General features: G+C 46.4%; 1 protein-coding gene and 1 long non-coding RNA gene across 3 annotated transcripts; both read right to left on the bottom strand.

Moving 5' to 3' along the window:
• Positions 1 to 27,744: 27,744 nt before the first annotated feature.
• LOC147092608 (uncharacterized) lies at positions 27,745 to 54,757 on the bottom strand. Of its 2 annotated transcripts, none has more exons than XR_015075057.1 (4): positions 54,465 to 54,757; positions 37,800 to 37,895; positions 35,942 to 36,108; positions 27,745 to 31,451 (listed from the first exon to the last, which is right to left on the bottom strand). It is a non-coding gene; the product is annotated as an uncharacterized LOC147092608 (long non-coding RNA). The 2 variants fall into 2 exon arrangements; XR_015075058.1 differs by having other exon boundaries at positions 27,745 to 29,690.
• Positions 54,758 to 142,049: 87,292 nt separating this feature from the next.
• LOC147092607 (putative G protein-coupled receptor 139) lies at positions 142,050 to 268,920 on the bottom strand. The gene is made up of 6 exons (XM_085975649.1): positions 268,857 to 268,920; positions 264,167 to 264,262; positions 261,561 to 261,727; positions 155,402 to 155,534; positions 143,413 to 143,538; positions 142,050 to 142,980 (listed from the first exon to the last, which is right to left on the bottom strand). The coding sequence occupies exons 1-6, from the start codon at positions 268,918 to 268,920 to the stop codon at positions 142,076 to 142,078; spliced, it is 1,491 nt and encodes a 496-aa protein (XP_085831775.1). The 3' UTR covers positions 142,050 to 142,075.
• Positions 268,921 to 288,358: the final 19,438 nt, after the last annotated feature.

Genomic DNA, 288,358 nt, shown 5'->3' with positions numbered 1-288,358 from the left:
ACAACAAACACTGTTGCTTAGCAACAGCTTGTAAACACTCGGGCCCTGCCTTGGAAGCGTCTCTGAAGCTGTTGCTAAGCTACAGAGACTCTTTCCACAGCCTGACTGTTTAAGAAACTGCTAGGGGGAAGAAAAAAAATGCTAGGGGAAGAAAAAAAACCTAACAAAACGGCTGCTGATTTCTGCCGTTAGATCGAGGTTTCCGGCTCCCCCTGCTCCATATCTGAATTCCTTGACTTAGCGGGGGTCTGGGGCTCGACTGCCGCCGCCAATTGTGGGAAAGCCGGATATCGGCTGACTCCTACACTAAGCTGGTCCGCAAATCAGGTGGGGGGGTGGGGGAAGAAAAGACTATCGGACGGGCCGCTGCAACTATCGGACGGGCCGCTGTCTTCTTGGGTTCACTCTCCCGGTACCACCTTCACACTGCCCGGCTCGGCCTGCAATCTCCTACCCAGGAGGGAACTCTGTGACCCTCTGCCCTGCTCACAGGGAAAGGCAGGGCTCCCAGACCACTCCTGTCATGATTGGCGCCACTCGGGTCATGTCGTGCGCACGACTTACGCTCCACAAAAAAACTTTCGGTTTTTAGAGGTTTTCGGAAGTGTGGATAAAGGATAGTCTACCTGTAATATGTTTCTGATAATCAGTAAATTGGGATTAAAAATCCTGCTAATAAAATGACGTTTCTTTCAGTACACGTTCCCTGTGCCTAGTTTGTCTGGTTTCTGCCACTGGGAATCGGTCCAATCAATTTCTAATCACCCAAAACATTGATTTACGTCGTGTTCGTACCTCGGTTAATATTTTACTGTGTGAACATCTGTACACCTTCTCAGATTGGATCGAGAACAACCAGACGATTCATGAAGTGATGTATAACGGTAATACTTAACAGTTTAATAATTCCCAACCACTTTTCCTCCAGTTTCTGCTGGAATAGAGGCCCAGTGGCACAGTATCTTCCAAGTCAGGCTCAAGGACCTTCGTTCCACAGTGTATAACGATGTTATCAGATGTGTATGGAAGGTCAGGTGTGTATGAGGTATCAAAGTGTATCAGGGTCCTGCCAGGTGTGTATGGGGTTTCACAGTGTATCAGGGTCCTGCCAGATGGGTATGGGGTTTCACAGTTTATCAGGGTCCTGCCAGGTGTGTATGGGGTTTCACAGTGTATGAGGGTCCTGCCAGGTGTGTATGGGGTTTCACAGTTTATCAGAATCCTGCCAGGTGTGTATGGGGTTTCAGTGTATCAGGATCCTGCCAGGTGTGTATGGGGTTTCACAGTGCATCAGGATCCTGCCAGGTGTGTATGGGGTTTCACAGTATATCAGGATCCTGCCAGGTGTGTATGGGGTAACACAGTGTATCAGGGTCCTGCCAGGTGTGTATGGGGTAACATAGTGTATCAGGATCCTGCCAGGTGTGTATGGGGTTTCACAGTGTATCAGAATCCTGCCAGGTGTGTATGGGGTTTCAGTGTATCAGGATCCTGCCAGGTGTGTATGGGGTTTCACAGTATATCAGGATCCTGCCAGGTGTGTATGGGGTAACACAGTGTATCAGGATCCTGCCAGGAGTGTATGGGGTAACACAGTGTATCAGGATTCTGCCAGGTGTGTATGGGGTTTAACAGCATATCAGGATCCTGCCAGGTGTGTATGGGGTTTCAGTGTATCAGGATCCTGCCAGGTGTGTATGGGGTTTCACAGTATATCAGGATCCTGCCAGGTGTGTATGGGGTTTCACAGTATATCAGGATCCTGCCAGGTGTGTATGGGGTTTCAGTGTATCAGGATCCTGCCAGGTGTGTATGGGGTAACACAGTGTATCAAGGTCCTGCCAGGTGTGTATAGGGTTTCAGTGTATCAGGATCCTGCCAGGTGTGAATGGGGTTTCACAGTGTATCAGGATCCTGCCAGGTGTGTATGGGGTAACACAGTGTATCAGGATCCTGCCAGGTGTGTATGGGGTTTCACAGTGTATCAGGATCCTGCCAGGTGTGTATGGGGTTTCAGTGTATCAGGATACTGCCAGGTGTGTATGGGGTAACACAGTTTGTCAGGGTCCTGCCAGGTGTGTATAGGGTTTCAGTGTATCAGGATCCTGCCAGGTGTGAATGGGGTTTCACAGTGTATCAGGATCCTGCCAGGTGTGTTTGGGGTTCCACAGTGTTTAAGGATCCTGCCAGGTATGTATGGGGTTTCACAGTGTATCGTGATCCTGCCAGGTGTGTATGGGGTTTCACAGTGTATCAGGATCCTGCCAGGTGTGTATGGGGTTTCACAGTGTATCAGGATCCTGCCAGGTGTGTATGGGGTTTCACAGTGTATCTAGATCCTGCCAGGTGTGTTTGGGGTTTCACAGTGTATCAGGATCCTGCCAGGTGTGTATGGGGTTTCACAGTGTATCTAGATCCTGCCGGGTGTGTATGGGGTAACACAGTGTATCAGGATCCTGCCAGGTGTGTATGGGGTTTCACAGTGTATCAGGATCCTGCCAGGTGTGTATGGGGTTTCAGTGTATCAGGATCCTGCCAGGTGTGTATGGGGTAACACAGTGTATCAGGGTCCTGCCAGGTGTGCATAGGGTTTCAGTGTATCAGGATCCTGCCAGGTGTGAATGGGGTTTCACAGTGTATCAGGATCCTGCCAGGTGTGTTTGGGGTTCCACAGTGTTTAAGGATCCTGCCAGGTGTGTATGGGGTTTCACAGTGTATCGGGACCTTGCCAGGTGTGTATGGGGTTTCACAGTGTATCAGGATCCTGCCAGGTGTGTATGGGGTTTCACAGTGTGTCAGGATCCTGCCAGGTGTGTATGGGGTTTCACAGTGTATCTAGATCCTGCCAGGTGTGTATGGGATTTCACAGTGTATCAGGATCCTGCCAGGTGTGTATGGGATTTCACTGTGTATCTAGGTCCTGCCAGGTGTGTATGGGGTTTCACAGTGTATCAGGATCCTGCCAGGTGTGTATGGGGTTTCACAGTGTATCAGGAGCCTGCCAGGTGTGTATGGGGTTTCACAGTGTATCAGGATCCTGCCAGGTGTGTATGTGGTTTCACAGTGTATCAGGATCCTGCCAGGTGTGTATGGGGTTTCACAGTGTATCAGGATCCTGCCAGGTGTGTATGGGGTTTCACAGTGTATCAGAATCCTGCCAGGTGTGTATGGGGTTTCAGTGTATCAGGATCCTGCCAGCTGTGTATGGGGTTTCAACGTGTATCAGGGTACTGCCAGGTGTGTATGGGTTAACACAGTGTATCAGGATCCTGCCAGGTGTGTATGGGGTAACACAGTGTATCAGGATCCTGCCAGGTGTGTATGGGGTTTCACAGTGTATCAGGATCCTGCCAGGTGTGTATGGGGTTTCACAATGTATCAGGATCCTGCCAGGTGTGTATGGGGTTTCACAGTGTATCAGGATCCTGCCAGGTGTGTATGGGGGTAACACAGTGTATCAGGAGCCTGCCAGGTGTGAATGGGGTTTCGCAGTGTATCAGGATCCTGCCAGGTGTGTATGGGGTTTCTCAATGTATCAGGATCCTGCCGGGTGTGTATGGGGTTTCACAGTGTATCAGGATCCTGCCAGGTGTGTATGGGGTAACACAGTGTATCAGGATCCTGCCAGTTGTGTATGGGGTTTCACAGTGTATCAGGATCCTGCCAGGTGTGTATGGGGTTTCACAGTGTATCAGGATCCTGCCAGGTGTGTATGGGGTTTCACAATGTATCAGGATCCTGCCAGGTGTGTATGGGATTTCACAGTGTATCAGGATGCTGCCAGGTGTGTATGGGGTAACAGTGTATCAGGATCCTGCCAGGTGTGTATGGGGTTTCACAGTGTATCAGGATCGTGCCAGGTGTGTATGGTGTTTCACTGTGTATCAGGATCCTGTCAAGTGTGTATGGGGTTTCAGAGTGTATCTGGATCCTGCCAGGTGTGTATGGGGTTTCACAGTGTATCAGGATCCTGCCAGGTGTGTATGGGGTTTCAGAGTGTATCAGGATCCTGCCAAGTGTGTATGGGGTTTCAGAGTGTATCTGGATCCTGCCAGGTGTGTATGGGGTTTCACAGTGTATCAGGATCCTGCCAGGTGTGTATGGGGTTTCACAGTGTATCAGGATGCTGACAGGTTTTTATGGGGTTTTACAGTGTTTCAGGATCCTGCCAGGTGTGTATGGCGTTTCACAGTGTATCTGGATCCTGCCAGGTGTATATGGAGTTTCACAGTGTATCTGAGACCTGCCAGGTGTGTATGGGGTTTCACATCTTTTCAGGATCCTGCCAGGTGTGTCTGGGGTTTCACAGTGTATCAGGATCCTTCCAGGTGTGAATGGGCTTTCACTGTGTATCAGGGTCCTGCCAGGTGTGTATGGGGTTTCACAGTGTATCAGGATCCTTCCAGGTGTGAATGGGCCTTCACTGTGTATCAGGGTCCTGCTAGGTGTGTATGGGATTTCCCAGATTATCACGACCCTGTCAGGTGTGTATGATGTTTTGCAATGTATCAGGAACCAACCAGGTATGTATGGTGTATCACAGTGCCTCGGGATCTTGCCAGGTTTATATTGGTTTTCACAGTGTATCTTGAGACTCCCACGTCTTTATGGGGTTCCAGTGTGTATTAGGATCCTGCCTAATGTGTACGGTGTTTCAAAGTGTGTACGGTGTTTCAAAGTGTATCAGGATCCTGCCAGGTGTGTATGGCGTTTCACAGCATATCAGGATCCTGCCAGCTGTGTATGGCATTTCACAGTGCATCGAGATAATGCCAGATGTGTATGGTTTTTCAGGGAGTACCAGGATGCTGCCTGGTATGTATTGGGTTTCACAGTGCATCAGGATTCTGACACGTCTGTACGGGGTTAAACAGTGTATCAGGATCCTGCCAGGTTTTTATGGGGTTTCACAGTGTATCAGGATCCTGCCAGGTGTGCATGGAGTTTCACAGGGTATCTGAAACCTGCCAGGTGTGTATGGGGTTTCACTGTGTATCAGGATCCTGCTAGGATTGTGTGTGTGTGGTTTCACAGTGTAGCAGGATACTGCCAGACGTTTATTGGATTTCACAGATTAGCAGGACGCTGTCAGGTGTGCATGATGTTTGGCAATGTATCTGGAACCAACCAGTTGTGTATGGGATATCACAGTGCATCAGGATCCTGTCAGGTTTATATGGGTTTTCATAGTGTATCTGGATCCTGCCAGGTGTGTATGGGGTTTCACAGTGCAGCAACACCTTGACAGGTGTGTATGGGGTTTCACAGTGTATCAGGGTCCTGCCAGGTGTGTATGGAGTTTCACAGTGTATCAGGATCCTGCCAGATTTGTATGCAGTTTTACAATACGTCAGGACCCTGGCAGGTTTTTATGGGGGTTCACAGTGTCTCAGGTTCCCGCCAGGTGTTTATGGAGTTTCACAGTGTATCAGGATCCGGCCAGGTGCGTATGCGGTTTCACAGAGCATCGAGATTCTGCCAGATGTGTATGTTGTTTCAAAGAGTAGAAGGAAACTGCCAGGTGTGTATGCGTTTTCACAGTTTATTAGGATCCTGCCAGGTGTGCATGGGTTTTCACAGTGTAAACGGATCCGACAAGGTGAACATGGGGATTCACAGCGTATCAAGATGCTGCCTGGTGTGTCTGGGCTTTCACAGTGCATCGAGATTCTGCCAGGTCAGTATCGTGTTTCACTGAGTACCAGGATCTGTGGAAGTACAGTTTCTCACTTAGACACAAATGGCTTCCTAGGCATAGAATAAAAACTCAAATGGCCGACAGCATGATTCACTAATCAGTTTCAAGGGGATGAGACAATTTAGGAATGCTACATACGTACTCCTTATCTGTGATAAGCTTAACAAGGAGCCTCGTTTACCAAACAAATAGCCAAGGGCAGGATAAGGTAAACATCGGCCCACAGGCTCAGTTGGTACAGTGGGAGAACAGAAGGATCCCATAATAAAGGATTAGTTAATCTTATCTCAAGGTATTTCTGTTCGTTATTCTAATGAAGCCTGGAATACGTTGTTTCAGTAATTTGCAAGGTCTGTGCCTTTGTAATCATGTGGCATAGAAAGCCTGTTTTGTTTCTGTACTGTATAAATATGTTACAAATTCTGTATTACTTTGAAGAGGTCTGATGTAGCCCTTGACTACACAACCCTTCCCTTGCAAGCAAATACAGCCTGTCTTTAACGATACTTTGGCCTAGAAATTCAGTGGCCTGCGCCACCAGTTTGCGCCCAAAGAGGGCTTTAGCGCCTCTGGCCACAACCACCGTGATATTTAACGGTTCGCTAATGGTGGCGTTAGCCTGTAGCGCTGCGCCGCCACCGATGTCATAGGCAGCGCACACCGATGACATCATCGGTGTGCGCAGCGCCCCGCTATCGTCCCGCTGGCCATATTTGGTCACGCCCACCTCCTCCGCGCCGGCCGCAAACAGCGACCGGTACACAGGGGCCTACCTGTGGCGGTAGTGGGGCGAGTTAAGGTGGAGGTGCGGCCGGCCGCTTTTTCGGCGGCCGCCTGCCCGCACCTCCGTCCCCAGCGTCCTACATCCCCACCCCCCGCGGCATTGCTGGCTGTTTCCCGAGAGCCCGGCACTTCTCCTTGGTGCTGGGCTCATTTGCCGGCACTCGCGAGCGGGGATCGCGCTGTTGCCGGCACCTCCCCCTTAACAGTGGGAGGAAGGGCTGCAGTACCGCAGCCTGCTGTGCCGCAGCGGGTGGCACTGCTGCACTTTGCGCGCCGATATTCAGTTTCAGCGCCCCAAGCGGGGCGCCAAAACCCTTGTTTAGCGGCCGGCTTCCACTTGGGGCGCTGAAACTGAATATCCCGATGGTGCAAGTGGCTCCGCACGCAGCGGTAATTCCGGCGCCCAGGCGAGCTGGGCGCCCCAAACTGAATTTTTAGCCCTTTGTGTTTAAGAGTCTTACTCGGGATTCGAGACTTTGACAGTATTACTTGGAGGTTCCACCGAGATCGCTTGCTGCCTTTCGGTAAGTCACGGACAAGGGCATCGTGAATCTCTAATGACAGATCCTGAATGGCCACAGTGATGTTTTATCACATAAAAGGATTTCTCATTAGATATTGAATTGGTGTGGTCTGTTTCTTCCGACGGGAGTACTGCGATCAAGTTAAGACTCGTGCTTGAGACTTGAGTTGAATCCTGTAACTTTTGCTTCTTTTATTGTTGACCACTGAAAGGAGGAGAATACTGACAACACAAGTCCTTAAAAAAAAAGTATCGGGCAAAGAAGGCAAGAGGAAAGTCGACAGGGCTGAGTCCCAGACAGATAAGGTACCAAGTTAAAACTGCAGTATCAAGGGTGGGTCCCTTGAGCCGGGGTTAAAGTCCCGCGGCAAAAAGTATCGTTTGAGGATTGTCACTGTGTTTTAATGACCTGTATTACCAGGCTCAGGACTATTCTCTGTTGAGATACCTTCTACGAGGGTTCAAGCCCCTCGCATTAAAGCATAAGGATTTTATATGAATATAGAGGTTAAGAATTATCGCAACCATTGTTTTCCGTTTTGTTTGTTGATTATTGACAACGTTAAGACAGAAGACTCTCACATAAAGTATAAGTTAAATGTTAAGGACTCAGCTTGTAGTGGCGTACAACGCAAACTGAGAATTGACTATTTGTTTAGTTTAGAGTATAAGATAAATGTCTGAATATTTGGTCTGTTTGCCTGTTTGGGCAGCTGCATTACTTGTCATTTCTTTGACTGTTGTCATTATTGGTATTTTTCATCACTTGTGGTCCTTTGGAACGTCAGTAATAGTCATAAGTGGGTAAGGGGTGAAACTTGCGATCTAGGAGAGCCTAGTTTAAAAAAAAACACCAAACAAACTAAGATGGGAGCTGCACAGAGCAAGATCCCAGAAAAGGGAACTCCCACTTCTTATGTCTTTACCTACTATGGTCAGATATCCATAAATGATTTACCTAAGTGGGTTAGATGGACAAAGAAAGACAGACACCCTTTCCCCGTGGATGGTACATTCAATCTAGATAGAATCACGTGTCTAGAAAACTGCCTAGCAGGCAGAGACCCAAGGAGAAGGGGTGCAAAGTCAGTAAATTGGTCTGCCTTCTCAGATTGGAAAAGGGAAGCAGAATAACGTAAGGAACGCAGCATATTAGCTAGTAAAATTGAGAACAAAAATAAGAAAGATCTAATGAATAAATTGATTAAACAAGAAAAGGTTACGCTAATGCCTTTAAGACAGAACCCAAAGCCTACCGCTCCTCCCTGTGAATATCCTCCCATGCTTACGACTCATTCCAGTGATGACGAGGATCAGGGATGGTTCAGAAGACCAGCCCCACCTCCTGAATACGAAGTGCAACAACAAGGCGCAGCGGGTGGTGAATCACCCGACCCCAGTGCTGTAAGTCAGGAGAATATAATCAACACCAGATAAGATAATTGAGACAACTCAGAAAAGGGATGAAGACATTGAGGATTATATAGAAAGAATGGAAACAGTTATGGGACAGCATTCGGGTATGACAAAAGAAAATTGCCAAATTCCTTTAATTAACTCCCTTGTAAACGGCCTCAGAACAGAACTTAAGGAACCGTTGACTTTAGTTTGCCCTGACTGGAGACATAAAACCATTCCTGAATTGACACAAATCTTGAAAGGAATACAGGAAAGGAATAAAGATCAAAAGAGTAAAATTTCTTTGTTAATGGAGCAGGCAGCTTCTCCAGCCCCGACCGCCCAGACTACCATTTATTATCAGGGCCACTACAGAGGATGAGGCAGAGGGTATAACAGAGGCGGATTTAGAGGAAATAGTAGAGGAGGAACTGGCAGAGGCCAGTGGAACGGAAGAGGCGCAAACTCTCTGGCCTAGATTTTCAGTAGCTTGCGCCAGCAGTTAGCGCCTTAAGAGAAGTGATTTCCGGGCGCTATGCGTGTAGTGCCCGGGCGCAGCGCAGTTTGCGCTCTGCCCCAAATTAAGTTGCCCGTTAGCGCCGGCGCAAAGTTTAGCGCCTGCCCGGATGCGCGCGCAGAAAATGACGTCACATCCTCGTGCAACGCCCTTTGGCCGCCCCGATTGCAAACTTCAGTCGGACCGCCCCATTGTGCGGCGGGCGGCCGGAGCGTTTGGAAAAAGGAACGCAACACAACCAGCGCGGGCCCCGGGGGGCGCTAATTAAAGGGAACGTCCTCTCCAGTATAAAGGCCATCCTTTTTTCAGAAAACAGTCTTGTGCAACGCATTTCTGGAGACACAACAAGGAGGATAGCTAACTGGTTTCAAGCAGCAAGAGGCAGGTATTTTTGGACTCAGGCAATAGCGCTGCAAGTGGCCATTTGGAAATTAGACTGTTTGCCAGGATTTGATGGGGGCTGCATGGGGTGCCAACGCGCAGCTTCAGCGCCATATCCGTAGGGCTCGCAGACGCATTGTGAGAGGGGCAGCCCTGGCTAGAGGCAGAGGGGGCTACAGGCGTCGGCCACGTAGGCCTTACCCATTCAGGCTATACCGCCAGCAGCGCTCCTACCTAAACATGAGTGCCGTGCGATGTGTTAGAAGGCTCCGATTCCGAAAGGAGGTGATTGCAGAGATCTGCCACCTGCTTCGCCGAGATCTGCGGCCAAAGCTCAGGTGCAGGATGTCTCTGTCGGTGGAAGTGAAGGTGACGGTGGCATTGAACTTCTATGCCACCGGCTCCTTCCAATACGCTGCTGGGGACATAGCAAACATCTCCCAGTATGGCGCGCATCGCTGCATCCGCCACGTGACCGAAGCACTGTTCAGAAGGAGAAGCCAATTCATCTCCTTCCCCATGGCCCTCGAGAGCCAGCATCAGCGCGCATTGGGATTTGCCAGACTCGGGGAATTCCCCTTGGTGCAGGGCGCCATTGACTGTACGCATGTGGCTTTGCGGGCCCCTCTGGAGCATGGCGAGCAGTATCGCAACAGGAAGGGCTACCATTCTCTGAATGTGCAGCTGGTATGTGACCACAAGCAGCGCATCATGGCAGTCAATGCCAGCTTCCCAGGCAGCAGCCACGATGCCTTTATCCTGCGGCAGAGTACTGTGCATGACATGTTCCAGGCACAGCCTTCCCCAAGAGGATGGCTCATCGGGGACAAAGGCTATCCTTTGTGCACCTGGCTCATGACCCCGCTTCGCGTGCCCAGGACCGCTGCTGAAGAGGCCTACAACGAGAGCCATCAAACCACCCGCAACATCATCGAGCTAACTATTGGGGTCCTCAAGCAGCGGTTCCGCTGCCTTGATCGCTCCGGAGGAGCTCTCCAGTATTCGCCGGACCGGGTCTCCCAATTTGTGGTGGTTTGCTGCATGCTACACAACCTGGCTATCCGCAAGACTCAGGCACTGCCACCTGACGTTGGACCAGCACCTCAGGAGGAGGAGCAGGAGGGGCATGAGGAGGAGGAGGAGGAGCAGGAGTACGTTCCAAGGAGGGAGCAACCAGGGCCAAGGGCCGCACGACGCCACCTTATTACACGGTACTTCTAAGCCCCCTGTCAGGGAATGGCCAGGGGCCATGAGGGAAGATGAATGCAGCCGCTCCACAAGCCCTCAGCCGGCGAAGCCAACAAACACTAAGAAGAACAACCATGGAGACTGCATGAATAAAGATAATTTTTTATTGCACAAAAATGAAAAGCCCTTCCCACATGAATCCCCAAAAACAATAAACGGGCCCCACAAAAAGCCCAACAAACGACTCACTCGCACAAACTGGGGAGGAGCCACGCCACCTTTATTGAAACCGGGCCTCAACGTCGGCCTAACGCAAAAAATAAGCCCTCCAAAAGCACAACCATGGGCAAAATAAAGATGGCCACCGCCATATTAAAGGAAAGCTGGCCACACCCTCTACTGCGTGGCCCGCGAGGGCGAGACCTTGGCCAGCATTTTGCTTCCCCTGCCCTGCCTGCTGCTCCTTTGCAAGCTCTGCCCAGTGGCTGCTGCGAGGCTGGGGGAAGGCGCCTGAGGCTCAGATGCCCTTCCGGCAGATGCCGCTGGGGGGCGGCCTACACGGCGTTTGGGCCTCGAGGGGCCGTCTGCTGAGTGGCGCACCTGAGCCTGGCCACCATCAGCTGCAGCCGCTTGCCGTCGATGCCCCAGAGGGGGAATGGCGGCGACGGATGGCGCAATGTGGGCCAGCTGGCGTCTGGGATGCACTGGCTGGTGTTGTGGCGCGGTGGCACTCGGCCGGGCCCGCACTGCAGGCTCCGCAGCAATCAGCCGACGGGCGGCTTGCTGGGATGGTCCAGCGCGGCGCCTGCCCTGGCGATGCCTGCCTGAGACAGCGCGTGTGGCAGCAGTGAGTGGCCCTGTGGTCCTGGTGTGCGCGCACATCACATCCGCCAGGGTCTTGATGGCATCAGTTAGCATGCGGCCAGTCGCGGCAGTTGCTGCCCCGAACTCGCGCACACTGGTCGCCAGCGACTCGATGGCCTCAGGCATGCGCCCCACCACGCTCATGAGCTCCGTGTGGCGCCGGTCCGAGTCGTCGGCCATCTGATCCAGCTTCCGCACCTCCTCCGAAGTGAAGGTGTCCGGACTGGAGTCGCGACTCTCCTGCTGGGGAGGAGGGGGCCGAACTAGGGGACCATTGCCGCGTTGGTGACGGCGAGTGTGCCGAGCAGCAGCACTCCCCTCTGATCCTTCCCCCCTTTGGGGGGAAGGCCGCGGGCCACGCGCACGGCTGCTGGGTGGCTGGACGCCACTGGTCCCAGAAGCTGCATTGCCCTGCGACAGTTCCTCCAGGCACTCGTCCAGTGAGGAGGTGTCAAGCATTTCCTCCTCTCCTGCGGGACGTGACTGTTCCCCCGAAGGTCCGGCTTGCTCCTCCTCCTCCTCCTGGTCGGAGGTGCTGTCACTGGCAGCCTCAGGGTCCTGGTCGTCACCAGCTGAAAGCAGGAATGCACAAGAGTAGCTTTAGAGTGAGGAGACGGCGTCAGCGAGGGAGTTAGGACTGGTGGGATTCAGCGCATTGCTGGGACAGTGGCAAAGGAGGTAGCTCGGATGGGCCAGTGCGACGCGAGAGGGCCAAAAGGCGAGGTCCTTACCATTGCCGGGCAGTGGAGGGTCGGATACACCGCACGCTGTGGGGACAATCACACGGGCTCCCATGAGCACACACACGCGCTCCTCCAGCCGAGTGAGCTTCTGCAGCTTGGCGCGGCCACCCCTGGCACGGGCCTGGCGATTAAACGCTACTTTAGCCTGCAAGAGAAAGGACGGGCTGTAAGTGCGCAGTGAAGCCCTGATGTAGTGTGCACTGCCTCCCATGGTGGAATAGCTTGGACAGAGTGAAGCCCTGATGTAGTGTGCACTGCCTCCCATGGCGGAATAGCTTGGACAGAGTGAAGCCCTGATGTAGTGTGCACTGCCTCCCATGGTGGAATAGCTTGGACAGAGTGAAGCCCTGATGTACTGTCCACTGCCTCCCATGGTGGAATAGCTTGGCCAAAGTGTAGAGTGCCGAATGGCCATTTGATGCTCATGACTGTCCCAATGCTGCTGGCTGAGGGCTGGCAAATAGGACTTTCAGGTCCCTTTGCCCATCATGTCAGGTGTACATGCAAGAATGAGGAGGAGACTGGAAAGGCTACTCACCCTCACAATCCTGGTCAGATCGTTGTATTTCTTACGGCATTGTTTGTGGGTCCTGGGGGCCTCGCTGGTGAACGTCACCCTCTGGGCGATCTGCTTCCAGGCTTTGGTGTAGTCGTGGTGGGTTGGATTCCTCCCACTCTCTGGAAACAAGATCTTGCGCCTCACCTCCAGAGCTGTGACCATTATGTCCAGATCACCCTCTGAGAAGCGCAGGGCATGCTGACGGGCCTTCTCTGGCGTTGCCATGACTCCCTGGGGCTGAGCAGTAGTGTTGAGGCCTCTTTGCAAGGCTGCAGTGTGCAGGGCATGGCAGCAGACCAATTCGTCCCTTCCCCCTTTAAGAGCTGGTCGGCACCACGGGGTCTGCTGTCAGTGCAAAAATGACCGCACCCGTGCTGCGCCCCGCCTGGGCGCTATCCATCTGGACCGCCGGCTTAGCACCTAAAGGTAGGAGTGCAACGCCTCTTTTAGCGCTCCACCACTCTCTTAGGGCGAAGCCACTGAATTTCCGGCAACGGGGCGCTACTTTGGGGCGGGCGCTAACTTCGGGCGGGCGCTAAGGTTAGCGCCCCAAAACTGTCTGTACTGAAAATCTAGCCCTCCGTGTTTTAACTGTGGTCAGATCGGACACTGGAAGTCCGACTGCCCGTTCCCCAAGCAGCAGAATCAAGGATGGGGAGTAGCCCCAAACAATGTAAATACCCAAGCCCAGGTTCACACTCGTCCACAGGCAGGTTTTACAACAGGGAATCCTTGGGGAGGTCAAAATACGGAAGGACAATTCGGATACCCAGGGCAAAATTATTCAGCATGACACGGAGAAACGGCCCCGAACAATACCCACACTCTCCAATTACCACTAGTATCGCTAAATTCTAGAGATGAGCCATATCTATCCATAAATATGCAATGCAAGAAAGTCCCTTTTCTCATCGACACAGGAGCCACAACCTCACTATTGACAAAATAATACGCTACAGGAATTCCATGCACTGACAAGGATGTTACCTGCATAGGACTTTCTGGTGTCTCACAGACTCTGACATGGTCACAACCGTTACAAATACGAGCAGATAATTTTTCTGGCCAACATGCTTTTTTTGTTATCAGATGACGCCCCCATGAACCTTTTAGGGAGAGACTTGTTGTGCAAAATGCAGGCAACAATAATTTGTTCAGAAAAGGGACTGCAGATACACGTTCTGACCGATAGATGTACTATGTGCCTTTTACAAGAATGCTCCCCTCCCATTGTCTACCAGTGGGCAAATGAAAACCAAGAAATAAGCCATAAACTAATGATAATTGTAGGAGCACTACACCGTGCCTCAAGAACAGTCCCAGAGTACCAGAAGGATTTGAAATTAGACAGCTGGCACATGAATCTGCATTGCACTGCCTTTTATGAAGGCACGGGAAAAGACACGACTATAAAAGACAGTGGCCTAGAAATTCACTGGCCTTAGCGCCGCTTTTGAGGCGCTAGAGGGCCTAGCGCCGAAGTTATGGCCAGTTTTGAAATTGACAGGGGCCCTAAATCGGCGTTAGGCCGGTAGCGCTGCGCCGGCACCGATGACGTCATCGGTGTGCGCAGCGTCCCGGTTGCCATGGTAACCCGCCCGAACTCGGAAATTGACTTGCGGCCGCCTCGCCCGTGGCAGCCACAAGCAACGTTCTGGCAGAGGTGCCGTACACAACTTTGCGCCGGCGCATTAAAGGCCCCACGGCGGCCGGCCGCTTTCCCGCCGCCCGCCTTGCCGCAGCTCCCTCCCCGGACTTCCCCCCACCCCCCCGGAACAGAAGCAAGCCCGGCACTTGTCCGAGGTGCCGGGCTCATTTTTAATAAGATTATCGCGGGCCGCGGCCGGGTGCAGGCAGCTCCTCCTTAAGGGAAGGAGGAGGCCTGCACTTCCCGAACCTGCCGCACCGCAGCGGGCGCCGCAGCGCCGAAATAGCGCCGAAATTCAGCGCATACCGCCAGTTTTCAGGCGCTAACACCTTTCAGCAGCGCCTGCAGCCGTTTGGGCGCAGAAGTAGTGAATTTTTGGCCCGCCCAGCGCGACTTAGCTCCGGCACTAACTTCCGGCGCTAAAGCCGTTGCTGCGCCAAAACCCAATTTCTAGGCCCGTTACTCAATTGGATCCCGTTGTATGAGGCCTGCCTGGATGCCTGCCAATTCTAGCTGCTGCCTATTACGCTGTACAACAGGCTCAAGGCATCACGCTTAATCACCGAACCGTTTTGTTTGTACCACATTCAGTGGAAGTACTGTTATCAAAATACGCCACTCAGCATCTAACATCAGCCCGTAGCAGCAAATATGAGGCTGCACTGTTATCCAACTCCAATCTCCTAATTCAAAGATGTTGGCCTAGAAATTGAGTGGGGTTAGCGCCCAATTAGAGGCGCTAGAGGGCCTTGCACCGGAATTATAGCCACTTCGGAAATTGATTTGGGCCCTACCATCGGTGTTAGCCGGTAGCGCTGCACCGGCACCGATGACGTCATCGGTGTGCGCAGCATCCCGGTTGCCGTGGTAACGCAGCCGGACGCCGAAATTCAGTTGCGGCCGCCTCGCCCGTGGCAGCCGCAACCAACGATTTTTCAAAAGTTTCTTGCTGGACTTAGCGCCGGCGCATTAAGGTGGCGCGGCGGCCGGCCGCTTTCCCGGCGGCCGCCTGCCCGCACCTCCCTCCCCGGACTCCTCCACCACCCCCCCGCGGCACAGATGTGTGTGGGCCTCGAGCCCGGCACTTCTCCGAGGTGCCGGGCTCATTTTTCGTGCGATTCCACCGGCCAGCGGTCGGCTGCAGGCAGCTCCTCCTTAACAGAAGGAGGAGGCCTGCAGTACCCCAGCCTGCCGCACCGCATCGGGTGCCGCAGCGGGGGATTACCGCCGCAATCCTGCATTCAGCGCCCATTGCGAGGTGCTGACACCCTCCATTAGCGCCCGCAGCCGTCTGGGCGTGGCGCAGCTGAATTTTTGGTGGGCGCAGCGGCAATTAACGCTGGCCCTAAATTTCGGGTGCTACAGCCCTGGCGGAGGCAAACTCAATTTCTAGGCCGTTCAGTTTTGAATCCAGCCACGCTGCTACCAACAGAAGAGGACGGAATCCCTCACTGCTGTGAGACGGTTACCCAAGTAGCTACCAAGGCCCGAACAGATCTATCTGAAACTCCTATTCCTAATAGTGACTTGGTATTCTACGTAGATGGATCGGCCCTTAGGTATGACAAGGGATCACCTAGGGCTGGGTATGCCGTTTCAGATGATCATTCAGTTATGGAAGCGCTCTCACTATCTCAGTCATTTTCAGCGCAACAAGCAGAACTCTTTGCTCTTACCAGAGCTTGTATATTGGCTACTGATCAAACTGTTAACATTTATACCGACTCCAGGTATGCTTTTGGAGTTGCTCACGATTATGGACAGATCTGGAAATTAAGGGGGTTTCTAACTTCCTCAGGATCAACTATTGAGAATGCTGAGCAAATCAATAATCTTTTAAAGGCTCTAGTGTGCCCCACTAAGATTTCAGTTATTAAATGTCAGGCTCATACAGGCAGTCAGGATCAGATATCCTTGGGTAACGAGCGATCAGATAGAGCTGCTAAATCAGCCGCTCTGTCAGATACAGGTCCACAGGTCTCAGCCTTTGTTTTGCGTCAACAAAAATCAGATAATGACCCACCTTCTATTAATGATGTTTTAGCCTTTCAGTCACAGGCTAACCCGGACGAAGTGTTAGCTTGGGCAAGGGATTCTTGCTTTAAAACGCCTGAAGGGGTATGGGTTCACCATGACGGCCGCATGGTGGCTACTATATCTTTACTCCCATGGATTGCCCGATGCATTCATGTGTTCACGCATGCGGGCAAAGGGGGGATGGCAGACTATATTAATCAAACATGGTATGCACCAGGTATTTCGGCAATTGCAAAACAAATCAGTGAAAGGTGCACCACATGCCAGGAAATGAATCCAGGTAAAACAGAGAAAGTACAGTCTGCCTCCCACCTGAATCCATCAGGCCCTTTTGTAAATTTACAAATGGATTTTATTGATTTACCTCCATGTCTAGGATTTAAGTATATATTGGTAATTATAGATATGTTTTCAAGATGGGTCGAAGCCTTTCCATGTAAAAAGAACGATGCTGTAACAGTAGCAAAGTGCTTGTTAAAAGAAATCATACCAAGGTTTGGAATAACTATGCAGCTTTCAAGCGATAGGGGATCGCACTTCACTGGAACAATTGTAAAGGAACTATGTAAAGCTTTGCAGATTAATCATCATTTTCACTGCAGTCATCATCCGCAGTCTTCAGGACTGGTAGAAAGACATAATGGAGTGAAGAATAAACTTTCTAAACTTTGCAATGAAACTGGATTTAAATGGGTCGAACTATTACCCTTAGCATTGATGATAATGCGAGCAGCAACTAACAGTACAAATGGACTGTCGCCACATGAGGTTGTCATGGGACGACCCCTAAGACTGCCATTCTCGGCACCATTTACGGTGAAACAAATGGACATTCATAAAATGGACGAGGCTATGCTAAACTATTGCATCGCATTAACTAAATGTATTTCCAGCTTTCACCAACAGGTAAAGGAAGCTCAAACGAGTCCAGCAGAGGGAAAGTGCCACGACTTGGAACCTGGAGATGACGTCTACGTGAAGGTTTTTAAAAGGAAGAACGGTCTGCAACCACGCTTCGAAGGACCATATCAAGTGCTCCTGACTACAAAGACAGCCGTGAAAGTCAAGGAAAGATCTTCCTGGATTCACACATCCCACTGCAAGAAGGCACCGAATAGAGACAATTGAATTTTGAAAGACTCTAACAATGAAGACGTTACTTATATTTTGTACTAATCGGACTACTGAGTCCAATATGCCAAGGAGATGGGGAAAGATCCCGAAAGAAACGAGAATTACACGTGCATACTTTTTTGTACATGTCTTACGAATATGCTAGACGCAGTAAGTCAGTATGAAAATCCAAAGAACCAAGGCTGGGCTGACTGGATATTGGGAGGAAGGCTGGGATCAGTAGGACAAATATTATTGCATGGACTGGTAGTAGTAATAGCCCTGATTGTATGCATTGCTCTGTTTGTCACAACGATTAAGTGTTGTTGCAATAGGTTAGGCAAGGCAGTCTTGCCTGCAATGAATATGATGATACAGAGAGAAGTAAAGTCAGTCGTGGAAAAGAATGGTCCCCTAGATGAGGAACTGAGACGATTGAATAAAATACAATTATAAGGATTAGAAGACTTAGACAAAATATATACATATATATTCCACATGCTCTCCTCTTTCTGAAAAACATATTTTTCCACTCAAATGAGAACTGCAGGCTAATATAAGCTGCAGGAAAATTAGAACTGTAGGCTAATATAAGCTGCAGGGAAATTAGAACACTGCAGGCTAACATAAGCTGCAGAACTATACAAAGACATAAACCTGAAATCAAATCAAACATAATTAAACCCTACAAGAACACACGCCCAAACACTAAGAATAGACAGAAAAGAAAGACGATCTTAGACAAGGTCAACCATCAATACAGGTAAATCCCGGGGATGGTTCAAAATGGCAAAGAAGTCGGTATCCTTGGCTAAAATCTAAATTTGGTATGAGGACCGATAGGAAGAGGTTAATTTCAGTTATGTTGTCCTAGTAAGGACAAAAGGGAAGAATGTGGAAGTACAGTTTCTCACTTAGACACAAAATGGCTTCCTAGGCATAGAATAAAAACTCAAATGGCCGACAGCATGATTCACTATTCAGTTTCAAGGGGATGAGACAATTTAGGAATGCTACATACATACTCCTTATCTGTGACAAGCTTAACAAGGAGCCTCGTTTACCAAACAAATAGCCATGGACAGGATAAGGTAAACATCGGCCCACAGGCTCAGTTGGTACAGTGGGAGAACAGAAGGATCCCATAATAAAGGATTAGTTAATCTTATCTCAAGGTATTTCTGTTCGTTATTCTAACAAAGCCTGGAATACGTTATTTCAGTAATTTGCAAGGTCTGTGCCTTTGTAATCAGGTATGATTCAATACTATGTCATGTGGCATAGAAAGTCTGTTTTGTTTCTGTACTGTATAAATATGTTACAAATTCTGTATTACTTTGAAGAGGTCTGATGTAGCCCTTGACTACACAACCCTTCCCTTGCAAGCAAATAAAGCCTGTCTTTAACGATACTTTGTGTTTAAGAGTCTTACTCGGGAGTCGAGACTTCGACAGATCCTGCCAGGTGTGTATGGGGTTTCACAGAGTACCAGGATCCTGCCAGGTGTGTATGGGGTTGCACAGTCTATCAGGATTCTGCCAGGTGTGTATGGTGTTTCACAGAATACCAGGATCCTGCCAGGTGTGTATGGGGTTGCACAGTCTATCAGGATCCTGCCAGGTGTGTATGGAGTTTCACAGTGTACCAGGATCCTGCCAGGTGTGTATGGGGTTTCACAGTGTATCAGGCTCCTGACAGTTGTATATGGGGTATCACAGTGTATCAGAATCCTTCCAGGTGTATATGGGGTTTCACAGTGTATCAGGATCCTACCAGGTGTGTATGGGTTCTCACAATGTTACAGGATCCTGACAGGTGTGTACGGTGTGTCACAGAGTTTCGGCATACTGCTAGGTGTGTGCATGGTTTCAGTGTATCAGGATCCTGCCAGGTGTGTACGGGGTTACACAGTTTTTTGGGACACTTTCAGGTGTGTGCGTGGTATCATATTGTAACAGGTTCCTGCCAAGTTTGTATGGGCTTTCACACCATATCAGGACCATGCCAGTTTTGTATGGGGTTTCACAATGTGTCAGGATCCTGCCAGGTGTATATATGTTTTCACAGGTTATCAGGATCCTGCCAGGTGATTATGGGGTTTCACTGTTCTCAAGTTGCTGCCACGTTTGTATGGGGTTTCAAAGTGTATCAGGATCCTGCCAGGCGTGTTTGGGGTTTCACAATGCATCAGGATCTTGCCAGGTGTAGGCGATGTGCAGTTGGATTAACTGGAGCATACAAGACCTGCCAAATTAACCAATAATTCAAAAGCCGGAGTTACTTGTAAATTGAACCTATGCTGAAGTTGTGTGCATTAATCACGAAACCAAATGACGGTCACTCCCTTTTCCTCAGCCTTTGATCCTGTGATTCCCAGATTCTGACAATCTCTAAACAAAAGGCTACTGTCAAACATTCTGATTCTCAAATGAATCAAAAGTTTATAAATCTCCATTTCGTCTCTTACCTTTCAGGTGACTGGGCACTTCAGATGAACCTTGTGCGATGTTCATGTAATCAAATGGACCAGAACCTGTTTTAACAATTAACTTTCATGAATTCAGATCTGTGTGATATTATAATCAAATCTGCAATGTTTGAATCTGAATTTGCATTCATTGTGAGAATTTACATTACCAAGTTCCTGTATTTCTTTCAGTATTTTGTCCACCTTTGGTAACCTGTTGTGCATTTTCACAAAGGATTCCCACATCGCCCTTCGGGCCCCAGAGCCTTTCTCCATCACCAGATTTAGGAGAAGTTTGGAACTGTCCGCCCGGTCTCCCTTTTCCGCGAGCTCAGTGACTTTCTGTAAAGAATAATAATGAATGTATTTAGGAGCGGATTTCAAGACAAACTCTGAGGATGAGAAGGAATGGATTAGCTCAGTGATAGGATCTCCCAGTTGTTTTGAGCACGGAAAGAAGTCACTGGGCCGGGTACTGACCCATTCTGAACAGGGGCTGAATATTCTGTGAACATCTTGATTCACTCATTAACGGCATATAAATGAGACAGAAGGAAAATAGAAAGCTGAAATATTGTTCTAGGAGAGTGAGGAATCACTGAGAATCAGCAATAGTTTTAATGGGATTAGTTTTCTCTGTCCTTAAGTGTCCAACATGACATCAGATTCCTGACTGACAATATGATTCACGTGTTTCTCACACTTACTTTCTGCTGTCTCACTTTGTGATTTGCTTAGAAATAAAACAGCAGCGAGCCAGAACTCCAGTGGCAGGGAAGGTGTGAATCTGAAGTTTGGGAAGCAGCTGGAAAACTGTCCGAGAAATTAGACCGACTAATCAAAACAACCACTGTTGATTGGTCAGCAGAATCGACCAATAATAATAATGATGAGAATCATCCAATCACTCCAATCACTTGTTCCCTCGGTAATTGAAATGACAGACTTTCAATTTTTTGCACAATTGCTGCCGGTATGAAACTTGAGTAACCGGGAGCACGTGTCCGCCAATGGATTGTCAGGACTTCAATCACCAACTTACATTTATATAGGGCTTTTAAAGTAGAATATCGTCCCAGGGTGTTTCAGAGATCCGGACTCAGTCAATTGACCATAGACAAAGAAGAATTAATTAGCAGAGTTGGCCAGAAGCTAGAGGAAATGTAAGGTTTAAGGAATAAAGAGAGGTGGAGAGGCGGCGGAGTTGATGGAGTGAATTCCTGAGCGTGGGGCCCCAAGGTAACTGAACACTCAGCCACCAGTGGCGGAGTGAATGACTGGGTGCACAAGAGGCAAGAGGCAGAATTCCAGTGGCACGGGAGGCTGGAATGTATTACAGAGAGAGGACGGGTCGAGGTCCTTAAGTTACTTAAAGAGCAGCATGGGAAATTTAAAATGATGGCATTCTAGGAGCGGGAGCCATGAAAGGTGAATGAGCACCAGAGTGATATCTGAAAGACACCTGAGCAGGTTGCAGGCAGCAGAATTTGGGAGTTGCTGAAGATAGAGCGGGTGCAAGGTGGGAGGCCAGCCAGGGGAGCATTGGAACAGTTGGATCTGGAGATGGGCCGAGGATGGGGCGGACAATGTTACGGAGATAGAAGTAGGGGATCTTTGTGATGGCGAATATATGGGGCAGGGAATTCAGCTGAAGGTTGGACATGGAGATTGCAGACAACCTGGCTTAGCCTCCGGCAGTGGCCGGAGAGGGAGATGGACTCAAGCGACGAGGAGACACAGCTTGAGCTGGGGTAGCAGAGGATGCATCAGTCTTCCGAATGTTTAACTGGAGGAAAATAGGGCGTGACATGCCACAGCAAGAGCACAGGGTAGGTAATTTACCCAGTTGTGTATAGTTTTAGAAACTCAATTATATGAAGGAAATAAAATTATTTGAATATCTGCTCAGCAGATTCACTGGGATGTGGAATTCCTGTTAGAGGGGATTTGAGAATTTAGGGCTCATGCTACGCGAGGTCAATGGATTAGGCGAGGAGTTGATGGAAGTCTTCAGTTTCTGAAAGCTTGAGATGAAATAAATTTTTACAGATTGTTTCCACTGTTTGTTCAAAGGGCTAATTCGAAGTGTTGTGGGTGAGGGTGGATACATTTACTTCAGTACATGGTGGTTAGATTGTTTAATTTAACTGTTGAGGAAGTAAGTCGATAAACTGCTTTAAAAGATAATTCGATTGTTTTGGAGAAAAAGGAATGTTAGAGTTCATGGAGTGAAGAGGAGTTTGGGATTAGATTATGTGGGGTATTAACAGTAATGCGTAGTGAGCAGGATGCTGGGGTTAGACTAGGTGGAATATTAACGGTAATGGGCAGTGAGCAGGAGGTTGAGATTAGACTCAGTAGTATATTAATGGTAATGAGTAGTGAGCAGGAGGTTGGGATTAGACTAGGTGGGATATTAATGGTAATGGGTAGTGAGCAGGAGGTTGTGATTAGACTAGGTGGGATATTAATGGTAATGGGCTGTGAGCAGGAGGTTGGGATTAGACTAGGTGGGATATTAATGGTAATGGGTAGTGAGCAGGAGGTTGGGATTAGACTAGGTGGGATATTAATGGTAATGGGTAGAGAGCAGGAGGTTGGGATTAGACTAGGTGGGATATTATTGGTAATGGGTAGTGAGCAGGAGGTTGGGATTAGAATAGGAGGAACGGTAATAAGTACATAAGAACATAAGAAGTAGGAGCAGGAGTAGGCCATACGGCCCCTCGGGCCTGCTCCGCCATTCAATAGGACCATGTCTGATCCAAATCTAGACTCACGTCCACTTCCCTGCCCTCTCCCCGTAACCCCTAATTCCCTTATCTGCTAGGAAACTGTCTATCTCCATTTTAAATTTATTTAATGTTGCAGCTTCCTCAGCTCTCTGGGGTAGCAAATTCCATAGATTTACTACCCTCTGAGTGAAGAAGATTCTCCTCATCTCAGTTTTGAAAGGGCAGCCCCTTATTCTTAGATTATGCCCCCTAGTTCTAGTCTCACCCATCAGTGGAAACATCCTCACCGCATCCACCCGATCAAGCCCCCTCACAATCTTATATGTTTCGATAAGATCGCCTCTCATTCTTCTGAACTGCAATGAGTAGAGTCCCAAACTACTCAACCTCTCCTCATATGTCAACCCCCCTCATCTGCGGAATCAACCGAGTGAACCTTCTCTGAACCGCCTCGAGAGCAAGTATATCTTTTGTTAAATATGGAAACCAAAACTGCACGCAGTATTCCAGGTGTGGCCTCACCAATACCCTGTATAACTGCAGCAAGACTTCCCTGTTTTTATACTCCACCCCCTTTGCAATAAAAGCCAAGATTCCATTGGCCTTCCTGATCACCTGCTGCACGTGCATACTAACTTTTTATGTTTCATGCACCAGGACCCCCAGATCCCTTTGTACTGTAGCACTTTGCAGTTTCTCTCCATTTAGATAATAACTTGCTCTTTGATTTTTTCTGCCAAAGTGCATATCCTCACACTATCCAACATTATATTGCATCTGCCAAATCTCTGCCCACTCACTTAGCCTGTCTATGTCCTTTTGCAGGATTTTTATGTGCTCCTCACTCACTGCTTTCCCTCCCATCTTTGTATCGTCGGCAAACTTGGATATGTTGCACTCGGTCCCTTCCTCCAAATCGTTAATATAGAATGTAAAGAGTTGGGGTCCCAGCACTGACCCCTGCGGAACACCACTAGTTACTGATTGCCAGCCTGAGAATGAACCATTTATCCCAACTCTTTGTTTTCTGTTAGATAGCCAATCTTCCACCCATGCCAGTATATTACCCCCAATCCCGCGATTTCTTATCTTGATCAGTAATCTTTTGTGTGGAACCTTGTCAAATGCCTTTTGGAAGTCCAAATACACTACATCCACTGGTTCCCCTTTAACCACCCTGTATGTTACATCCTCAAAGAATTCGAGCAAATTTGTCAAACAAGACTTCCCCTTCATAAAACCGTGCTGACTCTGTCCTATTAAATTATGTTTATCCAAATGCTCTGTTACTGTTTCCTTAATAATGGACTCCAACATTTTGCCAACCACAGACGTTAGGCTAACTGGTCTATAGTTTCCAGCTTTTTGTCTACTTCCCTTCTTAAATAAGGGTGTTACATTAGCAGTTTTCCAATCTGCCGGGACCTTTCCTGAGTCCAGGGAGTTTTGGAAAATAATCACCAATGCATCCACAATCCCTACCGCCACTTCTCTCAAGACCCTAGGATGTACGCCATCAGGTCCGGGGGATTTATCCACCTTAAGTCCCATTATTTTACTGAGTACCATCTCCTTAGTGATTTTAATCGTGTTTAGCTCCTCCCCCCCCATTGCCCCCTGTTTGTCCAGTGTTGGGATATTTTTAGTGTCCTCTACTGTAAAGACTGATACTAAATATTTGTTCAGCGTCTTTGCCATCTCCATGTTCCCCACCACTAGTTTCCCAGTCCCATCCTCTAAGGGACCAACGTTCTCTTTAGCCACCCTTTTTCTTTTTATATAGCTGTAGAAACTCTTGCTATCTGTTTTTATATTTTTTGCTAGTTTACTTTCATAATCTATCTTCCCTTTCTTAATTAATTTTTAATTATTGTTTGCTGGCTTTTAAATGCTTCCCAATCTTCTATCCTCCCACTAGATTTGTCCACTTTATATGCCCTTGTTTTCAGTCGGATACTATCCTTTATTACTTTACTAAGCCACGGATGGCTGTCTTTTCTTTTATTCCCCTTTTTCCTCAGTGGAATATATTTATCTTGAAAGATGTGAAATATCTCCTTGAATGTAGACCACTGCTCTTGTACCGTCTTACACTTTAACCTGTTTTCCCAGTCCACTTTTGTCAATTCTACTCTCATACCTTCATAGTCTCCTTTATTTAAGCTCAGTACGCTGGTTTGAGATCCAACTCTCTCATCCTCAAACTGAATTTGGAATTCAACCATATTATGGTCACTCATTCCAAGGGGAATCTTTACTAGGACATTTTTTATTAATCCTGTCTCATTACACAGGACCAGATCTAAGATTGCCTGCCCCCTGGTTGGTTCAGTTACATACTGCTCAAGGAACCCATCCCTAATACACTCTATGAACTCTTCCTCAAGGCTGCCATGCCCAATTTGATTAGTCCAGTCAGTATGAAAGTTAAAATCCCCCATGATTATAGCTGTTCCCTTATTAGAAGCCCCAACTATTTCCTGATTTATACTCCGACCAACAGAGTTGCAACTGTTAGGAGGACTATAGACTACGCCCACTCGTGACTTTTTCCCCTTATTATTCCTTATCTCCACCCAAACTATTTCACTATCCTGATCCTTTAACCCAATATCATTTCTGACTATTGCAGTGATTCCATCCTTGATTAACATAGCAACCCCACCTCCCATTCCTTCCTGTCTGTCCTTCCTAATTGTCAAATACCCTTGTATGTTTAGTTCCCAGTCATGATTATCTTGCAGCCATGTTTCCGTAATGGCCACCAGATCATACCCATGTGCAGTTATTTGTACCGTCAACTCGTCAATTTTGTTATGAATGCTGCGTGCATTCAGATAAAGAACTTTCAAATATGTTTTCTGACAATTTATTCCTGCTTTTACACCTTTTACTACTTTACCTTTATCATTATACATTCTGTCCCTTCCTGACACGCTCTGGTTTTCAATTCCCCCACGGCTACCTTGCTCTATTGCCTTCTCCGCTGTAATTTTTATTTTTCGCTCTCTTAAAACCTCCCCCCAACTAATTAGTTTAAAGCCCTCTCTACAGCCCTAGTTATTCGATTCGCCAGGACTCTAGTCCCAGCACTGGCCAAGTGAAGTCCTGTCCCAGTACTGATGCCAGTGTCCTAGGAAGCAAAACCCATTTCTCCCACACCAGTCTTTGAGGCACGCATTTAACTGTCTAATTGTATTTACCCTAGCCAAATTTGCACGTGGCTCAGGTAGTAATCCAGAGATTATTACCCTTGTGGTTCTGCTTTTTAATTTGGCCCCTAGCTGCTCAAACTCCCTCAGCAGAACCTCCTTCCTTGTCCTATCTATGTCGTTGGTACCAACATGGACCACGACAACTGGATCCTCCCCATCCCACTCCAAGTTTCTCTCCAGCCCAGAGGAGATATCCTTAACCCTGGGCAGGCAACACAGCCTTCGGGACTCTCGCTCTCGGCTGCAAAGAACTCTATCTATCCCCCTAACGATACTATCCCCTGCCACTACAACATTTCTTTTATCTGCCCCCACTTGAATGGCCCCCCGCTCCACGGTGCTGTGGCTGGGTTGCTCATCCTCCCCGCAGTCCCCGTTCCCATCCTCACAGGGAGTAAGAGCCTCAAACCTGTTGGACAAGAGCAAGGGCTGCGACTCCTCCAACACTACCTCCTGGATCCCCGTACCTGCCTCCCTTCTAGTCACATCTTCCTGACCCTGGCCACGGACTACATCTGAATTAATTAATCTAATTGGTGTGACTACCTCCTGATACACAGAGCCCCGGTAACTCTCCCCCTCCCTGATGTGTCTCAGTGTTTGAAGCTCAGACTCAAGCTCTTCAACACGGAGCCGGAATTCCTCGAGCAGCCAACACTTACTGCAAATGAGATCACTGTGAGCATCAATGGTGTCCGCCAGCTCCCACATATTGCAGCAGCAACACATCACCTGATCACCCATTCTATGTAATTAATTACATTTATTAATATTATTCTTAAATACCCTCTGCCCCGATTCTAGATGATGAATATCGCACCTTAGAAGCTATAAACCACAGAGTTTAAGCTTAAAAAAGAGAAATACTCACCAACCAATCACTTACCCGCTTTCTGGTGACGTCACACTTGGATCACTTTTTACCTCTCTCCTTCCCTCTGAGTTCCAAGATTGGAGATTGGTAGACCTTACCTGGTCTCTGGAGCCTTTATACAGCCGCTCAGCCCGCGATTCCCGCCGATTCTCGCACTGAGGCCTTACCTGGTCTCTGGAGCCTTTATACAGCCGCTCAGCCCGCCGATTCTCGCACTGAGGCCTTACCTGGGTCTCGGGAGCCTTTATACAGCCGCTCAGCCCGTGATTCCCGCCTATTCTCGCACTGAGGCCTTACCTGGGTCTCGGGAGCCTTTATACAGCCGCTCAGCCCACGATTCCCGCCGATTCTCGCACTGCGCCCTTACCTGTTCTCTGGAGCCTTTATACAGCCGCTCAGCCCGCGATTCCCGCCGATTCTCGCACTACGTCCTTACCTGTTCTCTGGAGCCTTTATACAGCTGCTCAGCCTGCGATTCCCGCCGATTCACCAACTGAGGCCTTACCTGGGTCTCGGGAGCCTTTATACAGCCGCTCAGCCCGTGATTCCCGCCGATTCTCGCACTGAGGCCTTACCTGGGTCTCGGGGGCCTTTTTACAGCCGCTCAGCCCGCGATTCCCGCCGAGTCTCGCATAGTGCTAATATCACTGGGCTAGTAATTCAGAGGCCTGGCCTAATGATCCAGAGACGTGGGCCCCGATTTTCAGCTTGTGTGGGAAATGGTCGGGTTTCCCCGAATGTGGGGTTTCTGACACACATAAAAAAGTTTCAGCCAGCTCCACGCAATTTTCCCTCAAGTGGCCAATTCATTCCCAGCATGTGGGCAGCCTTGCTACTTGTCTATTTCGAGTCAGAAATCCGCACAATATGTCATAATTCATGGTGCTTTCAAAGTGTCCAGCAAACTTCTCGTGAAAGGCGGTTAGATCGGGTAATTAATTTCAGTGGACCACACTGATCTGAGGTCAACACACTAAAAATAAAGTTTGCGAGTCCAGTGGTAAGTTTTAAATAGTCGATTTATTGCATCACTTGATTTACACTGTTTGACTTCCTTTATCCAACTAACATCATATTCAAAATGGCTGGTTTTTATACAGCAGCAGATGTACCCACCCCCTTTATTACCATTGGCTCAGCAGCATGCATGCAGAGCTATGGTTGGTTCAACTACATCACACTGATTGGATCTCTGATACATCAATCATTCCTTTGTTCTCTAGTTAAGCAGAATCATCACTTTCAGTTTTAAGCTAAGATCAGCATTTTCACAGTTTAAGCTAAATCAGCATTTTCATTGCTCTCACTTTTTAAGTCAGCCGATGTGACGTTACCAGCTGTGATTGGATCTGATACATCACACCATTCAGATTTCTTTAAATCATTAGATTTTAATCATATTAAAATCTATGTTATTAAAATATATATATATATATTCCCTAACAGTCCGCCCTTTGATTCTTTCAAAAATTGAATCATAAAAATAGAGTCAGGTTAAAAATATAATCAATCATTGCTGTGTTTTGCCACTGTCCGGATCAGTGGCTTTTGCACAAATTTACATCAACCAGGATTTTACGTGGCCACAGTAAAAGCCTGGTTTTAATAAGTTAATTGATTTCATGATCTTAAATTAATTAGTGCATCTTAAAAAGTGTGAGGAGCTCCCCTCAGCTTATGGCTTTGAAAAATACATTCAGGTAAAAATTAAAAAGTAAAAAGGTACAAAACAATCTAGCAACTAAATATAACATGCCCCTTTAAGATGTAAAAATGGTCTGCGGCGACCTGCAAGGCATCTTGGCCGTGGTGCAGCAGCCGCCTGGTGGCAAGCACATTTAATCAACAGAAACACACAATTTGATCCCCATCCTATTGTACAAGGCCTCCCTCTTATCTTTCTGAGGAGTGTTTTGTCAAGATTCTTCAACGGCATTTTATGGCTTCGTGGCTCCTTGTTATCTAGCAGGTGCTATCCTCCCTGTTTCCTTGCATTTTACCATTCCCTTATCATTTCTATTTGTCTTTGATGCTTGATATTCGACCTTGCTGGCATTTATGCTATCTTTTTCTGCTTGCCTGTTGTCAGTCCCTGGTCCAAGAATTAAAACCCATCTTTGAATCTTAACAGCTATTTCTTACAATTCCCTTCTTTGAGAAGGAAATATCCTTATTGACTTCTCACAATCAGCTCTTGACTAATCTAGCTAGCTCTTATTGCTCTCTCAACTTGGGCATTAGTAGGGAGTCTTGAAGATTTCTCCCTTCTTTACAGTCCATTCCTTTGAGGGGGAGGAGCAACCTCTGACCCCTTACTCAAATTCAATTCACTGTTACGGTGTTCCAATTCTGCCCCGCCTGGGGTTTCCTCTGTTTCTTCTATCTTTCCTGATGTTACCCCGCCTGGGGTCTCCTCTACATTGCTTCGGATCTTCTCTTTCGGTGTGCTCAGTTTAATTGTTAGTGCTTGTCAGTCATGGGCATGAGTGCCCAATTGGCTTATGTATCAAAGTCTTACTACACATGTTACATATATCAAATACACTATCATTACAAGTTGCATAGCTACCAGAGCATGTGAAATAATACGAACCTAAGGGTGTGCTGATGTATTAAGCCCAATATCCCACCAACGTGAATTGTCCCCTATGCTGTCAATTTCAATATCTATTCTCGAGTTGTCTTGCTCCAAAACATAAAAATGCTTTAGGGAGGAGTTCAGTCGCATCATGAGCTCACTGAAACCCACAAACAACAGGGGAATGTCGTATCCGAGTCTTCGAATTGTGCCACATAATTGTGGAGCTCATACTTAAAAACGTGTTGGTTGATGGAACAGGTCCTGTTAGACCCGTAAAGCATGGTAATTGCAGTAGTAGTGACACTGGAGGCACCACTAAAATCACCTCATACTGGATTCGTACTGGTTTTTCCCACGCTCTGCTACCTACAAAACACAATTATTACAGTCACAGTTAAATTCAGTCTTACAATCATTTCAAGCGACATTACAGTTTAACATCTAATCAACATATCATGGATTTAAAAGATTCTCCAGATCTCTTTTACTCGTATCCATCTTGTGGATAATTCTTACTAAACATGATTTATCCTTAGCCCTCAATTGTCCCAATCCAGATTCCATGTAACTCTCCACTTCAACTTCAATTTCAATCCCTCTAACAGGTACCAGTGTGTTTAACTCTATTCTGATTGTTTCATTAATTAGATAGTTTCTCGATGGAGTATGTGTCAATGCTTTAAAAGTTGTCCCGCTCTCCTGAGCCACATTAACCATGTCATTTTTTGCTGTTGTCAAGTAACTGAGCATGTCTGAGACCCGTTCTTGTGTGCAAATTCACCGTACATTCCTGGATGGTAATTACTTCATACGTAACAAATCACATTTGCACACTCATACCGGTATCTCAATATCATGCCAGCCATGCCATCCAATACAAGCCTTTCTCGGGCTTTCAGGTATCTTATCGAAAGATTGTAGTCGTCTAATGGCTGAATACTTCTTCAGGGTCTTACTTGCTGCTATTTAAGCTTTGACCTGAGCTCTTGGCCCTCTGCCTGTAATCTGGCCACTTCAGCCTGCTTGATTTCAAGCTGATTTTAAGCAGTAACTAGCTCTACATTAATCTCTTCCATTTCTTTCTCCTGAAGTGCTCTTTCCTGTAGTTGTGCTTTCACTAATGCGGTTTTCTCAGCTATTAGGCTCTCTAAAAGCATAATCTGTTGCTTAAAGTTATTTTCAAGATTCAACTTTTATTTTTCCACGGTCTCTATTGTTGCCTGACTTTTCTCAATGTTTTCCGAAAACTGCTTTAACCTGTCAACTTTTTCAAGTAAAGCATCTTCCTTCTCAGCTAGAAGGGAGGCAAGAGAATTTTCATTCTGCTTTGACTTCATTAATTTATTCTCCAAGTCTGAAACCAGTTTTTCCTTGGTCTGGCAATCTACCTGGAGATTTAGTAAGCGGTCGTTCAAATTATTTTCTTCTGGTTTCAGATCATCGAGTTCAGACTGATTTTTCATTTTCAGTTTTGTTTCTACTCTTTTAAACTGCCTGAGAGCATTTTGCAAGTTCTCATTCAGTAGTGTAATTCTCCTGTTTCAATCTTACACTCTCAATCACTTTCCTTTAATTACATGTGGGATTTGTGCATTCCGTCCTTCACTACCCCAATATTCAGTAGTGAGTTTTCTTAGAACACCACGTAGGTAAAGCCGTATCGGTTAAATCTAGCACTACCAGTACAAGTTCATGTTGCACATTATCATGCAATTAGTTTACAAGATAACTTCCATTTATCAAATCATAATTTTCTTTCTATCACTGTGGGGAAATATTAACTTAAAATTAAGAAACTTAAATTTAATAATGTCCCATATCTTTAAATTTCATACTAAAGTTGTTGCTTGGTGAACTTAAACAGCTGTCAGTGGAAAGGGTTAACTCCTTTGCAGGTTTTTAAGAAGGTGGAGCAAAACATTATCAGGCGCAATTGCGTCACTTCACGTAAATTAAAAAAAACTTTCCTGATCGAAAAAGACAGTTGTGATTTCACACTTTAACTAAACATGAACAGAACAGATAAAACAAAACAAAATAGAACATTCTTGCAGAAAACAGTAAATTACGTCATATTTCTTATTGTCCTTTCTTCAAATGTCTTTCCAAAATACTGTAAAAACATAACTGGAGAAAAATTAGTTTTTCACATTTAAACAAATCAAATCAAACTGCTTTAGAAGATTTCACCATTGCAACCGCGACTCCAAGGTTAAACCTTAGACTGAAACTTAATGTAACATTGTACAGTTTGCACTGCAAGTACAAAAATCTATCGCAATCTTTTGTTAAAAAAACTCTTTGTTGATCTTCTCAGTTTTTACACACCAGCTTAACTTAAATTATTTCAAAGGTTTTTTTTTCAATTCTTGGGGCACAATCTTATTCGCACATTCTTAAAACTTCCAAAATCCAAGACAAGACAAAAGATTTAAACGCTTTTAACACAGAGAAGTGGGTGGAGCTAAAACACATATAACAGAATCTTTCTTTTAAAGAACATCTAATCAGACAAAAGAAATACTGTAACTTCTTAAACATTCATAGTCATTTTTCAAGGTTCCTTTCACTCAGCAAATCTTGTGTTTTATTTGTCTCAGCACAGATGTTAATAACTTCCATGTCAGTAAAACTTTAAGTTTCTCTTTTTTTTCCTCTTTTTCCATCGGCGTCTCAGCATTTCTTGGCTTTCCAAATCCCTGTTTTTTTCCTTCCTTTGCTGAGTTTTCAGATTGGTTAGCCTGCAAATTAGATCTTTTTCCTTCTTTATCTCTCCTGTGTTCAGCCCCGAGTTTTCCAACCAGTTAGTTTTAAATCGCTCGTCGTACTCTAACACTTCCTCCGTCCCTTTCTGTTGACAGGCTATGATCTTTCCCCAATCCGTTTTTGCAGGGCTAAACAGTTGTAACCACTGTTGGATCGCATCCCATCCGGCACCTATATCTTGCTCATCATTTCCCAGGCCAGTCTTTACTTTGCTGTGTAACTTATTTCCCTCTCTCCTGGGTATCATTACAATCGGAATATTGGACTCCGTCCCACGGGTGGAGTTGGTACTTCGCCCTTTCTTCCCCATCTTCTTTCTTCTCATACTCCTTTTCTACTCTTTTCCTTTTCTGTCTCAATGGGGCCAAATGGGGTCCTGTTTTCTCTTCTTCACTTTCACTGACATTACTAGAGGATCCTGAGTCAGTCTCTTGACCTGCTTCTTGTCTTTGTCTCCCATGACCTTCCTCCTTTATTTCATTTAGATCTGGGTAACCCTTCCAGGTCCCGACACATTTTCCCTTTTCTTCAACTGCCGGGACTCTCGGTTGTTTATCCAATTGTTTTTTTACAGTCCTTAACTTCATCTTCAAGATTTTTAACTTCCACTTCTGACTTTTCAAGCTCATTTGTTTTCTTTTTCAATTGTTCATAAATCGCATCTTTCTGCTCTTTTGCATTGGTCAAGTCGTGATCATGTTGGGAGTTTGTCTTACTCTCATTTCGCCGTCGGATCTGACTCATAACTGCCATGGACCATCTGATCCGTCTTTTATCTTTCATACGGGTCGTTTTTCCCCAGACCCTCTTTATGTCATCCAAAGACCACTGTTCAGAGGAGGTACTGTACTTTTGTTCGATTTCGAACCAGGTTTTAGGTAAGTCAAACTGTAATTCTATATAGTCTTTCAACTCCCGCAGAATTTCATCTTCTGAAATCTCAGGTGGGGCACGCCCCCCTTTAATAGTTGTAGGTTTATCGAGTGATGCCATAATATCGATTACTTTACTTGGGGGTCTTGAGTCGTAGGCTTAATTAAATAACACCGCCGAAGTTAGAACTCTATATGGGACCTCGAGGCCGTCTACCACCCAGAGGGTTCGCTACCCGGGAGGTTTGCAGAGATGCGTGGAGGGGAGATGACTAGACAACCAACCGAGGACTTTTATCATGAGGAGTCCTTACCTCCAATATAGGTCTGGTGTCTTAGATTCAGTCTCTTCCTTCAGCAACCCTGCTCGCAGCACCAAATTGTTAGATCGGGTAATTAATTTCAGTGGACCACACTGATCTGAGGTCAACACACTAAAATTAAAGTTTGCGAGTCCGGTGGTAAGTTTTAAATAGTCGATTTATTGCATCACTTGATTTACACTGTTTGACTTCCTTTATCCAACTAACATCATATTCAAAATGGCTGGTTTTTATACAGCAGCAGATGTACCCACCCCGTTTATTACCATTGGCTCAGCAGCATGCATGCAGAGCTATGATTGGTTCAACTACATCACACTGATTGGATCTCTGATACATCAATCATTCCTTTGTTCTCTCGTTAAGCAGAATCATCACTTTCAGTTTTAAGCTAAGATCAGCATTTTCACAGTTTAAGCTAAATCAGCATTTTCATTGTTCTCACTTTTTAAGTCAGCCGATGTGACGTTACCAGCTGTGATTGGATCTGATACATCACACCATTCAGATTTCTTTAAATCATTAGATTTTAATCATATGAAAATCTATGTTATTAAAATATATATATATATATTTCCTAACACCTGGCCTAATGATCCAGAGACGTGGGCCCCGATTTTCAGCTTGTGTGGGAAATGGTCGGGTTTCCCCGAATGTGGGGTTTCTGACACACATAAAAAAGTTTCAGCCAGCTCCCCGCAATTTTCCCTCAAGTGGCCAATTCATTCCCAGCATGTGGGCAGCGTTGCTACTTGTCTATTTCGAATCAGAAATCCGCACAATATATCATCATTCGTGGTGCTTTCAAAGTGTCCAGTAAGCTTCTCCACCTCTGCAGGCTTCTCAACCACTCTTGCACAATGGCAGAGGAGCCTGCACCAGCTGCTGCAAGTGCCAGACCCCGAGCTGCATTCAAATTTGACGAGGCTTCACTGCAGGCATTATTGGATGGGTTTAGGGCCCACAGGGAGGTCCTCTTCCCTAGGTCAGGGAGGAAGAGGCCTCCCACTGAGACCAATGCTGCATGGATGCAGGTGTCAGCAGATGCCAACTCGCTGGGAGTCACCAGAAGAACCTTGGCATTACATCTCTAACTCCTTCCTTTACTCCCCCACAGTACCATCCAGAGCCCCCGTCCTCACTGTGGAGGAGGAAGAGGCTGTGCAGCCGGACTCCTCAGAGGAAGCTCCAACCTCTGAGGGTGCAGCGTCAGCAGAAGTAAGCGCACCCAGCACCAGCGCAGACACTCACACCTCGGGGGACCTTCGGGACATTGAGTAGTATTGTCAGCTGGTGTTTCACAGCTCACAAGTGAGCCTCAGCAGATTCTGGAGACAGGGACAGCAGTGGAGAGTCCTCGTCGGAGGGCGCAGGCCTCTGCCAGCTCAGCTCAGCTGCGCTGCATGTCAACCCTCTGCCTCTGGGTCCATCCGCAAGAGAAGAGGTGATGGATCTCCATGCACAGATGCAGGAGTCTCTGGCAGGTTTTGTCTCCAGGGTCGCTGCGAGTGTGGAGCGAATGGAGGAGTCCATAGCGACCATGAGCAGAGCCTTTGTGGAGTCATTGGCGCATGAACACATCAGCATGGAAAGGTTGGCAAACTCCATGGAGGAGATAACTTGCCAGGGTACGGAAAACATGGTGAGTGCTCATAAGAGAATGACATCTCTTGAGGAGCGTTGGCCATCTATTGAACAGAGAAACCAGACCTTCATGGAAGTCCTTCTGAGTAGGACTGCCAGTGCAGAAACGGGTTCCACTGGCCCCCTAAACACAGCAAGGTGCTCTCAAGCCACTTCCAAGCGCTGGCCCCTTCTGGCCTGTGTAGCTCCAGGTGAGTGAGCAGCAGCCTGGTGCTCCTGTTGCTGATCCTGCTGTTCCTGGTTCTGCTGCTGCCGCCTCTGCTGCTGGAGATCCTCTAATGGCAAGAAGGGAAGGAGAAAAAGGCGTCCCATGCTTCTCGTAGTTGCCTCCGCTGAGGAAGCGCTGAGTGAGGGTGGCAAGAGGGGCTTCCCAGGAGATCGCATTGGAGAAGTGTGTGAGGCTCCAACCTTCCACAGCTGTGCCTAAGCCTTGAAGAAGTAACCCCAAACCTGCAACAACAAGGTCCTTCAACACACAGGACAAGTGCTGTCCCTTTAAATCGCAGCTTCTCCGATTGACCTGCAGCTGACAGCAAGCAAGCCGGCAAGCTTCACCCCAGGTCTCATCAGTGGGGTTCCCCGCAGGCATGTTTGATGTGGGGAAAGCACCAAAGTCGCAACGGCCCCGGAAAATCCACTTAAACAAGGTAATAATTGGTCATTAGTGTGCCGACGACCAGTCCTGCCAGCGGCGGCCAGGACTGAAGCAGGTCGCGCAGAAACGGCGGTCCGAAAGTCGGACGGGGCGGGGAATGAGGCGGGCTGGGGAGGTTACCGACCCGCTTTTTCGGCGATTTTCGGCCCCCGGCCGCATGAAAAGCCGCCCGACGGCTGCCAGAAAATTGACCCCGTAAATTCAAATCCCACCATGGCAGCTGGTTAATTTAAAAGAGGAATTACACAGACCTCGGTCTTTTCTCATCTATCAATTCCTTTGTTCCTATGTTCGGATATACTGTCAGCGCTGTGATGTTAGCATAATCAAAACTCATTCTGTGTCCCTCCCACTTACGTGATGCTCTTGTTCACTGAAATGGTTCTCGCCTGTTAACCAGAGACCGAGTCCCTCCACATCCTCTTCAATCGCCTGTTCCAGTCTATCCCGGTAGAACTTCGTCAACTGAAACAGCTGGTAATCGTCGCACTTTGTCAACAGCTTAGTGATTGTAGAGTTCTGATCTGTGAACACAAATGGCCACAATATCAAGCACCTTCTGTAAATCCATATACACAGCCTGTGTTCCATTCCATCAATCTATACAGCCAGTTCTTAAAAGCAGTGTGAAAAATTGTCAATCACGAATTATCGACAGCTTATCGGTTCCAACTACCCCGATCACCCCCTGTATCTATAAATGTTCACTGATTCGATCTTCAAATACAGATTCCAGGAGTTTGCTCACAACAGTCTCCCCCTCTAACTCATCTCCGCTGCTTGGTAGCCTGCAAAACCCACCGAGAAATGTGCTATTCCTTCCTATTCCTTAACTGTGTACATATAGATTCTATCTTAACATAATCCCAGGGAACATCCAGCGCAAACATCGAACCCTTTAGTAATACTGGCATCCAGAAATATTGTTTCATACTCTTCAAATTGTTATAACCAGGTTCGTTTCGCTCTGAGTTCCATTCAAACCTTAGTCCTGTCTCATCGTTAATAAATCACAGCACCCAGGAGGACAAGTGCAGAAGGTGCATCGGAACACAAACGCCTCCCAATTACCCTCCAAGTCACACACCGACCCGACTTGGAAATATATCGCCGTTGGTCCTCATCAGTGGGTCAACATAACTGGAAGCCCTACCCAAGTGCTCCTGTTTCAACAGTTTTAATAATTCGCTCTAGTCTCAGCTTCAGATGTTTCCCACCCCCCCCAGTCACATCAGCTGATTCCCTCCCACTGCTCCATTCACCCCCTCTGGAACACCGTTGTTGTTTGTCAGTTCAGGTCGTGGCCGTCCTTCCCCTTCCTACTAAACTCACTCTAGTGCCCCAAGAACGTGAACCGTTGCCCCTGCTCCAGCCCTGCAGCCGTGCATTGACCTGTCTCATATAACCCTCCTTAAGCAGCCCACTGCAAAACAATCCCGAGATCACCAGCTTGAGGCCTTGTTTCTTATTTTAATGCCTCAGTTTTAATATTCCCCCTATTACCGTATTTCTATCCATGTTACTGGTTCTGACCCTGGAGATTTTCTGCTCTCCTTTTCTTCCCAGAGACGGTCCCACCCGTTTCAGGATGTTCTTCTCTCTGGCACCAGGGAGGTAACTAATCATACCTGACAAACTCAGTTCTGCAGAAGTGTCTGTCTATTCCGCTGAGGAAAGAATCTCCCAGCACTATCGCACTTTTCTTTTCCTGGCCCGCTCCTGCCTTTCACCCCTGCCCCACTCGGGATATCCTCCTGCTCTCTGCTGCCACTGCACAAGAAGACCCACCTCTGAGTCACTCTCTCTATCCACCTTATAATCCCCAATACCAGACAGTTCCAGCAGTCTGGGCTACCCACCACCTGTAACTGCGCAGGAAGACCCACCTCTGAGTCACTCTCTCTATCAACCTTATAGTCCCCAATACCAGACAGTTCCAGCAGTCTGGGGTTCCCACCACGTGTGACTGCACAGGAAGAACCACCTCTGAGTCACTCTCTCTATCCACCTTATAGTCCCCAATACCAGACAGTTCCAGGACTCTGGGGTTCCCACCACCTGTGACTGCGTTGCGCCTCTAGATGGTCCCTCACTTCCCTCTTTGTACTCAGCCCCTGTCCTGTTCCCTAGACCCGGGTGAGCTGCAGGTTCATGCATGAGATCTGGACATTTTGTCGGGACAGATATTGTATTTTAAAGTATTTTCTGAACTTACCTGTGTCCATTCTCACTCTTGTTGAAGATGTTTGATCTTCTCCCCTGCTTGGACCTTCAGCCATGGTGTTGACAGGCGTTCCCAGATTCTGGTGTTCTGTAATAAATATAATATTAATAAGAACATAACATAAGAAATAGGAGCAGGAGTAGGCCATTCGGCCTTTCGAGCCTGCTCCGCCATTCAATGAGATCATGGCTGATCTTCTGCTTCAACTCCATTCTCTGACTCTATCCCTTGATGCCCTTACTAGTCAGAAATCTATCGACATCTGTTTTGAATATACCCAATGACTGAGCCTCCACAGCCCTCTGGGATAGAGAATTCCAAAGATTCACCACCCCCACTTGTGAAGAAATGTCTTCTCATCTCAGTCCTGAATGGTCTACCCTTTATCTTGAGGCTGTGACCCCTGGTTCTAGACTCCACAGCTAAGGGAAACATTCTCACAGCATTCACCATATCAAGCCCTGTAATAATTCTGTATGCTTCAATGAGATCCCCTCTCATGCTTCTGAATTCAAGAGAATACAGGCCTAGTTTACTCACTCTCTTCTCATACGACAGTCCTGCCATCCCAGGAATGAATCTCGTGAACCTTCGTTGCACTCCCTCTATGGCAAGTATATCCTTCCTTAGGTAACGTGACCAAAATTGTACACAGTACTCCATTTGTGGTCTCACCAAGACCCTATATAATTGTAGTAAGACGTCTTTACTCCTGTACTCAAATCCTCTTGTAATGAAGGCCAGCATACCATTTGTCGTCTTAATGGCTTGCTGCACCAGCACATTCACTTTCATGGACTCATGCACAAGGACACCCAGGTCCCTTTGAGCATCTGCATTCCCCAATCTTTCACCATTTAGGAAATATTCTGCCATTCTGTTTTTTCTACCAAAGTGGATAACTTCACATTTATCCACATTATATTCCATCTGCCATGTTCTCGCCCACTCACTGAACCTGTCGAGATCCCCTTGAAGCCTCGTCACATCCTTTACGAAACTGACACTGCCACTTAGCTTTGTATCATCAGCAAATTTGGAAATGTTACATTTTGTCCGCCTCATCCAAATCATTGATATAGATTGTGAATAGCTGCGGACCAAGCATCGATCCTTGCGGTACCCCACTAGTAACAGCCTGCCATCCTGAAAAAGACCCGTTTATCCCTACTCTTTGTTTTCTGTCAGTTAACCAATTCTCAATCCATGCTAGAATATTACCCCCAATTCCATGTGCCATAAGTTTGTTCACCAGCTTCTTGTTTGGGATCTTATCGAAGGCCTTTTGAAAATCCAGATATACCACATCTACCAGTTCCCCTTTGTCTACTCCATTAGTTACATCCTCAAAGAACTCCAATAGGTTTGAAAACACGATTTCCCTTTCATAAATCCATGTTGACTCTCCCCAATCTTACTATTAGTTTCTAAGTGCCCAGTTATTGCATCCTTTATAATAGATTCCAGCATTTTCCCAACTAGTAATGTGAGGCTAACAGCTCTGTAGTTCCCCGTTTTCTCTCTCCCTCCTTTCTTAAATAGCGGAGTTACATTTGCTATCCTCCAATCTGCAGGAAGCATTCCAGAATCTATAGAATTTTGTAAGATGACAAACAAAGCGTCCACTATTCCAATGGCCACCTCTTTCAAAACCCTAGGATGTAGGTCATCGATCTTGGGATTTGTCGACTTTTAGTCCCATTAATTTTGCTAGTACTGATTTATTACTAATAATAATTTGTTTAAGTTCCTCATTCTCGTCAAACCGTAGGATTTCTCGTATTTCTGGGAGGTTTTTTTGTGTCTTCCTCCATGAAGACAGAAACAAAGTATTTCTTTAATTTCTCTGCCATTTCCCCATTCACCATTATAAATTCTCCCATCTGACTGTAAAGGACCTACATTTACCTTCGCCAGTCTTTTCCTTTGCACATACCTATAGAAGCTTTTACAATCCGTTTTAATATTTTTCGCTAGATTGTGATCATATTCCATTTTCCCTTTCTTTATCAATTTTATGGTCCCCCTTTGCTGATTTCTAAAAAGATCCCAATCCTCAGGCTGACCGCTTTTTCTGACAACTTAATACTAGCTTTAATTTATTTTGTTTGCCATGGTTGGATCACTTTTCCTTCAGGGTTTTTATGCCCTAGATGAATATATGTTACATAGAAACATAGAAGATAGGAGCAGGAGTAAGCCATTCGGCCCCTCGAGCCTGCTCCGCCATTCAATGAGGTAATGGCTGATCATCCAAATTCAGTACCCTGTTCCTGTTGTTGCAAATGATGCATTTTTTCCTTGAATGTTAGCCATTGTATGTCCACCTTCATACGTTTTAGTGTAGTCTCCCAGTCTACCATGGTCAACTTGTCCCTCATACCATTGTAGTTTCCTCTGTTTAGATTGAAGACTTTAGTTTCAGATTGGAATACATCACTCTCAAACTTAATGTAAAATTCAATCATATTATGGTAACTTGTCCCTAAAGGTCCCTTTACCACAAGATTATTGATTAGCCCTTTCTCATTACACAGTACCAGATCCAGAATAGCCTGTTCCATGTTTAGTTCATCCACAAACTGATTCAGTAAACCATCTTGCATGCATTCCAAGAATTCGTCCTCCACACCATTAGTGGTAATTTGATTTGCCCAGTCAATATGTAGATTAAAGACCCCCATGATTATCGTATTGCCTTTGTTACATGCACTTCTAATCTCTTGATTGATACTGTGCCCTGCATTACCAATACTGTCTGGTGGCCTATACACAATTCCCACCATTTTTTTCCGCCTTTTGCTGTTTCTTAGCTCCACCCAAACTGATTCCAGTTCTACATCACTATCTGCCAAGCCAAGATCTTTTATCTCTACTGTACCGATCTCATCCCTTATTAATAGCACTATGCCTCCTCCTTTTCCTTTTTGTATGTCCTTCCTAATTGTTGAGTACCCTGGAACATTCAGTTCCCAGCTTTGGTTACCCTGCAACCATGGCCCCAATTTTCCCGGAGCCGTCGGGCGGGGTTTCAGGCGGGCGGGGGCTGAAAAAAACCCCGCAGAAACGGGGGGTCGCGACCCCCCGCCCGATTCCTCGCCCCGCCCGACTTTCACCCCAGTGTTCCAGCGCGACCCGAATCAGTCCCGCCCGCAGCCGGCGGGACTGCTTGTCGGGAGCTCAACCATCAATAATTAGCAGGTGTAATCCAATTTTAAGGGGCCCTTGCAATTTTCAGCCGTTCCCCACGTAAACCACGCCTGGTGGGAACACCGCTGATGAAACCTGGCGTGAACAATGTTGGCTTGCTTACTTTCAGCTGCAGGTCAATCAGGAATGAAGAGATTTAATCAGACAGCATTGGTAGGCTGCAGGACCTTGTTGCTCCAGGCTTGGGGCTACTTGTTGAAGGCTTATGCACAGCTGTGGAAGGTTGGAGCCTCACACACTTTGCCAGTGTGAGCTCCTGGGAAGCCCCTCTCACCACCCTCACTCAGCCCTTCCTCAATGGAGGCATCTGCCAGAAGCATGGGAGGCCTTTTGTTCCTTCCCTTCCTGGCATTAGAGGATCTCCAACAGCAGAGGAGGCTGGAGCAGATGCAGCAACAACAGCAGCTCCAGCCACAGCAGCACCAGCAACAGCAGCACTAGCAGGAGCGACAGGCTGCGGCTCAGCCACCTGAGGCAGCACAGGCCAGAAGGGGCCAGCACATGGAAGGCCGTCAGCGCAGGAGATACCCTCCAAACAGGGTCTACAGACACAGGGTGAGCTACCTCAACATGACTGAGCAGCAGTGCCAAAGGCAGCTCCGACTTTCGCAAGAGGTAGTGACTGACATCTGCGCAATGCTCCAGCAGGACTTGGAGCACAGAGCACCAGGTCGACACTCCTTACCAGTGGCCATCAAAGTCACCGCCACACTCAACTTTTATGCCTCAGGCTCCTTCCAGCGATCAGCAGCAGACATCAGCGGCATCACCCAGGCGGCCACACACACTTGCATCAAACAGGTCACCGATGCCCTCTTTGCCCTCGCACACAATCACATCCATTTCACCAGGGATCGCGCAAGTGTGAGGGCACGAGCGCTTGGATTAGCTCAGCTGGCAGACTTTCCAAGGGTGCAGGGCATCATTGACTGCACACGTGGCCCTTAGGGCACCCCACCGCAATCCAGGAGTTTTTGTCAAACGCAAGGGCTTCCACTCCCTCAACGTTCAGCTGGTGTGTACCACAAGAAGGTGATTTTGCATGTTTGTGCCAAGTACCCTGGCTTGCTGCCATGACTCCTTCATACTGCGCCACTCTACTCTGCCTCCGCTATTCAGTCCGCCAAACGATCTTCAGGGATGGCTACTTGGAGACAAGGGATATCCCGTGCGGTCTTGGCTAATAACGCCATTGAGTACACCAGCCAACGAAGCTGAGGAGCGCTACAACTCCAGCCACATTTCCACCAGATGTATTATCGCGCAAGCCATCGGATTGCTGAAGATGCGCTTCAGATGCCTCGATAGATCAGGTGGAGCCCTACAGTACTCATCAGCCAGGGTCTCCAAAATCGTCGTGGTATGCTGTGTGCTTCACAACATGGCACAGCGTTGTAGCTTGCCGATTCTGCAGGACCAAGAGGCTCCTCAGAGAGCCTTCTCGGATAAGGATGATGCTGAGGATGAAGAGGAGAACGGAAATGAGCATCCTGCAGAGGCCCGTCAACCAGCGGCACCAGTGCGCGAGAACATTTGGCGGAATGCAAGGAACGCACTCATCCTGGGCAGATTTGCGTAGCCTGGTACATCAGACACTGTAGCCTCGCTGCTTCTTAACTGACCATGGACAGTGGCCCATGCCTGTGCATTTCGACCTATTTGACCAGCTTGCTGACATCCGCAAGTAATCCTAAGGCCTCAATCTGATATCCCCATTTGCCAAATGACAGATGCCATAACTGCAGCAGTTGCCACCAGATTTTTAATGTAGAGGAAACTGATGGCATTAAATCTATATAGAAGACTTTTCACCCAAGTGAATATCCTTGTCATTAGTAGTGCTTTATATTTCTCTTGCGCGTGCTCCTACGAAGTGGTAGTGGTACCCCTGTGGTTCAGCAGATGCGGAGGCCCCTTGCTCACTTTCCTGCTGCTTCCGTCCCGACACCTTTGGCGGGCATCCTCTGGGGTGGCGAGCCTCTGAGGGCTTGCCAGCAGTCTGCTGCTCCTGCGGCTGTGCAGGGGTTGAGACTCCTATCTCACTTGGGTGTGGACTCGGGTGGGGCTCTGACCGAGGGCTCTGAAGTGGCATGGAAGTGTGAGCGCGTGGAGAGGAGCCTCCACTTCCTTGAGGTGTGCCAACAACCTCCCTCCCATGGGTCAGCTCCCCCTCAGCGCCTGCAAGTGGCGACTAAGCTCCTCCATGGCCGCAGCCCTCCTCTCCTTGGCCGCGGCCCTCCTCTCCTTGGTCGCGGCCCTCCTCTCCTTGGCCGCGGCCCTCCTCTCCTTGGCCGCGGCGCTCCTCTCCTTGGCCACGGCCCTCCTCTACTCGGCAGTGGCCCTCCTCAGCCCTCCTCTCCTCGGCGGTAGCCAGCCTTACCACGGTGGTAGCCATCCTTTCCGTGGTGATGCTTTCATGCACCAATGACGCCAATAAGGCTGTGCTCATGCTCACCATGGACTCCTCCATTCGCTCAACACTCGCAGCGTCCCTGGAGACAAAACCTGCCGAGACTCCTGCATCTGTGCATGGAGATCCATCACCTCCTCTCTTACCGATGGACCCAGAGGGATAGGGTCGATATGCAGCTGAGCTGAGCTGGCAGAGGCCTGCGCCCTCCGACGATGACTCTCCACTGCTTTGCCTGTCTCCACAATCTGCTGATGCTCACTTGTGAGCTGTGAAACACCAGGTGACAACACTACTCTATGTCCCGAAGGCCCACCCCGAGGTGTGAGTGTCTGAGCTGGTGCTGGGTGCGCTTACTTCTGCTGACGCTGCGCCCTCAGAGGCTGGAGCTTCCTCTGGAGTCTGGCTGCAAAGCCTCATCCTCCTCGGCAGTGGCGACGGGGGCTCTGGATGGTCATGCGTGGGAGTAAAGGAAAGAGTTAGAGATGTGAGGCCAAGGCTGATTGTATTTGGCAGATGCTCATATGTCCAAATGATGTCGCTTCAGAATCATATCAGTGACTCATGCTATGTGAATGAGAGAAATGGGAAACTATTCTGTCACCAGCTTGCGGGCTTGCTCCTGTCTCTCCTACCCCAGCTTCCGCAGCCACGTCAGCCCCAGCAATCTCCATCACTGCTTCCTCCCAGGGGGTCAGGTGGGCGATTGAGGGTGGTCCTCCTCCAGTCCTCGCTCGCTCTCTCCTATTGTGAGCTCTCTTTTCATGCAATGAGGGAGACAAGTGGAGCTTGAGTGAGAGTGCAGGAGTGAGTGTAGAGATTGCATAGCATAGATACTTAGAAGGAGACAAAGATGGTGTGAGGCTGTCAGACCAAGGGCCCTCCCTGTGTGTTGTCAGTTGTGTTCCAAGCATCAGTGTGAGAGGCAGTGTGAGGGCTGCATGGTGGAATAGTTATGTGAAGGTGAGCATAGAGAGGGAATGGGTAAGGGTGCATGGATGTGACTCTGAAGTGGGATGTGGAGGAAGTGATTGCTGAAGCTGAGTGCTGTTGGGGAAAGGCAATGGGGATCAGGTTGAGGGTGATGGAAACTTCATACTTACTTTTCCTGTACAGTGAAGGTCATGGAAGCGCTTCCTGCACTGCATCCAGGTCTGACGGGTGACTCCCTGAGAGTTGACCTCTGCAGCCACCTCCAACCATGCAGCCCTGGTCTCTTTGGGAGGCCTCTTCCTCCCTGAGCTAGGGAAGATGACCTCCCTGTGTGCCCTAACCCCATCCACCAATGTCTGGAATGAGGTCTCGTCAAATTTGGCGGCAGCTCGGCCTCTGCCGCTGGCAGTAGCTTGTGCAGGGTCCTGTGCCATTCTGTCCGACTGGTTGGGAAGCCTACAGAGGTTGAGAAGCTTGCTGGACACTTTAAAAGCACCACGAATGATGACATCATAATGTGGGGCTTTCTGACTGGAATTGGACAATTAGCAAGGGTGCCCACACGCTGGAAATTAATTGTCCAATTGAGGGAAAATTGCATGCAGCTGGCAGAACCATTTAGATTCGGGTCGGAACCCGACATTCGAGGAAGCTGACAATTCCCCGCAACTTCGGGAAAATCGGGGCCCGTGTCTCTGTAATGGCAATTACATCATACCCATTTACTTCTATTGGTGCCATTAATTCCTCCACATTGTTGAGAATGCTATGTGCCTGTTTAATATTTGTTTGCACTTTGATCCTCGTTACTGTTGGCCTTTGTTTCTGCTCCCTACTAGTTCTGCTGGCTCCTTTTCTAACCTGCACTTCCAGCTTTGTTTCTCTCCATTCTGGGCCCACACTTAGGTTCCTAGCCCCCTGACAAACTAGTTTTAATCCTTCCCAACGGCACTAGGAAATTCCCCTGCGAGGATTGATAATAGGAGTGTTAGATGGAAATATTAAACTGAAAAGGAGAACGTTGCCTTGTTAAACCTGATATGAACTCCCTACTGCCCCATCAGTACATCAGCTAGTAACTCTGAAAGCACCATGAATATACAAGTGATAGATTTGACTGCTGTTTTACAATCAAAATTCTCCATCTGCCTGTGTGCCCGAGCATCCATTGAAACTATTAATCAGCGTCCTTTCCTTTCCCCACTGTGGAAATGTAAAGGCGATTCACATAATTTATAAACAGTTTGAGACTTTGTAAAATTCAATACTTTGCTGTTTCACTAATGCTGTCACTAGTGTAATAAACACAAAACAGCAACAACAGAGAGGCAAGAGAATGTACGAGAAATGATTAGCGGTAACATAATAGAGAACATTAACCCCTTTTCTAAGCATATAAAGCCTGAAAGAATAGTCCAAGGAAAGATGGGGCCGATTTGGGACCAAAAAGGCAATCATCTTGTTGAAGCAGAGGACATGGCTGAGGTACTAATTTAACAAAATAACAACAGAAAACGCTGGAAAAACTCAGCAGGCCTCCAACATCCATGGAGAGAGAAATAGAGTTAACGTTCAGGTCGAAGACCTTTCGTCAGAACTGGAAAAAAGCTGGAAATGGAAAGCACGTTTAGGGCCTGCGAAAAGGGGGAGGAGATGAAAGAACAAAAGGGAAGGTCAGTGATAGGATAGAAAGCAGGAGAGATTAAGAGACATTGAGTGACATTAAGAGATATTCAAGGCAAGAGGAGGTGGTAATGGGACAGGTTAAGGAACAAATAATGGCTCTAGATGAAGTGTGAATTGTGCTGGCAGAATGAAGGGCAGCTGCCATGTGGGAGGGAAGATAAAAAGGCCAAACACAAAGTGTGGATAAAAACAAAGAATATATATATACACATATACATACATATATATATATTATATGCGATAGGGGCCGAGGTTATGATCTGAAATTGTTGAACTCTATGTTGAGTCCAACGGGCTGTAGAGTGCCTAATCGAAAGATAGGTGCTGTCCCTCGAGCCTACGCTGAACCTCGGTGGAACAATGCTGAATCTGAGGACGGTGAGGTCTGAGTGGGAATGGAGTGGTGAATTAAGGTGACAGGCCACCGGGATCTCGGGGGCCCACTTACGGACTGAACGGAGGTATTCCGCAAAGCAGTCAGCCAATTTGCATTTGGTCTCCCCAATGTAGAGGAGACCATATCGTGAGCAGCGAATACAGTATACTAAATTGCAGGAAGTACAAGTAAATCGCTGTTAAACCTGGAAGGGGTGTTTGGGGCCCTTGACAGTGGGAAGGGGGGAGGTATAAGGGCATGTGTTGCATCTCCTGCGCTTGCTTGGGAAGGTGCCAGGCGAAGGGGAATGGGTGCTGGGGGTGTTAGAGGAGTGGACTAGAGTGTCGTGGAGGGAGCGGTCCCTATGGAATGCTGAAAGGGGAGTTGAGGGGTCGATGCGTTTGGTGGTGGGATCACGCTGGAGGTGGCGGAAATGGCAGAGGTTGATCCGTTGAATATGGAGGCTGGTGGGGTGAAAGGTGAGGACAAGGGGAACTCTATTGTGTTTCTGGGAGGGAGGGGCAGGGGTGAGGGCAGAAGTGCGGGAGATAGAACGGACACGGTCGAGGGCTGTGTCAACCTCAGTGTAGGTGAATCCTCGGTTGAGGAAAAAGGAGGACATGTCGGAAGCACTGGTATGGATGCTTGTCAATAATCTATCCCCAGAGATGGAGACAGAGAAGTCAAGGAAGGGAAGGGAAGAGTCGGAGATGGACCATGTGAAGGTGAGGGAAGGGTGGAAATTGGAAGCAAAGTGCATGAAATTTTATAGTTCAGTGCGAGAGCAGTAGATAGCACCGATACACTCATCAATGTACCAGAAAAAGAGGTGAGGGAGAGGACCCGAGTCGGACTGGAACAAAAAGGCAGGCATAGCTAGGACCCATGCAGGTACCCATAGCAACATCTTTGATTTGGAGGAAATGAGTGCAATCAAAGGAGAAGTTGTTCAATGTGAGAACATGTTCAGCCAGGCGGAGGAGGGTGGTGGTGGATGGGGACTGGTTGGTCCACTGTTGAAGGAAGAAGCGGAGCGCCCTCAGGCCATCCTGGTGGTGGATTGATGTGTAGAGGGATTGTACGTCCATAGTGAAAAGGAGATGTTTGGGGCCAGGAAACTGTAAACTGTTAAAGTGGCGGAGTGCATCGGAGGAGTCGCGGATGTAGGTGGGAAGAAACTGGACAAGGGGAGAAAAATAGAGTCGAGATAGGAAGAGATAAGTTCCGTGGGGCAAGAACAGGCTGAAACGATGGGTCTACCAGGGCAGTCCTGCTTGTGGATCTTGGGAAGGAGGTAGAAGCAGGATGTGTGATGTTGGGGATATATGAGTTTGACGGCCGTGGGGGTAGATCTCCAGAGATGAGCTCAGTGACAGTCATGGAGATGGTGGATTGATGTTCGGTGGTGGGGTCATGGTCCAGGCAGAGGTAGGAGGATGTGTCGGAGATTTGGCATTCAGCCTCCGCCAGGTAGAGGTCAGTTCGCCAAACAACAACAGCACCACCCTTGTCAGCAGGTTTAATGACAATGTCGGGGTTGGATCTGAGAGAATGGAGTGCTGCAAGTTCAGAGGGAGGTAGGTTGGAGTAAGTGAGGGGAGCAGAGAAATGCAAACGCCCGATATCACGACGGCAGTTTGCAATGAAAAGATCTAGAGAGGGTAAGAGGCCAGAGGGAGGGGTCCAGGTAGAACGAGAATTCTGAAAGCGGGTGAAAAGGTCAGCCTTTCGTGGGGAAGACTCCTGGCCACAGAAGTGGGCACGGAGGTGAAGGCGTTGGAAAAAGAGCTCAGCATCGTGCTGAGCTCAAAATTCATTGAGGTGTGGGCGTAAGGGGATGTAGCTCAAGCCTTTGCTGAGGACTGATCGTTCGGGGTCAGAGAGGGTAATGTCAGAAGGGATAGTGGAAACACGGCGGGGGAAAGGGTAAGGGGGACTTCGAGCTCCCGGAGGCCTGTCACTTTAATTCACCGCTCCATTCCCACTCAGACTTTACCATCCTCGGCCTCTTGCACTATTCCACGGAAGTTCAGCATAAGCTCGAGGAACAGCACCTCATCTTTCGATTAGGCACTCAACAGCCCTCTGGACTCAGCCTCAGAACATAACCTCGGCCCCCATCACATATAAATATTTTCTTTTTTTTTATCCACACTTTGGGCCAGAAATTGGTGAACGGGGCTTGCAGCCCCGTTTTTGCACTTACCCCGTGCTCCTGCCGATCAGCTCCAGGGACGTCTGCACTTGGTGAAACAGAAAGAAGAATCCCGGGCAGCGTATGACGTCACGCCGCCCAGGAGTGCAGCCAGCGCGAAGCCAGGAGCGTGCAGTGCAAGTGAGATACGCCCCTTGAGGTCTCAGTTTCACTGGACACGCCCCCAATGTTTCTGTCAAGCTGCTAAGCATTTTTACATGCAAAGTAGCAGTTTAAATAGGTTTTTGGAAGTTTTTTGAAGATTTTGTTAACTTTTATAAACTTTTTAAAATGTTTACATTATTTTGAGTAATCTGAAGTAGTTTTAAACAGAATGAAAGCAATTTAAAGACCATTAAAAGCCCTAATAGAATTTTTTTAATTCCATTTATTTATTTAGCAATGTCGTCGTCATACGTGTCTTCACATTGTTCCCTTGGGGGAACTGTATGAAGTGGTGGAAGGATTTATGGCCATGATTAACGCTCATTCCGTGACCGTAACCATCTTTGAACCAGCCATTAGGGCGGCTAGTCCTATGGCGGGAGGGTTTTAAGGGCTCCCACAAGCTATACAAGGAGGGGGTGCCACCCACACCCACGGACGCAAATATCCCACTGGATGTCAACCCAGAATTTAGAGCCCGAGCTCCGACTCCACTTGCCGGGACTGTCTGGAGGGGGGTTCGAAACCCTATCCTGATCTGTCCCAGCGGCGGGGATCCTACCGCTATGACAAAGGCCCAATCCGATTAGCAACGTGAAATGGCAGGATAGGGCTCCAGTCACGGGGAGGGAAAAGGTGCAGGAAACGTATGGGTGTCACCTTTTGTGCGGAGTGGGCCTTTTGCGTAGCAGTAAGCATTCCCGCCGCTGGGCCAGAAGGAGTAGGGTTTTGAACCCCACTCCAGACAGTCCCGGCAAGTGGAGTCGGAGCTCCAACTTTAAATTCTGGGTGGACATCCAGCGGGATACTTGCGTCCGTGGGTGTTGGTGGCCCCCCCCCTCAGATGGGTTGTGGGAGCCCGTAAAACCCTCCCACCATGGGACTAACCACCCTAATGGCTGGTTCAAAGATGGTTACGGTCACGGAATGAGCATTAATCACGGCCATAAATCCTTCCACCACTTCATACAGTTCCCCAAAGGGAACAGTGTGAGGATACGTACGATGATGACCTCTTGCGCAATGCACCTCCTTGGACCCTCAGTCGCAGATGCGAGGGGGCAAGTCGTGCAATTGTTAAATTTTTCATTTTATTGACATGTAAAATGTTGGCCCAGTAATTCCCTTCCAAATGCACGAGTACGGTCGGGGTACTTACGCATCTGGCCGGATGAAATGCCGCTTTTCAGCATGCACAGTGCATGTGGGGAAAACCGGCATTTCCTGTCCTCTGAATGAAGGGGTTCAGAGGCAGAACGCGTGCGACTGCACAGGCAGCGCGTGCGCAGTAAAATTCGCCGCTTTCATTCATGCTTTCAGTGAGGTCAAGTCATTAGAACTTACACATGAAAAAAGCATGGGTACAGTTGCTCCAGAGGCTGCGGAGGAAGATATTTCTTATCGTGGAGCTTCTGAAAGTATGTATGTCTGTATATATTCCTTTGCGTGTTATGTATATATTCCTTTACATATGTGTATGAATGTATTATTTAATTATGACTTTCAGAGAAAGTAACTTATTGGAAAATCATAATTAAAAACATACATTCATACACATTAGTAAAGGAATATAAAACATACATACATATATGTAAAGGAATATATGTGGACATACATACATAACTCATTTTCACATTCCATTCACACAGCCACAATTGCTCCTTCTACCTACCGTTCTGAAAACCCGTTTAAAAAAAAACATTTAAACATTAAAACTTACTTAAAATTTTTTAAAATAACTTCCCTCCATTTCCCAAACAAAAATATTCCATTTCAGAAGCTCCACGATAAAATATATCTTCCTCCGCAGCCAATGAACAACTTTACACTTGCTTTTTTCAAGTGTAACTTGTAAGGACTTAACCTCACTGAATCCATCAGTGAAATCTACAAAGTTCACTGCGCAAGCACTGCCTGTGCAGTCGCACGCGCTGTGCATAGACCTCGGGTCTGGAAATGCCGGCGTTCCCCGCATGCGCTGTTCCTGCTGAACGCCGGCATTTCCAACGGCCAGATGCGTGAGTACCCCGACCGTACTCACGCCTTTGGCCGCGAATTTCTGGGCCTTTGTGTTTGGCCTTTTTATCTTCCCTCCCGCATGGCAGCTGTCCTTCATTCTGCCAACACAATTCACACTTCATCGAGAGCCATCCTTTATTCCTTAACCTGTCCCATTACCAGCTCTTCTTGCCTTGAATATCTCTTAATGTCACTCAATGTCTCTTAATCTCTCCTGCTTTCTATCCTATCACTGACCTTCCCTTTTGTTCTTTCGTCCCCTCCCCCTTTTCCCAGCCCCTAAACTTGCCTTCCATTTCCTGCTTTTTTCCACTTCTGACGAAAGGTCTTCGACCTGAACGTTAACTCTATTTCTCTCTCGACGGATGCTGCCTGGCCTGCTGAGTTTTTCCAGCATTTTCTGTTGCTATTTCGGATTTCCAGCATCCGCAGTATTTTGCTATTGTACTAATTTAACACTTTGCCTCGGTATTCACTAAAGGAAAGGCTGCTGCCAATCGGACAGTAAAGGAGGAAATGGTAGAGACATTGGAGAGGATATAAATAGATTAGGAGGATGTACTAAAACGGCTGACAGGGCTCAAAGTAGAAATGTCACCCGCTCTGCCACAACCTTCCAATCCTTGGATATGAGAGAGGTGCCAGTGGACTGGAGGGTTGCAAATGTTGCTTCCCTGATCATAAAAGGGGAGATTGCTAAACTAAATAACTACAGGCGACTCAGCTTAACAACGGTGTTGAGGGAGCTTCTGGGGTAAAAAATCCGAATCAATATGAACTGTCACGTGGAAGGACATTAGCGACAGCCAAAATGGATTTTGAAAGGCAAATCAAATCTGACTGACTTGAATGAGTTAAGCGATGAAATAGGAGAGGGTTGATGAATGTAGTGCCGTTGATGTTCTGTATGTAGACTTTCAGAAGACGTTTGATAAATTACCTCATAATAGACTGGTTACCAAAATTGGAACCATGATATTAAAGGAGCAGTGGCAGCGTGGATACTAAATTGGCGAAGGGACAGAAAACTGACAGCAGTTGTGAGCCGATATTTTTCACACTGGAGGGAAGTATACAGTGGTGTCCCCAGGTGTCGTTATTAGGACCACTGCTCTTTTTGATATATACTAGTGACCTGGATTTTTATATACAGGGCATAATTTAAAGGTTTGTAGATGAGACGAATCTCGGAAAAGTCGTAAACCGTGAGGAGGATAGCAGAAGATTTCAGGAGGAAATAGACAGTCTGGTGAAATGCGCAGACACATGGCAGGTGAAATTTAATAGAGAAGTGTGAAGTGATGCATTTTGGAAGGAAGAATGAGGCGATGCAATATAAACTAACTGGTACAATTTAAAGGGGTTGCAGGAACAGAAAAACGTTTGGTACACATACAGAAATCTTTGAAGGTGGCAGGACAGGACGACCTGGCTTTTAGACAAGAATACGGAACCATTGGCTTTATAAATAGAGGCATCGGAATATAGGAACATAGGAACAGGAGTAGGCCATTCATTCACTCGAGCTTGTTCCTCCATTCAATTCGCACATGGCTGAGCTGTATCTTACCTCCATCTCCCCTCTTTGGTTCCATAACCCTAAATACCATTGCCTAACAAAAATCTATCAATTACAGTTTTGTAATTTTCAATTGACCGAGTCGCAACAGCTTTTTGAGGGTGAGTGTTCCAGATTTCAACTACACTGTGTCTGATGAAGTGCTTTCTAACATCACCCCTGAACGGCGGAGCTCTGCGGTTAAGGTTATGTCCCCTTTATTTGGACACGTCCACCAAAGGAACTAGTTTAACTCTTTCTATCCTGGCAAATCCTTTGATCATCTTAAACGCCTCAATTAGATCAATCCTTAATCTTGTATAATCAAGGGAATAAAAGCTTCGTCTATGCAATCGATCATCATACTTTAAAGCTTTTAGCCCCGGTATCGCTCTGGTGAATCTGAGCTGCACCACCTCCAAAGCCAAGATATTGTTCCCGAGGTGCGGTGCCCAGAACTAAACACAGTTCTCTAAATGGCTCTAACCAGAGCTCTGTACAGCTGGAACAGAACTTCTACACCTTTGTATTCCAGCCCTCGAGATAATGGCCAACATTCCATTAGAATTTTAATTATTTTCAGTACCTGTCTACTAGCTGCTAGTGACTTCTAATTCTCTCTGCTCATCCACAGTTCCATCCTCTAACCATTTAGAAAATACACTGATCTTTCCTTTTTAGGTCCAACGTTAATGACCTCACACTTTCCCACACTGATCTCCATCTGCCACAGTTGTGCCCAGAGAGTGCCAAGCATGGAAGTGATGCTAAACTTTTACCAAACACTGGCTAGGCCTCAACTGGAGCATAGTGTCCGATTCTGGGCGCCACACAATAGGAAGGTTGTAAAGGCCTTGCAGAGGGTGCAGAGGAGATTTACTAGAAAGGTAAGAGAAATGAGGGACTTCAGCTACATGCAGAGACTAGAGAAGATGGAATTGATCTCTTAAATCAGAGACGGTTAAGGCGAGATTAAAAGAGGCGTTAAAATCATGAAACATTTGGCTATTTTCATAGAATAAATCAGGAGAAAATTTATCTACTGGCAGGAGGGTCGTCATAAAGAGGACACAGATTTAGCGTAATTGGCAAAAGAGCCAGAGAACATAAGAACATAAGAAATAGGAGCAGGAGTAGGCCAATCGGCCCCTCAAGCCTGCTCCGCCATTCAATAAGATCATGGCTGATCTGATCCTAACCACCAATCTACTATCACAGAACCATCTCCTGAATCTAACAGAATTAGACACACGAAATAGGAGCAGGATCAGGCTACACGGCCCCTGGGCCCACTCCGCTTCCCACAGGGCCATGTCCGATCCGAACCTAGACTCATGTCCAAATTCCTGCCCGCTCCCCGTAACCCTTAATTCCCTTTACTTCTAGGAAACTGTCTATTTCTGTTTTAAATGTATGTAATGATGTAGCTTCTACAGCTTTTTGGGGCAGCATATTCCATGGACCTACCACCCTGAGTGAAGTAGTTCCTCCTCATCTCAGTTTTGAAAGAGCAGCCCCTTATTTTAAGACTATGCCCCCTAGTTCTAGTTTCACCCATCATCGGGAACATCCTCCCCGCATCCACCCGAGGTGAGATGAGATTTTTTTAGGAATCGAGTTATTATGTTTCTGGAATATAATGCCTGAAAGAGTGATAGAAGAAAATGCAATATCTTTTCAAAGTGAATTGAATAAATAATAGAAGTACAGTAAATTGTAGGGCTCAGGGGAGAGAGCAGTGGAGTGGGACTAATTGGATGGCTCTTTTAATGTTCTGGCAAGGGCTTGTTGGGCCTTCTGTGCTGAACGATTCTATGCTTCATGACATCGACCTCTGACTCTTGTTCCTAAGCATGTTTTACATGATCAATGTACTTGAATACTATTTACAGCAGCAGAATTTTAGCGTGTGAAATTGCATTGAGAAGTTTTATTCTATTAATTCACACAGCTCCCAGTAAAATATTTTCTGAAAATACATCCGTTGTTACCTGTCCATTATCGTTATGTTAATTTGTCACTATCTTTGAAGTACTGCAAAAATAAACGTCGATTTCACTGCATTAAAACGCAATAATTTTACTCAGTATGTTCCACGTCCTTACCTTGTCCTGCGGCTCCTGATTCTGGTCCCAGAGAATCTGAGTAAGTTAGCGTTGTGTATTCTGCAGGTTCATGAACACACCCTAAGTAAAGGTCAGTTACACCCCACAGCTATAAACACCACCTTCAGCCTGGTCAGTACAATCCCTGCCCGCCCTGTTCTCTGGTGCAGGGCTCGATCAGAATCACACATGGTCTCAATCAGTTTGAATTGTTCTGATACATTTCTGATCTTTTAACCAGTCATGAATCCTCTGTGTGGTAACAATGACTACATTTCCCCACAGCTCTTACATCTGTGGCCCAGAAGACCCCGCAATGAAACCGTGTTCTGGGGCGGGAATCAGTTTCAGATCCTCAGTTAGATTTCAGTGTTCACCATAAAACGTCTTTATTATCGGACCAGGGAAGGGTAGAGATGGTAAGGGACAAAGATCGCTGCTTGAAATCTCCAACAAATAGCCTCTAGTTAATGAGTAACAGTCTGAGACTTGATCAGGTTGTTCACACCCACGACTCTCAACCTCCGGGTTTCAGTAACTGGAAATGAATCAGCCAATGTCGGCATTAAAGAAGTGACGTTTCTACTTCATCGGCCTGTTAACTTTTAGTGGTCGTGATGTAATTTCACATTTTATTTTAATCTTTCCTTCAACAGTTTGGCGGAGGATTATTTTTATTATGATACTGGAAAACTCTGAAAATTAAATTCATTTGCTAATTAGCTCTTGTATTTAATATAAATATTAAAAGTTCAGGCTGTCTGTTGCGAATGCTCCGGGGTCGATTTTCCCGCAGGTGCGGGGAATTGTCGGGTTCCCCGAATGTCGGTGTTCCCACACGAATGTAAATGGGTCTGCCAGATTGATGCAATTTTCTCTCAATTGGCCAATTCATTTCCAGCGTGTGGAAACCCTTGCTAATTGACTATTTCCAGTCAGAAAGCCCCACAGTATATGTCATCATTCGTGGTGCTTTTAAAGTCTATAGCAAGCATTACAACCTCTGCAGGCTTTCATATGAACCACACAGGATGGCAGAGGAGCCTGCAGCAGCTGTGGCCAGTGCCAGACCCCGAGCTGGCAGCAAATTCGACGAGACTTCACTGCAGGCATTATTGGATGGGGTGAGGGCCCACAGGGAGGTTCTCTTCCCTAGGTCAGGGAGGAAGAGGCTTCCCACTGAGACCCTGGCTGCAGATGGCAGCAGATGTCAAATCGCTGGGAGTCACCAGAAGAACCTGGATACAGTGTCGGAAGCGATTCCATGACCTTCACCGTACAGGAATAGTAAGTATGAAGTTTCCATCACCCTCAAACTGATCCCCATTGCCTTTCCCCACCAGCACTCAGCTTTAGCACTCTCTTCCTCCACATCCCACTTCACAGTCACATCCATGTACCCTTACCCATTCCCACTCTATGCTCACATTCACATAACTATTCCACCATGCAGCCCTCACACTCCCTCTCACTCTGATGCTTTGAGAACAACTGACAACACAGGGGGGGGGGGCCCTTGGTCTTGCAGCCTCACACCATATTTGTCTCCCTCTTATTATCTATGCTGTGCAATCTCTACACTCACTCCTTCATTCTCACTCAAACTCCACTTGTCTCCCTCATTGCAGGAGAAAAGAGCTCACAAAAACAGAGAGCGAGCGAGGACTGGAGGAAGCCCACCTGACCCCCTGGGAGGAAGGAGTCCTGGAAATTGTCGGAGCTGATGTGGCTGCGGAAGCTGGGAAAGGAGAGACAGGGGCAGGCTCGCAAGCTGGTGACAGAATAGTTTTCCATCTCTCTCACTGACATAGCACGAGTCGCTGTTACGATTCAGAAGCTAAATCATCTGGGCTTATGAACATCTGCAAAATCCAATGTGCATGCAACCTTGGCTTCACATGTCTAACTCTTTCCTTTACTCCCCCACAGGACCATCTGAAGTCCCCATCCCCACTGCAGAGGAGGAAGAGGCTGAGCAGCCAAACGCCTCAGAGTAAGCTCCAACCTCTGAGGGCGCAGCGTCAGCAGAATTCAGCACACCCAGCACCAGCACAGACACTCGCACCTCGGTGGGGCCTTCGGGACACAGAGTAGTGTTGTCACCTGGTGTATCACAGCTCACAAGTGAGCATCAGCAGATGGTGGAGAAAGGGACAGCAGTGGAGAGTCCTCGTCGGAGGGCGCAGGACTCTGCCAGCTCAGCTCTGCTGCATGTCGACCCTCTGCCTCTGGGTCCATCTGCAAGAGAAGAAGTGATGGATCTCCATGCACAAATGCAGAAGTCTCTGGCAGGTTTTGTCTCCAGGGTCGCTGCGAGTGTGGAGCAAATGGAGGAGTCCATAGCGAACATGAGCAGAGCCTTTGTGGAGTCATTGGCGCATGAACGCATCATCACGGAAAGGATGGCAACCTCTGCGGAAAGGATGGCTACAGTAGAGGAGAGGCTGGCTACGGCCATGGAGGAGCTAAGTCGCATGGTGAGTGTTCAAAATAGACTGATATCTCTGGAGGCGTGATGGTCAGCTATTGAGCAGTGAAACCAGACCTTCATGGCAAGCCCTCTGAGTAGGACTGCCATTGTAGAAACGGGTCCCCATGGCCCCCCTGATGTGCAGCAAGCTGCTCTCCAGCCACTTGCAGGCACTAAGGGGACCTGACCCATGAGAGGGAGGTTGGTGGCATACCTCAAGGAAGTGGGGGCTCCTCTCCAAGCGCTCACACTTCCATACCACTGCAGAGCCCTCGGTCCGAGCCCCGCCGGAGTCCACACCCAACGGAGATAGAGGGCTCAACCCCTGCACAGCCACAGGTGCAGCAGACTGCTGGCGAGCCCTCACAGGCTCGCCACCCCAGAGGATGCCTGCCAAAGGTGTCGAGACAGGAGCAGCAGGAAAGTGAGCAAGGGGCCTCCACATCTGCTGAAGCCACAGGGCAACCACTACGTAGGAGCACGCATAAGAGAAAAATAAAGCACCACTAATCACAAGGGTAGTCACTTGGGTGAAATGTTGTATTTATTTAAAAAATGCCATCAGTTTGTTATTGTAAATAAAATTTCAGATGGAAACCTCTGCAGTTGTGGCGTGTGTCATTTCGCGATTGGGGCTGGAGGTCCTCTAATGCCAAGAGGGGAAGGAAAAAAAAGGCCTCCCATGCTTCTGGTAGGTGCCTCAGTTGAGGAAGCGCTGCATCAGGGTGGCGAGAGGGGCTTCCCAGGAGGTCACACTGGAGAAGTGTGTGAGGCTCCAGCCTTCCACAGCTGTGCCTAAGCCTTGAACAAGTTGCCCCAAGCCTGAAACAACAAGGTCCTGCAACCTGCAAATGCCGTCTGATTAAATCTCTTCTTTCCTGATTGACCTGCAGCTGAAAGTAAGTAACCGACATTGTTCACGCCAGGTTTCATCAGCGGGGTTCCCACCAGGCGTGTTTAGCGTGGGAAAAGGCTGAAAATAGCAAGGGCCCCTTAAAATGGCATTAAAGATGCCAATTATTGATGATTAGGCTCCCGACGTTCAGTCCCGCCAGCTGTGGGCGGGACTGATTCGGGTCGTATTGAAACGCCGGGGTGAAAGTCGGAAGGGGCGGGGAATCAGGCGGGGGGGTCGCGACCTTCTATTTTTGCGTTTTCCACCCCCCCCTGAAACCCCACCTGACAGCTCCAGGAAAATCGACCCCTCTGTGTCTCAATCTCCTTCCTGCTTCTCTGTGCTGCCACTCAGTTTGTTTACAGCTCTCCCTGCTCCGTGTCTGAAATGTAGAGTTTAGGAGAATGAGAGGGTATCTCATTGAAACTCATAAAATTCTAACAGGACTAGACAGACCAGATGCAGGAAGGATGTTCCCAATGGCGGGGGAGTCCAGAAGCAGAGGTCACAGTCTAAGGATAAGGGGTAAGCCATTTAGGACAGAGATAAGGGGGAATTTCTTCACCCAAAGAATGGTGAACCTGTGGAATTCTCTACCACACAAGGCAGTTGAGGCCAATTGATTCAATATATTCAAGAAGGAGTTAGATATATTTCTTAAGGCTAAAGGGATCAAGGGATATGGGGAGAAAGCAGGGACAGGTACTGAATTTGGATGACCAGCCATGAACTCATTAAATGGCGGAACAAGCTCGAGGGGCCGAATGGCCTACTCCTGCTCCTATGTTCTATGTTTCTATGTTTACCTGTCAGCTTACCCCACCGGTGCTGTGCCTGGTCTTTAATGTTTTCTCCCCTCCCCTGACCATTTCCACATCTGCTTCTCGCCCTGTTTCCATTCCCATCAGCTCTTTGTCTGATTCTGTAGTAACTTCCCTTCTCCAGATGCTCCATCCCACCTGCTCCATGACTGAATGCCCCCTCGCATCTGTAACTGCCTCCTACTCTACAACCTTCCTCCACCTCTACCAATCTCCCGCTAACCCTTTATTCCTCCCCACCTGCTGCAATACTAATCTTACCCTTGCCCTTTCTTTCCTCCTGCTCTGTGCCGATCTTCCCACACCCGTTTGCCCTCCTGCTCTATATCTGACTCTCCCTCTGCTTTACTTTCCGCCTCCACCATGTCTGTTTCCTTCCCCTGCTGCCTGTCTAGTTTCCGATCCACCACAAACCATGTATAAGAGCTGATAATGCAGGAAATCCTCAGCAGGTCAGGCCGCATCTGTGGAGAGAGAAATATTTAACATTTCAGGTCGATGACCTTTCGTCAGAAATTGAAACTTTCTCTCCCCACAGCTGCTGTCTAACCAGCTGAGTGTTTCCAGCATGTTGTGTTTCGATTTCAGATTTCCAGCATCCGCAGTATTTTGCTTTAATATGTAAAAGCTATTTGAAGTACTGCATAATCCAAAACCCATCCCATATTCTCTGCACCGAATGTTGTTACAGACTCGAGAATGGTCCCCACAATAATGAATCAGCATTAACCAGCTGGATGATGTTCCTCTTCAATATATATTATTTTTTGATCACACATCTCCATGTTTAAAATTACCCTTGTGGTACTTTGTCTTTGTTGTAGTTTCACTCCGTTAGGGCCTCATTCTAAAGTTCTACTAGTTCCCCATGTTCTTAATTCCCAGATCAGAGGATATAGTTTCTCTCTATCTACCCTGTCGAAACTTTTTAATATTTTACACACCTCAGTCAGATCGCTCCTCAATCTTCTATATTCAAGCGCATACAAGCCACGCTTTTACAACCAGTCAATCGGAGTGCATGCCATTGATCCCCGCTCTTTCTCCGAAATCCATAACAATTTCTAATCCAAGTTAAAAGGCTGCCTCTATTTCGATGCGCTCTCATTTATGCCAATTATCTTTTGTGTGGAACCCTCTCGAATGCCTTCTGGAAGTCCACATCGATAACATCCACAGGCACTCATTTGCGAACCTTATAAGTGATCTCCTCAAAATATTCAACTAGATTAGTCAGACATGAATTACCTTCAATAAAACCATGCTGGCTCTCCGATCAGCTCATTTTGCTCAAATGCTCAATCAGTCGATCCTTATTGACCGATTCTAATAGCTTCCTCTCAACCAACGTTAAACTGACTTGCATGTAGTAACTAAATTTCTATCTCACCCATCTTAAAAAGTGCAGTGACGATAGCAATTTCCAGTCTAACAGCACAATTCCCGAATCAAGAAAGCGTTGAAGGATTCTAACTAATGCTTTAGCAATTTCCACCCTACTTCTTTTAATAAACTTGGGTGGAAATCATCAGCTCCTAGTGATTTATCTATCCAAACCTCCAATATTTTCTTCATCAACTTTTTTAATATTATGAGCGCAGTAAATTCCTCTCCTTGATTTATTTTTATTTTACATTCTCTCGCTGGTATTTTGTCCTTTTCATCAACTGTCAAAACTGACAACGTTTTCATTAAATAAATCTGCTCTTACCTTATTAGATACTAGCTGGGGGAGCCCGGCTTTGCCAAGGCTGTTTTGGGCCGGGCAGTTTAAAGCAAGTCCCAGGCTTTGGGCCTGTCTGTCTGTCCCTGTGTGAATCTGCTGCTGGGCAACATTTCTACCTTTTAATAGCTTCAAAGATGAAAGTACTTATAAAACGTTTTTGGTAAATGTTATGTAATTTTTAAAAGAGATACTAACTTTTTCGAAGCTGAATGAGCAGATTTTGAGCTGGAAGTAGTGAAGCAATGGCTGCCCGATGCCTGAGTTGAAAAGCATTAGTCCCGCCCACAGACGCAGTGATTGGCCAACCATCAGGCGACTGAACTGTAGGATTGGTCAATCGTGCCGGCACAGGATTGGTGGACCTTGACGTCAGTCAATCAATGCTATTAGCAGATAATGAGTTTAATTTTGAAGGTTTTTTGCATAACGCGTGAACAATTTTTGTCCAACCGAAAAGTAAATACGCTTATGACGGTTCTGGAATCGTAAGTTTTCTTTCGATGTAACACACGTGTAGGTACGCTCTATAACTTTCGAGTTTATTGAAGACAGACAGACAGACGGAATGACAGACAGAAGTATCCTTTTATATATATAGATTACCATATCATCTGTGTTTGTCTTTAATGGGCACATCTCCCTCAGCCAGTTCCTCAACCTTAACATATGGATATGAATTGTTACTATTAGCTTCTTTATTTCTTGCAAGGTGTTCCCTATTCCCTTTTCACGACTCTGGATTACTGCTTTTCCTGACATTAGTGTGAGCCACTTCCTTCAGTTTTATACTGCGTCTTACCGCACATGCAGACCATGGTTACTTGACTGTACACGTGAAATTTTACCTAGTTAGGGATATGATTTGGATGACCAGCAATGTCCTATCCGTAAAATTAAGGACAGAACGAATCAGGCCAATTACCGCACTACCAGCCACCCCACAATGATCAGCAAAGTGACGGATGGACTCATCAATAGAGGGACTGTAACTCGCCTCGACAACAAGGCAGCATTTGCCTTGGTTTGGCCCAAATGACTCCCAGCATCCTAACGGCAATGTGGGTCAAAGAGGAAACCTCTCATGGCTGGATATATTGGATTTCAATGATGTTCGGGCTGTGTTTTATGTTGAAAAGGCTCGATCTCTAACTGTTTATTCAAAAGCGTGTCATAAACTAGAAATCTATATCAATAATATTTCCAACAGCAGAATGTTAATGTGTGAGGTTACATTTGGAAGTTTTATTCTGTTAAATGACGCTGCTGCAATTTCTAAAAAAATAAAACAATGATTTTTTACCTGATCCAATGTTGATACCTCAACTTTTCACTATGATTGAACGACTGCACCAGTAAATGGCACTGGGTCAGTTCTTCTACAATAACACACTACAATGGTGCTCAGTATATTCCGCGTACTTATCCTGGTTCCAGAAATTTTGGGTAAATCAGCATTGTGGGTTATACAGTTTAATGAACACACCCTGAGTAAATTTGATCAGTTACACAGCACAATCATAAACCCGACCATTAGCCTGATCGGTAAAATCCCTCCTCGCCCTGTTCAGTGGTGTAGGTCTCGATCTGAATCACACACGGTCTCATTCTGTTTGAATTGTTCTGAAGCACTCCTGATCTTTTAGCCACAGTAATGAAACATTTGTTTGGTAAAAATAACTTCATTTCCCCCATCTCTTCCATCTGGGGTTCAGAAGACCCCGCAGGGAAACCGCGTTCTGTATCCCGATTCATATCCGTCATCTCAATTCGATTTATATTGCTCACCAAAAAACCTGTTTATTATCGGACTATGAAATAGCGAGGGACAAAGATCGCTGTTAATTTATTGGGATCAAACACCAGAGGGAAGGGCATAGTGAGCTCTGTGTGTTAACACAACACACATCTTTGGAATTATCTGCCCTTTCGATCTTTATCAGTTTCTTTGTCCCGATTCTAACTCTGCGGAAATGAACTACATTCGGATCGCAGCTCAATTGATCTCGGTGTTGGACCTTTGACAACGTTAATCTGATCTGGATATTCTAGATTTCTACATTTCCCGTTACAAGAATATGACAGGTTATATTCCAACGAAGGTCATTTATTAACCATAGAACAATGGTGTTAAAATCCGGGAGCCAGTCTCCAGTTAATGAGTAACAGTCTAGGCCTTGATAAGGATGTTCACACCCAAGAGTATCAAGCTTCGACTTGAATCAGTAAATGTGTGTGGTAAACAAGTGAAAGTTCAGCATCGTTGACCAGTCAACATTCATACACAGTGCTGAAATGTCTCCTGTTCATTTCCTCTTTCCATTAGATGTTTGATACCGGATCCAATTCATTGTGGACCTGCCAAACTCTGAAAATTAAATTCATTGGCTCCTCGGTGCGTGTTAGCTCAACTGCTGAAAACAGCCTGTGTCTATCTATCCTGTCCCATCCATACATAATTTTAAACACATCTCTCATATCGCTCCATAATATGTGTTGTTATAATGAAAAAACGGCGTTGTTCCAAATAGTTGTTTGTATTTGTTTTTCAGCTACCTGGCAGCTTCCTGGTGAATCTGTTTTGTACAATCTGTAGAGGCTCAATATCCTCCCTAAAGCATGGAGTGCGATACTGCACACAGTACTCTAATACTACAGGCATATCTGGTGTTCTTCATTGCAAAGTGAATAATTAAAGCATCGTTTTGGGTTACGGAGGTCACAAAGCACAATATAATTTTTAACAACTTGCTTAATTATCAGTGGCGGTATTTTTTTCTGAAGAAGTGAGGGTAGTGCAGAAAATTCACTCAAATCTTTCCAGGAGGATTGGATCTCCGGCATTCTGAATATTATTTAATATTGGTGTCACTAGCCTATTGCCCTCAAACGTATATGTGGACACGGTGTCAAGAGGCAATTAGAGTGGGAGGAGGTTCCTGTGGAGTATAAACACAGCATAGACCACTTGGGCCGAATGGACTGTTTCTCTGCTGCAGTTTCTATTTAATTCTAATCTGACCCAAACAAAGTCACAAAATGCAACCACCGTGATTGTGACCATGGTGTGTAACCCTTCCTTGTCCATCATTCACCTTTTCACAGCATTCCATATGGTCTATTCTGGCATCCTTTTCCATGTCATGGTCTCCATTGTCCATCCATTAAAACTATCCCTCGTGCGCTTACTGTCCCAGCTCTCCGATTGCAGATGGCAAAGCTCCAGCAAAGGGTTAACTTTTGGCCTTCTATCCCTCTCATAGGCAAATATTGAAACTATGATGCTGCTTCTGGTGCATAGTAACCGATTACTGTAGCACCAGAGGCAGATTTGAAAGGTTCAATGTCAGGGTCTAGCAAATGGCGGTGGATTCAAATCTCCATACTGAGATCGGCACATCATGCACCTCCATTGACGAGGCGAGGCTGCATCCTAGAATCATAGTATGATGCAGCACAAAAGGAGATCAGTCCGCCCGTCATGTCTGTGTTGACTCTTTGGAAGAGCTATCCCATTATTACCACTGTCCCTCGCTTTCCCTCATAGCCCTTTATGTGTTTTCCCTTCAAGTATTTATCCAATTCTCTTTTCAATGTCACAACACAATGTGCATCCACCACCCTTTCGTGCAATGCATTCCAGATCACACCAACTCGCCGTGTAACAGAATGTTTCCTCATGTCACCTGTGATTATTTTGCTACTAACTTTAAATCTGTGACCTCTGGTTACCGAACCTTCTGCCAATGGAAACAGTTTCTCCTTATGTACTCATAAAAACCATTCATGATTTTGAACACCTCTATGAAATCTCCTCTTAACTATCTCTGCTCTAAATAGAACAATCCAGCTTCTCCAATCTCTCCCCATAACTGAAGTCCCTCATCCTTGGTACAATTCTCTCAAATCTCTTCTGCACCATCTCCAAGGCCTTGATATCATTCCTGAAGTGTGGTGTTCAGAATTGAAAACAATGCTCCAGCTGAGCCCTAACCAGTCTTTTATAACAGTTTAACATAACTTCCTTGCTCTTATTCTCTATTCCTCTAGTAATAAAACCATTGGCACCTGACTAATGAGCACTGTTGGAGGTGAGGACATTCACAACTGTTCCACTAACATTAAACTAAAGTGCAATGTTAGCAGTTGTGTAACTTTAAGTAGATATTTGTTTGAAATATCTTTAAGGCTCTTACAATCTCTGTAAACGCCTTAAATACATAACTGGTTTGATATGATGGCTGTTTTACAATTAAAATTCTCCACTTGTGCGTGTGTATCGCTGTGTGTGGGCCCTCGCACATACGTCCAATCAAACTCTCAATCAACGTCCTTTCCTTTCCCCACTGTGGAAATGTAAAAGCGAGTCAGTCTGGGATCAGTAATTTCCCCAAATTGTAGTTGAAGTTATTCGGCGGCATTAAATTATAACCAAGTTTGAGACCTTATAAAATTCATTTTTCTGCTGTTTCACACACGCAGACATTGATATAATAAACACACGGCAGCAACAACAGCCCAGTAGGGAATCAAGCTGAAAACATAAAGTACAGAGGAGAAATGAAAAATGAACTAAGAGGTGCAAGGAAAAGATATGAGAAAAGAATAGTAGTAATACAATAGGTAACACTAAAATCTTTCTAAAACATATAAAGCCTAAAACGACAGTCAAAGGAAAGGTGCAACGATTAAGGACCAAAGGGCAATCTTCTTGTGGATGCAGTGGGAATGGCTCAGGTACTAAATGAGTACTTTGCATCTGCCTTCAATAAAGAAGAGGATGCTGCCAATGTTTCAGTAAAGGAGAAGGCGATAGTGAAATTGGACAGGATATAAATAGCCGAAGAGGATGTACTAAAACAGTTGACAGCGCTCAAAGTGGAAAAGTCACGCGATCTGCATGGGATGTATCCTGGGTTGCTAAGAGAAGTAAGGCTCTGGCCACAATCTTTCAGTCCTTCTTGGATAATGGAGTGGCGACAGAGGACTGAAGATTTGCAAATGTCACCCCCATTCTTTAAAAATGGGGCGTGTGGTAAACCAATTAACTACAGGCGAATCAGTCTAACGCCGGTGTTAAGGAAACTTCTAGAGACACCTCATTGAGACAATAGCCAGAGACAAAATTACTTGTCAGTTGGAAGAACATGGGTTAACAAACGACATCCAGAACAGATTGGGTAAAGGCAAATCGAGTCTGACTTGTTTAATTTCTTCGATGAAATAAGGGAGCGGACTGTTGAAGGTTGTACAGTTGATGTTGTGTATATGGAATTTTAGAAGACTTTGAACAAAGTACCTCATAATAGACTTGTTGGCAAAATTGAAGCCAATGACATTAAAGGTACAATGTTAGCATGGATACTAAATTCACGAAGGGATGGAAAGCAGAATGTTGTGTTTTTTCACACTGGAGAGAAGTATCTCCAGGGGTCGTATTACGAGCAAAGCTCTTTTTGATGTATATTAATGACCCGGACTTCAGTATACAGGGCACAATTTAAAAGTTTGCAGATGATACAAAACTCAGAAAAGTCGTAAACCCTGAGGAGGATATTAGAAGAAGTCAGGGGGGCATAGACAGTCTGGTGGAATGGGCAGACACATGGCAGGTAAAATTTAATGCAGAGGAATGTGAAGTGATGCATTTTGGAAGAAAGAATGAGGAGATGCAACATAAAATAAATAGTACAAGAGAAGTGGGGCTGCAATAACACACAAGCACGGGGGCATACAAACAGAAAACTTTGAAGGTGGCAGGACAAGTTCATAAGGCTTTTTAGGAAAGTATACGGGATCAGTGACTTTATAAATAGAGACAAAGGAATACAGGAACATAGGAACAGGAGGTTATTCATTGGCTCGAGCCTTTTCTGCTATACAATTCAACCATGGCTGATCTTTATCCTAACGCCATTACCCGACATTGTTCTATAACCCTAAGTACCCTTGTCTGACAAAAATCTATCAAACTCCGTTTTAACATTTTCAATTGACCCCCAGCATCAACAGCTGTTGAGTGCGAGTGTTCTAGGCTTTTACTACACTCTGTGTGAAGAAATGCTTTCTAACGTCACCCCTGAACGGTGCAGTTCTGCTTTAAACATCTTGCCACCTTGTTCTGGACTCCTCCACGCGAAGAAACAGTTTTTCTCTTTTTATCTTATCAATTCCTTAGATTATCTTAAATACCTCAATTAGAATAACCCTTATTAGATTATATTCAAGGGAATTCTAGCTTCGTCTATGCAATCAGTCCTCATAATTTAACTTTTAAATCTGAGCTGCACCAGCTCCAAATCCAAAATATTCTTCCTGCGGTGCGGTGCCCAGAACAAGACTGAGCTCTAAATCGGTCCTAGCCAGAGCTCTGGACAGCTGTGACATTACTTTTGTGTTCCAGTCCTCCTGAGATAAAGCCCAACATTCCATTCGCAGTTTTACTTCTTTTTTAACTTTTCCACTAGCTTCTGGTCATTTCTATACTTGGAGCCATAAATCTCTCTGCTCATCCACAGTTCCTAACTTCTCACTATATAGAAAATACTCTGATCTCGCTTTTTTGTCCAAAGTGAATTATCTTACATTAAACTCCATCTGCCAGTTTTGCCCAAACGCAACAAAATTATACTCAGCCATCATCAAACACTGGCTAGGCCTCAGCTGGAACATTGGCCCAGTAATTCCTGTCGGGGGCTTACTGCGCGTGCAAGCCCCCAATGTGCGCTCACCCTGCGCGCCGACATCTGAAACCTGGCCCGCAGTGGATTTCCTGTAAGTGGCCCGGTACTGATGTCGGCGCGCTGTGCTAACCTGACCCAGCGGCGTAGTTAGTGCGATGTGCCGGCTGGGAACAGGTGAGCACTGTTCAGCCAATCAGGTGAGGGGAAACTTCATTCATAAGTTTGATAGTAAAGACTGTCAAACTCATGAAAAGTACGGCACCCCAAAACACTACTTAAACTTTAAATAAAATTTTAAAAAGCATCCCAATAATTAAATTAATTATGAATAACTTTAAAAAAACTATTTTAAACAATTAATCAAATTTTTGAAAAAAATAAATTTTTAAAAAATAGGGTCTAAAACTAAACTTACCTTACTGTAGATTCTTTAAAAATAATAAACCTGTGGAAAAAAAATTCTAAATTGTACTAAAAGACCACTTACCTGTAAAACTAAGTACTTATGTGTGGTTTTTCAATGCGTAAAAACCGGAGCCCTTTACACATGCGCAAATCTGTAAAAATACAGGAAATCCAAGTCGCACGCGCTGCCCAATACCGCGCATGCGTTCAGCCTCTTAACCCCTTGGGTCAGAGGACAGGAAATGCCGGTTTTCAGCGCATGCGCTGTGCATGCTGAAAACCGGCAATTCCTCCTGGCACATGCGTGAGTACCCTATCCGTACTCACGCATTGTGACAGGAATTACTGGGCCATTGTGTCCAATTCTGGGCACCGCACTTTAGGAAGGCTTTCAAGGCCTTGGAGAGGGTGGAGAGGAGATTTACTAGAATGGCAACAGAGATGAGGGGCTTCAGCTACATGGAGACACTAGAGGAGCTGGAATTGTTCTACTTGGAGCAGAAAATGTTAAGGGGAGATTTAATAGAGGTGCTCAAAATCATGAAGGTGTTTCGATAGACTAAATAAGGAACAACTGTATGCTCTGACAGAAGTGTCATTAAACAGAGGACACATATTTAATGTAATTGACAAAAGAGCCAGAGGTGAGATGAGGAGATTGTTTTTAGGCATCGACTGTATTATGATCTGGAAAGCACTGTCTGAAAGCGTAGTGGGAGCAGAGGCAATAGTAACTTTTAAAACTGAATTAGTTAAATACACGAAGGGGCCAATATTAGCAATGCTCTGGGGAGAGAGCAGGGGAGTGGGACACATTGGATTGCTCTTTCAGAGAGCAGGTACAGGCACGTTGTGCCGAATGGCCTCATTCTGAGCTGTACGATTCCAAGTTTCTGATGGTTTCGACCTCTGACACTTTGTTCCTAAGCGTGTAATAAACGATAAATGTACTTGAATGCTATTTACAGAAGCAGACCTGTAGCGTGTGAGAATGCATTTGGAAGTTTAACCAGCAAAGGATGACCAAAAATTGTTAAAAAGGGAGAAAATAGAATGAGAATATACCAGCAAGAAACATAAAAAAAAATTGCAGGAGCTTCTAAAAGTATGTAAACATGAAGAGAGTAACAAAAGTAAGCATTGGTCCCTTAGAGGCCGAGACAGGAGAAATTATAATGGGGAATAAGGAAATGGCACAGACTTCAAACAAATAATTTGTGTCTGTCTTCACAGTAGAAGACACAAATAGCATACCAAAAACAGCAGGGAACCAAGGGGCTGATGAGAGTCAGGAACTTAAAGTAATTAATATCAGTAGAGAAAAAAAGTATTGGAGAAACTAATGGGACTAAAAGCCGACAAATCCCCTGGGCCTGATGGCCTACATCCTAGGGTTCTGAAAGAGGTGGCTGCAGAGATCGTGGATGCATTGGTTGTGAGCTTCCAAAATTCCCTAGATTCTGGAACAGTCCCAGCAGATTGGAAGGTGGAAAATGTAATCGCACTATTCAAGAAAGGGGGAAGAGAAAAAGCAGGGAACTACAGGCCAGTGAGCCAGACGTCAGGAAAATGCTGGAATCCATTATTAAGGGAGTGGTAAGAGGGCACTTAGAAAATCATAATATGATCAGGCAGAGTCAACATGGTTTTATGAAAGGGACATTATACTTATCCAATTTATTAGTGTTTTTGAGGATGCAACTAGCTGGGTATATAAAGGGGAACCACTGGATGTAATATATTTTGATTGCCAAAAGGCATTTGATAAGGTGCCACATAAAAGGTTGCTATGCAAGTTACGGGCTCGTGGGATTGAGGGTATTATATTAGCTACAAGGACAGGTTGGAGAAGTTGGATTTGTTTTCATTAGAACAAAGGAGGTTGAGGGGTGATTTAATAGAGATGCACAAGATTATGGCGGGTTTGGATAGGCTAGACGGGGAAAGGCTGTTCCTTTTAGTGGATGGTACAAGGACTCGTGCACAGATTTAAGGTTTTGGGCAAGAGACGCCATGGGAATATGAGGAAAAACTTTTTTACGTAGCGAGTGCTGACGGCCTGGAACTCACTGACAATGGAAGTGGTAGAAGCGGAGACACTCAATATTTTCAACCGGAGACTAGATAGGCACTTGAGTGAAGTAAACTTGCAGAGCTATGGGGATAGAGCGGGGGAAAGGCACTGACTGGATTGCTCTAGAGAGAGCCGGCGCGGACTCGAAGGGCCGAATGGCATCCATCTGTGCCGTTATGACACTATTAGCATAGCTAGGGAATTGGTTAACGCATAGAAAATTGAGAGTAGGGATCCACAAATCATTTTGAGCTTGGCAGGCTGTAACTGGTGGGGTGCCACAAGGATCAGTGCTTGGGCCTCTGCTATTTACAATCGATATTAATGACTTAGATGAAGGGACCGAGTGCAATGTATCTAACATTGCTGACGATACAAAGCTAGGTGGGAAAGTAAGCTATGAGGAGGACACAAAGAGCCTGCAAAGGGATATGGGCATGTTAAGTTTGTGGGCAATAAGGTGACAGATGGAATATAATGTGGGGAAATATGAGGTTATTCACTTTATTAGTAAGAATAGAAAAACAGAACCTCTTTTAAATTGTGAAAAATTATTAAATTTTGGTGTTCTGAGAGATTTAGGTGTTCTCGTACAGGAAAGAAAGTTAGCATGCAGGTACAGCAAGCAATTACGAAGGCGAATGGCATGTTGGGCTTTATCACAAGCGGGTTGGAGTACAACAGTAAGGAAGTCTTGCTATAAATGTACAGGGCTTTGGTGAGACCACATGCGGAGTACCATGTAGTTCTGGTTCCCTTATCGATAAAGTAATGGATAAAGACAGTAGAGAGAAAGGATCTTAGCTCCGAAAATCAAGTAGAAGATTCAGTTTGGATGGAGCAAAAAAACAGCAAGGGGCAGAAAACATTGCTGGGAGTTGTTTATAGTCCTCTAAACAGTAGCTGTAATGTAGGGCAGAGTATAAATCAGGAAATTAGCGGCGCATGTAGCAAGGGTAATACAGTAATCATGGGGGACTTTAAACTACATACAGGCTGGGCAAACCAAATTAGCAGTAATAGTGTGGAGGACATCATCTGAGTCAATGGGACTCTCTCTGACCTTTTGCCCCAGTTCATCCCCAGGATCGGTATGTATCTGAGTCAATGGGACCCTCTGACCTTTCTCCTCAGTCCATCTCCAGGACGAGTGAATATCTGAGTTTGAATTTTATGTTGAGTTTGAAAATTATTTCGTTAAATCCGAAACCAAGCAAAATACGTAGGTATGAGGGGCTAGTTGGATAAGGTAGTTTGGGAATCTAGATTAAAAGGTACGACAGTAGACAAGCAATGGCTAGCATTTAAAGAATTAAGACATCATTTACATCAAATATACATTCCTTTCAGGCACAAGAACTCCACAGGAGAAGTGGTCCAACCGTGGCAACCAAGAGAAGTAAAAGATATTATTAGATCAAAGGAAGAGGTTTAATGTTTTGCCAAAGAGAGCAGTAAACCTGAGGATTGGGAGGATTTTAGAATTCAGCATAGAGGACCAAGAAATTAATAAAGAAAGGGAAAATAGAATGAGAGTAAACTAGTGCGAGACATAAAAACAGATTGTAAAAGCTTCTATAGGTATTGTAAGCAGGAAAAGATTAGTAAAAGTAAACATGAGTCCCTTACAGGCTGAGAAAGGGGAAATTATAATGGGGAATAAGGAAATGGCCGATAAATTAAACAAATACTTTGGCCCCGATTTTCCCAAAGGTGCTTGGAATTGTCGGGTTCTGACCCGAATCTAAATGGGTCAGCCAGCTGCACACAATATTCCCTCAATTGGCCAATTAATTTCCAGCGTGTGGGCACCCTTGCTAATTGTCCATTTCCAGTCAGAAAGCCCCACATTATGATGTCATCATTCGTGGTGCTTTTAAAGTCTCCAGCAAGCTTCTCAACCTCTGCAGGCTTCCCAACCAGTCGGAGAGAATGGCAGAGGAGCCAGCACCAGCTGCTGCCATCGGCAGAGGCTGAGCTGCCGCCAAATTTGATGAGACCCCATTGCAGACATTGGTGGATGGGGTTAGGGCCCACAGGGAGGTCCTCTTCCATAGCTCAGGGAGGAAGAGGCCTCCCAAAGAGACCAGGGCTGCATGGATGGAGGTGGCTGCAGAGGTCAACTCTCAGGGAGTCACCCGTCAGACCTGGATGCAGTGCAGGAAGTGCTTCCATGACCTTCACTGTACAGGAAAAGTAAGTATGAATTTCCATCACCCTCAAACTGATCCCCATTGCCTTTCCCCAACAGCATTCAGCTTCAGCAATCACTTCCTCCACATCCCACTTCACAGTCACATCCATACACCCTTACCCATTCCCTCTCTCTCTATGCTCACATTCACATAACTATTCCACCATGCAGCCCTCACACTGCCTCTCACTCTGATGCTTGGAACACAACTGACAACACACAGGGAGGGCCCTTGGTCTTGCAGCCTCACACCATCTTTGTCTCCTTCTAAGTATCATTGCTATGCAATCTCTACACTCACTCCTGCACTCTCACTCAAACTCCACTAGTCTCCCTCATTGCAGGAAAAGAGAGCTCACAATAGGAGAGAGCGAGCGAGGACTGGAGGAGGACCACCCTCAATCGCCCACCTGACCCCTGGGAGGAAGAAGTGATGGAGATTGCTGGGGCTGACGTGGCTGCAGAAGCTGGGGCAGCAGAGACAGGAGCAAGCCCGCAAGCTGGTGACAGAATAGTTTCCCATTTCTCTCATTGACGTAGCTGATATGATTCTGAAGCTACATCATTTGGACTTATGAGCATCTGCCAAATCCAATGTGCAAGTAGCCTTGGCATCACATCTCTAACTCTTTCCTTTACTTCCCCAAAAGACCATCCGGAGCCCCCGTCGCCACAGCCGAGGAGGAAGAGGCTGAGCAGCCAGACTCCTCAGAGGAAGCTCCAGCATCTGAGGGCGCAGCGTCAGCAGAAGTAAGTGCACCCAGCACCAGTGCAGACACTCACACCTCGGGGAGGCCTTCGGGACATAGAGAAGTGTTGTCACCTGGTGTATCACAGCTCACAAGTGAGCATCAGCAGATTGTGCAGACAGGGACAGCAGTGGAGTGTCCTCGTCGGAGAGCGCAGGCCTCTGCCAGCTCAGCTCAACTGCATGTCGACCCTATCCCTCTGGGTCCATCCGCAAGAGAAGAGGTGATGGATCTCCATGCACAGATGCAGGAGTCTCTGGCAGGTTTTGTCTCCAGGGTCGCTGCGAGTGTGGAGCGAATGGAGGAGACCATGGCGAGCATGAGCACAGCCTTATTGGAGTCATTGGCGCATGAAAGCATCACCACGGAAAGGATGGCTACCTTCGTGGTAAGGTTGGCTACCGCCGAGGAGAGGAGGGCAGCGGCCGAGGAGAGGAGGGCAGCGGCCGAGGAGAGGAGGGCAGCGGCCGAGGAGAGGGGGGCTGCGGCCGAGCAGAGGAGTGCTGCGGCCGAGCAGAGGAGGGCTGCGGCCGAGCAGAGGAGGGCAGCAGCCGAGCAGAGGATGGCAGCGGCCGAGGAGAGGAGCGCAGCGGCCGAGGAGAGGAGCGCAGCGGCCAAGGAGAGGAGGGCAGCGGCCGAGGAGAGGGGGGCAGCGGCCGAGGAGAGGAGGGCAGCAGCCGATGAGAGGAGGGCAGCGTCCGAGGAGAGGAGGGCAGCGTCCGAGGAGAGGAGGGCAACGGCCGAGGAGAGGAGGGCTGCGGCCGAGGATAGGAGGGCAGCAGTCGAGGAGAGCAGGGCCGTGGCTGAGGAGAGGAGGGCTGCGGCCATGGAGGAGCTTAGTCGCCAGGGTATCGAAAACGTGGTGAGTGCTCAGAATAGAATGACATCTCTTGAGGAGCGATGGGCATCTATTGAGCACCGAAACCAGACCTTCATGGAAGTCCCTCTGAGCAGGACTTCCAGTGCAGAGACGGGTCCCCATGGCCCCCCTGATGTGCAGCAAGGTGCTCTCCATGCACTTGCAGGCGCTGAGGGGGAGCTGACCCACGCGAGGGAGGTTGTTGGCACACCTCAAAGAAGTGGGGGCTCCTCTCCACGCGCTCACACTTCCATGCCACTTCGGAGCCCTTGGTCAGAGCCCCGCCCGAGTCCACATCCAAGTGAGATAGGAGTCTCAACCCCTGCACAGCCGGAGGAACAGCAGACTGCTGGCAAGTCCTCACAGGCTCGCCACCCCAGAGGACGCCGCCAATGTTGTCGAGACAGGGGCAGCAGGAAAGTGAGCAAGTGGCCTCCACATCTGCTAAAGCCACACGGGTACCACTACGTAGGAGCACACGTAAGAGAAAAATAAAGCACCACTAATCACAAGGGTAGTCACTTGGGTGAAAAGTCTTGTATATAGTTTTAATGCCATCAGTTTCCTGTACATAAAAAATCTGGTGGCAACTGCTGCAGTTGTGGCGTCTGTTATTTGGCGAATGGGGATATCACATTGAGGCCTTAGGATTACTTGCAGATGTCAGCAAGCTGGTCAAATAGGTCGAAATGCGCAGGCATGGGCCACTGTCCATGGTCAGTTAAGAAGCAGTGAGGCTGCAGTGTTTGATGTACCAGGCTACGCAAATCTGCCCAGGATGAGTGTGTTCCTTGCATTCCGCCCAGCAATGTTCTCGCGCACTGGTGCCGCTGGTTGACGGGCTTCTGCAGGATGCTCGATTCCGTCCTCCTCCTCCTCCTCCTCATCATCCTCATCGTCATCCTCATCCGAGGTGGCTCTCTGAGCAGCCTCTGGGTCCTGCGAAATCGGCAAGCCATGACGCTGTGCCATGTTGTGAAGCACACAGTATACCACGACAATTTTGGAGACCCTGGCTGATGAGTCCTGTAGTGCTCCACCTGATCTATCGAGGCATCTGAAGCGCATTTTCAGCAATCCGATGTCTTGCTCGATAATGCATCTGCTGGAAAGGTGGCTGGAGTTGTAGCGTTCCTCAGCTTCGTTGGCTGGTCTCCTCAACGGCATCATTAGCCAAGACCGCACGGGATATCCCTTGTCTGCAAGTAGCCATCCCTGAAGTTCGTTTGGCGGACTGAATAGCGGAGGCACAGTAGACTTGCGCAGTATGAAGGAGTCATGGCAGCTGCCAGGGTACATGGCACAAATATGCAAAATCACCTTCTTGTGGTACACACCAGCTGAACGTTGAGGGAGTGGAAGCCCTTGCGGTTGACAAAAACTCCTGGATTGCGGTGGGGTGCCCTAAGGGCCACGTGTGCAGTCAATGACGCCCTGCACCCTTGGAAAGTCTGCCAGCTGAGCTAATCCAAGCGCTCGCGCCCTCACACTTGCGCGTTCCCGGGTGAAATGGATGTGATTGTGCGCGAGGGCAAAGAGGGCATCGGTGACCTGTTTGATGCAAGTGTGTGCGGCCGCCTGGGAGATGCCGCTGATGTCTGCTGCTGAGCCCTGGAAGGAGCCTGAGGCATAAAAGTTGAGTGCGGTGGGGACTTTGATGGCCACTGGTAAGGAGTGTCGACCTGGTGCTCTGGGCTCCAGGTCTTGCTGGAGCTTTGCATAGATGTCAGTCACAACCTCTCGCGAAAGTCGGAGCCGCCTTTGGCACTGCTGCTCAGCCATGTTGAGGTAGCTCACCCTGTGTCTGTAGACCCTGTTTGGGGGGTATCTCCTGCGCTGACGGCCTTCCATGTGCTGGCCCCTTCTGGCCTGTGCTGCCTCAGGTGGCTGAGCCGCAGCCTGTCGCTCCTGCTAGTGCTGCTGTTGCTGGTGCTGCTGTTGCTGGAGCTGCTGTTGTTGCTGCATCTGCTCCAGCCTCCTCTGCTGTTGGAGATCCCCTAATGCCAGGAAGGGAAGGAACAAAAGGCCTCCCATGCTTCTGGCAGATGACTCTGTTGAGGAAGGGCTGAGTGAGGGTGGTGAGAGGGGCTTCCCAGGAGCTCACACTGGCGAAGTGTGTGAGGCTCCAACCTACCACAGCTGTGCCTAAGCCTTCAACAAGTTGCCCCAAGCCTGGAGCAACAAGGTCCTGCAGCCTACCAATGCTGTCTGATGAAATCTCTTCATTCCTGATTGACCTGCAGCTGAAAGTAAGCAAGCCAACATTGCTCACGGCAGGTTTCATCAGCGGTGTTCCCACAAGGCGTGGTTTATGTGGGGAACGGCTGAAAATTGCAAGGGCCCCTTAAAATTGGATTACAGCTGCTAATTATTGGTCATTAGGCTCCCGACGACCAGTCCCGCCGGCTGCGGGCGAGACTGATTCGGTTCACGCTGGAACACCGGGGTGAAAGTCGGCCGGGGCGGGGAATCGGGTGGGTGGGGTCGCGACCCCCAGTTTCTGCGATTTACAGCCCCCGCCCGCCTGAAACCCTGCCCGACGGCTCCGGGAAAATCGGGGCCTTTGTGTTTGTCTTCACATAAGGCGACGCAAAAAAATTGCCAGAAATAATGGAGAACCAAGGGTCCAGCGAGAATGAGGAACTGAATGAAATTTGTATTATTAAAAAAAAATAGTACTGGAAAAATTAATGGGACTGAAAGACCATCAATCCCCTGGACCTGATGGTCTACATCCTAGGGTTTTGAAAGAGGTGTCTATAGAGATAGTCAATGCATTGGTTGTCATTTTCCAAAATTCCACAGATTCTAGAATGGTTCCTGCGAATTGCAAGGTATCAAATGTAACCCCACGATTTAAGAAAGGAGGGAGAGAGAAACGAGGAATTACAGAGCAGTTAGCTGACATCAGTAGTAGGGAAAATGCTAGAATCTATTATTAAGGACGTGGTAACAGAGCACTTAGAAAATAATAATAGGACTTGGCAGAGTGAACACAGATTTGTGAAAGGGAAATCTGTTTTGACAAATCTGTTAGTTTTTTCAGGTTATAACTCGCAGAATGTCTAAGGGGGAACCAGTGGATGTGGTGTATTTGGATTTTCAGAAGGCATTCAATGAGGTGCCACACAAGAGGTTATTAAACAAAATTACGGCTCATGGGAATGCAGCTAATACACTCGCATGGACTGAAGATTGGTTAACTGACAGAAAACAGAGAGTGGGAATAAACGGGTGATTGTCGGGTTGGGAGGCTGTAACTAGTGGGGCACCACAAGAATCAGTGCTTGGGCCTCAGCTATTCACAATCTACATCAATGATTCGGATGAGGGGACCAAATGTTTGCTGATGATACAAAACCTGTGTCGGAATGTAAGTTGTGAGGAAGATACAAGGAGGCTTCAAGGCGATTGAGACAGGCTAACTGAGTGGGCAGGAACATGGCAAATGGAATATTTTGTGGAGAAATGAAACGTTATCCACTTTGGTAGGAAAAATAGAAAAGCACAGTATTTTTAAATGGTGAGAGATTGGGAAATGTTGGTGTTCTGAGGGACCTGGGTGTCCTTGTAAACGAATCACTGAAAGTTAACATGTCGGTACAGCAAGCAGTTAGGAAAGCAAATGAGATGTTGGCCTTTATCAGCAGAGGATTTGAGTACAATAGTAAAGACGTATTACTGCAATTATATAAGGCCCTGGTGAGGCTACACCGGGAGTATTGTGTACACTTTAGGTCTCCTTAGCCAAGGAAGGGTACACTTGCCATAGAATCATAGAAATTTACAGAACAGAAGGAGGCCATTCGGCCCATCTTGTCCGTGCCGGCTGACAAAGAGCTATCCACCCTAATCCCACTTTCCAGCAATTGGCCCGTAGCCTTGTAGGTTATGGTACTTCAAGTGCATATCCAAGTACTTTTTAAATGTGATGAGTGTCTCTGCCTCTACAACCCTTTCAGGCAGTGAGTTCCAGACCCCCACCACACTCTGGGTGAAAACAATTCTCCTCAAATCCCCTCTAAACTTCCGACCAAATCCTTTAAATCTATGCCCCCTGGTTATTGACCCTTCTGCTAAGGGAAATAGTTCCTTCCTATCCACTCTAGCTAGGCCGCTCAAAGAAAACAACCCCAGCCTCTCCAATCATTCGTCATAGCTAAAATACTCCAGTCCAGGAAACATCCTTGTAAATCTCCTCTCTACCCTCTCTAGCACAATCACATCTTTCCTGTAATGTTGTGACCAGAACAGCAGACAGTACTCTAGCTGCGGCCTACCTAGCGTTTTATACAGTGATGCGCTATCAATTACTCATAAAAGACTGAGAGTTAAGAGAGTAACTAAAGGCTTTTATTAACAAAAGAGTGAAGGTCTGCCTCGAGTGGTCGACCGGCCCAGAATACAAAGGGCTGGGGAGCAGTCACCTTTATACTAGGACTTGTGGGAGGAGTCAGCCGAGGCATATCCAGGCATGTACACAGTGGAATACAAACAGTGGTTTACCACATTCACCCCTTGTTTAAAATTGAGTCCGGCGGGGTGAAGTGTATTAAAAGTTAGTGTATTGGAGTCTCTCCGGAGGTCTTGTCTGCCGCTGTGATCGGCGTGGCGACGGCAGGGGTAGTGGAGCTTCCGGCGTCGAGTCCTGTGTAGGCTGTGGCACAGGCGTGTCGTCCTCGTAGATGTCGAGCGGGTCGCGGGGCCCAGGCCTGCCGTCTGCTGGGGCTGGATATTGGGTCGTGGGGGGGGGTGGTAGTGAGTAGTGGTTTACTGCGGCCCCCGAGGGTGCAAGGTCTCTTATGGAGACTGTGTCCTCCCGCCCGTCCGGGTATGCAATGTAAGCATACTGGGGGTTGGCGTGGAGGAGGTCGACCCTCTCGACCAGGGGGTCCGTTTTATGGGTCCTCACGTGTCTTCTCAGTAGGACGTCAGCCATGGCGGTAGCGATGTCCCCGATGTGGACTTCCTTGGGAAGACAAACATTTTCTCATGAAGGGTGGCGTTAGTGGCACTGCAGAGCAGTGACCGAATAGAGTGGAGTGCATCGGGGCGCACATCCTGCCAGCGGGAGGTTGGAAGGCCCCTAGACATTAAGGCTAGCAGGGCGGCCTTCCAAACTGTCGCATTTTCTCTTTCCACCTGTCCGTTCCCCCGGGGGTTGTAACGGGTGGTACTGCTTGTGGCAATACCCCTAGTTAGCAGGTACTGACGGAGTTCGTCGCTCATAAACGATCGCTATGGATGTAGCTGGGGAAACCGAACAGGGTGAAGAGGTCGTTCAGACATTTAATGACTGTGGCACTGGTCATGTCCGGGCAGGGGATGGCGAACGGGAAACGGGAGTACTCATCAATAATATTGAGGAAGTACACATTGCGGTCGGCGGAGGGGAGAGGCCCTTTAAAATCAATGCTCAGGCGCTCGAAGGGGCGAGTGCCTTTTATCAGGTGGGCCCTGTCTGGTCTATAAAAGTGCGGTTTGCACTCAGTGCAGACTTGGCAGTTCCTGGTCATGGTCCTGACCTCCTCAATAGAGTAAGGCAGGTTGCGGGCCTTGATGAAGTGGAAGAACCTGGTGACCCCCGGGTGGCAGAGGTCATTGTGGAGGGCCCGCAGTCTATCGATCTGTGCGCTGGCGCAGGTGCCACGCGATAGCGCATCCGGGGGTTCATTGAGCTTCCTGGGCCGGTACAAGATCTCGTAATTGTAGGTGGAAAGTTCGATTCTCCACCTCAAGATCTTGTCATTTTTGATTTTGCCCCTCTGCTTGTTGTTAAACATGAAAGCAACTGAACGCTGGTCAGTGAGCAGGGTAAATCGTTTTCCGGCCAGGTAGTGCCTCCAATGACGCACAGCCTCCACAATCGCCTGGGCCTCCTTCTCAACAGCGGAGTGTCTGGTCTCCGGGCCTTGGAGGGTTCGTGAAAAGAAGGCCACGGGTCTCCCCGCCTGATTGAGGGTAGCGGCCAGGTCAAAGTCGGACGCGTCGCTTTCCACCTGGAAGGGGATGGATTCGTCCACTGCGTGCATGGTGGCTTTGGCAATGTCCTCCTTGATACGGTGGAAGGCTAAGCGGGCCTCTGCCGTCAAGGGAAAAGAGGTGGACTTGATCAGCGGACAGGCCTTGTCCGCATAGTAGGGGACCCACTGGGCATAATAGGAGGAAAACCCTAGGCACCTCTTCAGGGCCTTGAGGCAGTGGGGCAGTGGGAGTTCCATAAGGGGACGCATCCGGTCGGGGTCGGGGCCGATGACTCCGTGTTCCACAACACAGCCAAGGGTGGCGAGGCGGTTTGTGCGGAATATGCACTTCTCCTTGTTATATGTCAGGTTCAGGAGTTGGGCGGTGCGGAGGAATTTTTCGAGGTTTGCATCATGGTCCTGCAAGTCACGGCCGCAGATGGTCACATCGTCCAGATATGGGAAAGTGGCCTGCAACGCATTTTGATCTACCATCCGCTCCATCTCCCTTTGGAAGACGGAGACCCCGTTGGTGACGCCAAAGGGAACCCTAAGGAAGTGATAGAGGCGGCCGTTTGCCTCAGAGGCAGTATACTGGCGGTCCTCAGGGCGGATAGGGAGCTGGTGGTACGCTGATTTCAGGTCAATGGTCGAGAAGACGCGGTACTGCGCGATCTGGTTGACCATATCAGCTATGCGGGGGAGTGGGTAGGCGTCCAGCAGGGTGTAGCGATTTATTGTCTGGCTGTAGTCGATGACCAGGCGCTGCTTCTCGCCGGTCTTAACGACCACAACCTGGGCTCGCCAGGGGCTGGTGCTGCCCTCAATAATCCCTTCCTTCAGGAGCCGCTCCACTTCAGTTTTAATGAAAACCCTGTCCCCGGCACTGTATCGCCTGCTCTTTGTGGCGATGGGCTTACAGTCGGGGGTGAGGTTAGCAAACAGTGGGGGGGGGTGACACTGCGTGTGGAGAGGTTGCACCTGGTGCGCGGCGGGCAATTTGGAAGCTGCTGGCTGCGGACTATGAGTGGGGGTAGGGGTCCACCGTACACCATCGTAACACTTTTAAGGTGGCACTGAAAATCTAACCCCAGCAGGACGGCAGCGCAGAGGTCGGGCAGGTCCAGAAGTTTAAAATGATCGTACACAGTCCCGTCTACTACGAGTGTCACCAAGCAGTAGCCGCCGATGTCCGCCGACTGGGACTCGGAGGCCATAGAAATCCGCTGGTGCGCAGGCAGGACTGGGAGAGAGCAACGCCGCACCGTGTCGGGGTGGATGAAGCTCTCCGTGCTCCCAGAGTCAAAAAGGCAGATTGTATCGTGACCATTTACCTTAATGTCCATTGTGGAACTGGCCAGCTGGTGCGGTCTCGCTTGGTCCAGTGTAACGGATGCCAGCGTAGGGGTCGGTGTGTTGCTGCGGGTATCAGATGAGGCAGTGTTGGGGGCCTGCTGCGTTCCGGCTGTCATCCAAGATGGCGGCGTCCATGATCCCCATGTGGCTGGAGGCGTTCAAAATGGCTGCTGTACCGGTGGTTCGCACATGGCCGGGGAGGCCCAAGATGGCGGTCCGCATGGCCCACACGCGGCGCTGCTGGGGTTCGGGGTGGCTTTGGCCCTGCAGACGCTAGCGTAGTGTCCCTTCTTCCCGCAGCCCGAGCAGATCGCGTTTTTCGCCGGGCAGCGCGCTCTGGGGTGTTTTGCCTGGCCACAGAAGTAGCATTTCTGGCCTTGGGGCACTGCTGTCTGGCCTTGGGACACTGCTGCGGTAGTTGGGCCGTTGCTGGGGTGTGGCTGGGGTGGCACGGCGCTATGAGGCGGTCCTACCGTGTCCCAGGCTGTCATTCCCCGCGGCATCCACGGTGCAGAGGAGTAGGCATCCATGCCCCGGTAGGATGCATCCAATGATAGTGCGAGTTCAGAGGCCTTGTTGAGGTCGAGGTCACTCTGCTCCAACAGTCGCTGTTGGGTGTAATTGGATCTGTGGCCCGCTACAAAAGCGTCCCGGATAAGTTCCTCTGTGTTCACGGCGGCCTTTAAATCCTTACAACCACAGGCCCGGCCAAGCACAGACAGTGCCTGAAGGTATTCCACGGTCGATTCCCCAGGTTGTTGTTTACGACTCCCCAGAAGGTGCCTGGCGTACACTTCGTTCACTGGGCGCGTGTACTGGTCCTTGAGGAGCTTGATAGTGTCCGCGTACGAGGTCGCGTCTTGGATGACCGAGTACACTCGGTGGTTCACTTTGGAGGTCAGGACATCCAGTTTGTCCTCGTCCGATTTGATTGCTGCGGAGGCTGTCAGGAATTTTTCGAAACACTTAAGCCAGTGAGTAAACTTGCTGGATGAGTCCGCCTCCCGATGATCTAAGTCCAGGCATGCTGGTGTGAGGATCTTCTCCATTATAAAAATTTTGTTAATAAAATTGATGCGCTATCAATTACTCATAAAAGACTGAGAGTTAAGAGAGTAACTAAAGGCTTTTATTAACAAAAGAATGAAGGTCTGCCTCGAGTGGTCGACCGGCCCAGAATACAAAGGGCTGGGGAGCAGTCACCTTTATACTAGGACTTGTGGGAGGAGTCAGCCGAGGCATGTCCAGGCATGTACACAGTGGAATACAAACAGTGGTTTACCACATACAGATCAAGCATAACCTCCCTGCTCTTATATTCTATGCCTCAGCTAATAAAGGCAAGTATCCAGTATGCTGTCTTAACCACCATATCTAACTGCCCTGCTACCTTTAGGGATCTGTGGACATACACTCCAAGGTCCCTCGGTTCCCCTGCATTTATCAGTGTCCTACCGTTTATTGTGTATTCTCTTGCCATGTTAGCCCTCCCCAAATGCATTAGCTCGCACTTGACCGGTTTTAATTCCATTTGCCACTGTTCTGCCATGGATATCTTTCTGCAGTCTGCAGCTTTCTTCTTCATTATCCACCTCAAGGCCAATGTTTGTACCATCTGCAAACTTCTTAATCATACCCCAGACATTCAATCTCAATTATTGATATATATCAAAAAAACAAGAGACCAATACTGAGCCCTGCGGAACCCCACTGGAAACAGCCTTCCAGTCACAAAAAACACCCATCGACCATAACCCTTTGCTTCCTACATGCCACTATACCTTGGATCCCATGGGCTTTTACTTTCGTAACCAGTCTGTCATGTGGGACCTTATCAAATGCCTTGCTAAAATCCATATACACTACATCAAACGCAGAACCCTCATCGACCCTCCTTGTTACCTCCACAAAAAATCCAATCAAGTTAGTCAGACACGACCAGCCCTTAACAAATCCATGCTGAATGTCCTTGATTAATCCGTGTCTTTCTAAATGAAAATTTATCCTGTCCTTCAGAATTCTTTCCAATAATTTTCCCACCACCGAGGTTTGGCTGACTGGCCTTTAATTACTCAGTCTATCCCTCTCTCCATTTTTAAACAATGGTACCACATTACTAGTCCTCCAGTCCTCTGGCACCACACCTGTAACCAGAGAGGATTGGTAAAAGATTGTCAGAGTCTCTGCTTTTTCCTCCCTTAGAGGGAGTGGAATGAAAGTTCACCAGACTGGCTCCTGGGATCGGGGAATTATCCTGTGAGGACAGATTGAGTAGAATAGGCCTATATTCTCTAGAGTTTAGAAGAATGAGAAGTAATCTCATTGAAACATACACAATTCTTACAGGCCTTGACAGCGTAGATGAAGGGAGAATGTTAACCCCGGCTGGGGTGAATAGAATCAGAGGTCACAGTCTCAGAATAAGGGGTCGGCCATTTAGGACTGAGATGAGGAGAGATTTCTTCGCTCAGAGGGTGGAGGAGGCTCAGTCGTTGAGTATATTCAAGACTGAGATCGATAGGTTTTTGAATATTAAGGGAATCAAGGGATTGTGCAGGAAAGTGGAGATGAGGTAATAGATCAGCCGTTATCTTATTGAATAGCAGAGCAGGCTCGAAGGGCCAAATGGCCTCCTCCTGCTCCTGTTTCTTATGTTCTTGAAGAAGTGGGTTTTAGGTTGCTCTTACAGGAGGAGAGGGAGGCAGAGAGGTTTAGGTGTGGAATTTCAGAGCCGGGACAGCTGAAGGCACGGCCGCCACCGTTGGGATGAGGAGAGGGTGAAATGCACAAGAGACCAGAATCGGAGAAACAGAGAGATCTTGGAGGTGGGGGAGTGTAGGACTGGAGGAGGTTACAGAGACAGGAAGGGACAAGACCATGAAGGGATTTAAATGAGGATGAGAGTTTTAATTTGGAGGTGCTGAGTGATTGGGAGCCAATGTAGGTTCACAAGGACAGGGGTGATCGGTGAGCACGGCCTTGATGCATTAAAGTTTATGGAGAGTGAAAGGATCAAAGCCGACTGGGAGAGCACTGGAACATTCAAGTCTCCAGGTGATAAAAGACACAGATTGGGACGGGGAGGGAACAGAATTCCTGGCAGGGGCTGAAGACCGTGTCTTCGGTCTTTCCCAATGTTTAATGGGAGAAATGTATAGTTCATCACGGATGGATGTCAGACAAGCAGCGTGACAAAGCAGAGGCAGTGGAGGGTTCGAGAGTGGTCTGTGTCGGTGCTTATGCTCCACCAGAGCCTGATGTCACCGCTCTTCATCTAACTCCGTCAGCATAACCTTATATTCCTTTCTCCCTCATACCTTCATCAAAAATCTCATTCAATGATTTTGTTTTGCAGTGAGGCTCTACAATATGGCACTTGCCTTCTGACTGAACCTGAACAATTCAATTGATGTTGTTCCTCCACCCCCACCCCCCACTGGCCCAGGCCCCCACCACAGGCCGAGGTCCCGCCTCCCACCGGCCCAGCACCCCGCCCACCCCCCACACTGGCCCAGGGGTTGAGCGTCCAACGGGCACAGGGGTTGGGTCAGTGCGGCGGGGGTAGAGGCAGAGGAAAAAGAGAGGGGGAGGCAGGGGGCAGAGTGGGGACAGGAATTTATTGCAGTCTGGGCAGTCTTATCCTGAATATAATGGACATTGTACAAGGGAGGAAACATGCATCTCTTCTAATATCAAAACCAACTTCTAATATTACTAACAGCAAAATACTGGAGACGCTGGAAATCTGTCGAAAATGCTGCAAACACTCAGCTGATCAGGCAGGGTCTGTGGGGAGGGGACGGTGGGGTTAGCGGTTCAGGTCAATGACCTTTCCTGAGAACAGGTTCAGAATCTGAAACATTAACCCCACCTTCCTCTCCCCACAGACCTTGCCTGACCCGCTGAGTGTTTCCAGCATTTTATACTTTTAATATTACTCATCCCCATTTCAGACTATATTCTGTATTTTACTTGGTTTCGGTTTTCACCGTTTCAGAATACACAGGGAAGCTAATGCGCGTTATGTATCTGACATTGAATTTGGAAGCACATTCCCTGCTTGCTTTGCCCGGTGTTGTTCTACTTCTGTATTGTGTGTGTCTGTGACCAATGAAACAGGAGGCAAACACTCACCCGGCGTTTAATGTCTTTCACCGTCCCCAGAAATAAACACTGGGGATGTCCAAAGGTAATGAAGCTGTGCTCACCATTCACCATCTGACAATACCCCATACCTGCTGGTCACAGGCCGTGCTGATCTTTGAGGTTTGTCTACATCGTGTTCAATCAATTCAGCATAATTTGTTTCTCTGTTGAATCTTTCCCCTTGATTTGTCACCAGGACTGAGCTATTTTAACAGAGATCTGATGGTGTCGGTGCGAGTTGAGCCCCGCCTAATAAACAGACACATGCCCATCTGCTGGGCTCTGCCCCAGACTGGAGTCACCTCTTAGATCAAACCTCTTTACTCGAAAATACACACAAGATTCACTTGTGATAGTGTGTTCAGAGACAGAAAACGATCTCGCTTCACATCCCATTGCACGTTCTCATGCTGGATAATTGTGCTCGGTGGTCAGACTCACCCAGTCTCCTTCTCACTATTTCCAAGATGTGGAGATGCCGGTGTTGGACTGGGGTGGACAAATGTGAGAAGTCACACAACACCAGGTTATAGTCCAACAGCTTTATTTGAAATCACAAGCTTTCGGAGCGCTGCTCCTTCGTCAGGTGAAGTGAAGAGATGCATATAGGCACAGCATATATAGTCAGAGAACACTGCCAGATGATTACAGTTAATCTTTCTAACTGCCCTTTATATGCATCTCTCCACTTCACCTGACGAAGGAGCAGCGCTCCGAAAGCTTGTGATTTCAAATAAAGCTGTTGGACTGTAACCTGGTGTTGTGCGACTTCTCACATTCACTATTTCCTACCTTTCCTTGTAACATTTGTGGACTGTCGACAGTAAGTGAGACTTTCTCTTACCTTTCGCCCCAGTTGATCTCTGGAAGCTCTTTGAATAGGAAGGGTTCTCTCTTGTTGGTGCTCTCACAATCCTATGCTGGTTAACCTGTTCTTGTTCCTCAGTCGACAATCCCTGTTTACTTCCAGCTGTGGACATTTCTCAATCACTTAGTCATTCACCGGGAGAACTAATTATGGCATGACAGAAAATAACAAAATGAATAGTGTGAAGTAATGTGATGTAGAATTTTCTTCTCCTTAATAAAAATAAATGTTCGGGGACAAGCATTTGTTCGATTTTTCTCTTTCCTCAGATCCCCAGCCCGCCTTTCCTTCCAAACAAACTCCAAAGTTCACGATGGAAATGTGCAATTTACTCTCTGTGCTTTAGGCAAACCGAAGCTGTCTGATCTCACTGGGCTCATCCGCCCCGTGTTACACACTGTCTGATCTCACTGAGCCCATCCTCCCCGCGTTATACACTGTCTGATCTGACTGGGCCCATCCTCCCCGGGTTACACACTGTCTGATCTGACTGGGCCCACCCTCCCCGGATTACACACTGTCTGATCTCATTGGGCCCACGCTCCCCGGGTTACACACTATCTGATCTCACTGGGCCCATCCTCCCCGGGTTACACACTGTCTGATCTCACTGGGCTCATCCTCCCGGGGTTACACACTGTCTGATCTCACTGGGCCCATCCACCCCGGGTTACACACTGTCTGATCTCACTGAGCCCATCCTCCCCGGGTTACACACTGTCTGACCTCACTGGGCCAATCCTCCCCGGGTTACACACTGTCTTATCTCACTGGGCCCATCCTCCCCGGGCTACACACTGTCTGATCTCACTGGGCCCATCCTCCCCGGGTTACACACTGTCTGATCTCACTGGGCCCATCCTCCCCACGTTACACACTGCCTGAACTCACTGGGCCCATCCTCCCCGTGTTACACACTGTCTGATCTCATGGGCCAATCCTCCCCGGGCTACACACTGTCTGATCTCACTGGGCTCATCCTCCCCGGGTTACACACTGTCCGATCTCACTGGGCCAATCCTCCCCAGGTTACACACTGTCTGAACTCACTGGGCCCATCCTCCCCGGGATACACACTGTCTGATCTCACTGGGCCCATCCTCCCCGGGTTACACTGTGTCCGATCTCACTGGGCTCATCCTCCCAGGGTTACACACTGTCTGATCTCACTGGGCCCATCCACCCCGGGTTACACACTGTCTGATCTCACTGGGCTCATCCTCCCGGTTACACACTGTCTGATCTCACTGGGCAAATCCTCCCCGGGTTACACGCTGTCTGATCTCACTGGGCCAATCCTCCCCAGAATACACACTGTCTGATCTCACTGGGTCCATCCTCCCTGGGTTACACACTGTCTGACCTCACTTGGCCCATCCTCCCCGGGTTACACACTGTCTGATCTCACTGGGCCAATCCTCCCCGGGTTACACCCTGTCTGATCTCACTGAGCCCATCTTCCCCGGAATACACACTGTCTGATCTCACTGGGTCAATCCACACCGGGCTACACACTGTCTGATCTCACTGGGACATCCTCCCCGGGTTACACACTGTCTGATCTCACTGGGTCCATCCTCCCCGGGTTACACACTGTCTGATCTCACTGAGCCCATCTTCCCCGGAATACACACTGTCTGATCTCACTGGGCCAATCCACCCCGGGCTACACACTGTCTGATCTCACTGGGACATCCTCCCCGGGTTACACACTGTCTGATCTCACTGAGCCCATCCTACCCGGGTCACACACTGTCTGACCTCACTGGGCCCGTCCTCCCCGTGTTACACACTGTCTGATCTCACTGGGCCCATCCTCCCCGGGTTACACACTGTCTGATCTCACTGAGCCCATCCTCCCCGGGCTACACACTGTCTGATCTCACTGAGCCCAACCTCCCCGTGTTACACACTGTCTGATCTCACTGGGCCCATCCTCCCCGGGTTACACACTGTCTGATGTCACTGGGCCCATCCACCCCGGGTAACACACTGTCTGATCTCACTGAGCCCATCCTCCCCGGGTCACACACTGTCTGATCTCACTGGGCCCATCCTCCCCGTGTTACACACTGTCTGATCTCACTGGACCCATCCTCCCTGGGTTACAAACTGTCTGATCGCACTGGACACATCCTCCCCGGGTTACACACTGTCTGATCTCACTGGGCCCATCCTCCCCGGGCTACACACTGTCTGATCTCACTGGGCTCATCCTCCCCGTGTTACACACTGTCTGATCTCACTGGGCCAATCCTCCCCAGGTTACACACTGTCTGATCTCACTGGGCCCATCCTCCCCGTGTTACACACTGTCTGATCTCACTGGGCCAATCCTCCCCAGGTTACACACTGTCTGATCTCACTGGGCCCATCCTCCCCGGGTTACACACTGTCTGATCTGACTGGGCCCACCCTCCCCGGATTGCACACTGTCTGATCTCACTGGACCCATCCTCCCAGGGTTAGAAACTGATGAACGCACTGTGTCCATCCTCCCTGGCTTATACACTGTCTGATCTCACTTAGTCCATCCATCCCGGGTTACACACTGTCTGATCTCACTGGACACATCCTCCCCGGCTTTGCACAGTATCTGATCACATTGGCACATACTCCCCGGGTTACACCCTGTCTTAACTCACTGGAACCATCCTCCCCAGGCTACACTCTTTCTGATCTCACTGGGCCCATCCTCCCCGGGTTACACACAGTCTGATCTCACTTGGCCAATCCTTCCCGTGTTACACACTGTCTGATCTCACTTGGCACATCCTTCACTGTCTATACACTGTCTGATCTCACTGCGCCCATCCTCCCCGGATTAAACACTGTCTGATCTACTGGGCCCATCCTCTCAGGGTTAAACACTGTCTGAACTCACTGGGCCAATCCTGCCCGGGTTGCACAATGTCTGAACTCACTTGGCCCATCCTCCCCAGGTTACACAATGTCTGATCTCACTGGACGCATCCTCCCCGGCTTTACACATTATCTGATCGCATTGCCCCATACTCCTCGGTTACACATTGACTGATCTCACTGGACACATTCTCCCCGGATTCCTTTCTATCTGACTTCACTGGGCCCATCCTCCCTGGGCTACACACTGTCTGATCCCACTGGGCCGATCCTCCCTGGCTTACACACTGTCTGATCTCACTGGGCCCATCCTCCCTGGGTTACACACTGTCTGATCTCACTGGGTCACTGACCCCTTCGGCTCGGGTTACAAACTGTCTGATGAACTGAGCCCATCCGCCCCGGGTTACACACTGTGTGATCTCACTGAGCCCACCCTCCCCAGGTTTCACACTGTCTGATCTCACTTGGTCCATCCTTCCCGGGTTACACACTGTCTGATCTCACTGGGCCCATCCTGCTAGGGTTGCACAATGTCTGAACTCACTTGGTCCATCCTCCCCAGGTTACACAATGTCTGATCTCACTGGACGCATCCTCCCCGGCTTTACACAGTATCTGATCGCATTGCCCCATACTCCTCGGTTACACACTGTCTGATCTCACTGGACACTTTCTCCCCGGATCCCTTTCTATCTGACTTCACTGGGCCCATCCTCCCCGGGCTACACACTGTCTGATCCCACTGGGCCGATCCTCCCCGGGTTACACACTGTCTGATCTCACTGGGCCCATCCTCCCCGGGTTACACACTGTCTGATCTCACTGGGTCAGTGACCCCTTCGGCTCGGGTTACACAATGTCTGATCTCACTGGGCCCATCCTCCCTGGGTTACACACTGTCTGATCTCACTGGGTCACTGACCCCTTCGGCTCGGTTTACACACTGTCTGATGAACTGAGCCCATCCGCCCCGGGTTACACACTGTGTGATCTCACTGAGCCCATCCTCCCCAGGTTTCACACTGTCTGATCTCACTTGGTCCATCCTTCCCGGGTTACACACTGTCTGATCTCATTGGGCCCATCCTGCTCGGGTTGCACAATGTCTGAACTCACTTGGCCCATCCTCCCCAGGTTACACAATGTCTGATCTCACTGGACGCATCCTCCCCGGCTTTACACAGTATCTGATCGCATTGCCCCACACTCCTCGGTTACACACTGTCTGATCTCACTGGACACTTTCTCCCCGGATCCCTTTCTATCTGACTTCACTGGGCCCATCCTCCCCGCGCTACACACTGTCTGATCCCACTGGGCCGATCCTCCCCGGGTTACACACTGTCTGATCTCACTGGGCCCATCCTCCCCGGGTTACACACTGTCTGATCTCACAGGGTCAGTGACCCCTTCGGCTCGGGTTACACACTGTCTGATAAACTGAGCCCATCCGCCCCGGGTTACACACTGTGTGATCTCACTGAGCCCATCTTCCCCAGGTTTCACACTGTCTGATCTCACTTGCTCCATCCTTCCCGGGTTACACACTGTCTGATCTCACTGGGCCCATTCGCCCCGGCTTTGCACAGTATCTGATCTGATTGGCACATACTCCCCGGGTTACACACTGCCTAATCTAACTGGACCCATTCTCCCAGGTTTACACACAGTCTGACCTCACTTGGCCAATCCTCCCCGGGTTACACACACTCTGATCTCACTGGGCCCATCCTCCCCGGGTTACACACTGTCTGATCTCACTGGGCCCATCCGCCCCGGCTTTGCACAGTATCTGATCTCATTGGCACTTACTCCCCGGGTTACACACTGCCTAATCTCACTGGTCCCATTCTCCCCGGGTTACACACAGTCTGATCTCACTTGGCCACTCCTCCCCGGGTTAGACACTAATGATCTACCTGGGCCCATCCTCACCGGGTTACACATTGTCTGATCTCGCTGGGCCCATCTTCCTCGGGTTACACACTGTCTGAACTCACTGGGCACATCTTCCCCGTGTTACACAGTGCCTGATCTCACTGGGCTCATCCTCCCCGGGTTACACACTGTCTGATCTCACTGGGCCCATCCTCCTCGGGTTACACACTGTCTGATCTCACTGGGCACATCTTCACCGGGTTACACACTGCTTAAACTCACTTAGCCCATCTTCCCCGGGTTACAGATTGTGTGAATTCACTGGGCCCATCCTCCCCGGTTTAGACACTCTGTGATCTCACCGGGACCCTCCCCTCCAGGTTACACACTGTCTGATCTCACCGTGACCCTCCCTTCCAGGTTACACACTGTCTGATCGCACTGGACCCATGCTCCATGTTTTACACAGTCTGACCTCTCTGGGCCCATCCCCCCCGGGTTACACATTGTCTGATCTCACTGGGCCCATCTTCACCGGGTTACACACTGTCTAATCTCACTGTGGTCTACATTAATGATTTGGATGTGAATGTAAAAGGTATGATCAGTAAGTTCGCAGATGACACGAAAATTGGTGGGGTGGTAAAAATCGAGGCGGGAAGCCTCAGGCTGCAGGACAATATAGATGGGTTGGTCAGATGGGTGGAACAGTGGCAAATGGAATTTAACCCTGAAAAGTGTGAGGTGATGCATTTTGGATGGACTAACAAGGCAAGGGAATACACAATGAACGGTAAGACCCTAGGAAAGACAGAGGATCAGAGGGACCTTGGTGTGCATGTACATCGATCCCTGAAGGGAGCAGAACAGGTGGATAATTTGGTTAAAAAGGCATATGGGATACTTGCCTTCATTAGCCGAGGCATGGAATATAAAAGCAGGGAGGTTATGATGGAGCTGTACAAAACGCTGGTAAGGCCACAGCTGGAGTACTGTGTGCAGTTCTGGTCGCCACACTATAGGAAGGATGTGATTGCTTTGGAGAGGGTGCAGAGGAGATTTACCAGGATGTTAACTGGGCTGGAGCGCTTCAGTTATGAAGAAAGACTTGAAAGGCTGGGGTTGTTTTCCTTGGAGCAGAGAAGGCTGAGGGGGGACCTGATTGAGGTATACAAAATTATGAGGGGCATAGATAGGGTGGATAGAAAGGAACTTTTCCCCTTAGTAGAGTGGTCAATAACAAGGCGGCATAGATTCAAGGTAAGGGGCAGGAGGTTTAGAGGGGATTTGAGGAAAAACTTTTTCACCCAGAGGGTGGTTGGAATCTGGAACTCACTGCCTGAAAGGGTGGTAGAGGCAGGAACCCCCACAACATTCAAGAAGCATTTGGATGAGCACTTGAAATGCCATAGCATACAAGGCTACGGACCAAAAGCTGGAAAATGGGATGAGATTGGACAGGGCTTGATGGCCGGCGCGGACACGATATGCCGAATGGCCTCTTTCTGTGCTGTAAAACTCTATGACTCTATGGCCCATCCTCCCAGGGTTACACATTGATCTCACTGGGCCCATCCTCCCCGTTACACATTGTCTGATCTCACTGGTCCCATCCTCCCTAGGTTATGCCCTGTGTGATATCACTGGGCCCGGCCACCCCGGGATACACACTGACTGATCTCTCTGGGCCCATCCTCCCCATGTTACACATTGGGCCAGAAATTCCGGGCCCAACGCGTGAGTATGGACGGGTTACTCACGCGTGTGCACGTTGGAAGTGCTGGATTTCAGCATGCACAGCGCATGCGCGGGAAACCGGCATTTCCTCCAAGGGGTGCAGTCCTGCGCGCACGCGCTGAGCTTCCTTCTTTTTGACAGGTTTGCCCATGTGTAAGGGCCTGAACTTTTTAGACATCTAAAAAGGAGCCATAAGGACTTGATTCTTTAAGGTAAGTGGTCTACTATTTAAAATTATAACATTTTTTCCACAGCTTTATTGTTTTTAAGGACTTTACAGTAAGGTAAGTTTATTTTTAGACCCGATTTCTTAAAAAATTATTTTTTTCAAAAATTTTGTTAATTGTTTAAAATAGTTTTTAAAGTTATTTATAGTTCATTTAATTAGTGGGATGTTTTTTAAAATTTTATTTAAAGTTTAAGTAGTGTTTTGGGCGCCCGCAGTTTTCATGAGTTTGACGGTTCTTACTATCAAACACATGAATGAAGTTTCCCCTCCCCTGATTGGCTGCCCAGTGCTCACCTGATCCCAGCCGGCACATCGCACTAACTACGCCGCTGGATCAGGCAAGCATAGCGCGCCGACCTCTGAACCGGGCCAGTTACAGGAATTCCAAGCAGGCCCAGGATTCAGATGTCGGCACGCCGGGTAAGTGCACATCGGGGGCTTACACGCGCGGCAAGCCCCCGATCCTAATTTCTGGGCCATGGTTTGATCTCACTGGGCCCACCCTCCCCGTGTTACACATTGTTTCATCTCACTGGACCCATCCCATTGGGATACACACTGTCAAATCTCACATGGTTCATCTTCCCCGGGTTACACACTCTCTGATCTCACCGGGATCCTCCCCTAATGTTTACGTACTGTCTGATCTCACCGGGCCACTCCGCTACAGGTTATACACTGCCTAATCTCACTGCACACATCCTCCACGTTTTACACAGTCCGATCTCACTGGGACCATCCTCCCTGGGTTACACACTGTCTGATCTCACTGGGCCCATCCTCCCCGGGTTACACAGTGTCTGAACTCACTGGGCCCATCCTCCCCGGGTTACACAATGTCTGAACTCACTTGGCCCATCCTCTCCGGGTTAAACACTGTCTGATCTCACTGGGCCCATCCTCCACGGGTTACACACTGTCTGAACTTACTGGGCCAAACCTCCCCGGGTTACACACTGTCTGATCTCACTTAGCCCATCTTCCCCGGGTTACAGACTGTCTGACCTCACTGGGCCAATACTCACCGATTTAGACAAACTCTGATTTCACCAGGACCCTCCCCTCCAGGTTACACACTGCCTGATCTCACCGTGACCCTCCCCTCCAGGTTACACACTGTCTGATCGCACTGGGCCCATCCTCCATGTTTTACACAGTCTGACCTCTCTGGGCCCATCCTCCCTGGGTTACACACTGTCTGATCTCACTGGGCTCATCTTCCCCGGGTTACACACTGTCTAATCTCACTGGGCCCATCCTCCCCGGGTTGCACATTTTCTGATCTCACTGGGCCCATCTTCCCCAGGTTACACACTGTCTAATCTCACTGGGCCAATCCTCCCCGGGTTACACACTATCTGATCTCACTGGGCCCATCCTCCCCGGGTTACACACTGTCTGAACTCACTGGGCCAATCCTCCCCGGGTTTCACACTGTCTGATCTCACTGGGACATCCTCCCCGGGATACACACTGTCTGAACTCACTGGGCCAATCCTCCCCGGGTTTCACACTGTCTGATCTCACTGGGCCAATTCTCCCCGGTTACACACTGTCTGATCTCACTGGGCACATCCTCCCCGGGTTACACACTGTCTGATATAACGTGACCCATCCTCCTGGGTTACACACTGTCTGATCTCACTGGGCACATCCTCCCCGGGTTACACACTGTCTGATATAACGTGACCCATCCTCCCCGGGTTACACACTTTCTGATCTCACTTGGCCCATCATCTCTGGGTTACACACTGTCTGGTCTCACTGGGCCCATCCTCCCCGGGTTACACACTGTCTGATCTCACTGGGCCCATCCTCCCCGGGTTACACACTGTCTGATCTCACTTGACCCATCCTCCCCGGGTTACACACTATCTGATCTCACTGGGCCCATCCTCCCCGGGTTACACACTGTCTGAACTCACTGGGCCAATCCTCCCCGGGTTTCACACTGTCTGATCTCACTGGGACATCCTCCCCGGGATACACACTGTCTGAACTCACTGGGCCAATCCTCCCCGGGTTTCACACTGTCTGATCTCACTGGGCCAATTCTCCCCAGTTACACACTGTCTGATCTCACTGGGCACATCCTCCCCGGGTTACACACTGTCTGATATAACGTGACCCATCCTCCTGGGTTACATACTGTCTGATCTCACTGGGCACATCCTCCCCGGGTTACACACTGTCTGATATAACGTGACCCATCCTCCCCGGGTTACACACTTTCTGATCTCACTTGGCCCATCATCTCTGGGTTACACACTGTCTGATCTCACTGGGCCCATCCTCCCCGGGTTACACACTGTCTGATCTCACTGGGCCCATCCTCCCCGGGTTACACACTGTCTGATCTCACTTGACCCATCCTCCCCGGGTTACACACTGCCTGATCTCACTGGGCCCATCATCCCTGGGTTACACACTGTCTGATCTCACTGGGCCCATCCTCCCTGGGTTACACACTGTCTTATCTCACTGGGCCCATGCTCCCTGGGTTACATAAAGTCTGATCTCACTCGGCCCATGCTCCCCGGGTTACACACTGTCTGATCTCACTTGACCCATCATCCCCGGGTTACACACTGTCTGATCTCACTGGGCCCATCCTCCTCGGGTTACACACTGTCTGATCTCACTTGACCCATCATCCCCGGGTTACACACTGTCTGATCTTACTGGGCCCATCCTCCTCAGGTTACACACTGTCTGATCTCACTGGACTTTTCCTCCCCGGGTTACACACTGTCTGATCTCACTGGGCCCATCCTCCCCGGTTACACACTGTCTGATCTCACTGGACTTTTCCTCCCCGTGTTACACACTGCCTGACATTACTGACACTTGCAATCTACCTTGCGCAACTCTCCAAACCCTCAGCTCCGAGGGTTTGTGTTTATTTTGGCTTTTTTCCTCATAATGAAAGTCTGCCCGCCTGACATTTCCTCATTTTCACTCACCCAGACTGCAATGCGCCTTTTCTCTCCACACTGCTGACACTATCCGATCTCACTGGGTCAATCCTCCATCCCCTAACAATTCCCTGTTTTTTGGCCTGGTTCAGAACATTCCATCATGTTTATATCCCGGACCATCCCTTGTATTATGACCCGTTTTATTCCATTCTCTGGGGTTTATATCCCAGACCATCCCTTGTATTATGACCTGGTTCATTCCATTCTCTGGTGTTTATATCCCGAACTATCCCGTTACAGAGTAAAGTCCCTCGCTGTGATCTAAATTCTGGGCTCAGCAGCCGCGCTGTCAGGCCGTGTGCTGAATGGAGCCGAGTTCCCTCAGTCACAGAGCGCGGCCCCTGTAACCCGGGCAACCATCCTGTTTCTTACCGTCACTCACACACCGGCCCACGCCGCCCGGCACAAGAGGCAAACTGACCCATGCCTGCGAATCCCGGGAATATCGGCAGGGAGCCAGACTGCGCCTGCGTGAGAGCCAGAGAGCGAGACTGCGCCTGTATGAGAGCAAGGGAGCTAGACTGCGCCTGCGCAACAGAGTCAGGCTTCTTTGCCTGCTCTCATTGGCCCAGAAATTCGGGTCTCCACGGGTGAGTACGGACGAGGTACTCACCCGTAGGCCCGATGGAAGTTCCGGTTTCCTGCATGCAGTGCGCATGCGTGGGAAATCGGCATCTCCGTTCCTCTGAACGAAGGGGTTCAGCGATCGAACGCGTGCGCAGTGGAGGCTGCGCGTGCGCATCGAACTTCGTTTTTTTTTGCCGGTTTTCCCGGGAAGGTAAGTCTCCAGAAGTTAGACATCTAAGAAGCAGTCGCAAGGCCTGCTTTTTACAAGGTAAGTGGTGAATTAATTAAAATTTAAACATTTTTTCCACAGGTTTATTATTTTTAAATACTTTAAAGCAAAGTAAGTTTATTTTTAGCCCCGTTAGAAAATAAAATTATTTTTTTCAAAAATTTAAGTTATTGTTTCAAATGATTATTTAATGTAGTTTATAGTTGATTTAAAAATGTGATATTTAAAAAAAAATTCTTTGAAGATTTAGTGCTGTTTTAGGGCCGTAGTATTAATGGCCCTGAAATTCGGGTCCCAACGCGTGAGTACGCACGGGTTACTCATGCGTGGACCAGATGGAAGTGCCGGTTTCTTGCATGCACTACGCATAAGAACATAAGAACATAAGAACTAGGAGCAGGAGTAGGCAAATCGGCCCCTCGAGCCTGCTCCACCATTCAATAAGATCATGGCTGTCCTGATCCTAACCTCAAATCTTCTATCACTCTCCATCCCACCCGAACCCATGTGATCGCCCGGGAGAGGCGAAAAACCAGATTAAAAAACCCAATGGCCAATTTGGGAGAAAAAATCTGGGAAATTCCTCTCCGACCCATCTAGGCGATCGAAACTCTTCCAGGAGATCACTCCGTCCCTATATTTTATACAGTACGTACCTTCTGTAAAGGCAATCTCCACCCCAGCCAGGAACAGGAATAAAACCATCTCCTGAAATCTAACACAGAATTAGAACACAAGAAGTAGGAGCAGAACCAGGCTACATGGCCCCTGGGCCCGCTCCACTACCCACAGGGCCATTACCATTCCGAACCTAGACTCATGTCCAATTTCCTGCCCGCTCCCCGTAACCCTTAATTCCCTTTACTTCTAGGAAACTATCTATTTCTGATTTAAATTTATTTAATGATGTAGCTTCCACAGCTTTCTGGGGCAGCAAATTCCACAAATCTACCATCCTCTGAGAGAAGAAGTTTCTCCTCATCTCAGTTTTGAAAGAGCAGCCCCTTATTTTAAGATTATGCCCCCTAGTTCTAGTTTCACCTATCATTGGGAACATCCTCACCGCATCCACCTGATCAAGCCCCTTCACAATCTTATATGTTTCAATAAAATCGCCACTCATTTTTCTGAACTCCAATGAGTAGAGTCCCAATCTACTCAACGTCTCCTCATATGACCACCCCCTCATCCCCGGGATTAACCGAGTGAACCTTCTTTGTACTGACTCGAGAGCAAGTATGTCTTCTTAAGTATGGACGCCAAAACTGTATGCAGTATTCCAGGTGCGGTCTCACCAATACCTTGTATAACTGCAGCAATACCTCCCTGTTTTTATATTCTATCCCCCTAGCAATAAAAGCCAACATTCCATTGGCCTTCTTGATCACTTGCTGCACCTGCATATTAACTTTTTGAGTTTCGTGCACCAAGACCCCCAGATCCCTTTGTACTACAGTACTTTCCAGTTTCTTGCCATTAAGATAATAACCTGCTCTCTGATTTTTCCTGCCAAAGTGCATAACCTCACACTTTCCAGTATTGTATTCCATCTGCCAAATCTCTGCCCACTTACTTAGCCTGTCTATGTCAGTTTGCAGGTTTTTTATGTCCTCCTCACTCACTACTTTCCCTCCCATCTTTGTTTCATCTGCAAACTTTGATATGTTACACTCGGTGCCCTGCTCCAAATCGTTAATATAGATTGTAAAGAGTTGGGGACCCAGTACTGACACCTGCGGACCACCACTAGTTACTGGTTGCCAGTCTGAGAATGAACCATTTATCCCAAATCTCTGCTTTCTGTTAGAGAGCCAATTCTCCACCCACGCCAGAATATTACCCCCAATCCCGTGATTTTTTATCTTGAGCAATAATCTTTTGTGTGGCACCTTGTCAAATGCCTTTTGGAAGTATAAATGCACTATGTCCACTGGTGCTCCTTTATCCACCCTGTATGTTACTTCCTTAAAGAACTCAAGCAAATTTGTCAAACATGACTTCCCCTTCATGAAACCATGCTGAGTTTGTCTTATTAAATTATGTTTATCCAAATGTCCCGTTACTGTCTCCTTAATAATGGACTCTAACATTTTACCAACCACAGATGTTAGGCTAACAGGTCTATAGTTTCCAGCCTTCTGCCTACTACCCTTTTTAAATAAGGGTGTTACATTAGCAGTTTTCCAATCTGCCGGGACCTTTGCTGAGTCCAGGGAGTTTTGGAAAATTATTACCAATGCATCCACAATCCCTACCGCCACTTCCCTCAAGACCCTAGGATGTAAGCCATCAGGTCCAGGGGATTTATCCGGCTTAAATCCCATTATTTTACCAAGTACCACTTCATTAGTGATTTTAATCGTATTTAGCTCCTCTCCCCCTCGAGCCCCCTGTTTGTCCAGTGTTGCGATATTCTTAGTGTCCTCTACTGTAAAGACAGATACAAAATATTTGTTCAGCATTTTTGCCATCTCCATGTTTCCCACCATTAATTTCCCAGTCTCATCCTCTAAGGGACCAACATTTACTTTAGCCACCCTTTTTCTTTTTATATAACTATAGAAACTTTTGCTATCCGTTTTTATATTTTTTGCTAATTTACTTTCATAATCTATCTTCCCTTTCTTAATCAATCTTTTAGTTATTTTTTGCTGTCTTTTAATGACTTCCCAATCTTCTATCCTCCCACAATGAATACACAATGAATGGTAAGACCCTAGGCAAGACGAAGGGTCAGAGGGATCTGGGTGTGCAAGTACATAGATCCCTGAAGGCGGCGGAACAGGTGGATAAGGTGGTAAAAAAGGCATATGGGATACTTGCCTTCATTAGCCGAGGCATAGAATATAAGAGCAAGGAGGTTATGATGGAGCTGTATAAACACTGGTTAGGCCACAGCTGGAATACTGTGTGCAGTTCTGGTCGCCACACTACAAGAAGGATGTGATAGCTTTGGAGAGGGTGCAGAGGAGATTCACCAGGATGTTACCAGGGCTGGAGCGCTTCAGCTATGAAGAGAGACTGGGCAGATTGGGTTTGTTTTCCTTGGAGCAGAGGAGGCTGAGGGGGGACCTGATTGAGGTGTACAAAATTATGAGGGGCATAGATAGGATGGATACTAAGGAGCTTTTTCCCTTAGTCGAAGGGTCAATGACTAAGAGGCATAGATTCAAGGTAAAGGGCGGGAGGTTTCGAGGGGATTTGAGAAAGAACTTTTTCACCCAGAGGGTGGTTGGAGTCTGGAACTCACTGCCTGAAAGGGTTGTGGAGGCTGGAACCCTCACAACATTTAAGAAGCATTTGGATGAGCACTTGAAATGCCATAGCATACAAGGCTACGGACCAAATGCTGGAATATGGGATTAGATTAAACAGGGCTTGATGGCCGACGCGGACACGATGGGCCGAAGGGCCTCTATCCGTGCTGTATAACTCTATGACTCGATTTGGCTACCTTATATGCCCTTGTTTTTAGTCGGATACTAGCCTTAATTACTTTACTTAGCCACGGATGGCTATCTTTTCTTTTACACCCTTTTTTCACTCAGTGGAATATATATTTTTTGGAAGTTGTAAAATAACTCCTTAAATGTACACCACTGATCATGTACCATCTTACCCTTTAATCTATTTTTCCAGTCCACTCTAATCAATTCCGCTCTCATACCTTCATAGTCTCCTTTATTCAAGCTCAGCACGCTTGTTTGAGATCCAACCTTCTCACCCTTTACTTGAATATGGAACTCAACCAGGTTATGGTCACTGATTCCAATGGGATCCTTTACTAGGACATTTTTAATTAATCCTGTCTCATTACACAGGACCAAATCTAAGGTTGCTTGCCCCCTGGTCGGTTCAGTTACATACTGCTCAAGAAACCCATCCCTAATACAATGAACTCATCCTCAAGGCTGCTCTGCCCAATTTGATTTGTCCAGTTAATATGATAATTAAAATCCCCCATAATTATAGCTGTTCCCTTATTACAAGCCTCAACTATTTCCTGATTAATACTCCGTCCAACAGAGTTGCAATTGTTCAGAGGCCTACAGACTACGCCCAATAGTGTTTTTTTCCCCTTATTATTCCTTATCTCTACCCAAACTGTTTCACTATCCTGCTCCTTTGACCCAGTATCATTTATCTGTATTATAGTGATTCCTTCCTTTATTAACATAGCCACCCCACCTCCCCTCCCTTCCTGCCTGTCCTTCCTGATTGTTAAATAACCTGGTATGTTTAATTCCCAGTCATGGTCACCCTGCAGCCATGTTTCTGTAATGGCCACAAGATCATACCCATATGTAGTTATTTGTGCCGTTAACTCATCCATTTTGTTACGAATGCTACGTGCATTCAGATAAAGAACTTTCAAATATGTTTTGTGACACTTAGTTCCTGTTTTTTCCCCTTTTACTACTTAACCTTTTACTCCATAACTTCTTTCCCTTCCTGACACGTTCTGTTTTTTAATTTCCCCACTGCTACCTAAGTCTATGACCTTCTCCGTTGTCATTTCTGTTATTTGCTCTCTGGAAACCTCCCCCCAACTAATTAGTTTAAAGCCCTCTCTACAGCCCTAGTTATATGATTCGCCAGGACTCTAGTCCCAGCACTGGCCAAGTGGAGTCCGTCCCAACGGAACAGCTCCCTCCTGTCCCAGTACTGGTGCCAGTGTCCCTAGAAGCAAAACCCATTTCTCCCACACCAGTCTTTGAGCCACGCATTTAGCTCTTTAATTTTATTTACCCCAGCCAAATTCGCTAGTGGCTCAGGTAATAACCCAGAGATTATTACCCTTGAGGTTCTGTTTTTTTAATTTGACCCCTAGCTGCTCATACTCCTTTAACAGAACCTTCTTCCTTGTCCTATCTATGTCGTTTGTACCAACATGGACCACGACAACTGGATCTTCCCCCTCCCACTCCAAATTTCTTTTCAGCCCAGAAGAGATGTCCTTAACCCTGACACCGGGCAGGCAACACAGCCTTCGGGACTCCCGCTCTTGACTGCAGAGAACCCTATCTATCCCCCTAATGATACTATCCCCTACCACTACAACATTTCTTTTTACTCCCTCCACTTGAATGGCCCCCTGTACCACGGTGCTGTGGCCAGGTTGCTCATCCCCCCTGCAGTCCCCACTCCTGCCCTCACAGGGAGTAAGAACCTCAATCCTGCTTGACAAGAGCAAGGGCTGCGGCTCCTTCAACAGTACATCCTGGACCCCTGTACCTTCCTCACTCGTAGTCACACCGTCCTGTCCCTGACCACGGACTACATCTGCAGTAATTAATTTCATAGGTGTGACCGCCTCCTGAAACATAGAGTCCAGGAACTTCTCCCCCTCCCTGATGTGTCGCAGTGTCTTTAACATGGAGCTTGAGTTCCTCTAGCAGCAAACACTTATCGCAAATGTAATCACCGTGAGCCTCAATGGGGTCCACCAGCTCCCACATTTCACAACAGTGACACATCACCTGTTCACCCATATCTGTGTAATTAATTAAATTTCTTATTATTAGTTATGAAGACCCTCTGCCCCGATATAGATGATAATATTACACCACTATTTAATAGGACTTACCAGCTTAAAAGAATAGAAGAGAAGGAAGAGAGCCTACCAACCAGCTGATTACCAACCTCCCTCGTGCAAGCTGTCTGGGGGACCTGTCCGGTTGAATTGTCTCACTGCTCCACGTCCGCAGTGTTGGATTAGCCTGAGAGTGGGAAGCAAAACAGAACAACAAGCACCCCCTCAACTCCCACTTGCCCGAAAGCCCACCCATTTTTATACCCGGATTCTACTTCCGGTTTCAACTCCCCAACAGCTTAATTTACTCCAAAAAATTAAACTTACTTCAAATAATTCACTTTTTTACTCACTAAAATTCAGTAAATGCACTTAAAACACTTTTTCTGCCACTTACCAAAGTCTGCTTAAAATTAATGCGATTGCATGCGCGGGAAACCGGTACTGCCGATCCTCTGAACGAAGGGGTTCAGAGGCCGAATGCGTGCACGCGGGAGTCTGTGCGTGCGCTTTGAACTTACGTTTTTTTTGCAGGTTTTTCCGTGAGGTTAAGTCTTTACATTTTAGAAATGTAAAAACCAGGTGTAAGGACTGCATTTTAAAAGGTAACTGGTCAATTAATTAAAACTAAAACATTTTATTTATTCAGAATTACCAAACTGACAAACACCGCGCATTACCGAGGTGATTATACATCCCATGCATACATCGCCACAGAAACCGGATATATGCTCCATTATTTGAGTTCCTGTACAAACACATGTATTTATGCAATTACTCAAACTAAATTCAAGGAAGAGCCAAAGAATGTGGTGAAATCTCCTTAGACATTCATTCGGAATTTAGTTAAAAAATGAAAAATTAAATAAAACCTTCCTGTCCAAACTGGAGCTCAATTCTACTACGATGAAAATGGATTGTTCTGTTTAAATAAATGTAAAAATAAACCAAATCTTCCTGTTCAAACTAGAGTAAAATTACAGTCCGTGTTCCATTTTAGAATGGCTGTCTTTCTGTTAAGAAAGAAATGGATTGTTTTTGTGAGAATGAACAGGTATCAGAAAATATTTCCTCCACTTTGTGCCGTGTGTTTGATGTCTGCTCTTTTCCCGGGTAAACATAATCGATTCCCGTAAAACAGCGCCCTTCCCGCTCAGGATCCAAAGAGAACAGTCAAGACTGAGCTTCAGCAGTGGAGTGGAACATGTGGGTGTCAGCGTTAACTGCCTCACACCGCAGGCACTGGAATGAGACGCTCCAGTTTAATTAATAGTTCAAGTTACTTTAATGTAGAAACAATGTGTTACAGTGCTGGTTATTTGTAATTCTGTAATCTCGGTGTGAATGTTGCAGGCGCTGGTCTCCCCATCAGACTCCGCCCCCCATTGTCTCCTGGACCAATAGAACGTGGCCCTGTCTACTGCTCAGTGTCGATTGATGGAGACAATCGGAACTTGACTCATCAATGTGACATTAGACATCTTTGTTCACAGATATTTACTAAAAATCTCAAACGGTCATCACAATCACCCAACCAGTCCTTGTCGGCGTTTACACTCCACCCGAGCAAATAGTTCCAATCTCATTACCCGCCCCACTCAACATCCCTTCTCCCACATTTTGTTCATCTATCTATCCAATCTGATATTGAATATTGACATAATTCCTGCCTCCGTTAAATCCAGAGTCTCAGAACTCACTGTGTAATGAGTATTATCCAACACTCACTTAAATATATCTCACATTTCTATTATCTATGGTCATTAGTTCTTGATCTCTCCGCTAATGGACTCAGTCTGCTTCTATCCTTTTTAACTTAAATCCCCTTGGCACCACTCGTCAAAATATACTAGTCTGTTGTCAATGCACAATCTAATTAAATTGAGGAGAGTTTAGTCAAGATAGTTAATTGATAATTTTCTCTTGGAGATTGTTGTGACGTTGCTTGTACTGAACAATGAGAAGAATGTATTTGATAGATTGCTCCCTACCCGAAAGATTGTGACCATTCAGCGGGAGATTCTAAAGAAACAACTCCAGACCGCCGATCTTCTGATGAGACGCCAGAAAGGGCAGGGATGGTGTGTATCGAATGGCTTGTGTTGGATGATACTAGAATATCACTGTGTGTGGAGAAGTGACGTCTTGCAGGTGAAACAACCAGCATGTGATATGCATGATGAAATGCCCCGAAGAACGGGTCCATGACATGGTCAGTAACGCTGACATCGCCGCTACATGAAATGGTTAATGTGGGCCTAGAGAGTGAGATCATGTGTAAAGCCAATGGTTAGAGATCTGCACCATAGAATAGGTCGAATATAAATATGATGCTGATGAGATGTTATTTAGTGATGGCCTTAAATATTATAACGCCAATAGAGGCGGTTGTATGACGTAACGGTTAGTCACCCTGCCCTGAATCTGCTAACGTTACACTGCATTGGTTCAAAATGCCAAACTCCTCATGGTTACATTTCACGTGGAGCCCGGGCTCTGCCAATCCGGCTGGCATCCAGCTTCTGAATGAAGTGGTGCTGAATTGCGGGCTGTTCTGTGTAATAGGCACATTCTCATTATCTGGATTCAGACGGTCAACAGTATTTAAGTCACGAATCAGGCAGCAGGCAGAGGTTTTAATTCTCTCAGTCAGCGATGCATTTGCACCCAGTTACAATCGTGAGAAGGCGATGTGCAATCAAACTTATCATCTAATATCAACATGTTAAGTAAAGAGCAAAGGCATGAACAGGCTAACCATTACATTACCGTGGAGAATGGGGGATAGTGCTCGGGGGGAGTGGAGAATGGGGGATAGTGCTCGGGGGGAGCGGAGAATGGGGGATAGTGCTCGGGGGGAGTGGAGAATGGGGGATAGTGCTCGGGAGGAGTGGAGAATGGGGGATAGTGCTCGGGGGGAGTGGAGAATGGGGGCAAGTGCTCGGGGGAAGTGGAGATTGGGGATAGTGCTCGGGGGAGTGAAGAATGGCGGATTGTGCTCGGGGGAGTGGAGAATGGGGGATAGTGCTCGGGGGAGTGGAGAATGGGGGATAGTGCTCTGGGGGAGTGGAGAATGGGGGATAGTGCCCGGGGGGAGTGGAAAATGTGGGATAGTGCTCGGGGGGAGTGGAGAATGGGGGATAGTGCTCGGGGGGAGTGGAGAATGGGGATAGTGGTCGGGGGGAGTGGAGAATGGGGGATAGTGCTCGGGGGGAGTGGAGAATGGGGGATAGTGCTCGGGGGGAGTGGAGAATAGGGGATAGTGCTCGGGGGGATTGGAGAATGGGGGATAGTGCTCGGGGGGAGTGGAGAATGGTGGATAGTGCTCGGGGGAGTGGAGAATGGGGGATAGTGCTCGGGGGGAGTGGAAAATGGGGGTTAGTGCTCCGGGGGAGTGGAGAATGGGGGATAGTGCTCAGGGGGAGTGGAGAATGGGGGATAGTGCTCAGGGGGAGTGGAGAATGGGGAATAGTGCTCGGGGTGATTGGAGAATGAGGGATAGTGCTCGGGGGGAGTGGAGAATGGGGGATAGTGCTCGGGGGGAGTGGAGAATGGGGATAGTGCTCGGGGGGAGTGGGGAATGGGGGATAGTGCTCGGGGACTGGAGAATGGCGGATAGTGCTCGGGGGGAGTGGGGAATGGGCGATAGTGCTCGCGGGGGTGGAGAATGGAGGATAGTGCTCAGGGGGAGTCGAGAATGGGGATAGTGTTCGGGGGAATGGAGAATGGGGGACAGTGCTCGTGGGGAGTGGAGAATGCGGGATAGCGCTCAGGGGGATTGGAGAATGGGGGATAGTGCTCGGGGGGAGTGGAGAATGGGGGATAGTGCTCGGGGGAATGGAGAATGGGGGATAGTGCTCGGGGGAATGGAGAATGGGGGAAAGTGCTCGGGGGAGTGGAGAATGGGGGATAGTGCTCGGGGGAATGGAGAATGGGGGATAGTGCTCGGGGGAATGGAGAATGGGGGAAAGTGCTCGGGGGGAGTGGAGAATGGGGGATAGTGCTCGGGGGAGTGGAGAATGGGGGATAGTGCTCGGGGAGAGTGGAGAATGGGGGATAGTGCTCGGGGGGAGTGGAGAATGGGGGATAGTGCTCGGGGGGAGTGGAGAATGGGGGATAGTGCTCAGGGGGAGTCGAGAATGGGGATAGTGCTCGGGGGGAGTGGAGAATGGCGGATAGTGTTCAGGGGGAGTGGAGAATGGGGGATAGTGCTCGGGGGGAGTGGAGAATGGGGGATAGGGCTCGGGGGGAATGGAGAATGGGGGATATTGCTCGGGGGGAGTGGAGAATGGGGGATAGTGCTCGGGTTATGGAGAATGGGGGATAGTACTCTGGGGAGTGGAGAATGGGTGATAGTGCTCGTGGGGAGTGGAGAATGCGGGATAGCGCTCAGGGGGAGTGAAGAATGGGGGATAGTGCTCGGGGGGAGTGGAGAATGGGGATAGTGCTCGGGGGAATGGAGAATGGGGATAGTGCTCGGGGGAATGGAGAATGGGGGAAAGTGCTCGGGGGGAGTGGAGAATGGGGGATAGTGCTCGGGGGAATGGAGAATGGGGGATAGTGCTCGGGGGAATGGAGAATGGGGGAAAGTGGAGAATGGGGGATAGTGCTCGGGGGGGAATGGAGAATGGGGGATAGTGCTTGGGGGGAGTGGAGAATGGGGGATAGTGCTCGGGGGGAGTGGAGAATGGGGGATCGTGTTCGGGGGAGTGGAGAATGGGGATAGTGCTCGGGGGGAGTGGAGAATGGGGGATAGTGCTCGGGGGGAGTGGAAAATGGGGGATAGTGCTCGGGGGGAGTGGAGAATGGGGGATAGTGCTCGGGGGGAGTGGAGAATGGGGGATAGTGCTCGGGGGGAGTGGAGAATGGGGGATAGTGCTCGGGGGGAGTGGAGAATGGCGGATAGTGTTCGGGGGGAGTGGAGAATGCCGGATAGTGCTCAGGGAGGAGTGGGGAATGGGCGATAGTGCTCGGGGGGGTGGAGAATGGGGGATAGTGCTGAGGGGGAGTGGAGAATGGCGGAGAGTGTTCAGGGGGAGTGGAGAATGGGAGATAGTGCTCGGGGGGAGTGGAGAATGGGGGATAGTGCTCGGGGGGAGTGGAGAATGGGGGATAGTGCTCGGGGGGAGTGGAGAATGGAGGATAGTGCTCGGGGGCAGTGGAGAATGGGGGATAGTGCTCGGGGGCAGTGGAGAATGGGGGATATTGCTCGGGGGGAGTGGAGAATGGGGGATAGTGCTCGGGTTAATGGAGAATGGGGGATAGTACTCTGGGGAGTGGAGAATGGGGGATAGTGCTCGGAGGGAGTGGAGAATGGGGGATAGTGCTCGGGAGGAGTGGAGAATGGGGGATAGTGCTCGGGGGGATTGGAGAATGGGGGATAGTGCTCGGGGGGAGTGGAGAATGTGGGATAGTGCTCGGGGGGAGTAGAGAATGGGGGATAGTGCTCCGGGGGAGTGGAGAATGGGGGATCGTGCTCGGGGGGAGTGGATAATGGGGGATATTGCTCGGGGGGCGTGGAGAATGGGGATAGTGCTCGGGGGGAGTGGAGAATGGGGGATAGTGCTCGGAGGGGAGTGGAGATTGGGGGATAGTGCTCGGGGGGAGTGGAGAATGGGGGATAGTGCTCGGGGGGAGTGGAGAATGGGGGATAGTGCTCGGGGGGAGTGGAGAATGGGGGATAGTGCTCGGGGGGAGTGGAGAATGTGGGATAGTGCTCGGGGGGAGTAGAGAATGGGGGATAGTGCTCGGGGGGAGTGGAGAATGGGGGATAGTGCTCGGGGGGAGTGGAGAATGGGGATAGTGATCAGGGGTAGTGGAGAATGGGGGATAGTGCTCGGGGGGAGTGGAGAATTGGGGATAGAGCTCGGGGAGCGGAGAATGGGGGCTAGTGCTCGGGGGGAGTGGAGAATGGGGGATAGTGCTCGGGGGGAGTGGAGAATGGGGGATAGTGCTCGGGGGGGGTGGAGAATGGGGGATAGTGCTCGGGGGGAGTGGAGAATGGGGGATAGTGTTCGGGGGGAGTGGAGAATGGGGGATAGAGCTTGGGGGGAGTGGAGAATGGGGGATAGAGCTCGGGGGGAGTGGAGAATGGGGGATAGTGCTCGGGGAGAGTGGAGAATGGGGAATAGTGCTCGGGGGGAGTGGAGAATGGGGGATAGAGCTCGGGGGGAGTGGAGAATGGGGGATAGTGCTCGGGTTAATGGAGAATGGGGATAGTGTGATGGTTAATGGAGAATGTACTGCCAACGTGCCATCGCCCTTTTTGAGCTGCCTCCCATGCTGAGATTTTAACCGGCAATGCCTTGCAGTGGATTACACTGCTGTTCTGTTAATTCAGAATTCATCAGATAGACTAGAATTTATTTCATAATTGTATATGTACCATTCTTTACATAAGGAGAATTTCAGTGCAGGGTTGGTTGTGATTGTGATTTTAACCCGCCCAGCGGGAGGTTAACAGAGTATATTCGGCCATTGGTTTTACTCCGCGCCCAGTTTTACCCACCGTTGACTTCAAATAAGAGTAATATCGGTTGAAGTGTAAAACCAGCGATGGGCACAATCCCATCATTTTCCTGTCAAGCATTTAATGACTCGCAAGTTTTAATTAAAGCGATAGTACTGTGTCATTGAATCATAAAAGGATACAACGCAGACTGAGCGCCCTCGGCCCATTGTGACTCTGCCGGTTCTTTGAAAGAAATGTCCAATTCGTACGACTTCCTTCCTCTTTCACCACAGTCTGCAAATTACTGCCCTTAAAGTATTTATCCAATCCACTTTTAAAATTTGCTATTGAATCTACTTCCACCATCCTTTCAGGCAATGAGTTCTAGATCATAACAACTCGCTGTTTAGATAAAAAATCTCCTCACCTGTGTCCTTTGTTTACCGAGCCTTTTGCCAGTGGAAGCAATTTCTCCTGATTTATTCCAGCGAAATCTTTCATGATTTCGAACAACTCTATTATATCTCCCTATCCTTCTCTGCTTTTACCCAGAAACTTCGGAGGACGTTTCTTATAACATGGAACAGATTTTTCGGAGAAGAGCAACTTTTTCCTTCCCTTATTTCTGACACTTTCTCTCTTGGCTTTCAGGGTGAATCACAATTATATTGTCTGCAGCACTGAGGCACCCAGACTGTAAAACACAGAGACTGGAGTTAGTGACATTCCCCATTTTAAACTAACACACCGCCGGGTGGGGACGAGTCGGCCACTTGTTTCACACCCCTCTCAATTTTATCATTGACCAATAAATGCCTGGCTGGTTAGGTTATAATAATTGACTGTCCTTTTCATATGATGCAGTATTGTGCATTATTGTGGAAAGTATGTTAGAGCTGCACAGAGCTCTGGTTAGACCCCATCTGGAGTGCTGCTTTCGGTTCTGGGCACCGCACCACGGAAAGGATTAGTTAGAACTGGAAGGGGGCAGAGCAGATTCATCAGAATGATACCGGGGCTAAAAGGATTAAATTATGAGGACAGGTAGCATAGACTAAGCTACTATTCCCTTGAGTATAGAAGATTAATGGGTGATCTATCTGAGGTGTTTTAGTTGATTATAGGATTTGATAGGGTCGATCGTGAGAAACTAATTCTGCTGGTGGGTGGAGTCCAGAACCAGGGTGGATAATTATAAATTCAAAAACTCATCGAGTTATACAGCATAGAAAGAGGCCCTTCGGCCCATCGTGTCTGCGCCGGCCATCAAGCCCTATCTATTCTAATCCCATTTTCCAGCACTTGGTCCGTAGCCTTGTTTGCTCTGGCGTTTCAAGTGCTCATATAAATGCTTCTTAAATGTTGTGAGGGTTCCTGCCTCTACCACCCTTTCAGGCAGTGAGTTCCAGATTCCAAGCACCATCTGGGTGAAAAAGGATTTCCTCAAATCTGTTCTAAACCTCCTGCCCTTTACATTGAAACTCAGCCCACTGGCTATTGAACCCTCTACTAAGGGGACAAGTTCCTTTCCATCTACCCTATCTATGTCCCTCATAATTTTGTACACCTCAAGCAGGTCCCCCCCTCAGTCTTCTCTGCTCTAAGGAAAACAACCCCAGCCTGTCCAGTCGCTCCTCATAGCTGAAACGCTCCAGCCCTGGTAACATCTTGGCGAATCTCCTCTGCACCCTCTCCAATGCAATCACGCCCTTCCTATAGTTTGGCGACCAGAACTGCACAGCGTATTGCAGCTGTGGCCTAACTAGCGTTTTGTACAGCTCCATCATAAACTCCCTGCTCTTATATTCTATGCCTCAGCGAATGAAGGCAAGTATCCCATATGCCTTCTTAACCAACTTATCTTCCTGTCCTGCTGCCTTCAGGGATCTATGTACATGCACACCAAGGTATCTCGGATGCTCTGTCCTTCCTAGCGTCCTTACATTCATTATTTATTCCCTTGCCTTGTTAGTTCTTCCAAAATGCATCACCTCACAATTTTCAGGGTTATATTCCATTTGCCACTGTTCTGTCTAGCTGATCAACCCGTCTATATCGTCCTGTAGCCAGAGGCTTCCCTCTTCGCTATTTCCCACTCCACCAATTTTCGTTTCATCTGCGAACTTACTGATCATACCTCCTACATTCATATCTAAATCATTAATGTACACTACAAAGAGCAAGTGACCCAGCAACGATCCCTGCGGTACTCCACTGGACATAGGATTCCAGTCAAAAGAACAACCTTTGACCATCACCTTCTGCCTTCTGCCACTGAGCCAATTTTTGATCCAATGTGCCAAATTGCCCTGGATCCCATGGGCTCTTACCTTCTTGACCAGTCTCCCATGCGGGACTTTGTAAAATGCCTTACTGAAGTCCATGAGACTACATCAACTGCCCTACCCTCATCCATACACCGAGTCATCCCCTCGAAAAATTCAATCAAATTGGTTAGACATGATCTCCCCCTGAAAGAGCCATGCTGACTAGCCTTGATGAATCCTTGTCTCTCCATGTGGAGACTAATTCTGTCCCTCAGAATGTTTTCCAATAATTTCCCTACCTCTGATGTTAGGCTCACTGGCCTGTAATTCCCTGGTTTATCCCTGCTACCCCTCTTGAATAATGGTGCTACGTTAGCTTTTCTCCAGTCCTCTGGCACCTCCTCTGTAGCCACAGAGGTTCTGAAAATTTGTGTCAGAGCCCCTGCAATCCCTTCACTATAAATTAGAGCTCGGCCGTTCAAGGGTAATTTCAGGCAATACTTCTTCACACAAAGAGTGGTGGCAATCTGGAACTCTCTGCCCAAAAATGCTGTTGAGTTTGGGGTGGGGGGGTAATTAAAAATTTCAAAGCAGAGACTGATAGATTTTTGATAGTAATGGTATTAATGCTCTCGGGACCCAGGGCGGGTGGATGGAGTTCAGATACAGATCAGCCTGATCTCATTGAATGGAAGAACAAGGTCGAGGGGCTGAATGGCCTTCTCCAGTTCTTAGGCCCCCGTTTTCCCTCCTATGTTCCTAATATAAAATCTTATTGTCTCTCCGAGCTGGAGTAAATCCGGATTTGAATTATTAACCTTTAGATTGCAGGATAACAATCTGACAGCTGCTTGCATTGAAGATCTCAGGACAACATTCAGCAAGAACCCCTCTGTGACCATGCTGTACTGGGCGGAAATCAGTTTATGGACCAATATATTCTCGACCTGCAAAACCTCAGACTGAGCTGTAAAACCATGGAGCTGATCCAGTCAGTGCTTGTGTTAATCTTGAATTATTACATCTGTGGATAATGCTTTCTATTATAAAATAATATGGGTGAGATATTCTTCTGGGGCAGTGTCAGGAATTGGATGATATGTCGCATGTGCTGCCGGTTGTAATCCTCTCGCGATATTCCATTCCACTGGCATCAGAGGATAATTTCAATCTAACTCGCCGGGCGTGAATCCCAACGGGTGAGGAGGAACACCGGTTTTACACCCCGTCCGATATTGCCCTCTACTTCCTTCAGCAGAGAATAAAATCAGGTGGATGGAAACATCTGCGTCCCAGGTAACCTGGTCAGACTTCCGACAGATGCGTTAGGGTAAGATTTGAAAGAGCTATCCGTAAGTCTCACACCCCCTGCTCTTACACGAAGGCCTGCAAAATCTTTCATTTACAATATGTAGCCAATTTCCCTTTCGAAAGTATAAAAGTGTCTTTTACTTGTATGATTGAAATGTTACAAGCGCTTTTGTCATTTTGGTTTAATCTATCAGTTTTCTGTTTACCTCTGCTTCAGAGTCTGGAGGAATCAGTTCAGTTCAGATGGACAGAAACAGCTCAGGTCGTTGAGCGAATCCAGGGCTGGACGGCGAGTGTTTGTGTGATCACGGGGCTGAGGAAGCGATTGTTAATTGGTCTGTTAACATAGCCTGAAATGCGTTTTGCTCAGATTCATAAGCAATGAAATGAGATACACGGGAGATTAAAATTAATACAAAACAGAAAGTGCTTGAAGCCTGAAATAAAACTGGAAATACAGGAAATAGAAATGGGATTATCTTTATTTTTAAAGATAAAAATAGCTTTATTAATTATCAACGTCCGTCGGGAAACTGAGGGAATCGGGTGCCACGCTGGTTTTACACCCCGCCCGATTTTACTCTCCTTTGAAGTGAACGGAAGCAAAATCGGGCAGGATGTGAAACAGGTGTTACACCGATCACGTGGCCTCCCGCCCTGCGAATTACATTAACGTAAGAGCCCCATGAGCGCAAGTTTTGGACATGGATGCTTCGTCAGAATATTATTTAAAATATGAAAAATCTCTTTTATCAGATTGATTTCATGGGATTAACTGCTTGAATATTTTACATCCGTTTCACCTGCTAAAACCCAGACTGATTAAATAACAGGTCTGCTCCTGTCAGTTCTATCTGTGTAAGTGTTTTGCCTCCGCCAAGAAAGAGAAATATGTAGAGTGACAGGAGAGATGTAGAAAGAGAGAGCATCGCTAAGAGAGAGAGAGAGAAAGGGATGAAAAGAAAGAGATGCAGATAGAGAGGAGATACATAAAGAAAGAGATAGCGGCAAAACGAGATACAGAAATAGAAAGAGATAGAAAGAAGCAAAGATGTAGTAAATCAGAAACCAAGAGAGAGAGAGAGATACAGTAAGATAGAGATTTATTAAGAAAAAGAGATAGATATACAGAGCAATACAGAAAGGGAAATTGAGAAAGGAGACATAGCGATACAGAGAGCCATTGAGACTGGAGATGTAGAATATAGAAGCCAAACATTGTGATCCTCGCCCAAAGTATAGAACGTCCTATCTTATTGAATGTTACCACTCATAACCGCAGACCTGTCATAACTTTTCCGTTTTAGTTTTATATCCACTTCATTTTTGAAAGTTACTATTGAATCTGCTTCCCCTGCCATTTCAAGCAGTGCAATACAGGTCACAACAACTCGCTGCGTAAATACATTTCTCCTCATCTCCCCTCTTGCAACTTTGCCAATTACATTACATCTGTATCCTTCAGTTATTGACACTTTGGCCAGTGGAAATAGCTTCGCCTAATGTATTCTACCAAAATGGCTCATAAATTTGAACACCTCAATTTAATCTCCCCTTAACCTGCCCTGCTCTAACGAGAACAATCCCAGCTTCTATAGGCTCTGGACATAACTGAAACCCCTCATCCCTGCTAAAATTCTGGTAAATCTCCTCTGCACCATCTCCAAGGTCCTGATATCCTTCCTAAAGTGTGCTGTCTAGAATTGGACACAATGCTCCAGTTGAGGCCTAATCATGATTTACAAAGGTTCAGCATATCTTCCGTGCTTTTGTACGCTGTGCCTCTATTTACAAAGAAAAATTTCCCGTATGCTAATTAAGAGCGTTCTCAGATTCTCCTGCCACCTTCAAAGCTGTGTGTCCCTGAACCCCCAGGTCTCTTGGTTCCTGCACCCCCTTTCAAATTTTACTATTTAGTTTATAAAGATTCTCCTCATTCTTCATTTAAAAATGCATCATTTCTTACGTTAAATTTCAACTGTAATGTGTCCCATTGTACTATCAACATTTGTATCTTTGAACACAATTCTATAATGGTGGTGGCATCAGATTGTTGCAGGTTGGATCTAGAGGATTGTTGTTTGAGAATTGTTGTCCTGATCAGTAGGCTCAAGGGAAGGCTGAGAATGAAAACGGAATTGTTGGAAAACAGTAAATAAACAAGAAAATATGCAAACAAACAAACTGAGGTAAACAATGATGATTTCCTCCACGTAATGTGTGAAATTCATCGATAAATGAGAATTGCGGCATACGTTATAATGGGCTAGAATTAACTGTAACAATAATGGTGAGGCTAATGGCACTCGCTGTTATTTATTCACAATTCAGTCAGCTACTTCGATAGCTACTTCGCATTTCAATGTGAAAACCTGGAGTTGCTGCCTGAAAATCCACCGCTATTCGGCAATTTGCTCAAAAATGTCATCTCGCTGTTTGGCTCCTGTTGTGTATGTACATTTAAGAGAAGAACTAATTCTATACTGCAGTACCGGCAGTGACCACCCCTGTATATAAAGCCATAGCAGGCTTCTGTATTTCAGTCTTGAGTTCCCCTCTGTTCAGTAAATACCTGTTTATTGTTCTCCTGCAGTCCGAGTATTATTGATCCTCGGACACTACACTGGCGACGGGCAGGTTTGAACTCACCTGCAGTACTGCATCACCTCACGGGGATCTTTTCCCTGAAGAGAAGCTTCTTGGAGGTCGAAGTCAGAACGGCGGGCGTCGACCACGGGCAACCACTCAGGGATCCATCGGAGGGTTGCAGGGGAGGCTGTGGAGAGCTGGGCCTGGCTCCCCAGTCGAGGTGTTCCAGCAAGTCGTGCTGGTAGCAGGTAGTGCACTGACCCTTCCGGACTGCGGCGGGCTCAGGCTCGATCGAGCGGCTCTGCAAAGGGGCCATGCAGCATCGTCGGGAGGAAGAGAGAGAGGGTGGAGCGCACAGGGAGCGGTCAGTGCTCAAGAACCGGGCAGCGTGGAGAGGATAGAACGAGGGGAAGGAAATGTGATACGCGCCGAAGCCACGGGTCGCCGCCATTACCCTGTAGAACGCTAGGAGCAGCGTGGCAGCAAGGGGAAGAAGGAAAAGTGCGGGAGGCGCCATTTTATTCCATTGGGGAAGGAAAAGCGTGGGAGGCGCCATTTTCCATTGGGGAAGAAGAAAAAGCGCGGGAGGCGCCATTTTAAATCACTCACGATGCCGAAGAGTGGCAGTATCACTGCTTTCGACAATGAGGTAGAAGACTGGACCACGTATGTGGAAAGAATTGAAGTGTACTGCGAGGCAAATGAGGTAGCCAATGGAAAGAAGGCATCGGTATTATTAAATTTGATGGGCGCGAGAACGTACGGCCTATTGTGGAATTTAATTACACCAGCTAAACCAATGGAGAAAAGTTTGGAAAAGATTATTAATATCTTACAGGAACACCTAAACCCTACACCACTGCTGATAACAGAAAGATTCAAGTTCCATAAAAGAAACCAGCACAAAGATGAGAGCAATGCTGACTATCTTATGGAACTACGCAAGTTATCGAAGCACTGCCAGTTCGGAGCAGGACTGGCAGACACCTTACGGGATAAGTTTGTCTGCAGGCTCCAGAGTGAAGGAACCCAGAAATGACTATTTTCAGAAAAGGGCCTGACGCTAGGACAGGCTTTCAGCGTGGCAGTATCCAACAAAGCAGCAGCACGGGGAGCTGTGGAAATACAACAGAAACCACAGGAATACAGCGCTAATGAAATGGCATATGGAGCAGAAAAGTGCTATCGCTGCGGCAGAACAACCCATGATCAGAAGGACTGCTGGTTTAAGGACAAAGTATGCAGGCAATGTGGGAAAATGGGACACATAGCAAGAGTCTGCAGGTCGGGAAAGAAAACCAACACTACAAGAACTACTAAGGAAAAGTACAAGAAAGTAAAGAAATTGACATTAGTTCGGAAGATCAGGAGAGTGATAAGGACTCCGGGAGCAGGAGACTAAGTTGTCTAAAGTTACACAACCAGATCGCAAAGGAGGATCACCGAACCATTTGGATTACCCTCATGATAGCAGGGTCCCCAGTAAAGATGGAATTGGACACAGGATCAGACCTAACTGTCATGAATCGATGAGACTATGAGCGGCTATTCTCACGCATACCCTTGAAGGACATGTCCATTGTATTGAAGACATACACGGGGCAAAAAGTCTACCCAGAGGAAAAATAAGGGTGCCAGTTGAATACAACGGCAAGGAAACACAGAAACTGTATCTATATATACTACCAGATGGAGGACCACCATAATTGGGATGTGAATGGATCCGAAAAATGCAATTGGATTGGCATTCCATTCAAGCGCTAACTGTGACTGATAAAAAGGAAGATGATGTCACACCTGGACGACTGTCAAAAATTCTAACTGACGCGAAAGAGGCGTTCCAACAAGGACTTGGGACTCTAAAAGGAGTAACAGCAACGATAAAAATCGAAGATAACGCAAACTTAAAATTTTTTAAGGCCAGACCGGTACCTTACACGATCCGCCCAGCCATTGAAGCAGAGCTGGAGAGTCTGGAGCATTCGGGTGTGCTGTCCAAGGTGGATTGGAGCGACTGGGCCACACCCATCGTTCCTGTAATGAAGAAATCATTGAGCAGCACGCCTGGGGAACCGAAGAAGGTTCTCATCTGTGGGGACTTCAAGGTAACTGTGAACCCAGTCCTGCACACAGTACAATATCCACTTCCACGGATAGAAGATATTTTTGCCTCACTATCTGGAGGGAAACGCTTTACAAAGATTGATCTGGCCCAAGCGTATCTACAAATGGAGGTGGAAGAAGCATCTCGGAAATACCTCACGATAAACACTCACAAAGGCCTTTACCATTACAATCGACTGGTATTCGGGGTAGCATCAGCCCCGGCTATTTGGCAGAGGGCGATGGAACAAGTCCTGCAAGGGATCCCGGGGACCCAGTGTTATTTGGACGACATCCTGGTTACGGGCGAAAATGATAGTGAACACCTTGCCAACCTGGAGCAGGTGCTCACGAGATTACAAGAATATGGGCTACGAGCCAACCGCCCCAAATGCGAGTTCTTCAGGAGCCAAATCTCGTATTGTGGCCACATGATTGATGAGGAAGGGTTGCATAAGTCGCCGGACAAGATTGAGGCTGTAGTCAAGGCTCCAGCACCGAAAAATGTGTCGCAACTGAGGTCGTTCCTCGGGTTGGTGAACTACTACCATAAGTTCTTGCCGAATTTATCTACAATTCTGCACCCACTGAACACCCTGCTGCAAACTGGAGTAACATGGAAATGGAGTGATGAGTGTAAGTGTGCCTTTCAGAAATGTAAATGCCTAATCACTTCAAAATAAGTATTGGCCCACTACAATCCAACACTACCGATTCGGTTAGCATGTGATGCGTCTCCCTACGGCATTGGAGCAGTGCTGTCACACAAATTCCTTGACGGTTCAGAGAGGCCAATAGCCTTTGCGTGACGCTCGTTAACCTCAGCCGAGCGTAACTACGCCCAGATTGACAGGGAGGCCCTCAGCCTGGTGTGGGGGGTGAAGAAGTTCAATCACTATCTGCACGGGCAGAAATTCACCCTACTGACTGATCATCAGCCCCTGGTCTCCATTTTTAACCCAAAGAAGGGCGTTCCGGTGATTACGGCGCAACGGCTGCAAAGATGGTCACTTTTTCTAGGGGCACATCGGTACGACATAGAGTACAAGGGTACGAAACAGCATGGAAATGCTGATGGGTTGTCACGCCTACCGTTGCCTACGGTAGAGGAAGCACCTGCAGTGGACCCTGTTGAGATATTCCATGCGACCATAGTCGAATGTCTAGCTGTTCAAGTACAGAGAAGGAAACCCGAAATGAGCCGACACTCTCTCGGGTCTATGATTTGACGGTGAAGGGATGGCCAGCACATGGCGACTCACTGTTGCCAGCATTCTCACCAAGGAGAGAACAGCTGTCAGTGTGCCAGGGGGCGTTGATGTGTGGATCCCAAGTGGTAATTCCACCCAAGTTGAGAGATAGAGTGCTCAATGAGCTTCATGAGGGTCATCTGGAAGGGGTAAAAATGAAGAGCCTAGCCAGGGCGTTTGAGTGGTGGCCGGGAATCGATAAAGAAATCGAGGATATAACCAAGAGAGGCACAGGATGCCAGAAGGTTCAAAACGCTCCACCACAGGCCCCGCTACATCGATGGGAGTGGCCCTCATCTCCATGGCAACGGGTACACATTGATTTTTGCTGGTCCATTTATGGACTCAATGTTCCTAATCGCTGTGGTCGCCCATTCGAAATGGCCTGAGGTTATCAAAATGTCCTCCACCACCATGGAGAAAACTATTGCAGTCCTACGGACCATCTTTGCCAGGGTTGGCTTGCCAGAACAGATTTGCTCCGACAATGGGCCACAGTTTGTGTCCGAGGATTTCCGGAGGTTTCTGAGGAATAATGGGGTGAAACATTACACATCTGCCCCATATCATCCAGCCACAAATGGATTGGCTGAGAGGTTTGTTCAGACCTTTTAAAAAGGCAATAAAGGCAATGTATAATGATGACATACCACTACAACACAAGGTGGACAATTTCTTGTTTCCTTACCGGAATGCGACACATGCAGTCACCAACCAAGCTCCAGCCATAATGTTCTTCAACCGAAGGCTAAGATGTCGCCTGGATTTGCTCAAACCAAACATAAGACGAGATGTTGAGGATAAGCAATTCCAGCACATAAATGAGAAGCCAACCAGGAGCTTCAAGATAGGGCAACCAGTTGTGGCCCGCGACTACCGAACAGAAAAATGGCAGCCAGGAACGATATGCACACAGCAGGGACCACTAATGTACACAGTGGACGTTGGAGAGAGCATCGTGAGACGCCATGCTGACCAGATTCTAGAGTCACGGGAACAAGCCAAACCCATACCATGAGCAGGTGCACCTGGTAATCAACCCGAAGTACAGATTGCGTCTACCTCAGAAGCAGTGGTATTGGAAGCTGACGAACCAACCAATGACAATGAGCCAGAATCAACTCTGCCACAAGAACAGGATACTCGAGAAAGGCGCTATCCAGTCAGGATCAGGAAGCCTCCTCAAAGGCTGAACTTATAAATGATTATTTCAGTTGATGTATATAGTACAGAGAAAATTGTAATTGTAATTAGTTATTATTTAGTTGTTAAATGAATGTTATGTACTGTTTATCTAAAAGGGGAGGAATTGTTGTGTATGTACCTTTAAGAGAAGAACTGATTCTATACTGCAGTACCGACAGTGCCCACCCCTGTATATAAAGCCATAGCAGGCTTCTGTATTTCAGTCTTGAGTTCCCCTCTGGTCAGTAAATACCTGTTTTATTGTTCTCCTGCAGTCCGAGTATTATTGATACCCGGACACTACAGCTCCCTATTCAAATGTACTGAGCTGCATAAAATTCCTATAATTGCATGGTAGAGAGGGATTAATCTCACCACCGAAAGCTACGGATTGTCCATATCAGTCTAAGTAGCATTTTTTAAAGAGTGATCATTTTTAATTACTGACAAACAACCTTTCCAGCATGGATAATTAACTTTTAAGAATGTGGAATCTCATTCTTATGGATTTTAATTGTTGATGGAGATTATTTGTAAAATTAAAAATTGAAAATGAATAGTTTATCTTTCTTTCTCTCTCTTTTCTCTCTCTCTCTCTGAATCCAATCTTTATTTCCCTTTCTTTATTTCGCTTTCAATACCTGATTTAACATTGAATACACTATTCTAACTTAAACTTCCTGTTTTCGAATCTACACTATTCAGATTACAATCCTTCACTATGATTGGTGAAGGGGGATACAGAGTTGCTTGTTCTGTTCTTACAGGTCCCAGATGCCCTGTAGAGGGCACCGCAACGTTTGGATCTGTTACTGCAACTTCAAGGACAAAAGGTCATAGGAATTAAACAGACATCTCCATCCTCAATGTTGGCGGAACACTGCACACGAGTGCAAAAGACAAGTCAGAAGCGTTTGCAACTATCTTCAGCCAGAAGTGTCGAGTGGATGAAACATATCGGCCTCCTTAAGAGTTCCCTAGCAGCACAGAAGCTAATATTCAGCCAATTTAATTCACTGCACGTGATATCGAGAAATAGCTGAGCGCACTGGTTGCAGCAAATGCTATAGGCCCCGACAGCATCCTGGCTGTCTTTCTGAAGGCTGGGGCCCCAGAACTAGCCGCACCTCTAACCAAGCTGTCCCAGTACAGCTACAAAACTGGCATCTATCCGACAATGTGGAAAACTTCCCAGTTACATCCTGTCCACAAAAAGCAGGACAAATCCAATCCGAACAATTACAGCCCCATCAGTCTGCTCTCAATCATCAGCAAATTGATGGAAGGTGTCGTCGGCAGTACTAGCAAGCGGCACTCTCTCACCAATAACCTGGTCACCGAGATGCAATTTCTGGATTGCCAGGACCAGTCGGCTCCAGACCTCATTACAGCTTTGGTCCAAACATGAACAAAGGTACTGACTTCCAGAGGTGAGGTAAAAGTGTCTGCCCTTGACACCAGGGCAGCATTTGACCGAGTGTGGCATCAAGGAGCCCAAGCAGTATTAAAATCAATGGGAATCAGAAGGGAAACCGCCACTGGCTGGAGTCATATCTAGCACAAAGGAAGGTGGCTGTGATTGTTGGAGGTCAAACATCTCTTTCCCAGGACATCGCTGCAGGAGAACATCAGGAGAGTGTCCTGGGCCCAACCATCTCCAGCTGGTTCATCAATGACCTTCCCACCATCATACGGTCAGAAGTGGGGATGCTCGCTGATGATTGCGCTGTGTTCTATCCATTCACAAATCCTCAGATAAAGAATTTCTCCATGCCCGCATGCAGCAAGCCCTGGACGACATACAGGCTTGTTCTGATAAGTGGCAACTAACATTCGTGCCACACAAGTACCAGGCAATGACTGTCTCCAACAACAGTGAGTCTAACGGTCGACCCTTGTCATTCAATGGCATTACCATCGCCGAATCCCCCACCTTCAACTTCCTGGGGCTCACCATGGACCAGAAACTTAACTGGTCCAGCCACGTAAATACCGTGGCTACAAGATAATGTCAGAGGCTGGGTATTCAGCAGCGAGTGTCTCACCTCCTGACTCCAGAAACCCTTTCCACATTGAAAGTCACAAGTGAGGAGTGTGAAGGAATAATCTCTATTTGCCTGGATGAGTGCAGCTCCAACAGCACTCAAGAAACTCGACACCATCCAGGACAAAACAGCCCCCTTGATTGGCAGCACATCCAGCACATTAAACATTCACCCCTCCAGCACCGGCGTACCGGGGCTGCAGTGTGTACCATCTACAAGATTCACTGCAGCAACTCGACAAGCTTCTTCAGCAGCACCTCCCAAACCAGTGACCTGTGCCACTTAGACGGACAAGGACAACAGGCGCATGGGAACACCATCACCTGCAAGTTCCCCTTCAAGTTACACACCATCCTGACTTGGAAGTATATCGGCAGTTCCTTCATCATTGCTGGGTCAAAATCCTGGAACTCCATCCCTATCAACTCTAAGGGAGTACCTTCACCACGCATATAGTAGCAGTTCAAAAGGCGGCTCACCAGCACTTTTTCAAGGGCAACTAGGGATGGGCAATAAATGCTTGACTTGCCAGGGACGCCCACATCCCAGAACGAATAAATATGTTAATGAATGGCGGTGTCGGTTCGTCTGCTGGCAACAGTAAATCCGGATGCAATATTTCTCATTGCAATACCTTTGGGAGGTAAAAACCAAATTCTGATTTCTTAGAGACAATATTTAGCAGAGCCGGAAATATTCTTTGGCAAGTTGGTCTACAAACCTTATAGACCTATATATTGGAATGGTTCCACAACTACTTGCCTACGAAAATGGAAGCAACAATTGATATCAACAGCGCCAACATTGCCAGCAGTTGCAAAACGTTGACGAGACTGAAACTGTATATCTGTAGATCAATGGCAAGAACATGTTTTGGGCAATCTGAAATAAGACGACTTCAGGCATCGAGAACTGTCGTAGATACAGCGACAGCACAATTCAAGGAGAATCTCTAATCGAAGCTTACAAATTAGCCAATTCGGTGCCAGTGAAGAATATTTAGAGTGCAATTGATCTCTGCCAGTAGTGCTAAACGGGCATCAGGAGTCCGTTGTACGCTCCTCCCGATTTAATTTAATTCAATGAAAAAGAAAATCGGGTGGAGCGTATAGCAGATTAATTTCAGCCCCATTGTCTCAATATTTGGCGACCTCCCACAGGGCATCAAGAATATGTCTTCATCTGAAAGCTTATTTCAGGATGGGGTGGGAATTAATGGATCAAGGCGTGGAAGTGTTAGTCAGCCTCCGTTAGCAAGTCCGAAATGTGCTTTTAGAAAACGAACTGACCGCAATGTTGGAAGTCTAGGAGAACATTTCATTGAAGCTTCTCTGAACTCCAGGCTGAGGAGGGAGCAGCCCCAAAACATAGGCGCTACAGCGCCGCCACAGGCCGGCTGGTGTAATAGCAGCATAACGTCTGCTCGTTACAAACGTGAACAGATGGAAATATAATTTGAAAAGTTATAGCAGGTTGTACACAAAGAAACTACGAGGAGCCAAAGGTTGCTTAAATCTCCACAGTACCAATTAATAGAATCATAGAATGATACTGCAGAGAAGGCGGCCGTTCGGTCCATCGTCCCTCTGCTTGCACTTGAAAAAATTATCCAAATAGATATATTTTGCCGTAGCCACGTAGTTTTTCTTCCATTCAAGTATTTATTAAATTCTCCTTTGAAAGCTAGTATTGCATTTGCTTCCAGCGTCCTTTCATGCAATGTATTCCAGGTCATAAGAAGTCGTTGTGTTAAAAACGAATTTTCCACATCTCCCCGCTGGTTCTTTTGCCATCGACCTTCAATCTGTGTCGTCTGGTTACCGACCCTCTGTCACTGGGATCAGAGTTTCCTTAGTTATTCCATTAAAAAATATATGATTCACACGACCAAACAAATAAATATTTTTGTTAGCTATTTGGCGATTTTAAGCAAGTTCATGTTGCCTCTCTGAATATTTATATTACCTTTAAGCTTGTTTCCTGTGTACATGACTTCACATGATGTCCCCTCATTCCATTGCAACGCTGAATTGACACTGTATTGCGGTTACACTTCGTAAGATGGAGACAAAAGCAACCTTAGAACGCCTCTTAAAGGGATTTCTCACAGCTTATCTCTCAAGTTGATCCACCAACCATTGATTTTATTACGCCTGTGTGTGCCTGGGAAATGGAAAGTGACGCAGAGCTGCTTTTTTGTATGAATATTTTAATAGTGCATAACACGGCGAGAGGGAGTGTTGATTTGAAACAGTTATTCATGTGTTGATGGAGTTCTGCTAACTCTGTATAAAACGGTGCTTAGGCTTCAGCTGGAGTGCTGAGGACAATACTGGGCACCACACTTTCGGAAGGATGTCAAAGCCTTAGAGAAAGTGCAGATGAGATTTCATAGCAAGGTACCAGGGATGAAAAGCGTCAGTTTGATAGATTGGAGAAGTTGGGGTTGTTCACTGTAGAGTGAAGAATATTAAGGGCAAGAGACAAGTAAAACTTTGTTGTTAGCTGATTGAGATGATTCGATATAGCACATTGTTAGAATGCTTTCGCATCATTTAAGTGGTCAAGATGTCCAAGCATTCTTTCTATTAGCATATTTAGAGTTAGAGCAGATGTGTGTGAAAGGGGAACTTGAATCTTGTCTCTTTGTATGAACCATAAACAGTTTGCAAACGCAAGGTCAAAAATTGATAAAAAGCCTGGTCGGGAAAAAGGCTGATAAGAGAGTAATTGTGAAGACACCATATGCAACAGTAACAGATAAATGAAATGACCTATTACTGCATAAAAAGCAAAGATTGCAAAACAGAGGCAAAGTCCGAATTTTGAAAAGCGGGAAAAACACCTGAAAACGTGTCCTCAGCAAAACGTGCAACTATATATTACATATCACAGGCCAAGCTTGTACTCTAGTATAACTGTAGAACGTTCTTGCCTCCAAGGCAGAGCGTTATCATGTTGCTCAGAAGCCACACAGCCACGCTGATGGCCTGGAGGGATGGAGCAGGTCGCTCCACGCCTGGGGAACACGGGCTGGGTGGTTCTCTTCGGGTGGGAACGCTCTCAGGGTCAGTTAAAAGCCCGCAGACATGCAGGCAGCTTAGAGCCGAAAGTGATCACTCGGGGCCGATGAACCAGGTTGTATAAAGTGCATTCCATCTTTTCATTTAATATAACAGTGTAAATCAGTTTTTAAAATTTAATAGTGATGTACTAACGCTTGTCATTATAATAAAACGCTCGTGGGCGAATCATGAGCTGAGTTGTTGTCGCCGGACAAATAACCCTTTGTTACGATGATAACCATGGAGGAAATTCTCCAACACACATATGGCTGTGGACCACATTAATCATTCACTCCCTCCACCACCTGCAGTGTGGCACTGCCCAAACGCGGGAACTCCACAACCCAGAGGGACAATGGCAGCAGGCGTATGGGAGCAACATAAATTCCACTCCAAGTCATACACCATCTCGACATGGAAAGAAATCCGCCGTTCCTTCATCGTCATTGGAACTAAACCCTTAAGATGCTTGGCTAACTGCACTGTGGGAGCACCTTCACCACAGGGAGTGTAACTGTTCAACAAGAAGGCGCACCACGATTTTCTTAAGAGGAAATGGTCTGGGAAATAAATGCTGACCTTGCTAGCGAGACCCATATCCCCAGAATTAATTTTACAAAGTATAGCTCATAAATATACTCAGGAACATATTTCCCAGTTGGTCGTCCCAGCAAAACTCTACATGTGATCACACTGAAGTTGTTTACAATTTCTATACGAGTAGTGACGGGAACTGACCTCCATCAGCTAATTGATGGTGTCCCTACACTTGTGGCTCGAACAGATTTTACTCAAGGCGTCTTCAAAGTAAAGCATTGCCTGTTGAAATTGTGGTCTATTTGAGAAGGAATAAATGAATACAATGAATGCTTTCATCTTACACTCAGAGTTCTCGGTTTTCCCATCAGAATTCCTGGACTGTTTCTGGTTGGTGAATGATTCTGGGAGCCTCCCCGTCTCACCACGGCTTCCGTTGTACCGGATTGTGGGTTAATATTGGGACTGATGACGCTCGATTCTATGCCCAGAAAAGTTGCCATGTTCCAAATAAGGACTGCACAATCGACCCTTAGTGAATGAGAAGGTATTTCCACAGACATTAGATTGCAAACATTTCACTTAAACAGAGGCACTTCACGTCTCTTTACTTGGTCCATTCCTTTCTGGATTAAGTTCATCCCAGAAGCGGCATACAGGCTACATTTAATGTCTCTTGTGGTCTCCTGCTTTACATTGGCCTCATTATTATTATCTATTAATTTATTAATTTTGTTTTTTACGTTGCCTAATTCTCTCACTAACTCCTGAGTAGATAAAACGGTGCTTTGATGTTGAATTAAATCATCTCTCTACTCTTCCTTCATTTTGGATAAAATGTCTTTCAATTGCTTTCTCATCAACTCGTCATGTTCCCACAACCCCTCTAAATTGGCTCGGTCCATACCAGACAAACCTACTTTTGCTCCCTCCTTTCTTAAATAGGGACGTTACATTTGCGGTTTTCCAGTCCGCTGGGACTTCTCCAGAATCCAGGGAATTTTGGTAGATTATAGAACATAAGAACATAAGAAATAGGAGCAGGAGTAGGCCATACGGCCCCTCGGGCCTGCTCCACCATTCAATAGGATCATGGCTGATCTGAATCTAGACTCACGTCCACTTCCCTGCCCTCTCCCCATAACGCCTAATTCCCTTATCTGCTAGGAAAATGTCTATCTCCATTTTAAATGTATTTAATGTTGCAGCTTCCACAGCTCTCTGGGGTAGCAAAATCCATAGATTTACTACCCTCTGAGTGAAGAAGTTTCTCCTCATCTCAGTTTTGAAAGGGCAGCCCCTTATTCTAAGAATATGCCCCCTAGCTCTAGTCTCACCCATCAGTGGAAACATCCTCACTGAATCCACCCAATCAAGCCCCCTCACAATCTTATATGTTTCGATAAGATCGCCTCTCATTCTTCTGAACACCGATGAGTAGAGTCCCAACCTACTCAACCTTTCCTCATACGTCAACCCCCTCATATCTGGAATCAACCGAGTGAACCTTCTCTGAACTGCCTCGAGAGCAAGTATATCTTTTCTTAAATATGAAAACCAAAACTGCACGCAGTATTCCAGGTGTGGCCTCCCCAATACCCTGTATAGCTGCAGCAAGACTTCCCTGTTTATATACTCCATCCCCCTTGCAATAAAAGCCAAGATTCCATTGGCCTTCCTGATCACCTGCTGCACCTGCATACTAACTTTTTGTGTTTCATGCACCAGAACCCCCAGATCCCTTTGTACTGTAGCACTTTGCAGTTTCTCTCCATTTAGATAATAACTTGCTCTTTGATTTTTTCTGCCAAAGTGCAGAACCTCACACTTTCCAACATTATATTGCATCTGCCAAATCTCTGCCCACTCACTTAGCCTGTCTATGTCCTTTTGCAGGTTTTTTATGTCCTCCTCACTCACTGCTTTCCCTCCCATCTTTGTATCATCGGCAAACTTGGATATGTTGCACTCGGTCCCTTCCTCCAAATCGTTAATATAGATTGTAAAGAGTTGGGGTCCCAGCACTGACGCCTGCGGAACACAGCTAGTTACTGATTGCCAGCCCGAGAACAAACCATTTATCCCAACTCTTTGTTTTCTGTTAGATAGCCAATCTTCCACCCATGCCAGCATCCACTATCTCTGCAGCCAACTCTTTTAAGACACTCGGATGCAGGCCTTTGGGTCCAGGGGACCTGTCCACATTTAGTCCCATTATTTTCCGAATAATTTATGTAAATTGCTAGTACTGTCCATCACAGAGCTTCCCACAACTGACGTGTGTTAGAGAAATCTACGTTTGCAGATTCTCGGCCAGTTCAATGTTTGTTTCAATTCACCGTTATCAGCATTAATGATTAACGCTCCTTCATATCGGATCCATAGGTCTCCTATTTTGCTGCTGATAGTTCCTTGAGTTTTGGTCTACTTAAAAGTGATCTTATTTACAGCAAATTTTTTATTCTATTAGTAACCCATCTCCTTGTGATACTCGCATGCCCCTTATTATTTCATTTCTGGTTCAATCTGGACCGACAGCGTAGGTTGCACAATTCCAGTTCTTCTCCGGTTGCTGTTTCGCTGGTAGGGATCAGCAGGAGTACAATGTCTATCCACATCCTTTTCCTGTTGAAATAAATTCAAATGAAGTATTTATTCAATCTAGTTATCTGACCTCGTTTTCGTGCAAAGTTTAGGCTGATCTCCATGATACCAAATATATTGTGGTTTCTTTCCTCTTTCCTGACTGACCAAATTAAAGTTTGTATCTCCCCATTTTTCCATTACATCCTATGGACCTTCCCAATTAGCTTTATTCACATGGGTAATTACAATAAACTTGTGAGCTAAATGCACTTCGTAGAAAGAAGGTGGGAAAACTAACAGCTAGTTTAGCATAGTGAATGGGAAATATTGCTGCAGGATTGTGTGCACGCGCAAGTCATTGATTGAAATAAAGCTTTGTGCTGGAACCTGAATGCCTGCCAGACGAAGGCTTTTTGGGTGTAAGCGTTTGAAAGAAAAAGGAGTTATTTAACTGCAGCTGATTTTCACACAGAAAAAAACAGACGGATAACTTTCTGAGGACAGACACGATAAGGAAAGCTACGTGATTCAAATAATGGACAATATGGGAAGATTACTAAAGGGGAGTGTCATGTTAAGTCAGTTGAAAGACGCAATCCGCTCATGGGAGGAGATTTTAGTTTAGTAAGGGGAGAAAGATCATATAAAAACAGACATTTTGTGTTTAGAAAATTAGTGCAGCGAGGGTATAGTGAAGTGCAGGGTCACACTTCTGTACTCATGTCTGTATAATCTACACTGCTTGTAAAGTGCTTTGCATATGGACTGAAGAAATAATTGTATTGAACCTGAAACAACGACTCTTTTTGTTACTACTCAGGCAAAGAGACAACGTGACTCTCTAAATTACAATATTGACGAGCAGCCGCGGTGTGAGCCTACAGCTCTTTGTTCTAATAACCGGGGAGGTGTCGATTTAGGACTGAAGTAAGAGTTGGACCATCAAGAACTCAATCCGGACAAGCTCTGGCCCAGGAGGGAGAGGACTTCCACCATCCACAGCTGACGGTGACAATTGCGCTGCAGGGCACAGGAGTGTGAGTAGTAGACATTTTGCAGGGGGAGTAGACCGATGTGTGACGATTTGACATAACAGTGAACGGGCCGCTGTGCTCACCATACAAACCTCAATCTTTCATAAGCTTCACGGAGGGCGAGATTCTGGATCGGCAGAAAAGGGAAGGCTGATCACGTCCAGCGAGGGGCCATCCAGGAGGGAAAGAGCCCAGATAAAAAGAGACCGGATCCAAGGGAGAAAGGTCAGATAAATTGCGGACATTCCAGGAGGGAAGGAGCCAAGATGAAATAAAGAGGGATGGAAAAGCCAAGATAAATAGAATGACCAATTCCAGAATGAAAATGAGCAGATAACTGAATAAAAGTAATAACGAAGTACCCTCATGATGGGTGCAGGCAAACAATTTTAAAGGCAGGCAGATTTTATAGTTAGCAGCTCACGTTTGCACACAACTTAGCGATATTAGGGTTAACACCTATCAGAAAGATGAAAGAGAGAGGGTAAAACATAGAAACATAGAAACATAGAAGATAGGAGCAACAGTAGGCCATTCGGCCCCTCAAGCCTGCTCCGCCATTCAATGCGATCATGGCTGATCATCCAAATTCAGTACCCGGTCCTTGCTTTCTCCCCATACCCCTTGATCCCTTTAGCATTAAGAAATATATCCAACTCCTTCTTGAATATATTTAATGAATTGGCCTCTACTGCCTTCTGTGATAGAGAATAGAACAGGTTCACCACTCTCTGGGTGAAGAAATTCCTCCTCATTTCTGTCCTAAATGGCCTACCCCTTATCCTTACACTGTGACCCCTGGTTCTGGACTCCCCGACCATCGGGAACATCCTTCCTGCATCTAGTCTGTCCAGTCCAGTCAGAATGTTATAAGTTTCAATGAGATCCCCTCCCATTCTTCTAAACTCCAGCGAGTACAAGCCCAATCGACCCAATCTCTCCTCATACATCATTCCTGCCATCCCAGGTATCAGCCTGGTGAATCTTCGCTGAACTCCTTCCATGGCAAGAACATCCTTCCTCAGATAAGTCGACCAAAACTTCACACAATACTCAAGATGTTGTCTCACCAAGGCCCTGTACAACTGCAGCAAGACACCCTTCTTCCTGTACTCGAACCCTCTTGCTACGAAGGCCAACATACCATTTGCCTTCTTAACCACCTGCTGCACCTGCATGATTACCTTCAACGACTGGTGCACAAGGACGCCCAGGTCTCGTTGCACTTCCCCTTCTCCCAATCTATTGCCATTCAGATAATAACCTGCCTTCCTGTTTTTGCCACCAAAGTGGATAAACTCACATTTATCCAAGTTATATTGCGTCTGCCATGCTTCTGCCCAATCACCCAACCGGTCCAAATCATCCTGGAATTTCTAGGCATCCTCCCCACAGCAGACACGCCCAGCCAGCTTTGTGTCGTCTGCAAATTTGGAGATATTAGATCTAGTTCACTTGTCTAGATCTTCATTAATATATATTGGCCCAGAACTTCGGGTCTACACGCATGGTGTACTTAGCCGTAGGCTGGATGCAAGTGCCGGTTTCCTGCATGCACTGTGCATGCATGGGAAACCGTCACTTCCGTTCCTCTGAACAAAGTGGTTCAGAGGTCGAATGCGTGCGCAGGGGAGGTTGTGCGTGCGCATCGAACTTCGGTTTTTAGCTACAGGTTTTCCCGGGAGGGTTAGCCTGCAGAATTTAGAAATGTAAAAGCAGGCGTAAGGCCTGCTTTTTACAGGGTAAGTGGTGAATTAATTAAAATTAAAACATTTTTTCCACAGGTTTATTATTTCTAAATACTTTAAAGCAAGGTAAGTTTCTTTTTAGCCCCGTTAGAAAATGTAATTAATTTATTCAAAAATTTAAATTATTGTTTAAAATAGTTATTTCATGTAATTTATACTTAATTTAAAAAATATGATTTAAAAAAAAAATTACTTGAAAATTTAGTGCTATTTTTGGGCCGTAGTATTTATAAGTTTTGATAGCACTTCCTGTCAGACTTATGAATGGAGCATTCCCTGCTCCGATTGGCTCCCCATGGCCCACGTGATCCCAGGGGATGCATCGAACTAACTGTGCCCCTGGGATATGCAAGCACTGCGCGCCGGCAACTCGAGCAGGCCCAGGATCGGTATCACACGGGGCCCCACAGCTCAATGGCCGGCGCGCAAGGTAGGTGCAGATCGGGGGCTTACACCCGCGGGATGCCCGTTACCCGAATTTCTGGGCCATTGTGAATAGCTGGGGTCCAAGGACCCATCCCTGTGGTACACCACTAGTCACTGCCTGCCACTCGGAAAAAGACCCATTTATTCCAACTCTTTGCTTTCTGCCTGCCAACCAGTTCTCTATCCAAGTCAATACTTTGCACCCAATCGCATGGTCCTTTACTTTACACGCTAATCTCTTATGCGGGACCTTATCGAAAGTCTTCTGAAAGTCCAAATAGACCACATCCACTGGTTCCCCCTTATCTATTTTACTAGTTACATCCTCAAAAAATTCTCAAAAGAACGCCAGCAGCTAGAAAGCAGAAGCATCCGGGAAGGCGCTGAACACCGCGAGTATCTTTGCCAGGAGCAAGCAGAAGCCAAGCACAGGCAGTGCAAGGAGTGCACGTCAACCCAAGCAAACCCACCCACCCGCCCCTTCAACCACCGTCTGCCCCACCTGTGACAGAGACTGTAGGTCCCGCATTGGACTAATCAGTCGCCTGCGAGCTCATTTTTAATGTGGAAGCAAGTCATCCTCGGTTCCAAGGGACTGCCTAAGAAGAAGAAGAGGAGGAATGGTGAAATAACCTGTATGCAAACCCACATGAGAACTCAGCAAAGGAAGCGAAAGAACGGGAAATTACAGTAGCAAAATGAGTTGCTGAATTGACAGTTCAAAAGACGAAAAAAAATAAAGTTAAAGTTGAAATCGACACTGAAGCTGCCAAAGTAAAACATGAGTATTGCTAAGTGAAAAGAAACTTAGAGGATACTAGAATTTCAGTTTGTGTGAAAAAGTGTTAGCATGTGAAATTTTTCCTGACTACGAATGATTAAGAATTTATAGCATTTCTTTTGTCTGAAAAAGTGTCTTTAATAACGGTGTTTGTTATGTTTGTTTTAGCTCCACCCATTTTACTCTGCATGGAGTTAAAAGCCGTTTAACCTTTTGTAGTCTTGTCTTGGAAGTTGGTCAGGCCTGTGCTGTTTTGGATTTTTTGATTGTTAAATTTGTGTGCACACATATGTATTAGTTGAGAGACACTTGAGCCATGTTTTTGGTTTTTGCAATGATTTGGTCCTTCGAGTTGATAACCAATGAAAGGGATCGTATTTCTAAACTGTGTGAATGTGGTTGTTTAAGTTTGCTTATTTCAAGTAAAGATTGTGCAAGCAGCATTGAATTACATTTTAGGTTACAGTCGCAACTGTGAAAAGAATGTTGGTTTTACAAATGATAAGCTCTCGCTTTGAAGTTACTGTTGCCATGGTTTCAGATAGAAAATTAAGCTGAACTTCCAAAACATTTTGTTTTAATTTGGATTAAAGTAAAAATAAAGCTATGTCTTTTTGCAGTTTAAATTAAAAATGGGTGGTCCCGTTTTAAATCAATTCGAATGTTTAGTTGAGAGAAACTTGAGCCATGTTTTTGTATTTTGATCTGATTGGCGATGCATCAGTGATTGGGGAGTCACTTGGGCACTTTGTTCCAGGAGCCAGTCACACCTTTTAGGTTAAGTACTACTTCAGAGTTCTTCAGTGGTCAGGGACAGGAGGGTGAGACTGCGAGTCAGTGAGGCATGGGGATCCAGGATGTAATGATGGAGGAGCCTCAGCCCTGGACTTTGTCCAACAGGTACGAGTTAATTTCTACCAGTATGGAAGAGCAAGATGACTGCAGGATTGTTGGATAAACTGATGATAGCACTGTGTTACAGGGGGCCATCCAACTGGGGGGAGAAGGAAGGAATGTCGTAGTAGTAGGGGACAATATAGTCAGGGGGATGGATACTGTTCTCTGCAGCTGCAAAAGAGAGTCCCAAAGGCTGTGTTGCCTGCCTGGTGAGGAAGTCTGAGGAGATAGGGTCTAAATTAATAAGCAGAACCACAACGGTAATAATCTCTGAATTACTACCTGAGCCAAGTGCAAATTGGCATAGAGTCAAGCAGATCAGAGAGTTAAATGCGTGGCTCCAGGAGTGGTGTGGAAAAAAGGTTTTTAATTCTTGGGGCACTGGCACCAGTACTGGGGAAAGAGGGAGCTGTTCCATCAGGTCGGGCTCCACATAAACCGGGCTGGGACCAGTGTCCTGGCAAATCTAACAACTAGGGCAGTAGATAGGGTTTTAAACTAAATAAAAGCGGGGAGCAGTCAGGTGAGGGGAAATTTAGAAATCTAAAGATAAAGGTCAAGGCAATAGAGCAATGTAGCGATTTGGTTAAAATAAAGCAGAGTGTGACAGGATGGGACAGATTTTAATGGAAGCATTGCAGAAAATAATAAGGTCAAAGCAGGGAATAATGCTAAAACATTTGAATTAAATGCTCTTTATCTGAATGCACGAAGCATTCGTAACAAGATAGATGAACTAGTGGTACAAATAGAGATAAATGGTTTTGCTCAAATAGCAATTACAGACACATGGTAGCAAGGTGGTCAAGGTTGGGAACGAAATTTTCCAGGGTACTTGACGTTTCAAATAGACAGGCAGAATGGAAAAGCAGGGGGCTTAGCACTGATAATAACGGATGACATAAGGACAGCAGCAAGAAAGGATCTCGGCTCGGAAGATTAGGAAGTAGAACCAGTATGGGTGGAGATAAGGAATAACAGGAAAACATTGGTAGGAGTACTATATAGGCACCCTAACAATAGCTATACCATTGGACAGAATATTAATGAAGAAATAGTAGGAGCTTGCAACAAAGGTAATCCAATAATCTTGGGGAATTTAATCTTCATATAGACTGGACAAATCTAATTGGCAAAGGCAGTCTGGAGGATGAGTTCATGGAATGCATTCTGGACAGTTTCCTACAACACTATGTCATGGACCCAACCAGGGAACAGGCTATCTTAGATCTTGTAACGTGTAATGATGTAGGGTTAATTAGCAATCTCATAGTAAAGGAACCTCTCGGGCAGAGTGATCATAATGTGATAGATTTTTACTTTAATTTTGAAAGTGACTTGCCTAAGACCAAAACTAGAGTCTTAAACTTAAATAAAGCCAATTACATAGGTATGAGAGGCATAGGTTGCCGAAGGTAGATTGGAAAAATAGATTAAAAGGTATGGCGGCAGTTAAGCAGTGGCTAACATTTAAAGAACTATTTCATAATTCTCAACAAAAATACATTCCATTGAGAAACAAAATCTCCAGGTGAAAAGTGATCCAACCGTGGCTAACTAAAGAAGTTAAGTGATAGCATTAGATTGAAAGAAGAAGCTTATAATGTTGCAAAGAATAATAGTAAGCCTGAGTATTGGGAGAGTTTCATAAACCAGTAAAGGTTGACCAGAAAATTGATAAAAAGTGAAAAAATAGAATGATTGTTGCAGAAGTAAACGTTGGTCCGTTAGAAGCTGAGACAGGAGAAATTATTATGGGTAATAAGGAACTGGCAGAAACGTTAAATAAATATTTTGTATGTGTCTTCACAGTAGAAGACACAAAAAAGCATATAAAACGGTGGGGAACCAAGGTTCTAGAACATAACTTAATTAATATAAGTAGAGAAAAAGTACTCGAGAAGCTAAGGGGACCAAGAGCCGACAAATCCCCATGACCTTTGGCTTACATCCTAGGGTTCTAAAAGAGGTGGGTGAAGAAATAGTGGATGCATTGGTTTTGATCTTCCAAAATTCCCTAGATTCTGGAATGGTCCCAGCTGATTGGAAGGTCGCAAATATAACATTGCTGTTCAAGAAAGGAGGGAGAGAAAAACAGGGAACTACAGGCCAGTTAGCCTGAAATCAGTCATCGGGAAAATGCTGGAGTCCATTGGTAAGGAAATGGTATCAAGTCACTTAGAAAATCATGACATGATTAGGCAGAGATAATACAGTTTTATGAAAGGGAAATCGTGTTTGACAAATTTATTAGAAATTTTGAGGCTGTAACTAACAGGATAGTTAAAGGGGAACCAGTAGATGTAGTATATTTGGAATTCCAAAAGGCATTCGATAAGGTGCCACATAAAAGATTATTAAATAAGGTTAGGGCTCATAGAGCTGGGGGTAATATAGTAGCATGGATAGAGGATTGGTAATCGGACAGAAAACAGAGAGTAGGCATTAAAGGATCTTTTTCAGGTTGGCAGGCTGTAACTAGTGGGGTGCCGCAAGGTTCAGTGCTGGGGCCTCATCTATTTACAATCTATATTAATGACCTCGATGAAGGGACCGAATATAATGTATCCAAGTTTGCTGATGATACAAAGCTAGGTGGAACAGTAAGCTGCGAGGAGAACACAAAGTGTCTCCAAAGGGATATAGATAGACTAAATTTGTTGGCAGTAAGGCGGCAGATGGAGTATAATGTATGGAAATGAGAGGTTAATCACTTTGGTAGGAAGAATAGAAAAATGGAATATTTTTTAAATGGTGAGAAACTTTCAAATGTTAGTGTTCAGAGAGATTTGGCTGGCTTCGTGCAAGAATCACAGAAAGCTAGCATGCAGGTGCAGCAAACAGTAAGGAAGGCAAATGGCATGTTGGAATTTATTGCAAGGGGGTTGAAGTATAAGAGTAGGGAAGTCTTGCTACAATTCTACAGGGTCTTGGTGTGACCAACCTGGCGTACTGTGCACAGTTCTGGTCTTCCTATCTAACGAAGGATATACTTGCCTTGGAGGTGGTGCAACGAAGGTTTATTAGATTAATTCCTGAGAAGAGCGGGTTGTCCTATGATGGGAGATTGTGTAGAATGGGACTAATCTCTCTGGAGTTTAGAAGAATGAGAGGTGACCTCATTGGAACATACAGGATTCTGAAAGGGATTGACAGGGTTGATGCTGAGAGCTTTTATCCCCTGGCTGGAGTATTTAGAACTAGGGGGCATAGTCTCTGGATAAGGGGCAGGCGATTTAAGACAGAGATGATGAGGAATTTCTTCACTCAGAGGGTTGTGAATCTGTGGAATTATCTGCCCCAGAGGGCTTTGAGTGCTGAGTCTTGGAGTATATTCAAGGCTGAGATAGATAGATTTTTGGACTCTAGGGGAATCAAGGGATTTAGGGATCTGTCAGGAAAGTGGAGTTGTGGTCGATGATCAGCCATGATCTTGTTGATTGGTGGAGCAGGCTCGAGGGGCCGTATGGCCTTCTCCTGCTCGTATGTTCTTATGGAAGCGGAGAGACTGATTGTGGGAAGTGGACATGGGATCTTGGAGTAACGTTGGGAGATGTGGGCTCACAGAGAAGAGCTCAGACATCAGGGAAAGACAAAAATTCACGTGAACCCTCCGCGAGACCTTTCTCACCAGTTAGCACTAATATTTAAGTAAGGGTGAAAAGGATTTTATTATCTTTAAGGAAAATTGGAATCAATCAGAAGTCTATAGAAATCATTTGATTATTGCTAGTGGTTAAACTGAAGCGTGACACACAATAAATCCAATCATTACAATACATTAGTAAAGGTAATAAATTCACAAAAATCATTTAAATTTGGAATTGAAACTAAACATTAGGAGTTTCTCAGCAACTATCTGTGTGAAATGCCTCCTGTAGTTTCACCCCAATTTTGCATCTCTGTCTGGAGCTGGATCCTTATAATTTGCCAAATTTTCAAAATCAAGAAACTCAGCCCAGTCCCGGTCTCCCATAATGCACCAGTTCAATTCCAGCATCTGTCACGGGTGCACTTCAGCTCCCAGAATGCAGCAGAGTTGCAGTGCACGTCAGTTCGTTTAACTCTCAATTCTGCAATGCAGCATAACCTCGCCCCTACTCCTCTTCAGTCCAATTCTTCAGTGAGGAGATAAAGGAGAGAATTAAGGATGAATCCTCTTCCTCAGTATATATTTTTCAGGGTAATAAAATCCAGCTTTTCAACAATGGGATCTCCAAGACGTGCGGAATTACTTGGATTCACAACACAGGAGATTCTCTGCACTTGGGCCCCTTCAACACAACACAACAGAATCCCGCTGTGTGTACTTCAATAGAGTGCATATACCTTGGTCTCCAGATTTGGATTTGTTACAGTAGGGACAGGCACCACAGATTATCCCATTAACAACTGTGATGATGATTAAGATAAATCGGCAACTTAACAACACAGCTTTAAACGATAAAGTTCCTATTATTGCCTCCTACACTGCAGTATATGTAATGACAGGAGTATTCCAAATTAAGGTTTAATTTTTGATAATCCCCCTGCTTTCAAGACAATTTTCTTGCTTTCTTCGTTGTATGTCTTGATTGTTAAACTCCTCAGATTGAAGTTCATCAGTTGACATGAGCCTGTGTTACGCAGCACATGGATGCTGTAATTTGTTTACAAGAGGTTATGTTTGTCAACTTCAGAAGGAGATAAGTAGCTTTTTGGCGAATGGCCCTCCTGGTAATTCAGTAAATAACCTACAGAATACAGTTACCCAATGAGCTAAAATGGTCCACCCAGCTTCACATCCAACTCATAATTCCACATTTTGTACTTGTAGATATTCATGATTGAACTCCTTGATACAGTGAATAATTTGAGCAATTAGTGCATTTTCCTTGTAACATTAAAACTGACATTTGGTCAATTGGAGGTATCCTCTTTTTTACACTTTGAAAGCAGAAATTTCTATAATTTCTTCAAAACTGGAATTGTGAATTCCTAGAATCTCTGGTACTGAGCTGTGTGCCATATAAAGTGCAGACATATCCTTTCTGTGATTAGCTTACCAAAAGTGTCCACACAGCCCAAATGAGAGAAGCCCAACAATTCTCGTGACAACCACAACAAATTTCATTTGAACTCTATCCCTCTGATATTCTAGGGGCCATTCTCGAACAAAGGGGAGATCGGGAACTGGTAGAGTGTGGGAACCCGTGAGACTGGGATCTGGCAGATTGTGGAAACCACTGGGCCTGGGATCTGGCAGAGTGCTGGATCTGACAGAAAGAAAGGGAACCAGGTGAGCGGGGCCATGTTGAGAAAGTAAGGGGGAAGAGTCGAAAACAATGGATGGAGACAGCCCCACTTTGGATTAATAAAATATCATTTTCATTTTGTTTTCAGCCCTTAAGTACTAATCGGTGAAATGATATTACAAGCGAATCGATAAAATCGTTAAAGGAAGAGCTTGTATCCGTTTCTAAGGGGAATTGGTTAACATACTTAAAATGTATTTTCCTTCAAGTTAAATTGTTGATTATACAAAAAAATAAGGAATAATCTTCAAAACTGAGCAAGAAATAGATCAACGTGATACTGGAAGTACCCGGATGTGTTGTTTCGGGCGGGAACTTGTCCACAGTGGGAGAAAGACCAATAAACTGTCGATATGGCCAGAACCTGGGATAGTTCTCCATGGAGCTTGCAAAGTTCAGGAGAGATATGTTCAAAAGTATGAATGGGGTTTTCTAAATAAGGCAGCATTGTTTCCACTGGCAGGAGCGTTCGTAATCACGGCCACAATTTAAGTTAATTGGGAAATGATCCAGCGAGGAGATTCGTTTTTTTTTACATAGCGAGCTGTTATGATCTGGAATGCGTTGCCTGAAAGGGTACCGGAAGCAGATTACAGCTCCCTTCACGATCTGTGGACGTCCCAAAGCGCTTTATAGTCAATGAAGTACTTTTAAAGGACAGTTACTAATGTAATGTAGGAAGCGGGACAGCCAATTGGAGCACAGCAAGCTCCCACAAACAGCAATGAGAAAATGAACAAATAATCTGTTTTAGTAATGTTGTTCCAGGGATGAATATTGGCCAGGATTCTGTGGAGAATTGCCATGATCTTCTTTGAAGTAGTGCTGTGGGATCTTTTATGTCCTCCTGACAGAGCAGTCAGGGCTTCGGTTTGACGTTCCATCTGAAAGACGGCACCTCCGACAGTGCAGCACACACTCAGTACTGCATTGAGGTGTCAGCATAGATTTTGTGTTCAAGTGTCTGGAGCGGGACTTTAACACATTGCCATTTGATGCAGAGGCGAGAGTGCTACCACAGAGCCACTGCTGGCACCCTTTCATCAAAAGTAACTTCAAAAGGGAATTGGATATATATTGAGAAAGCCAGGCTTGCTGGGCTGTGGGGAAAGAGCAGCAGAGTTGGGCTATTTGAATTCCTAGTTCAAAGAGTCGAGAGAGGCACGATAGGCCGCATGGTCTCCTTATGGGCCTTTGATTCTATGATTCTATGCCTCGAGCATTGCCCATGACACTCAGACAATAATGACAATGGAATGAAAGCTGAGGAAACGGTTCGATAATTTTCCAATAATCCACCCGCGTGTGTGTGAGACTCCGGCAGTGATACAGGTCTAGGAGATCCGAACGTTAGTTTAGACAAGCAGGAAGCAGTTAAGAAGGAGCTAGAGGGTGTGAAATTAGAATATAATTACCCATTTAAAAGACAATAGCAGGCACCGTGGGCCCAAGTTATTATGTCAGGAGGAATGTTAAGGATTAAAAAAAGGTTTTTTAATTATTCAACGAATCTAGCAAGTAGATCGTAAGGACCAGCAAAGGCCGCTTGGTAAATAAAATAAATAATGTGTATCATTGAAGACTTGTAAGAGAGACAGCGATCAAGGCATATTTAAATATAGTTACTGTGTTCAAACACATAACATGGAATTCTGGAATGCAGGGACCCAGACCGCGAGATAAAGGAATTGGGATTGACAGGACTGACGGTTTACTGGCAGTGATGCAAGATTCCTCAGTTGGGGAATATTCCTGACGATCCGGCAGTGGCTGAAATAATCCAAGCGTTTAAAATAAGGCCAGGAGAGATCCAATGGGTGGGGTGAGCACCTGGGAGAGAAGCAATGTAAAAGGGAATTATATTGTTTTAAGGGGCGATGTTTCATCTTTAACTAACCTACTGGAGTTTCTGAAACATATCACTGCCCTGTAGGGCAGGGCAATTTCAGCTGGAATGTCCCAGTCGGATTTTAATGAAGCATAGGACAAGATTCCACATCTACAAACGGTGAGAAATTATGGGTTGAGTGGCAGATCTGGCACTGTATGAGAGCTAATTACAAAATGAAAGCAGGTTATCGACAAATGGGAACCTGTAAGGGACGGGTGACGATTGAACATCTGGGATCTTTCTTGGTATCCGTTTATTTATAATCTTTCGTTCAATAGAAGCTAAATGGGGCTGAGGGTATTTATACACAAAAACATTGAAAATCATACCAGCAGAGTTAACACTATAAAACCATAGAAATGTGCTGGGCGGGAGTATGTAATTTGACCCATTCTATTTCTACTGGGTTCTTTGAGACAGCAATCAAAAACTATCCGCACTGTCCTCCACTCTCCACAGAAAATCATTTTCTCTTTTTACAAATATTCACCTAACTTTCCCTTAACTACTACCTGAGGCAAAACATTCCGAGCTCCAGCAACCATTTGCATAAAGAAATTTCTGATAACCTCTCTGCTCATTCCCTTTGTAACCATTTTAAGGTGATCGTCCTTTATTGCTAGCTCCCATGCTAGATGGAATAATCTCTCCCTCTTCACTCTGACGAAACGGTTGATCATTTTTGGCACCGATAATAAATATCCTCTTAGCTTTCGCTGCTCCAGTGTAATAGTCCCAATATTTTGACTTTCATCATCAGTATAGTTCTGATCCATGGCACCATCCAGGTGTATCTACAATGCCCGCTGGAATACTGCATACAGTTTTGGTGTCCATACTTAAGAAAAGACATACTTGCTCTCGAGTCAGTACAAAGAAGGTTCACTTGGATAATCCCGGGGATGAGGGGGTGGTCATATGAGGAGAGGTTGAGTAGATTGGGACTCTACTCATTGGAGTTCAGAAGAATGAGAGGTGATCTTATTGAAACATATAAGATTGTGAAGGGGCTTGATCGGGTGGATGCGGTGAGGATGTTCCCAATGATGGGTGAAACTAGAACAAGGGGGCATAATCTTAGAATAAGGGGCTGCTCTTTCAAAACTGAGATGAGGAGAAACTTCTTTACTCAGAGAGTGGTAGGTTTGTGGAATTTGCTGCCCCAGAAAGCTGTGGAAGCTACATCATTAAATAAATTTAAAACAGAAATAGATAGTTTCATAGAAGTAAAGGGAATTAAGGGTTACGGGTAGCGGGCAGGAAATTGGACATGAGTCTAGGTTCGGAATGGTCATGGCCCTGTGGGTAGTGGAGTGGGCCCAGGGGCCGTGAAGCCTGGTTCTGCTCCTACTGTGTTCTAATTCTGTGTTTGATTTCAGGAGATGGTTTTATTCCTGTTCCTGGCTGGGGTGGAGATCGCCTTTACAGATGGTAAGTACTGTAGAAAATATAGGGACAGAGTGATCTCCTGGACGAGTTTCGATTGCCTAGATGGGTTGGAGAGGAATTTCCCAGATTTTTTTCTCCCAAATTGGCCATTGGATCTTTTATCTGGTTTTTCACCTCTCCCGGGAGATCACATGGGTTCGGGTGGATGGAGAGTGATAGAAGATTTGAGGTTCGGATCAGATCAGCCATGATCTTATTGAATGGTGGAGCAGGCTCGAGCGGCCGATTGGCTTACTCCTGCTCCTATTTCTTATGTTCTTATGTTCTTAAGTGGATTTAATGGCCCTTCCACAATGAGGGACCGAAACTGTACCTGTTGTTCTAATGGTGGCCTTACCAGCATTGTGTAAACATTCATCATCAGTTGTTTATGCTTGTGATCAATGTTCATGTCTATAATACCGTAATTCAAGTTGGTTTGCTCATTAACCTTCTAGGAATTGGGTACTTGGATCCCTATCACTCGCTCTTCCTCCAATGAGATTCTGCTCCTATCCCTTGTCATTTCCCGCACAATCAGGCGAGATCACAGATGACCAATTTGTAACTGATTCAAAGTTGCTGGTATTTTTCAGTTATTATTTGGAACAATGTGTAACAGCATAATAAAACGATAATTACCAAAGATTCTTTCTGACCGTCTGCAAATGTTCAGCCAAACACAGAATACTGAATATTATTTGTAATTTATCTGAATTTATGGCAGTGTTTTAACAGATCACTTGGAACAATTGCAATAATGAATAAATTTATAAAAAGTCATTCATTTTAATATCTTTACACTTTTGTTTGGGAGACTAATTGCGGCAGAATATCAATAATATTATTCATGATAAATTTATCGACAGCACATAACACGAGCAGACTCCACCTGTTGCTGAGTGAGAGACAGCAGTCAGCGCACAATCGAGATTTTAAGTCAGTCTCTGGGACAAAAGAGGTGAAAGGTCACATCGATGAGCCGAGTTTCGACTCTTTCCTGCATTCCAAAACTGATCACGTGACAAGAGCCCGCTCTATTTGTCAATGAGGAATTGTGCCGATAGAGAGACCCAGGCCTGCAATCTTCACACCAAACTTCCAGGACTTTACCAATATGGGTGATCGCAAGACCTTTGATTGTTTCAGCACCGAATTAAACTGTATTGATTATTTTAAAGTGGCGCGCCCGATCCCAGTGTCTGCAAAGCAAGGTGGATTCCTTCTGTTGCCCACATGTCCACTGCTGAACCTCATCTTTGTTATCTTTGAACCCTGAGCATGAAATGTGCTAAATTTGCAGCAATATGTTTACTCAGCGAAGGAAGCATGAAAAATTAAGCATTTCAGACATCAAACGCATGCTGCAAAATGGAAGAAATGTTCACACAAGTTCTCTCAATTTCACATTACCGGAAAGAAGGACGCTGTACTGTGAAAAAACAGTTCACACGAAGATTTAGTTACGAGGAAGCTTTAGTTTGATTGATTCTTCTCATTTTCATTTTCTAACTAATCTCAGAATGAGTGCCCAGGGGGATTTTACCCCCTTCTTCAGCTCTTCTCTGAATTTCCTCTGGGTCGCTACATAAATGCACGGGTTTTGAAAGCAACTCAAAAACTTCAACATTGTTCCAGTTTCAGTGGCGATATATCCAGGGTCTGTGCGGTCACCTCGGTAATAAGTGGGGTTTGTCAGTCTGGTAGTTACAAAACTCACGGCATTTGTCATCCACAACAATATAAAACTGCCCGATATAGTGAACAGTAAAATGATGGATTTCCATCGGTTCTCTGTCTCTGTATCTCTCTGACTTTCAATTCTGTGACCTCGAAGTCCCCTGCGGGCTCTGCTGGCCACTAAAATACGCCTGATTGTCAAATAATTAAACAAGGCAATTAAAGTAAAAGGAAGCCAAACTAAGCAAGCGCTGTGAAACCAGATGTAGGCTACACCTGGAAGTGAGGAAACAAAAGTCACACTGTTCCGGCAGCCCCACTGCACCTTGTTAATTGTTTGTTCAGCTTCAAATGCAAACAAAACAGGGATGTCCTTTAATAAAATTAGGACCGTGAACGATGTTATAACCGCGGCCGCAGTTCTCTCGGTGCAATACTTTGCTTTAAACTTCTGGCAGCAGATAACTACAAATCGGTCAAATGTGAAGGAGACGGTGAACCAAACAGACAAATCGAGGGTGACAACAGTCATATATAGAATGAACTTACACACGGGAGTATGGTACAGGAATGAAAGTGGAAAGTGATAATTGAAAATATGATACACTATTACATTGATGATCAAGACCAGTAGATCTGTTGTTGCCATGGCCACCATGTAGACAGAGATGCATTTAGAAAGGCCGCAGTTTCCTAGGGAGAGAATCGCCATTGTCACCAAGTTCGCTGTAAGAAAGAGAGAGGAGCAAAATAATGCTCAAGTGACTGATTGAAATATATATGGAGATACCTGTGGAGAGCATTTTACTTCATTCAGTGTGATTATCAACACGGAGCAGTGAGAGAACAGGATTAGTATTGGAGCCATTACCTGGGAAACCCACCCACACATTTTAATGAGCTGCTGCAGCGCTCACTCTGCATGGGGTGACAAGACGGTCCAAAATCCGCTAAAATCCTTGTATTGTAGCTTCAAAGAACATTGTAACATCAGTCATGTTATTGGATTAAGGGGAATGCGGTAGATAGGGGACGCGGTTCACGATTTGGACCCAATCACTAGCGAATGTGCAATGCTGCCATCTAGAAAACTCGTTACCTTATCAAACATGGATACAGTTAACCCCGACTAACAAAAAACAAGTTACAATGGCTCACCAGGGACAGCGACGGCCGCGAGAATCGGATAGTAAATATACTTGATCAGCAGAATAGTTGATTGCCCCATTCTCTGTGAGAATTGATGAATTATGTTGGAGCAAATGGACTCTGACTGGCGCACGGCTGAGTTATGGAAGGGAACCTATATTTATCCACACATCAGTCCTCCAGGGAGTCCATCAGGTTAAATTATAATTAGCATTAATTACAGTCATTTAACAAATAGATTCAGGTAAGCTGTTTTTTTTATCTGATACGTCAGATTAAGATTAATTAAGTGAAATTGTTGTTGGATAGTTTTAAAAAATACAGAATTAAAACATTGTTTACGAGTAGGAAGTGCAATCTCCTAGTACTGGTTCTGCCCCTTTTCCTACCGGCCTGGTGAATGCAGCTCCCCAGGCAATAATCGTCATCACCTTGCCCTTGATTCACTCCTAATGCACCAACTGCTCCAGAACAGGCAATAAAACAAATCCTGCAATACTGCTGATGAACCCAGTCTGGCAGTGTAAGAGGAGACAGTGCTCCTCCCGTACTAGTGGTACCTGCATTTGGATTAGAGGGTCAGTTCTCCACCTGTAATACTGGCACCACAAACTTATGCTAGATGTGTACGAACTCCTGAGGTACTAGTAACATGTCTACACTGCAGTTGAACATGCTGCTATGGTAATAGTGGCAGCACTGCAGAAACACAACTGTTGCCAGTGCACCTCCGGTGTGAGTGGAATACCACCTCATACGCTAGATGTGCATGTGCTCCTCATGTACAGAGGTACATCTGCCCTTACATTAGATGTGACCGTGCTGCTCCTGTCCCAGTGTTACCCATCCACTTACACTAGATGTGACCGTGCCCCTCCTATCCCAGTGTTACCCCTACACTTACACTAGATGTGACCGTTCCTATCCTGTCCCAGTGTTACCACTAAACTGACACTAGATGTGACCGTGCCACTCCTATCCCAGTGCTACCCCTACATAGACATGAGATGTGTCCGTGCCCCTCCTGTCCCAGTGTTACTCCTACACTGACACTGGATGCAACCGTGAGCCTCCTGTCCCAGTTTCACCCCTACACTGACACTAGATGTGACTGTGCCGCTTCTGTCCCAGTGCTACCCCTACAATGAGACTAGATGTGACCGTGCCCCTCCTGGCCCAGTCAAACCTGTAGTGTATGTGCCTTTAAGAGCCCCATATGTGCTGTAATGCCAGTAATGGCCACTCGGGCTATATAAGCCTGTATATTGTGTTATATCCGTTAGTACGCATCCAGACTTTGCTTAATAAACACCTATGAACCAACTCCTGTCTTCAGTGTCTCTATCAACACACAGACACTACAGTGGCGGCGAAGTGGAAACGGACTTACCTGCAATTCGGCAGCACCTCAAGGACATCGATTCCTCGGGCGTCCAGAAGACTCAGGAAAGTGAAAGAAGGTGTCGTTTCACCAGCTGGCCAAGCTGGTGGCAGGTACTGCGCTAATCCTTCCTGGGCGTCAGGCTGGGGCTCCAGCGGCTGGCTCTAAAACTGGGCCAAGCAGCGAAAGCGGAGGCAAGCAGTAACAGACGGGGAGGGAGCACTCGGGAGATGGCCGCGGCTGCAAGCAGGTCGGCGTTCAGACCTACAGAGAGAGTCCGGCGAGAACGAGTCTCCAACTGTAAATAATTAAAAAAAGAACGGAAACCGCGGGAAACAGCGTTGTCATCGGCAGCAGCGGCAGGAAAGCGCGGGAAGCGCCATACCTTTTCTGCAGAAAAGAAAGAAAAGCGCGGGAAGCGCCATATCTTTTCTAAGATGTCTAATTCTGGCAATATTGATGCTTTTGATAACGAGATAGAGGATTGGACCACATATGTGGAAAGAGTGGAGGTATATTGCACCGCAAATGGAATAGAAGATGAAAAAAAAGCTTCAGTACTTCTGGATCTAATGGGCGCAAAGACATACAAGCTGTTACAAAACTTAATCACTCCAGCCGAACCGATGGACAAGAATTTTAAGGAGATTGTTGATACCCTACACTGCCAATTCAAGGCAGGACTGGCAGATTCTCTGCGAGACAAATTCGTCTGCGGTCTCCTAAGTGTAGGAACAAAAAAAAGGCATCACCGCCTCAATAAAAGTGGAAGATGCAGCAATTCCCAAGTTTTTTAAGGCAAGACCGGTGCCATACGCAATTCGCCCAGCAGTCGAGGCAGAGCTGGAGAATTTGGAAAAGGCAGGCGTATTATCTAAAATAGATTGGAGTGAGCGGGCAACACCCATCATCCCAGTCATGAAGAAAGCATTGAAGAATGATAAATCTGAAGAATAGAGAAAAATTCGCATCTGTGGAGACTTCAAGGTGACTGTAAACCCGGTCCTTTACACGGTACAGTATCCTCTTCCGAGGATAGAAGATAAGTTTGCCTCACTATCCGGAGGGAAACGTTTCACCAAAATTGACTTGGCACAGGCATATCTACAGACGGAGGTTGAAGAGGCCTCTAAAAAATATCTCACGAAAAATACACACAAAGGTCTGTACCAGTACAATCGACTGGTTTTCGGAGTAGCATCCGCTCCAGCTATCTGGCCACGAGCTATGGAGCAAGTCCTCCAAGGGATTCCGGGGACTCAATGCTACCTAGACGACATCCTTGTAACAGGAGAAAACGACAACGAGCACCTTGCCAATTTAGAGCAGGTGCTCACTAAGCTGAGAGAACGGGGCCTACGAGCAAATCGCCCCAAGTGCGAATTTTTCCAAAATCAAATGTCATATTGTGGCCACATAATAAATAAGGAAGGGTTGCATAAGTCACCTGAAAAAATTGAAGCAGTCATAAAAGCCCCAGCGCCTGAAAATGCTTCACAATTAAGGTCATTCCTGGGATTAATAAATTACCATCATAAATTTTTACCGAACTTATCATCTCTTCTACACCCTCTTAATGAACTGCTACAAACAGGAGTAATTTGGAAATGGAACGAAGACTGCAAACGTGCCTTCCATAAATGCAAAGACTTAATCACATCCAAAGAAGTTTTGGCTCATTACAACCCATCACTGCCAATCAGACTGGCGTGCGATGCATCCCCTTATGGCATAGGAGCAGTATTATTGCATAAATTCCCTGATGGCTCGGAACGGCCGATAGCTTTTGCGTCACGCTCATTGAACTCAGCTGAGTGTAACTATGCCCAAATCGACAGGGAAGCACTCAGCCTGGTATGGGGAGTGAAGATATTCAACCATTACCTACATGGACAAAAATTTACCTTGTTGACTGACCATCAACCCCTCATCTCCATATTCAACCCTAAAACGTGTGTTCCCATTATGACAGCGCAAAGACTACAGAGGTGGTCCCTTTTTCTAGGGGCACACCAATACAACATAGAATATAAAGGATCAAAACAGCATGGGAATGCTGACGGTTTATCGTGCTTACCGTTACCAACGGTAGAAGAGGCACCTACAGTAGACCCAGTGGAGATGTTCCACTCTACCATAGTGGAATGTCTACCAATAACAAATTCTGCCATTGAAAGGGAAACTAGAAATGACCCGACTCTCTCACGGGTCTACAATTTAACAGTGAAGGGATGGCCAGCACATGGTGAACCACTGTTGCCAGCATTCTCGCAAAGAAGAGAACAGCTGTCAGTGTGCCGAGGAACCTTGATGTGTGGATCCAGAGTGGTGATTCCACCCAAACTCCAGGATAAAGTGCTAAAGGAGCTTCACGAGGGGCATCTGGGTGGAGTGAAATTGAAGAACATAGCCAGGGCGTTTGTATGGTGGCCAGGTATCGATGGAGACATCGAAGAAATGACCAAGAGCTGCCTAGGATGCCAGAAGGTCCAAAACGCTCCACCACAAGCCCCTCTACATCCATGGGAGTGGCCCTCATCTCCCTGGCAAAGGGTACACATCGACTTTGCTGGTCCATTTATGGACTCAATGTTCTTAATCGCGGTTGATGCACACTCCAAGTGGCCAAAGGTAATAAAGATGTCCTCCACCACCACGGAAAAAACCATCACAGTATTAAGGACCATATTTGCCAGGAATGGGCTGCCGGAACAGATATGTTCTGATAATGGACGGCAATTTGTGTCCGAAGAATTCAGGAAGTTCTTAAAAAACAATGGGGTTAAGCACTACACGTCCGCCCCATACCATTCCGCCACCAATGGATTGGCTGAAAGGTTTGTCCAGACCTTCAAGAAGGCCATAAAAGCCATGGGTAATGAAGACATAAAACTTCAGCACAAGGTGGATAACTTCTTGTTCGCATACAGGAATGCAACACATATGGTTACCAACCAAACTCCCGCCATGATGTTCTTCAATAGAAACCTAAGATGCCGGCTGGATTTGGTCAAGCCCAACATCAGAAGGGACATGGAGAACCGGCAGTTTCAAGGCATGAATGAAAGGCCAACTAGAACCTTCCAGATAGGTCAACAAGTTTTGGCCCGGGACTACCATACCGAGAAATGGCAGCCTGGAACTATCTGCATACGACTAGGACCACTGATGTATACTGTGGACATCGGAGAAAGCATAATAAGGCGCCATGCTGACCAAATCTTAGAGTCATCCGAAAAGGGACAACCTACACCACAACTCTATACGGCAAAGGATGAAGTAGAGATACCCATATCTACCTCCGATCCGGTGATACTGGAACCCGATGAACCCGACACTGGCATTCAAGCCGAATCAGCCTTGCCAAAAGAACCTACTACACCACCAGAAACTACTACACCACCGAGGCGTTATCTGGACCGAGTCAGGAAGCCTCCAGAGAGACTGACTTGTAATTAATTAACTACAGCAATGTGTATATTATTTTTCTTATAACATGTAATTAATAATTACTTAAAATATGATGTACTAGTTAGCTAAAAGGGGAGGAATTGTAGTGTATGTGCCTTTAATAGCCCCATATGTGCTGTAATGCCGGTAATGGCCACTCGGGCTATATAAGCCTGTATATTGTGTTATATCCGTTAGTACCCCTCCAGACTTTGCTTAATAAACACCTATGAACGAACTCCTGTCTTCAGTGTCTCTATCAACACAGGGACACTACAAAACCCTACACTTACACTAGTTGTGACCGTGCCCCTCCTGTCCCAGTGTTTCCCCTACGCTGACACTAGATGTGACCGTGCCACTCCTGTCCCAGTGCTACCCCTACACTTACACTAGATGTGACCATGCCCCTCTTCTCCCAGTGTTACTCCTACACTGACACTAGATGTGCCCATACCCCTCCAGACCCAGTGCTAACAGTAAACTGACACTAGATGTGACCGTGCCCCTCCGGTCCCAGTCTACCCTACACTGACACTAAATGTGACCGTGCCCCTCCTGTCCCAGTGTTACTCCAACACTGACACTAGATTTGTGCAAGCTCCTCTGGTAATAGTGGTATCACTAAAATTACACCAGTGATGAAAGTTTTCCTCCGGTACTAATGGTACCCTTATAGTTGCACTAAAGGTGAATGGGTTCCTCCGGTACTGGTGCTATAAGTGAAATTAAACTAGAGGTGGCCTTGCTCCTCGGACAGCAGTTGTACCCATACATTTATATTAGGGATGACAGCGCTCCTTCGGTGCTGCTGGTGCCCTACACTTAAATCAGATGTAACGGTGCATCTCCTGTGCTTGTGGTCCCCAACACATGCACTTTACATGAACGTGCCGCTCATGATGTGGCACTTGCACTACATGCGATCATGCTCCTCTGGTAACCTACATTGAATCTATATGTGATCTTGCTCCTCTGGTACTTGTTGTACATACACTTATACTAGGGATAAGAATTCACCTCCAGTACTGACGGGATACCTACACTTAAACATGCAGTGCACATGCTCCTCAGGTGCTCGTGGTATCACTTCACTTTCATTACAGTACACATGCTCCTCCGGTACTAGTAGTATCACAACTTTTACACTGGAGGTGACAGTGCTCATCTGGTACTAGTGATACCCCTACACTTACACCAGATGTAACCCTACATTTACACTAGCTTTGTTCATGCTGGTCCGGTAATAGTCGTATCAGGAAACTTAAATTAGAGGTGACCGGGCGACTCCTACATATTGGTAACCCTAAGTATCATTGGCGGTGACCAGGCTCATCCGGTACTAGTTGTACCCTACACTAACACTAGATATGACAGGACTCCTCCTGTACTAGTGGTACCCTTACACTTACACTGGAGGTGACCGGGCTCCTTCTGTCCCAGTGTTACCCCTACACTGACACTAGATTTGTGCAAGCTCATCTGGTAATAGTGGTATCACTAAAATTACACCAGTGGTGAAAATCTTCCTCCTGTACTAGTGGTACTCTTACACTTGCAGTAAAGGTGAATGGGTTCCTACGGTACTGGTGGTATAAGTGAAATGAAACTGGAGGTGGCCTTGCTCCTGGGGCAGCATTTGTACCCATACATTTATATTAGGAATGACAGTGCTTCTTCGGTACTGCTAGTGCCCTCCACTCACACCAGATGTAACCGTGTTTCTCCCGTGCTTGTGGTCCCAAACACATGCACTTGACATGACCATGCCGCTCATGATATGGCACTTGCACTACATGCGATCGTGCTCCTCCAGTAACCTACATTGAAACTATACGTGATCTTGCTCCTCTGGTACTTGTTGTACATACACTTATACTAGGGATAAGAATTCACATCCGGTACTGACGGAATGCCTACACTTAAACATGCAGTGCACATGCTCCTCTGGTGCTCCTGGTTTCACTTCACTATCATTACAGTGCACATGCTCCTCCGGTACTAGTAGTATCGCTAATTTTACACTAGAGATGACAGTGCTCATCTGGTACTGGTGATACCCCTACAATTACACTAGATGTAACCCTAGATTTACACGAGATTGGTGCATGCTGCTCCGGCAATAGTCGTATCAGGAAACTTAAACTAGAGCTGACCGGGCTACTCCTACATAATGGTAACCCTAAGTATCATTGGCGGTGACCGGGCTCCTTCTGTAGAAGTGGCACCCCTACACTTACATTAGAGGGTACAGGGCTCCTCCTATACTAGTGGTGGCCCTATACCTACACTAGAGGTGACCGGGTTCATCCGGTACTAGTTGTACCCTACACTAACACTAGATGTGACAGGGCTCCTCCTGTACAAGTGGTGCCCTTACACTTACACTGGATGTGACAGGGCTCCTTCTGTACTAGTGGTGCCTCTACACTTACACTAGAGGTGACCGGACTCCTCCTGTACAAGTGCTGCCCGTACACTTACACTAGTTGTGACTGATCTCCTCCAGCACTAGTGGTTGCTTACACTAACACTAGAGGTGACCGTGCTCCTCTGGTACTAGTGGTTCCTTACATTAAACTAGAGGTGACCGTGCTCCTCCTGTATTAGTGTTACACTTACACTAGGTGTGACCGTGCCCCTCCTGTCCCCGTGTTACCCCTACACTGACACTAGATGTGACCGTGCCCCTCTTGTCCCAGTCTACCGTTGCACTGATACTAGATTTGACCGTGCCCCTCTTGTCCCAGTCTACCGCTACACTGACACTAGATGTGACCGTGCCCCTCCTGTCCCAGTGCTACCAGTATACTGACACTAGATGTGACCATGCCCCTCCTGTCCCGGTCTACCTTACACTGACACTAGATTTAACCGTGCCTCTCCTGTCCCAGTGTCACTTTTAAACTGACACTAGATTTGACCGTGCCGCTCCTGTTCCAGTGTTACTCCCACACTGACACTAGATTTGTGCAACCTCTCTGGTAATAGTGGTATCACTAAAATTACACCAGTGGTGAAATTCTTCCTCCGGTACTAGTTGTACCCTTACACTTGCACTAAAGGTGAATCCGGTCCACCGGTACTGGTGGTATAACGGTACTGGTGGTATAACTGAAATTAACCTAGAGGTGGTCTTGCTGCTCGGGCAGCAGTTGTACCCATACATTTATAGTAGGAATGACAGCGCTCCTTCGGTACTGGTGGTGCCCTACACTCACACCAGATGTAACGGTGCTTCTCCCGTGCTTGTGGTCCCCAACACATGCACTTGACATGAACGTGCTGCTCATTATGTGGCACTTGCACTACATGCAATCGTGCTCCTCCAGTAACCTACATTGAAACTATATGTGATCTTGCTCCTCTGGTACTTGTTGTACATACACTTATACGAGGGATAAGAATTCACCTCCAGTACTGACGGAATGCCTACACTTAAACATGCAGTGCACATGCTCCTCTGGTGCTCATGGTATCACTTCACTTTCAATACAGTGCACATGCTCCTCCGGTACTAGTAGCATCGCTACTTTTACACTAGAGCTGACCGCACTCATCTGGTACGATTGATACCGCTACACTTACAGTAGATATGACAGGGTTCCTCCTGTACTAATGATACCCTTACACTTACCCTAGAGCTGACCGGGCTCCTCCTTTACCAGTGGTGCCCGTACACTTATAGTCGTGGTGACTGAGCTCCTCCGGTACTAGTGGTTCCTTACACTAACACTAGAGTTGACCGGGCTCCTCTGGTACTAGTGGTTCCTTACATTTACACTTGAGGTGAACAGTCTCTTCCTGTACTAGTGTTAGCCTACACTTATAATAGAGGTGAGCGGGCTCCTCCTGTACTAGTGTTACCCCTACACTTACACTAGAGTTTACCGGCTACTCCTGTACTACTGGTACCACTAAAATGACACCTGAGATGATCGTACTCCTCCTGTACTCGTGGTGCCCCTGCACTAACACGAGTAGTGACCGGGATCCTCCGGTACTAGTGGTTCCTTAAACTTATGTTAGAGGTGACCGGGCTTCTCCTGTACAAGTGGTTCCTGACACTTACACTAGAGGTGAGCGGGCTCCTCCTGTATTATGGTTCCTTAAACTTACACTAGAGACGATCGTGCTCCTCCTGGAGTAGTGTTACCCCTCCACTTACACTAGAGATTACCGGCTATTCCTGTACTACTGGTACCCTTAAAATTAAACTAGAGTTGACCGGGCTCATCCTGTATTGTGGTACCCCTACACTTACACGAGAGGTGATTGGACTCCTCCTGTACTGGTGGTACCCCAACCCTTACACTAGAGATGACTGTGCTCCTCCTGTACTAGTGGTAGCAATATACTTACACTAGAGGTGACCTGGCTCCTCTTATACTAGTGGTACCTCTACCCTAACACTAGCATTGACCGTGCTCCTCCAGTACTAGTGGAACCCCTACACTTACACTCTAGGTGAACGGGCTCCTCCTGTACTAGTGTTACCCTACACTTATACTAGAGGTGAGCGGGCTCCTCCTGTACTATTGGTACCCCTACACTTACACTAGAGGTGAGCGGCCTCCTCCTGTACTAGTGGTACCTTACACTTACACTAGAGACGATCGTGCTCCTCCTGGAGTAGTGTTACCCCTCCACTTACACTAGAGATTACCGGCTACTCCTTTACTACTGGTACCCTTAAAATTAAACTAGATTTGACCGGGCTCATCCTGTATTGTGGTACTACTACACTTACACGAGAGGTGATCGGACTCCTCCTGTACTGGTAGTACCCCAACCCTTACACTAGAGATGACTGCGCTCCTCCTGTACTAGTGGTACCAATATACTTACGCTAGAGGTGACATGGCTCCTCTTATACTGGTGGTACCTCTACCCTAACACTAGCATTGACCGTGCTCCTCCAGTACTAGTGGAACCCCTACACTTACACTAGAGGTTAACGGGCTCCTCCAGTACTAGTGTTACCCTACACTTATACTAGAGGTGAGCGGGCTCCTCCTGTACTATTGGTACCCCTACACTTACACGAGAGGTGAGCGGGCTCCTCCTGTACTTTTGGTACCCCTACACTTACACTAGAGGTGAACGGGCTCCTCCTGTACTAGTGTTACCCTACACTTATACTAGAGGTGAGCGGGCTCCTCCTGTACTATTGGTACCCCTACACTTACACTAGAGGTGAACGGGCTCCTCCTGTACTAGTGCTACCCTACACTTACACGAGAGGTGAGCGGGCTCCTCCTGTACTAGTGGTATCCCTAAAATAACAGTAGAGGTGATAGTGCTCCTGTACTAGTGTTACCCCTACACACACTAGAGTTTACTGGCTACTCCTGTACTACTTGTACCCCTAAAATGACACCTGAGATGAACGGGCTCATTCTGTACTAGAGTTACCCCTACACTTACACTAGGGGTTGCCGGCTACTCCTGTACTAGTGGTAACCCTACACTTACACTAGAGATGACCGCACTCCTCCTGTACTCGTGGTACCACTATACATACACTAGAGGTGACCTGGCTCCTCTAATACTAGTGGTAACTCTACCCTAACACTAGCATTGATTGTGCTCCTCCTGTACTAGTGGTGCCACTACAGTGACACTCGAGGTGACCGTGCTCCTCCGGTACTAGTAGTTGCTTAAACTTACACTAGATGTGACCGGGCTGCTCCTTTACTAGTGGTTCCTCACACTTACACTAGAGATGACCACGCTCCTACTGTGCTTGTGTTACTACTATACTTACACTAGAGGTGACCTGGCTCCTCTTATACTAGTGGTACCCCTAAACTTTCACTAGAGCTGACCACGCTCCTCCTGTACTAGTGCTACCACTATACTTACACTAGAGGTGACCTGGCTCCTCTAATACTAGTGGTACCTTTACCCTAACACTAGCATTGACCATGTTCCTCCTGTACTAGTGAAACCCCTACACTTACACTCGAGGTGACGGTGCTCCTCCTGTACATGTGGTACCCCCACACTTATACTACTGTTGACCGTGCTCCTCCTACACTAGTGGTACCCCTACACCAACCCTTCTGTTGACCATTCTCCTCCTACACGAGTGGTACCCCTAAACCTAAACAGGAGGTAACCGTGCTCCTCTGGTACATGTAGTAACGTTGCTTTTAAGCTAGGCGTCCGCATGTTGATCTTGTATTGGTGGTAGCATTACAAATACATTAGAGAGAATAGTGCTCCTCCAGTACCAGTCGTACACCTACATTTACGTTAGTCGTGACCATGCTCCTTCAGTACCTGTGGTACACTACACATATGCTAGATGGGTACCTGCTCCTCTTGTACAAATGTTACTCCTACATTTAAACTAGTGGTTAACGGGCTGCCATACACATATGCTAATGATCATCCTGAATCTACAGTACTCGTGGGAGCCATACACTTAACAACAAAAACAACAACAACAACAACTTGAATTTCTATATTGCATTTAATGTTGTAAATGGTTAGTATGCAGGTACAGCAAGTAAGTAGGAAAGTTGATGGTTCGTAAGTTCATAAAACTTCCCAATGCGCTTCACATGAGCTTTATCAAACAATAATTGACACCAAGACACATAGGAAGATGTTAGTTTGGATAACCAAAATCTTGATTAAAGAGGCAGGCTTTAATGAGCGCCTTTAAGGAGGAAAGAGAAGTAGAGAGGCGGCGAGATTTAGGGAGGAATTTCCAGCGCTTAGGGCCTTAGCAGCTGAAGACATGGCCACCAATGTTTGAGAGATTAAATCAGCAAAGCTCAAGTGACCGGATTTGGATAAGCACAGTTACCTCGGAGATTTGTGGAGCTGGAGGGGATTACAGAGATAGGGAGGGGCCAGGCCATGTTGGGATTTGAGAACAAGGATGAGAATTTTAAAATCGAGGCGTTTCTTAACCGCGTGTTAATGTTGGTCAGCGATCAGAGGGATAATGTGTGAATGGTGCTTATTGCAAGTTAGGACACGGGTAGCAGCGTTTTGGATGACCTCACGTTAACAAAAATTAGAACGTGGGAGACCGGCCAGGAGTACGTTGCAACAGACAAGTCTAGAGGTAGGCAAGGCATGGTTTCAGCCGGAGATGAGATGAGACAGGGGCTTGGTCGAGGGATGTTCCAGAGGTGAAAATAGACGGCTTACTGATGATGCGGTTATGTGTTCGGAAGCTCATCTCGGGGTCAAATATGACACCAGGGTTAGAAACTGTCTGGGTTAGCCTCAGATATTTGCCGGGGTGAGGGCTGGAGTCCAGTGACTGGGAATGGTGTTCATACTGGGGACAGAAGAAAATGGCTTTGGCCTTCCGTAATTTAATTGGAGGATATTTCTGCTCACCCGGTAATGGATCTGAGAAGCAGTGTTACCTTAGAGAATGTGGAGGGGTCGTGAGTGGTGTATATTTAGAAACTGTTGATGAGATTTCGGATGTGGCACATGTACACTGACGGCAGCCAGCTGTACCTCACCACCACAACTCCTGACTCCTCCATTGCCTTTAAATTTTCCCGCTGCTTATTCGACATCAAGCATTGGATCAGCAGAACTTTCCTCCAACTCAATGTTGGGAAGACCAAAGTCATAGGCCTAGAAATTGGGTTGGGGCGCCAAAGTGGCTCAAAAGTCGCCTGAGCACAGGACTTAGCGCAGCGATCGGAGTGATACTGATCGCCAGAAATTCAGTTTCAGTGTCCCTCGAGGGAGACGGGGCGAGGCTCGAGGCGCTCCGCGTCCCTCTTAGGGCGCTGAAACTGATTATCGCAGAGCAACGTGCCACAGCGCCACATGCTGCGGCATGGCACGCTGCGGTACTGCAGGCCTTCCTCCCATTGTAAAGGGGGAGGTGCCTGCAACAGCGTGATCCCCGCTCGCGAGTGCGGGCAAAGGAGCCCGGCACCAAGGAGAAGTGCCGGGCTCTCGGGAAATAGCCGGCAATGCCGCGGGGGTGGGGTTAGGAGGCCGGGGACGGAGGTGCTGCCAGGCGGCCGCCGAAAAAGCGGCCGCCCCACATCTCCACCTTAACTGGCGCCGCTACCAACACAGTAAGGCCACGTGAACCGGGCGCGGGTAGCGAGCGGCGCAACTGCGGTGTTCGCTACCAAATATCGTGAACGGGGCACGAATGGGGCACTGCGCACACCGATGATGTCATCGGTGGCGGCGCAGCGCAAATGCCTAACGCAACCATTAGCGCCCCGACTGAATATCGCCGGAGACGCAGCCAGTGGCGCTAAAGCCACTGACTGCCTCTTTAGGCACTAACAGGTGGCGCTACTCACCCAATTTCTTCCCCATAGTCTTCAGTCAGCACCACAAACCCCGTTTGCTAGCCAGAGACTCAATCACTCTTCCTGCACTAAATATGAGCGTTCCACTTCGTTACTAGTTGTACCTTACACTTACACTAGATGTGTGCGTGCTCCTCCTGTACTAGTGGTACCGACACTTACACTAGATGTGAGCGAGCTCCTCCTGTACTAGTGGTACCGACACTTACACTAGATGTGAGCGAGCTCCTCCTGTACTAGTGGTACCTTCACATCCACTAGAGGTGACCGGGCTCCTATGGTACTCGTGGTACACGTCACTTACACTAGATGTGAGAATTCTCCTCCTGTGCTAGCAGCACCTTCACTTACACCAGATGTGAGCATTCTCCTCCTGTAATAGTGACACATTCCCTTACACTAGATGAGAGCATTCTCCTCCTGTGCTCTTGGTATCCTACACTTACACCAGGTGTGAGCTTTCTCCTCCTGCACTAGTGGCACCTCCACTTACATGAGATGTGACTGTGCTCCACAGCTATTACTCACAGCAGTACATTTTAAACGAGAGCTGACCACACTCCTCCGGTACTAGTGCAACCAATGTACTTCCATAGCAACATAGAAGCATAGAAGATAGGAGCAGGAGTAGGCCATTAGGCCCTTCGAGCCTGCTCCACCATTCAATGAGATCATGGCTGATCATCCAAATTAAGTACCCTGTCCCTGCCTTCTCCCCATATCCCTTGATCCCTTTAACCTCAAGAAATATATCCAACTCATTCTTGAATATATTTAATGAACTGGCCTCCACCGCCCTCTGTGGTAGAGAATTCCACAGGTTCACCACTCATTGGGTGAAGAAATTCCTCCTCATTTCAGTCCTAAATGGCTTACCCCTTATCCTTAGACTTTGACCCCTGGTTCTGGACTCCCCGGCCATCAGAAACATCCTTCCTTATTTAGTCTGTCCAGACCTGACAGAATTTAATCTGTTTCGATGAGATCCCCTCTCAATCTTCTATATTCCAGTGAGTATAAGCACAATCGACCCAATCTCTCCTCATACGTCATTGCTGCCATCCCAGGTATCTGCCTGGTGAATCTTCGCTGCACTCCTTCCATGGCAAGATCGTCCTTCCCCAGGTAAGGTGACCAAAACTGCACACAATACTCAAGGTGCGCTCTCACCAAGGCCCTGTACAACTATAGCAAGATATCGTTGTTCCTGTACTCGAAACCTCTTGCTACGAAGGCGAACATATCATTTGCCTTCTTAACCGCCTCCTGCATCTGGAAGCTTACCTTCAGCGACTGGTGCACAATAACACCCAGGTCTCTTTGCACTTCCCCTTCTCCCAATTTTTGCCATTCAAATAATAATCTGCCTTCCTATTTTTGCCACCAAAGTGGATAACCTCACATTTATCCACATTATAGCGTATTTGCCATGTTTCTGCCCAATCACCCAACCTGTCCAAATCGCACTGGAGTTTCATGACATCCTCCTCACAGCTTACCCTCCCACCCAGCTTTGTGTCATCTGCAAATTTGGAGATATTACATCCAGTTCCCTCATCCAGATCATTAATATATATTGTGAACAGCTGGGGTCCTAGGACCGATCCTTGCGGCACCCCACTAGTCACTGCCTGCCACTCGGAATACGAACCGTTTATTCCAACTCTTGGCTTTCAGTCCGCCAACCAGTTCTCTATCCAAGTCAATACCTTGCCCCCAATCCCATGTGCCTTAATTTTGTATGCTAATCTCTTATGTGGGAACTTATCGAAAGCCTTCTGAAAATACAATACACCACATCCACTGGTTCTCCCTTATCTATTTTACCAGTTACATCCTCAAATAATTCCAGTAGATTCGTCCAGCATGATTTACCTCATGTAAATCCATGTTGACTTTGTCTGATCCTGTCACTGCTTACCTACACGCTACTCTCTTATGCGGGACCTTATCAAAAGCCTTCTTAAAGTCCAAATACACCACATCCACTGGTTCTCCCTTATCAATTCTACCAGTTACATCCTCAAAAAATTCCAGTTGATTAGTCAAGCACCATTTCCCTTTTGTAAATCCATGTTGGCTTTGTCAGATCCTGTCACTGTTTTCCAAGTGCTCTGCTATTACATCTTTTATAACGGACTCTAGCATTTTCCCCACTACCGATGTCAGGCTTACTGGTCTATATTTCCGTGCTTTTTCTCTACCACCTTTTTTGAATAGTGGGGTAACATTAGCTACCCTCCAATCCATGGGTACCTTTGCAGAGTCTATCGAGTTCTGGAAGATGACCAGCAATGCATCTACTATCTCTAGGGCCACTTCCTTAAAACCCTGGGATGTAGACCATCAGGCCCTGTGGATTTATCAGCCTTCAGTCCCTTCAATTTTCCTAACACCATTTCCCTACAAATACTGATTTCTTTCAGTTCCTCCCTTTCATCAGACCCTATGTTCCCCGGACATCTTTGGGAGGTTATTTGTGTCCTTCTTTGTGAAGACAGAACCAAAGTATATATTTAGTTGGTCTGCCATTTCCCTGTTTCCCATTATAAATTACCCTGATTCTGACTGTAAGGGACCTACGCTTGTCTTCACCAATCTTTTTCTGTTCACATATCTATAAAAGCTTCTACATTCAGTTTTTATTTTCCCTGCTAGCTTACTCTCATATTCAATTTTCCCTTTTTAATTAATCCCTTTGTCCTCCTTTGTTGACTCCTAAACTGCTCCCAAACCTCAGGATTATTGCTTTTTCCAGCCAATTCATATGTCCTCTCCTTGGATCTTATGCTATCCCTAATTTCCCTTGTTAGCCACGGTTGAGTCACCTTTTTTGTTTTATTTTTACGCCAAACTGGGATGAACAAATTCTGTAGCTCATCCATTCGGTCTTTGAATGTTTGCCATTGCCTATCCACCGTCAACCCTTTGAGTGCCATTCCCCAATCAGTCCTACGCAACTCGCTCTTCAGACCATCGTAGTTTCCTTTATTTAAATTGAGGACCCTTGTCTCTGAGTCAACTACTTCATTCTCCATCTTAATGAAGAATTCGATCATATTATGATCGCTCCAACACACGGGGCCTCGTACCACAAGATTGCTAATTAATTCTTTCTCGTTGCATAATACCCAGTCTAAGATGGCCTGATCTCTGGTTGGTTCCTCGACTTATTGGTCCAGGAAACTATCCCGTAAACACTCCAGGAATTCCTCCTCCACAGTATTGTTACTAATTTGGCTGGCCCAACCTATATGTAGATTGAAGTCACCCATGATGACTGCTTTGCCCTTATTGCACGCTTCTTTAATTTCCCTTTTGATGCCATCCCCAACCTCCGCCTTACTGTTTGGAGGTCTATATACCACTCCCACTAATATTTTTTTTCCCCTTAGTATTTCTCAAATCTACCCATACAGATTCCATATCATCAGAGCTAATATCCTTCATTACAATTGTATTAATCCCTTCTTTAACCGGTAAAGCTACCCCACCTCCCTTTCCTTTTTGCCTATCTTCCCTGAATATCGAATACCCCTGGATGTTGAGTTCCCAGTCTTTGCCATCCTTGAGCCACGTTTCCATAATCCCAGCCAAATCTTATTCGTTTCCCTGTATTTGCACAGCCAATTCATCTACCTAATTACAAATGCTCCTCGTATTAAGACACAAAGCCTTCAGGCTTGTTTTTTTTTAACGCTCTTAGACCTATTAGAATTATTATTTACTGTGGCCACGTTTGATTTAAACCATTGATTTCTCTGACTGCCACTTTTGTTTTTCTCCTTCCTATCTTTTGCTTTTATCCCTGTTTTCCTTTCCTCTGTCTCCCTGCTCAGGTTCCCAACCCCCTGCCATTTTAGTTTAAACCCCCCGAACAGTGCTAGCAAACCTGCCCGCAAGGATATTTGTCCCGCTCTGGTTCAGGTGCAACCTGTCCGACTTGTACAAGTCCCACCTTCCCCAGAAGCAGGCCCAGTGATCCAAGAAACTAAAGCCCTCCCTCCTGCACCAACTCTTTAGCCACGCATTCATCTGCTCTATCCTCCTATTCCTATACTGACTAGCACGCGGCACCGGAAGTAGTCCAGAGATTACAATCTTTGAGTTCCTACTCTTTAATCTGCTACCTAGCTCCCTAAATTCTTGCTGCAGGACTTCATCCCTCTTCCTACCTATGTCGTTGGTCCCAATGTGAACCACGACCTCTGCCTGTTCACCCTCCCCCTTCAGAATGCCCTGCAGCCGTTCAGTGACATCCTTGACCCTGGCACCAGGGAGGCAACAAACCATCCTGGAGTCACGTCTATAGCCACAGAAACGCCTATCTTTTCCCCTTAGGATAGAATCCCCTACCACTATTGCTCTCCCACTCTTTTTCCTCCCTTCCTGAGCAGCAGAAGTGCCCCTGGTGCCAGGAAGTTGGCTGCTGCTGCCTTCCCCTTGTGAGTCATCCCCCTCAACAGTATCCAAATTGGTATACCTGTTTGAAAGGGGGATGGCCACAGGGGACCCCTGCACTACCTGCCTGCGCCTAGTACTCTGCCTCTTGGTCACCCGTTCCCTTTCTTCCTGTCCAACCTCTACCTGTGGTGTGTCCAACTCCCTAACATGCTATTCATGATTTTCCGAGCATCGTGAACGCTCCAGTATGCAACCAATCACAGCTCCAGTGCTGCAATGCGGTCTGTCAGTAGCTGCAGCTGGGTGCACTTCCTGCACACGCAGTTGTCAGGGACAAAGGAAGTGTCCCTGAGTTCCCACATATCGCAGGTGAAGCATATCACGGGGCCGGGCTGTCCTGGCATGATTTACCCTTTAATTAATTGAGTTTAAATTAAATCAATCAATTCCACTAATTACACTACAGTTAAATAGTTTACAAACAGTCCCCACTACACCAGAGAGACCTTAGAAACTATAAACCAGAGTTAAAGTTTAAAAAAGAGAGAAATACTCACCAACCAATCACTTACCTGCTTCCTGCTGACGTCACACTTTGATTACTTTTTACCTCTGTCCCCTGCTGCTGAATTGGTATGCCTCGTTCGTTGCCGCCGGTTTTATACCTCATCGCGCTCGATGCTGCTCTCCCCCATGTCCAGCTGCTGTGGTCGGGCCACGTTCGCTGCAGCCGGTTTTATACCTCGCCGCACTCGATGCTGCTCTCCCCCAGGTCCAGCCGCTGTGGTCGGGCCTCGTTCGCTGCCGCCGGTTTTATACCTCGCCGTGCTCGATGCTGCTCTCCAACAGGTCCAGCCATTGTGGTCGGGCCTCGTTCGCTGACGCTGGTTTTATACCTCGCCGCGCTCGATGCTGCTCTCCCACAGGTCCAGCCGCTGTGGTCGGGCCTCGTTCGCTGCCGCCGGTTTTATACCTCGCCGCGCTCGATGCTGCTCTCCCCCAGGTCCACCAAGTGTGATCACATTCCTCCGCTACTGGTGATACACGACACTTACACAAAAGTTTACCCGTGCAGAACATGTGGTGGAAATGTCTGGCACTGATTTTCCGACATCCAAAATTTCCAGCCCCGCTCTGCCCACTGGAAGAAAATGGGAGTTAAAATTATTGGAATTTCCTCCTCTACCGTCCGTATTCCGATTCACAAACGCCCACCAAAGAGATGCTGCTTGTTCCTCGGTGGCGGTTGTCAGGAGCGATTCCTATTGGAAGTACTTTATTAGGATTGCATACTTGGGGACACTTACTTTCTGAGGAGTCCATGTTTTTGGCCTTTTACTATCTCCAGCTCGCGAACGGTTTCTCCATCAGCACCGATGCTGAGGGATATGTTGGCTTTCCCATCTGCCCATGTCTATGGAGAGCAAGGAGAGGGAAATGATGAGGAGCAGCGGGAGAAGCAGCCAGCTGGAGACTCGATTCAGGAAGAAGTCGCACAGAAGAGCCCAGTGCTGCTGTCAGATACCTGTGATCGCAGGTCAGAGGCGGCACCGGAACAGGAATAAGATCAGAGACATCTGAAAAATTATCAGCTCGCGCTATCATGGAGCACTCCCCCACAACTACAGAGCCTCCCATCGGAAAACATCCTGATTCAATTTTTTTCAAACAATTACATAGAAACTACTGCACAGAAACAGGCCATTCGGCCCCACTGATCCAGGCCGGTATGTATGCCCCACACGAGACTCCTCCCACCCCACTTCAAGTAAACCTATCGGCATATCATTTTTTTTCCTTTCTCCCGCATGTATTAATCTTGCTTTCCCTTAAATGCATCTAAGCTAATTGCCTCATTTATTCCATATTCTAGGAATGTACATGCTCACAACTATCTGAGTAAATAAGTTTCTCCTGAATTCCCTATTGGATTTATTAGGGAGTATTGAGCGTGTTCTTTAGTTTCGGATACTCCAGCAAGTGGAAACATCTTCTCTACATCTCCCCTATCAAAGCGCTTCATAAGTTTAAAGACCCATCTCCCCTTTAATTCACCCATCTTGAGAAAAAAGCCCCAGCCTGTTCAAGGTTTCCGATAGTTATAACCGCTCAGTTCTGGTATAAATCTTGTAAATATTTGTTGAAACGTTTCCAGTGACTCTCTATCCTTTTAGTAATACGTCTATCTCACTGTGACACCCCACCTTGCCCATCTTATTTCCCCTTATCCAAATAGTGCTAAAAATGAAACGAAACATTTCTGTGTGCTTTCCTCTTCTAATAACCCCCAGTACCCCTGCCAATTCCTACAATTATGAGCTCTTTCATGCCAGACTCTCCCCTATCCTCAGTGGGCCTTTTGCAACAGGCAGTTCTGAACTGATTGACTGATGCTGTCAAGCATGTTTCTTGTGGGGCTGAGGCGGCACTTCCTTATATTTGGTGTTGGGTTGCTTTCCCTTAAAGAAGAAAGTGCAGAGAGTGAAGGCGCCCCATTTGGCTGTATCTGGAATGTAACCCAGGGGCCACAAAGCGGTCCTTAATGTGGGTGATAACAGGGGCAGAAAGCAGATAATAAGCATCATGTGATTCTTCCACTGATTTCCGACATGTCGGTCTTATTGATGGAAGGCCTGTTGGGAAAGGATGGGGTGGGCTGAACGTTATTGAGGAAACTCAGGAACATTGCTATCCAGCTGTCTGCTGATTAATGAAATGAAGCCCGGGGTTTGGTTATTATAGTGCACTGTTACATAGGGCACTGACTCATGTTACCTTGGCTGCTCCGGAGAGTTCACTGATCATCGTCTGACTTTCAGTAGCCATGGTATTATAAGATTAGTAGTTGAGCGCCTTTCTTTGGTCCACTCACCACATCCTCCCAGCCTTACGGACGCCCACGCAATGCCCATTTAATTTTATTGTTTGGATTGCCATAAAACTCACGATGCTTTGCTCTGAGTGTTATGGGCCCGTTTGATTACTACATGTGATTGACCAGTAAACGGGGGCTCTCGGTTTTCTAACTCCCAGATGGGGTTTTAGTGTACACTCATTATTTCTGTCTGGCAAGGGAAGGGCGTGCGCTTTTCACACAGAACAGTCAGATATTCAGTGTAAAATCGCGAGCTGGAGCTGGCTCCACATTTGGATCCACATTTGGATCCTTCCCATCACGCTCCCGTTTATGGTCAGGGATAACGTTGCTTCGGTGGTCAATCATGGGTTTATTCTCCATCAGCTTGTAGATAATCTGGACAGTGGGATATTAAAGTGAGGCATCACATTCCTCCTTCCCATATTAACTATTACAGCAAACCCTTTCGGAGCCAATACTTTCCATCATCCGTACAGGGCAGATTGAGTACAGCTTGACATGGTGAAAACTGTTGGGAGCTGTTCAGGGCCCATTAGTTAAGAATAGTCACTAATCTGTGACACTCTCTGCCCCAGTGCTGATTGCAGATGAATGCGTTGTGAATCGTGGTCAGATTCCTTTCCTGTGCTGAACCAGGAGATTGTGATGATCAGTCGTTCAATACCACTGATGGAATCAGTACAACCCAACCCCATGTATCATTGTAAATGGACCGAACCACCTAGATACATGTGATTGACGGGATTGGCCAGGATAGACTGGTTATGACAAGATAAACATCATCACAGCCCAACCCCACTGATCATTGTAAATGGACCAAAAAAATTAGATATGTGTGGGTGAGGGAACAGCCAGGATGGACTGTTCATTACAACAATGTTCATTTATGTAGCGCATTTCACTTACTAAAATAACCCAAGGCACGTCACATGAGCGTAATCAGGCAAAATGTGATAGGGAACGAAAAAAGGAGCCACGTGTTCAGGTGACTATAAGCGGGATCAGAGGTAGGTTCAAAGGAGAGTCTTAAAGGAGAGAAATTACGGGTCTTAGGAAGGGAATTCCAGGGTTTTGTGCCAAGGCAGCTAAAGTCACGGCCTCCAATGATGAGGCGAAGGAAGTGGAGGAGACACAAGAGGCCAGAGAATGAGCAGTGAGCAGTTCTATGATTGGGAGCGGTGAGGTCATGGAGGGATTTGAAAAGGAGAATAAGAATTTTAAAATTGAGACCTTGCTGGAACAGGATTCAATGTAGTTTAACGTGATGTGTGAATGGGACTTGGTGTGAGTTCGGTTATGGGCAGCAGAGTTTTGGGTGAGCTTCACAGTTTATGGAGGGTGGAAGATGGGTGTTGGGACAGGATAGCATTCGACAAACCAGGCCTGGAGTTGGCAAAGCTTGGAGGGATTTAGCGGCAGAAGGGACTGAGCTGGGTGACGTTACACGGTCTTTGTGCTGGAAACAATCTGGGGTCAGAAGCTCAGCTCAGTGTCAAATGGGAGGCCGGGAATGTGAACATTCTGTTTGAGCCTGAGACATTGGCCAAGGAGGGAGATGGAACCCGTGGGTAGAAAACGGAGTTTGATGCTGGGACCAACGACAATGGGGTCAGTCTGCCCAATGTTTAATTGAAAGAAATGTTGACTCATCCAGGACCGCATGTCAGTGAATAATTTGATATCACAGAATCAGTGGAGGTGTGGAGGGAGCTGTTACTGAGGTAGAGATATTTGTTGTCAGTGTATATATGGATGATGTCACTAAGGGGCAGAATATAGATAGATGGGCGAAAGAATATACCCTTCGGGGACACCTGAGGTAAAGGTGTGAAATCTCGAATATAAGGTATATAAGGATATTCTTTTGCTTTGACTGCATAGGGAGGAGTGGAACCAGGTGACGGCAGTTCACTCAGCTGGGAAATGGAGGAGTGGCATTGGAGAAGGATAGTGTTGGAAACCATGTAAAAGCCAGGAGGAATGAGAATGGAAAATGTGTCATGGTGACAGTCCCATAAGAATATCATTTGTGACTTCAATAATAACGGTTTCAGTGCAGTGACAAGGGCAGAAAATTGGGTGGAAAAATTCAAACATGGAGTTGCCAGAAAAATCTGGGAGATGACTATGGGTTCAAGGAGAGGAATAGGAGGTTGGAAATGGGGTTGACGTTTGAAAAGACAGAGGGTCAATTGTGGATTTGTTAGGTGGTTGCGATGACGGCAGATTTGAAAGGGTGTGAACAGTGCCAGAGCTGAGGGGACCCTACATAGCATCAGCTCATGAGATCTAGAAACGGAAGCTGGGTGATCAGCAGTTTAGTGGGTATAGAATCGGGAGAGCACGAGGTGGGGCTCGTGGAGAAAATGAGCATGGTGTGGACACAATGGGAAATGGGGAAGCTCGACACCATCCAGGACAAAGCAGCCTGCTTGATTGGCACCCTATCCATCACCTTAGCATTCACTCCCTCCACCACTGACACACCGTGGCTGCAGTGTGTACCATCTACAAGATGCACTACAGCAACTCACCAAGGCATCTTCGGAAGCACCTCCCAATCCTGCAACCTCTTCCACCTAGAAGGACAAGGGCAGCAGGCGCATGGGAACACCACCACCTCCAAGTTCCCCTCCAAGTCAAGCACCATGCTGGCTTAGAAATATATCGCCGGTTATTCATCTTTGCTGGGTCAAAATCCTGGAACTCCCTACCTAACAGCACTGTGGGATTACCTTCACCACACTGATTGCAGCTGTTCAAGAAGGCGGCTCACCACCCCTACCAATACTGTCATGGACAGATGCATCTGCGACATGTAAATTGGTGAGGACAATGTCAAGTAGGTTTTGACTCGTGTTGATTCTCTCACCACCTGCCCCTAACCCAGTCTCGCAGCTACGCCCTTCTGGAAAAGTCCAGCTCATTCCGTAGTGGTGCTACTGAGCTAGTTTTGGTTATAGATATTGAATTCCGCCTCACAGAGTGCATTCTATGAACTTACTACTCTCAGTGCTTCTTCCAAGTGTTGGTCAACAAGAAATAGTACTGACAGAGGCCGGTAGGTGGTAATTAGCATGAGGTTTCGTTGCTCATGAAGGCCCTCATGGCATGAGTCTTCATGAGGTCCGAAGTCAAAGTAGAGTACTCCCAGTGCCAGGACTTCCCGTCTGTATACCACTGTGTTGGCACCTCTTGGAGGTTTGTCCTGCTGGTGGGGCAGCACATACACACGGAGAGGGATGGAGGAGACTTGGACGTTTGCTGCTGGACTAGGCTTGTGGCAGGTGGTGAGAGAACCAACAAGAGGATGAAACCTACTTTTCCTCGTCCTCACCATCTACCTGTTGCAGATGCATCTGTCCATGATGGCATTGGTAGGAGTGACCACCGCACAATTCCTGTGGAGATGGAATCCCGTCTTCCCACTGAGGACACCCACCATCGTGTTGTGTGGCACTACCACTGTGCTAAATGGGATAGAATCAGATAAGATCTAGCACCTCAAAGGTGGGTTCCGTGAGGCATGTGGTCCATCAGCAGCAGTAGAATAGTATTGTACCAGAATCTGTAAACTCATGGCGTGGCAAGAATGCTTTTGACAGATCGGACACCTGCCCTGTAGAAGGGCCTCTGTGGGTGGGAGAGTTCCGGATTCTGGAGAACCTCCACCCGCAGAAAACCCTCAGACATCTTACGCCTGGTAAAAGCTTACGGCCTGCATTTACCATCATAAGATTTGAAAAAAGTTTTAAAAAAAGTGTTTTCACTTATTATCTTTTATAAATATTTAAATAATGGTAAGATTATTTTTAGCCCCGTAAAAAACTTTAATTAATTTTTCCAAAAAATTACATTTTTGTTTAAAATATTTAATTTATTGTAATTTGAACTAATTTTAAAAATGTGTTTTTTTTAATTTAATGGTTTACAGTGTTTTGGGATTATTTCCATTCATATGTTGATAGGTCTATATGTCAAGTTTATAAAGGGCGATTCCCTTCTTTGATTTGCTCCCCATGGCCCATGTGGTCCCAGGGAAGCTTGTGAAGCACATGCGCCCCTGGTATACGCGGGCCCTGCGCATTTCGAGTTGGAGAGGCCCAGGGGCGGAAGTGTCCAGACCTCGGCAGCCCTCAGATAAGTCCGTAGATTTATTCCAGATCGGAGGCTGCTGCATGCGGGAAGCCTGCGATCAGAAACCATGGCCCCTTTTTGTATAGTTTCATTCACGGTTCCGAGGATAATGAAGCCCACATGCAGTGAGACCAGGACAACTTGCAGCTTTGGGCTGATAAATGGCAAGAACCATTCCTACCCGATATGAGCCAGGCAATGACAATCTCCAAAAAGAGTGAGTCTAAACACTTCCCCATGATATTCATCGGCGAATCTCCCAACATCAACATCACTGCGGCCACCATTGACCAGAGATTTAACTGGAGGAGCCACATAAATAAAGTGGCTTCAAGAGCAGGTCAGAGGCTGGGTATTCGGCGGCGAGTGACTGACCTCCTGACTCCCCAAGGCCTTTCTATCATCTATTAGCCACTATTCTGGAGACTGGTGGATCAATCTCCAATTGCCTGGATGAGAGCAGGTAGAACAACACTCAAAAAGCTGGAGATAATCCAGGACAAACAGCCCCTTGATTGGCACCCAACCACCACATTAAATGATCATTCCCTCCCCCACTGGCGCACCATGGCAGCAGTGTGTACCATCTACAAGTTGCACTGCAGCATCTCGCCAAGGCTCCTTCGGCAGCACCTCCCAAACCCGCGACCTCTACCACCTAGAAAGACAAGGGCAACAGGTGCATGTTAACACCATCACCTGCAAATGCATCTCCAAGTAACGCACCATCCTGACTTAGAAATATATCGCCGTTCCTTCATAGTCACTGGGTCAAACACCTGGAACTCACTTCCGAACAGCACTTTGCGGGTAGCTTCAGCAGACTGCAGCGGTCCAAGCAGGCGGCTCACCAGCACATTTTCCAAGGGAATAGGGTCACAACAATAACGTTAGTGGAGGCTCACCTCCAGTACCGTTAGAGTAGGGTGACCACCAGTAATTTTAGAGTAGAATCACCACCAGTAACGTTACAGTTCGATCACAACCCCAGTAATATTAGAGTGGGTTGACCACCATTAATTTTTGAGTCTGGTCAAAACCTGTAATGTTAAATTAGGGTCACTATCAGTAATGTTAGAGTAGGGTCACCACGAGTACTGTTAGAGTAATGTCACCATCAGTAATGTTTAATTAGAGGCACCTCCAGTAATGTTAGAGATGGATCACGATCAGTATATTAAAGTACAGTCACCACAAGTAATGTTAGAGCAGCATCACCATCACTAATGTTAGAGTAGTGTAAGAACCACTAATGTTAGAGTAGATTCCCCACTAGTAAATTTAGTGTAGAGTCATCACTAGTAATGTTAGAATAGGGTCACCATCAGTAATTTTAGATTAGAGTCACCACCAGTGACGTTCAATTCAGGTCACCACCGATTACGTTAGAGCAGAATCAAGTAATTGGCTCAGAAAAAATCAGAGCAGGAACAGGCCATTTGCACTTTCCAGCCTGCTCCGCGATTCAATAAGGTCATGGCTGATCTTCTACATCAACTTCACTATTCAGCCCTATATCTTTATCCGTTGATTTCCTTTCTATCCAAAATCTATCGATTTCTCTCTTGAATGTATTCAACGTCTGACCATCTGCAGCTCTCTATGGTAGAGAATTCAAAAGATTCACAAAGCTTTCTGTGAAGAAATTTCTCGTCATCTCAGTCAAAAAGGTTAGTGTAAGCTGACCACCGGTAATGTTAGAGTAGGGTTACCACCAGTACTGTTAGATTAGAGTCATCACCAGTAATTGTAGAATAGGGTCACCAAAAGTAATGTTAGAATAGGCTCAACACAAGTAAGTTTAGAGAGAAGTCATCACGAGTAATGTTACACAGGAGTCCTCACCAGTAATATTAGAGCTGGGACACCACCAGTAAATTGAAAGTAAAATATGCGGATGCTGGAAATCTGAAATAAAAACAAGCAATGCTGGAAACACTCAGCAGGTCAGACAGCATAGGTGGAAAGAAAAACAGAGTTGACCCTTCGTCAGAACTGGAAAAATGTTGGAAATGTTAAAGGTGTTTAAACAAGTGTAGAGGCAGGGAGATTGGGGAGGAGAACAAAGAACAAAAGAAAAGGTCTGTGATTGGAAGGAAAGCAGGAGGGATTAAGAGACAAAACGGATGATGGGGCAAGGCAAAATGAGATGGTAATGGGACAAGTAAAGAAACAAAAGATGAGTCTAGATGAAGGATAAATGGCAATGGCAGAATCATTAACAGCTGCGATGTGAAACTCCACCAGTAATGTTAATGACGTTCATCACCAGTAATGATAGATTAGTTTCACCACTAGTAATGTTAAAGTAGGGTCACCACCAGACAAGAGTCCTCAGCATTATAGCAGGGGCACCACCAGTAATGTTAGATTAGGATCATCGGCAGTAATTATATAGTAGAGTCAGAGCGAGTGAAGTTAGAGTAGGGTCACCACCAGTAATATTTGAGTAGCCTACCACCAGTAACGTTGGAGTAGGGTCAGCACCAGCAATGTTAGATTAGGGTCACCGCCATTAATATTAGAGTAGAGTCACCTCCAGTAATGCCAGATTAAGTTCACCACATGCAATGTTAGAGTATGGTGATCAAAAGTTATGTTACAATAGATTCTCTACCAGTTATGCTAGGTTAGGATCACCTCCAGTAATGTTAGTGTAGGGTCAGCACAAGATATGTTAGAGTAGCACACCACCAGTTAAGCTGGAGTATGCTCATCACCGGTAATATTAGAGTAGGATCACCATCATAAATGTTAGAGTAGGGTCAACACAGTAATGTTAGAGTAGAGTCACCATCAGTAATGTTAGAATAGGGTCACCATCAGTAATGTTAGATTAGGGTCATCACCAGTATTGTTAGCATAGAGTCACCACCAGTAATGTTAGAGTATGGTCACCACCAGTAATGTTAGATTAGGGTCAGCGGCGGCAGCGGGAGGAATCTCGGCAGCGGTGGTGATATAAAAAGGCCCCAGAGACCAGGTAGGCCTCAGTGCGTCAGCAGTGGGAAGAGTCTCGGTGGCGGCAATATAAAAATGCCCCAGAGGCTCAGGTGGGCCTCAGAGCATCAGCAGCTGGAGGAATGTCGGCGGCGGCGGTGATGTAAAAAGGCCCCAGAGGCTCAGGTAGGCCTCAGTGCATCAGCGGCGGTGGTGGGAGAAATCTCGGCGGTGGTGATATAAAAGGCCCCTGAAACCAGGTAGGTTTACTAATCTCCAATCTCAGAGAGGGAGAGAAGTAAAAAGTAACCGAAGTGTGACGTCACCAGAATGCAGGTAAGTGATTGGTTGGTGAGTATTTCTCTCTTTATAAATTTTAACTCTGTGGTTTATAGTTTCTAAAGTCTCTGTGGTGTAGCGGGGACTGTTTACAAACCAGGGCCGTTAAATATACCACTTAACTGTGGGGTAATTGGTGGGATTGATTTGATTTAATTTAATTGTAATTAATTAAAGGGTATGTCATGGCAAGACAGCCCGGTGCTGTGGTATGCTCCTCCTGCGCTATGTGGGAACTCAGGGACACTTCCTGTGTCCCTGACAACTATGTGTGCAGGAAATGTATCCAGCTGCAGCTACTGGCAAACTGCATTGTGGAGCTGGAGCTGCGATTGGATTAATACTGGACCATTCGTGAGGCTGAGGACATCGTGGATATCATGTTGGATCAGTTGGTCACACCGCAGACAAAGGTTGGACAGGCAGAAAGGGAATGGGTGACCAACAGACAGAGTAGTAGGCACAGGCAGGTAGTGCAGGGGTCCCCTGTGGACATTCCCTCACAAACAGATACACCACTTTGAGTACTGTTGGGGGGGATGGCTTATCAGAGGAAGGCAGCAGCAGCCAACTTCCTGGCACCAGGGGTGGCTCTGCTGCACAGGACGGGAGGAAAAGGAGGGGTAGAGCTATAGTAATAGGAGATTCTATTTAAGGGGAATAGATGGGCATTTCTGCGGCCACAAAGGAGACTCCAGGATGGTGTGTTGCCTCCCTGGTGCAAGGGTCAAGGATGTCTCAGAGTGGCTGCAGGACATCTTGGAAGAGGAGGGTGAACAGCCAGTTGTCGTGTGGCATATAGATACCAACGATATAGGTAAAAAGCTGGAATGAGGTCCAAAAAGCTGAATATAGGGAGTTAGGAGGTAAATTAAAAAATAGGACCTCAAAGGTAGTAATCTCAGAATTGCTACTAGTGCCACGTGCTAGTCAGAGTAGAAATAGCAGGATATTTCAGATGAATACGTGGCTAGAGGAATGGTGCAAGGGGGAGGGATTCAAATTCCTGGGACATTGGAACCGGTTCTGGGGGAGGTGGGACCAGTTCAAAAATGGATGGTTTGCACCTGGGTGGGGCCAGGACCAATGTCCGAGGGGGAGTGTTTGCTAGTGCTCTGGGAGAGGTTTTAAACTAAAATGGCAGGGGTTTGGGAACCTGCGCAGGGGGACAGAGGAAAGGGAAACAAGGATAAAAGCAAAAGATAGGAAGGAGAAAAATAAAAGTGGCAGTCAGAGGAATCAACGGTTTAAATCAAACATGGCCACAGTAAATAATAATTCTAATAGGTCTAAGAGCGCTAAAAAAAGCAAGCCTGAATGCTTTGTGGCTTAATGCGAGGAGCATTCGTAATACGGTGGATGAATTAGCTGCGCAAATAGAGGTAAAGAATAAGATTTGATTGGGATTTCGGAAACATGGCTCCAGGTTGGCCAAGGCTGGTAACTCAACATCCAGGGGTATTCAATATTCAGGAAAGATAGGCAAAAAGGAAAGGGATGTGGGATAGCCTTGCTGGTTAAAGAAGGGATAAACACAATTGTAAGGAAGGATATTGGCCCAGAAATTAGGGTCGGGGCTTGCCGCGGGTGCAAGCCCCCGAAGTGCACTTACCTAGCGCGCCGGCCGTTGTGCTCTCGGGGTGCGTGGAATTCCGTTTTTGTGAGGGTTACTCCCGCGCAGCATCTGATGTCACGCCGCCCAAGAGTGCAGCCAGCGCGAAGCCTCGAGCGCGGAGTGTAAGTGAGACACGCCCCTTGAGGTCGCATTAGCATAGGATACGCCCCCAATCTTTCTCAGCAGCTGGAAACGCTTGGTACATGCAGAACAGCATTGTAAGTAGGTTCTTTCTATTTTTATGAATGTTTTGATAACTTTTTTAAACTTTTAAATACTTTTACATGATTTTGAAGAAGCTGAAGTAGTTTTAAACAGAATTTAAGCAATTTAAAGAGCTTTAAAAGCCCTGAAAGCATTTATTTCATTCAATTTATTTAATTAGCAACGGGAAATGGCTGGAATGAGCACAATTCACATCATTAAAAGAACTCAAAATTTCACTGACGATGACCTCAGCAATCTCCTCAATGAGGTGCAGGCGCAGCACCTGCGCATCATTGGGAATGAGAAGTCCAGGGCACCGGGAAAGGGACAGATGATAGCTTGGTCTTTCAAGTGGCAGCATAGGGCTCCAGTCACGGGGAGGGAAAAGGTGCAGGAAACGATAGGGTGTCACCTTTTGTGCGGAGTGGGCCTTTGGCGTAGCGGTAAGCATGCACGCCGCTGGGCCAGAAGGAGTAGGGTTTCGATCCCCGCTCCACACAGTCCCGGCAAGTGGAGTTGGAGCGACGACTCTAAATTCTGGTTTGACATCCAGTGGAATACTTGCGTCCATGGGTGTGGGAGGCCCCCCCCTCGTATGGGTTGTGGGAGCCCGTAAAACCCTCCCACCATAGGACTAACCACCCTAATGGCTGGTATGAAGATGGTTATGGTCACGGAAGGAGCGTTAACGCGGCCAGAAATCCTTCCACCACTTCATACAGTTCCAGAAAGGGAACAGTGCGAAGAAACGTATGACGACGACCTTTTGCGCAATGCACCTCCTTGGACCCTCAGTCACAGATGCGAGGGGGCAAATTGTTAAAATTTTCATTTTATTGACATGTTAAATGTTGTCTTTGCTTTTTTCATTGAAATGTATATTTGTGACTGAAAGGATCTGTAACCTTTTCGTTTAAAAATTACAGCATGTAGTCACTTTGAAAAAAAAATCAACTTTTATTGGAGCAAAATTATTTTTACAACAACTGTTTGAAAATTAGAAAATAGCTAGTTTCCACCTCGAATGTCTTTATTGCACTAAGAAACCAGAAAAAGTCACGTTACACTGTTTACAATTTTTTTCTGAACTATTCATGTTTACAAATTTTGATAAGTACAAAATAGCTAGTTAACATTTAAAAGTTATAAACTAGCTACATCAAAACTGAACCTGAAAACTGTTTGATGATGCAATAATAGTTCACTGCTTCACTTTAAATTGTGTCTGCTCCTTTCTTTGCCTTGCGGGGGCGGGGTCGGTGCAAGGTGACAATACCTCGTGAAGGTGTTGGCTGCTAGCAGTTCCCGAGCAGCCTTACTTTTGGAAGCACTTGGCTCCTCCCCATGAGGCCTGGCCACAGGCACATTGGCATCGCTTAAGTCCTCCATTTCAGCAGGGAGCTCTTCTTCAGTGTTAAGCTTCAGTCCTTCCTGCAGGGCAAAGTTATGCAAAGCACAGCAGGCCATCACAATCCTTGTCACTTTCTGGTGAGAATAATGCAAGGTCCCCCCTGACTGATCAAGACACCGGAAGCGTGATTTCAGAAGTCCGATTGTCCTCTCCACCACTTGCCGTGTGGACCCGTGTGCCTGGTTGTATCTCTCCTGAGCCTCATTATTGGTCTTGCGGTAGGGTGTCATCAGCCATGGTCTTAGCGGGTAGCCCTTGTCTCCCAATATCCATGCAGATCCTTGAGGCAATTTGCTGAGGGCAGCATACAAGTTAGAGTTACGGAGGATGAAGGAGTTATGATTACTTCCCCGGTGTGCTGCATTCACGTTTAGGATCCTGAGGTGTGCATCACATACTATTGTAACATTCAATGAATGATAGCCCTTCCTGTTGATGTATGTCACAGGTGCATCCAGTGGTGCCTTTATGCAATATGGGTTCCATCGACGGCCCCAATCACTTTGGGGAATCCAGCAATGCGATGAAATGCAAGGGCCATCTCCTTTTGATGTCCAATGGACAAGTCATACATAATGAACTCTGAAAGCCTATGCATAATGGCATATGTGACATGGTGAATGCAGACCCTCGCATCATTCTTAGAGATGCTGCTTATGTCACCGGTGCCTGCTTGAAATGACCCACTTGCAAAGAAGCACAATGCTGTGGTTACCTTCATGTTCACTGACAAGGCAGTGCAGGTCTTCGAGTGTGGTTGGAAGTGTTCCTTCAACATGTCAAACAGTCGGCCGATTGCATCTTTACTGAAGCGCAGCCTCCTCACACACATCTCCTCCAACAGCATCTCAAATGATCGCCTCTCCCTGTACACTCTGTGGGGTGGGTAGTTGTTCCTTCTGATCAGGAGATGGTTATGGTTCCTCACTCTTCTACGTTGTTCCCTGGCATTCCTAATTCTTTGAAGCAAAACCACACAGAGCATCAGGGTAACATTTCTATAAGAGGGCATCTTTCTTGCTCACAGGACTCCTCTTTACACAGGCGTACTTGTAAGGAAAAAATGGAAATAGTTGTTCAAGTTATTAAACTGAGTGGCTAGAAAATCACCTCGGCCTATGTCAGGAAAAATGCTTTAACGGCTTGGGAACACGTCATACCCGCCTGATGAATATCACAGGCCGCGATGATTTTCCAACAACTAACATTTTCTGAAAGTCATAATTACATACATACATTCATCCACATACTGAAAGGAATATATACATGAATACACATACTTCAAGGAATATATACAGACATACATACATTCATACATACATACTTACTTAAAAGATATATTACTGATGAAAAGATGTGTGGGTTAGGTTGATTGGCTATGATAAATTGACCCTTAGTGTTAGGGGGATTAAATACATGGGGGGATAGGGTGGGATATGTGTTGGTGTAGGGGTTACGGGGATCGGGTGGGATATGTGTCGGTGCAGGCTCAATGGGCCGAAATGGCCTCTATCTGCACTGTGGTGATTCTGTGATTCTGTGATTCTGTGAAAAGTTTATTTTTTAAACATTTCATTCATTTTTAAACAGTCATTTTCACCTTTAATAAACAAATCAAATTCAATTAGGCCTTGCACACAGCTAGAGTTGATCCTTAACTACACTACTCAAAACCCGTTTTAAAAAAAAAATATAAAGTTTGAAATTTACCTCAGACTTTCTTACAATAAGTTCCCTCCCTTTCACAACTAAAAATGTGTCGTTTAGAAGTACCACTGCTGAAAGAATTCTTCCTCTTTAGCGTTACGGAGCTTCTGGACAGCTTTACTCCTCCTTTTTAAATGTGTAAATGGTGGGGACTTACCCTCACTCCACCAATTCATAAAAACACCGAATTTCAATGCGCATGCGCTCCCTGAAACATCGCATGCGTTCCACCTCTTAACTCCTGCTTTCAGGGAAATTAGGGATAGCATAAGATCCAAGGAGAGGACATATAAATTGGCCAGAAAAAGCAGTACACCTGAGGATTGGGAGCAGTTTAGGATCCTAAAAAGGAAGACAAAGGGATTAATTAAGAAAGGGAAAATAGAATAAGTAAGCTTGCATGGAACATAAAAACTGACTGTAAAAGATTTTATAGATATCTGTAGAGAAAAAGATTGGTGAAGTCAAGCGTAGGTCCCTTGCAGTCAGAATCAGGGGAATTTATAATGGGGTGCAAATAAATGGCTGACCAATTAAATACATATTTTGGTTCTGTCTTCACAAAGAGGGACACAAATCACCTCCCAGAGATGTCGGGGAACATAGGCTCTGATGAAAGTGAGGAACTGAAAGAAATCAGTATTTGTAGGGAAATGGTGTTAGGGAAATTGATGGGATTGAAGGCCGATTAATCCCCAGGGTGTGATAATAATAATAACTTCCGGGAAGTTATGTCATCACTTCCTGTGAACTGTGAACTATGAACTATGAACTGTGTACATACCTCACTTCCTGTCATATGTCACTTCCTGTTGGACTGGTATAAATACTGGTCTGTTCAGTATTGTAAGAGGCTTCTACCAGAGGCATGGTAAAGACCTCTCTTGTATATAGTGTGTTTATAAGTTACTTAAAGCTTACTTTAAAGTTACTTGATGGTAAGACTCCTTTTTCTTACATCAATTTAAGTAACTTAGTATTTACACTCACAAATACTAGACCTTCGGACAAACTCGGAGTTAAGGATCCAGGGAACCACCCATCATGGAGAGAATCCTTAGACCTATTCGTCTGGACTTGGACCCGAATACACCAGCAGCTGGCAGGGTATGGAAGCATTGGTACCGTACTTTTGAGAATTTTCTGGATGAATGTGAAGCGGATGCTCCTGCTAGATTGAGGATACTTATCAATTATGTGACCCCAAAAGTGTTCGAATATGTTGATGAATGGGATAATTACGATGAGGTGATTCGGGCACTTAAGAAACTGTATGCCAAGACCCCAAATGATGTCTATGCTAGACATCTACTGGCCACAGCCCAACAAAGGCCAGGGGAATCAATTGACGAATTCCTGCAAGAACTTCGCAGGCTCAGCATAGATTGTAACTTTCAGGCAGCCTCAGCTGAGCTGTACCGCAAAGAAATGATTCGTGATGCTTTCATCTGCGGGATTGCCTCTCCATTTATAGGCCAGCGTCTACTAGAAAGTAAAACACTTGAGCTACAAAAAAGCTTTTGACCTAGCATGTTCTCTGGATTTGGCAAAGAGAAATGCAGACCTCTATCAGCTGCCCAGATCTCGATCTGCGGCTGTAGCTGCAACCAGACAATTCAAGCGGTCTCAGGTGAACCCTATCATGGGGGAATCTAATTCTGATAATTCTGATGAAGAAGAGGAGGATGACCCCACTTTAGCAGCCTCTTGGCAATCTAGGAAGGAGTGCTTCTTTTGTGGAGATGCTTTTCACCCTAGGAAAACCTGCCCTGCTTGCAATGCAATCTGCAGTTATTGCAAAAAAAAAGGACACTTTGCTAAAGTTTGCCTATCAAGGGCCTCTACGAGGGCCAATCCAGCTAAGGCCTACCGAACTGCCCCAATTAGGGCCGATCAAGATGCTCCAGCTAGGACCTATCAAGCTTCTTCTCGAGCTCTCTCCCGAAGAAGCACACCGAGAGTTTTAGCCACTCTCTGTGCAACGACACCAATTACAGCTGCTTGCCCACAGAACCTGTCTCATGCAGCCACAAAAATTTCAACTAAAGGGCATACCTTAGATGCCTTAATTGACTCAGGAAGTACTGATAGTTTCATTAAGGAACAGATTGTTGCGAAATTGAAACTACATGTCTTCCCATCGGACCAAGCAATTGCGATGGCTCAGTCATCACTTAATACCAGAATCTCCGGCTTTTGTGTTGTTGATATGACACTTCATGGTCGTCTGTATCCCTCCACCCGACTTTCAGTGCTCAAGGACTTATGTAGTGATCTCCTCTTAGGGCTGGACTTCCAAAAACAGCATAAGAAACTCACCATTGAGTTTGGTGGATCCAAACCCGGACTTACTCTTTCTAATATACCATCTAAATTACCGTTTTGTGCATTGTCAGCAGCTTCACTTGATGAACCCTCATTATTTGCCAGTATTCCGCCTCGATGCAAACCAATAATAACGAAATCGCGGCGCTTTAATCAGGAAGACCAATCTTTTATTGTGGCTGAAATCTCTCGACTTCTAGCAGAGGATATCATCGAACCATTTTCGTCGCCCTGGCGGGCTCAAGTCGTCATTGTCAAGAATTCTCTAAAACCTCACAAACAGCGACTATGCATCGATTATTCGCAAACCATCAATCAATATACCGACTTGGATGCCTACCCATTGCCACGCATTGATGATATGGTTAGTAAACTGGCCGAATACAAAGTGTTCTCAACTTACGATTTAAAAAGTGCCTATCATCAGGTACCCTTGAAGGTCTCAGATAAGCAGTACACAGCCTTTGACGCTAATGGACGGCTGTACCAATTTCGTCGCCTCCCATTCGGTGTTACTAATGGAGTGGCTGTCTCCCAACGGGCAATGGATGGCCTGGTTAAGCAGGAAAACCTAAGGGACACTTTTCCCTATCTTGATAACATTACAATTGCAGGTCACGATCAACAGGAACACGGCGCCAACCTCCAAAAATTTTGGGATGCCCTCCATTGCCGTAATTTGACCCTGAATGAATCCAAATCGGTTGAGTCGCAACCGACCATCAACATCCTTGGCTACTGCGTAGGCAATGGTATCATTAAGCCAGACCCAGAAAGACTTCGCCCGCTCCAAGAGCTCCCGTCACCTAAGAATCCGGCTTCTTTTTGTCGGGCTCTCGGTCAGTTTGCATACTACGCTAAATGGATTCCTCATTTTTAGGCAAAATCCAACCCTTGCTGCATGCTAGATCATTTCCACTGGGAACAGCGGCTGTTGCAGCCTTTAACCTTCTCAAAAAACAGTTGGAGAAAGCGGCTCTTCACTCCATCGATGAGAATCTCCCTTTCGTGGTTGAATGTGATGCCTCGGAGGTGGCAATCTCGGCTACTCTGAATCAGGAAGGTCGTCCTGTAGCATTTATGTCCAGGACCTTACAAGGTGCCGAGCTACATTATCCTCCGGTTGAGAAAGAAGCCACAGCCATCATAGAGGCAGTACGGAAGTGGAAGCATTTTCTAGCTCGCCAGCACTTTACATTGATCATGGACCAACGATCAGTCGCCTTCATGCTCGATAATCGAAAACGAACCAAAATTAAGAATAATAAAATACAACTTTGGAGGATGGAACTGGCCTCTTTTGGTTATACCATTCTCTATCGGCCTGGCAAGGAGAATGTGGCCCCGGACACCCTCACACGGGCATTCTGCTCCACTATGTCATCCTCTACTCTCATGGATGTCCACAATGGATTGTGTCATCCTGGCGTTACGCGCATGCTACATTTCGTACAATCACGGAATCTCCCTTTTTCCACTGGAGATGTAAAGAAAATATGCTCAGAATGCCGGCTTTGTGCGGAATTAAAACCTCAGTTCTTCCGCCCCTCAGATGGTATACTCATACATGCAACCCAACCGATGCAACGACTTAGCATCGATTTTAAGGGGCCAGTGCCCTCTTCAACTCGGAACACATATTTGCTCACCATGATCGACGAATATTCACGTTTTCCGTTTGCCTCTATGGCATGCCGGCTTATATTCACTCAGATCGGTGTCCATCCTAAGGGAACTCAAGGACTACCTCTCAGAACGGGGAATTGCTACAAGCAAAACAACACCATACCATCCCATCGGAAATGGGCAGGTAGAGAGGTATAACGGTATCATCTGGAATTCCGTATGTCTCGCTTTAAGATCTCGGGGCCTACCAGACCAGCAATGGGAAACAGTGCTTCCGGATGCATTGCACTCTATACGGTCCCTGCTTTCTACAGCCACAAATACTACACCTCATGAGCGGTTCTTTGGATTCCAGCGTCGCTCATCTCATGGGACATCACTCCCATCATGGCTAACTACTCCTGGACCTGTATTACTCCGAAGATACGTTCGGAGGTCTAAAAATGACCCTCTCGTAGACGAGGTCGAACTAACCGATGCCAACCCCACCTATGCAAACATATGATATTCCGACGGCCGAGAATCTACCGTATCATTACTGGATCTGGCTCCCTGCCCACCAGGACCTAGTGGGACATCGGGTGATGGCATTTCACCAGGAAACTCTTGGGACCTATCGGTTACCCCTCTCCAGAATCCTGATCGGACACCAACTAGCTTGGTGCCAGTAGAACCCCGTACTCAAAGTTGCGACCCTCCCAGTACCGTGCATGAAAGTACTGATCCGCCACAGACCAGCTCTGCACCTCCCTCTGAACAGAGGCAGTCCGACTTTGAACCTATTGGGGCTCGTACTCGAAGCCATGATCTCCCCGACCCTTCACAGGGCAATCCAGGCCACACAGACTCTGACCAATGGCCAACCGCATGTAAGCGGACCAGCGACCCCCTATGATGGGAATCCAAACGGGTGCGACTCTTCCTTGTTCGGCGGCTGTGGACCAAAAGGTAGACCACAGCCTCCTAATCCTGCAGGAGGGAAGAATGTGATAATAATAATAACTTCCGGGAAGTTATGTCATCACTTCCTGTGAACTGTGAACTATGAACTATGAACTGTGTACATACCTCACTTCCTGTCATATGTCACTTCCTGTTGGACTGGTATAAATACTGGTCTGTTCAGTATTGTAAGAGGCTTCTACCAGAGGCATGGTAAAGAGCTCTCCTGTATATAGTGTGTTTATATATAAGTTACTTAAAGCTTACTTTAAAGTTACTTGATGGTAAGACTCCTTTTTCTTACATCACAGGGCCTGATAATCTACGCCCTAGGGTACTTAAGGAAGTGGCCCTAGAAATAGTAGATGCATTGCTGATCATCTTCCAACATTCGATGGAATCTGGAACAGTACCCATAGATTGGAGGGTAGCTAATGTTACCCCACTATTCAAAAAAGGTGGTAGAGAGAAAATGGGGAATTACAGACTGGTAAGCCTGACATCGGTAGTGGGGAAAAAGCTAGAGTCCATTATAAAGGATGTAATAGCAGAGCACTTGTAAAACAGTGACAGGATCGGACAAAGTGAACATGGATTTACAAAAGGTAAATCGTACTTTACTAATCTAGATTCAAAGAGAACACTCATGATGGATCTTCAGCTGCGGAGTTGATCATGCGGGCGTCAGCGTTAACTGCCTCACACCGCAGGCAAAGGAAAGAGTTGCCACAGTTCAATTAATATATAAAGTTTCTTTTAGTTTAGAAACACTGGCCCAGATATTCCAATCCCTACGGGTGGGTCCGTGCTGTGTACCCACCTATACGGACATTGGAAATGCTGGTTTCAGGCATGCACAGCGCACGCAATGAAAACCATTATTTCTGATCTGTCAAGCATGATCTGGACAGATCATCCGGCTGCCCTAGAGAGGGCCTCGGCGGGTGGATAGTTCCGCTTCTTGGCGTCCCTCCACCCGCAGAAAACCCTTACAATTCTTACACCTAGTAAAAGCAGGAGTAACCCCTGCTTTTACCAGAGTAAGAGTTGAAAAAATAAAACTAAAATATTTCACTGATTTATCATTACAAATACTTTAAAAAATGTAACGTTATTTTTAGCCAAGTAAAAAACTTCCTTTATTTTTAACAAAATATTAAATTTTTGTTTAAAATGCTTAATTTATTGTAATTTCAAATCATTTAAAAAATATGATTTTTTAAAAATGTATTTAAAGCTTTACTATATTTTTGGGGTGATCTCCATTCATGTATTTGACAGGTCTTCCTGTAAAGTTTATGAAGGGAGATTCACTTCTTTGATTGGCTCCCCATGGCCCAGGTAATCCCAGGATGCTGTGAACTACATGTGTCTAAGGGATAGGTGCGCCCTGTGCATTTTAGGTTGGAGAGGCCACGGAGCGGGAGCGTGTGCATCCCGGTAGCCTTCAGGTAAGGGCATAGATATTTCCAGATCGCAGACCTCCGCCCGCGGGAGGCCTGCGATTGGAAAATACGAATGTTACAATGGTGGATATTTGTAATTCTGTTATCTTGGTGTGAATGTTGCAGGCGCTGGTCTCCGCATCAGACTCCACCTCCCATTGTCTCCTGGACCAATAGAATGGGGCCCTGCCTCCTGATCAGTGTCTAATGCTGGAGACAGTAGGAACTTGACTCGTCAGTGTGACATTAGACATCTTTGTTCAAGGATATTTACTTGAAATTTCAATTGATCATCAAAATATTGGAATGTTATAACAGGGGCACAGTCCACATGTTCCAACCAGTCCTTGTCGGCATTTACACTCCACCCCAGTAATTAGTTCTATCCAATTTGCCCGCCCGGTGTCAACATCACTTCAACCTGTTGTTACTCATCCATCTATATAAATGAAACTTCAATACTGGCATAATTTCTGACTTCATTATTTCCTGTCTCACAACTCTCCATGTAAAGTGGTTCCTACTAACTTTGGTTCTAAATCTCGAACATATTTTGGGCCGGATATTCACATCCCTATGGGTGTGTACGCGCTGTGGAAGCATGCACTGAAAACCGGCATTTCCGATCTGTCATGGATTCTCTTGACAGATCCTCCACCTGCCCTGGAAAAGGGTCGCTGCGGGCAGAGAATTCCTCTCTCTGGAGACCCTCCACCCGCAGAAAACCCTAAGAATTATTAAGTGTAAGGCCTGCTTGTACCAGGATAAGAGTTGGAAAATTAAAAAAAAAAAATTCACTCATTAATCATTTAAAAATACTGTTGAAAGAGTTAAGTTTATTTTTAACCCCGTACAACAATTTAATTAGCTTTTCAAAAAATATACTTTTTTGTTTAAAATATTCAATTTAGTGCAATTTCAACTAAGTTTAAAAAGGGGATGGTGTTTTTAAATGCATTTAAAGCTTTACTGTGTTTTTGGGGTGATCTCCATTCATATATTTGACAGGTCTATCTGTCAAGTGCATCAAGTGAGATTCCCTTCTTCTATTGGCTGTCCTGGCCCACGTGATCCCAAGGACACTTGCGAACTTCGAACTTCCTGCGCCTCTGAGATACGTGGGCCCTGCACACTTGGAGTTTGGAGAGGCCCAGGATCAGAAGTATAGGCGCCTTGGGATCCCTCAGGTAAGTTCATAGATTTTTCCAGATCGGAGTTCTCCACACGTAGGGGGCGCCCGATCGGAAAATACGGCCCATTATATGTATCTCTGGCCGTTAGCTTTCGATCCTCAACTAATGGAAGCAGTCTGTTTCTATCTATACTTTCAAGTCCCTTCTTAACTTAAATCACCTGGGTACCATTCGCCGAAATATATCAATCTGCTATCAAATCACAATCTAGTGAAAGTCAGGTAGGTGTAGTTAAGATGGATAATTGTTAACTTTTTCTTGGAAATGGCTGTGTCCTTGTTTATACTGAACAATGAGAAGAATGTATTTGATAGCTTGGTCACTATCTGAATCATCAGGACCATGCAGGTGGAGATTCTGGTCAAACACCCCCACGCACCTGGTCGTTCGATATGATAGCCAGAAAGGAAAGGGGTGGCTTGTATTGGATGTCTCACGCGGCATAATCTTTGGAATCGCTGAGTGTGCAGAAGTGACGTGTCGTGCATAAAGAAAACAGCATGTGATATGCTTGATGAAGAGTGGACCCAAAGGCATGGGCAGTCACGTTGATAACACCACTACATGAAATGGTTAATGTGGCTCCTCTGAGTGAGAGCATATGTAAACTCAAGGTGCAGATTTCTGTGTCATAAAGTAGGTCGAGATAGATATATGATGATGAAAAATTGTTTAGTATTGACCTTAAATATTTTGACGCCAACAAAGGAGGCATTGTAAAGAAATGGTTAATCAGACCATCCGAAATTCTTCTAATGCTATACTGTATTGGTTTGTCTATCTCTTGTAGTAATGTTAACCTTTAGTCTTTTCCTGTTACGCAGGGAAGTATAAATCTACGTCAAGTACCACTGGGATGTTGGACCAGCGCTGACACTGCAGCAATGGCCAGTTTCAGGAAGAAGTCACAAGCGATTTAATTAAACTCATGACATTGCAAACAGATTCATCAATTGCAGGGAAATTTAATCATTTGCTAACAGTGTGGGAAGATAGTTCTGCAAAGGAAAACATCCGGGCATCCATGACCATTTCAATTAGTACAATAGGTACAGAAACGAAGACAGACTTACTACTAAATATATCAATTGGTACAATTGGAATTATATGGATCAAGAGTCAAACTATTGAACATATATGTCAATAAAATTAGCTTTAGATTGTTTTTTATTTTAAATGTGATATAATCTTGTAATACAGGATTGTGTGGATTGTCAAGTACAGGGAATGAGAAAAAATATGTGAAAACTGGCAGTTTTAACGATTATTTGGTTTGGTAAATGTCTGAGAAACTGAGCTCAGAACTCTGAATTGTTTGGCTCACCACCCAAACAATATCATGTGTGTTCTAATTTCTAACGTTTAAGTGTATACATTTAATATGTGCATTTAATAAATCTATAGCAACTCACTCCAATGTTCAAGAGAATAATTGGAAATATTACTCTAATCCCTTTGTAATTTAATTGTGAATGGGCTCTATTTACTAACTGTGATTAAGAGTCCACTTTAGCCATCACTCCTTCACGTTCCACTTGACGTTGACGTTCTCCAAAAGCCAAAATACAATTGGTTTATTTATCTCGATTCAGACGATGCACAATATTTAAGGCAGAAGTCAGCCAGCAGGCAGATATTTTAGTTCCATCTGCAGCCAGCTACAATCGTGAGAAGGCGATCTGCAATCAACCACATCGTCCAAACTCAATAGGTAAAATAGAAAGGAAAGGCATGAATAATTAACCATTGCATTATCGGTTCACATTCAAGCTGATGTGGTTGTGATTCCCCGTCCCCTGTTTATAATTAAAAAGTGGTTATACTCCCTTTGAGTTTCTCTATTTCTAATTAAACAAATATTGTTTATCCTGACATTGCATGCCCTCTATTTGTTATTAAGCAATAACTGTGTTCCCCTGTCAAGACAATCTATATACTTGGTTACTATGTTCTATGCACCCAATTTCTATTTAAACAGTTACTGTATTTCCCTGACATTCCCGTCTCCTCGATTTCTAAATAAACAGTTACTGTCTCCCCAGTCCCCACTTTTAAATCAACAGTTACTGTGTTATCCCATGTCTCCTTTTATCCTATTTCTAACGAGACAGTTTGTTTATTCCCCTGAATTCCCTTGTTCTCTATTTCCAATTGAACAGTCGCTTTCTTCCCCTGTCCTCTATTTCTAATGACATCACTTATGTGTAGAACAATTCTAGTTCTAATTACTGGTTAATTTATTGCACTTAATTTTACTGTTCTCCATTTCTAAATAAATATTTACACTGTTCTCCTAAATTCCCATTTATTCTATTTCTAATTTTGCTGCTCTTGTTCCCCTGAACTCCCCGTCATCTAGTTTTAATTATAATGTATTAGGAAGGAATCCTGTTCCATAGATAGACAGTCGCTCACTGAAGTAATCTTTCCAGAGATTATTTTTGAATTTTGCCACCTTCAATCTCAGACCGTGTCCTCTGGTGCACCTGTTCTGGACAAGGTGAAACAGCTCGTCATGGCTCACCTTATCGAGTGGATTAAGACCATTGTCACGCACACATTCAGGTCCCAGATATTCCTGTAACCTTTGTATGTTTGTAATAGGATTGTTATAGGATTGTTAATATGAAAAATATAACTATATTTTAATTCAAAATCTAACAGTCTATATCTTCGGCCTATATATCATCCAAAGCAGACTTGTCCTATTACTACAATGTTACTATGAAATCTCACTTACAAACATTCTACTTCACCAAAAATTCGCTAAAATAAACGGTGTGAGTAGCACGAAAGATCCCATTGGATTTAATGAGGTCTGGACTGCAAGTAAAGTCCGCACCTACCTGGTGCCTCCCTCCCTTCGAAGACTCTCGCTCCTGGGCCTGCAGGCATACGCCTGAGTAAAAGCCCACATATCCCTGGAGTGTATGCGGTATGTAACCATTCCTGGGATCATGTGGGCTGGTCCAACCAATCAAAAAGGGTGATTTCCATTATGCTTATTGGGATTCCACTTACGTACGGACTCCCCATAAGCATAATAGCAATCCCCAAAAAACAAACTTTAACACCTCTGAAAATAAATCATCACATGTCCAAAATAAATTAATATACAATTTAATTAACCATTTAAAATAAAAATTAATTGCTTTGAAAAATAAATGTAAACATTTTCAAGGGGCCAAAAACAACATAAACTAATTTTAAAGGTTATATGGTTAAATATGTATTTGCACACTTATCCTGGTAATAGAAGGCATTACGCCTGCTTTTTCCTGGTTGTGTTTCATGGGCATTAATTATGCACTAGTTGCAGAAAGAGCCCAACTCGGTGCCAGCGAATATACATTTCCTGCAGATGCGCATGTTCTGTGAAGCAAAACCTTGACAGATCGCGAGTTTGGGGTTTTCGCGCAGGCGCATTACATACGGAAACCCTGAACCTTTGTGGCACTTACAACCACGTCTGTGGTCAAAAGCCCCGGAATATCCGCGCCAATGTGTGTTAAGTAACGTGCTCGTGGCCCAATCAAAACAGCTAAAGGAATGTGGACATTTATCTCAAGCGGGCTGGAATACAAAGTGGAGCAAGTATTGCTTGAGTTGTTTCGAGCTCTGGTTAGGCCCCACTGGCTGTGCTTCTTTCGGTTTATTGCACTGCACCCCAGAAAGGGTAAATAGGCCTTGCAGGTGTTGCAGCGAAATGATCACCTAAAATATTCAAAACCAACAGAAGCAAGAATGGGGGATCAACCGGCACACTGCGGAGTAGAAGAAAAACGGCTTATCATTTGATCACTGCAAAGCCTCAATGCTTTATCAGTGACTCCGCACGCCACACTCCAGATGTCAAACTCCAGAAGCCATACTCCAGATCTTCAACAATTTTCAATGTTATTATATGAAATGATCTCCCCCCACACGGAGCTGGGGTTCTGACTGCTAGTCGGTACGTTTCCATCTCCCTTTGTGATGCATTAATGCTATTCGCCTCAACATACTCCGTGTGATTGCGACTGCCACATTCTAAACACTCTCTGGGTAAAGAAGTTGATCCTGAATTCATTTTGTATTTATTAGTGCCTCTATATTTATCACCCCTATTTTCGGATAACCCCCACAGTCCAAAACATGTTCTCTACGTCTGCAACTCATATAATTTTAGAACCTCTATTAGGTCATACCTCATCCTTCTCCTTTCTAGGGAAAAAAGCCCCTGCCTGTTCAGTCGTTCCAGAAAGTTATAACCTCTCAGTCAAGTAGGTTTTCCCTCATGTTGGTTCTCTCACCACCTGCTGCAAGCCCAGTCTGTTTGCACCTTCTCCAATGCCTCAATCTAATTTTTTGTAAGATGGAGTCCAATCTTTGCACAGTTCACCAAGGGTGGTCTAACCAAATGTCTATACAAGTGTATTTTAACTTTTCTGCCGGAGTATGTGGCGTCCTTTATATTGCTACCAAAATACAGCACTTCACATTCTAATACTGAAATTAGTTGGCCATTTACACTCACATTCTGCAAGTTTGTTACCATTGTATTGTATTTTGTTGCTATCTTCCTCAGAATTATAGAATCGTAGAATGGTTACAGAAGTGGAAATGTGGTAGAAGATTGGCCATGATCTTATTGAATGGCGGTGCCGGCTCAAAATTTTAAATGGCCTAGTCCTGCTCCAAGTACTTATGTTCTTATGGAAGAATGCCACTCGGCCCGTCGAGCCCCTGCTGCCTCTCTGCAAGAGCACTTCAGCTCGTTTCACTCCCAAGCCCTTTCCCTGGAGACCTGCACCTTTTTATCCTGCAGAATCTTATCCAACTCCCTTTTGAACGCTGTGATTGAGTCTGCTCGCACCACCCTTTCAGGAATTGCATTCCAGATCCTAAACACTTGCTGAATAAAAAGTATATCCTCATGTCACCATTGGTTCTTCTGCCAATCACCTTAAATCTGTGTCTTCTGGTTCTCGACCCTATTGCCAACGAAAACAGTTTTTCTCTATCCACTCTGTCCTGACCCCTCATGATTTTGAACATCTCTATGAAATCTCCTTTCATCTTCGCTGCTCTAAGGAGGATAATCCCAGCTTCTCCAGACTATCCAGGTAACTGAAGACCCTCATCCCTGGAATCATTCTCATAAATCAGTTCTGCACGCTCTCTAAGGCCTTCACATCCTTCCTAAAGTGCGGTGCCCAGAGTTAGCAATAATACTCCAGTTGAGGCCGAACCAGGGTTTTATACGGGTTCATCATAATTTACATGGTTTTGTACTCTATTGTTCTATTTATGAAGCCCAGGATCCCGTAAACTTTTTAACTGCTTTCTCAAGCTGCCTCTCAGTATTAACTATACCTTCCAATTTGGTGTTAAATGCAAATTTTAATATTTTACTTCAGATTCTCGAGTCCACACAATCTGGGTAAATGGTGAACAGCAGTGGTCCCAGCACCGATCCTTGTGTGACATCACTTTCCACCTGCTGCCAGTCTGAGTAACTATCTTTAACACCCACTCTCTGTTTTCTGTTCTGTAGACAGTTTGCTTTCCATTCTGCTGCTTGCCCCTGTCTCCACATGGTCTGATCTTAGTTACGCTTGTACTCTATGGTAACTTATCAAAGTCCTATGGAAGATTCAGTGGATTGGGTAAGTTCCATGCATTCGGAAAGTCAATGGACAAGGTCATAGCAATGGATCGGGAAAATCAATGGACTAGGTCATATCAATGGGTTGGGACAGTCAATGGAATTGGATCTGTCAATGGGTTGGAAAGTAAATTGACTGGGCTATATAAATGATTGGTAAAGTCGATGGACTGAGTCATATAAATGAATGAGGATAGTCAGTTATTGTAAACATCAATGTTTTCAGTAACAGCAAAAGATTACGGTAGCATGGTAGTCATGTTTTTGACACAGTAATCCAGAAGTATGGGCAAATTATCCTGTGACGACAGCTCAAATCCCACAGATGACAATTTGCTGAATTTGAATTAATTTAATTAAATAAATCAGAAAAAACTAACATGATTAAAGTTGACCATGAAGCTATTGGATTGTCATATAAACATAACTGGTTCACTAATGTCCTTCAGTGAAAGAAACATGCTGCCTTTACTCGGTTTGGCCAGTGTTTTAAATTCATTCCTGGGATGTGGGTTTCGCTGGCAAGACCAGTATTTATTGCCCATGCCTAGCTGCCCCTGAGAATGTGGTGCTGAACCATCTTCTTGAACGGCTGCAGTCCGTGTGGTGAAGGTACTGTCACAAGGCTGTTAAGGAGGGAGTTCCAGGATTTTGACTCAGCGACGCTGAATGAACAGTGATATATTTCCAAGTCAGGATGGTGTGTGACTTGTAGGGGAACTTGGAGGTGGTGGTGTTTCCATGCGCCTGCTGCCCTTGTCCTTCTAGGTGGTAGAGTTCGCAGGTTTGGGAGGTGTTACACCACAACCACATATAAAGTTAGTACAGCGACACAACAGTTAATGTTAATTTCCGGATTCCCACCCAGCAATGTTAGTAGTGGGATCACCACCAGCGACGTTAGCAGTGGAATCACCAGCAGAGATGTTATAATTGGGATCACACCCGGCCATCTGACCTTATGGTTATGGATGCGGTAGCATAGTGATTATGTTACTGGAGTAGTATTCCCTAGGCCTCGACTGATGATCTTGCTAGATGTGAGATCAAATCCCCCCAAATAATCAAAAATAAAAAGCTAGTTTCACGTAATGGTGACCATGAAAGCTAACAGATTGTTGTAAAAGCCCAACTGGATCATTAATGCCTTTAAGAGAAGGAAATATGCCGTTCTTCCCTGGTCTCGCCAATATATTTGTCTCCAGACCCACAGCAATGTGTTTGACTCATTCAGAAATGGTCTAGCAAACCATTCAGTTTCATCCAACTGCTACAACAGCCTCGATCTTATTCAATGGCCGAGCAGTCACGAATGGCCTACTCCTGCTTCTATTTCTCATTTTTTAAAATCAAATCCGGCCAGTTATCGCCACATCAGCCTACCCTCAATCATCAGCAAAGTGACGGAAGATGTCGATAGTGCCATCAAGCTGCACTTAGTCACAAATAATTGGCTCACCGATGCTCAGTTTGAGTTCCACCAGGACCACTCGGCTCCAGTCCTCATTACATCCTTTGTCCAAACATGGATAAAATATATAAATTCCAGAGGCGAGGTGAGAATGGCTGCTCTTGATAACAATGAAGCATTAGACCGAGTGTGGCAGTAAGACAGCCAAACAAAACTGAATTCGATGAGGATGATTGTGAAAACGATCCACTGGCTAAAGTCTTGCCTAGCAGAGAGTGGTTGTTGGAGGCCAATAATCTCAGCCCCATGACAAAGCTGCTGAAGTTCCTCAGGACAGTGTCCTAGGCCCAAGCATATTCAGATGCTTCTTCAATGACCTCCCCTTCGTATAATGTCAGATTGAGGATAATTTCGCTGAAGATTTCACAGTGTTGCATTCGTTACTCCTCAGATATTGAAGCAGTCCATGCCCACATACAGCATGCCCTGGACAACATCCAATCTGGGGCTGATAAGTGACAAGTGTCCTTCACGCCAAATAATGCCAGGCAATGACTACCTCCAAAAGAGAAAACCACTGCCCTTTGACATTCAATGGCATTACCATCATCGAATCACCCACAATCAACATCCTAGGGGTCACAAGTGATCAGACATTTAACTAGACCAGCTAGATAAATACTGTGACTACAAGGGCAGGTCCGAGGCTGGGTATTCTGCGGCGAATAACTCACCTCCTGACTCCCCAATATCTTTCCAACACCCGCAAGAGAGAAGTCAGGAGTGTGACGGAACACTCTCCACTTGCCTGCATGTATGCAGCTCCAACAATACTGAAGAAACTCGACACAATCCAGGACAAACGGTCCGCTTGATCAGCACCCCATCCGCCACCTCAAACAGTCACTCTCTCCACCACCAGCGCACCGAGGCTGCAGTATGTACCATCTGCAAGATGTATGACAGCAACACGCCAAGGCTTATTGGACAGCACCTGCCCAACTCGTAACATCTTACATATAGGAACAGGGCAGCAGGCACATTGGAACATCATCACCTCCAATTTCCACTGCAATGAACACACCACCTTGACGTGGAAATATATAATCATTTCGACATCATCGCTGGTTCAATATCCTGGAACTCCCTATGCAACAGCATTGTGGAGTGCCTGCACCTCACAGGCTACAGCGCTTCAAGAAGACGAGTCACCACCACATTCTCAAGGAAAACTAGTGATGGGTAGTAAAGGCTGACCTTGCCAGTGGTGGTCACATCCGAAGTGAAAAAATAAAATAAAAAATAACTTACATTTTCCCTTGGTGCTGCTGATCTCTAGTTAATGAATATGTTGTTTCGTTGAATACCAGGGAGCAACTGAGCTGGGAGATATCAGCAACTCCATTCACAGAGCCGCCTCGTAGCCAGAACCTGCCACTACAACATCGCTTTGGATACAGCAAAATTGAATGCGAATTCATAACATTTTAATCACCTAGATTAGATCAAAATATAAATGTCACTATATTGTTGTCTCTTTTAAAGCCTTCCCCATTGTTGTAACTGTCAGAGACTGTAGCAATACCGTACAGAGAACTCCGAAGTTGAAAATGAAACCAGCAAATCACACAATTTTTGCAGGAAATACATATTTTGTGGTAACCAGGAAATTTCTAAACTACGCAATGGGAAGCCCCAAAATCCAACTGTTTTTCAAGTGGTGCTAAGACACCTATAGACCCGATGAACACATCTGGGCCACGAGCCACAGAATGACCGACGTTCCAGGCAGCGTCTGCATCACCTCTTTGCCAACAAGATCTACTCTGAGATCGACGACGCAGTTCTGTCTCTATCCTGCATTTCTCTGGCTCTTCTCTCTGTCCCTCTCTCCTTCTGTCAGTCGCTTACCCTTTTTGTTTGTCTGTCTCACTCCTGTCTACCTGTAAATTTCACCCCTGGCTACTTGTGACTCTCTCTAGCCCTGTCTCTCTCTCTCTCTGTCTGTCTCTCTCTCTCTGTCCCTCCCTCCTTCTGTCTGTCTCTCCCCCTCTCTGCCTGTTTCTCTCTCCTGTCACTCTCTGTCTCTGTTTCTCTCTCTCTCTATCGATGACTCCCTTTCTCTGTTTACTTTTCCCTCAATCAGCTCTTTCCAATTAGCTTTCCATTTTTGTACTTTTTCTCAATTACATGATCTTTCTATCCTGCTAACTTTCTGTAGTGTTTCTATCCCAGTTCTCCCTCTGTTTCTGGACATCTGTCCCTTTCCTCCAAATCAGTATTCGCACCTTCTGATTCTGCCTCTTTTCAGCAGTAGTATCTCTACCTCATTCCATTTCTCTCTCCTTTCTATCTTTATTCCAAATCTTATTCTTTCTTCCTTTCGCTATTCCTGTAGTTCTCTCTTTCTCGGTCTATCTGTATCTATCAGTCTCTCTCTGCTCTCTTTATCTCTCTGTTTTCATCTGTATCTGTGTCCCTCCCAGTCTCTCGCTATGCTTCTCTCTTTCTCTCATTCTCTTCCATATCACCTTCTTAATCTCTATGGCCTAGAAATTCACTATGGCCCCGCCAGATGGCTAACGGCCAAAAGTTAGCACGGAGCCATGTGCGACCGTCAAATATTCACTTTTTGCGCCCCAAATCAGAACCGGGCACTATTCCAGGGTATGCCAGCCCCCGCTTGGGGCGCTGAAACTGAATATCTGCGCTCTAAGTGCCGCTGCACCATCCGATGCGGTGCGGCAGGCTGCGGTACTGCAGGCCTCCTCCTTCTCTTAAGGTGGAGGTGCCTGCAACGGGGAGATCGCCGCTGGATTGTGCCGGCAAATGTGCCCAGCACCACGGAGAAGTGCCGGGCTCGCGGAAAGCAGCCGGCAATGCCGCGGGGGTGGTGGTGGTGGAGGCCGGGGAAGGAGGTGCGGGCAGGCGGCCGCCTGAAAAAGCGGCCGGCCGCAACTCCACCTTTATGCGCCCCACTAAGGCTGCAGTAAGGACCTGGTCCCCGGATGTTAGTAGCGGCCACCACGGAGGAGGCGGTGGCAACTGAATATGGGCGTCGGGCCGGCATCCGGGCGGAAACGGGGCACTGCGCACACCGATGACGTCATCGGTGCCGGCGCAGCGCTACCGGCTACCGCCGCCATTACCGCCGATCTCAATATCAGCGCAACCTCCTATACTGGTGCAGAAGCCCTCTTTAGGCGGTAACTGGGCGCAAAGCTTGCAGCGCCTTACAGAATTTCTAGGCCAATATGTTTGTCCCTCTCTCCTTGTCTGTCTATCGGTTTGTTTCTCTCTCTGTAGAATATGATCGAGAACAGTAGTTAATGTGGAAGAAAGTTACCGTGTGAGAACCGGCCCACAGCTTATTCTTCGGACCAGGTGTCCGAGTGTTTATGGTGTGAGGCTGAATATCCAATCAATTCGAACTCCAATCCGAATAGTTCTAATAGAAGGATAGTTCACATGAATATGTGGCTAGAGGAATGGTGCAAGAGGGAGGGATTCAAATTCCTAGGACATTGGAACTGGTTCTGGGGGAGGTGGGACCAATACTAACTGGACGGTATGCACCTGGGCGGGACCGGGAACAATGTCATAGGGAGAGTGTTTGCTCGTGCTGTTGGGGAGGGTTTAAACTAAAATGGCAGGGGGTTGGGAACATGTGCAGGGAGACAGAGGAAAGGGAAGCAAGCACAGGAACAAAAGACAGGAAGGAGAAAAGGAAAAATGGAAGGCAGAGAAATAACGGGTGTAAATCAAACAGGGCTCCAGTAAATATTAATTCTAAAAGGACTGAGATTGTTAAAAAAAACAAGCCTGCCGGCTTGGTGTATTAATGTGAGCAGCATTCGTAATAAGCTGGATGTATTAGCTGCACAAATTGATGTAAACTGATACGATGTAAATGGAATTATGGAGACATGGCTCCAGGGTGACCAAGGCTGGAAATTCAACATCCAGGGATATTTAATATTCAGGAAGGACAGGCAAAATGGAAAAGGAGGTGGGATAGCACTGCTGGTAATAAGGGAACAGCTATAATCATGGGGGATTTTAATTTTCATATTGACTGGACTAATCAAATTGGGCATGGCAGCCTTGAGGAAGAGTTCATAGAGTGTATTAGGGATGGGTTCCTTGAACAGTATGTAACTGAACCAGCCAGGGGGAAGGCAATCTTAGATCTGGTCCTGTGTAATGAGACAGGATTAATAAAAATGTCCTAGTAAAGGATCCCCTTGGAATGAGTGACCATAATATGGTTGAATTCCAAATTCAGTTTGAGGGTGAGAGAGTTGGATCTCAAACCAGCGTACTGAGCATAAATAAAGGAGACTATGAATGTATGAGAGTAGAATTGACTAAAGAGGACTGGGAAAACAGATTAAAGTGCAAGACGGTACAACAGCAGTGGTCTACATTCAAGGAGATATTTCACATCTTTCAAGATAAATATATGCCACTGAGGAAAAAGGGGAGTAAAAGAAAAAACAGCCATCCGTGGCTCAGTAATGTAATAAAGGATAGTATCCGACTGAAAACAAGGGCATATAAAGTTGCCAAATCTAGTGGGAGGATAGAAGATTGGGAAGCATTTAAAAGCCAGCAAACAATAACTAAAATATTAATTAAGAAAGGGAAGATAGATTATGAAAGTAAAGTAGCAAAAAATATAAAAACATATAGCAAGAGTTTCTACAGCTATAAAAAAGAAAAAGGGTGGCTAAAGTGAACATTGGTCCCATAGAGGATGAGACCGGGAAACTAGTGGTGGGGAACATGGTAATGGCAAAGAAGCTGAACAAATATTTTGTATCAATCTTTACAGTAGAGGACACTAAAAATATCCCAACACTGGACAAACAGGGGGCAATGGGGGGGGGAGGAGCTAAACACGCTTAAAACCACTAAGGAGATGGTACTCGGTAAAATAATGGGACTTAAGGTGCATAAATCCCCCGGACCTGATGGCCTACATCCTACGGTCTTGAGAGAAGTGGCGGTAGGGATTGTGGATGCATTGGTGATTATTTTCCAAAACGCCCTGGACTCAGGAAAGGTCCCGGCAGATTGGAAAACTGCTAATGTAACAACTTTATTGAAGGAGGGAAGTAAACAAAAAGCTGGAAACTATAGACCAGTTAGCCTAACATCTGTGGTTGGCAAAATGTTGGAGTCCATTATTAAGGAAACAGTAACATAGCATTTGGATAAACATAATTTAAAAGGACAGAGTCAGCATGGTTTTATGAAGGGGAAGGCATGTTTGACAAATTTGCTCGAACTCTTTGAGGATGTAACATCCAGGGTGGATAAAGGGGAACCAGTGGATGTAGTGTATTTTGACTTCCAAAAGGCATTTGACAAGGTTCCACACAAACGATTACTGATCAAGATAAAACAATCAGGGGATTGGGGGTAATATACTGGCATGGGTGGAAGATTTGCTTTCTAACAGAAAACAGAGAGTTGGGATAAATGGTTCATTCTCGGTCTGGCAATCAGTAACCAGTGGTGTTCCGCAGGGGTCAGTGCTGGGACCCTAACTCTTTACGATCTATATTAACGATTTGGAGGAAGGGACCAAGTGCAACATATCCAAGTTTGCCGAAGATACAAAGATGGGAGGGAAAGCAGTGAGTGAGGAGGACATAAAAAACCTGCAAAAGGACATAGACAGGCTAAGTGAGTGGGCAGAGATTTGACAAATGGAATATACGATTGGTAAGTGTGAGGTTATGCGCTTTGGCAGAAAAAATCAAAGAGAAAGTTATTATCTAAATGGAGAGAAACTGCAAAGTGCTACAGTGCAAAGGGGTCTGGGGGACCTGGTGCATGAAACACAAAAAGTTAGTATGCAGGTGCAGCAGGTGATTTAGAAGGCCAATGGAATCTAGGCTTTTATTGCAAGGGGGATGGAGTACAAAAACAGGGAAGTCTTGCTGCAGTTATACAGGGTATTGGTGAGGCCACACCTGGAATACTGCGTGCAGTTTTGGTTTCCATATTTAACAAAAGATATACTTGCTCTCGAGGCGCTTCAGAGAAGGTTCACTCGGTTGATTCCGAGATGAGGGGTTGACGTATGAGGAAAGGTTGAGTAGGTTGGGCCTCTACTCATTGGAGTTCAGAAGAATACGAGGCGATCTTATCGAAACATATAAGATTGTGAGGGGACTTGATTGGGTGGATGCGGTGAGGATGTTTCCACTGATGGGTGTGACTAGAACTAGGGGGCATAATCTTAGAATAAGGGGCTGCCCTTTCAAAACTGAGATGAGGAGAAACTTCTTCACTCAGAGGGTCGTGAATCTATGGAATTTTCTACCCCAGAGGGCTGTGGAAGCTGCAACATTAAATACATTTAAAACTGAGATAGGCAGTTTCCTCGCAGATAAGGGAATTAGGGGTTACGGGGAGAGGGCAGGGAAGTGGACGTGAGTCTAGATTCGGATCAGCCATCATCCTATTGAATGGCGGAGCATGCCCGAGGGGCCGTAGGGCCTACTCCTGCTCCTACTTCTTATGTTCTTATGTTCTTATGTAAAGAGGAGATTAACACAAAGGCAAGGAACGATATTAGCTCTGATGATGTGGAATCTGTATGGGTAGAGCTGAGAAATACCAAGGGGCAGGAAACGTTAGTGGGAGTTGTATACAGACCCAAAAACAATAATGCTGAGATTGGGGATGGCATTAAATGGGAAATTATAGGCGCGTGCAATAAGGGCACAGCAGTTTTCATGGGTGACTTTAATCTACATAAAGATTGAGCTAACCAAATTTGTAACACTACTCTGGAGGAGGAATTCCTAGAGTGTATACACGATGGTTTCCTGGACCAATATGTCGAGGAACCAACTGGAGATCAGGCCATCTTAGACTGGGTATTATATACTGACAAAAGATTAATTAGCAATATTCTTGTGCGAGGCCCCTTGGGGAGGAGCGAACATAATATGATAGAATTCTTCATTAAGATGGAGAGTAAAGTAGTTGGCTCAGAGACTAGGGTCCTGAATTTAAATAAGGGAAACTATGATGGTGTGAGGCGTGAGTTGGGTAGGATTGATTGGGGAACGTTACTTAAAGGGGTGACAGTGGATTGGCATTGGCAAACATTGAAAGAGCGCATGGATGAACTACAGAATTTGTTCATCCCTGTTTGGCATAAAATTAAAACAACATAGGTTACTCAACCGTGGCTAACAAGTGAAATTATGGATTGCATAAGATCCAAGGAGACGACATAGAAATTTACCAGAAAAAGCAGCAAACTGGTGGATTGGGAGCAGTTTAGGATTCAGTAAAGTAGGACCAAGGAATTAATTAAGAGGGGGAACATATAATATCAGAGTAAGCTTGCAGGGTACATAAAAAGTGACTGGAGAAGCTTCTATAGGTATGTGAAGAGAAAAACATTGGTGGAGCCAAGCGTAGGTCCATTGCAGTCAGAATCAGGTGAATTTATAATAGTGAACAAAGAAATGGCAGACCAATTAAATACATACTTTGATTCTGTCTTCACAAAGGAGGGCAAGCATAAACTTCCAGAGATGTCGGAGAACGTATGGTCTAATGAGAGGGAGGAATTGAATGAAATCAGTATTTGTATGGAAATGGTGTTAGGGAAAATAATGGCATTGGAGGCCGATAAATCCCCAGGGCCTGATAATCTACATCCTAGGGTACTTAAGGAAGTGGCCCTAGAAATAATAGAAGCATTGTTGACAATCTCCCAAAATTCGATAGACTCTGGAACAGTTCCCATGAATTGGAGGTAGCTAATGTAACCCCACCATTTATAAAAGCTGGTAGAGAGAAAAGAGTGAATTATATACCAGAAAGCCTGACATCAGTAGTGGGGGAAATGCTAGAGTCCATTATAAAAGATGTAATAGCTCAGCACTTGCAAAACAGTGACAGGATCGGACAAAGTCAACATGGATATAAAAAAGGTTGACTAATCTATTGGAATTTTTGAGGATGTAACTGGCCGAACAGATAAGGGAGAACCAGTGGATGTGGTGTATTTGGACTTTCAGAAGGATTTCGATAAGGTCCCGCATAAGGGATTCGCGTGCAAAGTTAAAGCACATGGGATTGGTGGTAAGCTACTGACTTGGATAGAGAACTGGTTGGCAGACAGGAAGCAAAGAGTTGGAATAACTGGGTCTTTTTCTGAGTGGCAGCCAGTAACTAGTGGGCTATGGCCGGGATTGGTGCTAGCACCCCAGCTATTCGCAATATATATTAATGAGGGAACTAAATGTATTGGCCCAGAAATTCGGGGCGTAGGCTTCCCGCAGGTTCATGCCTCTGACCTGCACTTACCTTGTGCGCCGGCCATTGAGCTGTGAGCCCGCATGGGATTCCGATTGTGGGCCTACTCCAACTGTCAGCGCACAATGCTTGCATATCCCAGGGGTGCAGTTAGTTTGATGTGTCCCCTGGGAACACGTGAGCCATGGAGAGCCAATGGTAGCAGGGAATGCATCATTCATAAATCTGTCAAACATATAAAAACTATAAGCCCCCAAAACAGCACTAAAACCTCAAATAAATGAAAAAAAAATCACATTTTTAAAATAAACTATAAATTACATGAAATAACTAATTTACACAGTAATTTAAATTTTTGAAAAAATAATTAGATTTTCTAACGGGGCTAAAAATAAGCTTACGTTTCTTTAAAGTATTTAAAAATAATAAAACTGTGGAAAAAATATTTTCATTTTAATTTATTCACCACTTACCTTGTTAAAAGCAGGCCTTGCGAGTGCTTTTTACATGTCTAACTTTTGGAGACTTACCCTCCTGGAGCAACCTGGAAGAAAAAATAGAAGCTCAATGCACATGCGCTGCCTCTCCTGTGCACGCGTTCCACCTCTGAGCCCCTTCTTTCAGGGGAACGGAAGTACCGGTTTCCCGCGCATGTGCAGTGCGTGCACGAATCCGGCACTTTCGTTGGGCCTACACGTGAGTACACCCTGAGTACTCATGCATTGGGACCCGAATTTCTGGAACATTTTCTCCAAGTTTGCAGACAACACAAAGCTGGGTGGGCGTGTCTGCTGTGAGAACGATGCAGCGAATCTGCACGATGATTTGGACAGGTTGGGTGATTGGGCAGATGCATGGCAGATGCAGCATAATGTGATATAATGCGAGGTTATCTACTTTGGTGGCAAAAACAGGAAGACAGGTATGGCAATAGTTTGGAAAAAGTGGAAGTGCAACAAAACCGAGGTGTCCTTGTGCATCAGCCACTGAAGTTAAGTATGCAGGTGCAGCTGGCGGTTAAGAAGGCAAATGGTATGTTGGCCTTCATAGCGAGAAGATTCGAGTACAGGAGCGAGGATGTCTTGCTGCAGTTATACAGGGCCTTGGTGAGACCACACCTTGAGTACTGTGTGCAGTTTTGGGCGCCTTATCTGAGGAAGGATGTTCTTGCAATGGTGGGAGTGCAGCGTAGATTCACCAGACTGATGCCTGGGATGGCAGAAATGATGTGTGAATAGCGATTGGGTCGATTGGGCTTATATTCTCTAGAATTCAGTAGAATGAGCGGGGATCTCATTGAAACTTATAAAATTCTAACAGGACTAGACAGCCTAGATGCAGGGATAATGTTCCCGATGGCGGGGGAGTCCAGAACCAGGGGTCACAGTCTAAGGATAAGGGGTAAACCATTTAGGACTGAGATGAGGAGGAATTTCTTCACCCAGAGAGTTGTGAACCTATGGAATTATCTACCACAGAAGGCAGTTGAGGCCAACTTATTAAATATCTTCAAAAAGAACTGAGATATATTTCTTAAGTCTAAAGGGTTCAAGGGATATGACGAGTAAACAGGGACAGGGTTTTGAATTTGGATGATCAGCCATGATCTCATTAATTGACAGAACAGGCTCGAGGGGCCGAATGACCTACTCCTGCTCCTATATTCTATGTTTCTAATCATCAATTAGTCTGATGTTTGAATGCGTCTCTGCTGTTTGTGTGTTTAATGAGTCCTCATTTAAATAGTAAGAAAATTTAAATCTAGTGAATCTTCCATATTGTTACCTGAATATCTGTTCAAATTCAATCCCACTGTCAATTATTTACACTTATTGCTGATGATCAGGAGGCTTTCCCAATAAATCAACAAATCAACAAAAATGAATGAAACGGGACCTGAGCCATGTCCTGGCTGAATTTCCTGTGTAGATAAAAGGAAAATCAGCCAGAGACGACCCCTGGCTATTGCGCTGGCAGATCCAACATCTCAGTTAAAGAGTTGGTATTTAACCCAATGAACATGGAATCGTATTTCTCACTTTCAATTGGAAACATATTGAATTGGAAAACATGAATGTTTTGGGAAACATGAATGGATTGGGAATCTTCAATGGATTGTCCACAGTGAAAGGACTGAGAACCGTTTATAGATTGGCAAACAACAATTGTTTAAAAATCATCAATGTTGTGGGGGATTATCAAAAGATTGGAAGCAATCGATGAATCGAGCAATATCAATCATTTGGAAACTACGATGAAGGAGGAAATGTTTGAGGAAATTAATGTAATTTCGAAATATCTAACATCTGTAACACGTTTTCTCTATTTGGCTGTCACCCTGCAATAGAAAAGAGAACTTAAAGTGTAAAGAATACCAGATCGCTACTCCTGGAAAAAGACTCTGGCAGAATAGCAAAATTTTCAAAGTTTACAGGAGTAGTTTGGCCTTCCAGCTTTGATGGACACGGGCCGAATAATAAGCCTAGCAAAATGTATTTGATTAACGATTGGAGTCTAAAAGCAGGTAGAGAATGTTATCGAACACAGGCTCCTGGGTTCACGTAACTGAAACCCTTCCACTTGGACTGGGAAAGTGAATGGACAGATACCATCATTGGATTGAGTAAGTGAATGGACAGTTACCATCAATTGACTGGGAAAGTGAATGGACAGATACCATCATTGCATTGAGAAAGTGAATGGACAGATAGCAACAATAGACTGGGAAAATGAATGAACGAATACCATCAATTGACTGGGAAAGTGAATGGACAGATACCAACAATAGATTGGGAAATTGAATGGACAGATACCATCAGTGGATTGGGCTAGTAGGTGGCCATATACCATCAATGGATTGGGAAAGTGAATGGACAGATAGCATCAATGGATTGGGAAAGTGAATGGACAGATACCACCAATGGATTGGGAAGGTGAATGGTCAGATACCATCAATGGATTGGGAAATTGAATGGACAGATACCATCAATGTGTTGGGAAAGTAAATGGACAGATACCATCAATCGTTTGGGAAAGTGAATGGAGAGATGCCCTCAATGGATTGGGAAATTGAATGGACAGATACCATCAATGGGTTGGGAAAGTGAATGGACAGATACCATCAATCGTTTGGGAAAGTGAATGGAGAGATACCCTCAATGGATTGGGAAATTGAATGGACAGATACCATTAATGGGTTGGGAAAGTGAATGGACAGATACCATCAATGGACTGGGAAATTGAGTGAACAGATACCATCAATGGATTGGGAAAGTTAATGGACAGATATCATCAATGGATTAGGAAATTGAATGGACAGATACCATCAATGGATTGAGTTCAGTGGACTAGGGAACGGGAATTGATTGGGACGGATGAACGGTGTGCAAATATCAATTGATTTGGGTACATCTGATGGTTTTTCATCCACAGACCTGCAGAAATGTCGAGACTCCGATCGCCAGGATCATTCCTCACTGTCTGCAATCAGCCATTAAGGAAATAAACCGAGTGAAGTACAAACTGTGTATTACCGGGGGCGGCGCTTTGTCTCAGTAGGTGGAAGCCTTACCCCCTGATCACCATCCATGCTGAATGATTGGGTGTCACGCTCCAGGCTATATCAATGAATGGGGAAGTCTCTTTGCTGGGAAATGTAAGTGTATCTTTCTTTCTCTATCTCTGTCTGTCTCTATAGTGTATGTGCCTTTAAGAGCCCCATGTATACTGCAATGCCAGTAATGGCCACTCGGGCTATATAAGCCTGAGTATTGTGTTGTATCCGTTAGATCACCTCCAAACTTTGTTTAGTAAACACCAATCAAACCAACTCCTGTCTTCAGTGCCTCTATCAACACACAGACACAACAGTGGTGACGAAGTGGAAACGGGCTTACCTACAATTCGGCAGCACCTCAAGGACATCGATTCCTCTGGCGTCCAGAAGAATCCAGAAGTGAAAGAAGCTGTTGTTTCACCAGCTGGCCAAGCTGGTGGCAGGTACTGTGGTAATCCTTGGTGGGCGTTAGGCTGGGGCTCCAGTGGCTGGCTCTACACCTGGGCCAAGCAGCGAAAGCGGAGGCAAGCAGTAACAGACGGGGAGGGAGCACTCGGGAGATGGTCGGCGCTGCAAGCAGGTCGGCGTTCAGACCTAGAGAGAGAGTCCGGCGGGAACGAGTCTCCAACTGTAAATAAATAAATAAAATAGAACGGAAACCGCGGGAAACAGCGTTATCATCGGCAGCAGCGGCGGGAAAGCGTGGGAAGCGCCATATCTTTTCTGCAGAAAAGAAAGAAAAGCGCGGGAAGTGCCATATCTTTTCTAAGATGCCTAATTCTGGCAATATTGATGCTTTTGATAACAAGATAGAGGATTGGACCACATATGTGGAAAGAGTGGAGGTATATTGCACCGCAAATGGAATAGAAGATGAAAAAAAAGCTTCAGTACTTCTAAATCTAATGGGCACAAAGACATACTAGCTGTTACGAAACTTAATCACTCCAGCCAAACCGATGGGCAAGAATTTTAAGGAGATTGTTGATACCCTACACTGCCAATTCGAGGCAGGACTGGCAGATTCTCTACGAGACAAATTCGTCTGCGGTCTCCTGAGTGTAGGAACACAAAAAAGTCTATTTTCTGAGAAAGATTTAACACTGGATAAGGCTTTCAGTGCAAGAGGAGCTGCAGAGATACAGCAAAAGCCACAGGACTTCGGCACCCATGAAATGACACGGGGTTTCGAGAGATGTTATCGCTGTGGCAGATCCACCCATGACCAGAGGGACTGCTGGTTGAAGGACAAAGCATGCAGGCAATGCGGAAAGATGGGACACATTACACGTGTATGCCGATCTGGAAACAAAAAAATCCACTAACAGGAAAAAAATCAATAAGGAAAAGCACAGAAAGGTACAAATGATGACGGACAGTAGCTCCGAAGACCAGAAGAGTGATAGCGACTCCGGGAACAAGAGACTAAGCTCTCTCAAATTACATAATGTAATTGCCAAAGAAGATTACCAGACCATTTGGGTTACCCTCACAATATCAGGGTCCCCAGTTAAAATGGAGCAAGATACAGGATCAGCTCTGACTGACATAAATCTACGCGATTACGAGCGGCTATTTCCGCATATACCTTTAAAAGACACATCCATTATCCTGAAAACATATACGGGGCGGAAAGTATACCCCAAAGGAAAAATAAGGGTGCCTGTTGTATACAACAGCAAGGAAATACAGAAGTTGTATTTATACGTTCTACAAGATGGTGGTCCACCGCTGTTGGGACGTGACTGGATCAGGAAAATACGTTTAGACTGGCACTCCATTCAGGCACTGATGGTGACCAGTAAGGAAAAAAATGATGATGACGTCATACCTGAACGATTAAAAGACATCTTGGCCAACACCAAGGAAGTGTTTCAAGAGAAACTAGGAACCTTGAAAGGCATCACCGCCTCAATAAAAGTGGAAGATGCAGCAATTCCCAAGCTTTTTAAGGCAAGACCGGTGCCATACGCAATTCGTCCAGCAGTCGAGGCAGAGCTGGAGAATTTGGGAAAGGCAGGCGTATTATCTAAAATAGATTGGAGTGAGTGGGCAACACCCATCGTCCCAGTCATTGAAGAATGAAAACTCTGAAGAACAGAGAAAAATTCGCATCTGTGGAGACTTCAAGGTGACTGTAAACCCGACCCTTCACACAGTACAGTATCCTCTTCCGAGGATAGAAGATATTTTCGCCTCACTATCCGGAGGGAAGCGTTTCACCAAAATTGACTTGGCACAGGCATATCTACAGATGGAGGCTGAAGAGGCCTCTAAAAGATATCTCACGATAAATACATACAAAGGTCTGTACCAGTACAATCGACTGGTTTTCGGAGCAGCATCCGCTCCAGCTATCTGTCAAAGAGCTATGGAGCAAGTCCTCCAAGGGATTCCGGGGACTCAATGCTACCTAGACGACATCCTTGTAACAGGAGAAAACGGCAACGAGCACCTTGCCTCTTTGGAGCATGTGCTCACTAGGCTGAGAGAACGGGGCCTACGAGCAAATCGCCCCAAGTGCGAATTTTTCCAAAATCAAATATCATATTGTGGCCACATAATTAATAAGGAAGGGTTGCATAAGTCACCTGAAAAAATTGAAGCGGTCATAAAAGCCCCAGCACCTGAAAATGTTTCACAATTAAGGTCGTTCCTGGGATTAATAAATTACTATCATAAATTTTTACCGAACTTACCAACTCTTCTGCACCCTCTTAATGAACTGCTACAAACAGGAGTAATTTGGAAATGGAGCGAAGAATGTAAACGTGCCTTCCATAAGTGCAAAGACTTAATCACGTCCAAAGAAGTTTTGGCTCATTACAACCCATCACTGCCAATCAGACTGGCGCGCAATGCATCCCCTTACAGCATAGGAGCAGTATTATCGCATAAATTCCCTGATGGCTCGGAACGGCCGATCGCTTTTGCGTCACGCTCATTGAACTCAGCTGAGCATAACTATGCCCAAATCGACAGGGAAGCACTCAGCCTGGTCTGGGAGTGAAGACATTCAACCATTACCTACACTGACAAAGATTTGCCTTGTTGACTGACCATCAACCCCTCATCTCCATATTCAACCCTAAAAAGGGTGTTCCCATTATGACAGCGCAAAGGCTACAGAGGTGGTCTCTTATTCTAGGGGCACACCAATACAACATAGAATACAAAGGATCAAAACAGCATTGGAATGCTGAAGGTCTTTCGCGCCTGCCGTTGCCAACGGTAGAAGAGGCACCTACAGTAGACCCAGTGGAGATGTTCCACTCAACCATAGTGGAATGTCTACCAGTAACAAATGCTGCCATTGAAAAGGAAACGAGAAATGACCCGACTCTCTCACGAGTCTGTGACTTAACGGTGAAGGGGTGGCCAGCACATGGCGAACCATTGTTGCCAGCATTCTCGCAAAGAAGAGAACAGCTGTCAGTGTGCTGAGGAACATTGATGTGTGGATCCAGAGTGATGATTCCACCCAAACTCCAGGATAAAGCGCAAAAGGAGCTTGACGAGAGGCATCTGGGTGGAGTGAAAATGAAGAACCTAGCCAGAGCGTTTGTATGGTGGCCAGGTATCGATGGAGACATCGACGAAATGACCAAGAGCTGCCTAGGATGCCAGAAGGTTCAAAACGCTCCACCCCATGCCCCTCTACATCATTGGGAGTGGCACTCATCTCCCTGGCAAAGGGTACACATCGACTTTGCTGGTCCATTTAAGGACTCAATAGCCTAGAAATTCAGTTGGCTGTGCCAGCCGTTAGTGCCTTAGGAGGAGTAGATCTCGAGCGCTAGGCACTTAGCGCCTGGGTGCAGCATGATCTGCGCCTCGCCCCAACTTCAGTAGAAAAATTAGTGCCGGAGCAAAGTCATTGCGCGCGCTCACCTGCACGCGCAGATCATGACGTCATTTCGTCGTGCAACACCCTTTGTGCGCCCGGAACCGGAACTTCACTTGCGCCGCCCCATTGTGTGCCAGGTGGCCCGAACGACTGTGAATTGGAACGGTACACAGCCGAGGCGGGCCGCGGGGAGCGCAAATTAAAGGGCACTCCTGCAGTAGAAAAGGCAGCCGTTTTGCAATGAAGGAGGAGGAGGAGGAGGAGGAGGAGGAGGAAGAGGAGGAGGAGGAGGCCAGAAACACAAATACACTAGTCTCGGCCGGTCGAAAAAACAATCCTCCCTCCCCCCTTAAGAGCTCGTGTCTGCCGGCAATCAGCAGCTTGCCGCACCTACCCTGCGCCCAACTTCCGGTGTTAGCGCCCCGGCCTGCCGGCTTTGCGCCTAATGATAGTCGTGCATCACCTGTTTTAGTGCAGCAGCAACCTCTTAGGGCGATGCAACTGAATATCGGTGAAGGGGGCTCTACTTTGCGCCGGGCGCAAACTTTAGCGGCCGCCCGACTTTACCGCCCCAAAAGTGGCTATACTGAATTTCTAGGCCAATGTTCTTAATTGCGGTTGATGCACACTCCAAGTGGCCGGAGGTAATCAAGATGTCCTCCACCACCACGGAAAAAAACATCACAGTATTAAGGACCATATTTGCCAGAAATGGGCTGCCATAACAGATCTGTTCTGATAATGGACCGCAATTTGTGTCCGAAGAATTCAGAAAGTTCTTAAAAAACAATGGAGTTAAGCACTACACGTCCACCCCATACCATCCCGCCACCAATGGGTTGGCTGAAAGGTTTGTCCAGACCTTCAAGAAGGCCATAAAGGCCATGGGTAATGAAGACATAAAACTTCAGCACGAGATTGGATAACTTCTTGTTCGCATACAGGAATGCAACACATATGGTTACAAACCAAACTCCCGCCATGATGTTCTTCAATAGAAGCCTAAATGCCGGCTGGATTTGATCAAGCCCAACATCAGAAGGGACGTGGAGAACCGGCAATTTCAAGGCATGAATGAAAGGCCAACTAGAACCTTCCAGATAGGTCAACAAGTTTTGGCCCGGGACTACCGTACCGAGAAATGGCAGCCTGGAACTATCTGCACACGCCTAGGACTGCTAATGTATACCGTGGACATCGGAGAAAGCATAATAAGGCGCCATGCTGACCAAATCATAGAGTCATCCGAAAAGGGACAACCTACACCACAATTCTACACGCCTAACGATGAAGTAGAGATGCCTGTATCTACCTCCGATCCGGTGATACTGGAACCCGATGAACCCGACAGTGGCATTCAAGCCGAATCAGCCTTGCCAAAAGAACCTACTACACCACCAGAAACTACTACACCACCGAGGCGTTATCCGGACCGAGTCAGGAAGCCTCCAGAGAAACTGACTTATAATTAATTAACTGCAGCAATGTATAGATTATTTTTCTTATAACATGTAATTAATAATTACTTAAAATATTATGTACTGGTTAGCTAAAAGGGGAGGAATTGTAGTGTATGTGCCTTTAAGAGCCCCATGTGTACTGTAATGGCCACTCAGGCTATATAAGCCTGAGCATTGTGTTGTATCCGTTAGTTCCCCTCCAGACTTTGTTCAGTAAACACCTATCAAAACAACTCCTGTCTTCAGTGTCTCTATCAACACACAGACACAACAGTCTCCAAGTCTTCCTCAATTGTATTAACTCCAATTTGCTCCATCCCCTTCATCTATCCTTGCATATGTGAGAATTTAAATTACAGACCGAGAACTGAGAGGCGCGAGATCTCCGAGTGAAGTTCGCCGTCTCTCTCAACCTCTCACACCCAGAAATCTGAGACCCTGAGAGACAAAGAAGGGAAGTGTTCCGGGTATTTCTGCCACTGTCCGATTTCAAACCAGTGAATCAAAGAGCGACGAGTCTTGTAGAATTTCTCAATGTGTATCGTGCGCAAGTTTATTTAGAGAGATTTTCACAGGAGCTGAAATAGTAAGAAATAAAATGGCTGGACGAGTCAATCAGAAAACATCGCCTGAAACATTCAAAATTAGCAGAGGCAAAAACGGGTGTCAACACCGCGCTCTTCAGTTTACAAGACCGACGCATTGCCACTGGGCCACCGCGCCACCTCCGCAAGAGCACCGCACGTGATACTCCAGATGTCACACTCAAGCTGTCAAATATTGTCCAATGTTAATTTCGGAATTGAATTTTCCCCGCACTGACCGATACCTCGACCAACAAATGACCTGATATTGGCTTCGGTTTAACATTTCATTCGAAAAAGCAACCCTGCCGACAGTGCGGAAGACAGTGCGGCGCCGGGTTTGTGCCAACAGCCGCCTCTCTGCAATAAATGACAATGATGGAGCGTTGGAACAGGCTCGGCCAGCTCAGTCGGTGGAGCGTTAGATTCTCAATCTCAGGGTCTTGGATTCCACCCAACTTTGCTCTGAGTTTTATTTTGCTTTCAAGGCCGAATTTTGGTTTTGAATTCTGGCGGCAGTGGCACCGCGCTGAAAACGAGTCTTTATCCAGCACCTTGTGCTTAATAATAAAATTATAGCGTCATAGCGTCGTAACGGAACAGATGGAGGCCATTCGGCCCATCGAGTCCATGCCAGCTCTCTGTAGAGCAATTCAGTCAGTACCATTTCCCCAGTCTATCCCCGTAGACCTACAAGTTTATTTCCCTCAAGTGCCTATCCATTCTCCCATTGAAAACATTGAGTGTCTCCGTTTCCACCACTTCCGTTGACAGCGAGTTCCAGGTCAGTATCACTCACTGCGTAAAAAGGTTTTTCTTGTATCTCTTGGCCAAACCCTTAAACCTGTGTCACCTATTCCTTGTACCATCATCTAGTGGGAGCAGCCTTTCGCTGTGTAGCCTATCCAAACCCGTTCAGCGTGGGGTAGGGTCAAAATTACAGCACAAGTGATTGGGGTAATATATTGGCATGGATTGAAAATTGGTTAACAGACAGGAAACAGAGAGTAGGTATAACTGGGTCTTTTCCGGGTGGCAGGCAGTGACTAGTGGGGTACCGCAAGGATCAGTGCTTGGGCCACAGCTTTTCAAAAATATATATCAATGATTTGGATGAGGAAAACTAATGTAATATTTCCAAGCTGCTGACGAAAGAAAACGGGATTGTGAGTTGTGAGGAGGATGCGATTCAGAGAAGTTGAGTGAGTAGGCAAATACATGGCACATGCAGTATAACGTGGACAAATGTGAAGATATCCACTTCGGTAGGAAAAACAAAAAGGCAGTTTATTATTTAAATGATGATAGATTGGGAAATGTTGATGTACAAACGGACCCGAGTGTCCTTGTACACCAGTCACTGAAAGCAAAGAAGCAGGTGCAACAAGCAGTTAGGAAGGCAAATGGTTGGCCTTCATTGCAAGAGCATTTGAGTACAGGAGCAAGGATATCTTATTACATTTATACAGGGCCTTGGTGAGACCACACCTGGAATACTGTGTGCAGTTTTGGTCACCTTACCTAAGAAAGGGTATATTTGCCACAGAGGGAGTACAGTGCAGGTTCACCAGACTGATTCCCGGGATGGCAGGACTGTCGTATGAGGAGAGATTGGGTCGACCACGCCTTTATTCGCTTTTGAAGAATCAGCGGGGATCTCATTGAAACGTATACAATTTTGACAGGGCTAGTCAGACTGGATGCCGGGAGGATGTTCCCCCTGGCTGGGAGGGTCTAGAAAGGGGGATCACAGTCTCAGTATACAGTGTAGAACATTCAGGACTGAGATGAGGATATTCTTTTTCACTCAGAGGGTGGTGAACCTGTCGAATTATCTACCACAGATGGCTGTGGAGGCCAAGACACTGAATATATTTAAGAAGCAGATAGATAGATTTCTAGACAGAAAAGGCATCAAGGGGTACGGGGAGAGAACAGGAATATGGCATTGAGATAAAGGATCAGCCAAGATCATATTGAATGGCGGAGCAAGCTTGAAGGGCCGAATGCCCTACTCTTGCTCCTATTTTTCTATGTTTTCTATGTTTCTAACCGAAGGAGAAAGGGATTCAGATATACAAACATTTCTGATGGGCCTCAGATTTTCTCAGAGATTAAAACCTCCCCTGATTCATTGCCCTTTGCGAGGTAGGTGTGACGTTCCAGTCAAAAATCCGTCCAATCCAAACTGGCGACAGTCACAGAATTAGAATGGCCGTGCCCTGTGGACCGAGAGGAGCCGGCCCATGTCGGTGAAGAACCAGAGGCCACATGAGAAGACTTTGTTTTTTACACAGCGAGGTGAGGTATGCCCCACACGTATGAGGCCACCTGCTCATCATTAAATCACTATTATTAAGGAAAAGGCTGCAGACCAGATTAGGCAGGATGGAGTTTTTGGTTTTCGGGTGAGTATGTGAATGGGCAGTGTGGCGTGGGTCTGGTTGTGCTTGTATTATTGGAGGGTCAGGTCCTGCGCACTGTTCAATATAGCTGTGTTACGAGATCTTCTGAATACGCGGGGCTGGCAGCAGTGTTGATGATGCTTGAAGAAGGCACTCGGGAGAAGGAGCTGGTCATTGTGCTCGATCAGATGATGTGTTTTGGGAATGTGTGCAGCTCCTGCAATGGTGGGCGGATCACAATTTTAAGGCCACCGTTGACGGTGCAATTGGATTCGGCCCCAAGTGACAAACTATACAGGAATGGTCCCGTCAGTACACGCGGGTGTCACTGTGAAAATGAAGGCCCACAGGATCAAAGGTTGATTGTACAGGTTTGATTATACGGGGCACTTGTCTACTACTGCACGGGATGAGGAGTATATTTTGGTTCTTGTCGATGTATTCTCATGGCGGGCAGAGGCTTTTGCTGCCCACATCAGACGGCTGAAACTACTGTGACTGTACTTTTCATGAAACCTTTACTCGTAATTCATAGAGTCATACGGTACCGAGGAGTCCGTGCCATCTCTCTGTAGAGCAATCCAGTCAGTCCCATTCCCTACTCTATCCCCAAGTTTATTTCCCTCAAGTGCCTATCCAGTTTCCCCTTGAAAACATTGATTGTCTCAGCTTCTAACACTTCCGTTTGCAGTGAGTTCCTGGTCCTCACCACTCGTTGCGTAAAAAAAATTTTCCTCACATCCTCCCTGTACCTCTTTACAAAAACCTTAAATCTGTGTCCTTTAGTCCTTGTACCATCAACTAGTTAGAACAGCCTTTCCCATCTAGGCTATCCAGACCCGTCATATTCTTGTAGACCTGTATCAAATCACCCCTCAACCTCCTTTGCTCGAATGAAAACAAATCCAGCTTCTCCAACCTGCTTTTGTAACTAAGATCCACAATCCCCGGAACCATTCTGGTAAATCTCCTCTGCACCCTGTCATGGGCCTTCACATCTTTCCTAAAGGGTGGTGACCAGAACTGGACGCAATACTCCAGTTGTGGCCTAATAAATGTTTTATAATGGTTCAGCATAACTTCTCTACTTTTGCACTCAATACCTCTATTTAAGAAGCCCAAGATCCCATATTCTTTGTTAACCACTCTCTCAATATGCCCTGCCACCTTCAGGTACCTGTGCACATTAACTCCTAGGTCCTCCTGTCCCTGCACACTCTTTAAAACGGTGTCATTAAGTGTATATTGTATCTCCCTGTTCCTTCTGCCAAAATGCATCACCTGGCACTTCTCTGTATTAAATTACATCTGCCACTTGTCTGCCCTTTCTGCTAGCCTTTCTGTGTCTTGTTGCAGTCGATTGGTATCATCATCACTGGTTTCCACACCCCCAAGTTTGGTGTCATCGGCAAATTTAGAAAATCTATACTGAATTGCAAAACCAGGTTATATCTAAAAAAGGAAGTGACCCCAGCACTGACCTTTGGGAACACCACTGTCTACCATCCTCCAGTCTGAAAACTGCCATTTACCACAACTCGCTATTTTATGTCCTTAACACAATTCTGCATCCAAGCTGACAACTATCTCGATCCATCTATTCCATGAGCCTCCATTTTGTTAACCAGCCTTCTATGTGGTACATTTTCAAAGGCCTTCCTAAATCCATGTAGACAACATTATTTGCATTCCCTTCATCGATCCTCCCTGTTATTTCAAGAAAATATCAATTAGATTAGTCAAACACAATCTGCGGGAGATTCCCTCAAACAGTTGACTGGGACAATGGATTCTCATTTGTGGAGACTGTGGTAAAGGGTATCTTGGGGATTCTTGGGATTGATCAGAATTACTCATACTTTCTTTGCTTTCTCATATTAACTAGAATCTTACTCTAAGGTCTGTCTCACTAGTTGCCCAGTGTCATGGAGAGAGGTGCCGGATCCCATCAGTTGTTTAATGTAACAGACACTAACGCATATAAACACAGCCAGAGATACAGAGATTACCGGGAATAACTGGACAAAAAGCGCTTTGCTATCAGAAAATTCCGTGAACCCCAGTGGTTAATTAATGGTTTGATGGTTGATTTCCTTATACACTTTGGAATTCAGGAGAACTTAGTTTGCCATTCGTCGAACAAGTTGAGCCCCTGGAGTGGAGAAAACAACCGCCTCTCTGTAATAAGGGAAAATGCTGCAAAGTTAAAATAGGCCTGGCTCGATCAGTCGGTTGAGCGTTAGATTCTCAATCTCAGAGATGTGTATACGAGCCCTACATTAGGTGAATATTTTTATTGCATTTACTGAGAATCAGGGTGTCCGAGCGGTCTCCACTAGAGGCGTGGGTTCGAATTGAACTTCTGAAATGCAGATCCTTTCACTTCTCCGTGCAATTGTACTTTGTGGAATGAGCTGCAACTGCTTCATCGGCCCCGTTGATTTGTTTTTTATCAGAAAACTAAGCCTGGCATTGTTCTCCTTCGAGCAAAGAGACCGAATGGAGTTATTCAAAATAATGAGGGTTTTGATTTGGCAAGTAGGGGGAAATGTTTCCTCCAGCGATTGGATCGAAAACCAGAGGTCATAGATTTAAATAAATTGGCACAAAAACTAGAGGAGACATTAGGAGAATTCTTCTCTGTTAAGACCTGGAACACGTTACCTGAAAGAATGGTGGAATCAGATTCCACAGGAATTTCAAACAGTGATTGGACATGAATTTGTAGAGAACTAATTAGCAGGGTTATGGGGTAAAAGCTGGGGTGTGGGACTAATTTGGAGAGTTCTTTCAAAGAGCCGGCACATGCAGGATGGGCCGAACAGCCTCCTTCTGTGCGGTCAGATTGAATGCTCCTAAGATTCAATGATTCTAAGACTCCGGTCTCTTCACACTCCAAATAGTCTGCCAGAACCTGTCCTGACTCTCTGGAATTTGCTTGTCAAACCCTTCCGCATCCTCCTTGAAGGTGCTCCTTAAAACCGTTAGCTTTGAGGAGATTTTTGGTCACACGTTTGAACAGATCCTTCTTTGGATAAGGCTTTCATATTTATGATCACACCTCTATGTCGAGCATAGAAGTAGGGAGGGTGCCAGGGTTTATCAAGCTGTGTTCAACAATTTCTGGAACATGTGCGTTTCTGTCTGTTTGTGACATTAAATAAATGAGGGCATCTGGTGCTTCTCTCCCTGACACTGGGAAACCAGTGAGACAGACTTTATAGCAAGGCTCTGTTTATTGTGAAAAATCAAAGAAAGTTTACTTCTAGAATTAAAAGAATTTGATGTGATTTGAACATGCAGTTTTTTTGATTTAAGAAATCAGGCGCGCATCCGTTACGCCACGAGGTCTCCATTTGGACAGATTTGGAGATGTTTCTATATATCAATGTTTCTAAAACACCATTTCATTCTCCCGCAGAATCACCACCTTACAGGAAAATAAACCATGAATCTGCTCAAAATACACAACAAAAATAAACCATGAATCTGCTCAAAATACACAACAGGTCGAGTAGCTTCTGAAAAACGATTAAACTTTTGGCGTGTAGACAATAGTTAGAACTGCAAACAAGGCGTGTGAAAATATAAACTGTGGGTGTCTATATATAGAATCATAGAAATTCACATCACAGGAGGAGGACATTCGGCCCGTCGTGCCTGGCTGGCTTAGAAAAAGCAGCCGTGCTAAGTCCCACACCCCCTCTTTTTGTTATGTAACCATGGAGGTTCCTCACCCTGAACTTCCTGTCCAACTCCCTTTAAAATTATTTATGGAATCAGCTTCCGCCACCTATTCAGTAAAACGTTCCAGATCCCGACAACTTACAAAATACATTTGGAATGATGCCTCCCCCCAATAAATGAATAAATGTTACAGATACATGTAAATACATTTGCAAGCCGCAGAATCATGAAATGCATTTACTTATAAAACAATTTAAGAATCAATTTGCATTCAAAACGGATAGACTCAATTATATTTAGAATGATCCTAATTATTCCTTGCACGTTCCCTTGTTGTCTAGTTGTTCGTCATCTGCGCTCTTACCGCTACAGCTCGTGTTCAATTACCGTTGATGGGATTAACTCTTACAACAGTGGTTGATTCAGAACCTTTTAAAATTAATTAAACGTGAAAAATATTTTAATCCCCATTAATTAACCTATAATGTTATTTTGCAAAATGAAAGAAATGCTAACTTTGTTACTGAGGGACAGTCCAAGCTTCAATAGCTTCTCTTGCGCTTTGCATGTGATGAACATTTATCCTTATCACCTTTCAATACTATATTTTGGAGCCTGCTTTGAAATGTACTGTGCTAATGACTCCAGGAATATGGGGCAATTTTTGTTAAGTTTAACAGGATTGGCTTTTTCTCAGAAAAAATCATTCTCTAACAGAATGTTTTTAGAAAATACACTGACTTATTTTTCTGAGGTCCAAAGTGGATGATCAGACATTTCTCCACTTTCAAATCCAGTATTCGCAGTTTTGCCCACTCACATAATCCATCAATGTCCTTTTACAATTCACTGCTGCCATCTACACTGCTTGCTGTGCTCCCAACTTAGTGCCATCAGCAAACTTGGATATCCGGTTCTCCATCGCTTCATCTAAGTCATTTATCAATATAGTGAATAGCTGACGCCCCAGTCCAGCTCCCAGTGGGACACCACTACACACGTCCTGCCAATTGGAATACATACACATTATCACTACACTGTGTCTCTTACCTCCTAACCAATTCCCTATCCGTGTCAATACGTTGCCTCAAATTCCATACGCTTTGGTTTTTGCTTACCATCTCTTCTGTGGAACCTTATCAAATGCCTGCTGGATGTCGTTATATTAAATCTAGTAAATCCCTCTGTATGATGTAGTTTTCAGACTCTCCATGTCTCCAATATTTTATCTTTTCCCTCTACTTTGAAGACCGATACAATACAATTGTTTAACATGTCTGCCATTTCCTTCTTTTCAATTACAATGTCGCCTGCGACTGTCTTTAAGGGTCCCGTATTATCCTGAGCCACTCTGTGAGACCGTGAATAATTATGCTAATGTCCATCATTTTGTTGCGGACTGAACGAAATGCTCATATGTTTGACGAGTGACAGTGACAATGTAATGGATTTTCTGTGCTGCATTTCCTGAACATTAAACCTTCTCGTTTTGCGCACTGTATTTTAAGAGTTTGGCTTAAAATGTTGAGTGCATATGAAACCAGGCATCTGCTGCAGCCGTTGTTAAAGTTAAAAGGATTGCAGCCCCTTTCACACGAGAAGAAACGTTCATGAGGAGCAAGTTACCATAAATTGTTTCTGCCCGTGTTTCCCCATTGAGGCCCAAAGAAAGTTTCTCTCACTCCGGTATCTGTAAATGCTGCAAGAAGGCTGAGTGACCGAGATCTAATCGCCCCGCCTTTTTGGAAGCCTGTGCCTGTGCCTGGCCCGGGCTGTGGCAGCTTGCATTCCAGTGCTGGACAGTAACCCGCTGATTGAGGCTGCATTCGCTGCTTTCCGCTGGCAGCGGGTGATTGGAGAGTGTGGGGCTGGAATGTTGCTGCTTGTCCCGACCTCACTCAATGTGGAGCTGGGCAAGACGAATCATTGATGGGTTTGTTTCTGGGTCTGAAATGCGGCTTAGAAATGCTGTTCTTGACCCAGGCAGTGCTTCAGGATCCTTGAATCATCTCTCACAATTCAACTGATATCCGCCGGAATGCGCAGCTTTGAGAGGGGCTTTCTGCACCATCAGGGCTGGTGACAGGATCGAGTGAGAGAGCCTCGGAACATAGGAACAGGAGGAGATCATTCAGCCCCTCGAGCCTATTCCACCATTCAAAGAGATCATGGCTGATCATCGACCTCAACTCCACTTTCCCGCCCGATCTCCATATCCCTTGATTCCCCTAGAGTCCAAAAACCTATCGATCTCTGCCTTGAATATAATCAATGCTTCAGCAGTCACATCACCCGCGGGCAGAGAATTCCAAATACTCACAAGCCTCTGGGCACTGTGCTGAACTGCGCACAGTACTCCAGAGTGAGAGAACATAGGAACATAGGAACAGGAGTAGGCCATTCAGCCCCTCGAGCCTATTCCGCCATTCAATGAGATCATGGCTGATCTGCGACCTCACTCCATAAACCCGCCTTTGGCCCATTTCCCTTAATACATTTCGGTTAGAAAAAACTATCAATCTCAAAAATAAAATGAACAATTTATCTCGCGTTTGCGGGAGAGATTTCCAAACTTCTACTATGCTTTGTGTGTAGAAATGTTTCCCCAATTTCATTCCTAAAATGTCTGTCTCTAATTTTTAGACTATGTGCCCTAGTCCTAGCATCCCCAGCCAGCGGAAATAGTTTATCTCTATCTACGCTATCTGATCATCTTTTTACCTTGACACCTCGAACAGATCACCCCTTAAACTTTTAAATTCTAGGGAATACAACCCTAATTTTTGTAGTCTTTCCTTCTAACTTAACCCTTGAAGTCCGTGTATCATTCTGGTAAACCTACGCTGCACTCCCTCCAGATCCAAAGTATCCTTCCGAAGGCGTGGTGCCCCGAATTGCTCACAGTACTCCAGGTGTGGTCTAACCAGGGTTCTGTATAGCTGCAGCGAAACTACATTCAGAGACACTGTAGAGTTTGAAAGTGTACTGAAACGTACAGAGAAATAGTAAATGTAACACAGCAGTGAAATATTGTATTTGGTTAATATCTAAACACAAATGTGAATTATTCTGTTTTCCCAATATTTAATTGAACAAATTCTCAAAACATCGCTGTCCGGTACCGGACTGGGTAATTTTACGCATATTTGGCGAACGCAATAACCACTACACTACAGAAATACTATGGCACAAGTTATGTTAGGAAGGTGACCAGTGTGTTAAACAGGGCAGCTGTGCTGTATTTAAGTACCTTGTTTTACGGAAATAGAATTACGGTGCTGAATTGAGGAAGGCTGTAGAGAACGGCAGAAATTGATTTGTTACTAGAATCATAGATTGATACAGCACAGAAGGAGGCCATTCGCCAATTGAGTCTCTGCCGGCTCTTTGAAGGAGTGCTCCAGTTTATTCCACTTCCCTGCTCTTTTCCCATTGCCCTGCACATTTTTCTCTTTCAAGTAATTATCCAAGTTAATTTTGAAAAACTGAGAGTTTGGAAAAACAATATTGAAAGAGGTGCTGGAGCGTCAGCAGTGTCGATGCACAATGTGTGGTGATTGACGAAGTTCCCCTCATTCAATGACAGTCTAACTCAGGATTCATATACAGATTTGAAAAAAAAGTTTATAAAATTATTTAAATGTGGAATTGATTTAAAATGGAAATTTTTATTGAGTTTATTCTGATCAAATTAGTCCTTATTTTGCTGGATCGGTATATACAATCCAATTACACCAGCTGTATAATCTGTCACAAAGGCAGTTACACAAAGGGGAGAAAGCTTTACTACAACTATACTGGTTAGTACCTCTGGAGCACTCTGTACAGTTCTGGTCACAGCACATATTAAAGGCTATACATTGGCCTCGGAAGCTGGGTGGGAACGTACATTGTGAGGAGGATACTAGAAGGCTTCAAGGGGATATAGAAAGGGACATTGGTCCCGGAGATGGACTGGGGAGAATAGTCAGAGAGAGTCCCATTGACTCAGATGTACACTTGCCCTGGAGATGGACTGAGGAGAATGGTCAGAGCGAATCCTAATGACTAAGATACACACTGAACTTGGAGAAGAACTGGTCAGGAAAGTCAGGGATTGAATCCGATTCACTGATAAACAAACTGGTCCTTGAGATCGGCTGGGGAGCAACGTCAGAAAGAGTCCCATTGACTCAGATACACACTGGTCCAGGAGATGCAATGGGCAGGAAGGACAGCGAGGGTCCCATTGACTCAGATAAATATTGGTGCCGGAGTTGATTTGTGGAGAAAGTTCGGATAGATTCCCACTGACTCAGATACACACTGGTCCTGGAGATGGACTGGGGAGAAATGTCAGAGAGAGTCCCATTGACTCAGATACACACTGGTCCTAGAGATGGATCGAGGAGAAAGTTCAGAGTGTCCCATTGACTCAGATACACACTGGTCCTGGAGGTGGACAGGGGAGAAAGGTCAGAGAGAGGTCCATTGACTCAGATACACACTGGTCCTGATGATGGACTTGGGAGAAAGGTCAGAGAGAGTCCCATTGACTCAGATACACACTGGTCATGGAGATGGACCGGGGAGAAAGGTCAGAGAGAGCCCCATTGACACAGATACACAGTGGTCCCGGAGATGGACTTTGGAAAATGGTCAGAGAGAGTCCAACTGAATCAGATGCACATTGGTGCAGGAGATGTACCTTAGAGAAATGTCAGAGAGAGCCCCAATGACTCAGATACACAGTGGTCCCGGAGATGGACTGTGGAGAATATCAGAGAGAGTCACTTTGACTCAGATACAGATTGGGGTGAAAGATCAGAGAGAGTCCCATAACTCATATAAACATTGATCATGGGGATGGTCAGGGGGGCAGGGACAGAGAGAGTCCCATTGACTCAGATACACACTGATCCTGGATATGTACAGGCGAGGAAGGGCAGAGAGAGTCCCTTTGACCAAGTTACGAACTGATCTTGTAGATGGACTGGGGAGAAAAGTGAGAGAGAGTCCCAATGACTCAGATACACACTGGTGCTGGAGATGGACAGGGGAGAATGGTCAGAGAGTGTCCCTCTGGCTCAAGACAAAACACTGGTCCTGGAGATGGACTGGGGAGAATGGTCAGAGAGAGTCCAACTGAATTAGATCCACATTGGTGCAGGAGATGTACCTCAGAGAAATGTCAGAGAGATTCCCATTGACTCAGATACACAGTGGTCCAGGAGTTGGACTGTGGAGAATGTCAGAGAGAGTCCCTTTGACTCAGAAACAGACTGGGGTGAAAGATAAGAGAGAGCCGCATAACTCATTGGGATTATGGAAACATGGATCCAGGGTGGCTAAGGCTGGGAACAGAACATCCAGGGGTATTCAATATTCAGGAAAGATAGACAAAAAGGAAAGGGAGGTGGGGTAGCATTGCTGGTTAAAAAAGGGATTAACACAATTGTAAGGAAGGATATTAGCTCTGATGATGTGGAATCCGTGTGGCTAGAGCTGAGAGATACCAAGGGGCAGAAAACGTTAGTGGGAGTGGTATATAGACCTCCAAACAGTAATGCGGAGGTTGGGGATGGCATTGTAAGGGAAATTAGAGAAGCATGCAATAAGGGCACAGAGTCATCATGGGTGACTTTAATCTACATATAGATTGGGCCAACCAAATTAGTAACAGTACTGTGGAGGAGCAATTCCTGGAGTGTTTACGGGATGGTTTCCTGGACAAATATGTCGAGGAACCAACCAGAGATCAGGCCATCTTAGACTGGGTATTATATAACGAGAAATTATTAATTAGCAATCTTGTTGTACAAGGCCCCTTGGGTCAGAGCGATCATAATATGATCGAATTCTTCAATACGATGGAGCATGAAGTAGTCGACTCAGAGACTAGGGTCATAAATTTAAATAAAGGAAGCTAAAATGGTCTGAGGTGCGAGTTAGGTAGGATTGATTGGGGAATGTCACTCAAAGGGTTGACGGTGGATAGGCAATGGCAAACATTCAAAGACCGCATGGATGAACTACAGATTTTGTTCATCCCAGTTTGGCATAAAAACAAAACAAAAAAGGTGACTCAACCATGGCTAACAAGGGAAATAAGGGATAGCATAAGATCCAAGGAGAGGGCATATAAATTGGCCAAAAAAAACAGTAAACCTGAGGATTGGGAGCAGTTTAGGATTCAACAAAGGAGCACAAATGCATTAATTAAGAAAGGGAAAATAGAATATGAGAGTGAGCTTGCAGGGAACATAAAAACTGATTGTAAAAGTTTTTATAGATATGCGAAGAGAAAAAGATTGGTGAAGTCAAGCGTAGGTCCCTTGCAGTCAGAATCAGGGGAATTTATAATGGGGACCAAAGAAATGGCAGGCCAGTTAAATACATATTTTGGTTCTGACTTCACAATGGAGGACACAAATAACCTCCCAGAGATGTTGGGGAACATAGGGTCTGATGAAAGGGAGGAACTGAAAGAAATCAGTATTTGTAAGGAAATGGTGTTAGGGAAATTGATGGGATTGAAGGCCGATAAAATCCCAGGGCCTGAAAATCTACATCCTACGGTACTTAAGGAAGTGGCCCTAGAAATAGTAGATGCTTTGCTGATCATCTTCCAGCATTCGATGGAATCTGGAACAGTGCCCATGGATTGGAGCGTAGCTAATCTTACCTCACTATTCAAAAAAGGTGGTAGAGAGAAAACGGGGAATTACAGGCCGGGAAGCCTGACATCGGTAATGGGGAAAATGCTAGAGTCCATTATAAAAGATGTAATAGCAGAGCACTTGGAAAACAGTGACAGGTTCGGACAAAGTAAACATGGATTTACAAAAGGTAAATCGTGCTTGACTAATCTACTGGAATTCTTTGAGGATGTAACTGGTAAAACAGATAAGGGAGAACCAGTGGATGTGGTGTATTTGGAATTTCAGAAGGCTTTCGATAAGGTCCTGCATAAGAGATTAGCGTGTAAAGTTAAGGCACATGGGATTGGGGGCAAGGTATTGACTTGGATAGAGAACTGGTTGGCAGACGGAATGCAAAGTGTTGGAATAAACGTGTCTTTTTTCGAGTGGCAGGCAGTGACTAGTGGGGTACTGCAGGGATCAGTCCTTGGACCACAGCTATTCACAATATATAGTAATGATAAGAACATAAGAACATAAGAATTAGCAGCAGGAGTAGGCCAATCGGCCCCTCGAGCCTGCACCGCCATTCAATAAGATCATGGCTGATCTGATCCTAACCGCCAATCTACTCAGAACCATCTCCTGAATCTAACAGAATTAGACACACGAAATAGGAGCAGGATCAGGCTACATGGCCCCTGGTCCCGCTCTGTTACCCACAGGGCCATGACCGATCCGAACCTAGACTCATGTCCAAATTCCTGCCCGCTCCCCATAACCCTTAATTCCCTTTACTTCTAGGAAACTGTCTATTTATGTTTTAATTTTATGTAATGATATAGCTTCTACAGCTTTTTGGGGCAGCATATTCCATGGACCAACCACCCTCTGAGTGAAGTAGTTCCTCCTCCTCTCAGTTTTGAAAGAGCAGCCCCTTATTCTAAGACTATGCCCCTAGTTCTAGTTTCACCCATCATCGGGAACATCTTCCCCGCATCCACCCGATCCAACCCCTTCACAATCTTATGTTTCAATAAGATCGCCTCTCATTCTTCTGAACTCCAATGAGTAGAGTCCCAATCTACTCAACCTCTCCTCATATGTCCATCCCCTCATCCCCGGGATTAACTGAGTGAACCTTCTTTGTACTGACTCGATAGCAAGTATGTATTTTCTTATGTATGGACACCAAAACTGTATGCAGTATTCCAGGTGCGGTCTCACCAATACCTTGTACAACTGAAGCAATACCTCCCTATTTTTATATTCTATCCCCCTAGCAATGAAAGCCAACATTCCATTGGCCTTCTTAATCACTTGCTGCACCTGCATATTAAACTTTTGAGTTTCGTGCACCTGGACCCCCAGATCCCTTTGCAATTCAGTACTTTCCAGTTTCTTGCCATTAAGATATTAACTTGCTCTACGAATTTTCCTGCCAAAGTGCATAACCTCACACTTTCCAGTATTGTATTCCATCTGCCAAATCTCTGCCCACTTACTCAGCCTGTCCATGTCCCCCTTACAGGTTTTTTATGTCCTCCTCACTCACTACTTTCCCCCCCCATCTTAGTATCATCTGCAAACTTTGATATGTTACACTCGGTCCCCTCCTCCAAATCGTTAATATAGATTGTAAAGATGTGGGGACCCAGCACCGACACCTGCGGAATACCACTAGTTATTGATTGCCAGTCTGAGAATGAACCATTTATCCCAATTCTCTGCCTTTTGTTAGATAGCCAATCCTCTATCCATGCCAGAATATTACCCCCAATCCCGTGATTTTTTATCTTAAGCAATAATCTTTTGTGTGGCAACTTGTCAAATGCCTTTTGGAAGTCTAAATACACTACGTCCACTGGTTCCCCATTATCCACCCTATATGTTACTTCCTCAAAGAACTCCAGCAAATTTGTCAAACATGACTTCCCCTTCATAAAACCATGCTGACTATGTCCTATTAAATTATGATTATCTAAATGTCCTGTTACTGTCTCCTTAATAATGGACTCCAAAATTTTACCTACCACAGATGTTAGGCTAACCACTCTATAGTTTCCAGCCTTCTGTCTACTGCCCTTTTTAAATAAGGGTGTTACATTAGCAGCTTTCCAGTCTGCCGGGACCTTTGCCGAGTCCAGGGAGTTTTGGAAAATGATTACCAATGCATCCACAATTCCGACCGCCACTTCCCTCAAGACCCTAAGATGATTTATCCGCCTTGAGTCCCATTATTTTACCGAGTACCACTTCCTTAGTGATTTTGATCGTGTTTAGCTCCTCCCCCCCTATAGCCCCCTGCTTGTCCAGTGTTGGGATATTCTTAGTGCCTTCTACTGTAAAGACTGATACAAAATATTCTTTCAGTGTTTTTGCCATCTCCATATTTCCCACCATTAATTTCCCAGTCTCATCCTCTAAGGGACCAACATTTACTTTAGCCACCCTTTTTCTTTTTATATAAGTATAAAAACTCTTACTATCTGTTTTTATATTTTTTGCTAATTTACTTTCATAATCTATCTTCCTTTCTTAATTAATCTTTTTGTTATCTTTTGCTGTCTTTTAAAGTTTTCCCAATCCTCTATCCTCCCACTAGATTTGGCTACCTTATATGCCCTTGTTTTTAGTCGAATACTATCCTTAATTTCTTTACTTAGCCACGGATGGCTGTCTTTTCTTTTACACCCCTTTCTTCTCAGTGGAATATATATTTTTTGGAAGTTGTAAAATAACTCCTTAAATATACACCACTGATCATGTATCGTCTTACCCATTAATCTATATTCCCAATCCACTCTACTCAATTCTGCTCTCATACCTTCATAGTCTCCTTTATTCAAGCTTAGCATGCTTGTTTGAGGTCCAACCTTCTCATCCTCTAATTGAATATGGAATTCAACCATGTTATGTTCACTCATTCCAAGGGGATCCTTCACTAGGACATTTTTAATTAATCCTGTCTCGTTACACAGGACCAGATCTAAGGTTGCTTGCCCCCTGGTCGGTTCAGTTACATACTGCTCAAGAAACCCATCCCTAATACACTCAATGAACTCATCCTCAAGGCAGCCCTGCCCTATTTGATTTGTCCAATTAATATGATAGTTAAAATCCCCCATAATTAAAGATGTTCACTTATTACAAGCCTCAACTATTTCCTGATTGATACTCCATCCAACAGAGTTGCAACTGTTCGGAGGCCTATAGACTACGCCCACTAGTGTTTTTTCCCCTTATTATTCCTTATCTCCACCCAAACTGTTTCATTATCCTGATCATTTGACCCAATATCATTTCTCTGTATTACAGTGATTCCTTCCTTTATTAACATAGCCACCCCACCTCCCCTTCCTTCCTGCCTGTCCTTCCTGATCATTAAATAACCTGGTATGTTTAATTCCCAGGCATTGTCACCCTGCAGCCATGTTTCTGTAATGGCCACAAGATCATACCCATATGTAGTTATTTGTACCATTAACTCTTCTATTTTGTTACGAATGCTACGGCCATTCAGATAGAGAACTTTCAAATATGTTTTGTGACACTTAGTTCCTGCTTTTGCCCTTTATATTACTTTACCTTTTACTCCATACCTTGTGCCCCTTCCTGACACGCTCTGGTTTTTAATTCCCCCACTGCTACCTAAGTATTATTATTTGCTCTCTAGGAACCTCCCCCCCACTAGTTAGTTTAAAGCCCTCTCTACAGCCCTAGTTATATGATCCGCCAGGACTCTAGCCCCAGCACTGGCCAAGTGAAGCCCATCCCAACGGAACAGCTCCCTCCTGCCCCAGTACTGATGCCAGTGTCCCAGGAAGCAAAACCCATTTCTCCCACACCAGACTTTGAGCCACGCATTTAACTCTCTAATTTTATTTGTCCTAGCCAAATTCGCTCGTGGCTCAGGTAATAATCCAGAGATTATTACCCTTGAGGTTCTGTCTTTTAATTTGACCCCTAGCTGCTCATACTCCTTTAACAGAACCGGCTTCCTAGTCCTATCGATGTCGTTTGTACCAACATGGACCATGACAACTGGATCCACCCCCTCCCACTGCAAGTTTCTTTCCAGCCCAGAAGAGATGTCCTTAACCCTGGCACCAGGTAGCCAACACAGCCTACGGGTCTCTCGCTCTCGGCTGCAGAGAACTCTATCTATCCCCCTAATAATACTACCCCTACCACTACAACATTTCTATTTACTCCCCCCTCTTGAATGGCCCCCCGTTCCACGGTGCTGTGGCCAGGTTGCTCATCCTCCCTGCAGTCCCTGCTCCTGTCCCCACAGGGAGTAAGAACCTCGAACCTGTTGGACAAGAGCAAGGGCTGCGGCTCCTGCAACACTACCTCCTGGATCCCCGTACATGCCTCACTTGTAGTCACACCGTCCTGTCCATGACCATGGGCTACATCTGAGTTAATGAACTTCATAGGTGTGACCATCTCCTGAAACACAGAGTCCAGGAACTTCTCCCCCTCCCTGATGTGTCGCAGTGTCTGAGGATCTAGGCAAGGGAACTAGATGTAATATGCCAAATTTGCAGACGAGACAAAGCTGGGTGGGCGTGTGTGCTGTGAGGAGGATGCCGAGAAACACCAGGATGATTTGGACAGGTTGGGTGATTGGGCAAAAGCATGGCAGATGCAATATAATGTGGATAAATGTGAGGTTATCCACTTTGGTGGTAAAAACAGGAAGGCAGATTATTATCTGAATGGCAATATATTGGGAGAAGGGGAAGTGCAACGAGACTTGGGTGTTCTTGTGCACCAGTCGCTGAAGGTAAGCATTCAGGTGCAGCAGGTGGTTAAGAAGGCAAATGGCATGTTGGCCTTCTTAGCGAGAGTTTTTGAATACAGGAGCACGGATGTCTTGCTGCAGTTATACAGGGCCTTGGTGAGACCACATCTTGAGTATTGTGTGCAGTTTTGGCCGCCTTATCTGAGGAAGGATGTTCTTGCCATGGAAGGAGGTCAGTGAAGATTCACCAGGCTGATACCTGGGATGGCAGGAATGACGTATGAGGAGAGATTGGGTCGATTGGCCTTGTAATCGCTGGAGTTTAGAAGAATGAGAGGGGATCTCATTGAAACTTCTAAAATTCTGTCAGGACTAGACTGGCTAGATGCAGGAAGGATGTTCCCGATGGTCGGGTAGTCCAGAAGCAGGGGTCACATTCTAAGGATAAGGGGTAGGCCATTTAGGACAGAAATGAGGAGGAATTTTTTCAGCCAGAGAATGGTGAACCTTTGGAATTCTCTACCACAGAAGGCAGTAGAGGCCAATACATTAAATATATTCAATAAGGAGTTAGATATATTTCTTAAGGCTAAAGAGATCAAGGGTTATGGGGAGAAAGCAGGGACCGGGTACTGAATTTGGATGATCAGCCATGATCGCATTGAATGGCGGAGCAGGCTCGAGGGGCCGAATGGCCTACTCCTGCTCCTATCTTCTATGTTTCTATGTTTCACATACACATTGCTCCTGGGGACGGTCAGGGGGGCAGGGACAGAGAGAGTCCCATTGACTCAGATACAAACTGATCCTGGGGATGTGCTGGTGAGGAAGGGCAGAGAGTTTCCCATTGACCCAGTTATAAACTGGTCCTGTAGATGGACTGGTGAGATTAGTCAGAGAGAGTCCCATTGTCTTAGATACACACTCGCCCTGTAGACGGACTGGAGTCATAGAGTCAAAGAGTTATACAGCACAGAAAAAGGCCCTTCGGCCCATCGTGTCTGCGCCGTCCATCAAGCCCTGCCTAATCTAATACCATTTTCCAGCATTTGGCCCATAGCCTTGTATGCAATGCCATTTCAAGTGCTCATCCAAATGCTTCTTGAATGTTGTGAGGGTTCCTGCCTCTACCACCCTTTCAGGCAGTGAGTTCCAGACTCCAACCACCCTCTGGATGAAAAAGTTCCTCCTCAAATCCCCTCTAAACCTCCTGCCACTTACCTTGAATCTATGCCCCCTTGTTATTGACCCTCTACTAAGGGGAAAAGTTCCTCTTTATCTACCCTATCTATGCCGCTCATCATTTTGTACACCTCAATCAGGTCCCCCCTCAGCCTTCTTTGCTCCAAGGAAAACAACCCCAGCCTGTTTAGACTTTCTTCATAGCTGAGGCGCTCCATCCAGGTAACATCCTGGTGAATCTTCTCTGCACCCTCTCCAAAGCAATCACATCCTTCCTATAGTGAGGCGACCAGAACTGTACACAGTACTCCAGCTGTGGCCTTACCAGCGTTTTGTACAGCTCCATCATAACCTCCCTGCTCTTATATTCTATGCCTTGGCTAATGAAGGCAAGGATCCCATATGCCTTTTTAACCACCTTATCCACCTGATCCGCTGCCTTCAGGGATCTATGTACATGTACACCAAGGTCCCTCTGACCCTCTGTGCTTCCTAGGGCCCTACCACTCATTGTGTATTCCCTTGCCTTATTTGTCCGTCCAAAATGCATCACCTCGCATTTTTCAGGGTTAAATTCCATTTGCCACTTTTCCGCCCATCTGACCAACCCGTTTATATCATCCTGTAGCCTAACGCTTCCTCCTCACAATTTACCACCCCACCAATATTTCGTGTCATCTGCGAACTTACTGATCATACCTTTTACATTCTTATCCAAATCATTTATGTCGATCACAAACAGCAAGGGACCCAGCAGCGATCCCTGAGGTACCCCACTGGACACAGGCTTCCAGTCACAAAAGCAACCTTCGACCATCACCCTCTGCCTCCTGCCAATCAGCCAGTTTAGGATCCAACGTGCCAAGGCACCCTGGATCCCATGGGCTCTTACCTTCTTGACCAGTCTCCTATGCGGGACTTTGTCATAAGCCTTACTGAAGTCCATGTATACCACATCCACGACATTTCCCTCATCCACACACCTCGTCAACCACTCGAAAAATTCAATCAGATTGGTCAGACATGATTTACCCTTGACAAAGCCATGCTGACTATCCCCGATTAATCCTTGCTTCTCCAAGTGGAGACTAATTTTGTCCCTCAGGATTTTTTCCAATAATTTCCCTACCACAGATATTAGGCTCACTGGCCTGTAATTCCCTGGTTTATCCCTGCTACCCTTCTTGAATAATGGTACTATGTTAGCTGTTCTCCAGTCCTCTGGTACATTCCCTGTGGCCAGAGAGGTTCTGAAAATGTGTGTCAGAGCCCCTGCAATCTCCTCCTTTGCCTCACACAGCAGCCTGGGATACATCTCGTCCGGGCCTGGGGATTTATCCACTTTTTGGCCTACTAAAACCGCTAGTACCTCCTCCCTCTCGATGCTAATATGTTCAAGTATATCACAGTCCCCTTGCCCGATTTCTATGTCTACATCGTCTTCCTCCATAGTGAACACAGATGCAAAAAATTCATTTAAAACCCCACCTACATCATCTGGCTCTACACACAGATTGCCACTTTGGTCCCTAATGGGCCCTACCCTTTCCCTGGTTATCCTCTTGCCCTTAATATACTTATAAAACATCTTAGGATTTTCCTTAATTATGCTTGCCAGTGTTATTTCATGGCCCCTCCTCGCTCTCCTAATTTCTTTTTTAAGTATGCCCCTGCACTTTTTATACTCCTCTAGAGAAAAGTCAGAGAGACTTCCATTGACTCAGACACACACTGGTCCTGGAGGTGGACCGGGAAGAAAGGTAAGAGAGTCTCCCATTGACACAGATACACACTGGTCCTGGAGATGGACTCACATAAATCACAGATACCCCACAGTGCAGATACAGGCCATTTCGGCCCATCGAGCCTGCACCGACACATATCCCACTCGATCCCCGTAACCCCTACACCAACACTTATCCCACCCTATCCCTGTAACCCCACGTATTTAATCCCCCTAACACTAAGGGTCAATTTATCATAGCCAATCAACCTAACCCGCACATCTTTGGACTGTGGGAGGAAACCGGAGCACCCGGAGAAAACCCACGCAACACAGGGAGAATGTGCAAACTCCACACAGACAGTCGCCCGAGGCCGGATTCGAACCCGGGTCTCTGGCGCTGTGAGGCCACAGTGCTAACCACTATGCCACCGTGCTGGGGAGAAAGGTCAGAGAGAGTCCCATTGTCTCAGATACACACTGGTCCCGGAGATGGACCGAGGAGAAAGGTCAGAGAGAGTCCTATTGACACAGAAACACAATGGTCCCGGAGTTGGACTCGGGAGAAACGTCAGAGAGAGACCAATTGACTAAGATATGCACTGGTCCTGGACTTCGAAAGGGGAGGAAGGTCACAGCATACAATTGTCTCAGATACTCAATGGCCCTGGAGATAGATCGTGGAGAACGCTCAGAGAGTGTCCCATTGACGCAGATACACACTTGTCCCGGAGATGAACTGTGGAGAAAGGTCAGAGAGTGTCCCATTGACTGAGATACACACTGGTAATGGAAATGGACCGGGGAGAATGGTCAGACCGATAATTGTGCTCGGTGGTCAGACTCTCTCAGTCTCATTCTCCCCATTTCCTGCCTTACCTTTTTACGATTGTGCCCTGTCTACAGGACCAGTGTGTATTTGTGCCAATGGGACTGTCTCCGACCTTTCGTCCAGGTGCATCACCAGGGACAGTGTATATCTGAGTCAATGGGATTCTCTCTGACCTATCTCCACAGTCCATCTCCTCGACCACGGTGTATCTGAGTCATTGGGACACTCTCGGACCTTTCTCCCCAGTCCATCTCCAGGACCAGTGTGTATCTCAGTCAATTGGACTCTCTCTGACCCTGCTCCCCTAACCATCACCAGCAGCAAGGTGTATCTGAGTTATGGGACTCACTCTGATCTTTCACCCCAGTCTCTATCTGATTCAAAGGGACTCTCTCTGACATTCTCCACAGTCCATCTCCGCGACCAGTGTGTATCTGAGTCAATGGGACTCACTCTGACATTTCTCTCCAGTCACTCTCCAGGACAAGGTTGTACCTTAGTCAATGGGACTCTCTGACCTTTGCCATTGTTCATCTCCATTACCAGTATGTATCTGAGTCAATGGGACTCTCTCTGACCTTTTTCCCACTCCACCAACAGGACTAGTTTGTATCTGAGTCAATGGGACACTATCTGCCCTTTCTCCCCATTACTTCCCCAGGACCAGTGTGTATCTGAGTCAATTGGACTCTCTGTGACCCTGCTCCCCTGATCACCACCAGCAGCAATATGTATCTGAGTTATGGGACTCACTCTGATCTTTCACCCTAGTCTGTTTCTGATTCAAAGGGACTCTTTTTGAGATCCTCCACAGTCCATCTCCGGGACCACTGTGTATCGGGGTCAATGGTACTCTCTCTGACCTTTCCCTCCATTCCATCTCCAGGACCAGATTGTACCTTAGTCAGTGGGACTCTCTGACCTTTGCCGCAGTCCATCTCCATGATTGGTGTGTATCTAAGTCACTGGGATTGTCACAGCACTTTCTCCCCAGTCCATCTCCAGGACCAGTGTGTATCTGAGCCAATGGGACTCTTTCTGACCTTGCTCCCCAGCCCATTGCCAGGACCAGTTTGTATCTGAGTAAATGGGACACTCTCTGAACTTTCACCCCTGTCCATCTCCAGGAGCAGTGTGCATCTGATGCAATGGGACTCTCTCTGACCGTTCTCTACGGTCCATCTCAAGGATCAGTTTGTGTCTGAGTCAATCAGATTCTCGCTCCGACGTTCCTGGCCAGTGCATCTCCAGTACCAGTGTGTATTTGAGGCAGTGGTACTCTCTCTAACCATTATTTCCAGTCCATCACCAGGACCAGTGTGAATCAGAGTCAATGCGACTCTCTCTGCCATTCCTACCCTGCCCATCTCCCGGACCAGTGTGTATCTGAGTCAATGGGACTCTCTCCGAATTTTGTCCACCGAACATCTCCAGGACCAGTGTATATCTGAGTCAATCGGATTTCTCTGACCATTCTCCTCATTCCATCTACAGGACTTGTGTGTATCTGAGTCAATGGGAATCTATCTGCCATTCCTGCACAGTCCATCTCCAGGATCAGTGTGCATCAGAGTCAATGGGACTCTCTCTGACCCTGCTCCCCTGACCATCGCCTTTAGCAAGGTGTATGTGAGTTATGGGACTCTCTCTGATCTTTCACCCCAGTCTGTATCTGATTCAAAGGGACTCTCTCTGACATTCTCACAGTCCATCCCCGGGACCACTGTGTATCTGACTCGCTCATCATTCACACCGATCCACCTCCAGGAGCATTGATTATCAGTTTATGTATCTAAACACACAGTCAAAGTAAATCCTGTGTGTGTTTTATTGTAAATCAAGTAACAGAGAGGGTTGATGAAGGAAGTGCTGTAGATGTATATATGGACTTTCAAAATCCATTTGATAAAGAGCCACATAACAGACCTGTTCATAAAATAGAAGCGTATGGTTTTAAAGGGAAGGTGCTAAATTGGGTTTGTAATTGTCTGAGTGATAGGAGGCAGTGAGCAGTGGTGAACGGACATGTTTCTGGCTGGAGAGAAGTGTGCATTGGGTCATCCAGGGGTCGGAATTGGGACCTTTGCTTTCCTTAATTGACCTGGTCTTGGGTATAGGGAGTGGACCTTCGAGGTTTGCTGATGATACAAAGTTTGACTCTTGTAAATGGTGAGCAGGATAGTAGCAGACTTTAAAAAGACATTGACTGACTGGTGAAATGGGCAGACACATGGCAGATGCTATTTAATGTGGATAAGTGTGAACTGATTGATTAGTATATTGAGGTGGTAAAAGAGCAGAGAGATCTGAGGTGCAGATTCAGAAATCTTTGAAGGTGGCAGGGTAAGTTGATAAGACTTTTAAGAGATGGGCGGGATATTTATCTTTGTAAATGGAACATTGAACACAATAACAAGGAGGTCATTGCTAACACATTACAAATCACTGGTTAGGCTGGAGTATTGTGTACAATTCTGGGCACCACACATTAGGAAGGATGTCAATGCCATGGAGAGGGTACAGAGGTGTTTTACCCGGATGATACCAGGGATGACGAACTTCAATTATGTGAGAAGTTCGGAAAAGCTGGGATTGTTGCCTTTGGAGCAGAGAAGGTTAAGGGAAGATCGAATAGAGATATTACAGATTATGTGGGTTTTTGATAGAGCAAGTAGGAAGAAATGTTTCCTCTGGCAAGTGGGGTGCTAACGAAAGATCACAGTTTTAAAATAAGTTGCAAAAGAACTGGAGGGGAAATGAGGAGAATTTGTTGTACACTGCGGGTTAAGATCTGGAATACACCACCTGAAAAATTGTTGTAAACAAATTCCATGGGAAATTTCAAAAGGCAATTGGACCTGTATTTGAAGAGGACGAATTTGCAGGGTTATGGGGAGAAAGCTGGGGGTGGGCTTAGTTTGGACATCTTTTCAAAGAGCCGGCACAGGCACCGTGGGCCAAATGGCCTCTTGTGTTGTAAGATTGGAAGGGGTTTGATCCAAGAGCCCAGCAGATATTAACTGTCTCCCCGCCCCCAGCACCAACTTGGAAAGAACTGACCTTTATGTTCCCCATAATAGCGATATTATACTGCATGTTAAGGTAGTACCAGACACTCAAATATATTTCATATCCAACTCTCAATAAATAATCTTACAATTTTGAACTGGACGCTGGGTTTACTTAGTTATTTTCTATCAGTAAATCTATTTCTGAATTTCACAATGGTGTTGAATTAAATAATTATCCTTTAAGTATAAACTGATAAAATGTTACGTGTATTTATATTTTAAAGATTATTAGTAAAATTATTCAGTATTGTCAGAATAAAGTTTACAGTTGGTCACATGATCCAGGTTTATAGATACATATAATTCGATAACAGTAACAGATTTAGATGGCTTAAGACAATCTGATTTTCAGGGGTAACGGAGTCTATCTCCAACAAAGCGACTATTTTAATGATGTATTTCTGTAGATGCGGCGCTGCTTAATGCTCTGTACAGCTGGAACTGACGGTGGATTCAGTAAATCCACAGTGTCAGGTCTGGTGGTGTAAAAAATCCGTTATTGGAATCGTAGCTTCATGGTTAGAAAAACTGGCTGAATGTTCAGGGTTAACGTTCTGAACTAAACTCCGAACATGTGATGATGGTTTTCTTATTTCCGTTTTCCGTTATTTTCAGTGCATTATTTCCTCTGTTGCCAGGATAACAATCTGTCAGATGTCAGTACAAGAGGCCTTGGCTCCAATTGATATCCGAAAGACCGTGAAACATTCAGTGTAAACTCCTGCCTATGTATTCGGCAGTCCAGGAGTTAGAACCTGTTCTTTCTGAGTAGTAGGTTATGTAGATACATATAATTCGGAAGACTTCCTCTTGCCATGTTTTAGTAACTCTTATTTTTTTAATTTGATAACCTCTGTCTCAATATATTTTAGGAATGGGAATATTGTTCCACATGTTATACAGTTCTGGGCACCGCCCCTCAACAAAAAGATATTGGATTGGAGGGGATGCAGTGCTGATTCATCGGAGGGATAACTGAGCAAAAATGGTTAAATTATGAGGACAGATTGCAAAGATTAGGCTCCTATTCCCTTGAATATAGAAGATCAAGGTGTGATCTAATTGAGGTGTTTCAGACCATTAAAGGATTTGACAGGATAGACATAGATAAACTGCTTTTTCTCTGGTGGGGGTCCAGAACAATGAGGCATCAACTTCAAATTAGAGCTAGGCTGTTAAGGGTTGATAGAATCATGGAATAATTGTTACAGGTGGCCTAGAAATTCGGTATTGCCGCGTTTGGGGCGCTAGACCTGGCGATGTGCAAAGTTTAGCACCAGGCACAATTTAGCGCCACCTAGCGTGATATAGGGTTGCAGCGCCCCTAAAGGTGATTGCGGTGATAAATCTGGCACTGCACGCTACTCTTAAGGCGCTAACCCGGGGGCGCAACCCAATTTAGCAGCGGCGGGGCGCAGCGCAGGTGATTTCAATAATCACTTTCCCTGAGACACACTGGCGCCGGCCAGCTCTTAAAGGAGCAGGTCAATTGGCATCAGCAGACACACTCACTGCCTTGTAGACCTTCAAAGCGGTGGGTGCCTACCTGTGGCACACCAGCCTAGCAAGAAATGGAAAGGGTGAGGCAGAGGGTGGAACGCCTCACTGATGGGGCATTGGATGCTTTGGTTGGCGCAGTGGAATCAAGGCCAAGGAAGATGGTCAGAATGTGATTTATGTTTTGGACAGTCTCCTGGGTGTGAGAGGCAATTATGTGTCAGATTATTAGTTTTGCTTTCTGTTGCCATAGCTTTCTCATGTTTGAAGGAACCACATTTTGTGTAATGAAACACTTTCTTCATTTACAATGGCCATGCCTGCTATTTACATGCATCTTGCCCTTCACAGGCTTGGGCGTATCAGACCATTCCATTCCTGTTCCTGGAATGGTAGCAAGCACTCCGTGAGAGGGGCCTAGAAGCTACTTCTGATCAGCCTCTGGTGCGCAGCCTGAGAAGAGCCACTCGTGTAGAAGTTCAGGCCAGCAGACATCTTCTCAGCCACCGACAGAGATGTCCTGCACCTTAACTCAGGCTGCAGATCTTGCTGAAGCAGCTGGCACAGCTCAGTCACCACCGCCTTTCTAAATCGCAGCCTTCTGACACACTGCTCCTCCGGCATGTTCATGTAGGAAAACTGCTGTCAGAAAACCCTGCCAGTGTAAGGTCTGCTGTGGCGACGTCTGTTGGCCCTCCTCCATCTGGCCATGCCCGCCCCCCTCTCGCAGCATCTCAGTGCCCTTTCCAGATGATTCAGCAGCAGGAGGTTCCCCTCCAATGCAACCCCCATAATTAGTGCCCACAGGAAGGTTCTCCATTTTCAAGGCTCACCAGCAGCAAGGTGATGATCAGAAGGCTGAAGATCGTCTGCCTGCGCTGGCTCAGTGGTCAAATGGCTCTCAGTGTGCAGCTCAGCAACTCTTTGTAGCTCTCGAGGAAGTTGTGCTCCAAAAATGGCTGCCGCTTTTAAACCACACCAGTCCCCTTTAAATGACGCTCCTCCAGCCCGAGAGCGACTTGGTAAGGCCCAGGCAAGCTGTCACTATTAGCGCCAGGCACTACAGAGGGGGGCGCCACTGAATTTCCAGTCTGGGGTGCCCAAAATGCATTGCAGACTCAAATGACATCATAATCAGCCTGCGCCCATGAGCGGGCGCTAAGATTTAGCGCCAGTGCTAAATGCATGCTCAATATGGGGCTAACGCCCCACTTCTCGGCCTCTTTAGGTGTTAATCGGTTGCGCAAACAACCGAATTTCTCCCCCAGTAGGAGGCCATTCGGCCTGTCCAGCCTCTGCCAGCTCTCTGCAGGAGCACTTCAGCTCAATCCACCGCCCATTCTCCATAGCCCTGCAATTTTTTCAGCTTCTTTTCTGGTTCCATTTGGATGGCAGAAAGGATTTCTTAAGACAAAGGGTAGTAAAATATGGAAATCTCTCCCACAAAAAGCTGTTAAAGCTGGGAGTCAATTAAAAATGTCAAAACTGAGATTAATCGACGTTTTTATCTCTCCACGGATGCTCCCTGACCTGCTTAGTGTTTCCAGCATTTTCTGTTGTTATTTCGGATTTCAACATCTACAGTATTTTACTATTGTATTAATGGATGTTTGTTGGACATTATGGGTTACGGAACCAAGGCAGGTCCATGGAGTTAAGACACTGATCAGTCATGATCTATTTGAATGGTGGAACAGGTTGTAGCCACTCAATGGCCGCCTCCTGTTACTGTGTTCCGATGCTGTCCGCCCACCACTGGGGGCGCTGTAGTGATGCGTTTGTGCTGCATTGCCCTCTGGTGCATGCGCAGTGCCAATCCCTTGCCATCCCACGCAGGCGCAGTGCCGCTCCTTTGCACTCCTGCGCAAGTGCAGTGCCACTCCCTTGCCTTCCCATGCAGGCGCAGTGCCGCTCCCTTGCCCTCCCACGCAGTGCCTCTCCCATTATAACAACAGAAAATGCTGGAAAATCTCAGCAGGCCAGGCAACATCCGTGGAGAGAAATTAGGGTCGACATTTCGGGTCTAACCCTTTTTTCAAACTGGAAAGGAAATAAAATAGATCGAAGGCAGGGCTGCGATAGAACAAAAGAAGTAAAATAAGTAAAATTGACATTAAGAGGTATTCAGAACCAGACGAGATGGTAATAGGACAGTGGAGACAAAAGACGGCATGATTAGATGTGAAGTGTACTGGCAGGATGAGAGACAGCTGCTGTGTGGGAGAGAGAACAAAAAAGGAAAGGGGGGGAAGGGAAGATCCAAAACAAAGGGGTGGAACAAATTATAAGTAAAAATGTAATAGGGGCCGAGGTTATGATCTGAAATTGTTGAACTCGATATTGAGTCCGGAAGGCTGCAAAATGCCTAATCAGAAGATGAGGTGCTGTTCCTCGAGTTTACGTTGAGCTTCCGTGGAACAATACAAGAGGCCAAGGATGGTGACTGCCTCTCCCTTTGTCTCCCACACAGGCGCAGTGCCGCTCCCTCACTGATCCAGGGATGTGCAGTGGGCGGGGTTTGCTGTGTGCCGGGCCGGACGGCGCGGGCCGGTGTGTGAGTGACGTTAAGAAACAGGATGGTTGCCCGGGTTACAGCGGCCTCTGTGACTGAGGGATCTCGGCTCCATTCAGCACACGGCCTGACAGCGCGGCTGCTCAGCCCAGAATTTAGATCATAGAGAGGGAGGGAGGGGCTTCACAGAGTCACAGCACCGGTTTGTAACTCCGCAGAGAAACGGAGGGGAGATTCCTGTCAGCATCAGCTCCCGGGGAATGTGCTGAACCGGCTCACAATACAGGGGCTGGTCCGGGGGTGGAGGGCACGGTGGGTTCAGGCAGTTTGGACACAAAATGGCGCATTTCCGCCCTGAACAGTGAAAATGGGGGAGTCTCCGGCAGCCAGAATTCTACTGTAAGGAAAATCTCCAAACTAAACAAACAGCTCCGGAACTGAGGGTTTGGAGAGATGCGAGAGTTAGAATGAAACTACCAGTGCGATCAGACAGTGTGTAACCCAGTGAGGATTGGTCCAGTGAGATCAGACAGTGTGTAACCCGGGGAGGATGGGCCCAGTGATATCAGACAGTGTGTAACCCGGGGAGGATGGTCCCAGTGAGATCAGACAGTGTGTAACCCGGGGAGGATGGGCCCAGTGAGATCAGACATCGTGTAACCCGGGGAGGATGTCCCCAGTGAGATCAGACAGTGTGAAATCCGGGGAGGATGGGCCTTGTGAGATCAGACAGTGTGTAACCCCGGGAGGATGGGCCCAGTGAGATCAGGCAGCTGCGGGTTGCCTAAAACACAGAGAAATTGTACATTTCCATCCAGACCTTTGGTGATTTGCTGGAAGCCCAGATGGGCAATGCGGGGATCTGAGAAACTGGACAAAATCAGATGGAACTGCTCAGGCCCAAACTTTTATTTTTATTAAGCAGAAGAAAAGTCTACATTATATTACTTCACACTATTCATATTGTTATTTTCTGCACTGCAATAATTAGATCTCCCGGTGAATGACTGAGTGATTGAGAAGAAAGGTCCACAGCTGGAAGTAAACAGGGATTGTAGACTGAGGAACGACAGCAGGTGAACCAGCACCGGATTGTGAGAGCACCAACCAGAGAGAACCCATCCGATTCAAAGAGCTTCCAGAGATTGACAGGGGAAAAAGGAAAGAGGGAGTCTCATTGACTCAGATACACACTTGTCCTGGAGTTGGACTGGGGGGAGAGGTCAGAGAGAGTCCCAATGACTCAGATACACACTGCTCCTGGAGTTGGACTGGGGAGAGAGGTCAGAGAGAGTCCCATTGACTCAGATACACACTGGTCCTGGAGAAAGCCCACAAAGGTTACAAGGTAAGGCAGGAAGTGGTGAGAATGAGACTGGGAGAGTCTGTCCACTGAGCACAATTATCCAGCATGAGGCCGTGCAATGGAGTGTGAAGTGAGATCAGTTTCTGTCTCTAACCACACAGTCACAGTGAATCTTGTGTGTATTTTGGAGTAAAGAGGTTTGATCGAAGAGGCCAGCAGATGGGCACGTGTCTGTTTATTAGTTGCGGCTGAACTCACACCGACACCATCAGACCTCAATGTTAAAATAGTTCCGATCTGGTCACAAATCAAGGGGAAAGATTGAACAGAGAAGCTATTTATAGTCAATTCATTGAACACGATGCAGAGACAAACATCAAAGATCAGCGTGGCCTGTGACCAGCAGGTGCAGAGCATTAACAGATTGTTAATGCTGAGCACAGCTTCATTAACTTTGGACATCCCCAGTGTTTAGTACTGGGGACAGTGAAAGACATCAAACGCCGGGTTAGTGTTTGCCTCCTGTTGATTGGTCACAGACACACACAATACAGAAGTAGAACAACACCGGTCAAAACAAGCAGGGAATGTGCTTCCAAAATCAACGTCAGATACAGAGCGAGCATCAGATTCCCTGTGTGTTCTGAAATGGTAAGAACCCAAACAAAGTAAAACACAGAATATAGTCTGAAATGGGGATGAGTAATAATATTAGAAATAAAAGCAGAAAATGCTGGAAACACTCAGCGGGTCAGGCAGCGACTGTGGGGAGAGGAAGGCGGGGTTAATGTTTCAGATCCTGAACCTGTTCTCAGGAAAGATCATTGACCTGAACCGTTAACCCCACCGTCCCCACCCCACAGGCACTGCCTGACCCGCTGAGTGTTTCCAGCATTTTCAGCTTTTATGACAGATTTCCAGCATGTTTGCTGTTAATAATAGTAGAAGTTCATTTTAATATTAGAAGAGATGTATGTTTCCTCCCTTGTACAATGTCTGTTATATTCAGGGTGAGACTGTCCAGACTGCAATCAATTCCTGTCCCAACTCTGCCCCCTGTCTCCTCCTCTCTTTCCTCTGCCTCTACCCGCGCTGCACTGGCCTAACCCCTGTGCCTGCTGGACGCCCAACCACTGGGCCAGTGGGGGGGTGGGGGGCTGGGCCAGTGGTGGGGCAGGGGGGGCTGGGCCAGTGGGGGGCTGGGCCAGTGGGGGGGGCAGGGTGTGCTGGGCCAGTGGGGGGTGCAGGGGGTGCTGGGCCAGCGGTGGGGCAGGGGGGGCTGGGCCAGTGGGGGGCTGGGCCAGTGGGGGGGGCAGGGGGGGCTGGGGCAGTGGTGGGGCAGCGGGGGCTGGGCCAGTGGGGGGCTGGGCCAGTGGGGGGGGGCAGGGGGGGCTGGGCCAGTGGGGGGCGCAGGGGGAGCTGGGCCAGTGGGGGGGGGGTCAGGAGGTGCTGGGCCAGTGGGGTGGGGGTTGGGCCAGTGGGAGTGGAGTGAAGAACATCACTTGAATTGTTCAGGTTCAGTCAGATGGCAAGTGCCATATTGCAGAGCCTCACTGCAAAAGAAAATCATTGAATGAGATGTTTGATGAAGGTATGAGGGAGAAAGGAATATAAGGTTATGCTGACGGGGTTAGATGAAGAGCAGTGGCATCAGGCTCAGGTGGAGCATAAACACCGACACAGACCACTCTCGAACCCTCCACAGCCTTTGCTTTGTCACGCTGCTTGTCCGACATCCATCCATGAATGTGCTACACCTTTCTCCAATTAAACATTGGGAAAGACCGAAGACAGGGTCTTCAGCCCCTGCCAGGAATTCTGTTCCCTCCCTGTCCCAATCAGTGTCTTTTATCACCTGGAGACTTGAATGTTCCAGTGCTCTCCCGGTCGGCTTTGAGCCTTTCACTCTCCATAAACTTTAATGCATCAAGGTCGTGCTCAGCGATCACCCCTGTCCTTGTGAACCTACGTTGGCTCCCGGTCCCCCAGCACCTCCAAATTATAACTCTCATCCTCATTTAAACCACTTCATGGTCTTCTCCCTTCCTGTCTGTGTAAGCTTCACCAGCTCTACAATCCCCACCTCCAAGATCTCTCTGTTTCTCTGACTCTGGTCTCTTGTGCATTTCACCCTCTCGTTATCCCAACGGTGGTGGCCGTGCCTTCAGCTGTCCAGGCTCTGGAATTCCGCACCTAAACCTCTGTGCCTCCTTCTTCTCCTGTAAGAGCAGCCAAAAGCCCACTTCTTCAAGAACATAAGAAACAAGAGCAGGAGGAGGCCTTTTAGCCCTTCGAACCAGCTCTGCCATTCAATAAGATCACGGCTGATCTATTATCTCATCTCCACTTTCCTACACTATCTCCATATCCCTTGATTCCCTTAATATTCAAAAATCTATCGATCTCTGTCTTGAATATACTCAACAACTGAGCCTCCTCCACCCTCAGTGAAGAAATTTCTCCTCATCTCAGTCCTAAATGGCTGACCCCTTATTCTGAGACTGTGGCCCCTGGTTCTATTCTCCCCAGCCAGGGATAACATTCTCCCTGCATCTACCCTGTCGAACCCTGTAAGAATTTTGTATGTTTCAATGAAATTACCTTTCATTCTTCTAGACTCTAGAGAATCTAGGCCTAGTCTACTTAATCTGCCCTCGTAGGACAATTCCCCCATCCCAGGAACCAGTCTGGTGAACCTTTGTTCCACTCCCTCCAAGGGAGGAAATAGGAGAGGCTCTGACAATCATTTTCCAATCCTCTCTGGCTACAGGTGTGGTGCCAGAGGACTGGAGGACTACTAACGTGGTACCGTTGTTTAAAAAGGGATAGACCGAGTAGTTACGGGCCAATCAGCCTAACCTCAGTGGTGGGAAAATGATTGGGAAAAATTCTGAGGGACAGGATAAATCTTCATTTAGAAAGACACGGATTAATCAGGGACAGCCAGCATGGATTTGTTGAGGGGAGGTCATGTCTGACTAACTTTATTGAATTTTTTGAGGAGGTAACGAGGAGGGTCGATGAGGGTAGTGCGTTTGATGGAATGTATATGAATTTGAGCAAGGCTTTTGATAAGGTCCCACATGGCAGACTGGTCATGAAAGAAAAAGCCCAAGGCAATGTGGCAAGTTGGATCCAGAATTGGCTCAGAAGTAGGAAGTAAAGGGTTTGATGGGTGTTTTTGTGACTGGAAGGCTATTTCCAGTGTGGTTCCGCAGGGCTCAGTACTAGGTCCCTTGCTTTTTGTGATATGATTTTGACTTGAATATAGGGGGTATGATTAAGAAGTTTGCAGATGATACAAAAATTGGCAACATGGTGGATAATGAAGAAGAAAGCTAGAGACTGCAGGAAGATATCAATGGACTGGTCAGGTGGGCAGAACAGTGGCAAATGGAATTCAAGCTGGAGAAGTGTGAGGTAATGCATTTGGGGAGGGCTAACAAGGCAAGAGGATACACAATAAATGGTCGGACACTGATAAGCGCAGAGGGACCTTGGAGTGTCTGTCCACAGATCTCTGAAGGTAGCAGGACAAGTAGATAAGGTGGCTAAGAAAGCATACGCCTTTATTAGCAGAGGCATAGAATATAAGAGCAGGGAGGTTATGCTTTAACTGTATAAAATGCTAGTTAGGCCTCAGCTAGACTACTGCGTGCAGTTCTGGCCGCCACATTACAGGAAAGATGTGATTGCGCTGAAGAGGCTATAGAGGAGATTTACAAGGTTGCTGCCTGCACTGGAGAATTTTAGCTATGAGGAAAGATTGGAGAGGCTGGGGTTGTTTTCTTTGAGGAGCCTAGATAGAGTGGATAGGAAGTAACTATTTCCCTTAGCAGAAGGGTCATTAACCAGGGGGCATGAATTTAAATAATTGGTCGGAAGTTTAGAGGGGATTTGAGGAGAATTTTTTTCACCCAGAGTGTGGTGGAGTTCTGGAACTCACTGCCTGAAAGAGTGGTAGAGGCAGAGACCCTCATTACATTTAAAAAGTACTTAGCTATGCACTTGAAGTGCCGTAACCTACAAGGCTACAGGCCAAGTGATGGAAAGTGGGATTAGGGTGGCTAGCTCTTTGTCAGCCGGCACGGAGAAGATGGGCTGAATGTCGGCATCCTGTGCTGTAAATTTCTATGATTCTATGGCAAGTTTATCCTTTGTTGGCTAAGGAGACCTAAACTGTACACAATACTCCCAGTGTAGTCTCACCAGGGCCCTACATAATTGCAGTAAGACGTCTTTACTCTTATACTCAAATCCTCTTGTGATAAAGGCCAACACACCATTTGCTTTCCTAATTGCTTGCTATACCTGCATGTTTACTTTCAGTGATTCATGTACAAGGACACCCAGGTCCTTCTGAACACCAACATTTTCCAATCTCTCTCCATTTAAATAAATACTCTGCTTTTCTATTTTTCCTACCATAGTGGATAACTTTTCATTTCTCCACGTTATATTCCATTTGCCATGTTCTTGCCCACTCACTTAGCCTTTCTATATCCCATTGAGGCCTCCTTGCATCCTCCTCACATCTTACATTCCCACCCAGCTTTGTATCATCAGCAAACTTGGATATATTACTACAAAAAGAAAATAGTGCAGATGCTGGAAACCTGAAATAAAAACAGAAAATGTTGGAGAAACTCCGCAGGTCAGGCAGCATCTGTGAAGAGGGAATCAGAGTTAACATTTCAGGTCGATGACCTTTCGTCAGAACTGGAAAAAAGCAGGAAATGGAACAGATGTTTAAGCAAGTGAAGACGCTGGGAAAGGCGGGAGGGGATGAAAGAACAAAAGGGAAGGTCTGTGATGGAATGGAAGGCAGGAGAGATTAAGAGGCATTGAGATATTCAAGGCAAAAGGAGATGGTAATGGAACAGGTTAAGAAACAAACGATGGCTCCAGATGAAGTGTAAATTGTGCTGGCAGAATGAAAGACAGCTGCCATGTGGGGGAGAAGAATATATAATATATATATATTTAATAGGGTCCTAGGTTATGATCTGAAATTGTTGAACTCTATATTGAGTCCAGAAGGCTGTAAAGTGCCTAATCATTCTTTCATCCCCTTCCCCCTTTCCCAGCCTCTTCACTTGCTTAAAAATCTGTTCCATTTTCTGCTTTTTTCCGTTCTGACGAAAGGTCATCGACCTGAAACGTTAACTCTGTTTCTCTCTTCACAGATGCTGCCTGACCTGCTGAGTTTCTCCAGCATTTTCTGTTTTTATTGGATGTATTACTTTTGGTTCCCTCATCCAAATCATTGATGTAGATTGTGAATAGCTGAGGCCCAAGAACTGATTCTTGCGGTGCCCCACCAGTTACAGCCTGCCAACCCGAAAATGACCTGTTTATTCCTACTCTCTGTTTTCTGTCAGTTAATCAATCCTCAATCCATGCTAGTATATTACCCCCAATCCCATGAGCCCTAATTTTGTTTAACAACCTTAACCTTGTGTGGGACACCTTGTTTGAATGCCTTATGAAAATCCAAATACACCACATCCACTGGTTCCTCCTTATCCTGAGAGTTATTGGCCTAGAAATTCAGTTGCGTTCGCCAGCCACTAACGCCATAAGAGGGGTAGATTTCCAACGCTAGGCACTTAGCGCCCGTGCGCAGAACGATCTGCGCCTACACCCAACTTCAGTTGACATTTAGCGCCGGCGCAAAGTGTTTGCGCCCGCTCAGCTGCGCGCGCAGCTTATGACGTCATTTCGTCGTGCAACTCTGTTTGTGCGCCCCAAACCGGAAATTCAGTGGCGCCCGCCCAATGTGGGCGTGGCGCTGTTAAGAACTGTGAAGTGGAACGCAACAGAGGCCCTGTGGGCCTCGGGGAGCGCTAATTAAAGGGCACTTACACTGACCTATAAAGCCCAGCCATTTTGCTGCAGTGACATTTGTGCTTTGGATTTCTGGACAGAGACCATGGAACAGAGCTTACTGATTTGGGACAACATCGGAGAGGTATTTTTGGCTTCTGTCCAGAGCTTGGAAATTTGAATCATTGTGATTTCACTGTTTGCAAGTTTATTATGGGGGCTGTATGGGGTTCCAACCCTCAGTTCCAGCATTATGTGCGAAGGGCTCGCAGACGCTGTGTGAGAGGGCCAGCCATGCCTAGACGCAGAGGGGCCATCAGGCGTCAGCAACGTAGGCCTTACCCACTCAGGGAATACCGGCAGCAGGTGTCCTATCTCACCATGACTGCCGCGCATTGTGTTAAGAGGCTGCGCTTCAGAAGGGAGGTGGTTGCAGAGATCTGCCAGCTGCTTCACAGAGATCTGCGTCCACAGCTGATGTGCAGGACGTCTCTCTCGGTGGAAGTGAAGGTCACAGTGGCTCTGAACTTTTATGCAAGCAGCTCCTTCCAAGCCGCTGCTGGGGACATAGCGAACATCTCCCAGTTCGCCGCGCATCGCTGCATCCGGTAGGTCACCGATGCCCTTTTCATGAGGAGACACCAATTCATCTCCTTCCCCATGACCCTAGAGAGGCAGGAGCAGCATGCAGTCGGATTTGGTAGGATCGCGGACTTCCCCATGGTGCAGGGCGCCATTGACTGCACGCATGTGGCTATGCGGGCACCTATCGACAATGCCGAGAATTACCGCAACCGGAAGGGCTACCATTCCCTCAATGTACAGCTGGTGTGTGACCACAGGCAGTGCATCCTAGCTGTCAATGCCCGCTTTCCAAGAAGAAGCCACGATGCATTTATCCTGCGCCAGACTACTGTGGCTGACATGTTCGAGGCACAGCCTCCACCAAGGGGATGGCTTATTGGGGACAAGGGCTACCCTTTGTGTACATGGCTCATGACGCCGCTCCGTGCGCCCTGGACCCCTGCGGAGGAGGCATACAACGAAAGCCATCAAGCCACAAGGAACATCATAGAGCAAACGATTGGCGTCCTCAAGCAATGGTTCCACTGCCTGGATCGCTCCGGCGGATCTCTACAGTATTCGCCGGATAGAGTCTCCCAGTTCATCGTCGTTTGCTGCATGCTGCACAACCTGGCTATCCACAGGACTCAGGCACTGCCACCTGACGTAGCACCACCACCTCAGGAGGACGCGCAGGAGGACCATGAGGAGGAGGAGGTGGAGGAGGAGGAGTACCAGCCCAGGAGGGAGCCACAAGGTCCAAGTGCCGTCCGCCGGCGGCTTATTGAATGACACTTCTAGGCCCCCTGTCAGGGAATGGATTGTGGCAATGAACGCACCTGAATGCAGCCGCTCCGCAAGGCCTCAGCCGCTTAACGCAACAACCACTGGAAACATGACACCTGGACAAGCTGAATAAATGAAAAGCTTTATTTAACAAACTCAGGGCCCTTCCCACATGAAACAGAAAAACAGACAAGGCCCCCAAAAAACAGTCACAAAAATATCTCACTCCCACAACCTGGGGAGGAATAACAAAACTTGCCCATCCAATTGGCCTTCATCCTCGGCCTTACCAAAAGAAGCCTCCCCCACAACACAAACACCCCCATATAAAAAAAACCGTTGCCAACACACTCTACTGGGTGTGCCGAGAGGGCGAGTCCTTGTGCAGCCTTGTGCGGCCCCTGCCCGACCTGTTGCTCCGCCTCAACCTGGGCCCTGTGGGTGTTGCAAGGCTGGGGAAAGGCTCCTGAGGGGCAGAATGCGTGACGGTAGATGCCCTTGGGAGTCGGCCTAGACGAGTTCCGGCCCTGGAGGGGCCGGCTGCTGACTGCTGCAGCTGTGGCTGGGCAGCATCAGTGTCTGCAGCAGCTCATCGCACCTTGGCTGGGGGAGTTGTAGTGAAGGCTGCAGCAATGGGGGCAAGCTGGCTGATGCCAGGCGCTCGCTGGTCACCAGAGACACTGGCACTCGGCCGGGCTGGCAGTGCAGCAAGCGCAGCAATCTGTTGGAGGCCAGACCGCTGTGCTGCAGCAGGACGGCGGGTGCCCTGGCGATGCTTCTGCGACACAGCGAGTGTGGCAGAAGTGAGTGCCCAAACTGCCGTGGTCTGTGCCCGCATCAGATCAGTGAGTGTCTGCACGGCACCACTCATGAACTCGCGACTCGCGTCCTGTGCTGCCGCGAGTTGATGGACCCCCCTGTCCTGTGCTGCCGTGAGTTGGTCGACACGCCTGGCCTGTGCTGCTGCAAGTTGGTCGACACCCCTGGCCTGTGAGTCCCCGAAAGCGGCCACACTATGAGCCAGGGACTCAATGGCCTGAGGCAACTGTCCCACAACCCCCATGAACTCCTTGTGGCGGCGCTCAGTATCCGTGGACATTTCATCTAGGAGGCGTACCTCCTGGGCGAGGACCGTCTCCGGACTGGAGGCCGGACTCTCCCTCTGGGGAGAAGGCCGCCGATCTACCCGACCCTTCCCACGTGCCTGGATGCCACTGGGCCCAGGAGCTACACCCCCCTGCAGCACTTCCCCCTGGCTCTCCTCCAGGCAAGACGTCTCCCCTCCATTGCCATCCCCTGGCGCAGATGAGGCTTCCCCCGATGTGCCGCCTTCCTGTTGGTCCTCGTCGTGCTCCTCTTCCGAGGGACTGGCACTCTCAGCTTCAAGGACCTCCTCCTCACCAGCTGAATGCAGGAAGGCACAAGAGTAGCTTTAGAGTGAGGACAGGGCGTCAGCGAGGGAGGCATGAGTGGTGGCATTCAGCGCATTGGTCGGACAGTGGCAAAGGATGTAGATCTGATGCGCTAGGGGAACAAGAGAGATCCAAACGGTCATGTCCTTACCATTGGGTCGCAGCACAGGGTCGGCATCTCCAATGGCAACAGGGCCAACCACCCGGCCACGCATGAGTTGAGCCACGCTCTCCTCCAGCTCACTGAGCTCCTGGAACTGGGCACGGCCTCCCCCAGTGACATTCTGGCTCTTCAAATTCCAGGCCATCTTGGCCTGCAAGAGAAAGGACGGCCTCTAAGTACATTGTGGTGGCCTGTTGTTGTGTGCACTGCCTCCCATGGTGGAATAGCTTGGCCAGTGTGGTGCCCTGTTGTTGTGTGCACTGCCTCCCATGGTCGAATAGCTTGGCCAGTGTGGTGCCCTGTTGTTGTGTGCACTGCCTCCCATGGTGGAATAGCTAGGCCAGTGTGGTGCCCTGTTGTTGTGTGCACTGCCTCCCATGGTGGAATAGCTTGGCCAGTGTGGCGCCCTGTTGTTGTGTGCACTGCCTCCCATTGTCGAATAGCTTGGCCAGTGTGTTAAGTGCAGAAAGTGCTATTGAGGATCGTGCCAGTGCCATAGCTGCGGGAGGAGGGCTGGCCATTAGGCCTTTGAGGTCCCTTTGCCCATAATGTGAGGTGCACATGCAAGGATGAGGAGGACACTGAAAGGGTACTCACCTTGACCATCCGAGTGAGGTCGTTGTACTTCTTGCGGCATTGGTCACCAGTCCTGTGGACATCGCTGTTGACTGACACACTGTGGGCGATTTTCCTCCAGGCTCTCCTGTACTGCCTCCTGGGAGCCTTCTTGCCACTGTCCGGGCCCAAGATCTCTTTGTACCTTTCCAACCCCCTAACCAGCACCTCAAAGCATGCTGGGGGAAGCGCTGCGCTCGTTCACGGGCCTTCTCCATGGCTTCAGGCGCTATTTGGGTCCACCAGCAGTGTTCAGGCCTAGCTGCAGGGCTCCACTATCCAGGGCGTGGCTGCAGACCAAGCTGACCCTTCCCCCTTTAAGAGCTGGCCGGCGTCAGGTTGTCTGCTGTCAATCAAAGCATGACCGCACCTGCGCTGCGCCCGGCCTCGGCGTTATCAGTCCGCACCGCCGGCTTAGCGCCTAAAGATAGGAGTGCAACGCCAGTTTCAGCGCTCGCCCAAACTCTTGGCCAAATCTACTGAATTTCGGCGAAGTGACCTGCACTTTCCGGCGGGCGCTAACTTTAGCGAACGCCCGACTTTACCGCCCCAAAAGTGGCTATACTGAATTTCTAGGCCATAATCTCAAAAATCTCTTAACAGACTTGTAAAACACGATTTCCCTTTCATAGATCCGTGTTGACTCTGCCCAATCCTATTATTATTTTCTAAGTGAACTGTTACCTCGTCCTTAATAATATATTCTAGCATTTTCCCTGCTACTGATGTCAGGCTAACTGGTCTGTAATTCCCTGTTTTCTCTCTCCCTCATTTTTTAAATCATGTGGTTACATTTGCTACCCTCCAAACTGCGGGAACCGTTCTAGAATCTGGAATTTTGGAAAATGATGGAAACCAATGCATCCACTATCTCTATAGACACCTCTTTCAAAATCCTAGGATGTAGACCATTAGGTTCAGGGGATTGATTGGCTTTCAGTCCCATTAATTTCTCCAGTGCTATTTTTGTTTACTAATACTAATTTCTTTTAGTTCCTCATTCTCGCTAGGCCCTTGTTTCTCCACTATTTCTGGGAATTTCTTTGTGTTTCGCTTCTGCGAAGACAAACACAAAGTATTTGTTTCATTTCTTTGCCATTCCCTTATTCCCCATTATAATTTCTCCTTTCTCAGCCTGTAAGGGACGCACATTTACTTTTGCTAATCTTTTCCTGTGTACGATATCTATCGAAGCTTTTACAGTCTGTTTTTACGTCCCTCGCTAGTTTACTCTCTATTTTCCCTTTTGTTATCAATTTCGTCATCCTCCTTTGAATTCTAAAATCCTCCCAATCCTCTGGCTTACTAATCTTTTTGGCAACATTTAAAGCCTCTTCTTTTGATCTAATACAATCTTTAACTTCTCTTGTTAGCTGCGGCTGTACCACTGTTCCTGTGGGGTTTTTGTGCTTTAAAGGAATGTGTATTTGTTCTAAATTATGTATTAATTGGTTAAATGCTGGCCATAGCTTCTCTACTGCCATGCCTTTTAATGTGGTTTCCCAATCTACCTTGACCAACTCACCCCTCATACTGCGTAGTTTGCTTTGTTTAGATTTAAGACCCTAGTTTTGGATTTAATTAAATCGCTTTCAAACTCAATATAAACTTCAGACTTAGATACTCACTGGTCCTGGAGATAGACTGGGGAGAAAGGTCAGAGAGAGCCCCTTGACTCAGATACACACTTGTCCTAGAGATGGACCGGGGAGAAAGGTCAGAGAGAGTCCCATTGACTCAGATAGACACTGGTCCTGGAGATGGACTGGGGAGAAAGGTGAGAGAGAGTCCCATTGACTCAGATACACACTGGTCGTCGAGATGGACTTGGGAGAAAGGGCAGAGAGAGTCCCATTGCCTCAGATACACAGTGGTCCTGGAGATGGACGGGGAGAAAGGTCAGAGAGAGTCCCATTGACTCAGATACACAAAGGTCCTGGAGATGGACTGGGGAGAAAGGTCAGAGAGTCCCATTGACTCAGATGATGTCCTCCACACCATTGCTGCAAATTTGGTTTGCCCAATCTATATGTAGATTAAAGTCTCCCATGATTAAGTATTACCCTTGCTACATGCACCTCTAGTTTCTTGATTTATACTCTGCCCTACATTACAAATACAGTTTGGGGGCCTATAAACACCTCCAACCAATGTATTCTGCCCTTGCTGTTTCTTAGCTCCACACAAACTGATTCTTCTACTTGACTTTTGGAGCTAAGATCCTTTCTCTCTACTGTCTTTATCCCATCCTTTATCGATAAGGAGACAAAAACTGTGCACGGTTCTCCGGGTGTGGTATCATCGAAGCCCTGTACAATTGTAGCAAGACTTCCTTACTGTTGTACTCCAACCCGCTTGTAATAAAGTCCAACATGCCATTCGCATTCATAATTGCTTGCTGTACCTGCATGCTAACTTTGTTTCCTGTACGAGAACACCTAGGTCTCTCTGAACACCAACATTTAATAAGTTTTCACCATTTAAAAAAGGTTCTGTTTTTCTATTCTTCCTACTAAAGTGAATAAACCACACATTTCCCCACATTATATTCCATCTGTCACCTTATTGCCTACACACTTACCCTGCCCATATACCTTTGCAGGCTCTTTATCTCCTCTTCATAGCTTACTTTCCCACATAGCTTTGTATAATCAGCAAACCTGGATACATTGCACTCGGTCCCCTCATCTAAGTCATTAATATAGATTGTAAATAGCAGAGGCCCAAGCACTGATCATTGTGGCACCCCACTAGTTACAGCTGAAAATGACCTGTTTATCCCTACTCTGTTTTCTGTCAGTTAACCAATCCTCTATCGATGCTAATAGAGTCATAACGGCACAGAAGGAGGCCATTCGGCCCATCGAGTCTGCACTGGCTCTCTGTCGAGCAATCCAGTCAGTCCCATTCCCCCACTCTATCCCCGTAGCCCTGCAACTTTATTTCCCCAAGTGCCTATCCAGTCTCCGCTTGAAAATATTGAATGTCTCCGCTTCTACCACTTCCATTGGCAGTGAGTTCCAGGTCCTCACCACTCGCTGCGTAAATTATATTTTCCTCACATCCTCCCCTCTATCTCTTGGCCAAAACCTTAAATCTGTGTCCCCTAGTCATTGAACCATCTATTAGTAGGAATAGCCTTTCCCCGTCTAGCCTATCCAAACCCGTCATTATCATGTACACTTCTATCAAATCACCCCTCAACCTGCTTTGCTCTAATGAAACCAAATCCAGCTTCTCCAACCTGTCCTTGTAACTAATATATTACCCTCAACCCCATGAGCCCTTATCTTGCATAGCAAACTTTTATGTGGCACCTTATCAAATGCCTTTTGCAAATCCAAATATATTACATCCACCAGTTCCCCTTTATCTACCCAGCTAGTTGCATCCTCAAAAAACACTAATAAGTTGGTTAAGCATGATTTCCCCTTCATAAAACCATGTTGAGTCTGGTCATTTTATGATTTTCTAAGTTCCCCCTTAATAATGGATTCCAGCATTTTCCTGACGTCAGGCTCACTGGCCTATAGTTCCCTTCTTTCTCTCTTCCCTTTTTCTTGAATAGCGGGGTTACATTTTCTACTTTCCAATCTGCTGGGCCTGTTCCAGAATCTAGGGAATTTTGGAAGATCACAACCAATGCATCCACTATCTCTGCAGCTACCTCTTTTAGAACCCTAGGATGTAGGCCGTCAGGTCCAGGGAGTTTGTTGGCTTTTAGTCCCATTAATTTCTCAAGTACTTTTTTGCTCTAAGGAACTTAAAGTAATTAATATCAGTACTTTCATTAGTCCCTTGGTTCCCTGCTATTTTTGGTATGCTATTTGTGTCTTCTACTGTGAAGACAGATACAACATATATGTTTGAAGTCTGTGCCATTTCCTTATTCCCATTATAATTTCTCCTGTCTCAACCCCTAAGGGACCAATGCTTACTTTTGCTACTCTCCATGTTTACATATTTTAGAAGCTCCTGCAATTTTCTAAATGTTTCTTGCTGGTATACTCGCATTCTATTTTCTCCCTTTGTCAATTTTTGGCCATCCTTTGCTGGTTAACAGAATTAAACTTCCCAAATGCAATTTCACATGCTACAGGTTTGCTTCTGTAAATAGCATTCGAGTACATTTATCGTTTATTACACGCTTAGGAACAAAACGTTGGAGGTCGATACCTTCAGAAACTTGGAATCATACAGCTCAGAATGAGGCCATTCGGCACAAAGTGCCTGTACCTGCTCTCTGAAAGAGCAATCCAATGTGTCCCACTCCCCTGCTCTCTCTCCAGAGCACTGCTAATGTTCTCCCCTTCGTGTATTTAACTAATTCAGTTGTAAAAGTTACTATTGGCTCTGCTCCCACCACTCTTTCAGACATTTCATTCCAGATCATAATAACTCGATGCCTAAAAACAATCTCCCCATCTAATCTCTGGCTCTTTTATCAATTACATTAAGTCTGCAACCTCTGTTTACCGACCCTTCTGTCAGTGGATACAGTTGCTCGTTATTTACTCTAGCAAAACACCTTTATGAGTTTGAAAACCTCTATTAAATCACTCCTTAAACTTTTCTGCTCTAAGGAGATCAAGATTCTCTAGTGTCTCCATGTAGCTGAAGTCCCTCATATGTTACCACTCTAGTAAATCTCCTCTCCACCCTCTCGAAGGCTTTGAAAGATTTTCTAAAGTGCGTTGCCCAGTATTGGACACAATTCTCCAGCTGAGGCCTAACCAGTGTTTGATGATGGCTGAGCATAACTTTGTTGTGTTTGTACTCTATGGGCAAAACTGTGGCAGCTGGAGGTCAATGTGGGAAAGTGTGAGGTAATTTACTTTGGAACTAAAAAGAGAGATCCCAGTATTTTCTAAATAGTGAGAAGCTAGGAACCGTGGATGAGCAGAGAGAATTACAGGTCCACATATAGACATTACTAGATGTTAGTGGATATGTACAAAAATAAGTTAACAGGCTAATGGAATGTTGGGCTTTATCTCGGGAGGGCTGGAATACAAAAGTAATGCCACAGCTGTCCAGAGCTCTGGTTAGAACTGATTTAGAGTTCTGTGCTAGGTTCTAGGCACCGCACCTCAGGAAGGATATCTTGGCTTTGCAGCTTAGAGTTAAGAGTTAAATTATGAAGACTGATTGCATAGACGAAGCTTGTATCCCCTTGAATATAAAGTGATCGAATTGAGGTATTTAAGATGATCTAAGGAATTGATGAGATAAAGAGAGATAAACTGTTTCTTCTGATGGAGGAGTCCAGTAAAAGGGGGCATAACCTTAAAAGCAGAGCTGGGCTGTTCAGCGGTGATGTTAGAAAGCATTTCTTAACACAAAGGCTAGTGGAAATCTAGAACACTCGCATTCAACAGCTGTCAATTGAAAATTTCAAAACTGTGATTGATAGATTTTTATTAGGCAGTGGTATTTAGGCTTATGGAACCAAGGTGGGTAGATGGAGTTAAGATAAAGATCAGCCATGATTGAATTGAATGGTGGAACAGGCTCGAGCCAATGAATAGCCTACTGTTCCTACGTTCTTTTATTCCTATGTCTATTTATAAAGCCAGTGATCCCGTATGCTTTTCTAAAAGCTTTATCAAATTGTCCTGCCACCTTCAATGATTTCTGTACGTATGCCCTCTTGTTTGTCTGTTCTTGCACCCCCTTTACTGTTGTACTATTTATTTTATATTGCATCTCCTCATTCTTTCTTCCAAAATGCATCACTTCACACTTCTCTGCATTAAATTTCACCTGCCATGTGTCTATGCAATTCACCAGATGGTTTATGTCCTCCTGACACCTTCTACTATCCTCCTCAGGGTTTATGACTTTTCCGAGTTTTGTGTCACCTGCAAACTATGAAATGAAGCCTTGTACGCCCAAGTCGAGGTCATTAATATACATTAAAAAGAGCAATGCTCGTAATACCGACCCCTGGGGATACCACTATCACTTCTCTCCAGTCTGAAAAACCTTGCTTCACCACAACCTTCTGCTTTCTGTCTCTTCCCTAATTTAGTATCCACGCTAACATTGCACCTTTAGTGTCATTGTCTTCAATTTTGCCAACAAGTATATTATGAGGAACTTTATCAAAAGTCTTCTAAAATTCCATATACACAACATCAACTGTACAATCTTCAACAGCCCGCACCCTTATTTCACCGAAGAAATGAATCTAGTGAGATTAGATTTGCTTTTAACCAATCTGTTCTGGATGTCGTTTATTAACCCATGTTCTTCCAAGTGACAAGTAATTTTGCCTCTGGCGATTGTCTCAATGATTTAACTCCAAGAAGTTTCCTGAACACCGGCGCTGGACTGACATACCTGTAGTTAATTGGTTTATCACACGCCCCACTTTTAAACAAGGGGGTAACATTTGCAATCTCCAGTCCTGTGGCACCACTCCCTTATCGAAGGAGGATTCAAAGATTGTGGCCAGAGCCTTACTTCTCTCAGCAACCCAGGATGCATCCCATCCAGACCAGTGACTTTTCCACTTTGAGCGCTGTCAACTGTTTTATTACCGACTCTTGGTCTACTTATATCCTGTCCAATTTCTCTACCACCTTCTCCTTTACTGTAACATTGGCAGCATCCTCCTCTTTAGTGAACACAGAGGCAAAGTATTCATTAAGTACCTCAGCCATGCCCACTGCATCCACAAGAAGATTGCCCTTTTGGTCCTTAATTGTTGCACCTATCCATTGATTGTCCTTTTAGGCTTTATGGCCTTGAAATTCAGTATAGTCACTTTTGGGGCGGTAAAGTCGGGCGGCCGCTAAAGTTTGCGCCCGGCGCAAAGCCGAGGCCACTTCGCCAATATTCAGTAGCATCGCCCTAAGAGGTTGCTGCAGCGCTAAAACTGGCGATGCATGACTATCTTTAGGCGCTAAGCCGGCGGTGCTGAGTGATACCGCCGAGGCCGGGTGCGGCGCAGGTGAGGTGATTTCTTCATTGACGGCAGACACGCTGGCGCCGGCCATCTCTTAAAGGGGGAAGGGTCGATTTGTTTGGCTGCCACGCCCTGGACACTGCAGCCCTCCACCTAGGCCTGAGCACTGCTGCTGCAACTGTTTACCGCCCAGGACGATGCAGAAGGCCCGGGAGAGAGTGCTGCGCTTTAGCGAAGGTGACCTGAGGCTGCTGGTTAGCGCAGTAGAGCGAAGACACCATGTTTTGTTTCCTGACAGTGGCAAGAAGCCAGTGCCCAGCGTCTACCGCAAAGCCTGGAGGGAGGTCTCCAACAGGGTGACACCCAACAGTGTGGTTGCCAGGAATCCTGTACAATGCAGGAAAAAGTTCAACGACCTCACTCGGATTGTCAGGGTGAGTACCCTTTCCAGTGTCCTCCTCGTCCTTGCATGTGCACCTCACATTATTGACAAAGGGACCTGAAAGCTCTAATGGCCAGCCCTCATCCAGCAGCTATGGGACTGGCATGAACATCAATTGCACATTCTGCACTTTACACACTGTCCAAGCTATTTGACCATGGGAGGCATTGCAGACAAGATCAGGGCTACACACCGTACTTAGAGGCCGTCCTTTCTCTTGCAGGCCAAGCTGGCTAACAACAAGCGTAGCCAGATTGCGACCGGGGGAGGCCGACCTCAGCTCCAAGAGCTCACCAACCTCAACCAGCACGTGGAGCGCATTATGGGAGTCCGGGTGACTGGCCCCGTTGCCACTGGAGATGCCGACCCTGTTCTGGGCACCAATGGCAAGGACATCACCTTTTGGACCTCTCTCGTCCACTTGCGCATCAGATCAACATTCTTTGCCACTGTCCGACCAATGCGGTGAATGGCACCACTCATGCCTCCCTCGCTGATGCCCTGTCCTCACTGTAAAGCTACTCTTGTGCCTTCCTGCTTTCAGATGGTGAATCGCCAGGTGAGGAGGCGGCCCCTGAAGCTGCCAGTGACAGCTCCTCGGAAGAGGAGGAGGAGGAGGAGGAAGAGGTAGCCGGCCCATCAGTGGCACCCTCAGCCGCGACAGCCCATGGTGATGTAGGGGACACGGCTTCCCTGGAGGGGAGCCTGGGGGAAGGGTCGGAGGAGAGTCAAGTTCCTGGGCCCAGTGGCCTGCAGCAGCGCAGGAGGGGTGGGGAAGCTCAGCGGCCTTCTCCCTAGAGGGTGAGTACGGCCTCCAGTCCTGCGATGGTCAGCGGAGAGGAGGTGCGCCTCCTAGAGGAAATGGCCGTTGACTCGGAGCGCAGGCACACGGAGCTCATGGGGGTAGTGGCACGGGTGCCGGACTCCATACAGTCACTGGCTCGAAGTGTGGAGGAATTCGGGGCACCACAGTCGGCGAGTACCCAAGTGCTCAGTCGTGCCATCCAGTCACTGGCTGGGAGTGTGGAGGAATTCGGGGCAGCACAGTCGGCGAGTACCCAATTGCTCAGTCATGCCGTCCAGTCACTGGCTGGTCTTATGCGGTCACAGACCAGGGCAACATGGGCACTAACTGGTGCCACACTGATTGCATCAACCACGCATCGCCAGGGCACCCGCTGCGCTGCAGCAGCCCAGCGGCCTGTCCTTCAGCAGTTTGTGGAAAAAACAATTTTCTTTATTCAGATTGTCCATGTTTGAACTTTGAAGTTTTTGTTGCCTTGACCGGCTGAGGGCTTGTGGAGCGGCTGCATTCATGTTCTTTCATTGGCACAAGCCATTCCCTGAGAGGGGGCCTAGAACTTACATTCAATAAGCTGCAGACGGGCGGCCCTTGGACCTTGTGCCTCCCTCCTGTGCTGGTCCTCCTCCTCCTGAGGTGGTGCTCCAATCTGTGGTGGCAGTGCCTGAGTCCTGCGGATAGCCAGGTTGTGCAGCATGCAGCAAACGACCACGAAATGGGAGACTCGCTCCGGCGAATATTGCAGGGCTCCGCCGGAACGATCCAGGCAGCGGAACCGTTGCTTCAGGACGCCAATTGTTTGTTCAATGATGTTCCTGGTCGCTTGATGGCTCTCGTTGTATGCCTCTTCAGCAAGAGTCCTGGGCGCGCGCAGCGGGGTCATGAGCCAGGTACACAAAGGATAGCCTTTGTCCCCAATAAGCCATCCTCTTGGGCGAGGCTGTGCCTGGAACATGGCAGCCACAGTAGTCTGTCGCAGGATAAAGGTATCGTGGCTGCTGCCTGGAAAGCGGGCATTGACAGCTAGGATGAGCTGCCTGTGGTCACACACCAGCTGTACGTTGAGGGAATGGTAGCCCTTCCGGTTGCGGTAACCCTCGGCATTCTCCAGAGGTGCCCGCAAAGCCACATGCGTGCAGTCAATGGCGCCCTGCACCATGGAGAAGCCCGCTATTCTTCCAAATCCCATTGCAAGCTGTTGCTGCTTGTCCAGGGTCATGGGGAAGGAGATGAACTGACGTCTCCTTCTGAAAAGGGCATTGGTCACCTGGTGGATGCAGCAATGCACGGTGAACTGGGAGATGTTAGCAATGTCCCCAGCAGCGGATTGGAAGGAGCCGGTGGCATAGAAGTTGAGAGCCACTGTCACGTTCACTGCCACTGAAAGAGACGTCCTGCACCTCAGCTGTGGCTGCAGATCTCTCTGAAGCAGCTGGCATATCTCTGTGACCACCTCCCTTCGGAATCGCAGCCTCATAACACACTGCTCATCAGATATGTTGAGATAGGAGAACTGCTGGCGGTATACCCTGAGTGGGTAAGGCCTCCCTTGCCGATGCCTGTTGCCCCCTCTCCATCTAGCCAGGGCTGCCACTCTCTCACGGCGTCTGTGAGCCCTTTGGACGTAATGCAGAAAGCCAGCGTTGACACCCATTGCAGCCCCCATAATATGCTGGCAAACAATGAGATATCAATGAAGGCAAAGACAATTGCAAAGCTGTGGCCTGAAGCCAGAAGTACCTGTCCTAGTGTTGGGCCAAAGCAGTAAGCTCTCTACCTTGGTCTCTCTCCAAAGATCCGTTTCACAAGAATGAGTGCTGCAAAATGGCAGCCTTTTATAGTGCAGGGGAAGTGCCATTTAATTTGCGCTCACCGCGGCCCGCATTGGCTGAGCACTGTTCCACTCAACAGTCTCTAGGGCCGCCACGTGCACAATGGGGCGGCGCGACTGAAGATCCGGTTTGGGGTGCACAAAGGGCGTTGCACGAGGAAATGACGTCATGATCTGCGCGCACAGCTGAGCATGCGCAAAGACTTTGCGCTGGTGCTAAATGTCTACTGAAGTTGGGGCGAGGCGCAGATCACACTGCGCCCGGGCGCTAAGCACCTATCGCTCGACATCTACTCCTCCTAAGGCGCTAACGGCTGGCGCAACCAACTGAATTTCTAGCCCTTAATGTTTAAGAAAGATTTTAATGTTCCCTTTTATATTCCAACTAATCTTTTCTCATTTTTTCCGTGCCCCCTTAGTTCCTTTTTCATTTCTCCTCTGTACTCTCTGTATTCAGCTTGATTCCCTACTGTGTTGTTGTTGCTGTCCTGTGTTTATTATTCCAGTGTCTGCGTGTGTGAAACTGCAGAAAACTGAATTTTGCAAGGTCTCAAACTTGGTTATAATTTAATGCCGGCGAATAACATCAACTAAAGTTTGTAGAAATTACTGACCCGAGACTGAATCACTTTTACATTTCCACAGTGGGGAAAGGAAAGGACGCTGACTGAATTTGATTGGACGCACGTGCAAGGGCACACACAGCGAGACACTCACACAAGTGGAGAATTGTGATTGAAAAACAGCGGTCAGATAAAACCAGTTATGTATTTAAGGCGTTTCCAGAGATTGTAAGACCTGTAATGATATTCCAAATAAAAAAGATGGGCGTCACCAATCTGCTTAAAGTTACACAACTGCTCACATTGCACATTAGTTTAATATTATTGGAGCAGTAATGAATGTCCTCACCTCCTACAGTGCTCATTAATCAAGCGCTGACACCATGAGGGATGCCCTCGGCTTTATTACTGGAGGAATAGAGAATAAAAGCAAGGAAATTATGTTAACCCGTTATAAAAGACTGGTTAGGTCTCAGCTGGAGTATTGGTTTCAATTCTGACGCCACACTTTAGGAAGGATATCAAGGCCTTGGAGATGGTGCAGAAGAGATTTGAGAGAATTGTACCAAGGATGAGGGACTTCAGTAATGGGGAGAGACTGGAGAAGCTGGATTGTTCTCTTTAGAGCAGAGATAGTTAAAGAGGAGATTTCATAGAGGTGTTCAAAATCATGAATGTTTTTGATGAGTAAATGAGGAGAAACTGTTTCCATTGGCAGAAGGGTCGGTAACCAGACGTCCCAGATTTAAAGTGAGTGGAGAAAGAGCCACAGCGACATGAGGAAACATTCTTTTACACAGCGAGTTGGTGTGATCTGGAATGCATTGCCCGAAAGGGTGGTGGAAGCAGGTTCTATAGTAACATTGAAAAGAGAAGTGGATAAATACTTGAAGGGAAAACATTTACAGGGCTATGAGGGAAAGAGCGGGACAGTGGTAATAATGGGATAGCTCTTCCAAAGAGTCAGCACAGGAACAACGGGCCGAATGACCTCCTTCTGAGCTGGATCATATTATGAGTCTATGATGCAGCCTCGCCTAGTCAATGGAGGTGCATGATGAAGCGATCTCAGCACCGAGATTTGAATCCACCGGCAAATCCCGAGAAGCAGATATTGAAACAATCAAATCTGCCTCTGGCGCTACAGTAATCGGTTACTGTGCACCAGAAGGAGCACCATAGGTTCAAAATTGGCCGACAATATAGGTGTGGATAGAAAGACGAAAGTTAACCCATTGCTGGAGATTTGCTATCTGCGGTCGGAGAGCTAGGATAGTAAACACATGAGAATCAGTTTTATGGGATGGACAATGGAGGCCATGACATGGAAAAGGATGCCAGATGAGACCACATCGAATGCTGTGGAAAGGTGACTGATGGACAAGGAATGGTTACACACCAGGGTCACAGAGAATGTAGTTTGTGACTGTTCGGGGCAGATTAGAGTTACATAGAAACTGCAGCAGAGAAACAGTCCATTCGGCCCAAGTGGTCTTTGCTCTGTTTATACTCCAGGGGAACCTCCTCCCACTCTAATTACTTCTTGCCACCCTGTTCACATATACATTCCAGGGCGTTAGACTCGCGACACCAATATTAAATAACATTCAGAACGCTGGAGATCCAATCCTCCTGGAATGAATTGAGCGAGTTTGCCGCACTCCACTCACTTCTCAAAAAAATGAGCTCATTCATGTTGGACCTAAAGAATAGGTCAGAGAATTTTCAAAATGGCTAGAAGTTAGGAACTGTGGATGAGCAGACAGAACTAGGTGTCCAAGTACAGAAATCACTAGAAGCTCGTTGATTGGTACCAACAATAAGTAAAATTCTAATGGAATGTTGGCCATTATCTCGAGGGCTGGAATACAAAGGGGTAGAAGTTCTGTTCCAGCTGTACAGAGCTCTGGTTAGACCCCATTTAGAGAACTGTGTTTAGTTCTGGGCACCGCACCTCGGCAACAATATCTTGGCTTTGGAGGTGGTGCAGCTCAGATTCACCAGACCAATACCCGGGCTAAAAGCTTTAAATTATGAGGAACGATTGCACAGATGAAGCTTTTATTCCCTTGATTAAACAAAATTAAGAGGTGATCAAATTGAGATATTTAAGATGATCAAAGGAATTGCTGGGATAGAAAGAGTTAAACTATTTTCTTTGGTGGACCAGTCCAGAAAAAGGGGGCATAAACTTAACCGCTGAGCTCGGCCATTCAGGGGTGATGTTAGAAAGCACTTCTTCAGACACAGTGTAGTGGAAATCTGGAACACTCGCCTTCAAAATGCTGTTGAGGCTCGGACAATTGAAAATTACAAAACTGTTATTGATAGATTTTTGTTAGGCAATGGTATTTAGGGTTACGGAACCAAGGCGGATAGATGGAGTTAACATAGAAACATAGAAACATAGAAAATAGGAGCAGGAGTAGGCCATTCGGCCCTTCGAGCCTGCTCCGCCATTCAACGAGATCATGGTTGATCATCCAAACCCTAGCACCCGGTCCCTACACCGACAGCTATCCCACCCAAGCCCTATCCCCGTAACCCCACGTATTTAATCCCCCCTAACACTAAGGGTCAATTTTCATCATGGCCAATCAACCTAACCCGCACATCTTTGGACTGTGGGAGGAAACCGGAGCACCCGGAGAAAACCCACGCAAACACAGGGAGAATGGGCAAACTCCACACAGACAGTCACCCGAGGCCGGATTTGAACCCAGGTCCCTGGCGCTGTGAGGCAACAGTGCTAACCACTCACAGCACCAGGGACCCGGGTTCGAATCCGGCCTCGGGCGACTGTCTGTGTGGAGTTTGCACATTCTCCCCTTGTTTGCGTGGGTTTCCTCCGGGTGCTCCGGTTTCCTCCCACAGTCCAAAGATGTGCGGGTTAGGTTGATTGGCTATGATAAATTGACCCTTAGTGTTAGGGGGATTGAATATGTGGGGTTACGGGGATAGGGTGGGATATGTGTTGGTGTAGGGATTACGGGGATCGGGTGGGATATGTGTTGGTGTAGGGATTACGAGGATCGGGTGGGATATGTGTCGGTGCAGGCTCGATGGGCCGAAATGGCCTCTATCTGCACTGTGGGGTTTCTGTGATTTCTGTGAAACAATATTTCAGTGAGCGAGTGGTGATTCTGAGGAACAGGCTCCCTAGGGAGATGGCAGAAACAGTATTGATTCTTTAAAAGGCAAACTTATTTCAGAAAATCACATTTTGGGATGTCGTATAGGAGTAATTTGAGATATGACATGTGGGAAGTGTAACATGTTTGGGAGGAACAGGTGACTTTTGACCTCTGGTTCCCAAAGCTCTCCACCACTGGGGTTTTCCTCAGCTCATGTCTGTGTCTGTTGTAGGCCAATTGATACGAGATCAATTAGTCAACAATTCCATTATCATTGTAGCACTCGTCTACCAGGATGTTAGGAGGAGAATTGCACGGACCTCGGTCTTTTCTGATCTAGTAATTCCTTTGTTTGGATATTCTGTCAGTTCTGTGATGTAAGAAAAAACTGAACTCATTCTGTGTCCCTCCCACTCACGTGATACTCTTGTCCACTGTAATGGTCCTCGCCTGTTAACAAGAGACAGAGTCCCTCCACACCCTCTTCAATCGCCTTTTCTAGTCTGTCCCGGTAGAATTTCATCAACTGGAACAGCTGGTAATCGTCGCACTTTGTCAAGAACTCAGTGATTGCCCAGTTCGGGTCTGTGAACACAAAGAACCACGTTAACAAACACCTTCTGAAAACCCAGATACATCGCTGTGTTTCATTCCATCGATGTATATAGCCAATTCTTAAAAATTGTGAAAATGTCAAACACGACTTATCTACATATTATCGGTTCCAGCCACCCCGATCATCCCCGGTATCAGTAAATGTTCACTAATTCGACCTTCAAATACAGATTCCAGGAGTTTGTTCACAACACTGTCCTCCCCGTCTATCTCATCTCCACTGCTCGATAGGCTGAAAAATCCACCACAAAATGTGCTGTTCCCCTTCCTATTCCTTAACTGTACACATATAGATTCTATCTTAACATAACTCCAGGGAACATCCTAGTGCTCCAGCACAGACATAGAACCCTTTAGTAATGCTGGCATCCACAAATATTTTTTCACTCTCCTCAAAATATTATAATCAGGACTGTTTCGATCTGCCTCCTGTTCAAACTGAAGTCCTGTCTCATAGTTAATCGATCACAGCACCCAGGAGGACAAGAGCAGAAGGTGTATCGGAGCACCGTCGGCTCCCATTTCCCCTCCAAGTTACACAGCGCCCCGACTTGGACATATATCGCTGTGCATCATCTTTGCTGGGTCAACATCAATGAAGCACCTACCCAAGTGTTCCTGTTTCAAGAGTTTTAGTCATTCCAATCTCTAGTCTCAGGTCCGGCTATTTCTCACCCTTCAGTCATATCAGCTGATACCCTCCCACAGCGCCATCCACCCATTCCCAGAGCGTCAGCTGTGGCTCAGTGGGTAGCACACTTGCCTCAGAGTCAGAAGGCTGTGGGGGCAAATCCCACTCCGAGTGACCTGAGCACATGAATCTAGGCTGACAATCCAGTGCCGTACTGAGGCAGCGCTGCGCTGTCGGAGGTGCCGTCTTTCAGGTGGAAGTAAAAGACCCCATGGCACTATTTCGAAGAAAAGCAGGGGAGTTATCCCTGGTGTCCTGGACAATATTTATCCCTCAATCAACATCACTAAAACATACAGGTAGACTATGCTTTATCCGCACTTCCGAAAACCGAAAACATCTAAAAACCGAAAGTTTTTTTGTGGAGCGTAAGTCGTGCGCACAACATGACCTGAGTGGCGCTAAACATGACAGGAGTGGTCCGGGAGCTCTGCCTTTCCCTGTGAGCAGGGCAGAGTGTCACAGAGTTCCCTCCTGGGTAGGAGATTGCAGGCCGAGCCGGGCAGTGTGAAGGAGGTACCGGGAGAGTGAACCCAACAATACAGCAGCCCGTCCGATAGCTGCAGCGGCCCGTCCGATAGTCTTTTCTACCCCCCCCACGACCTGATTTCCGGGCCAGCTTAGTGTAGGAGTCAGCCGATATCTGGCTTTCCCAGAACTGGCGGCGGCAGTCGAGCCCCAGACCCCCGCTAAGTCAAGGAATTCAGATACGGAGCAGGGGGAGCCGGAAACCTCGATCTAATGGCAGAAATCAGCAGCCGATTTGTTAGGTTTATTTTCTTCCCCCAGCATTTTTTTTTAAACAGTCAGGCTGTGGAAAGAGTCTCTGTAGCTTAGCAACAGCTTCAGATACGCTTCCAATGCAGAGCCCGAGTGTTTACAAGCTGTTGCTAAGCAACAGTGTTTGTTGTCAGATACGGAGATGAAAACTTTCTGAAATCCGAAAAATTCCGAAACACAGCTGGTCCCAAAGTTTTCGGATGAAGGATAGTCTACCTGTATTATCCGGTCATTGCAACAGTGACTGCAGTGCCCCAAGAACTTGAACCCCTCCCTCCTGCTCCAGCCCTGTAGCCACACATTGACCTGCCTCATAATTCCCTCTATAAGCAGCTCATTGCTAAACAATCCAGAGATCCCCACCTTGCGGTCTTGATTGATAGTCTAGAGCCTCAGTATTAATATTCTCTCTTTAAACACATTTCCATCAGTGTTACTGGTTCCGACAATTCCTTGCTCTCCTTTTCTTCCCAGGGATGGCCCCACACGTTCCAGGATCCCCCTCTCTCTGGCACCAGGGAGACAACTTATCATTCGAGACATGCTCAGAGCTGCAGAAGAGTCTGTCTATTCCGCTGAAGATAGGATCTCCCACCATGACCACTCTCCTATTCCTGTGCCCCTCCTGCCTCTCACCCCGCCCCACTCAGTGTGTCCTCTTGTTCTCAGGTGCAACTGTTGCCCTGGAAGACCCTCCTCTGAGTCGCTGTTTCTATCCACCTTACAATCCCCAATACCAGGTATCTATTGGATAGTTCTAGTGCTCAGGGGCTTCCTCCACCTGTGACTGCGGTGCCCCTCTAGATAGTCACTCACTTCCCTCTTTCTACTCAGCCCCTGTCCTGTTCCAACTTCCTGTGTGAGCTGCAGGTTTTTGCACGAGATCTGGTCCCTTTGTCGGGACAGAAATTATATTTTGAAATATTCTGTGAACCTACCTGTGTCCATTCTCATTCTTGTTGAAGATGTTGGATCACCTCCCCTGTTTGGACCTTCAGCCATGGTGGTGACAGGCGTTCCCAGGTTCTGATGCTCTGTAACAAATATAATTTTAATAGGAGGGTTAGATGGAAATATTAAAATCAGGAGAGCACTGCCTTGTTAAACATGGCATCAAGTCCCTCCTCCCCATCAGCACAACAGCTGTTAGCTCTGGGATTGAGCATTTCCCAAGTGTTAAGATCAACTCTCCACATCAGGTGTGACACAGACAGCTGCCCAGTGAAATCCAGTGAGTCCCGCTGATCTCCACAACCGAGTTCCAGACGGGCTCCCGTTGGCCGAGACTCCGCACTGGGAGGACCCATTGGTGAGGTTAACACACACAGTGCAGGAAAAAACCAGCCTTATTCCTGAGGTAGAGAATATTCTGCAGGGAAATGTGGAGCGAGTGTTCATTGATAGATTGAATGATCCACCACTCTGTTTTACACAGTCTGGCCTATTGTATTATTTTTATTCACAGGTGTGTTTAATATTTTGAGTTTTGATATTAAATTCTGGTATTTTATGAATATGATTTCTATCCACTCACTATATACAGCTGGGTGTGATCCTCTGGTCTCTGTGGGCAGTGACAATGTCCATGTGTTCATGGAGATGTGTCCTGGTTTGTGTTTCTGTTTGAATATATTGACCATATCTCTCATGGTGGCAGCACCTGACCAATGAGCACTGTGGCAGGTGAGGGCATTTACTGCTGTTCCACTAACAGTAACACTAATGTAGAATCTTATGAATCATGAAACTTTAAACAGTGAGGTGGTGCACCACATTTGTCTTTGGAATATCTTTAGGGATAGGTAGTTGTGTTGGAGAGGATTTTCCAGTATTTTGATCCCCCAAATTGGCCTGTGTTTTTACCTGTTTTCCACCTCACCCAGGAGATCACATGGTTTTGTTTGGGATAGGGCGACAAAGTATCACAATTGCCTGGGAAAGGCTGGATGGACCAAACGTCGTTCTTCGCTGTTAGGATAAAATTTGGCTTAGGGGATATAAAGGGGTGGGCCTCAATATTTGACCGGTGTAATATGTCTGAAAGGTACCATTCAGGCTTGTTAAGCTGGAAAACAAACGCAAAGCACCATGGGATACTTGGCTATATTAACCCTTTTAAAACGAACATAAATAAATTTAGCTGACCAAAGACATTCTGAAGTGTTGCTTGTAATTACAACTTGGTAGTAACTGTTTAGAAAGAGCCTGTTCTTGGAAGAGATAAGAGTACAAAGGCACGATTAAGGAGTAGCAGCAAATAAGGCCTGGAAGAGTAGTCAGCCAGCTGCATAATTCAATGTGGCTTTGTATTCATCCAGCCATGTCTCTGCTGAAAAATACTTTCCAATACCGATAACAAGAGTAAGAGATAGCTCATGAATATGAAGCCTCGACAGTCGACAAGCTTTTTACTGACATATCAAGAGGGTACTCAAGTTCAAAGGACAGGCCTAATAGTTGATTGATTAATCATGTAAACCAATGAAGCATCAATATTCTCATGTATACACCATCATTAGTAATAAGTGAGTGTTGTCTAATAAACTGTATAAACTAAGCTGTATTGCCACTTTTTTCTCTTGAGAACAATGTCCCTAGTTAACGGTAGCTGAGATAGTTCTCCCGTGTGCACTTGTAATAAAACTATTGGTCTGGGTAACACTGAGGCCTAGAAATTGGGTTTTGGCTTAGCCAGGGCTTTAGCGCCGGAAGTTAGTGCCGGCGCTAAGCCCCCCTGCGCGCGTCAAAAATTCAGTAGTGCCGCGCCCAAACGGCTGCCGGCGCTACTGAAGGGTCTTAGCGCCTGGAAAAGGGCGCTAACTGCCGTTCAGCGCCGCAATTCCGGCGCTGCGGCACCCGATGCGGTGCGGCAGGCTGGGGAAGTGCAGGCCTCCTCCTTCCGTTAAGGAGGAGCTGCCTGCACCCGGCCGCGGCCCGCGCAAATCTGTTTAAAAATGAGCCCGGCACCTTGGACAAGTGCCGGGCTTGCATCTGTTCCGGGGGGGGGGTAGAAGTCCGGGGAGGGAGCTGCGGGCAGGCGGCCGGCGGGAAAGCGGCCGGCGGGAAAGCGGCCGGCCGCCGCGGGGCCTTTAATGCGCCGGCGCAAACACATGTTGGACTCTGTGCCAGAGTCTTAGTTGCGGCTGCCACGGGCGAGGCGGCCGCAACTGAATTTCGGCGCTGGGGCCCGTCGGCATGGCAACCAGGACGCTGCGCACACTGATGACGTCATCGGTGCCGGCGCAGCGCTACCGGTGCAACGCCGCTTTAGGGCCCCAGGGAATTTTTCAATTGGCCATAACTCTGGCGCTAGTCCCTCTAGCGCCTCAAAAGCAGTGCTAAGGCTAGTGAATTTCTAGGCCTGAGTCTGTTAGTTCTATTTTACCTTTCAGATTTTCCTTGCTTACATTCGCAAAATTGTCAAATACGACTTTTCTACAGCTAATCCATTCCAGCCTCCCCTCATCATCCTCTGTATCGTTAAATGCTCACTAATTCGACATGGATTAACAGATTTGAGGAGTTTCTACACAATGGTCTCTGATTATCAGGTTAATCCTCTCTCCACATTAGAACAGAAACATCACTTGGGCTCCTTCTGTCCACCTGTATACTTTTGATATCAAGCGTGGGATGAAATATTGTGGTCAGAGTCCCTCCTATCTCCTCTCTGACTTCCTTTAACTTTCAGGGGTGCATTATTTCTGAGCCCAGTGACTTCTTCACCTCAGTTATTGTACTCAGATCCAAATCCTTCTCTACAGTGATCTCTAACTGTGGACCCACATCCTCCTCTAGTACATCAACATTCTCACTTTAACCATCATTTTTAGAAAGTAAAGGAAATATTTTGTATCTCCCCAAAATTGCATCCTCCACAACTACAGGGAACTCTCTTTTAACCGGTACATAAATATCCGGAAATCGCTCTTAACTGGCAAATTTCAGGAGTAGGTTCAGGTAAGTTTTACTATATATTTGTGGCCGTGTAACCGGGGTTCCTGGATCTGTGGCTGTGTACGGGGCTCTCGTACCTTGCCAAGTATACCTCTCTCTAATCCGGACTTCTTGATCATCCGGCGCCACGCCGGTTCCGTCGGTGCCGGATAAAAAAGAGTTTCCTGTAGTTTCCCAGTTCCCCCTCCATCTGCCCTCCACTGCTTGCTGGCCCACAAAGCCAATGAGAATTGAGCTATTCCCCTTCCTATTGCTGAACTGCGTCAATGTGGATTCCATCTTAGCATAGCTCCATGTTCTAAACCCCTCCGCCTCTCTCTAACGCTCACCTCCTTTCAGACGTTCCTTTTATCTTACCTCTTTGAGCAAGCTTTTGCTCAGCTGCCCTAATATCTCATGTGACTCGGTGTCAAATTCTGATTGATAGCATGCCTGTGAAGCACCTCGAGACGTTTTTCAACGTTGAAGGCGCTATATAAATGCGAGTTTGTTGTTGTTCTTGCGCTGTCATTGAACACTTTATTAATACGCGCGTCCACAAATGTTTTGCTCTTCCCTCAAAATGTTATCAGCAGAAACATTTCCCTCTGAATCCTGTGAAAACCCAGGCCCTGTCTTATAGATACTAGATCACATCTCTCATGCTTCTGAATGTTTGGAATGATTTGTACATTCACATACACAGCACTCAATACTAGCTCCAACGTTTGGAATGTTGACTTGTCCTGGTTTCGTTTCTTTTAAAACAAGTGACTTTATCTCTCACTACTTCAAATCCTCCTTCCTTTTTCCTGCCAAGAACTTATCACTATTTGTTAAATCTTCTGTTTCAGCACCAACATTTTTATTAATTCCACTCTCTAGTCTCAGATCTGGATATTTCCCAATCTCCAGTCAGATCCCCTGATATCTTCCCACTGCTCCATTCACTTTTCTGTAAAACCATTGTTGTTGGTTTGTTCAGATCACTGTCATCCCGTCCCTTCTCCCTGAACTCACTCTAGTGCCCCAAGAACATGAACCCTTCCCTCCTGCTCCAGCCCTGAGCTGCAAATTGACAAGCCTCAAATTTCCCCCCTAAAGCAGCCCAGTGCAAAACAATCTAGTGATCAACAGCTTGAGGCCTGGTTTCTTAGGTTAGTGCCCAAGCCTTAATAGTCCCTCTATAAACGTATTTCTATCTGTGTTACTGGTTCCGACCATGGCTATTTTCTGCTCTCCATTCCTTCCCAGAGGTGGTCCCATCCGTTCCAGAATGTTTTTCCCTCTGGCACCAGGGAGACAACTAACCATTTGGGACATGCTTAGGGCTACAGACGAGTTTATTCCCCAGACTATAGAATCTCCCACCAGTATCACTCTCCAATTCCAGTGCCCCAACTGCATCTCACTCTCGCCCCACTGGTGGCCGCCTGTGCCCTGGAGTCACACTGTTGCTCAGGAAGATGATCCTCTGATTCACTGTCTCTATCCACCTTTAGTGGATAGTTCCAGTACTCAAGAGCTCCCTACACCTCTGACTACGCTGTCTCTCTAGATGGTCACTCACCTCCCTCTTTGTACGCAGCCCCTGTCCTGTCCACTCTTCCTGTGTGAGCTGCAGTTTCATGCACTAGATCTGGACCATTTGTCAGGTCAGAAATTGAATTTTCAAGTATTTTGTGAGCCTACCTGTATCCATTCTCATCCTTGTTGAAGATGTTGGATCTCCTCCCCTGTTTGGCCCTTCAGCCATGGTGGTGACAGGCGTTTCCAGGTTCTGATGCTCTGTAACAAATATAATATTAATGGGAGGATTCGAGGGAAATATTAAAATGAGAAGGAGAACGTTGCTTTGTTAAACATGATATCAAATCCTTCCTCCACCATCAGTACAGCATCTGTTAGCTCTGGGATCTCAGAAAACACTGTGAATATACAAGTGGTAGATTTTACTGCTGTTTTATAATCATAATAATTCTCCATTTATGTGTTCCCGTGCACGGCATCAATTGAAACTATCAATCAGCGCCCTTTCCTTTCCCCACTGTGGAAATGTAAAAGGGGTTCAGTTAATTTATAAACAGTTTGAGACTTTGTAAAATTCAGCACTTTGCTGTTTCACTAACGCTGCCACTCGTGTAATAAACACACAACAGCAACAGAGGGGCAAGAAGAATGTATGAGAAATGATTAGCGATAAAATAATAGGGAACACTAACACCTTTTATAAACATATAAAGCATGAAAGAACAGTCCAAGGAATGCTGGGGCCTATTAAGGACCAACAATTATCTTATGGAAGCAGAGGACGTGGCAGAAGTACTAAATTAACACTTTGCCTCATTATTCACTGAAGGAGAGGATGCTGCCAATCATACAGTAAAGGAGGAGGTGGTAGAGAAATTGGACAGGATATAAATAGAGGACGATGTACTAAAATGGTTGGCAGGGCTCAAAGTAGAAGTGTCACCCGCTCTGCCACAACCTTCCAATCCTTGGTTATGGGAAAGGTGCCAGAGGATGGGAGGGTTCCAAATGTTACTTCCCTCTTCAAAAATGGGGAGAGTGATAAACCAGATAACTACAGGCGACTCAGCTTAACATCCGTGTTGAGGGAGCTCCTCGGGAAAAAATTTCTGAAACAAAATTCACTGTCACTTGGAAGAACATGGGTTAATTATCAACAGCCAAAATGGATTTTTTTTTTAAAGGCAAATCAAGTCTGGCTGACTTGATTGAGTTAATCGATGAAATAGGAGATGGTTGATGAAGGTAGTCTAGTTGATGTTCAGTATATGGACTTTCAGAAGGCTTTTTATAAAGTACCTCATAATAGATTGGTTAACAAAATTGAAGCCAATGACATTAAAGGCGTAGTGGCAGCGTGGATAATAAATTGGCGCATGGACAGAAAACAGAAAGTAATTGTGAACCAAGATTTTTCACACTGGAGGGAAGTACAGTATACAGTGTTCCCAGGGGTCGGTATTAGGACCACTGCTCTTTTTCATAGATTTTAGTGACCTGGACTTGGGTGTACAGAGCATAATTTAAAAATTCATAGATGACACGAATCTCAGAAAAGTCATAAACCGTGAGAAGGATAGCAGGAGACATCAGGAGGAAATAAACACTCTGGTGAAATGGGTAGATACATGGCAGGTGAAATTTAATGCAGAAAAATGTGAAGTGATGCACTTTGGAAAGAAGAATGAGGCAACATAAATGAAATGTTACAATTTTAAAGGGGTTGCAGGAACAGAAAAACATGGAGAAATCTTTGAAGGTGGCAGGCCAGGATGATAAAGCTTTTAGAAAAGTATATGGGATCACAGGCTTTATAAATAGAGACATAGGAATATAGGAACAGGAGTAGGCCACTCATTCACTCGCGCTTGTGCCTCCATTCAATTCGATCATGACTGAGCGGTATCTTAACACAGACTAGTTTTGAATTTACCCTCCTTCAAGCACAGGCCATGTCCTCTGTTTCTACTATACTGGACAAAGTGAAACAGCAATCATATCACCTCTCAGACTTCTCTTTTCCAGTGAGAACATGCCCAATTTACACACTAGCTCCTCCTCATCCAGCCCTCCACCCTCTCAATCATTCTAGTTGATCTCTTCAATAGCTGCAATAACCTTTTTATACTGAGGCAATCAGAACTGTACAAGCATTCTAATTGTGGTCACCCCAATGATTTATAAAGTAGCAAGGTTATCTCACTATTTCGGCTCAAAAATGTTAAAAATGCCAACATTGCATTTTCTTTATTCAGTGCCACCGAGAATAGTTGAAATAACCAATCTTAGAAACATATAATGTTACAGAACATCAACCTGAAAAATAGGGATGAAATGGATAAAACTGTAAATATTGTGAATCTGAATCAATGATACGAAGAGGTGAAAATACCCAGCGGATCCATCAGTATCTGTACAAAGGACAGGGGCACAGTTCAGGTATAACTCTTCAGTGGATGGACAGCAAAAGGGAAACCGTTTTATTGGAACTAGGAAAAGTAGAGACCAGAGACAATAGACAGGAGTTAGAGGGAAGGCAATGAGCTGAGTGATTAGGAAAAGAATTAATAGTAAATCGGGGAAAGATTAGATGACACAATTAACGTCCCTTGTGTATTAAACAAAGAGGCCTAGAAATTCATTGTAGCCACTTTTGGGACGGTAAAGTCGAGCGGCCGCTAAAGTTTGCACCCGGCGCAAAATCGAGGCCACTTCTTCGATATTCATTAGCTTCGCCCTAAGAGTTTGCTCGAGCGCTAAAACTGGCGCTGCACGCCTCTCTTTAGGTGCTAAGCCGGAGGTGCTGAGCGAGAGCGCCGAGGCCGGGCGCAGCGCAGGTGCGGCCATCTCGTGATTGACAGCAGACACCCTGGCGCCGGCCAGCACTTAAGGGGGAAGGGTCGACTTGGTCTGCTGCCATGCCCTGGATAGTGGAGCCCTCCAGCTAGGCCTGAACACTGCTGCTGGACCCAAATAGCGCCTGAAGCCATGCAGAAGGCCCGTGAACGAGTGCAGCGCTTCTCAGAGCTTGATCTGAGTGTGCTGGTTGGTGGTGTGGAGAAGAGGCGCCATATTTTGTACCCGGACAATGGCAGGAAGGCGCCGGTCCACGTCTACCAGAGAGCCTGGAGGCATGTCGCCAGCAAGGTGTCAGCCAACAGCGAGGTCCCCTGGAGCGGTGTCCAATGCCGCAAAAAGTTTAATGACCTCACTCGGATTGTCAGGGTGAGTACCCTTTCCAGTGTCCTCCTCATCCTTGCATGTGCACCTCACATTATGGGCAAAGGGACCTGAAAGCCCTAATGGCCAGCCCTCATCCAGCAGCTATGGGACAGGCATGAACATCAATTGCACATTCTGCACTTAACACACTGGCCAAGATATTCCACCATGGGAGGCAGTGCACACAAGATTAGGGCTACACACTGGCCAGGCTATTCCACCATGGGAGGCAGTGCACACAAGATCAGGGCGACAAACTGGCCAGGCTATTCCACCATGGGAAGCAGTGCACACAAGATCAGGGCTACACACTGTACTTAGAGGCCATCCTTTCTCTTGCAGGCCAAGCTGGCCAATAATAAGAAGAGCCGGACTGCGACCGGGCGAGGCCGACCCCAGATGCAGCCGCTCACCGAGCTGCAACATCACGTGGAGCGCATCATGGGTGGCCGGGTGATTGGCCCCGTTGCATGTGGAGATGCCGACCCTGTTCTGGGCAACAATGGTAAGGGCATCACCTTTTGGACCTCTCTCGTCCCACTTGCGCATCAGATCTACATCCTTTCCCACTGTCCGACCAATGCGCTGAATGCCACCACTCATGCATCCCTCGCTGACGCCCTCTCCTCACTCTAAAGCTACTCTTGTGCCTTCCTGCTTTCAGATGGTGAGGAGGAGGTCCCTGAACTTGCCAGTGACAGCCCCTCAGAAGAGGAGGAGGAGGAGGAGCAAGAGGAAGGCGGCCCATCAGGGGAACCCTCAGCCGCGGCAACCCATGCGAATGTAGGGGACACGTCTTCCCTGGAGGGGAGCGTGGCGGAAGTGTCAGAGGGGAGGGGCGCTCATGGGACCTGCGGCCTGCAGAAACGCGGGAGGGGGGTGGAAGCTCAGCGGCCTTCTCCCCAGAGGGGGGAAGGGTCGGAGAGGAGTCCAATTGCTGGGCCCAGCGGCGTCCAGCAACGCAGGAAGTGTTGGCCAGCTCGGCGGCCTTCTCCCCAGAGGGGGGAAGGGCCGGAGGGGAGTCCAATTGCTGGGCCCAGCGGCATCCAGCAACGCAGGAAGGGTCGGCCAGCTCGGCGGCCTTCTCCCCAGAGGGAGAGTCCGGCCTCCAGTCCGGAGATGGTCTTCACCGAGGAGATGGAACGCCTCGAGGACTTGTCCACGCACTCGGAGCGCCGGCACACGGAGCTCATGGGGGTAGTGGCACGGTTGCCTGAGGCCATCGAGCCCCTCTCTCGGAGTGTGACCGACGTCGGGGCCTCACAGGCCATCAGTTTGGCGGAATTCGGGGCAGAGCAGGCAGCGAGTCGGGCGGCATTCGGGGCAGATCAGGCAGCGAGTCGGGCGGCATTCGGGGCAGCTCAGTCAGCGAGTGGCCAGCTGATCAGTGGTGCCGTGCAGTCACTGGGTGCTCTGATGAGGTCACTGAACAGGTCAACACGGGCACTCACTGCTGCCACACTCGCTGTGTCAGCCAGACATCGCCAGGGCACCCGGCGCTTTGCAGCAGCACAGCTTTCTGTCCCTCGGCAGATTGGTGCGCATACTTCAGTGCTGGCCCGGGCGAGTGCCAGTGTTCAGGCGACCAGCGAGCGCCTGCCATCCGCCAGCTTGCCCCCATTTCTCCAGCCGTCACTGCCACTCCCCCAGTGGAGCTGCCAGGAGCTGCTGCAGCGACTGATACTGGCCAACAACAGCTGCAGCATTCAACAGCCGCCCGCTCGACGGCCAGACCTCAACTAGGCCGACCCCCAAGGGCATCTGCCGTCACGACAAGTGCCCCTCTGGAGCCTGCCCCCAGCCTTGCAGCAGCCAATGGCCTTACTTTGAGGAGGAGCAGCAGGGCGGGCAGGGGCCACACAAAGATGTCCAAGGCTTCGCCCTAGCGGGCCAAAAAGTCGAATGTGTGGCCGGTTGTGTTTGTTTTTTGAGGCCGAGAATTGGATGTTTCTTTTTTGAGGCCGAGAATTGGATGTTTGTTTTTGGAAGGCCGAGAATTGGATGTTTGTTTTTTGAAGGCCGAGAATGTGATGTTTGTTTTTTACGAAGGCCGAGGATGACGGCCATTTTAGTTGCATTGTTTTGTTAATCCTCTCCAGGTTGTGGGAGCGAGTAATGTGTTTGAGTGTTTTTTGGGGGTTTCGTCTGTTTTTGGTTTTCATGTGGGAAGGGCCCTGAGTTTGTACAATAAAGCATTTTATTTATTAACATTGTCAATGTTTGATCTTTGAAGTGTTTGTTGCCTTAACTGGCTGAGGGCTTGCGGAGCGGCTGCAATCATGTTCTTTCATTGGCACAAGCCATTCCCTGACAGGGGGCCTAGAAGTGACGTTCAATAAGCCGCCGACGGGTGGCCCTTGGACCTTCTGCCTCCCTCCTGGGCTGGTACTCCTCATCCTCCTCCTCCTCATGCTCCTCCTGCTCCTCCTCCTGAGGTGGTGGTCCAACGTGAGGTGGCTGTGCCTGAGTCCTGCGGGTAGCCAGGTTGTGCAGCATGCAGCAAATGACGACGAATTGGGAGACTCGCTCCTGCGAATACTGGAGGGCTCCCCCGGAGTGATCGAGACAGCGGAACCATTGCTTGAGGACGCCGATTGTTTGTTCTATGATGTTCCTAGTCGCTTGATGGCTCTCGTTGTATGCCTCTTCAGCAGGGGTCGTGGGCGCGCGGAGCGGGGTCATGAGCCAGGTACACAAAGGATAGCCTTTGTCTCCGATAAGCCATCCTCTTGGGTGAGGCTGTGCCTGGAACATGTCAGCCACAGTTGTCTATCGCAGGATAAAGGCATCGTGGCTGCTGCCTGGAAAGCGGGCATTGACAGCTAGGATGCGCTGCCTGTGGTCACACACCAGCTGTACGTTGAGGGAATGGTAGCCCTTCCGGTTGCGGTAATCCTCGGCATGCTCCAGAGGTGCCCGCAAAGCCACATGCGTGCAGTCAATGGCTCCCTGCACCATGGGGAAGCCCGCTATTCTTGCAAATCCCACTGCACGCTGCTGCTGCTTGTCCAGGGTCATGGGGAAGGAGATGAATTGATGTCTCCTTCTGAAAAGAGCATCGGTCACCTGGTGGATGCAGCAATGCACGGCGAACTGGGAGATGTTAGCGATGCCCCCAGCAGCGGATTGGAAGGAGCCGGTGGCATAGAGGTTGAGAGCCACCGTCACCTTCACTGCCACCGACAGAGACCTCCTGCGCATCAGCTGTGGCTGCAGATCTCTGTGAAGCAGCTGGCAGATGTCTGCAACCACCTCCCTTCTGAATCGCAGCCTCCTAAAACACATCGCGGCAGACATGGTCAGATAGGAGGACTGCTGGCGGTATACCCTGGGTGGGTAAGGCCTCAGTTGACGACGCCTGTTGCCCCCTCTGCATCTAGCCAGGGCTGCCACTCTCTCACGGCATCTGTAAGCCCTTCTGGCATAAGGCTGAAAGTCAGCGTTGGCACCCAATGCAGCCCCCATTATATGCTGGCAAACACTGAGCTCACAATGAAGGCAAAGATAATTGCTAAGCTCTGGCCTGAGCCAAAAATACCTGTCCTAGTGTTGGTCCAAACCAGTAAGCTCTCCTCCTTGGTCTCTCTCCAAAAAATCGTTGCACAAGAGTGAATGCTGCAAAATGGCTGGCCTTTATAGTGCAGGGTAAGTGCCCTTTAATTAGCGCTCCCCGCGGCCCGCCTCGGCTGTGTACCGTTCCACTTCACAGTCATTAGGGCCACCCGGCGCACAATGGGCCGGCGCGAGTGAAGTTCCGGTTCGGGGCACACAAAGGGCGTTGCACGACAAAATGACGTCATGATCTGCGCGAGCAGCAGGGCGCGCGCTAAGACTTTGCGCCGGCGCTAAATGTGTTCTGAAGTTGGGGCGAGGTGCAGATCGTGCTGCGCCCGGGTGCTAAGCGCCTAGCACTCGAGATATACTCCTCCTAAGGCGCTAACGGCTGGCGCACCCAACTGAATTTCTAGGCCAGAGTGTTTAAAAAACACATGAGCTCAAATGATGAAAATGCATAAGACTCGGGGAAAACAACCCAGAAATAACTATGTGGATTGAAAAATCAGACCGCTCCCTCCTCGATGCTGTGCAAGTTTGTTTTCTCTTCCCTTAGTCACCAAGTATATTGCCTACCTCCTTGCTCACTACACATTACCGTTAATGTCCCACCTAGTCTCATCCCAACCTCTTGCTCATTTCCCATTATCTTTAATATCCCACCTAGTCTAATCATAACCTGCTCACTACCCATTACCTTTAATATCCAAACTAGTCTAATCCCAACCTCCTGCTCACAGCCCATTAATGTTAATATCGCACCAAGTCTAATCCCAACCTCCTGCTCACTACCCATTAATGTTAATATCACATCTAGTCTAATCTGAACCTTCTGCTCACTACCCATTACCGTTAATACGTCACCAAATCTAATTCCAATCTTCTGTTCACTACCCATTACCATTAATATCCCATATAGCATAATCTCAATCTCCTACTCACTCCCCATTACCAGTAATATCCCACGTAGTCTAATCCCAATCTCCTATTAATAGCCAACCTCAGCTATTCCCTACTTCCCAGTTTCCTGTTCACTCCACAAACACCATCAATTCAGATTGTCAAAAATAAGAGGATTGTCTTTTATAATAATTTATTGAGTGCTTCTGCAACTGATTGTGGAAGTAAATTATGCATTAAGAACATAAGAACATAAGAAATAGGAGCAGGAGTAGGCCAATCGGCCCCTCGAGCCTGCTCCACCATTCAATAAGATCATGGCTGATCTGATCCTAACCTCAAATCTTCTATCACTCTGCATCCAACCTAACCCATGTGATCTCCCGGGAGAGGCGAAAAACCAGATAAAGACCCAATGGCCAATTTGGGAGAAAAAAACCTGGGAAATTCCTCTCCGACCCATCTAGGCGATCGAAATTCTTCCAGGAGATCACTCTGTCCCTATATTTTCTACAGTACTTACCTTCTGTAAAGGCGATCTCCACCCCAGCCAGGAACAGGAATAAAACCATCTCCTGAAATCTAACAGAATTAGAACACAGTAGGAGCAGAACAAGGCTACACGGCCCCTGGGCCCACTCCACTACCCACAGGGCCATGACCATTCCGAACCTAGACTCATGTCCAATTTCCTGCCCGCTCCCCGTAACCCTTAATTCCCTTTACTTCTAGGAAACTATCTATTTCTGTTTTAAATTTATTTAATGATGTATCTTCCACAGCTTTCTGGGGCAGCAAATTCCACAAACCTACCACCCACTGAGTGAAGAAGTTTCTCCTCATCTCAGTTTTGAATGAGCAGCCCCTTACTTTAAGATTACGCCCCCTAGTTCTAGTTTCACCCATCATTGGGAACATCCTCACCGCATCCACCCGATCAAGCCCCTTCACAATCTTATATGTTTCAATAAGATCGCCTCTCATTCTTCTGAACTCCAATGAGTAGAGTCCCAATCTACTCAACCTCTCCTCATATGACCACCCCCTCATCCCCGGGATTAACCGAGTGAACCTTCTTTGTACTGACTCGAGAGCAAGTATGTCTTTTCTTAAGTATGGACACCAAAACTGTATGCTGTATTCCAGGTGCGGTCTCACCAATACCTTGTACAACTGCAGCAATACCTCCCTGTTTTTATATTCCAACCCCCTAGCAATAAAAGCCAACATTCCATTGGCCTTCTTAATCACTTGCTGCACCTGCATACTAACTTTTTGAGTTTCGTGCACCAGGACCCCCAGATCCCTTTGTACTACAGTACTTTCCAGTTTCTTGCCATTAAGATAATAACTTGCTCTATGATTTTTCCTGCCAAAGTGCATAACCTCACACTTTCCAGTATTGTATTCCATCTGCCAAATCTCTGCCCACTTACTTAGCCTGTCTATGTCCCTTTGCAGGTTTTTTATGTCCTCCTCACTCATTACTTTCCGTCCCATCTTTGTATCATCTGCAAACTTTGATATGTTACACTCGGTCCCCTCCTCCAAATCGTTAATACAAATTGTAAAGGGTTGGGGACCCAGCACTGACCCCTGCGGAACACCACTAGTTACTGGTTGCCAATCTGAGAACGAACCATTTATCCCAACTCTCTGCTTTCTGTTAGAGAGCCAATCCTCCACCCACGCCAGAATATTACCCCCAATCCCGTGATTTTTTATCTTGCGCAATAATCTTTTGTGTGGCACCTTGTCAAATACCTTTTGGAAGTCTAAATACACTACGTCCACTGGTTCCCCTTTATCCACCCTGTATGTTACTTCCTCAAAAAACTCAAGCAAATTTGTTAAACATGACTTCCCCTTCATGAAACCATGCTGAGTTTGTCCTATTAAATTATGTTTATCCAAATGTCCCGTTACTGTCTCCTTAATAATGGATTCTAACATTTTACCAACCACAGATGTTAGGTTAACAGGTCTATAGTTTCCAGCCTTCTGCCTACTACCCTTTTTAAATAAGGGTGTTACACTAACATTTTTCCAATCTGCCGGGACCTTTGCTGAGTCCAGTGAGTTTTGGAAAATTATTACCAATGCATCCACAATCCCTACTGCTACTTCCCTCAAGACCCTAGGATGCAAGCCATCAGGTCCAGGGGATTTATCCGCCTTGAGTCCCATTATTTTACAAAGTACCACTTCCTTAGTGATTTTAATTGTATTTAGTTCCTCACCCCCTAGAGCCCCCTGTTTGTCCAGTGTTGGGATACTCTTAGTGTCCTCTACTGTAAAGACTGATACAAAATAATTGTTCAGTGTTTTTGCCATCTCCATGTTTCCCACCATTAATTTCCCGGTCTCATCCTCTAAGGGACCAACATTTACTTTAGCCACCCTTTTTCTTTTTATATAACTATAGAACTTTTACTGTCTGTTTTTATATTTTTTGCTAATTTACTTTCATAATCTATCTTCCCTTTCTTAATCAATCTTTTTGTTATTTTTTGCTGTCTTTTAAAGACTTCCCAATCTTCCATCCTCCCACTAGATTTGGCTACCTTATATGCCCTGGTTTTTAGTCGGATACTATCCTTAATTACTTTACTTAGCCATGGATGGCTATCTTTTCTTTAACACCTTTTTTCCTCAGTGGAATATATTTTTTTTGGAAGTTGTAAAATAACTCCTTAAATGTACACCACTGGTCATGTACCGTCTTACCCTTTAATCTATTTTCCCAGTCCACTCTAATTAATTCCGCTCTCATACCTTCATAGTCTCCTTTATTCAAGCTCAGCACGCTTGTTTGAGATCCAACCTTCTCACCCTCTAATTGAATATGGAACTCAACCATGTTATGGTCACTCATTCCAAGGGGATCCTTTACTAGGACATTTTTAATTAATCCTGTCTCATTACACAGGACCAAATCTAAGGTTGCTTGCCCCCTGGTCGTTTCAGTTACATACTGCTCAAGAAACCCATCCCTAATACACTCAATGAACTCTTCCTCAAGGCTGCTCTGCCCAATTTGATTTGTCCAGTTAATATGATAATTAAAATCCCCCATAATTATAGCTGTTCCCTTATTACAAGCCTCAACTATTTCCTGATTAATACTCCGTCCAACAGAGTTGCAACTGTTTGGAGGCCTATAGACTATACCCACTAGTGTTTTTTTCCCCTTATTACTTCTTATCTCCACCCAAACTGTTTCGCTATCCTGCTCCTTCGACCCAATATCATTTCTCTGTATTATAGTGATTCCTTCATTTATTAACATAGCCACCCCACCTACTCTCCCTTCCTGCCTGTCCTTCCTGATTGTTAAATAACCTGGTATGTTTAATTCGCAGTCATGGTCACCCTGCAGCCATGTTTCTGTAATGGCCACAAGATCATACCCAAATGTCATTATTTGTGCCGTTAACTCATTCATTTTGTTATGAATGCTACATGCATTCAGATAAAGAGCTTTCAAATATGTTTTGTAACACTTAGTTCCTGTTTTTTCCCTTTTTAGTACTTTACTTTTTACTCCATACCTTCTGTCCCTTCCTGACACATACTGCTTTTTAATTCCCCCACTGCTACCTAACTCTATGACCTTCTCTGTTGTCATTTCTATTATTTGCTCCCTAGAAACCTCCCTCCCACTAATTAGTTTAAAGCCCTCTCTACAGCCCTAGTTATATGATTCTAACCACAATGTACGTAAATGAATATATCTAACCTCACCAGTAATACTTCATAATTGGCCTAAATTTGTCCCTCTGAACAAACAGTGGAAAGATGTGTACCTCCGAATTGCAAAGTAATTCCAAAAGTACTTGCTGAGGGACAGGCTGTGAAGAGTTCCAGTCTTGGGGCTCCAGGTGGACGGCAGCTTAAGGGTCCACAGATCCCAGGGACACGGGTGGTTTGGAAGCATCCCTAGGATCACGTGCGCCCGGTCCTCACTGACAAAGGAGGATTCTGTTGCAGTCAGTTATGAAGGGAATCCCCTAATATGCAATGGATCCCCAAATAATTATAAATGTACTTGAAACATAGAAGATAGGAGCAGGAGTAGGCCATTCGGCCCCTCGAGCCTGTTCCACCATTTAAGGAGATCATGGCTGATTATCCAAATTCAGTACCCTGTCCCTGCTTTCTCCCCATATCCCTTGATCACTTTAGCCTTAAGAAATATAATTAACTCCTTCTTGAATATATTTAATGAATTGGCCTCAACTGCCTTTTGTGGTAGAGAATTCCACAGGTTCACCAATCTGGGTGAATAAATTCCTCCTCATCTGAGTCCTAAATGGCTTACACCTTATCCTTCGACTGTGACCCCTGGTTCTGGACTCAACCCCACTATTCATAAAAGGTGACAGAGAGAAAACGGGGAATTATAGCCTGACATCGGTAGTGGGGAAAATGCTACAGTCCATTATAAAAGATGTAATAGCAGAGCACTTGGAAAACAGTGACAGGATCTGACAAAGCCAACATGGATTTACAAAAGGTAAATGGTGCTTGACTAATCTACTGGAATTTTTTGAGGATGTAACTGGTAGAATAGATAAGGGAGAACCAGTGGATGTGGTGTATTTGGACTTTAAGAAGGCTTTTGATAAGGTCCCGCATAAGAGAGTAGCGTGTAAAGTTAAGGCACATGGGATTGGGGGCAAGTTACTGATTGGATAAAGAACTGGTTGGCAGACAGGAAACAAAGAGTTGGAATAAACGGCTCTTTTTCCGAGTGGCAGGCAATGATTAGTGGGGTACCGCAGGGATCGGGCCTAGGACCCCAGCTATTCACAATAAATATAAATGTTGTAGATGAGGGAACTCGATGTAATATCTCCAAGTTTGCAGACGACACAAAGCTGGGTGGGCGTGTGTGCTATAAGGAGGATGCCAAGAAACTCCAGTATGATTTGGACAAGTTGGTGATTGGGCAGAAGCATGGCAGATGCAGTATAATGTGGATAAATGCGAGCTTATCCACTTTGGTGGCAAAAACAGGAAAGCAGATAATTATCTGAACGGCAATAGATTGGGAGAAGGGGAAGCGCACCAAGACCTGGGTGTCCTTGTGCACCAGTCGCTGAAGGTAAGCATGCACGTGCAGCAGGCAGTTAAGAAGGCAAATGGTATGCTGGCCTTCATAACGAGAGGGTTCGAGTACAAGAACAAGGATGATAGCAAAATACTGCAGATGCTGGAAATCCGAAAGCAACAGAAAATGCTGGAAAAACTCAGCAGGCCAGGCAACATCTGTGGAGAGAAATTAGAGTCAACGTTTCGGGTCAAAACCCTTTATCAAGACTAAAGAGGCACAGGGAATGAAATAGATTAAGAGGCCAGGCTGGGAGAGAACAAAAGAGAAGAGACATTAAGAGGTATTCAAAACGAGACGAGATGGTGATAGTACCAGTGGAGGCAAAAGACAGCTCTAGATTAGGTGTGACATGCGCTGGCAGAATGGGAGACAGCTGCCATGTGGGAGAGAGAAAAAAAAAGAAAGTGGAGGGGGGGGAAAGGCCAAAACAAAGGTGTGGATAAAATATATAAGTAAAAATGTAATAGGGGCCAAGGTTATGATCTGAAATTGTTGAACTCGATATTGAGTCCGGAAGGCCGATTCCAGAACCAGGGATCACAGTCTAAGGATAAGGGGTAAGCCATTCAGGACAGAGATGAGGAGGAATTTCTCCACCCAGAGAATGGTGAACCTGTGGAATTCTCTACCACAGAAGGTAGTGGAGGCCAATTCATTAAATATATTCAAGAAGGAGTTGGATATATTACTTAAGGTTAAAGGAATCAAGGGATATCGGGAGAAGGCAAGGACAGGGTACTGAAATTGGATGATCAGCCATGATCTCATTGAATGGTTGAGCAGGCTCGAGGGGCCGAATGGTCTACTCCTGCTCCTATCTTCTATGTTTCTATGTTTCCCCCCTGCCATCGGGAACATCCTTCCTGCATCTAGTCTCTCTAGTCCTGTTAGAATTTTATAAGTTTCAATGAGATCCCCTCTCATTCTTCTAAACTCTAGCGAATATAAGCCTAATCGACATAATCTCTCTTCATACGTCATTCCTGCCAGCCCAGGTATCAGTCTGGTGAATCTTCGCTACACTCCCTCCATGGCAAGAACATCCTTCCTCAGATAAGGCGACCAAAACTGCACACATGCTCAAGGTGTGGTCTTACCAAGGCCCTGTACCACTGCAGCAAGACATCCTTGCCCCGTACACTAATCCTCTCGCTATGAAGGCCAACATACCATTTGCCGCTTGCTGCATTTGCATGCTTACCTTCAGTGACTGGTGCACAAGGACCCCTAGGTCTTGTTGCACTTCCCCTTATCCCAATCTATTGCCATTCAGATAATAATCTGCCTTCCTGTTTTTGCCACCAAAGTGGATAACCTTGCATTTATACACTTTATACTGCATCTGCCATGCATCTGCCCAATCACGCAAACTGTCCAAATCATACTGGTGTTTCTCTGCATCCTCTTCACAGCACACACTCCCACCCAGCTTTGTGTCATCTGCAACCTTGCAGATATTACAACTAGTTCCCTCGTCTAGATTATTAATATATATTGTGAATAGCTGGGGCCCTAGCACCGATCCCTGCGGTACCCCACTAGTCACTGCCTGCCACTCGGCAAAAGCCTCATTTATTCTAACTCTTTGCTCCCTTTCTGCCAACCAGTTCCCTATCCAATCAGTACCATACCCCCAATCCCATGTGCTTTAACTTTGCACGCTAATCTCTTATGCGGGATCTTATCGAAAGCCTTCTGAAAGTCCAAATACACCACATCCACAGGTTCTCCCTTATCTATTCTACCAGTTACATCCTCAAAAAATTCCAGTAGATTAGTCTAGCATGATTTACCTTTTGTAAATCCATGTTGATTTGTCCGATTCTGTCACAGTTTTCCAAGTGCTCCGCTATTACATCTTTTATAATGGACTCTAGCATTTTCCCCACTACCGATGTCAGGCTTACAAGTCTATAATTCACTGTTTTCTCTCTACCATCTTTTTTAAATAGTGGGGTTACATTAGCTATCCTCCAATCCATGGGAACTGTTCCAGAGTCTATAGAATTTTGGAAGATCATCAGCAATGCATCCAATATTTCTAGGGCCGCTTCCTTAAGTATTGGAGGATGTAGATTATCAGGCCCTGAGGCCTTATCGGCCGTAAATCCTGTCAATTTCCCTAACACCATTTCCCTACAAATACTTATTTCATTCAGTTCCTCCCTTTCATTAGACCCTATGTTCCCTGACATCTCTGGGAGGTTATTTGTGTCCTTCCATTATAAATTCCCCTGATACAGACTGCAAGGGAGCTACGCTTGACGTCACTAATCTTTTTCTCTTCACATATCTATAGAACCTTTTCAGTCAGTTTTTATGTTCCCTGAAAGCTTACTCTCATACTCTATTTTCCCCCTCTTAATTAATCCCTTTGTCTTCCGTTGCTGAGTCCTAAACTGCTCCCAATCATCAGGTTTGCTGCTTTTCTGGCCAATTTATATGTCCTCTTCTTGGAGCTTATGCTATCCCTAATTTCCCTTGATAGCCACGGTTGAGTCACCTTTTTTGTTTTATTTGTACGCCAAACAGGGATGAACAAATTCTGTGCTTTATCCATGCGATCTTTGAATGTTTGCCATTGCCTATCCACCATCAACCCTTTAAGTAACGCTCCCCAATCCATCCTAGTCAACTCGTACCTCATACCATCGTAGTTTTCTTTATTTAATTTCATGACCCTACTCTCTGAGTCAACTACTTCAATCTCCATCTTAATGAAGAATTCGATCATCTTATGATCGCTTCACCCCAAGGGGCCTCGCACAAGATTGCTAATTAATCCTTTCTCATTACATAAAAACCAGTCTAAGAAAGTCTGATCTCTAGTTGTTTCCTCGACATATTGGTCCAGGAAACCATCCCGTATGCACTCTAGGAATTCCTCCTCCACAGTATTGTTACTAATTTGGTTAGCCCAAATTATATGTAGATTAAAGTCACCCATGATAACTGCTGTGCCCTTACTGCACGCATCTCTAATTTACAGTTTAATGCCATCCCCAACATCAGAATTACTGTTTGGGAGTCTGTATATAACTCCCAATAATGTTTTCTGCCCCTTGGTATTTCTCAGCTCTACCCATACAGATTCCACATCATCAGAGCTAATATCCTTTCTTACTATTGTGTTAATCTCCTCTTTAACCAGCAATGCTACCCCGCCTCCTTTTCCTTTTTGCCTGTCCTTCCTGAATACTGAATACCTCTGGATGTTGAATTCCCAGCCTTGGTCACCCTGCAGCCATGTCTCCGTCATCCCAATCATATCATATCCGTTTACATCTATTTGCGCTGCTCATTCATCCACCTTATTACGAATGCTCCAAGCATTAAGACACAAAGCCTCCATGCTTTTTTTTTAACAGTTAGTTCTTTTAGAATTATTATTACTGTAGCCCTGTTTTATTTACACCCTTGATTTCTCTGCCTTCCACTTGTGCTTTTCTCCTTCCTCTCTTGTGTTTCTATCCTTGCTTCCCTTTCCTCTGTCTCCCTGTACAGGTTCCCAAACCCCTGCCATTTTAGTTTAAACCCTCCCCAACAGCACTAGCAAACACTCCACCTTGGACATCAGTCCTGGTCCTGCCCAGCTGCAAACCGTCCAGTTTGTACTGGTCCCACCTCCGCCAGGACCAGTTCCAAAGTCCCAGGAATTTAAATCCCTGCTCCTTGCACCATTCCCCTAGCCACGTATTCATCTGAAATATTCTTCTATTTCTACTAGGGCAGGAGGGAGCTGTTCCATTGGGACGGACTTCACTTGGCCAGTGCTGGGACTAGAGTCCTGGCAGATCATATAACTAGGGCTGAAGAGAGGGCTTGAAACTAACTAGTGGGGGGGGGAGGTTCCTAGAGAGCAAATAATAAAAATGACAGCAGAGAAGGTCATAGACTTAGGTAGCAGTGGAGAAATTAAAAACCACAGCGTGTCAGGAAGGGGCAGAAGGTATGGAGCAAAAGATAAAGTAATAAAAAGGGCAAAAGCAGGAACTAAGTGTAACAAAACATATTTGAACATTCTCTATCTGAATGCACGTAGCATTCGTAACAAAATAGATGAGTTAATGAAACAAATAACTACATATGGGTATGATGTTGTGGCCATTACAGAAACATGGCTGCAGGGTGACAATTCCTGGGAATTAAACATACCAGGTTATTTAACGAGCAGGAAGGACAGGCTGGAAGGAAGGGGAGGTGGGGTGGCTATGTTAATAAAGGAAGGAATCACTGTAATACAGAGAAATGATATTGGGTCAAAAGATCAGGATAATGAAACAGTTTGGGTGGATGTAAGGAATAATAAGGGGGAAAAAACAAACACTAGTGGGCGTAGTCTATTGGCCCCTGAACAGTTGCAACTCTGTTGGACGGAGTATCAATCAGCAAATACTTGAGGCTTGTAAAAAGGGAACATCTATATTATGGGGGATTTTAACTATCATATTAATTGGACAAATCAAATTGGGCAGGGCTGCCGTGAGGATGAGTACATTGACTGTATTAGGGATGGGTTTCTTGAGCAGTATGTAACTGAACCGACCAGGGGGCAAGCAACCTTTAATTTGGTCCTGTGCAACGAGACAGGATTAATTAAAAATGTCCTAGTTAAGGAACCCCTTGGAATGAGTGACCATAACATGGTTGATTTCCATATTCAATTAGAGGGTGAGAAGGTTGGATCTCAAACAAACGTGCTAAGCTTGAAGAAAGGAGACTATGAAGGTATGAGAGTGGAATTGAGTAGAGTGGATTGCGAAAATAGATTAAAGGGTAAGACGATACATGATCAGTGGTGTACATTTAAGGATTTATTTTACAACTTCCATAAAATATATATTCCACTGAGAAGAAAAGGGTGTAAAAGAAAAGACAGCCATCCGTGACTAAGTAAAGAAATTAAGGATAGTATTCGACTAAAAACAAGGGCATATAAGGTAGCCAAATCTAGTGGTATGATAGAGGATTGGGAAAACTTTAAAAGACAGCAAAAAATAACAAAAAGATTGATTAAGAAAGGGAAGATAGATTATGAAAGTAAATGAGCAAAAAATATAAAAACAGATCGTAAGAGTTTTTATAGTTAAAGAAAAGCAAAAGGGTGGCTAAAGTAAATGTTGGTCCCTTAGAGGATGAGACCGGGAAATTAATGGTGGGAAATATGGAGATGGCAAAAACACAGATTGAATATTTTGTATCAGTCTTTACAGTAGAGGACACTAAGAACATCCCAACACTGGACAAACAGGGGGCTATAGGGGGGCAGGAGCTAAACAAGATCAAAATAACTAAGGAAGTGGTACTTGGTAAAATAATTGGACTCAAGGCGGATAAATCACCTGGACCTGATGGCTTACATCCTAGGGTCTTGAGGGAAGTGCCGGTAGGGTTTGTGGATGCATTGGTAATAATTTTCCAAAACTCCCTGGACTCAGCAAAGGTCCTGGCAGATTGGAAAACTGCTAATGTAAAACGGATATTTAAAAAGGGCAGTAGACAGAAGGCTGGAAACTATAGACTGGTTAGCCTAACATCTGTGGTAGGTAAAATTTTGGTGTCCATTATTAAGGAGACAGTAACAGGACATTTGGATAATCATAATTTAATAGGACAAAGTCAGCATGGTTTTATGAAGGGAAGTCATGTTTGACAAATTTGCTGGAGTACTTTGAGGAATTAACATATAGGGTGGATAAAGGGGAACCAGTGGATGTAGTGTACTTAGACTTCCAAAAGGCATTTGACAAGGTGCCACAAAAAAGATTATTGCTTAAGATAAAAAATCAGGGGATTGGTGGTGATATTCTGACATGGATAGAGGATTGGCTATCTAACAGAAGGCAGAGAGTTGGGATAAATGGTTCATTCTCTTGTACCTAGTGGTGTTCCGCAGGGGTCAGTGCTGGGTCCCCAACTCTTTACAATCTATATTAACGATTTGGAGGAGGGGACTGAGTGTAACATATCAAAGTTTGCAGATGATACTAAGATGGGAGGGAAAATAGTGAGTGAGGAGGACATAACAAACCTGCAAGGGGACATAGACAGTCTAAGTAAGTGTGCAGAGATTTGGCAGATGGAATACAATACTGGAAAGTGTGAGGTTATTCACTTTGGCAGGAAAAATCGGAGAGCAAGTTATTATCTTAATGGCAAGAAACTGGAAAGTACTGAAGTACAAAGGGATCTCGGGGTCCTGGTGCACGAAACTCAAAAAGTTAGTATGCAGGTTCTGCAAGTGATTAAGAAGGCCAATGGAATGTTGGCTTTCATTGCTAGGGGGATAGAATATAAAAATAGGGAGGTATTGCTTCAGTTGTACAAGGTATTGGTGAGACCACACCTGGAATACTGCATACAGTTTTGGTGTCCATACTTAAGATAAGACATACTTGCTCTCGAGTCAGTACAAAGAAGGTTCACTCGGTTAATCACGGGGGTGAGGGGATGGACATATGAGGAGTGGTTGAGTAGATTGGGACACTACTCATTGGAGTTCAGAAGAATGAGAGGCAATCTTATTGAAACATATAAGATTGTGAAGGGGTTGGATCGGGTGGATGCGGGGAGGATGTTCCCGATGATGGGTGAAACTAGAACTTGGGGGCATAGTCTTAGAATAAGGGGCTGCTCTTTCAAAACTGAGATGAGGAGGAACTACTTCATCGGAGGGTGGTAGGTTCATGGAATATGCTGCCCCAAAAACTGTAGAAGCTACATCATTATATAAATTTAAAACAGAAATAGACAGTTTCCTAGAAGTAAAGGGAATTAAGGGTTACGGGGGGCGGGCAGGAATTTGGACATGAGTCTAGGTTCGGATCGGACATGGCCCTTTGGGTAGCTCCTATTTCGTGTGTTTAATTCT

Source organism: Somniosus microcephalus, unplaced genomic scaffold (assembly GCF_052327205.1).
Source record: "Somniosus microcephalus isolate GS21.2 unplaced genomic scaffold, FLI_Smic_1.0 unresolved_chr2, whole genome shotgun sequence".
Taxonomy (NCBI): Eukaryota; Metazoa; Chordata; class Chondrichthyes; order Squaliformes; family Somniosidae; genus Somniosus; species Somniosus microcephalus.
Note: the sequence above shows the minus strand (reverse complement) of the source record. Positions and strands in the feature narration are given on the sequence as shown.

What these genes read in the sequence shown, in the direction of transcription:
- LOC147092607 (XM_085975649.1), bottom strand. Translation starts at nt 268,920, where the DNA reads ATGGCTGAAGGGCCAAACAGGGGAGGAGATCCAACATCTTCAACAAGG. An exon ending in AAGAATGAGAATGGACACAG is followed by an intron (nt 261,728 to 264,166) that starts GTAGGTTCACAG and finishes TTGTGTTCACAG; the next exon opens with ACCCGAACTGGGCAATCACT. An exon ending in ACAGTGGACAAGAGTATCAC is followed by an intron (nt 155,535 to 261,560) that starts GTGAGTGGGAGG and finishes TTCTGTCCCCAG; the next exon opens with TATGAACACCATTCCCAGTC.